This window comes from Lampetra fluviatilis, chromosome 5 (genome assembly GCF_964198595.1).
Source record: "Lampetra fluviatilis chromosome 5, kcLamFluv1.1, whole genome shotgun sequence".
Taxonomy (NCBI): domain Eukaryota; kingdom Metazoa; phylum Chordata; class Hyperoartia; order Petromyzontiformes; family Petromyzontidae; genus Lampetra; species Lampetra fluviatilis.
Window position 1 is genome coordinate 21,457,290 of NC_136279.1, and position 288,358 is coordinate 21,745,647.

Sequence of the window (288,358 nt, forward strand, 5' to 3'; positions counted from 1 at the left end):
TCGCGGGGGGGGGGGGGGAGGGCTTCAGCAGTGGCTTTTAGGAAGTCTACATCTAGCAGTGGATCGAACATGACTGCGCGACCTCGGCGCGAAGGAGGGTGGCATTCGTCGAGCGGCAGCCGCGCTTTAATTTGACTCGAGGACGAACGCGATTAATATTTCACAAGCGACAAAGTCGTAGCCGCGAGCGTCCTTCCAACGCGGCTGATATAGTTTTGTGTTTAAGTGCATTTTGTGTAAACGACGTGTCGCGCTCGCTGCGTGCTGGGTGTGTGTGAGTGTGTGTGAGTGCGCGCGGCGTGTGTGTGTGTGTGGCGTGTTAGTGTGTGAGTGTGTGGCGTGTGTGTGTGTGAGTGTGTGTGCGCGTGGCGTGTGTGTGTGAGTGTGTGTGCGCGTAGCGTGTGTGTGTGAGTGTGTGTGAGTGTGTGTGAGTGTGTGAGAGTGTGTGTGCGCGCGGCGTGGATGTAGTCTGTATGCCAATATCACCCACGCTTTGAATGTGCCGTGTTATGTACATCTGTTATGCCTCCACGTATTTGCGCACGCGCGCGTGCGTGTGTGTGTGCGTAGTGTGAGGTGTGTAGTGTGGTGTGTGGTGTGTGTGCGTAGTGTGAGGTGTGTAGTGTGGTGTGTGGTGTGTGTAGTGTGAGGTGTGTAGTGTGGTGTGTGTGTGTGCGTAGTGTGAGGTGTGTAGTGTGTGTGTGTAGTGTGTGTGTGTAGTGTGGTGTGTGTGTAGTGTGAGGTGTGTAGTGTGTGGTGTGTGTGTAGTGTGTGTAGTGTAGTGTAGGGTGTGTAGTGTGTGTGTGTAGTGTGAGGTGTGTAGTGTGAGGTGTGTGTGGTGTGTAGTGTGGTGTGTGTGTGTAGTGTGAGGTGTGTAGTGTGAGGTGTGTAGTGTGTGTGTGTAGTGTGTGTGTGTAGTGTGGTGTGTGTGTAGTGTGAGGTGTGTAGGGTGTGGTGTGTGTGTAGTGTGTGTAGTGTAGTGTGGGGTGTGTAGTGTGGGTGTGTAGTGTGACGTGTGTAGTGTGAGGTGTGTAGTGTGTGTAGTGTGTGTAGTGTGAGGTGTGTAGTGTGAGGTGTGTAATGTGGTGTGTGTGTAGTGTGGGTGTGTAGTGTGAGGTGTGTAGTGTGAGGTGTGTAGTGTGAGGTGTGTGTGTGTAGTGTGTGGTGTGTAGTGTGGTGTGTAGTGTGGTGTGTGTGTAGTGTGTGGTGTGTAGTGTGTGGTGTGTAGTGTGGTGTGTGTGTAGTGTGTGGTGTGTAGTGTGGTGTGTGTGTAGTGTGTAGTGTGAGGTGTGTGTGTGTGCATAGTGTGGGCTTTGTACCGTGGTGTGTGTTCGTAGTGTGAGGTGTGTAGTGTAATATGGTGTGTTGGTAGTGTGAGGTGTGTAGTGTGAGGTGTGTAGTGTGAGGTGTGTAGTGTGAGGTGTGTAGTGTGAGGTGTATAGTGTGAGGTGTGTAGTGTGAGGTGTGTAGTGTAGTATGGTGTGTTGGTAGTGTGAGGTGTGTAGTGTGGTGTGTGTAGTGTGAGGTGTGTAGTGTGGTGTGTGTGTGCGTCGTGTAAGGTGTGTAATGTGGTGTGTGTGTGTGCGTAGTGTGAGGTGTGTACCGTAGAGTGTGTTTGCGCGGGTAGCAAGACAGTGCCTGTGGCGTGTGTATGAAATTGATCCGGGCGCTGTCAGCCTTTTCTAAGAGGGTAATCGATGTAAAATTTTAATGCGCAATGGGGGTGGAGGGGGGCAGTGAAGGTGGAGGCAGTGGGGGTAGTGTGGGAGCGGGTTTAGGGGAGGTTGCTCTGCATTTTGCCATTTTGGCAGCTACGGCCAAATAGGATCATTAGCCTCCCTGAATATTTAAAACGCACCCCGCCCCCCCCCCCCCACACGCACTGCAGTGGCAATAGTCGTATCATCATCATCACCATCACTACTACAACGATATTTTCTTTAACACGCGGTCATCGTGGCCGTTCGCCCCCCCCTCTCCTTTTCATCCCACGCGCAAGCTGAGCCGCACAGACGAAGCTCGCCAACGTGACGACGCGTCGCGTTTCTCCACCCCAGCGCGCCTACTAATGGGCGGGACGCGCACACACAAACAAACACACAAACAAACACACAAACAAACACGCACACACGCAAACACACAAACAAACACACAAACACACAAACAAACACACAAACAAACACACAAACACACAAACAAACACACAAACAAACAAACACATAAACAAACACACGAACAAACAAACACACAAACAAACAAACACACAAACACACACACAAACAAACACACAAACAAACAAACACCCGGCTCCTCGTGTTGCGAGGAGATTAGTCCGATTCGCTTCGCACGGAGATGGCCAATCGTCCCGCATCACCATCACGGCGTGACCTCACGATGGGCCAGAAGCACTCCACAACACAGACCCTTTGCGCGACCACGTGGACTGGTGTCCCCAAACCTGTAATTGCAATGAAGCACATTGGAGCTTAATTCCTCCCTGAATGACTCGGAGTCACGGGTATAGCGAGCGTGAGGTCAACTGGCTCTTGCGTGCTGGGTGGGGATATATATATATTTTTTGCCCGCGTCGCATCTGGCTCATTTACCTCTAGAGAATATGATTGGCATCTTCTTGGTTCTTTCGGTAAAGTCACGTAGAAGGGAGGTAATAAAATAATAAAAATAAAACATAATACAATAATTCTCACGACGCTGTCTCCCCGACAGACCTGGTCTTCACCTGAGGACGGCTGCTTGCGTTGTGGCCGAAACGTCGTGAGAATAATTTTACTATGTTTTATTTTTATTATTTTATTACCTCCCTTCTACGTGACTTTACCGAAAGAACCAAGAAGATGAATCCCTGCAGTCACGAAAGCTTGAAATCGAAATGATTGTCATCGTCTTCCGAGGTTGTTGTGTGCAATGGGCAGGGTGGTGACAAACTCTACCGAACGTCGCTATGTTCGGCTGTTGCTCGCATTATTCTCTGGCATTCAGCGAGATGGGCGCCGCGGTGGCGAGATGTTCACGACCTCGTCTGGTATACAAGAGGTCGTGGGTTCCATCGCAACCCTTGACGCCTGCTGCTGTATATTTGAAGTTTGCGTGTCTCTCTCGCCGTGGTCGCGTGGATTTTTCTCCGGTTCCTTCTGTTCTCCCCCCCCCCTTCCCACCCCCTCCCACACTTTTAAAAACATACATTTCGAGTATTTGATTGCTATCAATTTCCACGTGATAAACCACTTCGTTGAGCTATCATTTGTGGCCAGGTCGCTTCTGAAAAAGGGAGCGATATAGCTCAGTGGGGGCCTTTCCTGGTAAAATACACAAAAAATATAACTGCTCATGTAAAACAGTTATGTTGTTGTAACTACAGTTATTTTGCTGTGCCTTTTTACACCTGATGAGGGAGGCTTGTGTTGCCTCCGAAACGTCGTGATTTAATTTAATTGTTTTCACTTATTTTATTTTATTAATTGTTTTACCTACGTGACTTTACCGAAAAAACAAACAAAGAGTATTCACCCACTGCGTCCATTATCACTCCTCATTTGAGACGCAATCCAGTCCACGGGCATGCCTGGACCCGGCTGTTGAGAAATCCGCCCCACGCTCGCGTGTGCACCGTATAACGGCAGCACCCGTGGACTTGGGAGCACGGGGAGAGGTTACACAGCGCGACGGGGCAGTAGATAATTTAACGTGTTATCAAGTTGAGTAATAAAGTTAGGGGAGATCTTTTTATTTTTTTCTTGAACAAGGAAAGAGTAAAAAAAAACCTTGAAATGAGTTCGAGTTTCACATCGGCGTAACGGGCACAGTGGGGGGAGGACTGTTTTATCAGCTGCGGGGAGGCTTGTGCGAGCCTTGACCCACGTTGATGTCACCTAATGGAGCTTTTAATACTTGAAGCGAGTGCTCTTGTGAAGAGGCGATAGAGCCCCCCCCACCCCCCCCAAAAGTGTGCTTGTGAATGCAAATGTTGGATCTGCGCGCTAAATACCAATTACGCGGTCTGCCCGCGTACGGGCGTTTTAGGGATTTATTTGAAACGACGCGTCGCTTACGGGAAGGCGTTGGGAGCAGTGGCACAGCAGTCACCCGAGTTTGATTCCAGGCCACGGCTAATGTCAAACAGAGGGGTGATTATCTGAAACGGCACTGCCCCATCCCACCCCTATTCACCATTCTGCACTAACCGAGCATTTATAGAATGGCCGGCAGGCGTACCGACAATTATATAGAGGCACGTACTCCACGCTCCACCGCCATGGAGACGCCTATCAATAGTCAATAGGCAGAACCCCCCCGTTAATTGATATTGCAGGTGCGCGGTAATAACAACGGACAAATGCAGAAACAATTATTCAGGAACCGACTTCGGTAGTGGCATCGCGGCGGCGTTGAGTGATGCCCCTCGGCCTTAGCACCGGGGAAGAACGCGTGACGCAGCATGGCCGGCGTCTTGTTGAGGGCGCCCAATGGCTATGCAGCCATTCAGTCGTCCCGATGCAGCCGACAACGAGCAGTGCAGGAGCAAGGGGCAGGCCGGGGTTGGTGGCTGGGCTGGCTGGGCTGGGCGGTGAGGGCGGGTTGGCCTTCGCTCCGGGGTGCCCATCCCGAAGGGGCGGGGGGGGGAATACCGCCCAGATGGGAGTTGAGCGGAATTTTGTTGAAAAACGAAGCAATGCACAGGGAGGGAGGTGGCTCGACTGTTTGTTGGGGCGGTGGCGGCGGCGGCGGTGGTGGCCTTCATCTAAGTTGTCTTGTGGTTGTTGTTGTTGTTGTTTGACTTGCATCCCACTGGGATTTTTGCACACAACGTTGGTGTACGGTGCTTTTTCTGCAATATTTTGCTGTCTTTTCTTGGATTTTCTGTTCGCACATAGTTACTTTAAGATATTTTCTTGTTTATGTTTTCGTTTTTTTGTTTGTTGCGGTTGCACCCGATCCAAGAGCCGAATGGCTCACAGGGCTATACCTAATAAATGAACTTGAACTTGGTGGGGGGGGGGGGTGGCGACGAGGGTGACGCCTTGTCTCCGAGTGTCAGAATGTGAGCTGGCTATGGCTCCAGCTGACCGACTCGAGTCACTCACGGGAGAGAGAGGTTTTGTCATCGCCGCCGCCGCGTGACCCCCACGAGGGAGCGAGGCAGGGCTGTCGCTCGCCTACGGAAACGCTTCCCTCTGGAATTAGCGCACGTAGCGACGTAATGACATCAATAAAACCGATTCCGATTGTGACCGTGGTCGAAAAAGACTCCTCGGCTCTTTTGTTGTTGTTGTTTACACTGCAGCACCGCACGTCCACACGTCACGTCTTGCTCCCCAGTGCTCGGTTTCACTCACTTAGCTAAAGGCCAACAAAAGAAAGCACACCTCTGTGCCATTGCAGTGCGCAGGCATGTTCAATCCACCGCTGGATGAAGGCATTCGCCAAGCTGTCGCCATCACCGTGTGAGTCTAGAGGTCTGTGCGAGTCATTGATTATGCGCCTGTCTGTGGGTCCCTGTGCGAGTCTGTGGGTCTCTGTGCGAGTCTGTAGGTCTCTGTGTGAGTCGCTGGGTCTCCGTGTGAGTTTAAGGGTCTATATGTGAGTCTGTAGGTCTCTGTGCGAGTCTGTAGGTCTCTGTGCGAGTCTGTAGGTCTCTGTGCGAGTCTAAGGGGCTCTATGTGAGTCTAAGGGTCTCTGTGCGAGTCTGTAGGTCCCTGTGTGAGTCTGTAGGTCTCTGTGCGAGTCTGTAGGTCTCTGTGCGAGTCTAAGGGGCTCTATGTGAGTCTGTAGGTCTATATGTGAGTCTGTAGGTCTCTGTGCGAGTCTCTGTGCGAGTCTATGGGTCTCTGTGCGAGTCTGTGGGTCTCTCTGCTAGTCTGTAGGTCTCTGTGTGAGTCGCTGGGTCTCCGTGTGAGTTTAAGGGTCTCTATGTGGGTCTGTAGGTCTCTGTGCGAGTCTGTAGGTCTCTGTGCGAGTCTGTAGGTCTCTGTGCGAGTCTAAGGGGCTCTATGTGAGTCTAAGGGTCTCTGTGCGAGTCTGTAGGTCCCTGTGTGAGTCTGTAGGTCTCTGTGCGAGTCTGTAGGTCTCTGTGCGAGTCTAAGGGGCTCTATGTGAGTCTGTAGGTCTATATGTGAGTCTGTAGGTCTCTGTGCGAGTCTCTGTGCGAGTCTGTGGGTCTCTGTGCGAGTCTGTGGGTCTCTGTGCGAGTCTGTAGGTCTCTGTGTGAGTCTGTGGGTCTCTGTGCGAGTCTGTAGGTTTCTGTGCGAGTCGGTGGGTCTCCGTGTGAGTCTAAGGGGCTATATGTGAGTCTAAGGGTCTCTGTGCGAGTCTGTAGGTCTCTGTGCGAGTCTGTAGGTCTCTGTGCGAGTCTAAGGGGCTCTATGTGAGTCTGTAGGTCTCTATGTGAGTCTGTAGGTCTCTGTGCGAGTCTGTAGGTCTCTGTGCGAGTCTAAGGGGCTCTATGTGAGTCTGTAGGTCTCTATGTGAGTATGTAGGTCTCTGTGTGAGTCTGTGGGTCTCTGTGCGAGTCTGTAGGTTTCTTTGCAAGTCGGTGGGTCTTCGTGTGAGTCTAAGGGGCTATATGTGAGTCTAAGGGTCTATGTGCGAGTCTGTAGGTCTCTGTGCGAGTCTGTAGGTCTCTGTGCGAGTCGGTGGGTCTCTGTGTGAGTCTAAATGTGAGTGTATGGAAAAGCGCTATTGAAGTTGAGCCACTTGCAAGCGAATTCCAGTCTATCAATGAATCCACCTGCACGCATCATCACGCGAGACTGGAAACCCTAGGGTGGACTTTGCTTCCTCCTCAACCTGGAGTCACGCAACGCCAATGTTTCATTAATAGGAAGGTCCACGTGAACGCGATATTCTCTCCGCCTCTTGAGCTTTGATGCAAATTTGCACAGAAATGCACGAAAGCAGCTCATTTGCCTGGGGATCATATTTCATGGGTCAGGCGCCGTATAAATACTGTGCAGCAGCGGGTGTGACATCTGTGGCACCTCCGATTAGCACGATTGGCTACGTACGCCGCGACAAAAGTTAAACGTACGCACAAAAAAGAAACACATCAATAGAGGCCTACTGTTGCAGGTGGAATTGCGCGACTGTTTGAGTTAGGTTCACGTTGTTCAACACAAAAGTAACAGACGCTAGAATACATTCTCAAGATTCGGATGAATGGGCGCACGCGTCACGCGATATTTACTCTTGCGATGAAATATCGTGCTTCCTGCACGGTTTTTTTGCCACCCCTGCTTTAATCTCTTAATACAGCCTGAGAAAGTATTAGCATTCTTTGCACACTTACATAGGCGCGTGTGTCGGAGTCGAAACATTGCCTACTCACTCACAGGAGCCTGGGACACGGTGCTTTTTAATATATAAATGTTTTTTTTTACGGTCCTGAGCCAAATTACGGCCATTTCAAATTCATCCGACGGGGAACAGTTCATTCTTAAGACAACTCGCCGAAAACATCCCAGCTGAGGGTTACGAAATGTATTGACCCTGTAAGGATGATTGGCTGAGTCGATCTCCTGAGTTGTAGAACTCTTAACAACAGCGCCACCCGGCAGGTCACATTCAGTATGCACGCGTACAGCCGTTTTGTCGATGCACTGCTGGATGAGAGACTATCCCGACGCCGTGCGGGTCGTGGGGGTCATTATAGCATACTTCACGATATTGGTCAATGTGGATCGGTGGCAAAAACGGAGATCACAGACGTGTGATTATAGAAGTACTGTAGAGTGCAACAATGGGTTTTGTTTTTGCACTTGCCCTCTGCTGCCCAGAACGTAACCCCGCAGCTTGTAACATACGTTTGTGCATGGTGGTTGTTCATCCAATCACTCTATCCAGGCTCAACCCCGCGCTTAGCTTCCGAGATTGAACGAGATCGGGCACATTTCAGGTGATGTGATCATAAGCCCGTGCTGAGTAAAGTATACTCAAATTATGTGGCTTAGTAAAAAAAAAACATGTATTCAAGAAATAGCTTCATGATGGACATTTACTCATTATCCTATTATTGGCTACTTTACCTATTGAAGAAAAAATAAAATACGCAACCCTCGTTCTATCGCTAACCCTGACCCCCAAGCGGAATTGTTTGACCTCTGATCTCTTGGTGACCTTCGCATGGGGATCGGCGCTGTTCGTTTCAGCACCCCCCTCCCTGTCTCTCTGCATGGGCAGCAGTATTTTGTTTACCTGTGGCTCACTGCTGATGGGTGGTAAAAGCGTCTCCCCCCCCCTTCCCTCCCCGTCGGGTCTGGCTTCAGCCGAGGCAAGCGCACGAGAAGTACTTAACGGAATGGGACGCATTATTCACGTGCAGCCGCTATTCCCACTCCATCCCGACCCCCGCCGGAGCAAAAGCGACCTCATCTCCCCTCCACCCACGAGTTGCTGCCCACGCCCTTTTAGTCTGGAACGGTTGGGAGGCAGGAACGCAGCAAGGGAGCGTTGGGGGGGGGGGCAATGCTGTTCTCAATACCGACAAGGCGGTGGCACTGAAGTTATTTATTTAATAACATCAAATAATCAAATCGAACCACGGGCAGGCAGCTAATAGCCGGCGTGTCGACAGTCCATTATGGGAATTAAATATTGATTGATCCCGGAAAGAAATACAGCTCATCCTCGGTGCCCCCGCTCTCTCTCTCTCTCCGGCCGGGCAGGCCACCGCGAGCCGCCTCCACCCCCCGTCCGTGCGTCACGCTCCCGGCCATCAACCGCGAGCCCACTTGGCACCGGCTGACCCGGGTCGTTGCGTGTTCGCGTTTAATTTCCCGCGTGCGCCGAGCGCCTTCTTTTAATGGCACCCCCTCTGCGGCGTTGCGACCGGGAACACATTGTGCACAAAACTGGCAGTTCTTTGCTGGAAGCCTACGTCCATCGGTAACGCTCCATATGACATGGTGGTGGTGGTGGTGCTGGTGCTGGTGGTGGGTTTATATTTTATACCCCCTCCCGCCCCCGCCCCCATGTTGGCTGCCTTCCTAACGGCTAAATCCGTTCTGGGTTCAGATTTTGAGCGTCTGTCCTCCCTTGCATGCAGCGCGTACAGATTTGTGTTCACTGCACGGACGCTATCGATCGGCCTCCCTCGCTCGTTGGTGTTTGACAAATGTGTATTTATGCGCGGCCCATGTGGAGTTGGTAGCCTGCCCTATATTTGTACGGATCAGTAGCGTGTGTGCACGGGTGGCGGGGTGGGTGCTGTGGAGGTGGGGGATAGGGATAGTGCGACGAGGAGGGGAAGGGCTGCCGAAGTAAGGAGACGTGGAGGAGAAAAGTGAAATCCCGAAAGTTTAACAATCACACGCGCTCCAATGTCAGTCGTCGATTCAACCGATTCCAGCCAATTAAGAAGCCTCGGTGCGCGCGATAGGATAATATTGATCCATTGAAACGCATCGCCTTGTATGTTAATTGATCACGTAACATTGCCCAGGATCGGTCGGTACCACATGCTGAATTCTCATCATCATGGTCACCCATAGGACCGAGAATAACAACAAGAACAACAACAAAAACCCCTCGAGATTTCTTGAAAGACGACCCAACACTTTGGACTTATGCAGCAACATATATAAACATGCAGTAGTTTCCCAGGAACGTCTTCAACGTTGTCCTGACCTAACATTTGCAGCCAATCGTGCAGAATATTCCAGCACGTTATGAAACTGCGCTGCTTTTAAGGCTTGCCCTGGGCTAAATGGCTCAGAGCTTAATATTAGGAAGATATTTCTGTGGTCTGGAACTCATTGGAATGATCATTTCGCTGATTAGCACACCAATTTAAAAAAACACCTTCAGCATAAGAGAACGTGGACAAAGAGATAGTAAAACACGGTATCTTTGTGTGCGTTTTAACAGCTAATCTTTCGTGAACGTGAACGTGACATTTGGGGATGACCTGCTTATTCAAGCGGAAATGTGTTTCACCTGAGATTAAACAAGTGGCATGTGCATAGAGCCATGTCTTTATGTCCGTATCAACAGTGTCTGCACACAAATAGTATTTGTATGTTAAATCTGGTTTAACTTTTAAAATCATTAAAGCAAAAACACAGCCCTAAGAATTCAAATACGTGGTTTGAATCTCACGTGGCAATCTCATAGCAGAGTGTGGTGAAGTGTTCCCCCCTAGCGTATAATGAATAACATGGATAATTTAAGAATATTCCAGGAAGAGGTCCTGTGAAATATCTCTTTCGTAGTCATTAACAGTAACTTAAAATTGAAATACATTGCATCGTATCTGCTTACTCTTGGAGAGATAACGACTCAGAGACGAGCGGGATGGCAGCCACGCGGTGAGCTGGCGCCACCAGTTGCCCGAGTTCTACAATCCCCTACATATCAAGATGTTTTCAGCCAATTAATGAGCGCCTCCATGTGGGAGGACACCGGAGCATCCTGAGAAAACCCAGGCGTGCGAGGGAGTAACGCTCTATCACGCAGATGGAAGAGGTGGAGTCCACGTTTGTGTTGCTGCTGTACAGCCTTCTCTTGGCACGGCCAGAGTACGGCTCCTTCCCGACACCCACGAGAAGCAGAGTTTCACAACATGTGCGTGTCTGTGATCGTCGCTGCTGCCTCTACGGTCCTGGATTGCAGGCAGCCACTTGCAGCAGCGGTCAGCGCCATACATTCTCTGCTGCACCGCTGTGCATAATTTCTGAAGAGGCTCTTCGTCTCGGGATACGATTGGTGATAGCAGAAATGAAATTAAATTGGTGAGGGGAGAGGGGGGGGTGGTGGGCGGGCGGGTGGAGACAAAGACTCACAAAGTAAAAGTGTCCACAATCATTGCTTGGGACTGTTTTTAATGTGACTAAACTTTTTCCTAAAACTGATTTGTTTTCGTTACACCACTTGAAACCATAAAATAACACAGAGTATAGGAAAGCAATACCATGCGCGTTCAATCTATTTCCACACACGCATAAGCAACAAAACACCTCGGTTTCAAACGTTGATGCTCAAAAATGCAGAAAACAAAGAGAAACATTTACCATTACAGCCGAACGCAATCTGCTAAAGCTATTAACATTGCCATATCTCGTCTCGCATTTACGCACATATATATTATTAGCATCCAGTTTGTAGTCGCCAGAGGTGGGACAAAGTCATTGTTATGCAAGTCCAAGTCGAGTCGCAAGTCATCAAATTCATGACTCGAGTCTGACTCGAGTCCAAGTCACATGACTCGAGTCCACATCTCATAGGTGGGACAAAGTCATTGTTATGCAAGTCCAAGTCGAGTCGCAAGTCATCAAATTCATGACTCGAGTCTGACTCGAGTCCAAGTCACATGACTCGAGTCCACATCTCATAGGTGGGACAAAGTCATTGTTATGCAAGTCCAAGTCGAGTCGCAAGTCATCAAATTCATGACTCGAGTCTGACTCGAGTCCAAGTCACATGACTCGAGTCCACATCTCATAGGTGGGACAAAGTCATTGTTATGCAAGTCCAAGTCGAGTCGCAAGTCATCAAATTCATGACTCGAGTCTGACTCGAGTCCAAGTCACATGACTCGAGTCCACATCTCATAGGTGGAACAAAGTCATTGTTATGCAAGTCCAAGTCGAGTCGCAAGTCATCAAATTCATGACTCGAGTCTGACTCGAGTCCAAGTCACATGACTCGAGTCCACATCTCATAGGTGGGACAAAGTCATTGTTATGCAAGTCCAAGTCGAGTCGCAAGTCATCAAATTCATGACTCGAGTCTGACTCGAGTCCAAGTCACATGACTCGAGTCCACATCTCATAGGTGGAACAAAGTCATTGTTATGCAAGTCCAAGTCGAGTCGCAAGTCATCAAATTCATGACTCGAGTCTGACTCGAGTCCAAGTCACATGACTCGAGTCCACACCTCTGGTAGTCGCACACTTGAAGCCTGCCCTGGATGCATACCCAGCCGAACGGCTTATTCGGAGGGAGGTTAAACCTGCACTTTCGCCCACCCCGACTCGAGCGATACGAGTGGAAAATCGCATTAAAAGTGGCTCCGTCTGTTTGCAAGCTTCGGCGGACACGTGAAACGCTGAGCGCAGGCGTGCGGGCAGGCGATTACGTGAGTCTGATGGTACAAGCTGACCTCTAATGGACTCACAGCTAAAATTGGTTTTTAGTGCATTTCATTATTTTAATGGCAGTGTTTTGCTTGTCGTAGGGGCCCAGTAAAGAATTATGCCAAATCCAAAAAAACAATACATATCATATGATAATAATAGGTATATGTACATTAATATATACAGGGTATCACGCAAGGCTGTGGGCAAAGCTAGCAATATCATTGTGTCAACCCGATTGCGCAGTCAGTATCACATCATCTTAAACAATTCATTAATTTGGAACTTCCCCAGAGCAGTGCTTGACCGACCCCCAATCTTCAGAGCTGGATTTTTTTTGCCAAATTACGTGAAAAATCACATTTCATGGGATGGGAGGCGTTGTGGAGTCACGTGACCAACAACTCTCTCTGCACTTGAAAACCCACTTCATCACTGGCGGCTGCCCAATTTCGAACCTCAGGACGGTGCCAACTCAGCACTCTGACCGCTGAGCCAACTGGTGTATTTGTTATCTTATTCGGGGCTATTGGTTCGACGTGCGAGGATTGCCGGCAGATGGACTCCTGCCGGCGACTCTATGCATGCATGTTGAACTTCTTTCGCACCGTACGTAGCCAACCATGCTCATCGGAGGTGCGGGCGAAGGACAGCAAACTAAAAGCTCACCCTGTCTCCTTCTAGCACAAAGACAAACGTATATCTCCACGTATATAAAAGGCAAAGTTGTGATTGTGTGTCTGTTCAAAATGTTTAGCGTACTTCCCGACATGCAACAAACTTGAAATTTGCCATGTGGATACTTTCCAGACTGTACACCATGCAAAAATTATTAAAATACACTTTTGTGTTTTTTTTTTTTGGGGGGGGGAGCTCAATAATGCACATATTTTTGCACGGCAAGTGAGCTGTGACGTCAAATCTGTCACGTGACCCGCGCATGTGGAAGCGTAACGCATTGTAGTGTAGTGGTTAGCGCGCTGCGCTACGAACCCGGCGACCCGAGTTCGATTCCCGCTCACGGCTACCACCGGTGACGATTATTTGAACCGGTCCTGGGCCTCAAACGAGTAACTGGTTTGGTGTGTGAACATCGCCACTGGGGAGGCAAAGGCGGCCGGGCGTGGTGAATCCAAGTCCCGGGCGAAGCCGGGTAGTACAGCTAGTAGGTAGTTACTGAATGACAGTGTAAATAAAATAAAAACGAGGATCCTGCCAGGCTTTGATTTCAGCTGGATCTATCGAGTTGGAGACCCGAAAGATATGTCCGCGCCCGGTACACCACATCCAGTATAACTCTCGTTATATGGCGGTGGCTACTGGTTACTTCCCTACTACTCCGGTTCACCAGCAAACCGTCAAATATCGCCGAGAAATAGAATGCTGAGCTTCAGCCCGTTAAGCGTATTTAAGTGCCTGAGACTGAATTTCTTTTCCACCCCACGTCTGCAGGGACAAGAGTCTCAGCGCTAAGACAAAGGGGTAAGATAGACCGACATTTCACTTCGAGGTCTTCTCTCACCCGTCTCAGTATAAACCCTCTGCAATCGTTAGACTCCCTGCGGACGCACTTTGTACAACACTACCGGTTCAGATGTCTTTTTGCTTGCACCATTAATTTGACCAGAAAGTTAAGTGGCTCATCAGAGTCCAGTCGGGGTATTTAATAAACATCGACCACCGTGGGATTGGCATAACCCTCCCCCACCCCGCCGCCCTGGATCAAAGAGGGAGAGATGCGCCTTGTCGTCTTCTGCACCGTATCCACGCCTCCAAACAGACAATGTTTGTCACCCGCAATGCCACTCGCTCGAGCACTCCACGTCGCCGCCGCCGTGCAGACGGAACCCTGCCGCGGCTGACGTTGACGCTAAAATAATGCAGCCAAGCGAGAGGCAACGTTTGGCGATGGAGTGGCGTTTGGGAGAGGATAATGTTGTTCGGAGGGGTTTGAGCGGAGATGAAATTAAATGATGAACCCGGCTTGCATATCTATATTTAAAACAAACGAGATGGATCTCCGCAGCGCTTGATCTGAGGGCAGCGACCCCAACTTCAGGGCGTCCTATGTCCAACGACATGTGTCCGCGTGATGTCCCGCTCAAAGGAGCAGAGGGCGGCCGTGCTCATCTCTCCGCTTACATCCCGGAGCCAGTGGTGGAAATTACACGTTCCTATGGCGGGCGTGGTGAGAGTCTCTCCGTTAGGAAAACCGCTGTTGATTTCCCCACAAAGCGGCACTCATTTCATTGACCCCACCCCCCACCCTCCCCATCTTTTGCGGGGAGGAATGATGACGTGCAGAGTTCACCCCCATCCCAAGCAGGAGTTGAACTCACGTCCTTCCGACTGGGAGCCGCTCGATCTATAGCTGGGTTACAAAGACGGTCACCGCATCGAACGGCGCCTTCAGATGCGCTTCTGCGGCCGTCTGGAACCGCCCTTTTCCTCCCGACATTAGGAAGGCACCGCAATGATGCACTTTTATATCGTCCAGATTGAAACCTCGTTTCTTTCGAACTGCTTCTTGCATCTAGTTTGTTGTCCTTCCCCCGCACCTCCAATTGGTGGCAATGGTCGGCTACGTGTGGTGCAAAATGAGTTCAACATTCGTACATCACACGACCGGCTGCTAAATCTAACGGTGGATAGAACATGCCACGGCCACTTCGGACACGTTTCCCTCGCTTTGTGCGATAATAGTCGTAGTAGATGCGTTCCAAGAAAAGGGCGCACGAGGAGACGGCTGCCTGCCGAGTAGCGCACACACAGTGCACGAACACAAAAAGACAAAGATCCCCCGTGTAGCCTTAACAGACATTGTAAATTTCGATTTAAATCTTTCGTGACTGCAGGGATTCATCTTCTTGGTTCTTTCGGTGAAGCCACGTAGAATGGAAATAATAAAAGAATAAAAATAAAACATAATAAAATAATTCTCACGACGTTTCGGCCACAACGCAAGTGCTGTTAGCGAGCACCTATGAAGGCCAGAACGATACACGAGGGGGTGGGTGGCCAGCACCACGCCCGATCGTCTTTGTCTCCCCAGTGGCGATGTTTACACACCGCACCAGGTACTCATTTCAGGCTGAGTCGACCTAGATAAGGCCCAGCACCGGTTCAGATAATCGTCACTGGTGTTGGCCGTGAGAGGGAATCGAAGCCGGGTCGCCGGTTACATAGTGCAGCGTAGCGATAACCGCTACACCACCGCTCCCCACACAGTACACACACACAACATCAACAACCGTCATCCGCCACTAAGTGGCGGTGACGTCACCACGACGCTTGTGCCAGGCTATGTGCACCTTGAGGACACGTGAAGTGTCGAACGCCCGCTGGCAGGAGGACACGGGGCAGACCCAGACGCCACGGGTCGACTGACTGAGACGACAGGCTGATGCACCACTTGTGCCCCCTACTGTGCCAACTTGCTGTGCTTTAGCCACCCGGCGCTCCGCTCGTTGTTGTGAGTGTCGTTCCTCCGCCCTCCGATGTTGTTCGAGGGCGACTTCCTCCAACTGCCCGGTAGCGTCCATCACGAGCCTCCTCCACAGAGGCCGATTTTAACACCGCTGGTACCAGTCATCGACAATGCCACTCAGCTCTACATCCTCCTGTACCACATCACTCCATCTCTTCTCTAGCCCGTGCCGCGCCCGTTTTGCCCCCTCAATCTGGCCGAACAAAAGCTGTTTAGGCATGCGGTGACTGGGCATGCGGGCTACATGACCCAGCCAAAGCAGCCTTGCCTGCTGGAGAAACTCACCGATGGGACTTTGTCCAGATCTTTCATAGATGTGTGAGCTCCTCACACAATCCCGCCTGGTTAAACCCAGGATGGATAGTAGGCAGGCCAGCCTAAATGTTTCTAACCGGCGAAGATGTTCCATTAGGAGGGTCCACGTTTCGCAAGCATACAAAAGGAAGGGAATGACCGTGGCCGAGAAAACCTGAAGTTTCGTGTTGAGGGAGAGACCAGGTAGCTTCCACATAGCGTTACGCAACCGATGAAATGATAATGCCGCTCGACTGATTCGGAATGAGACCTTTGCTGTTAAACCGGAGCCAGTCATGAGCACACTGCCAAGGTATGGGAAACTCTCCACTCTCTCCACAACTGCCCTATCACCAATTCGACGTTGTGGGGGTGGAGTGTCCGATGGTACAAAATACCCAGGCAGGTGCTTAGTTTTGGTGGGGCTGATGGTAAGGCCCCACCTCATGGTGGCAAGTTCTAGGTTCAGCAGCAGCGCCTCCAACTCCTCCTCTGAGTGAGCAGCAATTACCAGATCATCGGCATACATAACGTGGTTGACGAATAGGGAGCCATCCCTTGACCGCACCCGGGCATCGATCAGCCTCCCATTATATCTGTACCAGATGGAAATTCCTCCGGTACAGCTATTGAAGGCTTCACGAACTACGTGGTCAAAATAGTTGTTAAATAATGTGGGAGCCAGAGGACATCCCTGTCGCACCCCAAGGAGTACAGGGAATGGCTCTGACTTCCGGCCACGTAGTTTTACCTGGGCCCGGTCATGAAGGTCCTTAATGATCATGAGCAGAGGGTCAGGGACTCCGAAAGCACGAAGAACAACCCAGAGCCCAGGCCTACTGATGGTATCATAGGCTTTGACCAGGTCAATAAAGCAGAGATGTAGGTCTTGTTGGAATTCCTTACACCTCTGCTGTAGCAGACGCGCAGAAAATATGGCATCTGTGCAGGACCGCCCTTTCCTGAAACCGCATTGGGTCTCCGCAAGCCTCTCCTCAGCATGCCTAGCAAGGCGATGTTGAATAATCCTTGCCAGGACCTTTCCCGGCACACTGAGAAGTGAGATGCCCCTGTAGTTTTTAGTCTGTTTGGCCCCCCTTCTTAAAGAGGGGGACCACCAGGGCATCCTTCCAATCCTGCAGAACCCGTCCAGTGGTTCAGACAGTTGTTATGATGTCATGTATGGCAGTCTGTGCACAAACGCCACCTTCCCTCAGCATTTCGCTTGAGAGATCATCTCTGCCGGTGCCTTTTCCTGGTCTCAGACTCTGGATCGCCCTCAGTACTTCCTCCACAGATGGCACCTCAGCCAGCCACTCAAAGGGGGTGACTTCTTCTTCCAATATTTGAGGCACCGCAGCCTCAGCAGGGTCATCTCCACTTTGTCCCACGTTGTTTTCCTGGCTGAGGGATTTCCCCTCCCCCAGGACCTCACAAAAATGCTTAGCAAATCTGCAAACCTGTTCCTGGGGGTCGGAGATTGGATCACCATTCTTCCCCCTAATGATGGTAATAGGTTTGGCGCTGCAGGTTACTTTTTTGATGGAGTTAAAGAGCGATTTGTGATCGCGGGCAACTGAGGCAAACTCCATCTCCTCAGCAACCCGCAACCACCACCCATCCTTGCAGTGCCTCACGGCTCTCCGAAACTCCGAACGAAGGCTGCGGAAAGCCTCCTAATTATCTGACGTGGGATGCTGTAGCCGATGAGAGTGGGCCTCTCGCTTTTTCTCAGCCAGCTGGAACACTTCCTCTGTCAGCCAGGGTCTCTGGGGAGGTCTGGACCGTGTACCCAAAGCAGCCATTGCAGCTGCATGAGCCACAGTCCTAAACCTCGCCCATTTTCCCTCAACATCAGGAGGAGTGGGGGACGATGCCAACCCCAGCTGCAGGCGATGATGAAATTCTCGCTTGCAACTTTCATCAGCTAGCTGAGACAATGCCACTAAGGGTTTGAATGGGGTCCTGGGTGTATACCCACCACCAGAGTGGAAGAATGGCAGGCGCATCTTACAAATGACAAGTCGATGGTCAGTGGGCAGATCATCTCCACGGTAGGTCCTGGTGTCAAGGACATGGGCCCGCATCCGCTGTTCCGTCACTACGTAGTCCAGCAGATGTTCTTGCTTGGACCCAGCATGCATCCATGATGTGGTGTGGATGCGCCGATGCCGGAACAGCGTGATGGTAATTACAAGCCCATGGGCTGCACAAAAATCTAGCGGCCTCCTGCCGTTGTTATTGAGCTGATCTGGCCCATGCCTTCTAATTACTCCAGACCAGGTGCCAGCATCATGACCAACTCGGGCATTGAATTCACCCAACAAGATGACTCTATCCCAAGGGGCCTGTTTAGCTAGCACCTGTGACAGGAGGTCATAGAAGGCATCTAACTCATCAGCCTTGCCTGCATCCCTCCACGTATGTTCGTCTTCGCCTCTAGTTGATGGGAAGGCGAGCCCAAAGTAGCCTGGGGATTACAGCTTCCCACACCTCACCGCCACGCTCCCTTCATTCTTTTATTCAGAAGAAGAGCCACACCCTGTTGTTTGGCAGTCTCCTGCCCTGAGTAGAGGACTGTCCACCCCTCATGGTGGCAGAAGCCAGAGCCGGTCCACCAGACCTCCTGAATACCACAGAGATCCAGGCGGTACCGGTCCAGCCCCCGACAGAGGAGATGCAGCCTCTCCTCAAAAGTGAGCGTTCGAACATTCCACGTGGTCATATACGCAGTGGCTTTTTGTTGTTTCTGGAGGAGCCCCGAGGGTAAGAATTCAGTCTCCTGGCTCCGCCAAATGGGGTTTGGCCAGGAGACGTCATAGACGCCTGGTTCGCCCGCATGTACAGTGCGCGAAATCGCACAAACCGAACCTGCGTACTGCGAGGCGAACCTGTGCCGTATAAAAACAGCAGTGTCAAGAAGCCTCGAAAGTCTTTGTTGCGCCGCCGCCGGATATATAACCACGCGCGGGATATTATAACCATTAGGCACAGCACTTCAAAGGGCGGTTGGTGCCGATGGTGGGGGGTTATTGGGTCCTTGGTGGAAGGCGCGAAACCCCCCCAAACATCATGCGCTACCCCTCCCCCTAACTTTCTCTTGCCGGGTGCTCCTGTGATGATGTCAGGCACCGAGACGGATCGTGTTTGGAAAAGAACACCGTGTTGCATTTGACCGTGGTGTAAAATTAGCATGCGATAGTGCGCTATTAGCGTGTGGTGGTGCTGTGTGTGTGTGTGTCTGTGTGCGTGTGTGTGTGTGGTGGGGAGCGGTGGTGTAGCGGTTAGCGCGCTGCGCTAGGAACCCGGCGCCCCGAGTTCGATTCCCGCTCACGACCAACACCAGTGGCGATTATCTGAACCGGTCCTGGGCCTCACCGAGGTCGGCTCAGCCTCAAATGAGTAAAGCGGTGCGGTGTGTAAACATCGCCGCTCAAGAGACACGCACCGCAGTGCAGCGTAAGCCTGCATTACGCTCTTTGGATAGCTCCGATAATAATAATAATAATTACGTTAAATTAATTATTTATTCCTACCAAATTGCGCCCAAATCCAAGCGGCCATGAAATATTCAGGCGCTGAGCTGGCGAGATCCCCGCGGTGGAAGAGCCGCTCATTAACGGCTCGACGAGTGCGGCGGCACTTGATCGGACGACGCAAAGTTTCCGTTATCTCGTTAAGAACGAGAGAGAGAGAGAGGCGACGACGAGGAGGAGGAGGAGGAGCGGCGACGGCGCTGATTTAATTTTAAACCAACTCGCTCGTGCGCCGGCTGTCGGCGAGCGGACAGACGCCCAAAGCGATATCGCTCCCGGTCGAAACGACGACTATATTCGCGGGCCGCTTTGTTTAGCGATTAACCCTCACTCCCACACACGCGCGTAATCGCACACAATTTCTCTGGCGCCATGCTCATTCTAGATTTGAAGCTTTCGTGACTGCAAGGATTAGTCACGTAGGTAAAAAATGAAATTAAAATTAATAAAAATAAAAAATAAAAGAAAAATCACGACGTTTCGGAGGCAACACAAGTCTCCGTCATCAGGTGGGACCGTCACAGCCAGATTTGCTGCATCAAGTGTTGGTGTTGTTGTTACTCTGTGCCCGTCGGCGACCGGCGAGCGTTGTGAAGAGGCCCTCCTCATCCAGCGGTGGATTATGCTAGTTTGCTTGCTATTGCAGGTACAACAACAACAAAACCAGCATGTATTCGAAAGGTGGAAGGATGATCATTGGGATTGAACAAGAGAGGAAAAATGTGCGACGAAGCGTTTAGAAACTTTTATATTCATTATACCAGGTAAGGCCCAACTGAGCTATCACAAATGATGGGTCGACGAATGGGCTTGTCATCACGTGGACATTTATCGCAGCCAAATTATCTGAACGCGCGTTTCTCAATGCGGAGGGAAAAACCCGGATGACCCTAAGAAAATATCCAGGCGACCACGGCGAGAGAGACCCGCAAACTCCAAATATGCATGAGGCGTCAGGGTTGGCATCGAACCGACGACCTCCTGCACACCAGGCGCGGTAGTTAACATCTCCTAGCCACCTCGGCCCATGCTGTGGATTACACAGAGATCCTTGAAGAGGAAACACGTCGATCGGACAACAACACGTGTCAGTGATGGCCATCGTATTCACTGTTGCCAAACGCGAGTCGCGGTGGGCTTTCGAGAGGACGCGTCAATTTGAAGGGACGGTGACGGGTGGTCGAGACGAAGGACGGACTGACAGCCAAAGGAAGAAACCGCGTACACCCGAGACGAAGACGACCGCCGCAGGAATGGAGCGATGAAATCCAGATCCTGATGAATTGTATGGATGTTGAACTTCTTTCGCGCCGTACGTAGCCGACGCCGCTAATCGGAGGTGCGGGGGAAAGACAACAAGTCCCGGTATCGCCATGCCATGTGAAGGCTTCATCCAGCAGTGGATAAATCAGCGGATATATTTTATGCATTTAGTTATTTCTTTAGAGAGAAGGACAAAGACACTCGTGATTTGAGAGGGGGGGATTAAACAGTACCGTGCCAGGAATTCCGAGCTGCGTAGTACATTCAAATTAAACGGCAATTACCGCGATGCTCGCGATCGTGGTGGTGCTGGTGGCACGCGTGGGTGTGAGCGTGTAAGCGTGGCTGGGTCACATAGCCCACAACATGCCCGAAGCAGCGACTCGCTTCTTTTTTTATTTTTTCTGCCGGGTATAGAGGCGACCAAATGGGCACATCGCGAAACGGGACTTGACGAGCGACGTGGGCTGACGTTGCTTCGGAATCAGCTTTCAACTTCCCCGGTACAATGAGTGACATCGCTGGCCTCTGTGGAGACGAACCTGTGAACAGTGGTGCCACTAGGAAACTGGCAGCGGCTGCCCTCCAACAACAATACGAGGTGGGGAGGTGATGGGGGAAGGGGGGGGGGGAGATCAATGCTCGTTCACGACAGCCGTCAGGAAGCCAAACTCGGCGTGCAGAAGCTGCGAGGGTGCCTTAGTTGATGCAGGCACCAGTCACTCTCCTAGCCCGCAACTCGTAACACCTGGGTTTGTGCCATGACCTCCCGTCAGAGAGCTTTTGCCCGAGTGCGTCAGGACGCGGAGTGCATGGAGGCTGGCACGCAATCGCCATGGTGATGTCGCCACCACTTAGTGGTGAAAGGCAGCTGCCGTTGTGTGTGAACGCCAGCTTGTACGTTGAGGTTTATGAATGTGCGGGGACCTTGTTGTTGTCAGAAGTGGTGCCGGGTGGAGCTCCGTCGGCATTTATTATGGCACATTTCAGAAAATCTCCGGGGTCCCCGTGATTAATATGGAGTGCTCTTACCAACAGCATCTGGCAAACCAGCAGAGTTTGATTATAATCAGAAGCAGGGTAAATAATTATTTGATGCGACCAAGAAGATCGAAAACGACAATTTCATTCACAGCCCCTTTTGTCAATCCACTACTGGATAGAGGCTGTCTCACGCAATGTCAGTCAGTACGGGGGTCGTTTGACCATACTTCACCACGCTGCTCAGTACAGGGTCGGTAAGAGGGTGGGGTCCAGAAGACACTCGAATGTTCTACTCCTCACTGGTGTTAGCCGTGACCCGGGAATCAGACTCGGTTCGCCAAGTCCATTGGATAGCGCGATTGCCTTCAATCAGGGGTGGGGAACCTTTTTTCTGCCAAGGGGCATTTGGATATTTATAACATCATTCACGTGCCATGAAAGATTATCAACTTAAAAATTAGCCTGTTATATTTGGTCAAACATTTAATTAACTCACCCCTAATGCGATGGCTGGAACTGCTTCTCTTTGGCGAGGCGTGTGATGATAGCTGGTATTGATGATGATGCTGCTACTCGCAACTGCTTTTCCAGGTTTGCTCCTAGACTTATTGAATTTCGAGTCCCGCCTGCGGTTGCCTTGGCAGGGCCAGTCCAAATGATTTTGCGGGCCTTACACCGCCCGCGGGCCGGACGTTCCCCACCGCTGCCTTAAATAGAGACATTTGGTGGGTGATATCCAGAAATGGTGGATTAACTTCACTCCTGGGGCCGAATAAAAAGTTTGTTCCCGCCAGTTTGGCAGCTGTTAGCTTTAGAAACGAACATCACCGCTGTTCCTTCTTCTACCTTGCGTCTACCAAGGGACGCGTAACAGGTGCTTGATGTTGTGTTCCTGATAAATCGTGCGTATGATCGCGCCCTCTAGTGACGGCTGCATGGGAATTGCGCATTCGCAAACAGATGGGACCTGGGATTGGAGAATCGCAGCGTGCGCCATGCACGCTGGGTCCCGATTGGCTTAGGGCAGAGATGAGCAGCGGGTTCGGCTCTCTGGCAGTGGCGTGACGACGCTATCAGCTCAGGGGGTGTGGCAATCGGTCAGGTGAGGCCCCAATATTTGATTTCCCTCGCAGGGTCGCACCCGGGCTCTTTTATATCCCGGCTCCTATTCTTGGGTCTTTCGGTAAAGTCACGTAGGGGGCCGTCCATAAATGACGTCACGCGATTTTGGACGATTTTGACCCCCCCCCCTTCGTCACACGGCGTCAGAAAAAGTCAGACCCCCCTAAAATACGACGTCACAAAGCGCTGCCTCCCCCCCCCATAAAAAAAAACATGCTTCAAATCGCTTTAAACTATTGTAGTGCGTGTTTAATGTGGCGCTGCACTCTGATGTTGTAGGAGAAAACATTTATTAAAACGTCTATTGAATTAAGTAGAACCTGTTGTCTATATTTATTTCAAAGTTGCGCATTTTGATGTGACGTCACATTTCTCAAACCCCACCCCCTCCTCACACATCGTCACAAATGTCTGACCCCCCCCCCACCAGGTGCGTGACGTCATTTATGGACGGCCCCTAGATAGTTTTTTTTATTATTTTTTGTTATTTTCTTTGAACCTACCTACGTGACTCTACCGAAAGAACCAAGAATATGAATTCCTGCAGTCACGAAAGCTTTAAGTCAAGATTTCGATTCCTCTTGCCTCATCACATCGTTACGCTCACGGTCTCGAACATTTAACGCTGTTAGGGGCCCTCCTTCATCGCAAAATACAGCCACGACAGCTCCGTAGTAACTCTTTGCAATATTATTGACGCGTATCTAATGAAATATATATCCTGGATACAAAGTTCAATGTGAGAGCATTTTCATAGAATAATACATTTAAACCCGCCTTTTGTACAGGGTTTTTTTTTGTTATTTTACACTGTTGTTGAAAACAAATCTTATGGGGGTTGTCAAGGGGCCCCCCACTCGTAGCTTTGGCCACGGGGGGGGGGGCAAGGCACCCCCTGCCAGCCCCAAGCTCGTCACGCCACTCATCTTCCCGTAGCAGGTGAGGGGAAGTGGTGGTGCAGCGGTTAGCGCGCTGCGATTCCCGCTCACGGCAAACACCGGTGACGATTATCTGAACGGGTCCTGGGCCTCCCCTAGGTCGACTCAGCCTTAAATGAGTACCTGGTGCGGTGTGTAAACATCGCCTCTGGGGAGACAAAGGCGGCCGGGCGTGGTGCTGGCCACCGACCCCCTCGTGTACCGTTCCGGCCTTCATAGGTGATCGCAAACAGCACTTGCCCCGACAATCTGTTAAGGCTATACGGTGGAATTTTGTCTTTGTTTTTGTGACTTTCTACTCAGAGCTACGCGATGATGCGCTGAGGTCGGTGGGCCGCGTATCACGCGGAGCTCCGAAATTTGAATTTTAAATAATCCTCGATCGTAATGTAACATAATTCAAATGTGTGTGTGCATGTGCCTGTAATCATGAGCTGAAGTTATTTGGGATAAATCAGGAGTTTAGTGCAATGGCCGCTAATTATATCTTACAGTTGATTTTACACGTAGGCCTTCACGGTAAAATATTTTTTATTCATAATTGGTTTCTTTTTTTTTTGTATTGGGTCGACACAAAAAATGTTTTTCATACGTCGATGTTACATTTTGCCGCACGGCACGTGATCCTTTGTTGTTGGGGAGGGAGGGGAGGTTGTGGGGCTGTAATAAACTATAAACTAAGCTTATATTCTTTGGGTCTTCCGGTAATGTCACGTCGATAGGTTCTTTGAACCCAAAGAATATGAATTCCTGCAGTCACGAAAGCTTTAAGTCTATAAACTAAGCTATTTTTTATTTATGTTATTTTACCAGGTAAGGTTCACTGAGCCCAATCGCTATTTTGTCAGAGGCGACCTGGCTGTCACAAATGATAGCTCAACAAAGTGGCTTATCGCGTGGAAGTTAATAGCAGCCAAATACTCTAAAACGCATGCTGATTCTAAATGTGGAGGGAAACACCGGAGGACCCGGGAAAGAAAATCAACTCGACCACGGGGAGAGAGACACTGCAAACTCAGTTTGTAGCCTACCATGCTAATTGGAGATGCGGGGGGAGGACAATAAACTAAACACAAGAAAGCAACAGTTCTCAAGAAATGCGTTTTCCAAGGAAACGAAACGCCGTTTGATGATGGAATGCCAAACTGAGATTACTACTGGCCCAGTGTGTGGCCACTGCAATGGTATAAAAACTAAAAACGTGTTTTTTTTTTAACCAGGTAAGACCTACTATCTCTTTTTCAGATGCGACCTGGCCACAAATGACCGCTGAACGTAGCGGCTTATCACGTGTAAATGTTATAGCAGTCAAATATTTTCAGCGCGTGTCGATTCTGAATACGGAGGGAAAACCCGGAGAAAAATCCACGCGACCACGGAGAGAGAGACAGAGAGACGTACACATCCAAATATACAGCAGGCGTCAGGGTCGGGATCGGGATAGGGATCGAACCCATGACCTCCTGCATACCAGGCGAGAGAGTTAACATCTCGCCAAAGCGGCACCGCGAGTCGCCACCGCGTGCGATCGACAACGCCCTGTTGGCGTGCCACTAAACACGGCGCAGCAACAACCACTAAGGCTCATCGCCATCCCCTGGAGACTGCCTGTGCGCAGTGGCGGTCGTGTGAGAGAGAGAGAGAGAGTTTGGGGGGAGCTTCTGTGGCTGCTTCTGCGTCAGCGCGTGAGAGACGCGGAGAGCTGATGCGAGAATGTAACGCAGAGTGAGTGCGACCCAACTTTGACAATGCGACTATTGATGACCATGGTGCCACTGTGTTCTCGGTGACGATCACGGCCAGGAGAGCGATGCTCGGTGGGCGTTGCTTGCACACACGTGCATATTGAATGATGTCTAACGGGAGTATTGAATTTAATTTAAGCGATCTTTAAACTGTTACGTTTTAAATGAAGAGTGCTCGTACGCGTTAACGATCGCCTAATCAGAATGGAACCGCCGTTGTTAATAACAGCACGAGATCAAACGTTGATTTTGGATGCTTGTTTCCAAAATTGTATTGTCAAATTATTAGCGTCAAATTGAGCCGCAAACTTCACGTACATGAGCGTTCGGTGAGAAGCCTCAGAATTGGTTTCAATGCGAAACGCGAGAGGAAGAAAGTCGTGCAGGGGGGGGGGGGGGTGAGGGTTCGGGAAGGAGGTCTGAAGATCCAGAATGTTTGTTCATCTATAAATTATAAAACGATCCACAGCCTGTATTTGTAGATTGTCGTATAATTACGTATGACCCGTACAAAGCTTGACATCGGACATTGGGGGGAGGGGGGGCAATTGTGAGTAACAGACTTCTGAAAGGGTCGTTTTTCATCCACGCAGAGAAACTCAGCTGGTGCCGGTGTTTTTTTTTGGTTGCAGCGCCAAAGTGCACATCATCAGTACGTCATCGCCCAGACCGAGAAATGTATATGGACGCATATTGGCGGTACACCGGTGCGGCATAGCAACACACCGGTCCTTACGACACAGTCTGGCCATGTCGCTATTGCCCTTGAGCAATCTGCAGACTCTCCATCAGAAGTTGCACTTTGATTCAGCGGCTGCTTTCCCATTCGAACGTGTGGTGGTGGTGGTGACGTCACGAGTCGTACTCTCTTGATGCCACCGTCCGCGCAAGAAATTATTCCGGAAATGAATCGAGGAGCCGTCCGACCAAGGCTTGGGCACGAGTCAAATCTTCCTTTGGAACACAGAGGCAATCGTCATCAGGCTGGGCGCGATACGGCAGACAGACTGTGAAGCTTCGTGCTGAGCCGCTCTTAGCATTCGTCTTCCGACCGTTACGACATCACGAGAACCGATTTTGACGCATCACCCCCCCCCTCCCCCGCAACATTTTCTGAACGGGGTTACGAATCGCGGGGAAACAAAGAATCAATGTTGCTTTCTTTTTTCATACGCGCACCGGTGTATCGCCAATGCGTCCGTATGCCATTGGCGGAAGCGTTTGATTTATGGACCGTCTTACCACAGTGTGACCATTTCCCCGTCAATGTACAGCATAAGCCTGATACCACTGAGCGTGAGCCAGACGGCCCGGGTTTGGATTTAAAACTCTGCTGTGCCAGCAGATTCAGCAGCACATTGTCAATTGCGCATTAAACTGTGACATTGAATTTGGGGTAAAACTAAAAAAAATGTGTTCAATTGTTTTTCATTGGTTATAAGAAACGGAACACAACAACAATAACAACTTGAGGGCACGCCAGCCTTTTATTCATCAACTTGAGACATTTGCCTGCATCCAGATGTCGAACTTGTGGAATTCAACAACAACAACAACAACAACGATGATGAGACCCAGAAAGTAGAAACTGACCCAGAGTTTCTGCTTGCGTGAACAAATGCCGCTCGATGACGGTGGTCTGGGCAGCAGATTGTCTTTTGAGAGACACCGTGGAGTGCACGCTCGATTTGTTCAACAAACAGACCGCCGTGTTCCCAATTAGTTGGGATGGCTTTTTTATATTCCGAGCCACCCCCCAATGTATTAATTTGGAGAAAAAAATGTGCGTTAAAATGTATTGCCTGTGGCCCAATCACCGTACATACACACACATATCTGCGGTCTACCCAATGCATATTCTTCAGAAAGTCATGGGGATGATCGTTAAATGTGAGCAGAAAAATAAAGACACCGTAATTATGTCGATCGGATGACTCTGTGGATGCTTCTAAAGCGACCGGTAATTTGGTAAAATAAAAACTTTTGATGAAGTGCGTGGGGTTTTTTTCCCCGCTTTGGTTAAGTAATTTTCCCTTCGCCGCACACACAATCGTTGCGCAGTGTCGAATAATAATAATGATAATATTCCCATTTATATGAGAAGCTGAAGAGTTTTTTTCTAAATGGGATTTTTTTAAACCTCTGAATGAGCATACGTGTTCCGATAAAGTATTGCTCCCAAGGCACGGAGAGACCAGAACGGACTGTACAAATAAATGTATATCTTTATTTATATGAGAATATATTTATACGTTTATAATGTGACCCTGCGGGTAATTTGTACACTGCTATGCTCATCATTGAATCCATTGTAAATGATTTTCCTCCTCTCATATCCCTCCCCCTCTTCCCCGCACGTTTCACTGGCAAGCCGAACGGTAAATTCAGGGGCGAGTCTCATTGCGCGTTGAGAGGAAGGGACCCTCATGGATCGCGTTCACAAATCCGCCCCCCCCCACCCCCTTTCGCTGTGCACGCCCGACGGAGTCGACGCGGTATTTTTCCACAGATTACCGACATAACTTGAAACGCGCGGAGATCTCGTTACATCTTTTTTTTGTTCTACCTTCGCCGTCGCCTTGAGGGCAAAATGCTAAATGCATATCGATCGAATTCAAAGCGCGCCCACGCTTGTTTTACGGCGTTAATTTTTTGCGGTTTATTAAAGGGACTATATTAAACGCAAACAAAAAAAAGAGCTTAAATAGCAACACAAACGGCTAGGTGTACGGGGGCGGGGGGAGGGGAAATCGATGCCCGAACGTAATATGTAAAAATCAAATTTCCTTCCAACTGCGCAGCGTGTGTTGAGTGGGCTGTCGTTGTTGTCGTGCGCTGTGCACGCGAGCGTGCCCCCCCCCCCCCCCCTCAACGTACACGTCACGCGGGCGCTTGGCTCATGGACACACATTTTGTTTGGACGTCCGTTGAACACATTGGCTTTCGCGACCGATATTTCCCACAACAGAGGTTATTCGGGTTAGATCGCGTCAATATAAATGCGTCGGTTAAACCTGCCACCGCCTGGCACGGCCAATTAGTCAGGTTTGTCACGTCAATAAAACGTGCCAATTCATGACTAGTTCAGCGCACCGGTGTGTTGGAGAGAAAACCCACAACATCTACAATTAGAGTGCTGTGACAGTTTCGCCGGTGATTTACAACCAGCCTCATCAGGCCACTGCCAGAGTTGTGGATACGCCCCCCTCCTCCTGTTTGGGTCTTAATTGGAGGGATAAATGTGATGTCGTCACTTGTCAACCAATCAGGTGCGAGAACCAGAAGGGGTCTTGTTTTGACGTGTTCTTTTTACATGTTGTTTTTTAATGATGGTATCTTTTCCAGTGGAGGCGTGATCTATCGGGTGCGCAGGCGGTGCAACTGCACTGGGGGGAGGAGGGGGGGTACCCCACACCGGGCTGGAGAGGGAGTGGTGCTCAATGAAGATTTTGGGGGGAAATTTAATGTGAAAGGTCCTCTTTAATTGCTTGCAACCAGGGCCCATGCCAATCATGCTACACCATCGATGCTTTCATCCCATGAACTGGTTATTGTCCATCGCATTAATATTGTTTGTCATAATTAAATGTTGTGTGCCAGCGTGATGATCGTTTAACGTGACGAAAATAGACCAAGGGGTGGAACGATTCAGCTCTCAAGCGATTCGGCGAACTGTCGCGGTTGCATTTGAGAACTGAAAAAAAAAATGCGTCCCGTTGGATGGTTGGCACCACGAGTAGTAGCTGCATGGTTCTTGTGAACCCACACAATGTATACGCAAAAATTAACTCGCACAATGTACGATCCGACGCGTGCATCCTGAGCGTACAGGAATGTGGGCACGGATGCATTGATGCACCGTTAACACCCCCGCTCGCCGATTTCGCAATGCCGGTCGAGAGTAGCGGCAATGCGGCTGGAGTGCTTCCAACTGGCCCATTTTGATTAGTCGATGGGATTAGTGCTCTCCGCCACCCAGGAGTTTCTGTGGGGGGGGGGGGTTGCCAAAGCGCGCTCGCCTTCTGGGGTTCGTGAGTTTAAGACTGAGGCATAATTTACAAATAGCAGTTCATTTCGTGCCACGTTGCTTCACACAGCGCGCGTTTTTTGGTTGTTGTTGTATGTGCTGCAGCCAAATTGTAATGAAAATGCTTAACCTGAGCAGCAGAGTCTTTGAATGTTTCCACATTGATTTTTTTTACGCCTGTTGGGTGGTTTCCAGCCACAGTGACTTGATCCCGGGTTATCGTGAGGTTTGATATACGCAACATGTCAGAGACGGCAACATCTTAAGTTCGCCTGAAGGCAGAAAAAACCGCACAGGGCACAGTGATTGTGGCATCTTATCATGGCTTGGCATCTTCACGAAACTGTCAGATTTCCTCACTCAGATATCTCCCAAACGTTTCGTGTGTTGAAAAGCCCACTCGTGTGCGAAGATGTGACGGAATAATCATCAAGTGCCGTGGTGGAGAATGTTACAAAGCAAATTTTAGCTAGAAGCTACTCAACATTTTTATTTCATTTTACCAGGTAAGGCCCACAGAGCTATATAGCTCTTTTTAAATCCTTTATTAAATCCTTTATATTAAGTTCGCTTGCTTGCGTGCTTGCTTGCTTGCGTGCTTGCTTGCTTACGACTGTGCAAATCTTTCGGTCGTTTTTTAACCCACTTCCCGTGATCCAATCGAGCTGACATTTTCCACACAGACTCGTTGTGCTAGACAATTAATGTTCGTGAAAAAAAATTCCCAAAATTTTACACTTTTTAGGCAAAAAAAAATATTTTACATATATTCAAATAGAACTCATTCCTGGCTTTGGCTGAACGTCACAGTATAAGAGCCCAGAGCGTAACCCCTCCACAGGCCGTGGCGGAGTAGCGCAGTTGGTAGCACCCTCGCTTCCCATGCCAAAGGTCGCGGGATCGATCCCCGCGTCCTCCACAGGCGAATATATTTTTAAATCCTTTATATTAAGTTCGCTGCCACGCATATAAAGGATTTATAGTGAAAAACTTTGTTTTTACGGGTTATACTTATATTAAGTTCGCTTGCTTGCTTGCGTGCATGCTTGCGTGCTTGCTTGCTCGCTTACGACCGTGCAAATCTTTTGGTCGTTTTTTAACCCACTTCCCGTGATCCAATCGAGCTGACATTTTCCACACAGACTCGTTGTGCGAGACAATTAATGTTCGTGAAAAAAAATTCCCAAAATGTTACACTGTTTATGGAAAACAAATTAAATATTTAATTACCAATTGCTTAATACTGGCAGACAATCATCTGACCCATAGGTGGCAGCCATCTCACGCCAGAGGACGAGAAGACTCTAGCCGCCACGCATATAAAGGATTTATAGTGAAAAACTTTGTTTTTACGGGTTTACTTGTTCGGAAGTGACCTGGCCACAAACGATAGCTCAACGAAGTGGCCTATCATGTGGAAATATATATCAGCCACATTCTCTAAACGCACGTTGACTCTAACTGTGGAGGGGAAAACCGGAGGACCTGGAGAAAAATCCACGTGACCACGAAGAGAACATGCAAGCTCCAAATATACAGCAGGCGTCAGGGTCGAGATCGAACCCACGGCCTCCTGTATACCAGAGAAGGGAGTTAACATCTCGCAGTCACCACGGCGCCCCCACCTTGCAATACTTGCAATTAACCCACCCCCCAGTCGTTGTCTCAACACACAACCCATTGGCCGCACGACCTTCTGGGAGTACAAGTGTAGGGGTGTTACGGAGGGGCTGTATACATAGGATCACACGGGAAACAAACACAGTGGGCGGGGCTTCGTGAGTGCACGGGGAGGTGCTCTCAACGACGTCCGCACCGGGCAGCCTGGGGGGCTGGCCCGGAGTTGTGATCCCCCGGGGCCCCACCCCTCAGCGGGGGGTTTTGGTATAAAAGGGGATGAGCCGGATTGCTCGGGAAACAATGTTAAAGCTAAACCAGTGAAGACCGAAGATCGTCTAGCTAGAGCCCTGGACTCCCCTGGGTCGCCGCCCTTGTCAGGGCCGCGCAGGACCGAGCCAGCGGCGTGGTCCCGAGAACCAGAGCTAGTGCTCTGGGACTCCGGGTACCGTAGCCCGACTTACCAGTGTCGGGCCAGACAGCTCCCCTAGCCCGTTAGTGGAGGACTAGGAGGTAGGTCAGAGATAGCTAGCAGTGTATTCCCAGCTAGCCGGGTGAGGGGGACGATACCCCCTCCAGTGTTGTGTGTCCGCGGTTGTGACCACTGTTGCGGAATAAATACGTGTGCCTCAACCCCGGCGTCCAAGAGTCCTCAACGATATTACACAAGCACAACTCTGGACCGGTTTGAACATGCACTGTCTCTGAGGACAGAGGACTTATTTATTACGCGAGAATATAGGTGAGTAAATTTTCAACAAATATTGATACTTGTCAAGCGCAAAAATGTAACGCCGAAGCGCATCAAGTTCTATATTCCTCTGGAAGCCTGTGTTCCTTATGACGCAGCAATGAAGCAAAATCAAAGTGCAGGACATTTGTGTCTGCAGGTCGTTTGAGGCAGGGGGGCCTCGTGCAACGGATGAGTGTTTCTTTCTTGGCTGCAAAGCATGCAATGATTCAACCGCCACCCGGAGAGGCCGAAAAAGTTCATAAATTCTCAATATCCAGAGGGGTCGTGGTTCAGATCGGCCATCAATTGAGCAGCCCCCTGAGAAGGAGGTAATAAACCCCGCATATTGTCCAGAAATTAGTGCTGTGTGCTTTTGTTGAGAGCAGGCGGATAAGGTGGATGACAACAAGTCATTATGAAAATCATTTTGTGGCTTTCTGCGGGCAGGTGATGCAATAATAATGCTAAATTTGTCATCTTAAGTGTTCCAACAAAACTAGCATAAGAGAATAGGTATTCCACTTTTTTTTGGCAACAAAACAGGTGTTAAGATGTTTAAACACCAAACTGAAACCTTTGGCAAGGAATCATGTCTGCATTAACCACAGTACTTGTAGACAGAATGCAAACAAAAAGCATACTCTGATAATATATGCATTAATTCTAGATTTGAAGCTTTCGTGACTGCAATGATTCATATTCTCAGGTTTTTTCGGTAAAGTCACGTAGGTAAAAACATTAAAATTAATGAAAGTAAAATAAAACAAAACAAAATAAAATTCACGACGTTTCGGAGGCAACACAAGTCTCCGTCATCAGGTGGGACCGTCACAGCCGAATTAGCTGCATCAAGTGAAGCAATGATTCAAGATGTAATCCCTTATAAGCAAGTTGAAGGGAGGTGGAGAGGGGGGGGGGAGAGCTTATCAGGCTGTGGTAGCCAATGAATGGAAACGTATCGGGAGGGAGGAGGAGCGGTGATCAAAGACTGCACGCAGTGCTCAACACAATGAATGGAGACGTGTCGGGACGGAGGGCGAGCGGCGATCAAAGACTGCACGCAGTGCTCAACACAATGAATGGAGACGCGCCGGGACGGAGGGCGAGCGGTGATCAAAGACATCACGTAGTGCTCAACACAATGAATGGAAACGTGGCGAGCGGTGATCAAAGAACAATGAAGAGATTACTGTTAAACACTGTGGATGTTAACATTGTTCTTTGATCACCGCTCGCCACGTTTCCATTCATTGTGTTGAGCACTACGTGATGTCTTTGATCACCGCTCGCCCTCCGTCCCGGCGCGTCTCCATTCATTGTGTTGAGCACTGCGTGCAGTCTTTGATCGCCGCTCGCCCTCCGTCCCGACACGTCTCCATTCATTGTGTTGAGCACTGCGTGCAGTCTTTGATCACCGCTCCTCCTCCCTCCCGATACGTTTCCATTCATTGGCTACCACAGCCTGATAAGCTCTCCCCCCCCCCTCTCCACCTCCCTTCAACTTGCTTATAAGGGATTACATCTTGAATCATTGCTTCACTTGATGCAGCTAATTCGGCTGTGACGGTCCCACCTGATGACGGAGACTTGTGTTGCCTCCGAAACGTCGTGAATTTTATTTTGTTTTGTTTTATTTTACTTTCATTAATTTTAATGTTTTTACCTACGTGACTTTACCGAAAAAACCTGAGAATATAATATATGCATTGTCTTTGAAACTGATTGGTCCACACAAGGGACAGCTTTCTTTCGAGCCTCGTTTCAAACGTTGTTAGACCAGAGGACTAGCATAGATTGTCTTATACATACATACATGTATACATGTACATGTGAAATGTCAACTTTTTCAGGACGGTCCTCACATTCCTTGTTACTTTAATTTTTCCCATGATAAATCGCCACAGCATTGGCGTACAATTTGCATTCATTTTAAATCATTATTGTGCACTCGCTGCAATTTACGTTTAGCGACCGGATCGTTGTTAATTGATACATCGATGCATTCTCGTATGCCAAGACAATACGTGCCAAATCACCAAGTTGCTCTTGTTTTATTAAGAAAGAGGAGGAGGGGGGGGAATGAAATACAAAATAAACAGCCTTTAGGTTGAAAAAAAGCTGCCGCTTTTAGAAGTAAATACAGAATCGGCGATGTGAAAGGGTGGCAATCAATTTCTGGACACAATCGCAGCGCAATGGGGATTGAAACTCAGCAGGTTGTGAGGCTCAGATGTTGCAGTGCAGTGCCACGTGTCAGAGGTCAACGTCAATGGGCGCAGTCTGATGAAAAAGCACGATCGCAAAAAAAAAAGTTTTCCTTTTCTATGTCATTAACGTAATTGGACAGCCCAGATGTGGAGTATTTACACGCGCAAGAAAAAAAAATCACTCCCATTTCGTTGAGATGGCTCCGTCATGTTAGCTGACCTTTGCCAAACGCGAGCGATGTTTTCCACCCGCGCCGTTTTAGACGTCAACTCTCGTGACACGACAACGTGGCTCGCTTTGCGCAAGCTGCGGCGAATCCACTCCTTATCCAGAATGGATTCGCGTAGTAATTTTTAAGGCTGCGTTTATAAGCATTTCTCTCCCCCCGCCACCCCACCGTGCCCTGTATATGAAGCACTTTCATTACACTGCGGCACTTCTTCAGGTCATAGATTGAACCCCCCCCCCGCTCCCCATATCTCGCGGCAGTTATGCTCTCCGATATTGCATCGTATGTCTCTGCGGATGCATCCTGACACCGCAGTGACGCGCACCCGAGCGCTGTAAGAAAAGTGATACTCTCTACCCTCGCGAGAATCGCTGGCTTTATAAAAAAAAAAATTACTCGCCAACTATCACTGCGTGCGCGCGATGCGCTGCAGAGTTCCACCACGGCGCAGCTTTGTTATCGCAGAGCTCTTGGGGGATACGGCGTGTAGCGTCTCATTGTTTACCGGCGTCTCTGCCGTGGCCGCAGGGAGTTGGAGCCGTTTGCCCTTGCTTTGGCATCGTTAGCCTAAATTGCCAACGGGTATTGATGAGCGGCGCGATGATTTTTTTTGTTACGTTTCGTAACGTTTCCATCTCGCGCGTTATGAACTGCGTTACATTCGAATGAATCAAGAGCTTCACTCGTTGTCGTAAATTGGAGATGCATTGTGAAATAAACGATCGCGAATGCGCGCTCATCGACGTTGTTTTGCGGTGATTTTCAATAATTTATTATGCCCGGATCTCCGAGCAAAGAGCGCTGCTTCTTTATTGATGCACGCGCTCTTGTTTTGAATAGCAATATGCATGCACCGAGCAGATATCGTACGGATGTCTCTTACACTTGTTTTAAATTACATTCCAAAGATGGAGCTGCGAAATGATGTTGGGTATTGTAATCAGCATGAATCTATATATATTTAATACTTTATACATCTATATATGTAGGATATATAATGTATTACATCCTATATATATAAAGTCCTAAATATATTTGCATAGCTTATATATATGATATATATTTAATATATATATAATATATATTAATGTCACATATAAAATGCTCGAAAAGAACTTCGCTTCAAGTCCCTAGCAGGATCCTTTAAATAAATACAAATTCTAAGACTCAATGGGGCCTTTTTGCTGGGTGAATATTTCAAATGATTGCTGAAACATTCCACGCTCTCAAGTTAGGCGTTCACAATCTCTGGGCACCTCGTTGCAGCGAATTGAAGGTGGCGCGGCGTGTCAAAGGCACGGCACCCTTTGCTGCTGGCAGAGCACGCATTTTAATTATGACCGCAGAGCGATAATTGTGTGTTTTAGTGCCGGCGAACTGGCCGCCTTGAATAAAAGAGAAGATTAATTCGTCGGAGTAGGATTTGCGATCGTCCGGGGTTGGCTGAGCTTTGATCCACGTTGTGTGTAGTTTTAAATGGATCCCTGGGTTTGTGTTTTTTTTTCCCGAATTTAACACTTTTGAACGAACATCTTTCTGCTGGCCATGCCAGTTCGTCTGTGAAAGTTATAACTGGCGGCACATCTGGCGTGTGGCCACAAACATGTGCGTCTCTCTGTGCCTCATGTCCTCCTCTCACAGGACTCCTTCCCCGCAGAGGATTTCGCACGTAACGAACAACTGCGTGAGAGGGAGGGGGGAAAAAAAGGATGAAAATGAAGTTTGGCACTTCAAACTCCATCTCGAGGGCAAATGTTTTTCGACGCTTGTGTCCAATTGAAAACTGGGGGGTGGTCACGGATTGAAGTATTTTTTTGAGAATGTGCAGAACCACCCAACAACACCGGGGGTCGATTAAAATGCGTGGTAAAAACCGAGGTGGTTGCGTGGTTCAGAGGTCAGAGTTCAACTGCTGAAATTCCAGCTCTGAATCTGGGTGTCAGCCGTCCATGATTTATCCAGCTCCTCGAGCCCGTTCGCCAATGAGTGCAGAAGCAGCAGCGACAACCAAACGACCCATCACATTGAAACATTTGCTTTTGCTAATTCTCAGCTCGGAGAATTAAACATTAAATTTGACATGAAGCCATGATCCCATGGCAGCGCACATGGGAAAAATGCGCCTCTTTCTGTGTTGAGGATAAAAGGGCCACACTGACAAAAAGATTTTGTTTTTGGAATAATTATTTTGAGAAATCTTTTGCGGGCCCCCACCGGACACCTGCCACATTTGTGCACAGCGTTCCTGTGGCGATTGTGAATAGATGATTTGTTCTCGTTAAATAATCATTGAAACACATTTATATATATATATATGAACACGCGATGTTCAAAACAATGCACGTACACATTCGGTATATGTTAGCAGACACGAGGCATGGGAGAAGGGTTTCTTTAACGCGACGTTTAGGTTGTGTTTTTTAGACATCGTCAAACGGGGCACATTGGGGTTATATAGCCCACACACTAGAGTCCAGCCGATGAATTTTATGTTCCTTGTAAACATAAATCTTGCACTGAAGTGTATATGTTTGCGCGTCCCTCGCTATGGTTTCCATATAGCCGTGATTTGTTCTTACCGTGAGTATATTTACAACAAAGTGACGCCGCACACTCAACTGCCAGACGCGGGGAGGGGTTTGCCACTCGTGTTTTACGGCGCTGCATTGGCAGGGAGCCAGTGGGTCATATTGGAAATGTGAAAAACCAAAACGACGCTAAGTGGACATCCACAACTCGTGCACGTCCCAGCCGCAGTTGTCCTTTAGTACCTTTGGCTTTAGCGCTGGTACTCGAGGCAGGACCATAAACACAAAGATCCACCACTCCACCACTCCACCCACCCCCCGGTATAGCCTTAACAGGCTGTTGGGGCAAGTGCCGTTAGCGAGCAGCACCTATGAAGGCCGGCGCGGCAGACGAGGGGGTGGGTGGCCAACACCACTCTCGGCCGCCTTTGTCTCCCCAGTGGTGATGTTTTACACGCCACACCAGGTACACTCATTTGAGGCTGATTCTACCTAGTTGAAGGCGCAGGACCGATGCGGACAATCGTCACTGATGTCGTTGGCCGTGAGCGGGGACCGAACTCGGGTCGCCGGGTTCGTAGCGCAGCGCGCGAACCGCTACGCCACCGCTCCCCACATACGCACACACGCACGGTAACAACGCACGCGTGCGGTCTTCAAAAAGTTGATAGAGCCCCATTTTGTGCCGGTGGTGTCAGGCTCGGAATGTTTGTTTCGGGTTTCGTGGTTGTTTACAAAACACTTCGTTCCCTGCTTGCCCTTGCCCGCGTGCCTTACTGTTTGTTGGTGGTCACCGCCACTCGCTGCACACCATGTATTGTGTGTGTGCCTGCTTTGGTTGCCTCTTCTCAACATTCTTCACTTGAACTGATGTGACGGCCGCCCGTTTGGACATCCACCGGGGCAGCAGTCTGTGTGTAACGTTTTCCTCATGCTATTTTACAAACTTGTTTTAACGACGGTAATTTTTGTTGTTGTTGTTGTGGTCGTCGCTGTAATGGCAGTCGCATACGTCGTGCCTTCATCTCTTGCGTCTCTCCACTTTGGCTGGAAGGAATGCCCCTCGTGCCCACCCGCAGACCCCACTGAAATAACCACCTGGTTTCTCTTTTCGCCTGACGTCGTCAGCTCTTCCGCGCCGCCAAGTTCACCGTGCCCCGTGGTAGCACTCGTGACTTTCACGCGAGTTCATCATCATCATCATCACCGTCGGTATAAGCTTTCTCTCTATGAGCAAACCCCGAGCCCCCAGCTAAAAACGTCGTCGTCGTCGAGACGGAGGAGGCGAGGTGCGTACGACAGAATGCCTTGCAGATGCATATCGGTGGTGGCGAGTGGGACGGCCCCTCTACGTGTCAGATTACGCGATTTTGCTTTCTCATTTCTCTCTGCTGTCATCGCCCGGAGCCATTCAGTGCCGTTGCTTCTATACATCACCTTCCTCTCTCATCCCATCCCGCTCCCTGATCTAACACCCCTCTCCCCACCAACTCGTTCCGCCTACCTGTTTTAACACCCCCCCCTCACCGCCACTCCGCCCCACCCCCAGTTTTCACTGCGATGAGAAGTTCCCATTTTTTGTTTTCGAGGATGGTGTAAGCAGACGGAATAAAATGCTCCTGGGATCAGTCACAACAGTTGGCAGGGTCGGCCTTGCGGAAAATTAACAGCGCTCCTGGCAGCGAACTCTGGACATCCGCGCGGGCGCGCCACGTGCTGCCTCCGCCGTCCCTCGGCTGGGGAGAGGCCTCACCACCATTCGCTGCGGCGTCGCGGGCAAATGAAATCATGAAAAGCGAGTAGGGGGCGAGCGTGGGGATTCTTTTTTTGTGAGCGTTGACGGGGGGCTCGGAAACTGGCGAAGAAAGGCAGCGAGGCGGGCAGAGGGTGAAATGGTGTGGGGAGAGTGGCGGAGGGGGTGCTACGGGAGAGATCGAGGCGAGGGAGACAGAGAGCGAGGGAGAAAGTCGGAATGCGAAATCACGGCGTGAAGACTGGAGGCGACTTTCCGAGCCAGACATGAGATTAGCAGCCCCCCCCCACCCACCCCGCAATCGCCACCCACCCCCGTCGCCCCCACAACGCCCCCACCCCAGCTCCTTTTTTAACAGTAGAAGCCTTTACATTAAAATTTATGAATGTTATAAACCAATTTAATTTGTATTTTTAAAGCAATTATTCAACATGATTTCGTGCGCCGCTGCAATACATGGGGGTCAGGCGCCCCGCTGTGTTGTAACTAATCTGCTTTACATAATCCAGCTAACCGTGCCGTTTTGCCAATTAAGTTATTGGATTCTAATTCCATTTGATTTGGCCTTTCCCCATAACCAAAGAAAGTGTACACTGTGCAAGTGTGTCATTTGCCACCGCGCGCCTCTCCCGGCGATACCTGCACAGAGAGCTGAAAACCCATCTCGGTTCCATGTGGCAAAGGGCCTCGGAACATTGGCGTCTGCGCGTCCGTTCAACGTCGCTCGATGATTCAAAGCAATTCTCGGCCGCTCTATTCTCGTCATGGCGTATGCGTCACGCGTGACTCCGCGGGTGAAATCCCGGTTAAGGTAATGCCTCGAGCTCGTAGGGGGGTAGACGCGCGTTTTGCCCCATGGAGTGGGGGGCGCCACGGTGGCGAGATGTTAACTACCTCGCCTGTTATACAGGAGGTCTTGGGTTCGATCCCGATCCCGACCTCGACGCCTGCTGTATAATTTGGAGTTTGTGCGTCTCTCTCTTTCTCTCTCTCCCTCCGTGGTCGCGTGGATTTGTCTCCGGGTCCTCCGGTTTTTCCCTCCGCATTCAGAATCGACACGCGTCTGAAAATATTTGACGGCTATAACATTTACACGTGATAAGCCGCTACGCTCAGCGGTCATTTGTGGCCAGGTCGCTTCTGAAAAAGAGATAGTAGGTCTTGCCTGGTTAAAAAAAACACGTTTTTAGTTTTTATACCATTGCAGTGGCCACACACTGGGCCAGTAGCAGACCCGTTTTGGCATTCCAGCATCAAACGGCGTTTCGTTTCCTTGGGGGTGTGGGGTGGGGTTATTTGACCATCCTTGACCACGCTGCTACTCAGTGCGGATTGGTTAAAGGCGAGGAGCTTAGACGTGGAAATGCAACAATAGTTGTTAATGCACTACCCTCCGCTGCCCACCACGCGGTCTTTGACACCTGCTCTACACGGCGATCGCACAAAAAAAACTGCTGTTTTTTTGTGTTTAGTTTATTGTCCTTCCCCCGCACCTCCAATTAGCACGGTTGGCTACATACTGTGCAAAAGAAGTTAAACGTGCATACATACATACAAAGACAAAGACAAAGATCCCCCGTATAGCCTTAACAGACTGTAGGGGCAAGTGCTGTTAGCGAGCACCTATGAAGGCCGGAACGGTACACGAGGGGGTGGGTGGCCAGCACCACGCCCGACCGCCTTTGTCTCCCCAGTGGCGATGTTTACACACCGCACTCATTTCAGGCTGAGTCGACCTAGGGGAGGCCCAGGACCGGTTCAGATAATCGTCACTGGTGGTGTTGGCCGTGAGCGGGAATCGAACCCGGGTCGCCAAGTTCATAGCGCAGCGCGCTAACCGCTGCACTACCGCTCCCCACATACATACACACATACACACACACATACATGCATTCATACATTCTGCATGGAGCGATCGTAGTGTTGCAGCGCCGTAATGGATGATGACAATATGGGGATGCCTTCACAACCAGCAGTGCATAAACGGTGGCTGATGAATGTTGTTGCAGGTACATATTAATTAAAACTCTAAACTATTATAGTCTATGGTTCTTTCGGTAAAGTCACGTAGATAGAAAAAAAAAACATATAATATGAATTCCTGCAGTCACGAAAGTTTTAAGTCAAAACTCTAAACTATTTTGTAATTGCGTGGTGTCCTGCGTGTGTGTGTGTGGCCTTAGTTCCAACCATAAACGATGCCAACTAGCGATTGGGCGCCGTTATCCTCATGCCCCGCCATGGCGTGTGAAGAGAATTATAATGCGAACTACAGAATGATATGTGCCATAGATGATATATATATTCAGAATAAAATGCAAATGCAGTTTCTGCTTGGCTGTAATAATGACATCGGTTCTTAGAATAATATTCATTCTTAAGCCAAACAGTGAATGCATTGAATCGCGTGTGCAATAATCGATGTTTTCCCATTCCTTGTATGTTGTAGGTTCACGCGACTCCGTCTGGCCACTAGAGGCCGCTAAATCGACACCGCAAGGGGCGAACAGGTGACGCACGTGAGGGGTCATGCATCACCACGTGTTGCGCCGCAACGTGTGTGGGGGGTTGGAGTTTAACGGAAACCGGTTTTAGGTGATCTACAAAATTATCCCCACATTGCTGCTGCGGTATTTCACCTCCTCTTGCGGCATTGCGAATTTTTTGTTGCCCTTTGGCAACCAACCCAACTAAGGAAGCCCTTCGAACTCACTTTAAAGTTTGAGCCCTGGCCAAATCCAATTAGCCACGAGAGGCGCTGTTGCTCTTACTTCCCCCAATTACTGTAATTGCTGGATTTTCAATTCCACGCTTTCCATCTATTTGCAACAAGAGACAGTTAAGAGCCGCGTCGGAATCAATCGACTGCTGGCGTGACGGTGGTGGCTTAGCGTAGAACGATGCATCGAGGAGCCATCGATTACGAATTCACTCCGTACTTTTACGTTGAATCTGGTGTTTATGAGAATCGATTATTTATTAGTTAGTGCAAATTAATGATGCAAAAGTAAACATTTCAGGCTCGGTTTTATGTGATGCGACGGCACAAACGACGAGACAGAATAAAACCGAAACAACGTGAATAAGATGATAACAAGAACATCTTAGGAAATTATTAAGCGATTCTTGATTCGCATCGCAAATTGCCAGTGGGGCGGGGTGAGGGGGGTGGATAATTCCGAATTTCTTTAGGCAATGGTCATCTCTGCCGGTGATTCTTAGCCAGGGGTAACAATTCCACGTTTCGTATGATGAGGAGCAGTAACATCCAGAATGACAACCCGCTGCTAACTTCTCGCCGTGAGGTGCATCCCTCCACCAGGTGGTTACTCATTTTACTGACTCCCAAAAGAGATGATGATTTGGCTGAGTTGTCTCTGGTTGGGATTTGAACTCAAGCACCTCACAATGGAGAGATTGCTGCCCCATCCAACGAGTATTGTTAACAGATTCTATCTGAGTGGCGGGTAATGGTTCGTGTTTTGAATGCTTTTCTCCCTGCGTCGCAGTGGAAACAAGGTTGCAAGTTTCTGGAATTCCGACTACCTCTGTCCACATACCAGTATGAATGGATACACCATCATTTATTCTGGTCCTCCCACCCTCTTCCAAGACGAGGAAGAGTAGGCCGAATATTGTCTCGGGGTGTCTCCCGCATCTCTCTAGAGCCACCATCCAGTCGAGGCCCTGTCGGCAGTGGCTGGCCGAGCGAGCCATTGAAGGGCTGCGCCTTCATCTCGAGCGAGAGACCTGCGACTTGAATCACACGTGGCGCCCCAAACTTGCCGCGTTATCAATCCTCGTGACGGGCCGGTGACATCTTGCGTCGCAATTCCCACGGCTGTAGGTTGGTTTGCAGGGGCGAGCCCTAATCCGCACACTTATAATAAATTAAGGGCTGATAAGGCCACTCGCCGGATTTAAATTGCAATTTTGGCTCCATCGCCGCCGCCACTCTTGAGTTATGACGCAGCCTCACGGCGAAAGTTCATCGAGCATTTCATCATTTGTCGGAATTGGATGAAGCCAAAGTGCAGTAATGTTGGGATACGAATAGGGAGACGTGACATTTTCGTGGAGGGCGTGTGGCGGCTGTTTTTGTGGCTAGAAAAAAGAAAATGTATTAAAAAAATCTCACGAAAAAAATCTGGTGCCGCGTTGGAGGCATCCGCGCGACTGTGGGAAGCGTTGTGATGAATTAACCCCACCCCCAACCCCCGGGCGTCTGGGAGAAAACGTCCGGAATATCTGACATCGTGTCAGCACGGGCAGAGACGGCACGCTGTGCCAGGACATCTCTGCCAGAAAGGTCGACTGGGACGCCATGGAGTGTGCACCCCCCACCCCCTCCCGCTTCAATGACCCCAGAGGTCAGCCCCTGTGGCAAAACAAAAGAGACAGCGCTGGCACGTGGACATTAATTGCTGCGTGGGTCGTTCTTTATTTGGAGCGCTGCGGTGGCGAGATGTTAACTACCTCGCCTGGTATACGGGAGGTCATGGGTTCGATCTCGACCCTGACGCCTGTACATTTGAAGTTTGCATGTTATGTCTCTCTGTCCCCGTGATCGCGTGGATTTTCCCCGCGTCCTCCGGTTTTCCCCCTCCACATTTCGAATCAATGTACGTTTCTAGGATTTGGCTGCTAGAAATGTCCACATGATGATACGCCCCTCCGCTGACCACGGGGAGTTTGCGTGTTCTCCCCGTGGTCGCGGTGGATTTTTCTCCGGGTCCTCCGGTTTTTCCTTCCACATTTAAAACCATGCGTAATTTGCACGTTATAAGCCACTTCGTTGAGCTATCAATTGTGGCCAAGTCGCTTCTGAAAAAGAGCTATATAGCTCAGTGGGCCTTACCGGGTAAAAACAATTTTTCGTTTAGTTTTTAGTTCATTGGCTGCCATCAGGGCTTAAATTCAGTCGTGGAGGGGGTGGGGCTGTGCCACCCGGTACACCACATCCAGTATACATCTCGCTACACGGCTGTGGCTACTCCAGCAGTCACTGGCCCATCTCCCAGGAAAAACTAAATTCGGTGGGAAATGAAGTCACTGATGTGGTGCAGTGTCCAAGCACGTCAGCAGCCTTAATGCCCAACAGCGGCGAGCATCTCTTGAATCTCAAAGTAAACATAGCTTGCGTTGCTGACAAACCGTTCCAAATGAGTTATATCACACGCAATGAGCCCGATTTCATGAAAAAATAACTAAGCATGTATTGGGCTTGGATCGTGCTTGGATGGGCGGGCGACCGCCGTGTAGAGCAGGTGTCAAAGACCGCGTGGTGGGCAGAGGAGGGCAGTGCGTTAACAACTATTGTTGCACTTCCACGTCTAAGCCCCTCGCCTTTAACCAATCCGCACTGAGCAGCATCGTGGTCAAGGATGGTCAAACAAACCCACCCCACACCCCCCCACCCACCCACCCCCCCAGAACGCAATCCAATGTGGGGAAGTCTGTCATCCAGCAGTGGAGCGACAACATCTTTTGAGCTATGGATCTGAGAAGAGGAAAGTCTCGAGGCTGGACTCGAACCAGGGAATTGGAATGTCAATGGAGACCAGCATATGCTGGAGGGGGCGGTGATGAGTGGTGTAAGGAGGGGGGGGGGGCGGAGCGGGGGCGGGCATCTGTGAAAAATCGCCTGATAGCTCATGGGATTCCTCCAGTGTAAATACATGTCGTGATTCTCTCTGTATGTACTGTGTGCTGTGTTTTTGATTTAAAGCTTTCGTGACTGCAGAGATTCATATTCTTGGTTCTATCGGTAAAGTCACGTAGAAGGGAAAAAATTAAATAATAATAATATCGAACAATAAAATCCTCGCGACGTTTCGACTGCACACCTGCTGATGATTGCTTGTGTTGCGGTCGAAACGTCGTGAGAATGTTATTGTTTTATATTTTTATTATTTTATTATGTCCCTTCTTACGTGACTTTACCGAAAGAACCAAGAATGTGTGTGTCGTGTGTTGAACTTCTTTTGCACCGCAACGTAGAACAACCGTGCTAATCTCTAAATGGGCTATAAAACGGCGGAGTGCACGCACCACAGAGAGAACATCGGGAGAACATGCGTGCACTTGTATGACTATACTGTACTTAAACATATATATATACCTTACGCTTTGGTTCTTTCGGTAAAGTCACGTAGGTAGAAAAATAATAGATCACGACGTTTCGATCGCAACACAAGCAATCGTCATCAGGTGGGACAACGACAGCAAGAAAACAGCAGCTTTTTCTACCTCTGTGACTATACCGAAAGAACCAAAGAGTATGGATTCCTGCAGTCACGAAAGCTTCAAATCGCCTTGTCAGAGGAAGTCCACAGGGAGGGGAGCAGAGGAGAGTCGTGAGCATCGACACGAGGAGGGGCCGTGAGTAGACTAGGGGACTGACCGCACGGATGGGCCTTCCATCCGTGCGGTCAAATCCCCTTTGGTTGCAGGAGCCGAGATGCCTCCGCCTCCGGAGTATAAAGGAAGAGGGCTACGGCGAGTAGCGGTGGCTGTGAGATACGAGTGGTACAACGTGTCACGGTGTAAAGGTGATGGAGACACTTTTCTTTTAAGCTTCGCAGCGTGGGGGGGGGGAGATGAAAGGAAAAGGCTCTTCCCATCAACCCGGGCAGCAACAGTGGGGGAGCATGACACGAACAAGGGGCGCCGGTAAGGTGCCCGATTATTATTATTTTTCTTGTCTCGCCGATGATTTTTCAGACGGGGTCGCGAAGAGATGCTTCCGTCTCACGCCGAGAGCTGCTGACTCCACCAACTTTGCTCGGGTGATGTGGACACGGACAAACCCGGGCAGGAGCACAGCACCCAGACGCGGCGCCGAGACCCACGATAAGGCAGATGAGAGATAATAGAGAGAGAGAAAGATACGCAAGCAACGCCATCGAGGAAGTTAATCCCCACCCGTGCTACGCGCGGATGACATTTCAGTATCAAAAGCAGGTGGAGGAGGTCGACCTGAAAGGTCAGGAGGTCGCGGTGCCCTCGACGTCATCCTAGTCGTGTCGTTTGCTCGGTGCCATTCCCATGAAGGTGACGACGACTTCAATAAGGTGCATGTTTAAAAAGATATATTTAGTCTTAAAGAGTCGTCATCTTCAGCCATATTCAGGCAACTACTGGATGAAGGCATCCCCAAGCCATGGCTCGGAAAAAAAAATTGCAGAGTTTACAGTTAAAGGAATGTCACGGGTTTTTTTTTTGCCAAAATTGAAAAAAAAGTATTTTCATTTTGAGTTTTGTGAAATATTTTGGACATGCAGAAGTCGGACATTTTTAAGAAACAAAGTTACGGTTTTCTTTTTTTCTCCAAAAACCATCACTTTTCAATGTTGGCGTAAAATCTGTCCAAGCTAGACATTGCATATATTAAATATTTCATACTTAATGCTGCATAGAGTATGTATTCATACATTTAATACATTTATAGTAGGTATGGAAAAGCATAATTGAAACTTGCATCTGCTATTCCATAAAATTGGAAACAAACCATTTATATAAATTCGTTTAAAAAAATAAATTGTATTTACAACGAGGCAAAAAAAAATCCTCCACTTTTCTCTTAAAGATGTCACAAATTGTTTAATCGATAACACTGGTCAACACACTTTTTCTGGCTTAAGGTATTCCAACAGTGTTAAGGTAATTTTGGGGTGCTGATTCTAAATCTGGCATCAGTTTTTGTCTATCACGTCAGGTTTTTGAGATATCAAATATTGCATTTTTAATAAAAACTGCAGAAGAAAAATATTAAATAAATGTGGATATCTACATAAAATGATATTATAAACACACTATCCTAAAAATACAGCACCATATTTTAACACTAAAGCAGTCATTGACCCGCAACAACTTGCAATCATAAGTGACAGAGTTAATTTCGGGTAAAATCAATGAAAATGGGGTATGCCGATAGCATAAAATGAGATGTGATAGAGCAAATCTGAGATCAGATTTGGAATCAGCACCTTGAAATTTGTCTAAAACAGCTGCAAAAGTCCAGGCCAGAATTTTTTTTTTTTTTGACCAATGTAATACTGTAGTTGCAGGTTTTAATTAGACCACCGACAGTGATGATGAACATTTGTGCACTCTGTCGGGTTTTTTTTTACCCTATAGCAGGGAGCACACGGACTTTCGGTGCGGCAGTTGAAACAGTGGGTGCAGGTATCTTAAATCCTCTCGTCCCTGTCCATCTGGCAGTTCAAATGCGTTCTAGATTTGAAGCTTTCGTGACTGCAAGGATTCATACTCTAAGGTTTTTTCGGTAAAGTCACGTAGGTAAAAAATAAAATTAAAATTAATAAAAGTAATAATAGAAATAAAATAAAATAATAAATCACGACGTTTCGGAGGCAACACGTCTCCGTCATCAGGTGGGACCGTCACAGCACGATGTACTGTATCAAGTAAGGCAAAAGATGAACTTGTATCTTGAAATGTTTTGCCTCACTTGATACAGTAAATCTAGCTGTGACGGTCCACCTGATGACGGAGACTTGTGTTGCCTCCGAAACGTCGTGATTTATTATTTTATTTCTATTATTACTTTTATTAATTTTAATTGTATTTTTTACCTACGTGACTTTACCGAAAAAACCTAATAGTATAGTTCAAATGGGTTCACAACAGTCGACCCTTAGGGTTTCGGGTGGTGGGGCAAAGCGTGGCTACTCCAACCTCTTTCGGGATGTCTCGCCAATGTGGAATAAGTAGGTCTGGAGGCCCTTCCAACCCACAGCAGTGAAAACCAATTCAGAGGCACACACGAGTGAATTATTGCATCACCCCGCTTAATTTAAAATTGTTATCACGTAATTCACTATTCTGTCTGTGCTCATGAACTATGGGGACCAACAGGAAGCAACAAGCACAATTGCATGTCAGAGCATTATATAGTTTTACATTACAATTTACAAGCTTGCCATGTATGTATGTACGTATGTTGAACCTCTTTCGCACCGTCCGTCGCCAACCGTGACAATCGGAGGTCCATTTTTGTTTAAAACCCTGTTGACACCTATACTGAACACCTCCCGCCACCTGGATTTCTCCCACACACAACCAGACAAAACCCCGTTGCGTTCCACCTATTTTCTCTCTTCAATGCCATCTAACTCACGTGGGTTGTTTTTTACGTTTTACACCGTACAGCGAGCACTCAAGTAACCGCTGCAAGGTCTAATTTTCGAACGACCTCCCAATGCTGCTGGGGCTGCTTCTCGTGTCGACTCACTTCTAAGCAAGTGATCATCATCGCGTGGCTGGCGGCGAGCACGCAACACTCGTTTTCATAACGGCAACTTCATTTTCCACTCCGCTTGGCTCGGCGGGTTTTTTTCTCGCTTCCTTGCGCTGTTTCAACCTCGGTCTCGTAGGTGTGGGTGCACACCGTGGGGTCGTGGTTTTTTTGTATCATCGTTGCTACTGTTTGATCTTATTGCTCTTGTTGCTGTTGCTGTTTAAGACCCCCGAGACAAGAAAGGTGCTTCCTCAAACAAAAATCCAATTTTTGGCAAACGTTGTTGCATTCTTCCAATGAGCCAAACGATCTGGGCGGAGTCTCCAAACACACACAAACACCCCCCCCCCCACACACACACCTCCCCACACACCCCCCCCCCCACACACACACACCTCTACACGCCTCCACACACACACACACCTCCCCACACACACACACCTCCCCACACACACACAACTCCCCCACACACAAACACCTCCCCCCACACACACACCTCCCCACACACACACCTCCCCACACACACCCCCCCACACACACCTCCCCACACACACACACACACCTCCCCACACACACACACACACCTCCCCACACACACACACCTCCCCACACACACACCACCCCAAGCTCATACCCCCACGCAGCCTGCAACTCTCGGCGCGAAAAGTAAATTGTTAGCAAGATAGATGACCCGAGGGGCGTCTCATACATCACGCTGACATTTTGTGGCCCACTGAGCTGAGCCTTGTGGTTGGACCCGCTTCGGCAAACTTTAAGCTCGGAGCGAAGTTCGTGTACCTGCATGTGCGCGTGCGGCTACCCAGCCGGTCTCTCTGTATGCATGCGCGTGGGTCTGCGAGCGTGCTGCTTGCTGCTTTTGTATTTGAGCGTGCGTCTGAAGTAATGGTGAGTGTGCTCAGTGTGTGTGTAGGTTGGTGGTGAGATGTGTGGGTGGTGAGTTGTGTGGGTGGTGAGTTGTGTGGGTGGTGAGTTGTGTGGGTGGTGAGTTGTGTGGTTGGTGATTTGTGTGGGTGGTGAGTTGTGTGGGTGGTGAGATGTGTGGGTGGTGAGTTGTGTGGGTGGTGAGTTGTGTGGGTGGTGAGTTGTGTGGGTGGTGAGTTGTGTGGGTGGTGAGTTGTGTGGGTGGTGAGTTGTGTGGGTGGTGAGTTGTGTGAGTGGTGAGTTGTGTGGGTGGTGATTTGTGTGGGTGGTGAGATGTGTGGGTGGTGAGTTGTGTGGGTGGTGAGTTGTGTGGGTGGTGAGTTGTATGGGTGGTGAGTTGTGTGAGTGGTGAGTTGTGTGGGTGGTGAGTTGTGTGGGTGGTGAGTTGTGTGGGTGGTGAGTTGTGTGGGTGGTGAGTTGTGTGAGTGGTGAGTTGTGTGGGTGGTGAGTTGTGTGAGTGGTGAGTTGTGTGGGTGGTGAGTTGTGTGGGTGGTGAGTTGTGTGGGTGGTGAGTTGTGTGGGTGGTGAGTTGTGTGGGTGGTGAGTTGTGTGGGTGGTGAGTTGTGTGGGTGGTGAGTTGTGTGGGTGGTGAGTTGTGTGGGTGGTGAGTTGTGTGGGTGGTGAGTTGCGTGGGTGGTGAGTTGCGTGGGTGGTGAGATGTGTGGGTGGTGAGTTGTGTGGGTGGTGAGTTGTGTGGGTGGTGAGTTGTGTGGGTGGTGAGTTGTGTGGGTGGTGAGTTGTGTGGGTGGTGAGTTGTGTGGGTGGTGAGTTGTGTGAGTGGTGAGTTGTGTGGGTGGTGAGTTGTGTGGGTGGTGAGATGTGTGGGTGGTGAGTTGTGTGGGTGGTGAGTTGTGTGGGTGGTGAGTTGTGTGGGTGGTGAGTTGTGTGGGTGGTGAGTTGTGTGGGTGGTGAGTTGTGTGGGTGGTGAGTTGTGTGGGTGGTGAGATGTGTGAGTGCTGAGTTGTGTGGGTGGTGAGTTGTGTGGGTGGTGAGATGTGTGGGTGGTGAGTTGTGTGGGTGGTGAGTTGTGTGGGTGGTGAGTTGTGTGGGTGGTGAGTTGTGTGGGTGGTGAGTTGTGTGGGTGGTGAGTTGTGTGGGTGGTGAGATGTGTGGGTGGTGAGTTGTGTGAGTGGTGAGTTGTGTGGGTAGTGAGTTGTGTGAGTGATGAGTTGTGTGGGTGGTGAGTTGTGTGGGTGGTGAGTTGTGTGGGTGGTGATTTGTGTGGGTGGTGAGATGTGTGGGTGGTGAGTTGTGTGGGTGGTGAGTTGTGTGGGTGGTGAGTTGTGTGGGTGGTGAGTTGTGTGGGTGGTGAGTTGTGTGAGTGGTGAGTTGTGTGGGTGGTGAGTTGTGTGGGTGGTGAGTTGTTTTGGTGGTGATTTGTGTGGGTGGTGAGATGTGTGGGTGGTGAGTTGTGTGGGTGGTGAGTTGTGTGGGTGGTGAGTTGTGTGGGTGGTGAGTTGTGTGGGTGGTGAGTTGTGTGGGTGGTGAGTTGTGTGGGTGGTGAGTTGTGTGGGTGGTGAGTTGTGTGGGTGGTGAGTTGTGTGGGTGGTGAGATGTGTGGGTGGTGAGTTGTGTGGGTGGTGAGTTGTGTGGGTGGTGAGTTGTGTGGGTGGTGAGTTGTGTGGGTGGTGAGTTGTGTGGGTGGTGAGTTGTGTGGGTGGTGAGTTGTGTGGGTGGTGAGTTGTGTGGGTGGTGAGTTGTGTGAGTGGTGAGTTGTGTGGGTGGTGAGTTGTGTGGGTGGTGAGTTGTGTGGGTGGTGAGTTGTGTGGGTGGTGAGTTGTGTGGGTGGTGATTTATGTGGGTGGTGAGATGTGTGGGTGGTGAGTTGTGTGGGTGGTGAGTTGTGTGGGTGGTGAGTTGTGTGGGTGGTGAGTTGTGTGGGTGGTGAGTTGTGTGGATGGTGAGTTGTGTGGGTGGTGAGTTGTGTGGGTGGTGAGTTGTGTGGGTGGTGAGTTGTGTGGGTGGTGATTTGTGTGGGTGGTGAGATGTGTGGGTGGTGAGTTGTGTGGGTGGTGAGTTGTGTGGGTGGTGAGTTGTGTGGGTGGTGAGTTGTGTGGGTGGTGAGTTGTGTGGGTGGTGAGTTGTGTGGGTGGTGAGTTGTGTGGGTGGTGAGTTGTGTGGGTGGTGAGTTGTGTGGGTGGTGAGTTGTGTGGGTGGTGAGTTGTGTGAGTGGTGAGTTGTGTGGGTGGTGAGTTGTGTGGGTGGTGAGTTGTGTGGGTGGTGAGTTGTGTGGGTGGTGAGTTGTGTGGGTGGTGATTTGTGTGGGTGGTGAGATGTGTGGGTGGTGAGTTGTGTGGGTGGTGAGTTGTGTGGGTGGTGAGTTGTGTGGGTGGTGAGTTGTGTGGGTGGTGAGTTGTGTGGATGGTGAGTTGTGTGGGTGGTGAGTTGTGTGGGTGGTGAGTTGTGTGGGTGGTGAGTTGTGTGGGTGGTGATTTGTGTGGGTGGTGAGATGTGTGGGTGGTGAGTTGTGTGGGTGGTGAGTTGTGTGGGTGGTGAGTTGTGTGGGTGGTGAGTTGTGTGGGTGGTGAGTTGTGTGGGTGGTGAGTTGTGTGGGTGGTGAGTTGTGTGGGTGGTGAGTTGTGTGGGTTGCCGCCCGACTAAAGAGTGGCAGCGTCGCGGTTAGCGCGCTGCGCTACGAACCCGGCTACCCGAGTTTGATTCCCGCTCACAACCACCAACACCCTTTGACGATTATATGAACCGTTCCTGGGCCTCCCCTAGGTCGACTCAACCTCAAATGAGTATCTGGTGCGGTGTGTAAACATCGGAAGACAAAGGCGGCCGGGCGTGGGGCTAACCATCCACTCGTGCGCCGTACCGGCCTTCATCGATGCCACCCAACAGCACTTGTCTCAGCAGTCTGTAAAGGCTACACGGTGGATCTTTGTCTTTGCCGCTCGTCTGTGGGGAGCGGTGGCGCAGTGGTTAGCCTTGCACCGAGATCCGAGATCGGGCGACCCGAGTGAAGATTCCCCACTCCCGGCCAACAGCAGTGACGATCATCCATCAGAGCACCGGTCCTGGGGCCACTCCCGCGAGACCAACTCGGACTCAAATGCATACCTGGGTGGGGCATGCAGCAAACATCGCCGCTCGGGAGACAAAGGCGGTCGGGCATCGACCCCCCCGCCCCCCCACGTGCGCCATGGAGGCTTTCATCGACATTCGCTAACAGCACTTGTCCCCAAACCAGTCTCTTCCGAGGCTATACGGGCGATCTTTGTCTTTTTTGCCCCCGTCTGAACAAGGCGCGCACGCGTGTGTTGAAGCCCACGGTACATCCTTTCCACCACCACCACCCACCCAGCCCCCTCGATTATCGACATAAACCGGCGAGATTCTGCCCAGCCAGCGTTTACAGGCCGCCAAGGAAGGGAGGGGAGGGAGAGGGCCTTGTTGTTGTGAAATGTGCGGCCGTGACTGCATTGTGAGCTCATTAGAAACGGGTGTCGGATCCGCTTTCAGATCCCTAACTCCCACCACCCCCCGACCTCCCCATGTATGTACCCGTATGTTGAACTTCTTTCGCACCGTACGTAGGCCAATCATGCTCATCAGAGGTGCGGTGGGAAGGATAACAGGGCTCAACACAAACAAAACAGTTCTACAAAAAAAATGACTTTTCAATCTAGATTATTTAAATGGTGCATCGCTCCCAGTGCCTCCCGAATATCGGAAGAGCGTTCCAGACGGCCGCAGAAGCGCGCGCGCATCTGAAATTGCGCAGCGATGTGGTTGGCCGTCTTTGTTCCACGGCTATCCAAAAGCCGCCGGAGTTGGCGGGATGATGGTTTAATGCTCATTTGTCGAGATCCATGCGAGGTCATTGTCTGTTCGTTTGTGGCGAGCGAAGCTTCGCGTGCGTGTGTGCAGTTGATGGCGACCGCGTGGCGTGCACGCATTCGTACGGCAACGGGAAGCCAATGCAGCTCGGCGAGCACTTAGGGGCCGTCCATAAATGACGTCACGCGATTTTGGACGATTTTTGACCCCCCCCCTCAAATATGACGTCACAAAGCTCTGCCCCCCCCGCCCGCCAAAAAAATATAAAACATGTTTCAAATCGCTTTAAACTATTGTCATTGGAGTGCGTATTTAATGTGCCGCTGCACTCTGATGTTGTAGGAGAAAACATTTTTTTTAAGTCTATTTAATTAAGTAGAACGTGTTGTCTATATTTATTTAAAGTTGCGCATTTTGATGTGACGTCACATTTCTCACCCCCCCCTCCGTCGTCACACATTGTCACAAATGTCGGACCCCACCCCCCCCCCCCTAGGTGCGTGACGTCATTTATGGACGGCCCCTTGAAATGAGGGGACTTGGTTGCGACTGCTGTGGCTTTGGATGGTGCAGCCAGCCCCAGCGCACGGTTACAACCGTGAAAAGACGTGTTCAATAGAAGAATAAAAACACACACAAAATCAAACCACGCTCGATGCGTGGGCGGTTTGCCTCTCAAAGTCGTATTGCCATTGCGTTGGCAGGAGTTCCCCAGCGGTGAAAGTAACTGGTCTCGAATGGAAACGTTTACCGGGGAGCAAACGATTGACGGTCAGACGAATTGACGTCTCACCTTCTTCTACGCACGCACGCACGCTACTCGCCCGTCCCAATTAAAGCGAGCGGAATGTCCACTCGGATGTTTTGTCTAAAATCAAAGTGCACATGTCGCATCGAGCAAACGAAGTGATTCGGGGGCGGGGGGGGTTTGGAGGAATAAAAAAAAATCCGTACAATAGTAAATGTTGCAAATTGTTAACAGCGGCACGAAGCCAAAGGTGCAGGAAGTGTGCCCTCTACTGGTGCGCTTAGCACGAGCACTGGGGCTGTGGCTGAGTTCACTTGTGAACAAAGACAGAGATCCCCCGTGTAGCCTTAACAGACTGTTGGGGCAAGTGCTGTTAGCGAGAAGCGCCTATCAAGGCCGGCACGGTTGGTGGCCAGCACCACGCCCGGCCGCCTTTGTCTTCCCAGCGGCGATGTTTACACACCGCACCAGGTACTCATTTGAGGCGGAGTCGACCAGGGGAAAGCCCAGAATCCGATTCAGATAATCGTCACCACTGGGTGTTGGCCGTGAGCGCAGCGCGTTAACTGCTGCACCACCGCTCCCTCCACACACTTGTGGGCATACACCAGGCGGGCACGCGACGCACACTCGCGTTAGACTACCGAACGAGTCGCAATCCACCACTATTGATCGACTTCAATAAGTTACCAGTCGCCATTCAAATCCATGCCGTCGGGAGCACATTTGCTTAATTTCATCTACGCCAAATCATTCCACGTTCTATCCCACTGCCGGGTGAATGACGCTCAACGTTGTAGCCATGGTGCATTTCACGTGCTCTTTCCTTTGTCTGTCATTCCATCAATAATTGTTTGTTTCCCTCTCAGTCATCACCCCCCTGTCAGTGAAGCATTTGAAGCACACCGCATTAGGGAGAGACTCAGCACTGCCATCTCCTGGCTAGTGGTGGTGGTCACAATCAGAATATTTGTACTGGAGGAATCCGATGAGCGATAAAGCTCTTTCACACATGTTCACCCGGTCACCTGCCCAAAAAACTTGCCAGGCTCAACTTGGCTTCTTGAACCAGGCGCATCCATGGTGATCTGGTCACAGGGCGGAATACATGTTTCCAAATTTCTGGCTTTAGCAATATCGCATGATTGCCACCAGCCCACCAGCCGACATAAGTGAAAGCTCTGAATAATTTCGTACGGTGGGGTGGGGGGTGGGGTGAAACATGAGAGGACATAAACACAACTGGAAACACACGGGGAGGAAGAGTGGGTAGAACACGGCGTTATGAACCTACAGACAGAGAGGTTCGATTCGCAGCCACAGCTAATATCAGTGGTGAGCAATATCTGAACTGAACCTGAGGCATCCTCCTTCACAACCCACGCTGAACAGCGTGGTGAAATATGGTCAATCTCCATGACCACCAAATCATGGATGGCAAGAGGCTTGGAACTATAATTTAAATCACAACTTTTTTAACCATTTTATGTTCACTACTTAATTTCAAAACATGCCTAAAAAGAATGCTTCATTTCACGAATCGCAACCTTCAGATGTGTTAATGAGATTTTATTGTTCTTAAAAAGTGTATCTTTCACAGCACAAAGGGAATAATACAGATGGCCAATTTTTTTTTTTTTAGATTTCATTACACAACTTTTTTACGAAGGCACAAAGGACACTAGCACGTCACCGCCATCTGTGCAGTCATTAATGTGCAATGCAAGGCTTTGACATACAAAAAAAACCACAAAGGCTTGATAAGCAGTAGTTTTGGTCCCTCAGTGGAGTTTTCCCCGACGGCCCACCCGTCTCGCACAGCCTGGTGATCATTTTCATCGCGGCATTTGTACAGCCAAAGCTAAAGGTGCTGCACTGAAATTGCTTGCGCGTGCCACCGCTGGTCCCCTCAACAGGAGGTTATATAGCAGTACTCTCTTGGAAGAGCTGGCAGTACTCACACTTTATTCTGCCACACGCGGCCTGCCGAGATGTTATCTCCCTCGCCTGGTATGCAAGAGATCGTGGGTTCGATCCTGACCCCAGACGCCTGTACATTTGGAGTTTGCGTGTTCTCCCCGTGGTCGCGGTGGATTTTTCTCCGGGTCCTCCGGTTTTTCCCTCCACATTAAAAACCATGCGGAATTTGCACGCGACAAGCCACTTCGTTGAGCTATAAATTGTGGCCAAGTCGCTTCTGAAAAATAGCTATATAGCTCAGTGGGCCTTACCTGGTAAATTAAAAACAAGTTGAACCGGTGATATATTCTTGATTGCGAGTCCAGCTTGCTAACCACGACCCTGCTGCGGCAGCATCCCCCTCCAAATACTTCACAGATGCACGCAAAACATCAGCGCGGTAACAAAAACGTCGTCAATGCGCTACGCGGTTGCGAATAAAGTTTCAAATATATATTTTTTCACATTTATAATAAAAAAACTTTCATTACGGAAACAAAATGATCAAGTTCAAAGTGTTAACATGATTTGAGTGGTGATTAAAAACAAAAACAACAACAACGTTGCTATGTAACAATGCGACTTGCTGGAAAGCCCACAGCTGCGTATCGACGCGATGTCTCCTCCGGGCCGCCAGCGGCGGTGCTTCAGGAAGAGGAGATGTGGCTCTCAGCGGAAAGGCTCGCCGTATCGTCACCTCTCGCTCTGTTCCAGACTGGTCAAAAAAAAACACGCGCACGCAATGTGGAGTTAACTTCCATGGCGTGTGCTTGGGTAAACATTGGTATATATAAAAAAAAGCATAACCCGTTTGGCACAAATTGTAACTCAAGCCCCTCTGTAGGAAAATTAGGATGACTTTCATGAAAGGGCGTTCTTAAAGGTATAAATACGCCTTTGTAGATTTTAAACGATCAATGCATTGTTTTGTAATGACCAAAGTGCATTTTGTATACACATACACACCGTTAGATCTATGTAAATGATTATGTTTACAATACAATGGTAGGCATTTACAAAACATTACTATCCACAAACATTACTATCCACAAAACATTACTATCCACACACACACACAAGTGTGCCCAGTTTTAAAAAGTCTGTTTTCAAGACGTTGCTGTGTTTTCATTAAATGGTTTGTAGCCGTTTGTCAGAAACAAAAAGAAAAAACTTTGGAAGAAAAAAAAATGACAATGCTTATTTTAAAACCTTATCATGTCTGGGGTTATGATAAAAAAAAATCTAGCATATTTCAAATGAAAATGGTATTTTAAATGGAAGTCAATTACCATACGTCACTTTAATGACATGTAAACAGAACAATTTCACAACGGCTGCAACATGAAAAGTAGTTCAGCAAAAAATTGACAAATTGCAAATATGAATATTTTCACAGCATTCAGTGCCAAATGTGACAGCCAATCCGATGCCTGTAAGAGAGTGGCAGCATAAAACACAAGGACGTCATATGAATGGTGTGGGTCTTCACCCAAATAGCAGGACTTCACCAGTGTGTTTAAACACCATGTACAGAATTTTCATTTTTTTGCGAGGCGGTACTACCATAGTACTGACTCCCAATTGCGCTCGCTTGCACAAAAATGTCAAAGAAGATTAGCGCGGAGGGCTAGAATTGACTCTATTATTAATTCTACACGAGTACTGTACTTTGTCATACCTTCGAGGATACTTAGTTGGGATTATTTTTTCTCCCCCTCCGCACCCCCTTTTAAGTCTCTGCGACGAACCACTAAAACCGAATTCACCAGGATGTGACAGCCACAGCACGACTTAACGGCTACTCTGCAGGCAATTATTTAACAAGATCTCTGCAGTCGAATTTTCAAACTTTGCGATCCGGTGACAAATAAATTAGCATTCATTTGTGACTCATGAACACACAAGTACGAGGATAGGACATACGTTACTTGCCATCACGTGGTTGTGACATTTGTCTCTCAGGGCAATTAACTCACACGCATGAACAATTTTGCACAACACCACAAACTGAATCGACAAAGATTCCGAGTGCACATTTCGGGTTGCAGCGGTTGTCAAATGCATTCAGTCTCAATTTTGTTTTCATCTAATTCCAAAGTAATTGATCTTTTGTTTCGTTTTCATTGAACCAAAATCGGCAGTCACAACAGAAGGCACGTATGCATACAAGGCCAGCGTGTCTGGGGATTACGCCCTCTGGCTAGGCCTGCCTCCCTAAACAGGGGCTTGTGTTTAGGGCCACCAACCAGGTTTTTCCCAAAGTCATTTCTAGTCCAATGAGGAACGATGCCTATGCTCGCGTGACTGTCACATCTCCGGGGCATCGGAAAGATTTCTTCGTAGCGAGGACAAAGCCGTGACACCCTCCCGAGGCGAACTCACTTCTGTCGCGCAGGCCACGGCCAAAGTTGGCGTGCGCACGGCGCAGGTACCACAGCAGGGCACACTTGAGCAGGATGGACGCAGCGGAGCAGACCACGGTGGCGATGAGCAACGGAAAGGACACCTCCGACTTCCAAAGGAGCGTCAGCTGCCGCGGCGAGATCGCAGCGAGCGTTAGAGCAGGGCGGATTCGCAGGACAAGCCGGTGCGTGCCGCGCGCGCGCACGGAATTTAAAATTGACTCTGGGGACCACATATTAGGGCGATAATTGGGTAGTACGGCCCTTCGAAGGAAAACCGGCTGGTCAGCATTTAATAAGCAGGGCTTTGTCTTGCGACGGTGACTGGGTGACATGTTTATGTGCTCATCGGTCACAGCAACAAAGCCCCGTGTATAGCTGATGATCAAAATGACCACGGCCACGCTCCGTCGGGCAACCAGCATTGCACTGCATTTTGTTTGCTGAATTGCACAACGTTTAAGAGGCGATGTATGGGCTTGGCGTGAGGTGCGAGGCGATTGGCTCGACAGGGGCGTGAAGATGCTTGCGTTGGAATTCGGGGCCGGCTCTAAGCCTCGTACACACCCGCCACGTTGACCCGCCGTGGGGCTTTAAAACTCACTGTCGAAGTCCATCACGCTCGAGTGTGACAACGTTCGAGGGGGGGGGGGGGCAGCGAATTTGTGCAGCAAGTACCAGCACACCTTGTAAATCAGGTAGCCAACGTAGCATAACTCGGGCACATTCATTACGACGAAGGTCAACAAGAGCCAGGGGATTTCACGCAGGATCTGTGCACACAGACGGAACAAAAATAAAAAGCGGTATTAATAAAACGCAAGATTCTCCTCCGGCCATCAGTGGGCTTCACCTGATAAGATAAACATTGTTTAGTTGTTGTTTTTTTAATTCAAAGCTTTCGTCACTGCAGGGATTCATATTCTTGGTTCTTTCGGTAGAGTCACGTAGAAGGGAAATAACAAAACAATATAAATATAAAACAATAAAAAATTCTGACGACGTTTCGACTGCAACACAAGCAATCATCATCAGGTGTGATGATTGCGTGACTTTACCGAGAGAACCAAGAATATATTGTTTAGTTTCATACATATGATTTTTCATGATAGTTTTACCTTTCCTATACGTTGCACTCCTAACATGTTTTTGTATTGTTTTGCTTTTGTAACGTTGTGACCCGCCCCTTTGTGGACAACTGTGAAAAATAACTTCATAGCTCATCGGATTTCTCCAGTATAAATACATATTCTGATTCTGATCAATCCATCGAGGGTGCCACAGTCAATTGCTACAAATGATGTGGCCACGCATTTCATCCTGCGCGTCAGGGTTCTGTGTTTTTATAAAACAACGTTAAGAACGGCTGCCGTGCGCTTGTTTTTTTTAAGGAAGCACTCACAGACACAAAGCCGGCGATCACTTTGAGGAAGGCCCAGACAATGCCAAGAGAGAGGAGAATCTTTTCCACGAGGTCGATGGTGTAAATGCCCGAGCTCAGCACCAGCACGGAAAGCATCCACTATGCAAACACAACAACGACGACGACGACGACGAAGACAACAACACAAGCACGATGACATTAATTGAAAAATATTGCACATTTTTTTCATTCCTAAATTTTTTTGCGTGAAATGTACTCAAATTACACAAAAACGGTAATGCATGAAAAAAGAGTGAATAATCACATACATATTGCAATGTGAGTGACTATGCATACATTATAAATCTCTGTAAGTACTAAGAGCAAGAGGTTATTAACAATATAACAATCAAAAACATATATCATTCATATTGTGATACGTTGCTTTAGGTAGACATGCTATTCGAATTCAAATTAAAAGCACAAAGACAGTTGAACAAGACGTATGGAGAGTTGCGTGCTTAGAATTGCGCTGAGAGATGGGAAGAGGAACACATGGATTGCAGAAATATCTTAAGTTGGACAGCACATTGACTGTTAAGCAACAAGAGTGGGCTTTGGCAGAATGCATTGCTTCGCAAGACGAAGACATTTCGGGAGGCCCTCATCTAACGGTGGATAGATTGTGGCTGCGGGGGCGAGATATTAACTGCCTTGCCCGATAGACAGGAGGTCGTAGTTTCGATCCCGACCCTTACGCCTGCTGTATATTTGGAGTTTGCATGTTTCTCTCTCTCTCCCCCTTGGCTGTGTGGATTTTTCTCCAGGTCCTCCACTTTTTCCCTCCACATTTAGAATCAACGTGCATTTAGAGTTTGTGGCTGCTATACATTGCCACGTGATAAGCTTTAATTTGTGGCCAGGTCGCTTCTGAAAAAAAGCTATATAGCTCAGTGGGGGCCTTACCTGGTAAATAAAAAAAGTGTATAGTTTTAGTAGTTCAATGATGATGAACATACTTTAATTTTAACTTGCTGCACACCTCCGGGCATGCCCAATTCAGCTGCGTGAAAAAAGCGGGGGTGGTGCGTCGATTAAAAAAAAAAAAAAGACGCCGAGGCGTGCTCACCTGTAGCTGCAGGTCGAAGGTCAGGAGCGACGTGCACATGTTGAAGATGAAGTACTGCTTCTGCACCTCCTCCAGGAGACCGCTCACGCGGAAGGTCATGGAGCCCGAGCGGCACAGCACCACGATGGCCCACGTGATGAGGAACAGGCTCACTAACAGGACGCTGCAGAACCGAGCCTACGAGCGGCAAAGGAAGGTGACAAGACGAAGGCTCGTTGGGCGTGAGTCCGGGGACGCCACAGTCTGATCAACTCGTCTGCTGCGTACGGCTACCCGAACTTCATCAGTGTCTACCCAAGCTTAGGATATTCACCATCATCGTCAGCAGCAGCATCGTCAGCTACTGTCTACAATGGTACATGCCTGTCCATCCTATATGCCAATGACCTCACCTCTGATCATTGTTAATTCTTGCTTCAAACAAAGTAAAAACAAATATTTTTTATCACGTTTTATCAGGATTATGCAATTGGCATTATGTCTTGAGACTTAAGCATACATTCAAAACTTGCAGGCAAGTGCAACCTATTCGTGTTACAGAATGGCCCATCGTGCCAGCAAAGAGAAATGTCATAGAACGACCTCTTAAGATCCCATGAAGTGACCTGGCTCCCAAATTAGGAGGACAGCACTTTCCCCACCACCTCGGTCACATGCGAGTAAAGATTGTAGCGTGGCAGTCAAATCAATATTTTAATTCTCACAGAGATGGATTTTAGCCAAAGTCAGTGGAAAACTAAATGTTTAATGCGATGGGTTTTTTTTAGTTTTACGTGTGTGCAGCCAATGGTGGGTGACCAGGATGAACCCTTCCCACAGTTGAGAACCGTTTTAAATCAGAGGCAGCTTGCCTGGATTCATATCCCAGGGTCTCAGCCATGCCAGCACAGCGCACTACCCTCCGAGACACCCAGCCACCGCGTCATTACCTACTAAAGCCCTATCATCATTGTAGGGACATTCAGACCGATGGTGATGATGATGATGAATAACCATTCCCTTGCTGTAGTCAAAACGCCTCGCTTGTTGGGCAAAATATGCTGGTTTCTCCAACTTGTTAACAACGATCATTCATGTTCCCAGCTGACACGCATGCAATCGATGCCATAAGAGAACATGATACCATATAAGAGGATCATTGGGGGTGTGTATTAGCACGTGAGGTAACATTGTGTCTTCGTGTAAACTGCAATGATATTGCAAACTTAAGTTTGCAATATCATTGTTTTAGGTGATTGAGTCTCGGTGAGTAATCAGTGTTAAAGTTCAACTGATCAATACCGTGAGGGAATTGTTTTGCTGTGTGATTATTGTGGACGAAAGCTTAAGCGCGAGGTCAGTGTGAATTAAGGAACAGAGGTCTTTCGGTATTGATTAAAAAAAACACTTGACATTTACGGTTTCCTGCTTATAAACGTGTAAAACCTTGGCATAGCTTTAATGAAGCGTCACATCCACACATCACTGGATGTAGTCACTCCAAGTGTTATATATTGATGGGTTGATTCTTTGGAATTCTCACGCATCTTAAGATCTCGTCACGTCACCCGCTAACCACAAATGTGCCAAAAGCCTGGAAGCCTAAAGCAGGTTTGAGTCCGATTGACACTTGGAATGGGAGAGCGCCAGGGACGGGAGAGCGCCAGGGATGGAAGAGGTCCAGGACTTCAGAGGGACTGCGATGTGTGGCCAGCAGATGGAAGTGTTGAGTGTCGACCACTACCCAGAGGGTTGGGTTTACTCTGGGTTCTCCAGTTCCTCACACGTAAGAAGCCAAACAATCACGGATCCTGAAAAATAAAAGTCGTTCAACTCGGCTGTCGTGGTTAAATAATCGTCAATGCTATCGTTGCCATTAAACTTCAACTTCACCGCGCCATTGAACGCACTATCAGGAAGCCATTCCTCTGGGGCATCACGGCGAAGTTTGCGATGGAGCGGGCCAGCAGCATCGCGACCGAGAGCGAGAAGACGAACATCTCCTGAAGGTTCTCCTGCAGAATGCCACGGCACATGTAGTAGATGCTGAACACTGCGCCCGGCACAAAATCAGCACAGGGGTAAAAATTCAGTGAGCACAGAGCGAAGGCAATTCATTTTCAAAGAGTAGGATGGAGGGGTGGGGGGGTAACCAATAACGGTGTGATGATGGATCGATTCGTCGATTCATCTTCTTAAACTCATGATAAATGTGTCAAATCACATGTGTAGGATTCAATGTTTAGCATTGTGTCTGTATGTGTCACGTGACCCCCCACAGCTGCTAGTGACCGCTGCATTCACCTAATACTTAATAATAATGTGATTCTTGGATTGATGCCACCCTGAATCAATACAACCGAGTGAATTGTTGCATCTGTTCCATAACGCAGCACACACGTGGATGAAAATTATGAGCTGGCCACTTTATTTCATTCAGTCCTGTGACACACGGGCCAAAAATCAAGGACACTGTCAAAGCGAAACGAAATAAATTCATCGAATCGCCAGGGTTGTGGTGGGGAGTTTGAATCCTGACACCTCGACCCAAGGCCGACATCATCCGGTCTTGCCTGTGAACGTTGAAAGTGGTGGCAAGTGTGTATATATGTTGAACTTCTTTCACACCGTACGTAACCAATTGTGCGAATCGGAGATGCGGGGGAAGGACAACAACACTGCACACAAAAAGCACTTTTAAAGAAAAAAAGTTTCCAATCTCGACAATTTAACAAAAGAGCATAACTCCGGTGGCTTCCGAATAGTAGAAGAAAGAACGCGACGTCGGAAGGAAGAGCGTGACGACGTACCCATGCCGATGCACTGAACGATGCTGAAGGTCACTTCGCTCTTGTCCTTCTCGCCGTCGACGTGCATCACCATGCTGACGATGGTGAGGATGAGCATGCCGACGAGCGCGAGCAACGAGAGGCACAGGATTATCCTGGTGCTCAACTTCAACTCGGCCCAAGGCTTTATCTGCAGGACGGTGTCACATAACAGTCGACAACAACAAAACATACGCCACCATTCACATTTGTATTTGCAAGGAGAAAATTAGTTTCACAGCCCTTTTTGTCAATCCGCTCCTTGGATGGAGACCTCTCCTCCAGGCCACGTTGCTCGTGGGGGTTGTTCCACTTTACCACGATGGTCAGTGCACGTTGGTGAAGAGGCGGCGGTCGAACCCGTTCGGATATCGCACGCCACTCACGTTAGTTCATCTGGACATTTGTGAAAAAGAGCTTTATAGCTCATCTGATTCCTCCAGTATAAGTACAGATTCTGAACCTGATAGTTGTGGGCCAGGAATAAAAAACAGGTCACCGGGTTCATATTGCAGTGCGCTAACTGCTGCATTGCCGCTCCCTCCTTATATGTGACATCCAACCAAACGCACACAACACATTGCATATATATAACAATGTTGCGGTATAGTTAAACGGTGAACAATACGGAATATGTCCTCAACCACGCCATCACCATCTCTCACAGACCTGTACTCCAGCAAATCATCGAGCGCCTCCACCCACCGATTTCATCACTCCATCTTCACGGTGGATGTCCTTTCGGACGACGGAGAAACAATGCTGAAAGGCACTCTTGGGATTTAAAACTCAAGTGCCAATGTAACAAAAATCACACTGACAGGAACAAATAGAAACTGGGTTTTAAGATTGGGTGCCATTAACGACGGCCGAGATAATTTATTCCGTGGGAGTAAGGAAATGTAGCCCCAAGTCTCTAGAGTAAGACGGCTACTATTGCATTACATTATTGAACGATGCCGCTGATGCAAAGTCGTTTTGATGGTTTCGTTCACGCCAATGATTCATACCTAGGTACGTTTCCGAGATTGAGCCGGGGGGCCTTAGGTGGGCACCGCAACGTTTGTGGAACATTGTCATATGCTCACGACGAATTTGTATTTCCTTTTTACACGTTCTGCCGGGCACGCGACAAGCACCCCGTGAAATAACATTGTCCACGACAAATTAAACTTTCACGGAGGAATGAACTTCCCATGTGTTGGCATCAATTGCTGTGTTTGTAATTTCATAAGTGAAACCTAATGTAAGCTTCCAATTTAGTCACCAATTAGATTCAATGTCGCTCGATTTGATTTGAACGTCGCTTGATTTGTTGCTTAATTTGCAATCACGCTCGGGATGCGATTACATTTAAAATGCTAAATAAATAGAAAGTGTTGTTTGCTGTTAATTTGCCGACAGCATATTGAGGATCATTGCCTCTAAAAAAAAAGAATACCCATATGGTAGCAGCAGATATCAAAGAGATTGTATTTTTATTTTCATGACGAGCAATTTTCAAATGTAAGATATGGTGGTATGGCACCCAAATACAAAGTTCCATTCTTTCTCAGAAATTACAAATTCAGTGTAAACACGTTTCATCTTCACATCAACACGACTTTGAAATGTGAAGCAGTTCAAATTATTTAAGGAATTTACAGCTGAAATATTGTTCTGTGTCTATATGCTGCCAGTCTAAAAATATACCCTCTTTCTTTTAAACGTAACTGATGCTCTTCACATGCATTCACACCCACACAAAGACAAAGATCCCCCGTATAGCCTTAACATACTGTAGGGGCAAGTGCTGTTAGCGAGCACCTATGAAGGCCGTAACGGTACACGAGGGGGTGGGTGGCCCGCACCACGCCCGACCGCCTTGGTCTCCCTAGTGGCGATGTTTACACACCACGCCAGGTACTCATTTGAGGCTGATTCGACCTAGGGGAGGCCCAAGACCGGTTCAGATAATCGTCACTGGTGTTGTCCGTGAGAGGGAATCGAACCCGGGTCGCTGGGTTCATAGCGCGCCGCGCTAACCGCTACACTACCGCACCCACACACAAGACACATACAGTCACACTTTACATGCTGCCACTGTTGAATAATGTAGACCCCCTCTAGGAAGTGCAATGATGCCTTAGGAATGTAAGCTTATGAAAGTTTGACAAGTTAAGTTTGCAACTTTGACAAACTGTGTATGGAAGACAAGGCATGGGGTCCGACAGTATCTCAAAAAACCCATTGCCTTCTGTAATTACGTCTGAGCGTGCTGCACATTTAGCATCCTGATCCTACCACAAAAGCATAGCCATTAGTCCCGTTTAATTAAAATTGGAAACAACGCGAGTGAAATTAACACGCACGCACGCGCACACACACACCAGCCTCCTTCATATCAAATGACAGCAAAAAAGGATCTTTGCTAAAGTGTCAAAGAAATGGTTAATTCGGAGAGCCAGCTCATCCTCTTCCAAGCAACAAGTCCTTCCCCCTTGTGACATGTTTTTTTGTTTAATACTTGTCCGAGTTTGAATGTCATCCTTCCCCATTGCACATTGGTAAGAGACGAATCTTTCTCTCACATTGAGTAGAGAGCACTGTGTGTGTGTGTGCGCACACGCGCACGGAACGCAGTGTGCACACAAGTATACATGCGTGGAGACTCCCTGATTAATACATAAAAAAGCTTGTGAACTGTAAACAAGGCCAGGGGACAATGGGAAAGTTTTTTTGATGCACATACCTCGGGAGATGACTCATGATTACTATACAGTGCGAATTAGACATTCCTAGCTGAGTCACTCACAATTAGGCATTCCTACTTACTAAACTAAAATTTTTTTTATTTATCTGGTAAGGCCCACTGAGCTATATTGATATTTTCTTAAGAAGCAATCTGGCTACACAAGATCGCTCAACAAAGTGGCTTTTTCACGTGGAAATTTATACTAGACAAATAATCTGAACGCATATTTCTAAATGTGGAGGGTAAAACAAGAGGGCCAAGAGAAAAATCTACACGACCACGGGGAGAGAAACATGCAAACTCCAAATATACAGGCATCAGGGTTCGTGATCGAACCCACAACCTCCCATATACCAGGCGAGGTAGTTAACATCTTACCACCGTGAAGCTCACTTACGAAGGGATATACTGGAGAACTCCTCTAATCTCTGGCCCTACTACCCATTAATCATATTATCTGCGGTAGATGAAGAGCCTGCAAAAACTACGATTAACCACAGCCCTATTTCTTCATATTATCTGCGATATTACCCATAATCCATAGCAAAGAGGCTTCCTAACACTCACGATTTGTAAATAAAGACTGTGAATCTGATAGAGCCATCCGTGCCTCTGCTTAGTCTGCCACAAAGACAAAGATCCCCCATATAGTCTTAACAGACTGTTGGGGCAAGTGCTGTTCGCAAGTACCTATGAAGGCCGGAACGGCACACGAGTCTGCCACAAGACACACCCACAGATCCAGCTCACATGAGCACTTGAGGGGAGTGTGCCCATTGGGCTCCCAGCGAGCTGGAATGAGAGGAGGGGGACCCGCTCACTGTTACCATCTGCCAGCTTGCCCCCAGTACAAAGGCCTCTGCCAAACCCGCCAGGGGTCAAGAGGTGTGGAGGGCCCACACCTGACCCACGTGGTCCTCTACTGCTGATGTGTAACACGGGGGCCCTTTATGGTGAGCCGGCAATCCTCGTAGCAGCGCGCACATACCCAAGTAGTTTATGTCCTCGCTTAACGGCAGCGTTAGAATAATCATGGCACAAAGCCTCTCGCACACACACGATTTAAAGCCGTTTGGACAATGGTAAATAGGTACGCTTTGTTACTGCGCTTGTGCAGAAAGCACACGCTTTATAATGCTGTAAAAGGCCACTATAAAAAAAAGTATCAAAGCTCGCGTAAGCCGAGAGTGATCCGTGTGCCACTCAGTTTAGGTGACGCACATTAACCAGGTGCATTCATCAACACCCATGATCTATCCAGTGCTGGACAAGGCTCTCCCCAAATAATTACCATCACTCATGGTCTGGCAACAATACATACAGCTCCTGCAGAGGGCATCCTCTCGGTGGCATTTCTCCTTTTGATGGCCAGTGTCTCAACCACTGGCCATCAGACAACTTGCTCTGGTTCCCGTTCTTGTGAGATATTGCACCATGGAGAAAAATCCACGCAACCATGGGGAGATAGACGACCTCCTTCATACCAGGCAAGGTAGTTAACATCTCGCCACTGTGTATATTGCCAAATCACAACGTTCATTGGGCATCCCAACCTGCTGATCCTGAGCCACCCAATGCTAACACACAATAATAATTTTCCTTGCTGTGCAGAATATAACAAAATGAACAAGCAGATGATATATACAGGGTGCTTAAAAAAAAGTTAACACTTATATGGGACTATTGTTTTTAATGGAAAAAGAACGGATAATACACTGTAACATGATAACAAATGTATGTTAATAGCTTCAAAAAGTCAGTCTTCACTTGTTCGCCATCATTGTTAACACATGCCTGGAATCTTCTTCAGGTGGTCCCCAGAGCCCGAAGGCTGCACATTTCTTGTGGTACTGTTGCAAATTCTCAGAAGTGCGAACATTTTTTTGTTGTAACCTTTTTATCGCTTTCATATAACATTGGTTCAAAACAAGAAAACTCTCGACCAGTTTCCACGACATACAACCACAGTATCCAGAGCTCCGGCTCAGGGCTGCTTTCGACTTCCCAGTCTGGGATGATGAGACTTCCTTCAAGGGTTAACGATTTTCCTCCAAGTCTAGGATCCTTGGACCTCCTAACCTTGGCCTTTTCGTGAGGCAGATACGGGAAGGTGATGGGTTTTTAATACAAAAAAACGCCACTGTCAGACTTTTCACCATACCCATAAGGCAAACCACACCACAGTATTCCCTCCTTAATTGCCAACTCCCAAGCACTGATGAAGTCCAGGATTAAGACCTTCCCTTTATCCCCCCCCCCCCCCGCCTAGTCCTGACCGCCGCTCTCTCTGCAGACAATAAATACGCACACTGCTTCTGTATAGTGCCTTGAGATGCAGTCACATTTAGATGCTATATGAACACAAATTGTATTGTAATTGTATTGTAATGTTTGTGCGAGAAAATGAGAAAACAAAATACCATGGCAAATAGCAATTAAATTCGATTTGTCACCTCAGCATATTGAAAAGTCCATTATTTTCGATTTATGGCAAACTACATGGAAATTATATGCTAATATTACACTTGGGCTAATGGAGCAAACAATACTGTACAAACTAGACAGAAAAATTGGGAAACAATGCAATCTAGATGCTACGAATGAGACAAGAATCAACTCGTCAAACATCTGGGGGCAAAAAAGAATGGTAGCAAATAACTATACTGGGCCCTGATGGAACCCTCGACTAAGCTATTCAAGCTATTCAGTGGCCTAAAATAAAATGTTTCACTATGGATGACCGCTGCAAAGTATGATCTGTGTTTTGATTTAGTGTGCTGATCTTAAAGGTGCATTGAAAAACGTTTGATACTCCGACTGATGCTCCTGCTGTTGTGGAGTGACTCATGCAGCCAGCTATGGCTGCAGAGTTTGGTGGTACATGTTGTTTATGCCGTTAATTGTAAAAGTCGGTCACAGTTCCTATGTTACATTGCTTTTATGGCTTTATTTTGGTGATTTCCAAAAGTTGTTTTGGTTTGGCCATGTTTGTTTGTTGTAGTACGGAGTTAGACTGATGGCCTTAATCTAAGTTGTCTTGTGGTTGTTGTTGTTAGACTTGCATCCCACTGGGATTTTTGCACACAGCGTTAGTGTACGGTGCTTTTTCTGCAATATTTAGCTGTCTTTTCTTGGATTTTCTGTTTGCACATAGTCACTTTAAGATGTTTTCTTGTTCATGTTTTTGTTTTTTGTTTGTTGCGGTTGGACCCGATTCAAGAGGCAAATGGCTCACATGGCTATACCAAATAAATGAAACTGAAATGAAAAACTGAAAGCTAAAAAATCAAAGGTCGTGGTGAATATTGTGAGACGGAAGATGACGCAATTGTAATTTCAGATCTCTGCACTCCTAAATTAACTTGAAAGTTAACGCACAAAATAAATAATAATTAGTGGTCTCACCGGGCCGATGGGGGTTGCTTGCAGATCTCCGTGCCGTGGCCTGAGGTCCACAGGTCCTCCCATGTAATCGACGTCATTGTCCTGACGATGCATTTGGAATCTGATGAAGAATATACATGCGAGAATATAAACTGCGGTGTGCACGTAATTTTTAACAAGAGAGGACAGGAAAAAGGCTTATTCAAATGCTATTTAAACAAAAAAAATGTACCCATACACCAAAAAGAACTGGCGCTTCCCCATTTCCCATTACGAATAAAGCATAACGACTAATCAGACTCTCGCTCCAGGTATTCATGAGCTCGCCATAGCAGGTAAATTACCTAAATGTATCCCTGGAAGTTAAAGGAACGTGTCAGCATTACGGGTTTGAACAATTGAACCCCCCCCCCCCCGGGGGCAATTTGATGTGATGTTGTGATTAAGTGTCATGACTCAAGATTTTTTAATCCTAAACATTGTCGTGAACGCCCCGGCGCCTCTGTAGGGGCGACGTGACGTTGACATCATTAGGTACAGCCTATACAAAGCGAAAAACATCGATTCTTACGCACGCAGTTTGATGCATGTGAACTTAAGAACTGTACTCTGTTTTTTTCGGTAAGGGTCACGTAGGTAAAAAATAAAATAACACAACGAAATTAGTACACGTACACTTTGATTAAACAAGGAAGCCATTTAAACCGATATTATATTGATCTGAGCAGAACTTTCATTGTCGTTGTCAATGTGCTCCCCACCCCCTACCTACAGTCCCCACCCACCACTACCAACAACAACCGTCCGTGCGCCACTAAGCGGCGGTGACGTCCCCAAGGTGTTTGTACCATGCGAGGTGCACTTTGAGGCCACGTAAAGTGTCAAAGGCCTGCTAGCAGGAGGTCAAAGAACAGACCAAGGTGCAATGGTTTGACTGACATGACTGGCGGATGCATCAAGCTGTGCTCACCACTGTGCCAACTTGCTGTGTTTTAGCCGCCCGGTGCACCGCTCGTTGTTGTGAGTGTCACTCCTCTGCCCTCCGTTCTTGTTGGAGTGCAACTGCCTTCAATTTCCCAGCAGCGTCCTCCACGAACCTCCTCCACACAGAGGCCGATTTTTACACTGCTGGTACCAGTCATCGGCAAGTCCAATCAACTCAACATACTTCTGTACCACATTAGTCCATCACTTCCCTAACCCATGCCACGCCCATTTAGCGCCATATATCCAGCCGAACAAAAAAAGCTGCTATCTCCTACTGTTGCACGAGCACACTCGCCCAACTTACACAATCCGCACCACTAGCCCACGCATGTCAAACCTCAACGGTTATCCTGGAGACTCACGAATATTCACAATGTTGAGTGGATCACGGTCGTGCAATGGATTCTCACGTTTTTTGCTAGAAACCTGAAAACAAATGCCCTACAATTACAACATGCGACTCAAAAAATGACAGCGACTTAATGAAAAACAATTCCGCATACGGAGGAACGCTTCAACCATACAATTGCCTGTTTATTTAAGGTCATGAAAGCACAGAATCCAAACGAAATGCTGCGCATGTATGGCCACATATCAAACTAGTTAGATTTTATTTATATCAGCTACACAAAGCCAACTTGAAGACGTGCTGTTGCATTGCAAGTCCAATTCTGTCTCATGTCGAATGGCAAGATAACAATCTTGACGGCCTATGGAACATCAACTCTGGATCTTTGCAACTAAAATGTTATTATCAGCCATTATCAATTCACTGCTGAATGAACGACTCCCCAAGCCATTGCCATCCCACACAATTCGCGTGAATTTTCATCCGCGTTCTCTGGCTTTCCCTCCACATTTAGAAACATGCGTTTAAGAGTATTTGGCTGCTATAAATTGCTACGTGATAGGACACTTTGTTGAGCCATCATTTGTGGCCAGCTCGCTTCTAAAAAAAGAGCGATATAGCTCAGTGGGGCCTTAGCTGTAAAATTTTTTAAAATGCTGTGATGCAACAATTCACCTCGCACCTGCACATGAGCAAATTCTATTTGTCCAATTCCATCTCTAATGTGGAAATACACTGGCGCCCTTGGGTGTCAACTATATTGTTTTTCTGGACGAGGCGACCGGCCATCATCCCTTTTAGCAACGTGTCCTACTCAAGCCCACATTATTTTCTTAACAGTTACAATGAAGTCTTTAACGTCCGTGTGTTCCCCAATACATGTTCTTATTGCCGCCTCTTAATGGCATTCCAAGTGTGGAACGCTCCATGCTTCTTTGCGCACTTTGGTCCATCCATTGCAAATATTCCACAAAGCCTGGATAAAAACCATAAAAAAGATCCCAACAGAAGTGAATACCATTTTTGTTCGCATTGTGAAATACAATACCTTATTTTCACAAGACAGAATGTACAGAGTATCCAATAGTACACATTTACGTTACAGAGTATGCAAAGAATAACACTGTAATCCAACCCAACATTCAGCCTTTACTTAAATGTCCAAGTACTGCTGTAACCAAACAAGTCAAAATGTCTTCTCAGTAACATTTGTATAATCTCCTCAACAATTTAAGAAACTTTCAGTTCCATTTTTGTGAATTCACTTCTCACTTTCAATGGACATTTGACGAAAACAAACCCCATGATGAAAATGACATTGCAAAGAAAGGCACACCTTCCAAAACAACTTTCCAACTGTTTTGTTACTGTGTTGACAGTACAATATTACTGGTAGGAACCACCTGGTTCCACCAGCCCACAAGGGATTATTGTGTCCGTCCGTCCGTTGTGCATCCAAAAATGGGAGGGGTCGGGCTGGGTGGAGGGGAGGGTGGGGAGGGGCTGGGAGGGTGGGGCTGGGTGGGGAGGGTGGGGCAGGGTGGGGGGTGGGAGGGTTGGGGCTGGGTTGCGAGGGGCTGGTCACCCCGTGGTGCCCTTATAAAACTCAACGTTTAACCTACTCACGCCGGCTTGTGCCCGCCCTCAGTCGGCAATATTTTCGGAATACACCACACCACCGTTGACCCCGGCCATTGACCGAGCAACCCAACGTTCCTACCAGCTCCCTCCGCAGGAATGTGTTCACCAATTCATTCCTCCACCCATGTTCGAGGGCTCAGTCCTGTTTGAGAGTGCCACGGTGGCGAGATGTTAACGATCTCGTCTGGCATACAGGACGTCGTCGTTTCGATTTCAACCCCGACACCTTGTAAATTTGTAGTTGGCGTGTTTTCTCTGTGGTCCTGTGGATTTTTATCCGAATCCTCCTGTGTTTCCCTCCACATTTAGAAACATGATTTTAAGAGTATTTTGATGCTATACATTTCCACGTGATAAGCCACTTCGTTGAGCTATCATTTGTGATAGTCAGGTAGCTTCTGAAAAAAAGCTATATAGCTCAGTGGGCCTGACCTGCCAACATAAAACATTATAAGAAGGTTAGTCAAATAACAATCATGGTCAGCTCTCTTTGTTTCTGGCCAGCATCATCAAAACTAAATAAGAAAACAAAGTAGGATGATGTCCACACACACGCTATGGGATTGTACAAACTTAACGGTCTGGTTACGCAATTTCCCTTCTTGTCTCACGTCCGCTTTTCACGCATTCGCTCACACTCGCTCACACTCGCTCACATACATGTCGTGCACTTTAGCTCTTTTTTCACATCAAGTTAGTCCTAATTTTGCGCTTGCAGATGTTTACCAAAGTAGTTTTGGCGGCAAGCTATCCTTCCAGTTAAAACACCCCCACCGCACACTTACCAGCGTGGAATAGCGAATACGCACATTTAACCATTACATCTCCAGACTGTGTTGCTTTATCTCCCAAATGAGTTTTTTGACAGCTTCCGTATCAAATACTGACAGGCAGCACTTGATGAACAGCTCATTGTCCAAATTATAGCAAATTATGGCAATTACACGGGGTTATAAAGAACTGCATGGGAGATATTCTGGACATATTAAGTACATTCTTGCAATTAAAATGTGCATACGAGCATTGAAACAATTCTGTTTTCGCACTGAAATGCTCATGCTTGCAAGAAACCAGCTGTTGAAAAAAATACGCATCACAATGACACTTCACTGTACTTCCTGCCACAACACATTCGCGTGAACACCGTGGCAATGGACACAATCGGCCTGAAGACCATTTGTTACGCGGTAACGTACTGCGTTCCATCCTCGAAGCAAAATTGTGCATTGAATGCGTGTTTAAATATCTGTGGCAGTGCTTACAAAGGCAGTACAGTACTTGGACAGTGTCAACTCAGCGTGAAGACCTAGTCTTTGGTTCCTAAGGTAAAGTGACGTAGGTATAAAATAAAATGAATCATGACATTTCGGGCGCAACACAAGCGTCCATCATCAGGTGGGAAAGCATGGTCTGCTTTTAAAAGTCTGCCTCAGCAGCAAAACCAAAGAGTATGGATTCCTGCAGTCACGAAAGCTTCAAATAAAGAGTGAAGACCTCGATTTTGTTTACAACTATGTAAGAATCACTCGGGGTAGTGTGTTCGTGCAGTGGGTACCACACACTTCGCTATGATCCCAGTAAACATAAACCATCATGCGAACTCCAGTCATCCTCGCAGCAGCAGTGGCTTTTGGCTGGCCATCGAACAAACACGGGTCACTGCATCACGTGCTTTCGGATGCGCTTCAGTGGCCGTCTGGAACGCTCTTCCTTCCGATATTATGAAGCCACTGGAGCTATGCACTTTTAATCAAATTTGAAAACGAATTTCTGATTGTTGTTGTGTTTAGTTTGTTGTCCTTCCCCCGCACCTCTGAAAGGAGTTCAGTATACGGTACGTAAAGTGACCCGAGTTCAATTCTTGGCCATGGCTAACAATATTAGCAACCAATTAAGAGGTATTCATCGAGCAGTGGATTTCAAATTATTATTTACCACTCTTATATTACCAAATTCCTCACATGTAAACATAACTATTCAGACCACAGCAGTTGTTGATTAACTTGAGTGATTTATAAGGCTACATAATCCTATGGTTTCTTATATTCTCATCCATATTGTCCCAAATGCAAATGCTCAAGGTAGCATGAATGGGCTTATTTGAATGTGCAATGTGATTGGAGGTCAATAATGAGGGCTGTGGAGCACTTTCCCTGATTTCTGTATAGTTTTTTCTGTCCTTTTTAATATTTTCCCCAAATTTTATCACGAATGTGTGACGGGCATCATGGATGCACGTATGTATGTTGAACTTCTTTCGCGCCGTACGTAGTAGCCAACCGTGCTAGGCGCAGGTGTATGTGTGTGTGGGGGGGGGAGGAAAACAACAAAAAGTATCTATTAGGATTTTTCACACAGCAGTGCAACTCTATATATTACAAAACGGCCCACAGAAGTGGACACTACAAAGCTACCTCGGAGATCCCTTCAAGTGACCTCAGGTCCACACAGTATGGAGCAGGACTTTAAGTTACATTTTTAAAGTCCAAATGCAGTGAACAGATAGCCTACAAACTGCATTTATTATGATTTATTAGACAAAAATTACTGTTTACGGGGCTTTTGACAATTTAACAGCCATGCATGCATATCCTACTTCAGTCCATAATCCAACACAAATATATCCTCGCAAAACTTGTTATTTTTTGACACGAGTCAATGAAGCATAGTAATCACGCTGGAGGCAACAGCAACAACTGTAGTAAATTCACCCAGCTAAAATCATTAAAGTTATTTTATGGAGCAGTCATTCCCTGCCAAATCAATCATAAATATGGCGAAAATTTACATGACATTCATCGATTTTGTTGACAAAGTTCTTTTAATGTGGCGTCGTGTACAAGAGGCAAAGCTACCACCTAACTTTATGTCAATCCCACCTAACGTTCCCCATATGTAGGAAATTATAGATTGACCCAGTCGTGACCAATTGGCCATCTTTCAGGTACTGTTGTGTAAATCTGCTCAGAGTTGTCACTGTAAAGCTCTTGGCTAACGGTGAAAAGTGGGAACGAAAGAGTCAGTTGTCGCATCTGTGTAATGAGCCTGAATCGCGCCATTCTGTATGTAAGCTGTGTTAACAAAATCATACAGTCAACTCCCAAAGCATTTGCACACCGCCAAACTTGCAGGGAATATTCCCAAATACATGTGCTACAATGTGACATTTTGAAGAAAAACCCAAGGTTGCATTATTTTAGATGTGTCAAGAACAAAAATAACTTAAAGTTGTTTTAGTCTCCATTTTAAAGAGGGAAAACATAGATATCTTGAAAAGCGTTATAATGGACCCAGACTTACCTTTCGATGTCAACTACTATGACGGAAGTTACAAATTAAGTAACCGCAAAGGTGCCATGTGGTTGTGGTAAGGTTAAAATCTTATGCCATGTATATATACTTCAACAGAAGGTCTGATTGGCCTTGAGGTTTTGGTGGGAGGTACGCCTGCTTTGCCAAATACGAAGTTGTCCACCTAAGTTCACGGAAATCCGTTTTTTGCCAGTATCTTCTTGATTCATTTGGTATGGAACAACCCGCATACTTTAAAGGACAGTGCTCCATTTGCATTATGTGGGCAAAACATTAATAGATTAATCCCAAATACGAGATCATCATAATTATCGCGGCTCATGACTTCCACCCAGCAGCAATCTGTCACAGTTGTACTTACTGCAGGACTGTTCCAGAATAAGTATGATAAAACATTACAAACATTGTAAAGGCTTGGTAAAAAGGGTACACGGTATTAATGCTAAACTGTCAGTTCTTACAAGTGCCCCCATGTTATTGGAAATTCCCATGCAAAAAAATGTCAACCTTAAAGGAGAAGTGAAAATCAGCACATTACTCAAAGCAAATGCATCCGTGCATGCAAAACATAATACACAGCAAAGGCTTGCCACACATACACACGTACCACACTGTATGATAAAAGTAAATCCTTTACACGGATGTTTGCCACAAATCTGGCTAAAAGGTATAACGGTGTTGTATTTACTAAAGCCCCTGAGTTGACATGAGCAAAGCAAAATACACCAACTGCACTTACGGTACACTGTTGGTGTAGTAATCGACCGGATGACGATGTCTTGATGAATAAAAAAAAACTCTGATACATAAGAGAAAAAGTGTGTATTTTACCAACGATTAGCACGGTTGGCTACGTACGGTGTGAAATAAGTTCCACATGCATACACACATGCAAAGTAGTTAGACTCATACAAGAAATATGTCCAACAGCCTAGCTAACCCTAAAGTAAACTTACGCCTACTTAGCCAGCCACATGCTTGCTATTCACAACGTACAAACTCCCTCTCTCCGAGCCCGAGCCTTACATTCTCTCTCTCTCCCCAGGTCGTCTTCCTCCCCTCTCCACAACGCTCTTCCTGTTGACATAGTACTGAAGTTGTTAATCATTAAAGCTCAGACAGATGAACTTTCTAACTGTTTAACCGTTCGCATCTCGTTAGAGTTAACCCATCACCCTTCACGCGCACCTCGTTAAACATCAAGTGCCTTCCTTCACGTGCATCCTCCAGGTATATGCACACGAGTTGACCACCATTAGAAACCCCTGCGATTCTTGACAGCCTCATTGGCCGCATTGCATTTGAACTTCGTTCACCCCCGTTTAGCATTTGATTTAACACAATAGGTGAACATCTTCTTGGTTCTTTCGGTAAAGTCACGTAGAAGGAAAAATAACAAAATAATAAAAATAAAACATAATAAAATAATTCTCACGACGTGTCGGCCACAACGCAAGCAGCCGTCCTCAGGTGAAGAACATGTCTGTCGGAAAGACAGCGTCAGACCTGTTCTTCACCTGAGGACGGCTGCTTGCGTTGTGGCCGAAACGTCGTGAGAATTATTTTATTATGCTTTATTTTTTTTATTTTATTATTTCCTTTCTACGTGACTTTACCGAAAGAACCAAGAAGATGAATCCCTGCAGTCATGAACAATTCCTCGACTCGGTGTGAAGTCTTTGGTCCATGTGACATCGGCACACCAAGCGACAAGCTATTAATACTGTAACTAGACTTTTGCCCGTCCAAGGACCGGGTGTATTGCAGTAAATCTGAAACTTGCAAGCGTAAAGCAGACCGCGACGTGATATTCATTGCATCCATTCGTGTGCAATTTGTAAGGCCGCGGTGACACGGACTTATTTCATTTTAAGGTGATAATCCCATTACTTACTTCCCTTCTACGTGACTTTACCGAAAGAACCAAGAAGATGATAATCCCTTGTTCATCGTGACGTCCTTTTTACTTCGATGTCTCAACAGCGTTACGGAGATCGCGTGACGTCAGGGTTCTGCCTTTGTAGTGAGGGTTGTAAGTTGACGCCGAGTAGGGGGGAGGAGGCGCCTCGCCCCCCCCCAATGTGGAGTGACGTCACCCGCTAATTATTATGACGTCACCTTATAATAATTATTAGTGAGAGGGGCTGTTCGATGTGGAGTGACGTCAACTGCTCATGATTATTAATGAGGGGGGGTTCTCCATGCGGAGAAACGTCACCCGCTCATGATTATTAATGAGGGGCGGGTCCATGTGTAGGACGTAACCTGTTCATGATAATTAATGAGGGGGGCTGGTCGACGTGGAGTGACGTCACGCGCGTTACACACTGACATTCTTGGGGAAATATAGTAGTAAATAATAACTCCTGAGTCTACAAATTTTGTATCTATTGCGGTCATTCAAATGCTAATTGTAGAGATTTTGATTTGAAGCTTTCGTGACTGCAGCAATCCATACTCGTTGGGTCTTTCGGTAAAGTCACGTAGGTAGAAAAATAATAGATCACGACGTTTCGATCGCAACACAAGCAATTGTCATCAGGTGGGACAACCACAGCAAGCAGTTTTTTCTTGCTGTGGTTGTCCCACCTGATGACGATTGCTTGTGTTGCCATCGAAACGTCGTGATCTATTATTTTTCTACCTACGTGACTTTACCGAAAGAACCAAAGAGAATGTACAGATTGTTTTGCTTCCATACTCCTCTGTAGCCCTTGACAACTAATACATTCGCGCACTTAAGTGTGCATGCATACACACCTACATTTCACTATAAGCATGCTCTGCAAATCGTAACACTCAATTCTGATGATGGGTTCTGTCCCGCTAACATGGCAAAGAATACTACCCAAGTTTACCACCGGCATATAGTCCTGCATCAAGAGGGGTGGTCTTGAAAAACAAAACTTGAAATGCAAAGCGAAGTTGTCCTGGATTCTTAATAACCCACCAAAATACCCTCATAAAGTCGGGGTTTACCTCTATAGCTCCCTATTGTGACGAAACCCAATTCCGTCTGCAATGGGTGTGACAAGGCAATTGCAGGGAGCCTTGGTGGCCCACCATCTCTTCCCATGCACCCACTCTGATTTCATGACAGCAGCACCTTGGCCATCAATCAGTCCATCAATCCAGCAAGCAGCATGCCACCACAATTGGCTGCAACAAAAATCCACTCATGTCATAACCCACTCAATAACAGCTATTCTCAAATAGCCCACGTTTTTTTTTTCTGGACAATGAGATTTTGTGAGTTATCGTCGGCTTTTATTTTCCCCAAGTCAACAAAACTCGACGGATTCCTGTTTTGTAGAACCGTATCCATGAACGACTCGGATATGTTACGAGTTTCACTGGATATCTGTGAAAAAGATCTTCACAGCTTAACGGATTTTCCCAGTCTAAATACACATTCCGATTCTGAATGCATCGAATGGCACTAGGCTTTCTGCATGGAGCAATGGCTTCACAGGGCAGTACTTCTGTTAATACAAGGCAATTCATGAGAAAATAATTCGTATTCAAATACTTTCTGTGTGTGAACTGCTGTATCGTGGTGGCCAAACATCCCAATGCAAGACCCTCCAGAGAATCAGTCTTGTTACTCAATTCCAGCAGTCGTTTAAAACAACAATCGTATCCTGTAGTGGGAGGACATTCAGTAGAGCGTGATACCATAACTATTATATAGTACTACTAAGCACTGTTCTTTGTCGAGTGGCCAGTCCATTATATATCCATTGCTGGATGAAGGCCCTCCCCACGCCGTGTCGGCCACGAGGCTTGTTTGTTTGACCATACTTCACCACGCTGGGCTCTGCCGTGTTGGTATACACTGTACACTAAATAGTACAGTAACTTAACACTGTACGCTCTACTGTACAGTAACTTAACACTATTCTTAGGTTTTTTTCGGTAAAGTCACGTAGGTAAAAAAATAAAATTAATAAAAGTAAAATAAAAATCACGTTTCGGAGGCAACACAAGCTTCCGTCTTCAGGTGGAACCGTCACAGCCCGACAGCTGTATCAAGTAAATGAGGAATTACAGGTGATACCACTGGCAGAGGCTCGGTCTCATTTGCAGCATTTGTTATGTAGGCTAGGCGTTAGTCACAAACCGCACCTCTCCATAACAAAGGCTCAGTCATTTGTTATGCAGTCTATTCTTAGTCTTAAGCCTCACCTTACCATATTAATAAAAAGTGTGCCGTTCCTGGCCCTGCCCCCCTCAACCATTATATATACGGAGTGGTATCTCCTGTAATCCCTCATTTACTTGATACAGCTGTCGGGCTGTGACGGTTCCACCTGAAGACGGAAGCTTGTGTTGCCTCCGAAACGTCGTGATTTTTATTTTACTTTTATTAATTTTTATTTTTTACCTACGTGACTTTACCGAAAAAACCTAAGAATATGAATCCTTGCAGTCACGAAAGCTTCAAATCTAGAATTAACTTAACACTGTACACTGTACTGTACGGTAACTTAACACTGTACACTCTACAGCAGCACGACTGTAGCGCGCATGGTGAAGTCACACACCACACAAACAACACATACAGAACACACAACACACACACAACACATACAGAACACACAACACACACACACAACATACGACAACAACAACAGACACAACACGCACACCACACAACTCACACACACAACACACGCACACACACCACAATACACACACCACACAACAATACACACAACACACACACAACACACACACCACACACACACACCACAACACACACAACACAACACACGCACACACACACAACAACACAACACAAACGTTCGCAAAGCGGCCGTTCCATCCAGCAGTGGAGCGGCAGCCGGAGATCTCCCCCCAAATCGCGATATCTGCCGCACAAGTAACAACAACCTCCGTCGTGACTACTGCCCCCCTGCTCCATCATGCATGTGCATGTGTGTGCGCCTGCCGTGTCAGCTTGGCATGACCGTAGCATGTTCCACGGGGGATCCCGTTATAAACGTCGCTCGAGGCGGCTACAGCTCAGGGCTCCGTGAAGAAGCAGCAGCAAGTTTAAAGTTCATTTATTAGGTAATAGCCCTGTGAGCCATTCGGCTCTTGAATCGGGTGCAACCGCAACAAACAAAAAAACAAAAACATGAACAAGAAAACATCTTAAAGTGAATATGTGACTAAGTGCAAACAGAAAATCCAAGAAAAGACAGCGAAATATTGCAGAAAAAAGCACCGTACACCAACGCTGTGTGCACAAATCCCAGTGGGATGCAAGTCAAACAACAACAACCACAAGACAACTTGGATTATAGCATCGGTTCAAGAGATCGAACCCTGGGGGGTGTTCGTTTCGGGGCTGAATGTCGCCAAACCACCACCACCACCCAACCAAAACTAACCCGCCTCACCTCACACGACCCCACACAAACCAACGTGGGATGGTGGTGGTAGTGGTAGTAGTGGTGGTGGTTGTAGTGGTGGTGGTAGTGGTGGTGAGAAGCGAGGCCCTTGTTAGACCGGCGGTGATTCGGTGCTTAGGTTTGAGTGGAATCCCGGCAGGAGACGCTTGGTGGTGGTGGTGGATGCTGCTGCTGCTGATTTCATTTCGTTTGTTGTTGTTACCTGCGAGTCCTAGGGCAGACCGACAGCTTCGCCGGTTCGTCCACTCCGCCACTCTGCTCGGCGTACGAACATCGTCGCGTTAAATCAACGTGGTGGTGGTGGTGATGATGTGGGGGTGGTGATGTGGGGGTTTGCATCAATTCAGTTTCCGTCTTGTTCCGCACTCTGCTCGCCTGGTGGCGCTGAAGATGAAAACGACACCAAAGTTCGGCGTCGTTGTCGCTTCGTTCGGGGGTCGCTGTGCAGCGTAGAGGAGTCGCTGACGACTGACGGCTCGGCGACGTTTCGTGTTGTTTCGATCGAGGCGAGAGACCGGGGGGGAGTTCGTTTCGATATTTTCCGGTGCTCGGTCCTGGACAGCTCCGACCGAAATTAACTCCCCCCCCCCCTACCCTACATCCCTTCCTTCCAGAAGAAATTCAACACGTAACCGATGCATAGATTTAACACGTCGGCTTTCGTGATCGATGAACACATTCCTCCTGCGGAGGGAGCTGGTAGGAACGTTAGGTTGCTCGGTCAATGGCCAGGGTCAACGGCGGCGTGGTGTATTCCGCAAATATTCCCGACTGTGAGGGCGGGCACAAGCCGGCGTGAGTAGGTTAAACGTTGAGTTGTATAAGGGCACCACGGGGTGACCAGCCCCTCCCCACCCAGCCCCACCCCTCCCACCCCCCACCCAGCACCTCCCCACCCAGCCCCTCCCCACCCAGCCCCATCCCTCCCACCCCCCACTCAGCCCCACCCTCCCCACCCAGCCCCTCCCCACCTTCCCTACCCTCCTCTCCCCACCCAGCACCTCCCCACCCTCCAAACCCAGCCCCTCCCCACCCAGCCCCACCCCTCCCACCCCCCTACCCAGCCCCTCCCCACCCTCCCCACTCAGCCCCTCCCCACCCAGCTCCTCCCCACCCAGCCCCACTCTCCCCCCCTTGCCCCTCCCCACCCTCCCCTCCCCACCCAGCCCCTCCCCCACCCTCCCCACCCAGCCCCTCCCCACCCTCCCCACCCAGCCCCACCCCTCCCACCCCCCACCCAGCCCCACCCTCCCCACCCAGCCCCTCCCCATCCTCCCCACCAAGCCCCTCCCGACCCAGCCCCTCCCTCCCCACCCAGCCCCTCGCTGCACGACGGACGGACGAACACAATAATCCCCTGTGGGCTGGTGTAACCAGAGGTTCCTACCAGTATCATCATCCATGAGAGGTTTTTTGGGGGTTAGATCACGTAAATATATAAATGTTGTGTCGTTAAACCCGCCACCACCCCGACACAGCCAACTAGTAAGGGTTGTCACGTAAACAGGACGTGGCCAATTCGTCACTAGTACAGCACTAGCGTATAGTAGTGTAGTGTATAGTGTAGTGTATAGTGTAGCATATTATTAGAACACAACAACCGGTGTGTTGGAGTGCCAAGCCACGACATTAACAATCTGAGTACGACGTTTCGCCAGTAATTACAACTAGCTTCATCAGGCGACAGACAGATTTGTGGAGAAGCCCACCTGTTTCGATCCTTATATAGAGGCGTAGATGTGCTTTACTCGTGACGAATTGGCCACGTTCTGTTTACGTGACAACCCTTACTAGTTGGCTGTGTCGGGCGGTGGCGGATTTAACAACACAACATTTATATACTTTACGCGATCTAACTCCCAAAAAACTCTATTATCGATGCATAATTGTTGTGCAGAGAGCAGCGTGTGTGTGTAGGTGAGCTGTATGACAGGAGTTTGAGGATTCATCCCTGAGAAGAAGAGGAAAAAACACTATAAAATTACACTCCTGAGACGTTACACATCTCAGGTGTGTAACAAGGTGGCTGACGATATCAGATATATCTTGGGTCGTTTCATTCCTTATGGTGCACACGGGCCCAATGAAACATACTTTGGCAATATTATTCGTATGGCTGACGTTGATGGACAGCAACACTCGCATCATCGAGATGATTGAGCCATATAATTGCGTCAAAAAGTAGCGAGGTTTGTATATTTGGCTTTGATAATGTCTCCATGTTTGTGAATCGGGCGTTGTTGAGTCGTTATATGTCCCACGGTCTGTTCCGGGGTGACTGTAGTCACACACTGCCGGAGAGTTTTAAACTTTAAAATTTGAGCATCATCAAGTAGCCACGACTGTCATGATTTGTGTGGATACAGTCAAGGGTTGCCCATGAGCTTCCAGCCAGGGACCTTCTGTATCGGGTCTTTCACTTTCGCAATGGAGACCTGGGACGATATTTAGTAATAGACTTCTCATTAAACATGAAACGTGCTAACATTGGTCCAACGATTCCAACCACATGCTTACTACCTTGGCCCAAACATTACATGTTTATTGGGTTGTTTGTTTCTATTTATGGGAATATAAATGAGGATTTGACGAAGCAAAACTTTGGTTATGTCAAACAATGCACATTATATCCCATCAGAGAGAACAATCGTGGCAACCTGCTACCTACGCCTGCAACTCTAAAATAACTCAAGTAATTTTCTCATTAACCAATGAGGTGATTGCTCGTCTGTTTACAGCTGAATCAGTGCTGGAAATTACAAAATTCTACGACGGGGGCTGAGTCTATCCATAGGACATATCACTGCTGACATTCCCAAGAAGTGGTACTCATTTATTGACTTCAGAGGGATGATGAGCAGAGTGAACAACTCAAGCAGGATTTGAACCCAAAACTTTTCTATTGCGGGCCGCTCACTCTTCCTTTGAACCACCAGGCCGGGGTAACTGTAGTTATATTTATGGCAACATTGATTTTGGGTGGCACTTAAAATGAAAACTTTATTACAGTCCATCGATAGGTTGGGGAGTGTTTGCTAAAACAAATTCATAATCACATAAATTCTATAAAAACAGGAGTCTTGTACACACTATACGTCAACATTATTTCTTTGTAATACGCGCTTGTATTCTATTATGGCCAGCGGCCTGGGAGATGCAGCCCGATGGCTCGGCGCAATACATCTGGCTTTATTGCCAGCAAACACTGGGAAATAGGAGTCGTTTGTGTTGATATGGAGCCCCCCTGATGCCATCAGCGAACCACTGCTCAGGGCCCCCCCCAAAGCCGTGCTTCTTTCTGTATGCAAAACAGGCCCCGTCTCGCCGCGGGTGGAACTCGTGGATCCTTCTCCGCGGCCGCGCGCCCTCCCTCGCAGCGAACAAATCGAGGAGTCTGGGCAACCGTGGGTGCCCACTAGAGGCCACATTCACTGGGGAGATTTCGTGTTTATTCTCAGAGAGCGTGCACAAATTTACACGACGCTTACATTCATAGGAATAGATATGTCTCTTTAAATTCATTGTATCGGGCGTGTTTACATTCATAATATAGAAAATGATTTGTGGTGCGTGTGTTCAATGTCAGAAATAATACATTTTCATAACGATTCCTCTGATGACATTAAAAAAGTAAATAGTCATTAAACTCTACGTGCCGCAATAATAATTTATGGGGTTGTAATGACAGTTGTGCATTGTAACGACCTACATTTTCATTCATTTATTTCGTATATCATCATTAGCAATGTGTTCTTGTGATCCAATGGTGCAATAATTGACAAAAGGACATGGGAGTACAACAGTGTAAAATAATCAAATCTTAAGAGGATGAAGGAAAAACGTTAAGAGTAGAAAATGTATTTTTTTTTTTTAATACAGTAATTACCAGGCCATTTCCAGCCATGTGTTTCATCATTTGTTTCATTTGCCTGTTTGGGCTCCTGTTTGTGCCTGCAAAAATATAAAAGGTAGACATTTATGTGAGTTAGGAACATCTCATGTGGACATTATGCAATTGGACACATTGCACCCTTTTGCACCTTAATCAATAATACTTTTTTGCAGACTACACAATCAAAATCCAGATTTTTTTTGCTTACCATCAACCATCAACCATCAATTTTGCTAAATTATGCGACGTTACAAAAGAATTAATAAATTCACAATCTGCCCAAACACTTAATTTTGTTCTCATATTTAATCACTTAAATTGTTTTCCTTGTGAAAGCCGCACTGAGTCTCCAGAATTTTTCAGGAGGATTCTTGCATTGGGATGTTTGGCCAATTTAATGAATGCACGTTTGGCTTCATGTGGGAGGAGAGCAGAGGACCCATTGAAAACCCACCAACACATACGAGGTCACACCTCGCAACTCCATCAATACGCCAAGTGGAAATCTCTGGAGGCCACCCATACAAGTGCCCAACCAGGTTCAAACCTGCTTAGTGCCCGAGATGTGAAGTGATGGGGTGCAATTTTTTGGTGATTTGGTCACATTTCTATGCTCTCAGTGTTTTTTTTGGTATATGATAAAATGTGATCAATTGCGTCCACTTACTTGATTAAGATTATTTTCCAGACTCTGTAGACTATTGTGACAATGAAGATGAGAAAATTACAGCAGACATTGCAAGCAGGGCAACTAATCCTTCCTTCATTCCATGGGTTGTTTTTTTGAAGGACTCAGCATTTGACTTATCTGCCAACAACAACATATACATTGTTTCTGATTAACCAAGAATAACAGAATATGTATATACATATTGCCAGTTTCTATTCTGTGATGGTACCTTAAAGACCAAATATAAATACAATACTTCGTTTTCAATAGACGTTGTATATCTCCAGATCATAAGACGCTCCTGAAAAGTAAGACACACCCCCAAACCTTTTCCGAATGAAAACAGGAGTAGTTGGTGAGCTCCATAACTTGTCACATTTGCGTGCAAAGACCCTGACCAGGGAGGTCATAGTCACGTGAACTTCACTAGGCAGATCACCGTGCCTTGCTCGACCACACTGAAGTGGGCCAACAACCACTAATCACCTCCATTTCCGAATTTCAGTCACAGAATTCGATCTCCGTGTGAGCCTCAGGAAAACTGAGGTAATGCATCAACTGGCTCCTGGCAGCAGTGAAGCTGGAGCAAGGATCCAAACTACGTGGAGAGCCACACGGTCCACCTCTAGGTAAATAAATACCCGGCAAATCGGTAATAGTAGTCGCGCTCTGCGAGTCGACGAGCATGTCCCCCGGCGTTATTTTCACAAGCGACCCTGGCCACAAACGATAGCCCAACGAAGTGGCTTATCATCATCACGTGGCAATTGATGGCAGCCAATCACTCTATAAACTGCGTGACGTTCATTCTAAACGTGAATGGAAAACCCGGAAGACCCGGAGAGAAAAATCCACGCGACCACGGGGAGAGAGCGAGAGACACGCAAACTCTAAATCTACAGCAGGCGTCGGTGTCGGGATCGAACCCTGACTCAGTGGACCCTACCTAAAAACAAACGAAACACCATATTCTTGGGTCTTTCGGTAAAGTCACGTAGATAGGTTCAAAGAAAATAACAAAAACTACGACGTTTCGATCACAACACCAGCGTTCGTCATCAGGAACATGGAAGATGACGAACGCCTGTGTTGCGATTGTAGTTTTTTTGTTATTTTATTTGAACCTATCTACGTGACTTTACCGAAAGACCCAAGAATATGAATTCCTGCAGTTCACGAAAACTTTAAGTCAAAAAGAAAAACACCACTTGGTGGTAGATAAATACCCGGCAAGTTGGTAGTAGTAGCCTTTGTAGTAGTAGCTTTTGTAGTAGTAGTAGCTTTTGTAGTAGTAGTAGTAGCCTTTGTAGTAGTAGTAGCCTTTGTAGTAGTAGGAGGAGCCTTTGTAGTAGTAGTAGTAGCCGAAGCAGAAGCCCGAGTAGTAACATTAGCAGGAGTCGCGCTCTGCGAATCGACGAGCATGTCCCGGGTGAAGGCGAGGGAGCCGTTGTGCGGCTCCGGCTGCACCCCGAGCAGGTCGCACATGAGCGCGTACACGTGCACGCTGTCGAACGGCTCCGCCACGTAGCCCCGACGGAAGCGAGGTCCGAAGGCGCGGAAGATCGTCCACATGTCCGCCTCCGCGTTGTCGAAGCCGTGTTCGCCCTTGTTGAACTGGAATATCAGCCTCTGCGCACAGCGATCGATGGAATAATATATTTTTTTAAGAAGCTCTGAATTTCAAACAAAATTGAATTTCAAACATATGCATACCATCGACAATGTATGACAAAAGAAATCTGGGTTTTGTTAACGATAATCGGCTCATCATCTTCAGAACTGGTTAGCAATTCCACAAATCATTCCATTGACCGTCTGGCGAGTGGGAACTCGAGACGATGTTTGATATTTGATCTACTCTTCTGCACTGAACAGGCGTGTCGGAAGAGGTGGGGCGTCCCCATATTTTACCCCAACACTTGGGACCTACCGGGTAGGTCAACCAGCGAGCTCGTAGAGCACAAGGCAAGTGTGCTGACTGTTACACGATGGCAACACCTTTAGTTTTCAGTTTTAAAGGTAATCGTGTCGGACGTGTATTGCTCTAGACATTTCTAAACGTACGGAAAACCATTTTTTTACGGAAAAATAATCATTAACAATCGTATGCCAATACCCTTTGTTATATCAACAAGAAGCGTTGTTTGGGACTTATTTATTCTGCTCTTGGTTTCTGCTTTGCACATTGTGGAGACTTAAAATATAAATATAACGGAAGCACTTTACCCCATTCACTAAGTAGCCAAGGTCCCCATACATCATGATGGGTAGGAGTCTACTTTGATCTCTCATGTGAAAGTGTTCTGGAAATTCTTCCCTTTTGTAAACTTTCAGGTGCGGATGGGCATTCTTCAGGGCATTGTACACCTGTTCCTCCTTCCCTTCCTTGGGCAGAAGCATGCCAAACGCTCCGTAGTCCACCAGATCAAATTTGAGGTCATCCTTGAAGTTGATGAAATCTGACAGCACAATTTCATCGATGTCCGGAGCTTTCTGAGTGGTGGTCATGCCGTGGTCCGAGGTGATGATGACATTGAGAGTGTCCTTCAGGCCGCTATTCTCGATGGCCTGCACCAGGAAGCCGATGGTCTCGTCCACCTGCTGCACCATTGCCCGCCGCTCTTCCGTCTCCGGCCCAAACTTGTGGCCCGTGGAGTCCGGCTCGCTGTGGTACATGGTCACGAAGTCCAATTCGTCCTTGGTGAACCAATCCATGACTAATTCGATGTTGCGAAACCAGTCCTCCTTGTTGCTGTTCGGATGGTCTCGGCCCAGTGTCTTGTACACGGACTCGTTAAAGTAGCTGGCAGCACCCCCAGGGAAGCGAATTGAGCCCGTCTTCAGACCCTACACAAAGCATGGAGATTGATGTGAATAGGAAATCCCCGTACTGACAATGACAAATGAACATTCTTTTTTTTTAAGTTGACAAATGTGCAAGTACTTTGATGTAATGAATGTCACCTGGTTTTGGGCTGTGATCCAGAGTGGAATTGTTCCATTCCACCATTCTGAGCACATCTGGGTTTCCTGAAAACCTTTCTTCTCTCCGGTCTCTGGGTCGAACAGCATGTTGTGAACTACGCCGTGAGATTCCACGTGCTTTCCTGCAAACGTGCACACGTGAAGCACGCTCCTTGCTAATGTCGCATTGCCTACAGTGGTGAACATGTGACATTTGGACTTTGAAATCTAGATTGAAAACCCATTTTTTAGAACTGCTTTTTGTGTTTAGTTTGTCATCCTTCCCCTGCACCTCCGATTAGCACGGATGACTACGTATGGTGTAAAAGAAAGTTAAACACATAGTGTTGTCAGTGTTGTCATCCCTGTGTATTTGTGGTATCAATAACCTGGAAGGATTGGCGGGGGGCGGGATGCACCAGTGGTTTAGATTGAGGGGCCAAGATACCACAAAAGTTGAGAACCACCGGCTTAAGTTATTACAGCGACCTAATTCTGATTCCCTGCTCCAGCTAACATCGGTGATGAGCGCTATCTGAGCGGGTCCTTGTATTGGTCTCCACCGCCCTTCACAACTCGCACTTGAGACCAGCTTGGTGAAGTGATGGCAGACAAACTCAAGGACCGACATGGCACGGACATGACTCCATACAGCCGTGGAATAAATTGTGCCTGTTACGTTATACCCAGAACGCTGTACCACAGCACTCGGTGTGATTTTGTGGGTTTGCGTGGAATTTGTTGAACAGTTTAAATAAATAAGGTTTTTTTTCGGATCCTTTCATCGGCATATGTTGTGTAATACACCGTAAGCTAAATGTATCACTAAATTAATGTGCTTAGTCTTATAATGGCTGATTAAAGCATAAGAAAAACATATTATATTAAACGAGGAAATTGATAGTCCACTAATGTACATCTTGTTTTCTGGGCTGTAAAATTCAGTCACCGTAATCGTAACAGTTAAACGCTTTGACACTTTATTGGCTTTTAACCTTGGCCAGCAGGGCAATCAGTTTTAAATCTTACTGGCTTTTAAAATGCAGTAAAGATTAATACCCCAGAACAACTATCGCGCTGTGAAAGAATCATCGTTAGCAGTCTACGCGTAAAGATGAAATGTCACAAAGTGACTTGAGCAAACACTTCCCCCTTCCCCCCTTAATACTGAACAGAAATTGTAATATTTATATATTTAAGTTTGCGTGAATTAGTTGTCCACCTAAAATGTGAAAAATGCATATCTGCTTACAACAAAAGACATCACAAACCACTATAACGTCCAACTATATTCATTAAAAAAACATTCCATCATAAAGAAAAAAAACCACGAGGCTTTAAATAGCCATCGTTCGTGCCATACATTTATTTACATTTGTGTAAAGTTACTTCATACATATGACGAGGTGATTTTGTAATACAATTGGCCAGGTGGCACTGTGGTGACAATGAAAACTGGACAAAGGTATCCCCAGGCCATGTAAGTTTGTGGGGATTATTTGACCATACTTCACCACGCTGGTCAGTGCGTGTTGGTCAAGAAAGGCCACAGGACCGATTCGGATATCGCTTGCCACTGATATTAGTTCATTCGCAGTAAAGTTAAATTTACACCACTGAGAAACATTACCCCATGCTTATATGAGCAGGGAAGCGGCTGAAAATTGTAATGGTGGTGATAGTTAACAACTGGCTGGTTAAAGCCAACTATTTCTCCAATTTTATCTCAATTGTACTATCCTAATCACGTCAATTAAGACAGAATATGGCTCTCGAATAGACTAATGCAAACCTTCAGTTAGAGAATGGCCCTCAGAAGTGCAGATCACAGAGCTACCTCTGAGACTCATTTAAGTGACAATTGGTTCATACAATAAGGGGGTATATGAATGTTCCAACCACTGTGCAACTGAGAGGAATGTTCGTCACATTCCAGTCAAACCAATATTGTTAAACCTCAGAGCTGCAATTTAACTAAAGCGCAGAACCAAACGTAATGCGATGGGTTACTTTATGCAGCCATTGGTGACCTGGCTGAGACCACGAACTCACTCCTTACTGCACTTGAGAACCTATTTTAACTCCAGGAGACTGAAATCTGCATGCAAACCCAGGGGTCTCAGCAGGACTTCCCTGCAAACTGCGAACCACACTGAATCACATTTGGACATCGCACGGGTGATGCGCTCGCCTTTTGTATGAGTGGAAGATAAAGGATACTTCCACCCACGACTCTGGAGCAGAACAAACGACTGAGCACATGGTCAACTGCCCAATGCCCACCAAGACCAATGAATGGCAGCACCAAAGCAATTCACCAGCTGACAGCCTGCACCACTGAATGGCCAACGAACCTAGACTTTCCTTGATGTCACTTCTTGCAATTTTAAAAAATCGGTTGCTCACGAAATCGAGAAGAGGGAAGAAGAAGTGGGACTAAGTGAGCTTTGAAAGAGGGCTTTGAGAGCGTACCTATGTCTAGGGTGAAGTGCGACGGAGATGTCATTGTGTTTGTATTTATGAACGAGCCTCGAGATGAATCATCGAGGGATCCGGCTCAGAGGTGCTGAAGGGTTACCAGTGACGAGGGTGAAGTGCGATGGAGAAGTCATCGTGACGAAAGGCGGCACCATGTGTTGCGCCGCGACCCCGATGGTGCGCAGGTGGTCCAGGTTCGGGGTGTCCACATCCACGTCGTAGTCCCAGCGAAATCCGTCGAACGAGACGAGCAGCAGCTTCTGCGGCTGCCCTCTGTGCGACGGCAGCGCGCTCGATCCCGCGCACGCGACACAGAGCGCGAACGCCAGGAGCCGGCGCCCCGATCCCCACTCTCCTCCCAGCGCCAGCATCGTCCTCGGTGTACCCAACAACTTCTACCTAGCACTGCAAGGGAGGAATCCTGTTATTGTCTTAATTCATCTATGCCACAACCGATGCTCTGGACATTTAAGAGCAAAGACTGGGTGCAAAGTCTTACCATAAGTAGATTAGATAGTCAGCGTTTTTTGTCTAGAATTTGATTTGAATACGCTTGCTCATTTATAACGGCACCCCTGCATCGTTTGGCTTCCACCAGGGCAAAGGTTTAAAGTGCAAGGCTTGTGACCCGAGGAGATATGGCGGAATCGGACGGCTGTATAAATGGACAAACACAAGTGGTCTTCTTGGTTCTTTCGGTAAAGTCACGTAGAAGGGAAATAATAAAATAATAAATATAAAACATAATAAAATACAATTATCACGACGTTTCGGCCACAACGCAAGCAGCCGTCCTCAGGTGAAGAACAGAGCTGTCGAAATGTATTATTTTATTATTTCCCTTCTACGTGACTTTACCGAAAGAACCAAGAAGATGAATCCCTGCAGTCACGAAAGCTTTAAATCGAAATTTAAACACAAGTGGTGTTGATTTGAAAAAAGATATCAATCCAGCTGCGATGTTGTTCACTCGCGTTTGATATAAAATCGTTACTTCCGGCAGCCAAGAAAGTACGCACCATCATCAGAATGGACTCTGCTGTAAGCCCCCTTAACTTGCCTGGTATATTTTCGACAGAGCGCATGGACGGTAAAATGCATTCATTCATGCGAGCGGCAGCAGAGTACATTCTGATGAGACTAATTTAAACTATCCTGACCATGGTCTTTTAAATCTTTTTCATGATACCATGTCACGCACACACGGTTTTGTTACCTGTTCGAAGGTACCACATTGCGACATAGCTACGGTATCTCACCGATAATGCTTATCGCTTATCAAATGAGACTTGTGCTGGCGTGAAGATATGTGACGTGCTGACATGATATTCAGTGTAATCAGCGGTTAATTTTTATCCGGAACGCTATTTAGATAATTAATTGGCATGTCACATCCACGTGACATTAAATTGTTCCCACGATACTGTGGTCGTGTGTAGATCAGTGCTCTGGATTAAAAGATGTCTTAACGGACAGAGTGTATATTTCTAGAAATATAGGGTACAAAAAATATTGGATGTTTATGGAGAGATGTACTCTGTGCACTCGTGGTAGGGCTTTACTAAGATCAATATACCTGTTGAAGGATGTTTTTACAATTCTACTTCAACTCGAGAACAAAAAATACAAAGTTGAGCCCTTGTACACAGTTGCAGTGGCGAGGTAAGGCCACATGCAACCTCATGAGAGGTTACAAATGCAACCTCGATTCGCACGGTTGGCTACGTACGGTGCAACATAGGTTTAACATACATACATGCATACGAGGGAATACTCGTTTGTCATCTTTGCATTTTTAATTGAAGAAATCACGACAGAAAGGATTGTCGATGGGCAAGAGTAATAACAGGAGGGCAGCCTAGGAATAGAATCCGTCCAAAGAGGATGTTCCCAGAAGACATTGAGCGATGGGATCAGTGTGTGTACAGGGCACGAGGCGGGTTGTAACATCTGCAAGATCATGAGCGGCGGATTGACCATGGTTGATAATGATGATGCTATCGCAATGGTGCTAATGACATACAGAGAAAAGGGTGAGACGTTTGAAATGACCTGTAAGTGATTATGCAAGCACTCACCGGACACCCTGTCATGCTCCATCATATCCCACCGTAGCCACCACACCGCGTGGTCTTGCAGTGTGTAAAGTGAGCAGTTATTTTCGTGCATGGTAAAGGTGCAGCCCTGCAACCGCTTGCTCGCACTACTGCTGATGGAAGATTCTCTATTACAGATAGCTCTAGAGAGCCCCACTGGAGGGTATTTGGCCTACTCTTTCATGCTAGCCAGACGACTTGGAAAAGGTGGGGGGAGTACACTCACCACGGATGTTTTCCGTGGCCAGGAATCAAGTTTGGGCCACTGTGTTCATTGCGCAATGTGCTAACCGCTCTGCCACCGCTCCACTCCCAAGCGCCCTTGACCATATTCAGTTACACGGAGAGTTGTACTCTAGAAACTTATAATATACGTGTTGGGAAAAATATCTATACAATGATACATTTTTTTAATACAATTATACAAAAAAATGTCATTGTCACACGTTCATGTTCACGCGTAAGCGATTTGGAAGACTGCAGTAGCTTTATATACATATCTGTTTAAAAAAAAAAAACCTTACAATGACAAGCATTTACTTTAGGTCATAGCCGGTGGCAATTGAGGTAGGAATGTGCTGTAAGTTGCCCATAGGGAAAGGCTTTGCATCACGAAAGTGGACTTTCTTTGGCACGGAAGCGCAGTTAGTGAGCAGCAAGGGAGACATAATTGTGGCATTGAGTAGCCGAGAGATACATCTGCTTTTATGGCGTAGTAATATTTTGTATTGGTGCCAAAATAACTTCCGTGTAACACTGTGATGCTGCAACTGCAGTTGTCTCGTTGATTTACACATCATATCTCATCACAGCGTTTCATTAGGGAGAACTGGCCCAACACATTGATGGAGTTTAGGCATTTCCACTGAATTCTCAAAATCAATTTGCCGTAAAAACCGCCAGCCTGCTCTTGCGTGAGCCCACAACCACACGCTGATAAAATCACACAAATGTACAGCCCTTTCTTTATTTCCCTCATGCCGCTGCTCGCAAAAAAGCTCGAGAAAGCCCATCTAGAGGCCATTGAAGCATTGAGCAAGACCTGCCGACGTCCTGGGTTTGAACCTGTAATTAAACGATGTTCTAAGGCAGTGGTTCTTCTTCTTAACCTGGGGTGCACGCACCCCCCTGGGGGTGCGAGATGCCCTTTCTGGGAGTGCGAGACATGGCCAGATATTTTGAGAAGGTACATAATCGAAGCACAAATTAAGCACGGACACGTAAGTACAACTCCTGTTTCATCAAACCTTTGTATTTATTAATATTTATACATCTTTTAAAAGACTGAGAACCAAAGAGGTGCAAGGTTGCAGTAAAGGTTAAGAATCATTCTTCTAAGGTATTTATGGTCTTACCCTGGTCACCAATGACTGACCAAAATGCCCATCATATAAAATTAGATTTGGCAAAAACCCTCCCATGAGAATTATTTTGGCCAGATCCAAGCTCTGAGCACTGCTCAGCAAAAATGTTGGCTTTGGTTGCCATCTGCTGAACGTATCGTCCAGAATCAGAGAATGGATGAGAGCTCATTTTAAAGGATCTCTGCAGTTCTTGAATATAACCTTCTAAAGGCTAATCTCTAACACGGGGTGATCCACTGCTTTTGTTGTGTTTAGTTTGTTGTCCTTCCGCGGCACCTCCGATTAGCCCGCATGGCTGCATACGTGATGCGAATGAAGTTAAATGTACATGTGTAGTGACATAGCGCTGACTGTTGGACAGCAGCAGCAACTGCAGGTGGGCACTTAGCGCACACTCCGCTGAGCAAATACGCGGGTGTGCCAGCAGGGCGGAGGAACTGGGGCAAGGGTCACGATAAACCTCGTGTGGAAGCCCCTGGAACCCTCTAGAGGGTTCGAGAAGAAAGGCGCGGCTAGGGCAGAGCCAAGCCTTGCCGAGGTGAATAAAAGCAGCAGAGAGCGAGAGCTCTGGGCCGCCGGTTCTGGGATTGGACTCGTCTCGTCGCCGCCCTCGTCACCGCCCTCGTCACCGCCGCCTTCGCCCGGGCATTGCGCGGCCGGACAGCGGTTGGCTGTTTCGGTCGATGCAGGCAGGGTCGTGTCGGGGACGGGTTGTGCGGCAGCGGGGTCGTGTGTGAGAGAGAGAGGGGGCCCAAGTGGTGGCGTGAGCTCGGCAACACCTCGTCTCCGGCTGACTGTGTGTGCGACGCCGACGACACTACACATACATGCTTCTCTGCAAGAGTTCCGAATTGACAAGTTGTCTTATGAAATGACATGAAATCCACAAAGGGAATACAATTATGAAAAAATATATACTTTTAACAAAGGATTACTAGTATTGTCTGAATGTGAGTAGAATAAGGTGGAAACAGACTAAAGAAACACTGCTGAATCCCATCATCATTGTGCTCTAGTCTTCCTTTAAAAGCCATCGGCAACTGCTGAATTGCTCAGGACAAATTACAAAACAATGTGCTTTACGGACAGGATTTTAATTACCATAAATCAACATAACCTTGCTCCTAGCAATTCAGTATAAAAATGCAAACGGATCACTCACTTAACACTTTTCAAAAATCAACATTCAGATACGTCGTTTAAAACATTTGACTTTGGGGGTAGATTTATATGAATAATATCTATCAGAACCATGAGGAAATTGAAGGCAGATAGATAGATACATACTTATATCTGATACTTATACGTGTGAATAGGAGTCCCTGATGTTGGGCCATTAACATGAATGCCAACCATCGATTCTCAATCCCACTGAAGACATACATGCTGCTACATCCGCGTGTTATGTGCCATCGTGGTCTTGTGCTTAGGCCTGTAAAATAAAATAAAAATGCAATGTAATATTTGAGTACAGTATCGACCAAGCCACACGTTATTGAATATAGCTTTAAAATACGACAACACACATTGATAAATTAAAGTGCTGTGTGTGCAAGACATGCTTTGGTTTATAAACAAACTACCCGCCCCCCTTTTCATTGACTACATACATGTTACTGTATTTCAACCACTTTATAAATTAGGCGAAGATTGCTGGGCTATCACCAGCACTCTAAATGTAGGTGTTTCCTTAAAGTCACTTGGTTCAATTGATTTCTACCTTACAAAAACATAGATTTTTTGCATTTGCAACGTAACTTTAAATCACAACATTCCTGAGTCAATGAATCGCTGAAGCATTCTAATCAACTATTTTTTTCCTCTGGTTCATTACTGGGGATTTATTTTTAGAGTGGCGGCCACCACGATCATCACCTTGCCTCCCGAAGACGGGAAACCCCAGAACAAACAAACCACGCCCCCCGCCTGGCTCGGCTGATGACGTCAATAACATAATAAAGACCCCGCCCTTAACTTCCCGTCCAGCGGCACACGTGGGAACAAGAGGCGAGATTAATTTATTTTCCCAAAACTATATTTGTTACTTGATTTGGTGAGTAAGCAAACAGATAATCGGTTGAGTAATAAAATTACTCGCATCAATAGCCCATCTCTGCGTTCAACAAGGATGCCATACGTGGCTATCAAACTTAAAGAGCTTACGCTTTGGTGGCTCTCTTCCAGGCTGAGTAGGCCAGCATTGCGACTAACGTGACAAAGAGGATGACGGTGATGACGAGCAAAGCGATCAGTCCCTCCTTGAGCCCGGGAGTTGTGGACCCCGAGTCTATAAAAGTCCAAAACACACACACACACATGGGTGAGGTAGTCAGTTTGGTCGGGTCAGAGAGGCAGTGGGCCGGGTTGGGGTGCGGTTCAGAAATATAAACCTCGCGCAGGACTCGACAGTTGTTAGCTCACTGTGCATGGCTCCAACTTGCTTAGCTGTTGAGATCTTATGAGATTTGCCACATTGCAGGGTGTCACGGCCATAGGGAGATAAGAGCGTATATTTTATCTCAGATTTTTTTGCCGAGTCATTAGTAGACTGGAGCGGGCATGTGACGAGTAAGCCACAGTCATATCAAGAGGTAACACTGGTTACAATGCACTGCTTACAATGAACTGGTTACAATGCACTGGTTACAATGCACGGGTTACAATGAACTGGTTACAATGCACTGGTTACAATGCACTGGTTACAATGCACTGGTTACAATGCACGGGTTACAATGAACTGGTTACAATGAACTGGTTACAATGCACTGGTTACAATGCACTGGTTACAATGCACGGGTTACAATGCACTGGTTACAATGCACTGGTTACAATGCACTGGTTACAATGCACTGGTTACAATGCACTGGTTACAATGCACTGGTTACAATGCACTGGTTACAATGAACTGGTTACAATGAACTGGTTACAATGAAATGGTTACAATGCCCTGGTTACAATGCACGGGTTACAATGCACTGGTTACAATGCACTGGTTACAATGCACTGGTTACAATGCACTGGTTACAATGAACTGGTTACAATGCACGGGTTACAATGCACTGGTTACAATGCACGGGTTACAATGAACTGGTTACAATGCACTGGTTACAATGCACGGGTTACAATGCACTGGTTACAATGCACGGGTTACAATGAACTGGTTACAATGAACTGGTTACAATGCACGGGTTACAATGAACTGGTTACAATGAACTGGTTACAATGCACTGGTTACAATGCACTGGTTACAATGCACGGGTTACAATGCACTGGTTACAATGCACGGGTTACAATGAACTGGTTACAATGAACTGGTTACAATGCACGGGTTACAATGAACTGGTTACAATGAACCGGTTACAATGCACTGGTTACAATGAACTGGTTACAATGAACCGGTTACAATGCACTGGTTACAATGCACTGGTTACAATGCACTGGTTACAATGCACTGGTTACAATGAACTGGTTACAATGAACTGGTTACAATGAAATGGTTACAATGCACTGGTTACAATGCACGGGTTACAATGCACTGGTTACAATGCACTGGTTACAATGCACTGGTTACAATTGAAGTATTGGAAAATGACGGCAGGAAACTCCTTGACGGGAACACACTTCTTTTATTAAATCTTGACTCGTAACAATACAACGCGTGGCCTCTCTTCTCACAATGCGCTTCTCTTGACTCTGGATTCTGTGCTGCCGGCTCTATGTGCCTCGTGTAGACTCCGCGCCTCGGCTACACTCCTCTCTCGCCTCGTGTAGACTCTGCGCCTCTGCTACACTCTCCACTCGCCTCGTGTAGACTTTGCATCTCCCTCTGGCTACACCGTATGCATACTCGGCTCGTGTAGACCTTTCTCTCTCGCTGGCTACACCGTATGCATACTCGGCTCGTGTAGACCTTTCTCTCTCGCTGGCTACACACTATACATTACTCAGCTCGTGTAGACCTTTCTCTCTCGCTGGCTACACACTATACATTACTCAGCTCGTGTAGACCTTTCTCTCTCGCTGGCTACACACTATACATTACTCAGCTCGTGTAGACCTTTCTCTCTCGCTGGCTACACACTATACATTACTCAGCTCGTGTAGACCTTTCTCTCTCGCTGGCTACACACTATACATTACTCAGCTCGTGTAGACCTTTCTCTCTCGCTGGCTACACACTATACATTACTCAGCTCGTGTAGACCTTTCTCTCTCGCTGGCTACACACTATACATTACTCAGCTCGGGTAGACCTTTCTCTCTCGCTGGCTACACACTATACCTTACTCTCTCGCTACTCTCCATTACTCTCCTCTCCGGGCTCTATCTCTGCACCTTCGTCTTCATTCTTAGATGGTTCCACTTCTGCCCCCCTGCTCCTCTGTGCATCACCTTATATACCCCTTCTTCCCGGGAGACGGAGCGGATGCGGACCTCAACGTCGGCACCGCTCCTCAGTTACCCAATCCCCACGCGCTATCCCTACGATCCGGTTCCGCTCAGCGCGTGTTTCCACTCCCCGACCAATCACACCGCGCTGCTACCCGATCACTCCCTCTGGGCGCGTCACCGGCACACAGCCAATCAGCAGCACTACCCCCACCCGCGCACTGACGCCTGCTCCTCCCCGTCAGCGCGCGTCACCACACACACACCCGTACATACGCGCTGGCACACGACATATACACCCAGCGCGTATCACCACTACATCACCCCCTCCCACATAGCTCGCAGCCGGCCCGGCTGCTAACAACAACCAACCGCGACGATAAAACGACAACCAACAAAAAAAAAACCCCGTAACCCCCCGAGTGTGCCCCGTAACATAACACAACAACAACAACAAGAATAACTATGTACAGATTGACAATGAACCCGAAAAGTCAACAATAACACGATACGAGCAAATTCGAAACGAACGCGCCCCACGTCCCTGCGACTACACGCAGTGACGAGGCGCTCCAACTGCCCCGACTCCTCACGAGGCAGGTCATGCAAAGTAGCACGACCTGGCGCGAGTCCGTCTGGCTGGTCCATCGTATGGGGCGGGACACTGACGACCGTCCGGCGGTTCCGGCTGCTCCAGACGGCGCGGAACGGGCCTGAAAGGGCCGGCCCCGCCGCGGAGATCCGGCCGCCGGTGATCGGCAGCTGTCAGTTCCGAGACACCTGGGAGCAGATCAGGCGAAGATACGTGTGGATCAGGCAGAGACATTTCCCCCTCTGGGTCGCCGGTCACGTCACACGCCCGGCCATCACGACACAAGGGGAGGCCATATGGAGGCGAGAACGGTTTCAGTCGGGAGGGGTGAACGTACCACCGGCGCTTTCCCCACTTTATCTGAACGCACTGGGGCCGTGCAACGCGCACGACCTCCACGGGTCCCCTCCACGGTCTCAACAATTTAGGCGACGTAGCCAAGGGTGCCTGAGGGCAATGCAGCCAGGCCCTGTCACCTGGTTTCCATTCGTGCATGGACACCTTCCGTGCCCGCAACCGTTCATTAGCAATTTGGCGAGCCCGCGAATTAAGCCGCGCGGCCTCCCTTGCCTCTGTCAGCTTGTGAATATTAAACTTAATATGTTCTGCCAAATTAGAATTAGTTCGTGGAGCGGACAGGCCAAGTTGCGTTTGTATTGGCGGGTCAGCTTCCCGACCGTACATCAAATAGAATGGGGAAAACCCCGTAGCTGCATGGGGGGCCATTCTATACGCGGCAAGGACTCCCGGGACCTGCAGGTCCCAATCTACATGTGCCTCGCACACCTGCTGGCACAGCATGGAAGTCAAGGTTTTGTGGAGTCTCTCCACCATCCCGTCAGTCTGCGGGTGGTACGGGGAGGTACGCACCTTCTTGGTACCCAACAGATCGCACACCTCTTGCAACAATTTACTCGAAAATTTTTTACCTTGGTCGGTCAGCAGGCGTTCGGGAGCCCCCTTGTCCAGGACATAGCCCTGGACGAAGGCATCCGTCACAGCCGCTGCCGACTGGTTAGCGAGAGGCCACGCCATAGGCCATCGGGTAAAGTATTCGACCCCCACTAACAAATATTTATTCCCTCTCGGCGTGACTGGGAAGGGCCCCAAAATATCGAGTGCAACGAGCTCGTTGGTACGCGAGACCTGAATAGATTGCAGCGGTGGATTAGCTGCCACGGCCGGTGGTTTACGCCTGGCGCACTCAACGCACCCCTTCAGAATATGCACCACATCACTTCCCATTCCCGGCCAGTAATAGTCACGCTGAAGCAGGGCAAGCGTCTTATTAACTCCCAAGTGCAAGAGGCGTTCGTGTGCCGCCAAGACAACCCTCCCCCTCACAGCGGAAGGCACCACGAGTGCGTTCCGCCGGGACAAACTGTCCCATTTCAATAACACGCCCCGCTCAAGTACATAGGAGCCGGTACGCTCCTGGTCCCCCTCGGGACCCCCAACCTTGCGGCGCAATGCTAGCAGCGAGCTGTCCGCCATCTGGAGGCGGCCCCATTCGCTGAGCGACAGCGAGAGCAGCGAGTCCCGACCCTGAGAGGCAGTGGAATCATCCCCGATCGGTGCGCCCACTGTCGCAGCCAGTGCCCCCATCTCCCCCGCAAGCGTCGGTTTACAGCGCGCCGATCCCGACAAACACGCGCATTCATCACAAGGCAACAACCGCGACAAGCAATCGGCATTCGTGTGTCGCAACCCCTTACGGTACGTAGTCGTAAACTGATAGTCCTGGAGGACTTCCAACCAACGCGACAACTGGCCCGAGGGCTGGGCGACCCTCAATGAATACTGTAGCGCCGCGTGGTCCGTTCGGACTGTAAAGTGACGACCATAAAGATATGGCCTAAACTGCTGCACAAAAAAAACAATGGCAAGCAGCTCGCGACGGGTGACACAGTAGCGCTGCTCCGCCGGAGACAACACCCTACTACCGTAGGCGACAACTCTTTCGACACCCCCAACGACTTGGGATAGCACCCCCCCAATGCCCGTGTTGCTAGCATCCGTGTCCAGCAAAAAGGGACTGGCAAAATCGGGATAACACAAGGGTGGGGCACCCACCAAGGCGTCCCGGAGGGAGCGAAACGCGGCCTCCTCCTCCGGTCCCCATTTGAACTTCACTCCCTTCGCCGTTAGAGCGTGCAAGGGTTTTGCAATAGTGGCGAAGTGCTCAACGAACCGCCGATAATAAGAAGCAAACCCGATGAAACTACGCACGTCAGAAACGGACGTAGGTGTCGGCCACGAACCGACACAATCCGTCTTCGCGGGATCGGTGGAGATCCCCGAAGAATCGACAATGTGACCCAAGTATCTAACGGACCTACGAAGGAGGTGACATTTGGCCGGTTTAAATTTCAACTTAGCCGATCGCATTCGCAAGAACACCCCTCTCAATCGCCGGAGGTGTTCCTCAAACGTTTTACTGAAAACAATGACATCGTCCATATAAATCAAGCATGTATCCCACTGCAAGCCCGACAAAACCAGCTCCATAAGTCGCTGAAACGTCGCTGGAGAGGAGTGAAGTCCCATGGGTAACCGGTTAAACTGGAACAGCCCCCCTGGAGTCCGAAATGCTGTCTTAGGTTTCGACTCTTCGTCGAGCGGCAACTGCCAAAACCCCGATAACAAATCAAGAGTCGAAAAATATCGCGCACCAGACAATGCATCGAGGGACTCATCCATCCTGGGGAGCGGATACGCGTCAGCCACAGAGATCTTATTCAGGCGACGGAAATCAACGCAGAATCGCAGGGACCCGTCCTGCTTCTTAACCAGCACAATAGGCGCTCCCCACGGGCTAGAGGAGGGCGAAATAATATCGGCTTCTAGCATATCGTTAACAGCCGACTGAACATGTTCCTTCTCCACGGGACTCAGTCGGAAGGGATTTAGCCTGACCGGCGCCGCATCGCCCGTTTCAATGTGATGGTGCAACAAATCCGTGCACCCAATGTCATACTTATGTTTACTGAATACATCAGAGAATTCAATGAGCAACTCGCGCAGCGCACCCAACTGCGCCGCCGACAAATCGTCCGAGGCGGCACATAACGAATGGACCCACTCAAGGTCTTCCCTTGGCTCAACGTTCCGCGCGGGGCTCGAGCCCACCTGCGCAACCAACCCATCATCCCCAGGGACCTGCGCCGCGTGAGCCAGCACGGTGCCCTGCGGAATGACAGCTGGTCGCGACCCCGCGTTCAAAACCATCACAAACGGATCCCTGTCAGCCCGCACCAAAGTGTGAGCCACCGATAAATCAAGACCCCCGACAGCCTTGTTAGAAGGACCCAAAAGCATACTCTGTCCCGAAACCTCCCTCACCCATGGTTTCCGCAACCGGAGGGGAATCAACATCTGTGAACCCGGGGGCACTTGCACTGTCTGCGTCGCCACCGCTTGTATCGTAGCGCACGCCGTCCGAATGTCAGTAGGGCCCGTCAAAAATGAAATCCGGCGACCCGATGGCAGTTCAATGCATCGTTGATCGATAAGAATTTTAATGGGCATTTTAGCCAAAAAGTCAGTGCCCAAAAGACACGGAACTGCCAAAGAAGACGAAACGAAAACGGGTCCCGACAATTTGATATCTCCAATGCAAATGGACGCCCTAACCTGACCGATAATGCCCAACGATCCCCCGTTAGCGGCGTAAAATGGCACATCCACTGGAAGCAGCGGACGACATTGGACCGGAAGAATATTATAAATGAGGTCCGATATAATAGTTGCCGATGCCCCCGTGTCCACTAACACCCTAATCTCAACCCCATCAATAGATCCCGTAACAACGGACGAACCCGCCGAAGCAGCCACAATTCTATGCCCCAATTCCGCCCATTCAATGTCTCCCTGGTCCCGGCCGAACCCCCCTCGCCGAACCGAATCCCCGAACCTTAACCGGCCCTCCTCCGCCGCAACGCGGCGTCCCATGTGTGCCGAATAAACAGGCCGAGCGTGTGAGGTGCCGCGACTTGCCGGGGATTGTAGAGATGACTTGGGCTCTCGGTCGTCGTCCAGCCGAGCTCCCATGGCGCGCTGCCGCGGAGCGCGGCACCCGGACGCCACGTGGCCCCGGAGGCCGCAGTTATAGCACGTGACGAGGGTCGGAGTAGATCTTGGTTGCTCCGACTTTCGGCCCGATCGCAGAGGCGACCGGGCCCCCGGCCTCCAGTCCCCTGGTCGTCCCGTGGCGAACGCCTCCTCTCGTGGGCTGACGACTTGGGGTTCGGCGACCACCAAACCCGGGGCTGCGACGACAGCAGCGTTGCAACCAACGCCTTGCTTCCGTTGTAGGGCCTCGTGCGCTTGAATACTCGTGGCGACTCTCAAAGAAGAAATATCAATCTCGTCAGCTGTGTTGATAGGGACCCCCAGGTCCTGCGCCAACTTGAGCAGCTGCTCCAAAACCATCGCGTCTTGGCCCTCCTCGTCCATCCGAGGGAACGCAGCATCAGCAAGAGCCAGCAACGCCGTGCGATAGGCCAGCGCGGTCTCCGTGGCCGTTTTCCGTCTTGCGTAGAACTGGTGGCGGCACGTAGAGGGAGGCCCGTAGACCCTGGCCAACAACCCCAGCGCATCCTTCAGCGTGGAGCGGTCCGACTTCCGTGCAGCCCTGAAGGCCGCGAGCGCATCGTCGTCCAGCATGGCGGGCAATGCCCGCAGCGCCGTAGCATCGGACCACGCTGACATCTCTTGATGGGCCAAAAACCTTCGCTGAAATTGGCCCCAGTCTCCGCCTTCCGCCTTGAAGGCTGACAACGTGGGCAGGCGCTGCTGAAAAATGAAGTCATCCGCCTCGTGGTTCCTCTCCGCCTGTCCGTCGGTGTCTAAGATGGCGGCTCCAGCAGCAGACGTAAGATGGCGGACCCCCTCGCGCGCTGATGACGTCGATGCGCGCGCTTGGGAACCCACCACCACGTGGCGCTCGCCGTTCCCGCCAAAAGTAGGCCCAGGCGCAATGGCGGGAATCCCCCATTCGTTTTGGCGGGAATCTGCGGGGCGACCTTGTAAAATGTCCCCCACCGTCCCCGCTCCTCCCGACGAGCTGATCTCCGCCAAGATGGACGCGGCGGCGAGCAGCAGCTCCGCCAGTCGGGAGTGCGCCTCACGAAGCCCGGCGTCTGTCCCCGGTCGCTCGGCCGGCGCCGTCGACGGACCCTGCAGCGTGGGCAAGTCCTCTTCCTCACCCCCCGCCACCAGCGGCCCCGAGTCGTCCAGGTCTTCCTCGCGGTCAATCCCGTGGGTCCTACGGGTCTTCATCGTCTCCATACTTGGAAGCCCGTTTCACTTCTGACGCCAGATGAAGTATTGGAAAATGACGGCAGGAAACTCCTTGACGGGAACACACTTCTTTTATTAAATCTTGACTCGTAACAATACAACGCGTGGCCTCTCTTCTCACAATGCGCTTCTCTTGACTCTGGATTCTGTGCTGCCGGCTCTCTGTGCCTCGTGTAGACTCCGCGCCTCGGCTACACTCCTCTCTCGCCTCGTGTAGACTCTGCGCCTCTGCTACACTCTCCACTCGCCTCGTGTAGACTTTGCATCTCCCTCTGGCTACACCGTATGCATACTCGGCTCGTGTAGACCTTTCTCTCTCGCTGGCTACACCGTATGCATACTCGGCTCGTGTAGACCTTTCTCTCTCGCTGGCTACACACTATACATTACTCAGCTCGTGTAGACCTTTCTCTCTCGCTGGCTACACACTATACATTACTCAGCTCGTGTAGACCTTTCTCTCTCGCTGGCTACACACTATACATTACTCAGCTCGTGTAGACCTTTCTCTCTCGCTGGCTACACACTATACATTACTCAGCTCGTGTAGACCTTTCTCTCTCGCTGGCTACACACTATACATTACTCAGCTCGTGTAGACCTTTCTCTCTCGCTGGCTACACACTATACATTACTCAGCTCGTGTAGACCTTTCTCTCTCGCTGGCTACACACTATACATTACTCAGCTCGGGTAGACCTTTCTCTCTCGCTGGCTACACACTATACCTTACTCTCTCGCTACTCTCCATTACTCTCCTCTCCGGGCTCTATCTCTGCACCTTCGTCTTCATTCTTAGATGGTTCCACTTCTGCCCCCCTGCTCCTCTGTGCATCACCTTATATACCCCTTCTTCCCGGGAGACGGAGCGGATGCGGACCTCAACGTCGGCACCGCTCCTCAGTTACCCAATCCCCACGCGCTATCCCTACGATCCGGTTCCGCTCAGCGCGTGTTTCCACTCCCCGACCAATCACACCGCGCTGCTACCCGATCACTCCCTCTGGGCGCGTCACCGGCACACAGCCAATCAGCAGCACTACCCCCACCCGCGCACTGACGCCTGCTCCTCCCCGTCAGCGCGCGTCACCACACACACACCCGTACATACGCGCTGGCACACGACATATACACCCAGCGCGTATCACCACTACACAATGAACTGGTTACAATGCACGGGTTACAATGCACTGGTTACAATGAACTGGTGCATTGAGTTGTGCGCCTTTTGGCGTCATCTGGTCCAACACCATGTGAGACTAGGCTCTAAGAAAAGCTGTCTCGGGTGTGGACCAATCAATTTCAAGGACAGTGCATACATTATCAGAGTTTGCATTCTGACCGCAGGTATTGTGGTCAATGCAAACATGACTCCTTGTCAAAAAAGGTGTCAGTTTTGTTGCTAGATAAAAGTGTACAAAAACAATTATCAAGTTTTGTTTGGTTAGATCGCCTATCATTAAACCCGCCACCACCCGACACAGCCAATTAGTAAGGTTTGTCACGTAAACAAAACGTGACAATTAGTTACTACTTCAGCACAGCGTTGTGTTGTTGGTGAGTAAACCCACAACATTTACAAGTCGAGCACGACGTTGATATTCACGGAATCTAATCCAACAAAAATTAACCCGTAAAAACAAAGTTTTTCACTATAAATCCTTTATATGCGTGGCGGCTAGAGTCCTCTCGTCCTTTGGCTTGAGATGGCTGCCACTCATGGGTCAGATTATTGCCTGCCACCATTAAGCAATTGGTAATTAAATATTTAAAAAAAAATCCTAAAATGTTGAAAATTTAGGAAAAAAAATTTCACGAAAATAAATTGTCACGCACAACGAATCTGTGTGCAAAATGTCAGCTCGATTGGATCACGGGAAGTGGGTTAAAAAACGACCGAAAGATTTGCACGGTCGTAAGCGTGCAAGCAAGTGAACTTAATATAAAGGATTTTAAAAAAAGCGTCTATTATGGATAATATCGATCGCGAAAGCCTAAGTGTTCAACATACACAGGCAAGTTTTCGGACGATGAGCAATGTGATGGTGGACGTGTAATATCTTCAATAATGGCGGGAGACGAGTTGACGGGGCAGCACTTATTTATTCACAATGGTTGCACAGTGACAGGCACAACCGAGATAACGCCTATGCTACGCGTGCCTGGCTCGGCCACGCACTCAGTCACTCCCGTAGGGTACGCGTGCCTAACTCTGCCTTGCACTCAGGCTCTCCGGCTACGCTCTCCCCACGGGGAGCTATCAGACCCCTACTCGCGCCCGGCTCGGCCACGCACTCAGTCTCCCCCGTAGGGTACGCGTGCCTAACTCTGCCTTGCACTCAGGCTCTCTGGCTACGCTCTCCCCACGGGGAGCTATCAGACCCGCCTTGCCAGGCCACGGGTCTCGACCACTGAGTTACACAGCCCGGCCCTTACAAGGGTCCCAGGGCCTATCTCTTCCTCCATCTTCTGTCTTCGCCAGTTACCAACTCCCCGAGTGCCTCCGCGCATCGCCTTACATAGCCCTCCGCTCCAGGGGGCGGGGCCTATGCGGACCGCGATGTGGGCACCCACCTGCGGACCGTGATGTAGCCACCCACCACGCACTGTCTCACGATCCTCCCTGCCAGCACGTATCACCACAACATCACCCCCTCCCACATAGCTCGCAGCCGGCCCGGCTGCAAAAAAAACCTCTCCACGTGTGCGCCCCGTAACATCAACACAACACAACACAACCGCAATAAACCCGAACATTAACAGTAATAAAAACGAACATATGTACACACCGATGAGTAAACCGAATAAAGTGTTTACAAGAATGACGTGTCCAGCGTCTCCTTGACCCCCTGGTCCCCCCCTCCCACTCGCCCCTTGAACGGAACATTAGAGCGGTTGGACGGACGGGGAAGCTGTGACGAGACGATTCGGCAGAACCGTCTGGTACCCCCCCCCCTTTTTCAGTCAGGAAAAGTGGCGTGACCTAGCGCGAGTCCGCCTGGCCGGTCCATCGTACGGGACGCGACGTGGTTGACCGTCCGGTGGCTCCGGCAGCCCAGGAAGGCACGGAGCAGGCTTTGAAGAACCGCACGTGCCTTGGGGATCCGGTAGCCGACGGTCGGCAGCCGTCAGTTCCAAGACACCTGGGAGCGGATCAGGCGGAGACATGTGAGGATCAGGCGGAGACATTTCCCTCCCCGAGTCGACGGCCACATCACATGCTCGGTCATCACGACATAAAGGAAGGCCACATGGTGCCGAGAATGGTTTCAGCCGGGAGGGGTGAACGTACCAACGGCGCTTACCCCATTTTATCTGAACGCACTGGGGTCGTGCAACCCGCACGACTTCCACGGGTCCCCGCCATGGCCTCAGTAGTTTAGGGGATGTAGCCAACGGCGCATGCGGGCAACGCAGCCAGGCCCTATCGCCCGGTTTCCATTCATGCACGTACACCTTTCGTGCACGTAACCGCTCATTAGCAATTTGGCGAGACCTCGAATTCAGCCTTGCAGCCTCCCGTGCCTCGGCCAGTTTCGCTATGTTAAATTTAATATGGTCGGCCAACTTGGATCTAAGGCCGCGGCTCGGGAATCCCCAGCTGGGCCTCCATGGGCGGATCGGCCTCCCGACCGTACATCAGATAAAATGGGGAAAACCCTGTAGCCGCATGGGGGGCCATCCTGTACGCGGCGAGGACACCAGGGACCTGCAAGTCCCAGTCAACCTGTGCCTCGCATACCTGTTGGCATAACATGGAAGTAATCGTTCTGTGGAGTCGCTCCACCATCCCATCAGTCTGTGGGTGGTACGGGGAGGTACGCACTTTTTTCGTACCCAAAAGGTCGCACACCTCATGCAGTAAAACGCTCGAAAAATGTTTTCCCTGGTCGGTCAGCAAGCGTTCGGGAGCACCCTTGTCCAAGACATAGCCCTGGACAAAGGCGTCCGCCACGGCCGCTGCCGACTGGTTGGCAAGCGGCCATGCCATGGGCCATCGAGTGAAGTATTCCACACCAACCAGCAGGTACTTGTTACCCTAGGCGTCACCGGAAAAGGCCCCAAGATATTCAGCGCAACGAGCTCGTTCGTGCGCAAGACCTGAATGGACTGTAGCGGTGGATTAGCCGCAACAGGCGGTGGTTTCCGTTGAGCGCACCCTACACACCCCTTAAGTATGTTGACCACATCGCTCCCCATCCCTGGCCAATAATAGTCCCGCTGGAGCAGAGCGAGCGTTTTGTTAACTCCCAGATGCAAGAGGCGTTCGTGTGCAGCCAGAACAACTCTGCCCCGCATAGCAGAAGGCACGACAAGCGCGTGTCGCCGGGACATACTGTCCCATCTCATGAGCAGGCCCTGTTTAAGCACCCAGGAGCCGGCTCCCTTCTGACCTTCCTCGGGACCCCCTGCCCTATGACGCAACGCAAGTAGGGAGCTGTCAGCCATTTGGAGTCGGCCCCACTCAACGAGAGACAACGAAAGTAGCGAGTCCTCGCCCGCAGGAGCAGCGGGGACATCGTCCCGCGGTGCATTTGCGGCCGCGACCAACTCACCCCCGGGGACAGCGACATGCGGCTTACAGCGCGCCGACCCCAGAAAACACGCACATTCGGAACGAGGCGACAACCGCGACAGGGCATCCGCGTTGGTGTGGCGCAACCCCTTACGGTAACTGGTCGTAAATTGGTAGTCCTGGAGGACCTCCAACCACCGTGATAATTGGCCCGAAGGTTGGGCGACCCGCGGCCCATGTGTGACGTGTATGTGGACCGAGCATGTGTGGTGCCGCGACTTGCCGGGGGTAGTTGAGACAACTTTGGGCCTTGGTCGTCGTCCAGCCGAGGTCCCATGGCGCACTGACGCGGAGCACGGCACCCGGACGCCACGTGGCCCCGAAGGCCGCAGTTGTAGCACGTGACGAGGGACGTCGCAGGTTTCGGTTGCTCCAGCTTGCGGGTCGATCGCAAAGGCGAACGACCCCCCGACCTCCAGTCCCCCGGTCGCGCTGTAGCGAATGCCTCCTCTCGAGGCCGAATGACTTGGGGGTCGGTGTCCACCGGGGCAGGAGTTGAGACCGCGGCAGAAGCGCAGACGACCGCCCGCTTCCGTTTGAGGACCTCATGTGCCTGGATGCTCGTTGCAACCTGCAACGAACAAATGTCCACCTCGTTCGCCGTGTTGATGGGGACCCCCAGGTCCTGAGCTAACGCCAGCAGCTGTTCCATCACCATGGCATCCTGCCCCTCCTCGTCCATGCGAGGGAAGGCGGCGTCCGCGAGAGCAAGCAGCGCTGTGCGGTAGGCGAGCGTAGTCTCCGTGTCCCCCTTTCGTCGCCCATAGAACTGGTGGCGGCAGGCCGAGGGTGGTCCATACACCTTGGCCATAAGGCCCAGTGCGGCCTTGAGTGTGGAGCGGCCCGATCTCGGGGTGGACCTGAAGGCCGCGATCGCGTCGTCGTCCAGCATTGCAGGCAGTGCCCGTAGCGCCGTAGCGTCGGACCACCCCGACATTTCTTGATGGGCGAGGAATCTCCGCTGGAAGGCGCCCCAGTCACCCCCCTCAGCTTTGAAGGCCGTCAACGTGGAAGTCGCTGTTGAAACACCAGGTCGTCCTCCGACAGGTGATTTTCCCGCGCTGCGCCGTTGGTATGGGAAATGGCGGCCCCTTCCACGGGTGGTTCATGGCTGCCCGTGGCGCGCGCCGATGACGTGAGCGGCGGAGAGTGGAGGTCCCCGGTCACATGTCGCTCGCGATTCCCGCCAATTGATGGGCGCTCCGTAAAAATGGCGCCATTTTCAAAGTCAGTGGCGCGAAGCGCATTTTGGCGGGAATCTCCCCCGCGACTCTTTTCGACGCCCGTCGTCGTCCTTCCACCTCCCGACGTGGTGATCTCCGCCAAAATGGACGCCGTGGCGAGTAGCAGCTCCGCCAGTCGAGAGTGCGCATCCTGGAGTCCGGTGTCGGACCCCAGTGGAGCGTCGGGAGTCCCCGAAAGGTTCTGTGGTGTCGGCATCTCCTCTTCCTCTCCTCCCGATGCTCGCTGTCCCGATTCGTCGTGGTCGTCCTCCCGGTCACGCTCATGAGTCCGATGAGTCTTCCTGGTATCCATAACTTGAAGACAGTTTCACTTCTGACGCCAGTTGTAATATCTTCACTAATGGCGGGAGACGAGTTGATGGGGCAGCACTTATTTATTCACAATGGTTGCACAGTGACAGGCACAACCGAGATAACGCCTATGCTACGCGCGCCCGGCTCGGCCACGCACTCAAGTCTCCCCCGTAGGGTACGCGTGCCTAACTCTGCTTTGCACTCAGGCTCTCCTGCTACGCTCTCCCCACGGGGAGCTATCAGACCCGCCTTGCCAGGCCACGGGTCTCGACCACTGAGTTACACAGCCCGGCCCTTACAAGGGCGTCGGGCCGTGAATCCCAAGGCCTCGCATCTGAGCCTCACAGAACCCCGGCCCTTACAAGTGCAGCGGGGCTAGGGGTACCAGGGCCTATCTCTTCCTCCGTCTTCTGTCTTCGCCGGTTACCAACTCCCCGAGTGCCTCCACGCATCGCCTTACATAGCTCTCCGCTCCAGGGGGCGGGGCCTATGCGGACCGCGATGTGGGCACCCGCCTGCGGACCGTGATGTAGCCACCCACCACGCGCTGTCTCACGATCCTCCCTGCCAGCACGTATCACCACTACAGACGTACCCTCTGAGCCATCCCCGCCGTCGCCGACCGAGTCGACGAGCATGTCCCGTGTGAAGGCGAGGGAGCCGTTGTGCGGCTCGGGCTGCACCCCGAGCAGGTCGCACATGAGCGCGTACACGTGCACGCTGGCGAATGGCTCCGCCACGTAGCCCCGGCGGAAGCGAGGTCCGAAGGCGCGGAAGATGGTCCACATGTCGGGCACCTCGTTGTCGTAGCCGTGGTCGCCCTTGTTGAACTGGAATATCAGCCTCTGTCCGGGCGGCGGGGGGGGCGGGTGGTGTGAAACCACACGAACGCGAGGCACGTTTACGTAGCTGACATGCGGTCTCATTGGCTCCATTTGGGCTGGGTCCAAAAAAACTAATGGGCCGGTGAGGAAGAATCTTTGGGGATGCCGAATATGGGACTTAATGCCATCTGAGAGCATAAATAAGCAATGAAGTGTACGCATAAGAGGTACTAAAATATTTTGTTTGCCAGATGCCAGTGTCGGCTCCTGCAAAATCTCTCAGGGGGGGCAAATGTCTGGATGATTGATAAGGATAAGGTCCACCCATGCAATGGATAAATTAACAGCTTAAGCATGTAAAGGCAACTTCACTTCTTTAATATTAATGAAAAATAAAGTGACTCTTACAATACATCTTGTTGGTTTCTATACTCACTATTAAAACAAACCACTCAAGTTTCTTTCATTAAAGATTCCACTAGGTGGCAACAAATTATATTGTTAGATGAAACGTGCTTACGTATGATGAGGTAAGCACGTATGATGACGTAAGCACGTTAGGGCGAGCCCTCCCGGAAGCCATAGAGAATGCATTGCAGCGCCCCCGTTCGAAAAAAAACATCTTTGAATGTAAGTCTATGGGACCACTCGGGGCGATTCTCAGCTGGAGGGAAATCGCCCAAAAAGAGGCGGTACTCCACAGAACGTAGCATGACGCTGATTGGACTATATCCAGAGGCACAGTGACGGCTAGCGTGACTCTGTGGTTGAATGACATTGGTGGTGCGTCGCCCAATCGCCCTAATGAAGAAACCGCCCCTGCCAGATGCGTAACAATAACAACATTCATCGTTCGCCACCTAAGTCACGGTCATGTCTCCAAGGCGCTTGTGCCAGGCTAGGTACACCTTGAGGCACGTAAAGTGGCAGGAGGTCACGGGGCAGACCCATGTGTTATGAGTTGACTGAGATGACCGTGCCTAACCACTGTGCCAACATACTAACGTATTGTGTTTACCTGCCTGCAATTGGGATCGTTGCTGTGAGCAAGAAGGGGGGGGGAGCGGGGGACAGGGGAAGGGGGAGTTTGGTCTCCTGGCTCCACCAAATGGGGTTTAACAATACACCACTCAATACATACATATTTACGTGTGGTTAACCCCTCTCCGGGGATTGTGAGACATTCTACTTTCCGTGATGTTTTTTTTTATTGTACTTCAAAGGTGGCATCCCTGGAGTGTGGTAAGTTAAAGTGTAAATCGCGTGCAGAAAGTGTTGTGGGCATGGGTGTCAAGGCCCACATGCTATTATGACATTGTGGAGCACTTAGATTTTTAATTACACACTAATACTGTCATGACTTTTGCTACGTGATGGAAACTCCAGCAAATCCACTGCTGTGCTGTAATTTCTACGTTCTGAACGTCAATATCCTCACCTTCACCAAACCGCCATGACCAGTGTGGTAAAGTATGGCAAATCAACCATCCCCGACACACACACAAGTGGGGAGGAGACCTTGATCCAGCAGTGGATTGAAAAAACCTGTCTGTACAGGCAGAGGTGTACAATGATGTTTATCGTGGTGCGAATACTCAACCCCATTGACCACGTATCCAGGGTCTCCGTACACCAAGATGGGCAGGATGCGCTCGTGGTTGCGGTAGTGAAAGCGCTCTGGGAACTCTTCCTTCTTATAAACGTGCAGGTGTGGGTGGGCACCCTTCAGGTTCTGGTAAACTTCCTCCTCCTTCCCTTCCTTGGGCAGAAGCATGCCGGACGGTCCGTAGTCCACCAGGTCAAACTTGAGGTCTTCCTTGAAGTCGATGAAATTTGACAGCACAATTTCATCGATGTCCGGAGCTTTCCGAGTGGTGATCATGCCGTGGTCCGAGGTGATGATGACATTGAGGGTGTCCTTCAGTCCCCTCTTCTCGATGGCATCGACCAGGAAGCCGATGGTCTCGTCCACCTGCCGCACCATCGCCCGCCGCTCTTCCGTCTCCGGTCCGGATAAGTGACCGGTTAAGTCCGGCTCGCCGTAGTACAGGGCCACAAACTCCAGGCCGTCATTGACGAACCAGTCCATGACGATGCCAATGTTGAGACGCCACTCGGTCACGTTGTTGTATGGGTGATCAGCTTCTTCCGCCACGGATTTGAACGGTGTCTGGCCAGAGTAATTGACAGCTCCGCCGGGAAAGTGCAGCGATCCGGTCTTCAGACCCTGAATGGGAACCACGAAAAAACCTCTTCACGACAGCTTCCACGTGTCAACTTTCTGTAAGCCACTATGCATGTATGTATGTTGAACTTCTTTCGCAACGTTAAAGGGCGGTCTCCAAATATCTCAGTCAATATCTGTACTAGACTTAAAGCTTTCATGACTGCAGGAATTCACATTGTTTGGGTCTTTCGGTAAAGTCACGTAGATAGATTCAAAGAAAATAACAAAAATGACAACAAAAACTTCGACGTTTCGATCGCAACGACTGCTTGCGTTGCTATCGAAACGTCAGAGTTTTTCGTTATTTTCTTTGAACCTATCTACGTGACTTCACCAAAAGACCCAAATAACATAATATCTGTACTCTTTAAGGAGAATTCACTAAAACGACAGACTACTATTTATTTATCTATCTGTTACAAGACAGTGTTAATGACAAACATAATGAGATTCTTGTTTCTGATAGCACCGTGCGTAGTAACCAGCTGGTGCCAGTTTCAAGTGTAAGGATACTTATCTGACTTGCGCGATAAGCAGGATTATACGTGATCTTTATTGTGCAGTTTTACGAGTTCACTATGAAATTAAGTTCAAAGGCCTTCGCGTCTGTTTTTCATGTTCATTTTTATAAGTTTACTCACAATCTAAGCGATCTGTCTGAACAATTCTCAACACATAAAGCAAGGGGACAAAAAGCAGTATCTTAATCCTGGACTTGAACAGCGGCAGGGAGTCGAGAGCAGGGGATGCTGGAGGGGTAAGGATTTTCAGTCTGTGGGGCAGCAGAGGAGAATGAGCGACCGCCCTCTGAGCAAACGTTGACTTGGTGGCTTTGAAAGAACGCAAATTAAAGCATCCACGAACTAAAGCGTTTGGTGATTGGGTTCTCAAGAGCGTTAAAGGTAAAGATACCTGGTTCTGAGCCGTGATCCAGATGGGGATGGTTTGGTTCCACCACTCGGAGCGCAGTGTTGTTTTCTGAAAGTTGGCTTTTTCTCCGGTCTCCGGATTGAAGAGCATGTTGTGAATGACGCCGTGAGTCTCCGGGTGTCTCCCTTACACACGCACAGACCAAGGTGTGAAAGTTTAAGTAAATTGGGATTTTTGTTTTTAAATGACCGTCCATCATTTCCGTTCCCCGTTTCGCTCCTTTTTGGGTAGAGTTGTGAAACGTCGATTTGAGCTTGATTCCCAGCGGGATCAGCAATGGTCCTGAGTGCCATGCTGACAACGAGGGTGAAGAATATTAGAATCAACTCTCCCATAACTGACATGGCAATGTGGGAGGCCTTCATTAGGCTTTTAGGACCCTTGTAAGGCATGAAGTAGGATTAAGCTATCGCCTAGTTAAAATATGATATAGCATTCTTAATTTCATCAATAAAATAACATTTGTCATATGAATTAGGAAATTATAGGCGAGCATTTTAAATCAGTAAAGCAACGTTTTTATTTTCATGTTTATATTTCATCTATCTTTTCATGATGTATATCTAAAAGAAGAGACATTTATTTTCAAATCTCAACAAAGCAATGTACCCTTGGCAAATAATATAATATCTTATTACAAAGAAACCATTTGGCTCTGACTAAGCAGTGCTTAGCCGTACCAGTGACGAGGGTGAAGTGCGACGGGGATGTTATCGAGATGAACGGCGGCACCATGTATCGCGCCGCGACCCCAACGGTGCGCAGGTGGTCCAGGTTCGGGGTGTCCACGTCCGTGTCGTAGTCCCAGCGGAATCCGTCGAACGAGACGAGCAGCAGCTTCTGCCGCTGCCCTCTGTGCGACGGCAGCGCGCTCGATCCCGCGCACGCGACCCAGAGCACGAGCACCAGGAGCCAGCGCCCCGATCCCCGCTCTCCTCCCAGCGCCAGCATCGTCCTCAGAGGCTTGGAGGTTCTTCTTCGAGGACTGTGCAAGTGGCAATGCTTCTTTTGTCTACACACCACTGCCTTTTTGACACATATGCAATGGCTAATGGTAGGTGCAAAGTCTCACTCATATAGATAACAGAGATATGCCGTGTTCTTAAGGAAAACAATGGCTCAGTTGTTATGGTTATCGTCGACATGCCCGCGATCTTATTTTGGTCCTGACATAGGAATGCCAGACTTTTTCCCATGACGCTGGGAGGCAGTGTAGATGAGCAGATCCCAAATGCTTCGTTGGGCATGGAAATGCGTTTGGCTCTCAGCGGTACATCAAGTTTGAGTGCAGAAGCCCCGGGCTTTTGGAATTTGAGCTGATGAGACGTATGACATTTGGCAGGCGTTGATGAGGCATGTGAATGAACACCTGTGCCGGTGTGGATAACACAGCCGCCGTATCATCCTCGTGAGCCATCAGTTCGATGGCAATGGGAGGCCTTCGTACAGCCTGTGGGCCAATCTGCACGTGAACGAGCTAACTCCGAATGCTATGAGCCTGGCTGCTGTTTTGCACGAGGGCCCATGCCAATAGTGTTTGGTACACGGGCGTGACAACACCTGACAGACCACCGATACAATATGTGGAGCAAGCTCGTGCGCCTTTTGGCGTCATCTGGTCCAACACCATGTGATACTAGGCTCTAAGAAAAGCTGTCTCGGGTGTGGACCAATTAATTTCAAGGACAGTACATACATTATCAGAGTTGTGTTTTTTGTTTGCATTCTGATAACAGGTTTTGTGCTCAATGCAAACATGACTCCTCGTAAAAAAGGTGTCAGTTTTCTTGCCAGATAAAAGGGTAAAAAAACAATTATCATATTTTCCTACTGGCAAAGGAGGTTCCAATGGTGTAAATGCTTAGCCCGAGCTCTCATACTCTGATGGTGCATTGTCTTTGAGTTGTGCGCCTTTTGGCGTCATCTGGTCCAGCACCATGTGAGACTAGGCTCTAAGAAAAGCTGTCTCGGGCATGGACCAATCAATTTCAAGGACAGTGCATACATTATCAGAGTTGTGTTTTTGTATTGCATTCCGACCGCAGGTATTGTGGGCAATGCAAACATAACTTCTTGTAAAAAAGGTGTCAGTTTTGTTGCCCGATAAAAGGGTAAAAAACCAATTATCATATATATTATCATCACTGTTTTTGGTGGTTGCTTGTAGTGCAAATGCCCTGCTTTTTAAACATCTACATCTGTAAAGTTCTCCACCCCTACATCCCAACCGACTTTCTCCACACCACGGCCTCGGGCCTGCTCCTTGGCCCCATGAGCCACAGCTCGGCTATTGTTGGCCGCCCTATCAGTCACTACGCTCCCACACTCTGGAATTTCCTTACCCGGGCCACCTGGCGGTGGCACCTTTCCCCTGTCTCGGCATTCAAGTCTCTGCTCAAAACTGCCACTTTTAAACCGTGCTTCCGGGCCACACGTGGATTTTCTCTTCATTTCTCGCTCAGTCCCTCCCATTCCCATCCGTTTTACTTCCTTGTGTTTCTACGCTCTGAGACGGTCGTCAATGGGTGCGATTACCATTTACTTCGTTGTAGGATGACTCGGGATCAGATGACCCAATTCCAGAGCTGGTAATAGACATGATTGTGACACCTTCATTTTCAAATAGATCAACTATCATTTCATTTGATGTGCATTTCCTCAAACATCTACATTATGTCAAGTTGTGTTATGATATATATATTCTATTCGTTGCACCTTGGCACAAAGCAATACAATATTGTTTGGTAACATTGCAATAATGTGGAAGGATCGAGATATGTTTCCTTTGTTTCGGCCGGAAGGGACCAATACTCTGTTGGGCTCTTAATTTCATGGGCGTCCTGCGACGGCGCAGATGTTTAAAAGTACAGATATTCTTTACAATCGTGGTTACTTTGGTTGTGATACAAACAGGAAGACGTGACTTAACCGAAAAGAACCAAAGAATAATTCCTGCAGTCACGAAAGCTCCCAAATTAAGATCCTGCTACATGCTTCGTTTGTTACAGGAATAGGGAATCGGTTAAAACATTACAAAAATACAAAGCATGGCTGCATTCTTTTGAGAACAAAAATGAAGGGGAGGAATTTCAATTTCCAGTTATTCGGGAATTAAGTGGCAGGGTCATTTAATTTTCCAACACAACCATTAAATTGTCATCTTCATCACATGAGGGTTGTATGTAATTATCAGAGCTGGAAGTGAACTCAATTAAGTGAAAAGCCAAAAGAAGTATTATGAGGTGATTTAATAAATGGATGTCTGTCTGTATTTCAACACAGGATCGTTGTGCTATATTTAATCTTGATATCGCATCATGAAGCTGGACCGTGGCGTCTTGTGCTTGCTGCAGCTTGCTCCGTTGGACAGCGTTGCCCCACGTCTGCTAACGTGGTTTAGACATTCAGACTGAGTACGAACGTCGCCTTACCATAAAAAACACCATTCCATGATGCAAAAGCGCGTCCGTTTGCATAAACGAGATTCTATTTGCGCGTAAAATGGCAAAAGAATAAATCTCGAAAGAACAGGGCTGAGTGTGCAACTGCCTTGTTAAAGATTCAAGGGATCATGCAGTACCCTAGTCCTGTTAGGTGGGTACAGTTATTACATTCATATGAACGTGGTAGTATCATAATGTTTTGCAGCAAAGCGAGATTTGAATGATTTGTGTTGAGATGCATATTAAAAAGATGTAACTTTAAAAAAAGAGTGACAATACATATCGTTACGGTATGACCCGCGCCAATTTTACTTGTCGTTAATTTGATGAGAAATTTACGTACTATTTGGGTCTTTCGGAAAAGTCACGTCAATAGAAAAATAATTTAAAAAAATCACGATGTTTCGATCGCAACACAGCAGTCTGCCTGCTGTATTTTTTCACCTGAAGACGAATGTTTGTGTTGCGATCGAAACGTCGTGGTTTTTTAAATAATTTTTCTACGTGACTTTACCGAAAGACCCAAGAAGTATGAATTACTGCAGTCACGAAAGCTTCAAGTCGAGAAACTTACATTGCGGTATGCGCATTTGCAACTATATTGGAAGACAAACATTGACTGGCTTTCTTCCTGCCTGTATTCCTGTCTGTCTGGCCGACTAGCACTCAAGTGCGTGATAATGACGCCACCGCGCGTGATAACGCCACCCGCATTCCACAGCCGTGCATAGGATCTGTGCACTCTGACGCCCCCCCCCCCATTCCCACATGTATGTTGAACTTCTTTCGCACCGTACGTAGCCAATCGTGCTAATCGGAGGTACGGGAAGGACAACAAACCAACCACAAAAAGCAGTTTTAAAGAAATGAGTTTTCATTCCAGATTTAAAAGTGCCTAGCTCCAGTGGCTTCCTGTGCAAATGTGACAAAGCAGAGAGTGGAGGGAAATGAGGAAGGCAGAGAGAGGGAGGGAGGAAGAAACGGAGAGCAACTGAGAGAGGCAGCAGAGAGTGAAATGGCGTGAATTGGAGAGGAAGAGTGCAGAATGCAAAGAGAAAAACGGAAAGAGGAGAGCGATGGAAAGCGCTAATCAGTAGGTGGGAGGATTAAGGAGAGGCAAGACAGAACGAGACGGGCAAAGAAGAGGTGGGAACAAAGAAAGTGAGGACGAGGGGTTCGAAAAACAGGGATAGGTGGGAAGTGGGCAGGATACAGTGTAGGGAGGAGAGAAATGCAGAGGGAGGGAGATGGTAGAAGAGGAGACAGAGAAATAAACAAAGGCAAAGTCAGAAATGGAGATAAATTACGATATACATTGCAGAGAAGGCACAAGAAAGGTGGAGAGAAAGGGCTCGATATAAGATTAAACGTTTTGCTGGCTGGCTTGGAGGGACAGATAGACGGTCGCATCCAAATGATGTGCGAGTTGGTCGTTAACTATTAAATACAAATTACTGCGAACATCTGTTAGTTATCTCTTGCAATGCAGCAACGTTCCAAACGCGGATTTCTGGGTGGGTTTGCGTGTTGAACGTTTAAGTTGAAAACAAAACATAATTTAAACTGCTAAAGTTACCCGCAGCAGTGTGTGGCGACAGCTTGAGAGGAGAAATTCTCAACATGAAGCAAAACCCAGAAAACAGCACTTAAATAATAAGCAGTTTTGAAATGGTATGTGTTAAACTAAGATTAAGATGCATTAAATATTTAGTCTGGATTTCATTAAAACATTCTGAACTGAAAATCTAAAGATTTTAAAGCAAAATTATATTTCAACTTCAATGAGTCCATTTGATAAATTCAGCTCGAAGCGAGGATCTGGAGCGAAGCTTCGACAAATTAATGACCGACTGTACATCAGTCCTTAAGTTCCGAAAATCAATTTACCTCCCTACGTGAAGGTGAATTAAAATTTGTGCAATTACTGCTCAATAATTTCAAGAAATACACGCGACATCTGTGTATCATGTACGTCCATCACGAGCTTGGGTTGAGGCCTGTAAAGAAACACGTAAAAAAAACATTACTTTAGTAATGAACCTATTGCACATTACACTGTCCGCTTCATCATTATATCTCCACCACATTGTTAATGCAGGCACAGACTGATCAATAGAGGCTACAAACACCAGGAGTTGCTGGGTCATCGCCATTATACTGTGTCATCTCTTCATTCAGGCCTTCTTGATCGCTGGACCAGGAAATTGAGGCCCATTTTGTTTTTTTTGTCTTCCAGACTCTGGTTCGGAGTCAGGAATTACGTTGAGTACCAATTGTATCTCATAAACGCTGTAGACATAGGGCGACACGTGCATCTAAAGAGTTGTTAATAAGACGTTGTTTTGGAGCAATGAATGAGTGGAATGCTACAGACTGGAGGGGAAATGAGATGATATTATGACAGACACATAGAGACAGTCAGCCATCTGCAGAAGAGATGCGGGAATCCTTGAGCCTGTACTTGAACAAGTGAAGGTTCAAAGCCTTTAATGATTATTCCAGACAATAATATCAGCAGCAGAGAAGGAGCCATCCTCCCATCAAGCGGAGGATGATGCAGGGATATGATTGACACCCTTGGTTTTCCAGGGCCAACCAAGACGTTGCTCGAGGCCCAGAGCAGAAAAACCACATTGGGGCCCTCTTAATCCACCACGTCCAAACCTACATCCCAACTACTCACAAATATAATACTTGAAATTGATTCTAAACACATGTAGAATTTCACTCCCCGTAAACCTTGCACACATTGGTCACTAATTGCAAGGGTTATACTTACTTTGCAGTGGTTGCTTTCTGGGTGGCGTAGGCTACTGCCACAGTGAAGACGAGAACAGAACCGTGGTGATTGCGAGCAGGCCGATGAATCCTTTTGTCAAGCCAGGGGTCAGACGGTTGGAGGATCCAAGGTCATCTGTCAACAGCAACACACGAGCTGATTATTTACGAGACTCCTCTAACGGTATTGAGACGTGTCTACGTTGTCAGGGAAACTCGCTGAGCCCTTCAAACACATCACAAACATTTGAAGGATTTTCACAAATGCGCACTTTGCATATTTTACGAATATTCACACGGTGTCATTCATGAAACAAAAACGTGGAGCGGCCGCGATTGACTCCGCCTGCCTCCTGAGTGCCGAGTTGGAGTAGTAACGTAATGGAAGGTGCCGGAATGTGGGCTCGGCCGAGAGGGTTGCCGCTTACTCTTGGTCGTTTGTTGCTATTTTGTGTTGAGAGTTGGCGTGGGGTTTTGCGTTCGTTCATTCCCGCATGGCCCTAATTGCTTTATACGTTGAGTTTAAGCAAAGTTTTACCAAACAGGGCCTTAATAGGACTCGTGGTGGTGACTCTGCCCAGTGCTCACCAAGCTGCAGTAGCCAAAATGCTGGACGAGGTAGCTGCGGCAACCGGAGTTGCCCCTTCACGTCGATAATTATCTTCAAGCCTCTGCCCCTGCGTCTCAAGTCCAGACACCCAGCGTGGGCATTACCACCGCCCAAAGACTCGAGCATATGACATACCCGCAACTGCCTGGCGCGAGGAATGGAGACGCGTAGACCTCATCAGTGATCCATCCGTCCAGATGCCTGGCTTCGACTTCCCAAGGCGCCAGTGGGGTTCAGTTGCACCACTTCCGGTGTGACCAGGGCAGGGAGTGTGTGTGTGTGTGCCCGCTTTCGAACATCGATGGGACATCGTACTACTTACGTGACAGCCTGCCGTGTGAATGCGGGGAGTAGTGATACCATGGCGCACCATTGTCTCTGGTTGCGGTACTGGGTACTGCCCTGCACATACTGGAGGAGGAGGCTTTCAAATGGCTCTGTGGCTACGTTGGCTGACGTCCACCCACACTATACCATTGACATACTACGTATGTATTCATTTAATTACTTGTTTTTTCTTGTGTATCTGGTACTCTGCCTGGAAAGTCACGTGTAAAAGCATTCGCTGACTAAGCATCCGGCGCTGGACACTTTAGGACTCTTCGTCGATCAAGAGTGTGTGTGTGCGCCACGCTACCCTGCACACAGGTTGCACATGTCATCGGGTGGGCCCGGCATGTACATTTACAAATGTGCGGCCCATTGGTCATCTACTGCTGGATGAAGGCCTCTCCACACCACGTTGATCGTGAGGGTCGCTTAACCAGGCTGTCCACTGCACTGGTGGCCCCAGGAGCGGTTAACACCGGTCCTAGCCCTGGCAGGGAATTTAATTGAGACCACTTGGGCTCACAGATAAGTCCGCGCGCGTCACCATGCCACCGCTTCACCCTAGTACTGATGTAGAGGATGTTCGGGACATCCTCACACACAAACACCACACAACCATGGGTTAAGGGTCGCGGGAGCACTGCCGTGTACGACACGCAATCCGATTATTGAGTGGAGGACACTCCCATCGGATTGGCCCCAGAAGGATTAACAGAGTAGGGAAACCCCGAGAAGGGAATGAGTGTGAAAAAAGGGGGGAATACGGGCTATATAAGGAGAGGAATTGGAGGGTTCGAGGTTGGTTTTAGTTGATAAGTGGAAGTACGGTGTGAGGTTGCCTTGATCCTGCTTAACCATCTCAAGTCTCCTCTTCACTGTGTTAACAGGAGTTGTAACCGGCGACTTTGTCAGATGGAGCTCAATCACCAACCCACCCATGTCAGGCATTTTTTTTAAAATGGTTGCCCCGCACCAATGTAATACAAATGCGTGGGGAAGCTACTCGTCTTGTCGTGGTGTTCTCTTCCGAATGGGAAACAGGTCTGGCGACAGCCCATCAACAACCCAGTGCAATGGCGACTGAGCGTGCACGAGGTGCAACTGCACGGGATGGAGCTCCGGTGTAACAGGCTAAAATAACCCCTGCCCCGATTAAACCCGGGTATAGTTTGGCCCTGGCCAGAGTATACCCGGGGGAATAAAGTGTCCTAGGCTAAACAATACCCGGGGGTTTAAACTAGACTGGGCCAGACCATACCCCTCCAGGCCAGAATATGCCCCATGTGAAAGTTCAAAGGCAATTATCCATACAGAGAACAGCCGACAACGAACTTCAATCGATATCTAAAAAGCGTATAAATGGAAGTAAGAATCTCAATTTGATCAATTGAAGCATTTTTAGGGTTAGGGTAATTATTAAAGTTTCTCTGGTTGAAGCAATCAAAGTCTATGTGTTTACAGTTTTAAATAAAATGTTGGAAAAATTAAGTAATTCATGTGTATATCGCTCAACACTATTACTATCATGGGGGTATAATTTGGCCTAGAGGGGCATAATTTGGCCTAGGCCATAATATACCCTCGAGTATAAATTGGCCTAGGCCATAATATACCCCAGAGTATAAATTGGCCTAGGCCATAATATACCCGGGTATAATCTAGCCTAGGCCGTTTTAACCCCGGGTATACTACGGCATGTGGGTATACTACGGCCTGTTACACCGGGCACCAGACTACAACGAGGGAGGGAGAAATGGACACCGCTGCGGGCGCATTTGGAACCCCTTCAGCTCTCTTATTCTACTCAGATCCACAACCTGCTCGCGTCGCCAGCAATCATAATAAACAACAAACAAGCACACGCAAAGTGGACCTCGACGTCCACCTGACCTGGAGAGCTACATGGCACACCACTTGGTGGGAGACAAATACCCGGCAAGTTGGCAGTCGAAGCCTTTGTAGTAGTAGTAGCCTTTGTAGTAGTAGGAGTAGCCTTTGTAGTAGTAGCCTTTGTAGTAGTAGTCTTTATAGTAGTAGTAGTAGCCTTTGTAGTAGTAGTAGCCGTAGTAGCCGGAGCAGAAGCCCAAGTAGTAACATCAGCAGGAGTCGTGCTCTGCGAGTCGACGAGCATGTCCCGGGTGACGTCGAGGGAGCCGTTGTGCGGCTCCGGCTGCACCCCGAGCAGGTCGCACATGAGCGCGTACACGTGCACGCTGTCGAACGGCTCCGCCACGTAGCCCCGACGGAAGCGAGGTCCAAAGGCGCGGAAGATGGTCCACATGTCGGGCACCTCGTTGTCGTAGCCGTGGTCGCCCTTGTTGAACTGGAATATCATTCTCTGTCCAGGGGGGTGGGGGGGGGGGAACAAAGGGGGCTTTCGAACAACCCGGTCGGATCAACATCGTGCAATGAGTCGCTTTTAACTCCTCCGATAAATCAACATTCAGACGGGTTTGATTTTAATGACTCTTATACAAGTAGGTGTGGAGTGGAGGGCAGTGCAGTATAATCCGCTGCTTTACTGTCCTTCTGTGCTCTCATATCTATGCTCTCAGCCTACACCAATCCGCATTGACCAGCGTGGTGAAGCTTAAGAATAATAAGTAAACCCACAGCCTGAACAGCGTGGGGAGAGCCTCGTCGAGCGATGGACTGACAAATGGCTGTACAGGCAGAGCTGTACAATAATGCTCATCGTGATGCAAATACGGTCATGTAAGATGTCGAGTTTGGTGTGAATACTCAACCCCATTGACCACGTAGCCAGGGTCTCCGTACACCAAGATGGGCAGGATGCGCTCGTGGTTGCGGTAGTGAAAGCGCTCTGGGAACTCTTCCTTCCTATAAACGTGCAGGTGCGGGTGGGCACCCTTCAGGTTCTGGTAAACTTCCACCTCCTTCCCTTCCTTGGGCAGAAGCATGCCGGACGGTCCGTAGTCCACCAGGTCAAACTTGAGGTCCCTTGTGAAGTTAATGAAATTTGACAGCACAATTTCATCGATGTCCGGAGCTTTCTGAGTGGTCAGCATGCCGTGGTCCGAGGTGATGATGACATTGAGGGTGTCCTTCAGGCCGCTCCTCTCGATGGCCTCCACCAGGAAGCCGATGGTCTCATCCACCTTTTTCACAATCGCCCGCCGCTCTTCCGTCTCTGGTCCATACTTGTGGCCCGTGGAGTCCGGCTCGCCGTAGTACAGACCCACGAAGTCGAGGCCGTCCTTGACGAACCAGTCCATGACGATGTCAATGTTGAGGAGCCACTCGGTCACGTTGCTGTTCGGATGATCGTCCGCTTCCGCCACGGCCTTGGACGGAGTCTGCCCGGAGTACGTGGCAGCTCCGCCGGGGAAGTGGAACGAGCCGGTCTTCAGGCCCTGATAATGGGGGAAAAATATGAAAACGCAACGGCGTTGGAAAGATATGTTGATGTCAACTTTCACATATCAACTTTGTTTGAGACCACTAGGGCATAAAGTGCCTTCTTCAATCTTATAGTTCAAGATGGCACTGCTCGAAAGAAGAGGAGTTGATTGGAACGGCAGCCTGGTATCTATGTTTCTCTTATTAATTTCAACTTTTAAAGTCAACTTTTGTTCAGACACCTCCGTACATGTCAGTCGATGTCTCTGCCATCTCTAAGAATAATTCATCCAAAAGGTCAGCCAGTTATGTGTTTGTTTTTTCATTAGGCAGTTTTAATGACAAATCTTGGGAAGTGTTGTTGTTTTTGTTGTGATAATGCGGTTGTAGCTATATTATAATCCGGTGCGTGTTTAAAGTTTAAAATTGATGAATAGGATTAGGCACAATCTTCATTGTGTGGTTTTAAGAGTTAACCATACACAAGAGTTGAAAAGCCTGCAAATGGGTGTCACTTAACCAACCTTGAAAATCCAGATGAAAGGTTTTAAACGCAAGTCAATTTGCGTAGCATATAAATGTGAACGCATCTCAAGATGCTGTATAGAAAAAGGAAGTATGCAGAAAGAGGTAGCCAGTCATAGGCAAGGGTAAAGAGAAGCATAGTGAACTTGAACGGGGACAGGTACATGGTCGCATGCTGGAGGAAAGAAGTTTATGACGAGGAAGGACAGGACAGGAGAACGTACGACCTCCCTCTGACCAAAGGTTGATTTGGCGGCTTTGACAGAAGGCAAAGCGAAGCATGCCCGAACTACGGATTTTCGAGAGCGTGAAGGCCAAGAGACCTGGTTTTGCGCCGTGATCCAGATGGGGAGGGTCTGGTTCCACCATTCGGAGCGCAGTTGCGTTTTCTTAAAGTTGCGTTTTTCTCCGGTCTCTGGATCGAACAGCATGTTGTGAATGACGCCGTGAGACTCCGGGTGCCTCCCTGCGCACACCGCGCACACAGACAAAAGAGTCACGCCAAAGTTAAGCATATGTATAATACTGACCGTTCTTCAATATGGCTCCCTATATCACAATTATTTTTAAATTATGCGACACTATAATTGATTTAGTTTATTTTACCAGGTAAGGCCCACTGAGCTGTATATCTCTTTTCAGAAGCGACCCTAGCCACAAATGATAGCTCAACGAAGTGGCTTATCACGTGGAAATTTATCGCAGCCAAATACTCTAAACGCATGTTTCTAAACGTGGAGGTAAAAACCGTAGGACCCGGAGGAAAATCCACACGACCACGGGGAGAACGTGCAAACTACAAATATACAGGAGTCAGGGTCTGGATCTGGATTGAACCCACGATTTCCTGCATACCAGGCGAGGTAGTTAACATCTCGCCACCGTGGCGGCACAGTGGTTTGAACCACGTGCTACGAGCCTGGCGACCTGAGTGTAATTACCAGCCACGGCTAACATCAGTAACGAGTGATATCGGAAACCCGTTCTTACGTGCCCCCCCCCCCACCACTGCCCACCAAAGCCATTTTTTTTTACTTTGGTAAAATACATTAAATTGTATTAAGCTCTCATCTAGAGGATATTCAGGGATGTATAATAACATATTTTGGCAGCCTATTTAAACTTTCACCACGCACCGCTGCATCGATTTCACACCAGTGCACGGGGAAAGCTCCTGAGAGCGAAATTGCTCAATGCGCAGCCCAACCTTGGAAGAAGAAAAGCCGCACTTGGATCGACTACCATTTTAAAATCAGCAAATCGATCGACTTCTTTTCATTTAAAATCGAGAGAGAGAAAACAGAGAGAAACAGAGCTATTTGAAACTGAAATGATATCTTTTCAAGGTGAGATCTGGGTCAAGAGGGAAATGCAGATTGCATACGAAAAACAAACACACAAACACAACTCGAAACAAGGTCGACAACACTTACATGACCAATCAATCAATGTTCATATAGAGCACTTTACAAAATGTAACATTTACATACACGAATGCTCATTGCTTATAACAATTTATAAAAACCAAGCGTTTTTGTTTAAATATTGACAAAGCCATGGATTCTTGACCAACTCAATGAACAGTAATCTAATATTATAGCACAATGGGCACACGTTGAAGGTACAAAAGGTGCAGCCCTGCAATTGCTCTCTCACACCGCTGTTTTGGTGGAAGGGCCTCCACTACAGAGCTGCTCCAGAGGGGTTATTTGGCGAAAGGGTGCTGGATACTTCGCCGTGGAGAGAAAAAAAAACCGAAAGTAATCCAATGCACATGACGACCACAGAAGAAGAGGAGGAAGAAGAGGGATATCGGCTCGGACGTCGCATCCTCAATCGAGTAGCCGGGATTGGGTCGAAAAATTAGCTACCAGAAGGCAGCAGCAGCAGCACATTGGCACAAGACAGAGGAAAGTGGAAACTAATGACGAAATGTGCAGTGGACACCTACGGGATATCTGCCCATGGATCGTAATGATCCACGAGGGCCAGACGCCTTGGTCAAAAATGGGGGGGGGGGGGGGTGTGGTACCCACACTTTAACCCACCTCACTCGACCAACTAATCGACCAACTGTGGTCTCTATATTTGCACTTTTCTGGTGGAGAGATGCAGGGGCTTTGAGGAATGTGCCAATATTTTGAACTCACGTGCCAGGAGAGCTCGAATCGACCAGCGTGCGAACATTGTGGCAGCACGCCCCGACCATCAGTTATGCTAAAAACATTTGGCTTCAGCTACGCTTATCCGTACCTGTAACGAGGGAATTTGACCCACATTTGAACAGTGGCCAAACGTCTTGGAAGATTGGAAGAGGTCGGAGAACTCACATGGACAGCTCGCGATTGCAGAACGGGCAACCCCTGGAGGGCATGTCGAACAGTTGGTATTACGATTGTTTAAAATAGGTACGTAATTTTAATTGAGCCTCTAGATGAATCATCGACGGATCCGACTCAGAGGTGCTGAAGGGTTACCAGTGACGAGGGTGAAGTGCGATGGAGACGTCATCGTGACGAAAGGCGGCACCATGTGTCGCGCCGCGACCCCGATGGTGCGCAGGTGGTCCAGGTTCGGGGTGTCCACGTCCGTGTCGTAGTCCCAGCGGAATCCGTCGAACGAGACGAGCAGCAGCTTCTGCCGCTGCCCTCTGTGCGCCGGCAGCGCGCTCGATCCCGACCATGCAACGCAGAGCGCGAGCGCCAGGAGCCAGCGCCCCGATCCACGCTCTCCTCTCAGCGACAGCATCGTCCTACAAAGGCTTGGAGGTTCTTCTTCCGAGGACAGTGAGAGCGTAAATGTTTCTTTTGTCTTCGCACCACTGCCCTTTCCATGGATATTTAAGGGTTAATGGCAGGTGCAAAGTGTCACCAATATAGATAAGAGATACGCTGACAATGTCTCAGTTGTTTTGGCTAACTTCAACATGCCCGCTACTTGATTTTGTCCCAGATTAAGGAAAAAGGTGCAGCCCTGCAATTGTTCGCTCACACCACTGTTGGAGGAAAGCCTCCGCTATACAGCTGCTCCAGAGGGATATGGCCCCCTCTTCCATGCTGGCCAGACACCTTGGAAGAGGTGGGGAGGGGGGTACCCACACTTTACCCCACCACCGCACTCGACCCACCAATCGACTAACTGTGGTCTTCCTGTTTGCACTTGTGGGTGGAGAGAGGCAGATGATTTCAGATATTTTCCCATCTTTTAAACTGACGTGCCAGGAGAGCGAATCAATCAGTGCGTTAGCACTGTGGCAGCGTCTCCTAACACCAGATACACGTAAAAATGGCTCCAGCTATGCTTAGCCATTGGGCGCTACGGTGGCAAGATGTTAACTCCCTCGCCTGGTATGAAGCAGGTTGTGGGTTCAATCCTCGACCCTGACGCCTGCTGTATGTATGGAGTATGAATTTTCTCCCCTTGATTGTGTGAATGTTTCTCCAGGTCCGCTAAAGATTTCCACGTGATAAGCCACTTCGTTAAGCTATCATTTGTGGCCAGGGTCGCTTCTGCAAAGACACATTTAGCTCAGTGGGGCCTTACCTGGTAAAATAAACTAAAATAGATTAGTTTTAGTTCATCCGCAGATGTGACGAGGGTGTTTGCTCCACTCATCGACACTGGCCAGGCGTCTTGGAAGCTTGGAAGAAGTCGGAGAACCCACGTGGACTTCTCGCGGTTGCAGAACAGGCGACCCCTGGAGTCTTTCCTCGTGACGCTGGGCGACAGTGTAGATGCGCAGATCGCAATGCTTTGTTGAGCTTTAAGTGGTACATTACTTTTGAGTGGAGATGTTTCAGGATTTTTGGAATTTGAGATGATGAGATATATCACATTTGACAAGCATTTCTTAGGTATTTTAATAGATGTCAATGTGTGTCAAATTATGGGCGCATTATAAATATAAGTTGTTGTTTGTCATTGTTGTTGAATGACTGATCAGATGCTGGTTTGATACATGATTACGTGACGCAATTATGATTTATATAGATCGCCTATCATTTCAGGACTGCATTTCCTCCAAACGATATCTATATTTTTCACGTTGTTTTACGTTGTAGAATACTCAGATAATTGCACCGTGGCGCAAACAATTAAAATGTTGTTCGGTAACATCTTGCAACCTTCTGGAATGACCCATAAATGATATGCCAGGCTCCTTTAATCCTGCAATTGTGATCATTCATCACACGAAAGTTACATTATTTTTAATTTCTAATGTCAGAGCTGGAATTTTGCCAAATTGCAAACCCCAGCGTAGTAAAATTTTATATTTTACGCAGTCATTAGAGACAGGGCTGGCACTGTCAACTCACTACACCTGACCTCCCATTGTGCTCAATTCACTAAATCTGAGCTCCCATTGAGCTCGTCAACTCACTGAGAACCTGTTTAATCTGGTGGCTGCCAGGATCTTATCGGTTGCCAGACCAACGTTCTTGGCTTTTGAGACACCCGCGCAATCGCAACTGAATGTGTTTCTTTCAAGCGCCGTGTAATTTGCTGTACCTTGCTCTCAATGCTGTACCCTGCTCTATATCAAGAAAGTCGACGTTTTGTGACAAGGAAGTGCAGATAACGAGCAACGGAGACGTTGTAACCGTAGCACTGTTTATCGGAATAGACTTTATGGCAAAGTAATACCATTATAGTTATTAATGCTAATTGTTTACAATATTAATTACACACAATTGGGACTCATTTTCAGGCGGGTGGTGCGTTGAGAAGTTTGGCAAACAACATTAATGAGCAATTGGCACATGAGCAGGAAACGGCTGTCACCTTAGAAACCCCACGCACAGCTCTCGCACACAGCTTCAATCCACAAGCAGACTTTGATCCAGTGAGTGGACCAAATCTGTGTAGTGGATTAACGCGCGCCAAGAGGGGAAATTAGAAGCACGTGTGGGTTATGGACAGTGGGGTCGCATCAGGGCAAGCAGGTGTTGCTGGGGGGATAACGGCCAGAGAGAGACGGCTCGTTAGGTGGTTATGGGATGCAGGGCAGTGATTGGCCGGTTGTTGTTGTCAGGGACAAGGTGGCACCAGCAAGTCTGGGGATGGGAGCAGGTGGCGGAGGGGGCCGCGGGCACGGGGCGTCGGTGGGAACGCCGGTTAATGAATTGGTAATTAATGAGGACGGGGATAAATACAGGAGCGTGAGAGTGAGACGGGGAGTTGTGCTGGGAGCTGGACGTAGACAGACGGGGAGAAGAAGATATGAGAGAATAGGTTAGCAGTGGAGCAGGAGAAGAAGAAGATATGATAAATGGAATAGGTTAGCAGTGGAGCAGGAGAAGAAGATGAGATGAGAGATAGGATAGGCTAGCAGTGAAACGGGAACAGAGAATACACGATGGAGGGAGAGAGACAGTCGGAGTGAGACGGAGAGGCCGAGAGGGAGTGACAGCTGTAGTGAAACAGAGACGAGAGGGAGAGAGACAGCCGGAGTGAGATGGAGACAAGAGGGAGAGAGACAGTCGGAGTGAGACGGAGACGAGAGGGAGAGAGACAGTGGGAGTGAGACGGAGAAGCCGAGAGAGAGTAGTGAGACAGTCGAAGCCGAGACAGGCGAAGCAGAGAGGAGAGTCGGGGAGAGAGAGACGGAGAGAGGGAGGGAGGGAATGGAGCGAGCGAGGCCAGCAGAGCGCGGCGAGCGAGCAGACAACGCGCCGAAGTCTCGGTTGTGGAATGTGAAGAGTTTTGTAAAATAAAGTGACGACGGAAAAATAATAAGTTGTCTGCGTAAAGATCAGCACTACAACTGTACTGCCACTTGCTGCTGGCAACTCGTGGGCCTTGGAAGCGTCATGCCTACAACACGTGTCAGGCAAGGTAGTCACCCATCCAAGCTCGAACCGGACTCAACTCTGCTTGGCTTGCTAGATCTGATGAGGTCTGGAGCACTTGGTGGGTGCCACAGTGGCGAGATGTTAACTATCTCACCTGGTACGCAGGAAGTCGTGGATTCGATCACGACCCTGACGCCTGTATATTTGGAGTTTGCATGTTGTCATGGTCACGTGGATTTTTCTACGGGTCCTCCAGATTTTCCCTCCACATATAGAAACGTGCGTTTACAATATTTGGCTGTTATAAATATCCACATCATAAGCCACTACATTGAACTAGCTATCAATTGTGGAAAAATTGCTATATCGCTCAGTGGGCCTTACATGGTAAAAAAACATAAGGGTAATTTGGTTGTATTGTGCATTCATGATGCTGTGCAGTGGTGCCTTGTGATTGCAGCTTTTCTCGTCACATTCTTTCACTGGAGCCAATCAGGAGGCTCGGTGGAAGAGTGAGTGACTCGCAATTGGAAGGTTGTGAGTGAAAATCCCGGCCGGTAGTCGACTCCATCATCTTTTCGTGGGTCGGTAAAATTAGGACCACTTTGTGGGGAAGTCAATAGTGGTTGTTCTATGGCTCGACTCATCCCGGTAATAGGAATGTGGATATTCCATCACTGGCTCAGGGCTGTGAACTGTAGATGAGCACCACCTAAATGCTTATTTGAACCTAATATAAATTGGACCTGACTATTCTCACATCAAGTGCAAAAAAGCAAAGCGCATGCAAATGTCTCGCCGAACGTTGAAGACATTCCGCAGTATTTATTCCCATCGTGGAGCAACGTACACTTGACTAAATTGCGTACAAAATGTGGTTGCAGAGAGAATTATTGTGCAGCGCGGTGAGCCATTTAAGCTGCAGTGTTTGCGCAGAAGAGGTGTGCCATTCAAGAGATGCGATTCAAGCGGCCGGCAAGACGCTTCTTCACTGTCTAACGTCGCTAGCTGCGCTTGTTTTACTGCAAAACTCGGTCGCTGCGGATGACTCACGTTGAATTGATGAGGGCTTACAAAGAGTGCCGTGTGCATATCCACTATTAAAATAGATCCCACTCATTACTGCCAACAGCCCAGCTTCACTGACTAGCACATTGTTCTGATATTTTATGCAGGGGAAAGGGGGGGGTCGAATCAATATTAAGATATGTTGAACATTTGATCCAGCAAAGACTTAACCCTAGATCTAATTCATTAGTTGGAGACGATTGTAGGAAAATGAGCGGTCATTTTGCGCCAAGGTCACTTTGTTCAATTCGGCTCGAAGCTAGAATCTGGAGAGAAGCTGCCACAGACTAACGACCGACTGTAAATGTGTACTTGAGCCCACAAAATCAGGTACCTGCCTACCCAGGGGAGAATGTTAACGTATCGAATAGGAGGCTACGGTTTTGAACACCTAATGCGTGCGCAGGTCATTGAATTTGTTTCACGCGACACGTGTGAGTCATGCGTGTGCCATCAGGTTCTTGAGCGGCCTCTGAAGGAACACATAAACATGTATAGTTTTAGTAAAATTAATCAGTTACAATTTGCATCATCATCTTCATCATTATCAGCAGCATCGAATATTCACCACATTGCATTGGAGACCCACTTTGGGAACTCGAGTGGAAACGGCAGCTCCTATGGGGGCCAAGACATTTCAAAAGTAAAAATAAAAATGTCCTACTCAATTTAGCATTGAGGCGGTGCTTATCTCCTCATTAGAGCGATAAGACAGTGGTGGAAATTCAAGATTCCCATGATGAGGTCAAGTGTATCTCACAGGAGCACTGTTAACGTCCCCATAAATGTTCTCTTGTTTTATCGACCCTGGAGAAAGGATGAGCCGTGTCAACCCCACAACCAGGATTTGAACCCGAACCTTCCGATTGTGAGCCACACGCTCTACCGCCGAGCCACCCGGCTGGATCACGAACAGTTTAACACGTGACCAAAATTATCCAAAATAAAGTTTTTTTTTTTTACGGAGATCGCGTTTGTTTCACACACGAAATGAAGGACGTGGGCAGGTGCTCCAAATCGACGGCAAACACATTTATTGTGGGAGATCTGTAAAATGGAACAACACGTGGTGTCACACACAGTAATCCTCAACCGAGTCGCCATTAACCACGTGACTGGTGTACAAGTCCGATTCATCAATAACAGTTTATCTTAAACCCAATTCTACTACTGATAAACCATCTTTGTCTTTGACAATAACCTTTGCACTTCACTATTCGAATATTACTTTAATCCTAAGCTGTATGTCCATCTATACCATCCACTTATATCGGTATCTTACACCCATTATCTGTACTGTATGCGTACAGTATACGTACTGTACTAGTCACCATTGTACAACTTACTACTGTACATGTGTTCTATTCTCAATAGCATTGCAAGTAGTCATATTCTGGGGGCATGGTTATAGAATTAACAGTATTAGGGTTGGAGAATTACAAGTATTAACTACAGTACGTCATCCTTTACAGTGGATGACGCCCTAAAACCCCTCCTATTGAATGTATCACAAACTAACAATTCAAAGCCAAGCCTTTGGGTTATTTACCTGGGAGATGCAACAGCACGTGTGTCACACATGTCGTCAGTTATCGCATGCTGGTGTACACACGTGCACACCAGCAAAACCACACTTTACTCCCTTTACTCCATTCCTAATGTTCCACACGTAAATATAAATGTGTTGTTAACCCACCACCACCCGACACAGCCAATGAATAAGGTTTGTCACGTAAATAAAACGTGCTAATAATTAGTTACTACTTCAGCACACCAGTGTGTTCGAGAGTAAATCCACAACATTTACAATCGTATGATAAAACTGGTTGTAATTGCCAGCGAAACATCGCACTCAAGTGTAATTTACGTTATCGAACCCAAAAAAAACCTTTATTATGGGTTATAAAAATTTCAGCAATTAAAATATAGTTCGACTAGATACGTGAAAATGTAACTAATTCTCAAAACATTTTGGCTTTCACTGCCCGTATATCCTTGCATGCACTGCAATATAAATATGCAGCGTACACTTACATTGTGGTGGTGGCTCTTTTGAGGGTTGCATGAGCTGCTGCCACAGTTATAGTGAGGATAAAAGCGTGGTCATTACAAGCAGGGCATTTAATCCTTTTGTCAAGCCAGAGATTAGTCGATTGGAGGATCCGGGAAGTGTTATTTCTGTCGGAGAGCATCCAGAGCAACAAAACAACTTAATATTTGTAATGAGTCCTGACTTAACAAACGTCTCATAGCGTGTTCCTTATATAGAGGCGTATTGGCATGTTCTGTTTACATGACAACCCTTACTAGTTGACTGTGTCGGGTGGTGGTGGGTTTAACGACACAACATTTATATATTTACGCGATCTAACCAAAAAAAAACCTCTTGTGAATATTAGTCGTGAAACCTACGTGTTCAATTTCTCCCCGTTGTCGCGTTGATTTTTCTCCGGGTCCTCAGGGTTTTCCCTCCACATTTAGAATCGTTATTCCCTGTGAAAGTCAACACGAGGTGATCACCCCAACGTATCCCTACACGACCCTTACACTTGCACCAGGGCCCCATGCCAACCACGCTTCGCCATTTCTGCAGCATTAAACATCACCCCGGGTTTTCTTATTTGCTGCACTCTAATTAATCACCAATCACCTGCTCATGTCACTATTACCCAAGTGGACTTTGCCCTCCACTTGACCTGGAGTCACGTGGCATTCATATCCATTCTCTATTTGAACCTTATGGCGGGACCCCGGGGTCCCATAAGCCCCCGGCTCTCGCATAAACTGCGTTGCGACGTCATTTTATGTCTGTTGAAGGCGAACGACACGGCGATCTAATCCTCTCGACGAGCTCTACACGATGTGCTAATCAAAGTTTAAAAGTTGTGTTTATGACTACGTCAATTTTAGCAACGACGGGTGCTTGGTGAAGAACGAGAGGATTGATTTCTGGTGGGTCGCGGCGTTTATGTGCGCGGTGAGACGGAGTTGCCAAAAATAAATTAATCAATTACCATTTTGACTTCCGTTTATTCGGGACCCCGTGATCCCGCCATAAGATTCATTTACAAACTAGTGCATCACCAATCTCCCCGAAGCAATAAATCTGGTTTTTCTGTAACTTAATTTTGACTATGAATGTTTTTTTAAATGAATTTATCCGAGCCAAACTTTTGTTATAGGACATGTATTTTCCATAATGTTGATGTATGTGTGTGCGTGTTCACCGTGATTCATGTTTGTTGTAATACGGTTGATTTTGGTCTGATTTCCATGAATAATAATATCAACATGTAACGCACATCATACCCTATCTTATTCTCGTCGAGGGAAAATGACTCCAACGAAGTGGCTTATCATCATCATCACGTGCCAATTGATAGCAGCCAATCGCTCTATAAACGCTTGAAGTTCATTCTAAACGTGAAGGGAAAAACCGGAGGACCCGGAGAGAAACATCCACGCGACCACGGGGAGAGAGCGAGAGACACGCAAACTCCAAATCTACAGCAGGCGTCGGTGTCGGGATGGAATCCTGACTCAGTGGACCCTACCTATAAAAAAAAATGAAACCCCACCTGGTAGTAGATCAATATCCGGCAAGCTGGTGGTAGCAGCAGTAGAGTGCATGTGTCATGCCGCCGCCACAAAGCCGTTCAGCAGGCGCCCCACCTACGACCTCGCCACCACCAAGCGACGGAGCCGACCCCGCGTCCCCCTCACCTCACCTCACATGAACACACCCGCACGCATTTCCCCCCCCCCCCCCCCCATAGAGCTGGAAGGGAAGGTCACCTGATCGACCGGTTTTTATCCGAGAAACCCTTATCGGGATTAACTCTCACGGTTTCCGGCGATCAGGGAATTGGATGACCTCCCCCGTGCTACGTGGCACCGCGGCGCTGCGACCGGCCTTAATATGGTGTGGTCGCGGCGTGGGGCATTCGGCCACCGCGGTTGAGGAGCATTTCCCCCCACACACGCAAGTATCGACGGGGCAGGCAGAGGGAATAAGCATTGTGATGGAGGAGCATCATTAGAAAACACGCAGCGCATCTGAACTGCAATAATAGCGACGGCACACGGTGCGTGAGAAAGGGATTGATTGGAATTTGCGCCGTGCAGGTCGCTCATTGATTAGCGGAACAAAGGCACCACGGAACCGCCTGGCCCGGGCGAGGGGGGCACGTGCCATTGTTTGGAGTTTACGGACAGAGGATTAATTAGCATAGCGAAGGCGCACGGTGCGTGGGAAGGGGGTAGGGGCCCGAGTCCGGGAATGAGGATAAATGGGGAACGCAAAGGGGAAATCGCTCTCTTACTCCAGCGCCAGGCGACCAGACGCAGCTCCAGCCAGCGACCCGGACGTCCGTGCGACGCACCGAGGTACGCTGTTAGCACAAGGATCAGCGGACCGCCGTGGACACTTAACAGTGAGTAAGAAGGTGAATTAGAATCATAGCAGATAAATCGGGAATAGGTATAGAGGTATCAGCGTAGGCCAGCCTCGTCGACTCACTGATTTAACACCAGTCCCAGGTAGCAGACAATAAATCATTAATAGCTGATCGTGGCCTCGTGTGATCTCGTGTTATAAGTGTGAATGCGTGTGGTACTGTGTATGCGTAAGCTCGCGGCGTGCGTAATCGGCGTACCCCAGGTGCGCGATCATAACGTGAGCGGCGAGCGCGGCGCAAGAGTGGGTATCGCGTGTGGAGCTGTATGTGTGTGTGCGCGCACGTTCACGACGTGTATAATACAGGTGCGCGATCCTAACGTGAGTGGTCAGGGTTGAGTGAGTGCCGCGCAGAGCTGTGTGTGGGTGTGCGCGTACGTAATTAACCATGCCTACTACGCGGACCCGCGGGGGAGGGGAATCCTCGAGCGACGGCTCTCACCCCATGGGTGAAGAACCCAGCAGCGGTTCGCCTAGCAGCGAGGGGGCGAGTAATGAGGTTAACCCGGCCGTTAGGGGTACCGAGGGAGGGATCTCGGGGGCCAGCGACCCTCACACATGTCCCGGGTGAAGGCGAGGGAGCCGTAGTGCGGCTCCGGCTGCACCCCGAGCAGGTCGCACATGAGCGCGTACACGTGCACGCTGTCGAACGGCTCTGCCACGTAGCCCCCGCGGAAGCATGGTCCGAAGGCGCGGAAGATGGTCCACATGTCCGCCTCCGTGTTGTCGTAGCCGTGGTCGCCCTAGCTGAACTGGAATACGATCCTCTGTTGGGAGAGCGGGCGGATTTCGAGCGATCAAAACGATGCACTTTGTAAGTGGCGCCCCCCCCCCCCCCCCATTGGGGCAAAGAGGAGGCGTTTGGACCCCCCCCCCCCGCCGCGCCTTATCCGCCCTCTCCAAATATTTAGATGGCCCATTGTATGTCGGAGACCAATTGTGAGAATTTTTCATGAACGTAAAATTGATTATACTTTACGCGTATATAAACTAATATTTCATTCTCGATAAGTTAGAATTATATAAATGAAAACGTTATTTTCCACATTTAATTTAGTTTCGCAAAATTAGCCATTTCAAAAAAAATATTATTCCTTATTAAACTGGAAACAATTTGCCCGCTCCAAAATATTTAGCTGGATGTGTAGTGGTGGTATTGACGTGCGCCGACTGTGACAGTGATGGATCACGGGGCGGCGCGGGGTGCGGGGTTGGGCACGCGTTGTGGGCGTGATGTGGACGCGCGCGCCGGGAGGGAGAGATGACAGGGCGGCGCGGCGTGGGTGGTGAGGCACGATGAGATGTGGGAAAAGAGGATCGTAGCCAGCGCCCAGCGATTGGTCGAATAAGTGGGTGCTCGCAGCGACGTCCGCAGGTGGGGTATAAAGGGGGACGCGCGAGAGCACTCGGGGAGGGAGAGTTACCCAGTTGAAGACCCGAAGACGGAGCTGAAGACCTAGTGCCACGAGACCCCTAGTCCCGCCGTCCTTGTGGGGACCGGGGCCCTGTGTGGCTCGGAGGCGAGGCTGTGGGACCCGGGGTCCGACGCCCCCGTGGGTCGGGCTGGGGACCCACAGTCGAGACGGATACCCCGGGCAGGGAGTGTCCCGAGTAGCTCAGGGGCGTTAGTCGCCGAGTAGCTAAGTGGATGTTGGTCATCCGAGTAGCTCAGTGGCGTTAGTCGCCGAGTAGCTAAGTGGGTGTTTGTCACCCGAGATACTAAGTGGATGTTGGTCATCCGAGTAGCTCAGTGGGCGTTAGTCGCCAAGTAGCTAAGTGGGTGTTTGTCACCCGAGATACTAAGTGGGTGTTTGTCACCCGAGATACTAAGTGGGTGTTTGTCACCCGAGATACAAAGTAGGTGTTAGTCACCTGTGAACGAGTTTGATAAAATAAAGAGTGTGTTACCCGTGAAGTCGTCTCCCGCCGAGTTACTACATTACAACTGGCGTCAGAAGTAAACCTATCTTCAAGAAGTATGGACACAAGGAAGACTACCCGTACCCACGAGCGAGGTCGGGATGACGACGGCGTACCGGGGACACCGACCTCGGGAGTAGAGGACGAGGAGTGGCCGCCGATGCAGCACCTCGGGGTGATGGCCGACGCTCTGCTTGCCTCCGACACCAGCCTCCAAGACGCACACTCCCGGTTGGCGGAGTTGCTGCTCGCCGCCGCTGCAATCTTGGCCGAGATCTCCGTTCCAGCGGGCGAGAAAACGGCTGCGGGGTTGGAGGAAGGAGCGAGGCTGGCGGGATCCCGCCAAAAGGCGCTTCGCGCCAAAAGTCTGGAAGTTCCCGCCGTTTTTGAGGGGCCGCCATTGATTGGCGGGAAACACGGACGCCACGTGGCCGGACACCTCCGCGCAGCGCAGCCCACGTCATCAGCGCGCGCCGGAGCTCTCCATTTTGCGCCTGACAACCGAGCCGACATTTTAGACAACTACAGCGGAGCGCGGGAAAATCTCTCCGACGTCGACGACGATCGGGTCCTCCAGCAAAGATTGCCCGCGCTGTCGGCGTTCAAGGCGGATGGGGGCGACTGGGGAGCCTTCCAACGAAGGTTCCTCGCTCATCAGGAGATGTCGGGGTGGTCCGACACCACTGCCCTGCGTGCGTTGCCAGCGATGCTTGACGACGACGCGCTTGCAGCCTTCACATCTGCTGCAAGGTCGTCCCGCTCTATGCTCCAGGCCGCACTACACCTGATGGCGAAGGTGTTCGGGCCGCCCTCCACGTGTCGCCACCAGTTCTACGATCGGCGGAAGGTGGCTGGAGAAACGACGCTCGCCTATCGCACGGCACTACTCGCCTTGGCGGACGCAGCTTTTCCCCGCATGGATAAAGAGGGGAAGGACGCCATGGTGACGGAGCAGCTGCTGGTGTTGGCCCACGAGTTGGGGGTCCCCATCAATGTGGCGGACGAGATGGATATCTGCTCCCTGGCGATCGCCATGAGCATTCACGCGTACGAGGTCCTCAAACGCAGGCCGGGGGTCGTCTGCAATTTGGCGGGGAACGCGGTACTGGCAGCCACGATCGCCGAACCTCAGCCAGCTGCGGTGCAGGTGCAGGCCTTCGCTGCATCGCGTCCGGGGGAGTGGAGAACGGGAGGTCGTTCGCCCACACGTTCGCCCCGCAAGCTGGAGCAACCGAAACCTACGACGTCCGTCGTCTGCTACAACTGCGGCCTTCGGGGTCACGTCGCAGCCGGGTGCCGGGCCCCGCGTCAGCGCGCCACAGGACCACGTCGGGACGACGACCAGGGCCACAAGTCATCCCAACAAAACCCGGCAAGTCGCGGCACCTCACACGTTCGGTCCACAAACACGGCACATTCGGGTCGCCGCTTGGCGGTGGGGGGTTCGCAGCTGGGTGCCGGGGGTTCATTTCGGCGAGGGGGGTCCGTACGCAGCCCGCAAGCAGTCGAGTGGTCCGAATTGGCCCACAGGATCGTGGCTGCGTCGGCCGGGTCGTCCGTGGTAACGGGCTTCATTGACGGGGTTGAGGTCCGGGTGCTTGTTGGCACGGGTGCGTCGGCCACCATCATCTCGGACCTTATTTATAACATTCTTCCCGTCCAAAGTAGACCCCTTCTGCCAGTAGACGTGCCATTTAATGCGGCGAATGGGGGATCCCTGGGGATCATCGGCCAGATTCGGGCGACTATTTGCATTGGTGACATCAAATTGGCGGGCCCTATTTTTGTATCATCATCGCTGGCCGTTCCCTGTTTGCTAGGTATGGACTTTTTGTCCAAAATGCCCATCAAAATTCTCATAGATCAGGCCTGCATTGAGCTTCCGTCAGGTCGGCGGCTTGCGTTCTTGACGAGCCCTACCAAAATACGCACGGTTTGTGCGACGGTGCAGGCGCTGGCAACTCAGACTGTAAGGGTGCCCCCGGGATCGAAAATGTTGGTACCCCGTCGGTTGAGGAAGCCACTCGAGATGGGCGCGGTGGCACAGGGGGGGCCGTTGGGGCCGTCTAACAGGGCCAGAAGGGGCCTCGACTTAGCGGTTGCTCAAACCATGGTGAGAGGGGACAGTGAGCCGTTCGTAAGGGTCCTGAATACGGGGTCGCGGCCGGCCGAAATTGTGCAGGGAACGGTGCTGGCTCACGCCGCGCCGCTACCCGTTGAGGAACGGCTCGTGTCTCAAGCGGATTTCACTGTCGAGGCGCATCCTCCAAGTGATGAGGGGACAGAGTGGTTGGACTCGTTGTGTGCCGGTTCTGCTAACTTGTCCAAAGTGCAATTGGGAGTCGACGCTCCCACGGGGAGGGATTCGCTGTTGTCATTGCCCCTCATTGAGTGGGGCCGTCTCCAAATGTCCGACAGCTCCCTACTTACGCTACGTCGAAAAGTTGGCGCTCCCGAGGTAGGGGATGCGCGGGTCGGTTCCTGGGTGTGCAGACAGGGCCTTTTGATGAAGTGGGACAACATGTCCCGGGGTCACGTGCTCGTTGTGCCTGTTGCTATGCGGGGTAAGGTCGTTCTGGCAGCTCATGAACGGCTCATGCATCTGGGTTTTCAAAAAACGCTCGCCCTAATCCAGCGAGACTATTATTGGCCGGGGATGGGTAACGACGTGGCGAACATTCTTAAGGGATGCGTAGGGTGCGCCGAAAGAAAACCGCCACCATTGCCAGCTAATCCACTGCTGCAATCCATTCAAGTTTCGCGCACAAACGAATTGGTTGCGTTGGACATCTTGGGGCCCTTTCCTGCTACACCGAGGGGAAATAGGTTCCTGCTGGTTGGCGTAGAATACTTCACCCGATGGCCCATGGCATGGCCACTCGCCAACCAGTCGGCTGCAGCGGTGGCGGACGCCTTCGTCCAGGGTTATGTTTTGGACAAGGGCGCCCCCGAACGCTTGCTGACGGATCAAGGAAATAATTTTTCGAGCGGTTTGTTGCGCGAGGTGTGCGACCTGTTGGGTACAATGAAAGTGCGTACTTCCCCCTACCACCCGCAGACTGACGGGATGGTTGAGCGTCTGAACAGGACGATTACGTCTATGTTGTGCCAACAGGTCTGCGACGATCAGGTTGATTGGGACTTACAGGTGCCGGGGGTACTCGCGGCCTATCGAATGGCCCCTCATGCGGCGACGGGGTTTTCCCCATTTTTTCTTATGTATGGGCGGGAGGCCGATCCGGCCATGGACGTCCAACTGGGGATTTCCCAGCCACGTGCAAAATCTAAATTGGCAGACCACATCAAATTTAATATCGCCAAATTGACTGAAGCGCGGGAGGCGGCAAGGTTGAATTCGCGGTCGCGGCAAATTGCGAACGAGAGATTGCATGAGCGGAGGGTGCATACGCATGATTGGAAACCAGGCGATAAGGCCTGGCTGCATTGTCCACATGCACCGTTGGCTACGTCCCCCAAGTTGTTGAGACCTTGGAGGGGACCGGTGGAAATTGTGCGGGTTGCACGACCCCAGAGTATACAGATTAAATGGGAAAAACGCCGTTGGTACGTGCACCCCTCCCGACTGAAGCCCTATACGGCACCGTGTGACCCCGTTCTGTGCCGTAACGACCGGGCGTGTGATGTGACCGTCGACTCGGGGAGGGAGGTGTCACAGGCTGCTCCTCACGTGTTTCCACCTGACCCACCCCCAGGTGCCTCGGGCTTGACGGCTGCTAACCGTCGGGAGCCTGAACCCCGCGGCACGCACGGGTCCTCGGTGCCTGGCCGATGTCTTTCTGAACCGCTGGCACCACCGGACGTTCAACCGCGTCTGGTGCCGTACGACGGACCGGCAAGGCGGACTCGGGCTAGGGCACAACAATTTTCATGAAGACGTTTTTTTCTCAACACCGAGCTCGCCCGGTGTTCCCCTCTGCCGGGGTAATGTCCCGTTGTAGGGACGCTCGGAAAGGATGGGACACTGCACGAGTCGAAAGAAAAAAAAAAAATTTCCATTTATTTTCCTTTCTGCATACACATTGCTATTGTCACTCGCCGGTTTGTATATATTGTTCTATTGTAGCGGTGGCATTGGTTGATGGTTGCGGGTGGTAGTGTTCGCGTCGTGTTGTGTTGTTACGTTAGTTGTTGTGTTGTGTTACGGGGCACACAGGGGGTTTGTATATTTTTATAGCAGCCGGGTCGGCTGCGAGCTATGTGGTAGGGGGTGATGTAGTGGTGGTATTGACGTGCGCCGACTGTGACAGTGATGGATCACGGGGCGGCGCGGGGTGCGGGGTTGGGCACGCGTTGTGGGCGTGGTGTGGACGCGCGCGCCGGGAGGGAGAGATGACAGGGCGGCGCGGCGTGGGTGGTGAGGCACGATGAGATGTGGGAAAAGAGGATCGTAGCCAGCGCCCAGCGATTGGTCGAATAAGTGGGTGCTCGCAGCGACGTCCGCAGGTGGGGTATAAAGGGGGACGCGCGAGAGCACTCGGGGAGGGAGAGTTACCCAGTTGAAGACCCGAAGACGGAGCTGAAGACCTAGTGCCACGAGACCCCTAGTCCCGCCGTCCTTGTGGGGACCGGGGCCCTGTGTGGCTCGGAGGCGAGGCTGTGGGACCCGGGGTCCGATGCCCCCGTGGGTCGGGCTGGGGACCCACAGTCGAGACGGATACCCCGGGCAGGGAGTGTCCCGAGTAGCTCAGGGGCGTTAGTCGCCGAGTAGCTAAGTGGATGTTGGTCATCCGAGTAGCTCAGTGGCGTTAGTCGCCGAGTAGCTAAGTGGGTGTTTGTCACCCGAGATACTAAGTGGATGTTGGTCATCCGAGTAGCTCAGTGGGCGTTAGTCGCCAAGTAGCTAAGTGGGTGTTTGTCACCCGAGATACTAAGTGGGTGTTTGTCACCCGAGATACTAAGTGGGTGTTTGTCACCCGAGATACAAAGTAGGTGTTAGTCACCTGTGAACGAGTTTGATAAAATAAAGAGTGTGTTACCCGTGAAGTCGTCTCCCGCCGAGTTACTACATTACAGATGCACCACTGATGCCGAGCGATTGCGGGATAAAATGGTTGTGCAGACAACATGGGTGGATTTCAAACCACTACATTTGACACGTACTGTCCTGCCGTTTCAAAATTGTATCAGAATTATACCACGTCCAATACAGGGAAGATGATTGTGACTGTCTGAGCAACTGGTGTGCATTCTTATGGTGTTCTAGAAGGGCTAGAAATCTGGAAATTGGCTTTCATTCATAGGGGACTGCATTGCTTTAAGTATCATTTTAAACACTTTAACAACATGAGATCCCCACCCGTTAGTGAACCAATTTATTTGCGTCCCATTGAGTGTGATGCTGATACCAATAGAAACCAGGCGAATCCTGCTGCAGCTTACGAGAACAGGATATAGGCACACCACTTTTAAGCATGAACAGCTGTGCTTATATCAGAAGTAACCCATTTCCTTCCCCCCACCATTGTAATTTAAGCATATCAAGCATACATCAGAACTGCTTGTAAAAGGTGTGCTTATATACTTATGTAGTGGTGATACGCGCTGGGTGTATATGTCGTGTGCCAGCGCGTATGTACGGGTGTGTGTGTGGTGACGCGCGCTGACGGGGAGGAGCAGGCGTCAGTGCGCGGGTGGGGGTAGTGCTGCTGATTGGCTGTGTGCCGGTGACGCGCCCAGAGGGAGTGATCGGGTAGCAGCGCGGTGTGATTGGTCGGGGAGTGGAAACACGCGCTGAGCGGAACCGGATCGTAGGGATAGCGCGTGGGGATTGGGTAACTGAGGAGCGGTGCCGACGTTGAGGTCCGCATCCGCTCCGTCTCCCGGGAAGAAGGGGTATATAAGGTGATGCACAGAGGAGCAGGGGCAGAAGTGGAACCATCTAAGAATGAAGACGAAGGTGCAGAGATAGAGCCCGGAGAGGAGAGTAATGGAGAGTAGAGGAGAGTAAGGTATAAGTGTGTAGCCAGCGAGATAGAACGGTCTACACGAGCTGAGTAATGTATAGTGTGTAGCCAGCAAGATAGAACGGTCTACACGAGCTGAGTAATGTATAGTGTGTAGCCAGCGAGATAGAACGGTCTACACGAGCTGAGTAATGTGTAGTGTGTAGCCAGCGAGAGAGAACGGTCTACACGAGCTGAGTAATGTATAGTGTGTAGCCAGCGAGATAGAACGGTCTACACGAGCTGAGTAATGTGTAGTGTGTAGCCAGCGAGAGAGAACGGTCTACACGAGCTGAGTAATGTATAGTGTGTAGCCAGCGAGATAGAACGGTCTACACGAGCTGAGTAATGTATAGTGTGTAGCCAGCGAGATAGAACGGTCTACACGAGCTGAGTAATGTGTAGTGTGTAGCCAGCGAGAGAGAACGGTCTACACGAGCTGAGTGATGTATAGTGTGTAGCCAGCGAGAGAGAACGGTCTGCACGAGCCGAGTATGCATACGGTGTAGCCAGCGAGAGAGAAAGGTCTACACGAGCCGAGTATGCATACGGTGTAGCCAGAGAGAGAGATGCAAAGTCTACACGAGGCGAGTGGAGAGTGTAGCAGAGGCGCAGAGTCTACACGAGGCGAGAGAGGAGTGTAGCCGAGGCGCGGAGTCTACACGAGGCACAGAGAGCCGGCAGCACAGAATCCAGAGCCAAGGGAAGACCTTGAGTGGGTCCATTCGTTATGGGCCGCCTCGGACGATTTGTCGGCGGCGCAGTTGGGTGCGCTGCGCGAGTTGCTCATTGAATTCTCTGATGTATTCAGTAAACATAAGTATGACATTGGGTGCACGGATTTGTTGCACCATCACATTGAAACGGGCGATGCGGCGCCGGTCAGGCTAAATCCCTCCCGACTGAAACCGTTCTCGCCTCCATATGGCCTCCCCTTGTGTCGTGATGGCCGGGCGTGTGACGTGACCGGCGACCCAGAGGGGGAAATGTCTCTGCCTGATCCACACGTATTTTCGCCTGATCTGCTCCCAGGTGTCTCGGAACTGACAGCTGCCGATCACCGGCGGCCGGATCTCCGCGGCGGGGCCGGCCCTTTCAGGCCCGTTCCGCGCCGTCTGGAGCAGCTGGAACCGCCGGACGGTCGTCAGTGTCCCGCCCCATACGATGGACCAGCCAGACGGACTCGCGCCAGGTCGTGCTACTTTGCATGACCTGCCTCGTGAGGAGTCGGGGCAGTTGGAGCGCCTCGTCACTGCGTGTAGTCGCAGGGACGTGGGGCGCGTTCGTTTCGAATTTGCTCGTATCGTGTTATTGTTGACTTTTCGGGTTCATTGTCAATCTGTACATAGTTATTCTTGTTGTTGTTGTTGTTGTGTTATGTTACGGGGCACACTCGGGGGGTTACGGGGTTTTTTTTTGTTGGTTGTCGTTTTATCGTCGCGGTTGGTTGTTGTTAGCAGCCGGGCCGGCTGCGAGCTATGTGGGAGGGGGTGATGTAGTGGTGATACGCGCTGGGTGTATATGTCGTGTGCCAGCGCGTATGTACGGGTGTGTGTGTGGTGACGCGCGCTGACGGGGAGGAGCAGGCGTCAGTGCGCGGGTGGGGGTAGTGCTGCTGATTGGCTGTGTGCCGGTGACGCGCCCAGAGGGAGTGATCGGGTAGCAGCGCGGTGTGATTGGTCGGGGAGTGGAAACACGCGCTGAGCGGAACCGGATCGTAGGGATAGCGCGTGGGGATTGGGTAACTGAGGAGCGGTGCCGACGTTGAGGTCCGCATCCGCTCCGTCTCCCGGGAAGAAGGGGTATATAAGGTGATGCACAGAGGAGCAGGGGCAGAAGTGGAACCATCTAAGAATGAAGACGAAGGTGCAGAGATAGAGCCCGGAGAGGAGAGTAATGGAGAGTAGAGGAGAGTAAGGTATAAGTGTGTAGCCAGCGAGATAGAACGGTCTACACGAGCTGAGTAATGTATAGTGTGTAGCCAGCGAGATAGAACGGTCTACACGAGCTGAGTAATGTATAGTGTGTAGCCAGCGAGATAGAACGGTCTACACGAGCTGAGTAATGTGTAGTGTGTAGCCAGCGAGAGAGAACGGTCTACACGAGCTGAGTAATGTATAGTGTGTAGCCAGCGAGATAGAACGGTCTACACGAGCTGAGTAATGTATAGTGTGTAGCCAGCGAGATAGAACGGTCTACACGAGCTGAGTAATGTGTAGTGTGTAGCCAGCGAGAGAGAACGGTCTACACGAGCTGAGTGATGTATAGTGTGTAGCCAGCGAGAGAGAACGGTCTGCACGAGCCGAGTATGCATACGGTGTAGCCAGCGAGAGAGAAAGGTCTACACGAGCCGAGTATGCATACGGTGTAGCCAGAGAGAGAGATGCAAAGTCTACACGAGGCGAGTGGAGAGTGTAGCAGAGGCGCAGAGTCTACACGAGGCGAGAGAGGAGTGTAGCCGAGGCGCGGAGTCTACACGAGGCACAGAGAGCCGGCAGCACAGAATCCAGAGTCAAGAGAAGCGCATTGTGAGGAAGAGAGGCCACGCGTTGTATTGTTATAGGTCAGGATTTAATAAAAGAAGTGTGTTCCCGTCAAGGAGTTTCCTGCCGTCATTTTCCAATACTTCACTTATATAATATAATATTTGTTTATTTATTACTAGGTTGTTGGGGGGCGCCCCCGAACAACCACAGCCTACGGCGGCCCCCAACAGACTGGTCAAGTAAATCCTTACGATCCACTCGCACAGCATGCGGTGGGCCTTCATCCAGCAGTGGATTTAAGCACCAAAAAAACTGCAGTACTAATGTAATTAGAAACGTGTGTATATGTCCGTACGTAATAGATGTGTGTGTAGTGCACGTGTGTTTTACCGTCAAAAGTATTATTGAAAAGTATTATTGGAAAGTGCTGTAAAAATAACGCGAACGGCTTTGCTGTACTTGAGGACTTTCAATAAGTCGAATAAGAGCGGTTTTACGCGGCTTTGACTTAAAACTTTCACTCTAAAAAACCTTTTTTGACGATGTAACTTTAATGTGAATGAATGAAAATATATTTAAACTTTAGTTGTGCTATTTACATTAACTTCTAAGAGCTATGACGTATTACTCACTGAAAGAACTGTTAGGATTATTTTCAAGGTGTTATCTTAAGGGGTCTTTGGAAATGTTGGGGGGGGGGGGGTCGCCCTCGCCCTAAGCCCCCACCCCTGGGGGCTCTGGTGTGTCAACCTCCGGTCACGGGGGGGGGGGGGGTGGAAGGCTCTTATCTTAAGGGGTCTTATGGAGGGGGGGGGGGTCCCCTCCCCCTCAGCCCCCACCCCTGTGAGCATGGTGGCAGATCAGCTGCCCACAGCGCCGTACTACGGTGCAACATCACCTGGGGGGCGTACATGTTTGTGAGGGGCGCCCCTCTAGTTGGCTGCTTGCTCTCGGTCACGTGACGCACTTCAACCAATCCATGCCGCGTTAATTACACAATGACAGAGTCACAGAATGACAGAGTGACAGAATGACAGACCTGGATGTTTCTATATATTTATACGGATAACTATGCTGGCAGTCGCGTAAGATGTCGCGTTTGGTGCGAATACTCAACCTTGACCACGTAGCCAGGGTCTCTGTACATCAAGATGGGCAGGATGCGCTCATTGTTGCGGTAGTGAAAGCGCTCTGGGAACTCTTCCTTCTTATAAACATGCAGGTGCGCGTGGGCACCCTTCAGGTTCTGGTACACCGTCTCCTCCTTCCCTTCCTTGGGCAGAAGCATGCCGGACGGTCCGTAGTCCACCAGGTCAAACTTGAGGTCCATTGTGAAGTTGATGTAATTTGACAGCTTTACATTGAGAGTGTCCTTCAGGCCGCTCCTCTCGATGGCCTCCACCAGGAAGCCGATGGTCTCGTCCACCTCTTTCACAATTGCCGCGCCGCTCTTCCGTCTCTGGTCCATACTTGTGGCCCGTGGAGTCCGGCTCGCCGCAGTACAGGCCCACGAAGTCGAGGCCGTCCTTGACGAACCAGTCCATGACGATGTCAATGTTGAGGAGCCACTCGGTCACGTTGCTGTTCGGATGATCGTCCGCTTCCGCCACGGCCTTGGACGGAGTCTGCCCGGAGTACGTGGCAGCTCCGCTGGGGAAGTGGAACGAGCCGGTCTTCAGGCCCTGCAGGAAGACAACAGAGAGATCCGTTACTAACGCGTGGCCTCTATTTGTGTCCACCGCGGTGAACCTCTGACGAGATTACCTGGAATGTACCGAACAGAGTTGAGTTTGGATTGTTGTCCACAATGCATAGGCTATTGTGGGGCTAGAGGGCAGCGTAAAAAAAGAAAATCAATTGCCGCGTTGTACGGCATTGGATTATGTAGCACTGAACCCTATGGCGTGCAAGGCCTGGGAAGGCCCTCACCCAGCACTAGATTGAAAAAAAGGCCGTAATTATAATGTACTAAAGCGGGCCCACGTCGCGACGAGGAATGTGGGCCGATGGTGAAGACTAATGATGGGAGTAGCAGCTAAAGGAGAGAACCCGCTCAAGTGGTGGAAGTCCACGGCAGGGATGGAATGAGGAATGATTATATCAGCTCGTGCGTAGGTGCTAGCGGGATCGTTCCATCGCAGCCCGGTGAGAGATATTGACGGCTTAAGGAAGGCCTTCATCCAGCAGTGGATTGATCATGGCCGATGATGATGATGATGATGAAGAAAACATTCAAGAATCCACATCGGTGTCCGATATATATAACTATATAGCTCTTTCTCAGAAGTGACCTGGCCACAAATGATAGCTCAACGAAGTGGCTTGTCACATGGAAATTTATAACAGCAGCGAAATGCTCTAAACGCGTGTTTATTATAAATGTGCAGGGAAAAAACCGGAGGAACTGGAGAAAAATCAATGCGACCACGTGGAGATAGACATACAAACTACAAATATACAGCAGCAGGCGTCACGGTCGGGATCGATCCCACGACCTCATGTACACCAGGCGAGGTAATTAACATCTCCGAGCCACCGCGGTACCCCTACTACAAACACGCGTGCCCACGGCGTCCAAAGAGGCCTGCTTCTGCGCCGTGATCCAGATGGGGAGGTTCCACCATGGGTGGAAAAAACCCGATTTTTCCAGCGGCAGGCATTGGGTTTTTTCTTTAATACAATTAAACCCGATTTCGGGGGAATTAAAACCTGGTTTAATGAATACGAAACTCTGATCCAAGGCTTAGGCTGCTTCCTCGTCGGTGCTGCTATCGTACTCGGGGCCATCGGGCACGGGGTAGTCGTAGAATGGGCAGGTTGGTCTTGATGAACACGAGCTTCTCCACAATCGTGGGCGCCAGTGAGTTCCTTGGCTTGGAATGGATGAAGCCCATCGTTGAGAAGTTGGCGAAGTGCGGTTCTGCAATTAGAACCAATTAAACCGGATTTCTCCCAATCTCAGATGATCGGGTTTAATATAAAAAGACAATTAAACCCGATTGTAAAAACCCGACTGTGCCACCCTTGGGTTCCACCACTCAGAGCGCAGCTGCGTCGCCTGGATGCTGCGTTTTTCTCAGGTTCTACGGATCGAGCAGCAAATTGTGAACGACGCCGTGAGACTCCGGGTGTCTCCATGTACGCGCGGCGCACACAGACAAAGATAAAGGTCCCCCGCATAGCCTGAAAAGATTGTCGGGGCAAGTGCTGTTTTGCAAGCACCTACGAAGGCCGGCACGGCATACGAAGTGGGTGGGTGGCCAGCACCACGCCGGGCCGCCTTTGTCTCCCCAGTGGCGATATTTACACACCGCACCAGGTACTCATTTGAGGCTGAGTCGACCTAGGGGAGGTCCATGACCGGTTCAGATAATCGTCACTGGCGTTGGCCGTGAGCGGGAATCGAACTCGGGTCTCCAGGTTTACTAGTTCAGCGCGCTAACCGCTACACTACCGTTCCCCAGGCACACACACGCGCACACACGCGCACACACACGCACATGCACGCACACACACACGCATACGTCAACCAGTCATATTCGCGTACTGACGCTTGACAGCGGGAGCATCGTTTACGACAACAGCATCAATTCTTCAGGAACGCGACATCCCGACTTTACATATATAATGCTGTCAGTTCTGCTGCAACGCCGCGTGTTTTCGTGACGCGAACTGGATATAACGCGCTGCATGTATTTGGGAACGCATTTTTTATAACGCGGATGCGAGCTGGATAGAAGGCGATTGAGTGAACGCAACTACGAGAAGGAACAAGCGGCCGTACAGCTGAATCGGCGTAGCATCACACAAGGCACTGGGATGCTGCTGCATTCTTCTAAAAGTTGTCCATGCGCCTCAGTCTTTGTTCAGCCTGCGTACGCATCTCACGTGTTATCGCCGACTTGCTTGACCCTATATTATACATTTTTAAAAAAATATTAATGTGATTTTTCAATAATGCGGTGTTTTTCAGGAACGCAACTACCGCGTTAAAGGACAGACTCTAATAATGGTAATAAAACGTCTTTCTGCGTAACTAGCAAGCACATTGCCCATATATTCGTGGCTCGGAAAGCCAACTAATTCACAGACCAGTATTTATCGAGAGTGCGTTGTTGTGGGTAGTTTTAAAATTGGACTAATTAGAAACGTAAACCTTATCACATATTTGTGTTGCTATGATGAAGAGGAGGATGCTAAATCTTAGTCGGACACGAAGAGTGACAAACGTAGACGTGAGAAAGAGGCTGAACATAGCAGAGGACTTGATGCAAGTGGTAATGAGAAGGAAACTGAGCTTAATCTTGATTTGAAGCTTTCGTGACTGCAGGAATCCATACTCTTTGATTCTGTCGGTAAAGTCACGTGGGAAGAATAAATATTAAATACAAATAAAATAAAAATAAATAAAATATTTCTACCTACGTGACTTAACCGAAAGAACCAAAGAGTATGAAACTGAGCGTGTTTAGGCACGTACAATATGCAGGATGGAGAGCGATAGGAACACCAACATTGTAATGATGGGAATAATGGTGGGAACTGGAAGAAGAGGAGGAAGAGCCTGGAGCGAATGGCTGGATGGCGTAAGAGATTGGTGCCAGAGAGATGCGGCATAGCCTCAGCATGTTGGCACGGGATAAAGGGGAAGTGGAAACAACTGACACACGTTGCGGTGGACACCTACGGGATTTCTGCCCACGGAGTTTGATGGTGATGATGATGGTGAAGAGCCGTTGGCTAAAAAAAAAGCCAGCTCGTAATGTTGCCTCGCTCAGGGCAGTGTTATCGACAAAAGTGACGTCTCCATCGCGCCGCGACCCCGATGGTGCGCAGGTGGTCCAGGTTCGGGGTGTCCACGTCCGTGTCGTAGTCCCAGCGGAATCCGTCGAACGAGACGAGCAGCAGCTTCTGCCGCTGCTCTCTGTGCGACGGCAGCGCGCTCGATCCCGACCACGCGACGCAGAGCGCGAGTGCCAGGAGCCAGCGCCCCGATCCCCGCTCTGCTCCCAGCGCCAGCATCGCCCTCGCCCATACCCAACAACTTCTACCTTGCACTGCATGGGAGGAAATCTGCCCTCACTTTTCCCAATAAACGTTTTAGGTGTTTTTGCGGGAACGGCACGGAATATATTTTTTTGGTGAACGGGGGAAATTATAAGCGTCAGTTGGCAAGGTTAGGTCCAAAGTAGTGTTGGAGATAAGATATTTGCATAGAATTTCACTATCGCTGGAATTGGCCTTGAGATTATACTTGGATTGCACAGGAGGTCGTTCCAGATTTCCAATCGCTGTATTTGTGATGCCGATGTACAAAGTCTCGTGCGTGCGTTCGTGTACGTTTTATCTTCCATCTGATATCACCAGACTTTGTGAAAAAAATAACAGAGCTTGTTTAGTCGTTGAGTTAACGGCTATTCCAAAGGGTATTGACCCTTGGGACACCACATAACACCTAACTTTTTGGCTACATTGCCTCCTGTCAGACATCGCGTGACAACTTTGACGCAGTCGATGTTACGGCGAAGAACGTGAGAGAAAAGTGAGAGTGCAATGATGAGCGCAGATATCAAGGGAGCTAAAGGAAGTTGAGTTTGTCAAGAATAAGAGGCGGTGATGTCGCCGTTGAGTGAGGAGGCAGTTCAACTAAACTAAACTTTAATTTTTTTTTATTTTACCAGGTAAGGCCCACTACCTATTTTGCAGAAGCTACATGGCCACAAATGATAGGTCAACAAAGTTGCTTCTCATCACGTGCAAATTTACAGCAGCCAAATACTCTCAACGCCGTGATGTTGATTGTAAATGTGGCGGAAAAACCCGAAGGACCCGGAGGAAAATCCACGCAAACTTCAAATATACAGCAGTCGTCGTGGTCGGGATCGAATCCACGACCTCCTGTATACCAGGCGAGGTAGTTAACATCTCGCCACTGCAAAGCCTTCAATAAGCGACCCCAAGATACGAAGGGTTGGGGTGGGGGGGAGCGTGAAAAATTTTACGTGTGGCCCCCATTTAAAAATCTTTATTCGAATATTTATTTTAGACTGGAGGAATCCGATGAGCTATGAAGCTATTTTTCACAGATGTCCATGGCTCATGTCAAACATGCCAAAGCCACTGCCAAGCGACTTTGGTTTTCATTTTGTCAGAGGGACACGAATGCAGTTGGCCTCACCGATTACCGCACGGCCCCGATGATGAAGCGTCCACGTAGTTACAGTGACCGGCGAATGGCTTTGGGAGGAGGTGCATGAGCCACTGGCTCAACGTGGCATGTTTTAACTCGCGCGTAGTTTCAAACATCCTCTGGCAACGACGTGATATCTCATAAAGTAATTGTTATATCATGAATCTCATTTGTTTTTAACATTTGTGGAAGAACCACTCTACCCAAGGTGTCTTAGAATAAGCCTATGAATCATTCATCATACCGCACTCGAAATATGATTCAAGGTGCATTCGATCATTTATCGCGTGTCCCCTTCTCATAAGCCTTACAAAAAAATAATCTCCGTCATACATCATCGTGCCAAACTCAAATATCACATGTGGAGCATGAGACTGCCTATCACAAATTTTGAGTTAAACCACCTTCCTCGCTTAAAAAAGAGTTATGTTTTTGAGGCCTCTCAACCCAAAGAATGAAATCACCAAAGTATGTAGCGGGAGTTGGTTGCACGATGTCAGAGCTCATTTGATACAATCTCTCTCCGGGGCTGCAGCGAGACAGCTTGGCGGGACCACCAGGAGGTTGCAGTCTGCGGATCGTCGTGTTGGTGATGACCTGTATGGAATAATGAGCTCCATGAGACAAGCGAGGTGCAAGTTCATCGTCTTAAACATCAGTGTCAAGGTTTTGAAATGGATAGCGTTCTTTCACTGGACGTCTCCCGATATGTGCTACACCATTTAGAAACACGCGTTTAGATTATTTAGATTATTTGGCTGCTATAAATGTCCACATGATAAGCCACTTCGTTGAGCTATCATTTGTGACCAGGTCGCATCTGAAAAAGACGCTAATAGCTTAGTGGGCTTTACCTGCTAAAATTAATGAGTTTCGTTTGACTTGCATATTCTTTGAGTGATTTGCCTACCCTTCCTATACTTTGCACTCCTATCGTGTTATGTATTGTTTGTTCTTATAACGCTCTGACCCGCCCCTACTGAACATCTATGAAAGATCGCTTCATAGCTCATCGGATTCCTGCAGTCATAAATGAACATTCTGTGTCTGATAACACGAGCGATGGCCTCGTATTTCCTTTACTCGGCAGATTGGCCGAGGGACTGCTACTCGAACCCCACCCGCAAATGCATGCCGGCCTGAGTGAGGAATGGCATTGCCAGAGTCCAAAATGACCCATTGTTACGACGACGTCTTGACGAACAAAGGAAGCTTTGAGTCGAGCTGCATACTCCCCAGATATTCCTTCAAACGCCGCGTGCACCCTCCACGGTCCACGCAGCCGGCCAACGAGTCGATTGTCGTAAAAACAAGACTGCTTTGAGCCGTTCTCCAAAGGGAAGCGGTGTTAGACAGCGAGCGGGCCTGGGAGATGCAGCCCGATGGCTCGGCGCAATACATCTGGCTTTATTGCCAGCAAACACTGGGAAATAGGAGTCGTTCGTGTTGATATGGAGCCCCCCTGATGCCATCAGCGAACCACTGCTCAGGGCCCCCTCCCCCCACCAAAAGCCGTGCTTCTTTCTGCATGCAAATCAGCCCCCGTCTCGCCGCGGGTGGAACGCGTGTGTGCAACGCGTGTGTGTGTGGAACACGCGTGTGTGTGGAACACGCGTGTGTGTGGAACACGCGTGTGTGTGGAACACGCGTGTGTGTGGAACACGCGTGTGTGTGGAACACGCGTGTGTGTGAAACACGTGTGTGTGGAACACGCGTGTGTGGAACACGTGTGTGTGTGGAACACGTGTGTGTGTGGAACACGTGTGTGTGTGGAACACGTGTGTGTGTGGAACACGTGTGTGTGTGGAACGCGTGTGTGTGTGGAACGCGTGTGTGTGAAACACGCGTGTGTGTGAAACACGCGTGTGTGTGAAACACGCGTGTGTGTGGAACACGCGTGTGTGTGGAACACGCGTGTGTGTGGAACACGCGTGTGTGTGGAACACGCGTGTGTGTGGAACACGCGTGTGTGTGGAACACGCGTGTGTGTGGAACACGTGGACCCCCCTACGCGGCCGCGCGCCCTCCCTCGCAGCGAACAAATCGAGGAGTCTGTGCAACCACGGGTGCTCATTCGTGGCTACATTCGCGGGGGAGATCTCGTGATTTGTTCTCAGGCGTATACCGCCGATGAGCGCCGTTGGCTACGTACGGCGCGAAAGAAGTTCAGCATGCATACATGCGCACGAACGTACCGACATACACACTTATTCATAATCAGTCTTTATTCATCCTGGAGAAATCTGACGAGCTGTGAAGCTCTTTTTCACAGATGACCAATGGTATTAAAACTATACATCAGGTCGTTGCTGCTGCACAAGCAAAATCATGGCACGTCTGTTTTTATTATGCGCTCCGGAGGAAGTACATTTTATTTGCAGAACGAAAAAAAATGCAAATGCTGCATATTTGTACTTTTGTGCAGATAGTAAACTGCTTACAGATGTATTCATACATTTTTAACAAACTGTAACACAAATATTAGCGTTGAATCCGAATCGTTGAATCTCACAACGTGCACGTTTATTTTTTTTCCCGTTAGCATATTACTCTTTTATTTGAAAGGCGTGAGCTTAAAGAAAATTGGTCGTTCACATCAGGGCAGAAGCAAGGAAGTGATGGCGAGTTGTCGTGGCAATCGTGGCCTCTGCTGACGTCTTCCAAACATTTCATGAAGCGGGCGTGCGGAGAATAAAGCATCAAGCTTGGTATAGAATTATCCTTATGGGTAATTTCCTAAATCATCGGGGACATCATGTAAATATATATTTTCGAACATTTTGACTGTTGAGAGCAGATCCTAAAAAAAAACAAAAAAATCACTGGCAATCGTTCCAATCGAAAACACTTCGTCATGTAAGTGTGCATGATGAACTTCTTTCGCACCATACGTTGCCGACCGTGCTAATCAGAGGTTCGGGGGAATGACATCCTCCTAGAGTGACACCTCATGTACCGTCTTGGTTGTGTTGTTTTTACTCCTGCCAAGAGAGGGCATAGAGCAAATGTTATTTTATTACAGTAATAGGACAAATGCACATTTCATTGCATCGCAGAGTTGAGAGATGGCAACAGATTGGGGAGGGCTTCATCCAGCAGTGGATGGATCACGGCTGGTGATGTATGTTACATGTTGAACTTCTTTATACCCAATCGTGCTAATCGATGATCAATGGATATTGCTTCCACTGTTTGCTCCACATTTAACATATTTAAAGAGCAGCATTTGCAACCAAAGTTCATCGTGATCATCGTCGTCATTGGCCATGGTCAATCCACTGCCGGATGAAGGCCTCCCAAATTCTGCAGTCATCTCTCACGTTGCAAGGGACAAGAACATTTACGTGGCGATGACAGTTCTGGATTTCACGAGAAATATCTTGCCGAGGTGACACCAGCCGCAGAACCCATTCAAGATGCGGGTATGTGTGAACAATCATCTGTGAGAATGGAGCTCCAGAATGTGTCGGGGTGGAAAATGAGAACAAGCAAGTTCAGCGCGTAGGGGGCTTTCGCGATCAATATTATCCATAATTAATTGAGGGGTTTTTTCCATAAATATGTTTCGTTAAACCTGTAATTAAATCCGCCACCACCACTCGACACGGCCGATTAGTAAGGTTTGTCACGTGACCAAAACGTGCCAATTAGTTGCTAGTTCGGCACACCTTTCGTGTCGGAGAGTAAACCCACAACATTTACAAATTCGAGTACTGTGACGTTTTTACCAGTGATTACAACCAGCCTCATCAGGCGGCATTCAAGAATTATGGATAAATCCTCCTGTTTCGGTTCCTAAATAGAGAGGGGGGGGGGGGCTGTAAATGTGATGCCATAACTGTTAGCCAAGTTACGAGTTCAGTACACCGGTGTGTTGGAGAGTAAACTCATAAGATTTACAATTCAGATAATTTGCCGGAAATTACAACTAGCCAGTTATTACAGCTAGCATCATCAGGGGTCCGAATTGTAAATGTTGTGAGTTTACTCTCCAACATACTGGTGTGCTGTACTAGTAACGAATTGGCATGTTTTATTTACGTAACAAACCTTTCTAATTATCTGTGTCAGGTGGTGGCGGGTTTAACGACACATTTATATTTACGCGATCTAACCCAAAAAAAAACTCGATTGTGGAGAATAAGCAATATTTTTCTGTTTTCATAAAAAAAAATCATTTTACCTTTTCCCAGCCCGTTTCGACATCGTGAAGACCGTTGCCACGATGAAGGCCAGGAAGAGACATGCGGCGATCGCTGTGAGAGCAATGAGACCTTCCCTGAGCCCAGACCTGGTGGGAGCTTGAGGGTCTGCGTTGGCAGAGTGCAGAAAACGTAACAAACGGAAACGACTTCAATGAGTTTCTCAACGGGACTTGTCAAAGGTAAAGCCGCATATCAGAATAGGCTTCACCCTTTCTGGCAATCAAACAGAAGGTGTCAAGATGTTCAAACACCAATTACAGACCTTTTGCAAGGCGCCAAGTCTGCATTAACTACACGTGCATGTGGCCAAACGTGCAATCAAACATGCTCTGATAATATACGCATTGTGTTTGAAACTTATTGGCCTACACCAGAGACAGCCTTTTTCATGGTTTCGTTTCACCAGTGTTAGACCAGAGAAGGCCAAAAAACGAACAGTACTAAAGGAAATGCAAGTGTAATAAATCCGCTCCGGACGATATCGTGTCTTTTGTCTTTTCTTTATTCGTTCTTCATTCCACAGCTCCCTCACACGCTGGGTTCCTATTCCCCCCCGTTACTCTCGTTCCCCGAGCGTGGCGTTCGCTCGCTGCCTCGCTCCCTCACACCGCTGGTTGACGGCGTGTGGGAGACAGCCTCCGGCCTGCCACGTGGCCGCTGGCGTGCCCGTGGCACAGACGTGGTCCCTCTTCAGCCCCTCTCCACACTGACCCCGAGCTATCTCTCTCCACCCCTTATTGCGGTTGCACCCGATTCAAGAGCTGAATGGCTCACAGGGCTATACCTAATAAATGAACTTGAACTTGAATAACACCTGGCCCACGTGATACCACGCAGCCAATCATCAGCCTCACCCCCTGGAACCTTCCAGATGTTGCTATGCAGCCACAGGGCTACGCCCTGGCTCGACGTCCCATTGACTGTGGGCTGAGGCCGGCAGAGCCCATCACCATGGCTCAGTTACCCCCCGGGTGCATCCTCATATTACACAAGTGTAATAAAGGATGTTGACGACACACAGCTTGGTCTCCGTCTCTGTCTTTATTCTTGTTATGCCGCTCACATTCCGCCGATCCCGACAGTGGACTGGCTGTTCCGCTTGCGCGCCCCGCGCGCTCTTCCCATCAGTCGCATTCCCCTCTGCTCCCGCACACCGTTGGCTGACGGTGTGCTTGGAGTCGTCTCTAGCCACGTGGCTGATGGCGCAGGAGGTGTCCCACGACCCAACGTGGTCCCACTCCGAGACTACGCCAACTGACCCCGAGTCTCTTCCGGATCCCCCTTATATCCCCCTCACACGTCATCCTGTCCACCATGCCCTTTCCGAACCTTCCAGATTACGCCCTTTGCTTTGCGCCCCTCCGGCTCCGCCCTTAGACTCCGCCCCTGATCTTCCGGGCATCCGATTGGACCGGAGGTGGGCGGCGAAACCTCACTTACGCTCGCATTACACAAGTATCAGAGCATCGGTAGCTCGGGTTGAGCAGTTATATTGTGGTGCCACGACCGCAAGCGCCGTGATTCCCCCCCCCCCCCCCCTGAGCACTCACACACACGTAGTGTCTCGGTGGGGAATCACCTGGCACAACGGGGTTTCATCCAAAGGGCCCCTAGGTGGGAAGTCCCACGGTTTCCTGGTGCCAGGAGATTGGCCGACCCTCCCAGGACAAATCACATCATTGCAGTGCCCCTAAATTGGCTTAAAATTGTATGGGCGCACAAAGGTTCACCGGTGCCAGCCGCAATGAGTCGCGCGTGACATTGGGGAGAGGGCTGGGGTGAAATATTAAGCGAGCAGGGCAGACGATGAGGGCGGGGGGATCCTAGCGCCACCGACCAAGTACACACTAGCCGGGTGTGTATTCGCCAGCCGGATGCCCTCCCAGATTAAACAGGGTGAGTCAGGGATTAATGAGTACGGGGTAGAGACTATGGGCCGAAAAATAACGTAGAGTAACGCTCCGTGTAAGGGCAGAAAAACGTTTGAAAATCACAGGTAGGCGCACGATTGGTTGCGCAGGATAACGTAACCCCGGATGGTTTTTTTTAATCAAGGGGATAAAAAGGGGAGCCAGAAACGATTCAAGTGAGATCTCCTCTTTAACAGTTTGGTCGTCAAGGCCCACTCCCTGCCGTCCTGCCTCCTCGAGCTGCTCGCAGCATCCGTGTGATGCCAGCGAGTGCTGCTGCGAGGCAGTGGTAGGCGAGGTTTTTTCATCATCCTCCGACTCTCACAGCGTCCGTGCGACGCTGTGAGTACGGCCGCGAGGTACGTGGTAAGGCGTGCAAGTGTTTGGGGACTTGGGTAGCAGTAGGCGAGGCTCTGCTCGCAGAATATTCCCTCCGGGCAGTGCAGGGTTTGCGCCTTGAATAAACGTTAGCACAGAGCATCGGTGTGGCACGAATGATTTGTGTGCAGAGCGGCTGCGTGGGCGGACGCGCGGTGAGAGTGAAGGCAGAGACGCATCACGGAACGCTCGTTGAGATAATCGCCTGCAGGTTCATGCAGCCGCTTGGCTGCATGAACGTGCAGTAGCGTATAGCCGCCCGCAGAAGCGCGCGTGTTCACGCCGCCGCTGTAGCGCTAATCCTGGTGCGGACGCGGATTTGGATATTAACTGCCGGCAGGCGCGCATGTTCGCGCAGCCGCTAGCGTTAGCTGCAGTGTGTGTTAAAAGGAAACCGCTCGAAGGTGTGGGTGCGGTCGTACAGCTGTGCGCCGCGTTGGCGTAAGAGTTGGCGTGTGCGCGTGTGTGGATTAACCCCGTGCGGCGGTGAGCCAGCGATTTAACTATGTCCCTCAGAGGGGGCGCTAACGGGGGGGGAGGGGGGTGGCGATTACCCGGTCGGCGGGGGCCTGGTGGGGGGGCCGATCGACGTGGTGGAGGAGGGAGTGGTAGGGGCGGACGTTGCGCCCCACCTGCCCCGCGAGAGCGGTGGGGTGGACGCCGGCCCCCACAATATCTATCAAGGAAACGGTGCGTGTGTGCAAGCACGTACGTATGTGGGGAGCGGTCGCGTAGAGGTTCGCGCACTACGCTACGAACAGGGCAACCAAAGTTCTATTCCCGCTCATGACCAATAACAGTGGTGAATATTTCAACCGGTCCCGGGCGTCCCAAAGGTCGACTCAGCCTTAAATGAGTAGCAGGTATTGTGGTGAAACATCGGCACGTGAGAGCCAAAGGCGGCCAGGCGAGGTATTGACCACCCACCCCCTCGTGTGTGCCGCGCCGGCCTTCAGAGGTGCTCGTTAAGAGGACTTGCCCCAGCAGTATGTTCGAGGCTGTAGGGGGGATTCTTTGTCTTTGTACGTATAAACTATCCCAGGCTGTGGGGTGCAACAAGCGTGACACATGCCCCATAGTGACATCTCCGCCAGGCCATCGTTAACAGTCGACCCAGGAGGCTTGCAAATTAGACGAACAGCGATGGATCAATTCCTTTAATTTGAATAAATTACCCCCCCCCACCAACAACGCATGCATCGTGCGAGATTCGATCGGTTTAAGATTTGTGCAAATTATAGGCAAACGAGACCATTGGTAAGCAATACTTGCACCCAATCACCACCCCGAATCGTGACAATTCATCGGGAAGCTGGGGGTGGGGTGGGGTGAATCAATACATGCTGACTGCATGAAGTAGAAAAAAAATATATAAAGCAAGAATAATATCCTTACTCTTCGGTTCTTTCGGTAAAATAAAAATAAAAAATAAAAATAAAAAATATTTTTTCTTTATAATCTAGAAAGAAGAATAAGATCCGTTTACTTAGATGTTCTCAGTTTGCACCGACACTGCCAACATGAAGTCGTTGACTGTGTCAGCACTTTTTCCCCCTGACTTCGTCGCCAGCCCGCACCTCCGATTGGCATGGTCGGCGACGTATTGGTGCGAAAGAAGTTCAATGTACATAGATACCCAACTCATGACGAGATTCTACATTGTCACCCTTTTACCATCCCATTGGAAAACTCACTTTGCTCAGAGCTTCAGGCATCTGATGATATTCACTGCTGCGCATAACATTTTAAATATATGTACAGGGTGGCAAATACATTTAAGATACATCGGGTTATTTAAATTATTTGAACACTGGCATGAACATTTATTATTGTTTATTCTTCAAGTTATTATCTATTTGTCTTCTTCCTATGAGGGTCACCTCAAATCCAAAGTTTAAGAAATTAGACCAAAAACCCTGAATTAATTGCGGCAAACAAAACATCATTTGTAGATTTACACTATGATACCACCTATTACTAAAATATAGTAATAGGTTTTTACCCTTTCAAAGGTTAAAACACCTATTACTATATTTTTCCACCGGTAAAGGAGGTCTCATAGTGTAAATGCTTACCCCGGGCTCTCAATACTCTGATAGTGCGCTGTTTTTGAGTTTTACGCCTTTTGGCGTCATCTGGTCCAACACCAATGGAGACTAGGCTCGAAGAAAAGCTGTCTCGGGTCTGGACCAATCAACTTCAAGGACAGTGCATATCATTATCATTATCGGAGTTGTTTCGTTTTGTTTGCATTTTGACTGCTTGTGTTGTGGTTATTGCAAACATGATCCCTTGTATAAAGGTGTCAGTTTTTGTACCAGTTGAAAGGGTAAAACCCTATTACTATTATCATATGTAGATGTTGGTGGTTTACTCTACAACACACGGGTGTGCTGAACTAGTAACGAATTGGCACGTCTTGTTTACCGCGACAAACCTTACTCATTGGCTGTGTTAGGTGGTGGCAGGTTTAACTACACATTTATAATTAACATTTATATCTAACCCAAAACATCTATTATGGAAAACATAATTGACGAATGTTCAAAGATCACATAGATGTAATCTTACGGAAGTCAGTTTGAACAATTGTTAAGATAAATTAAATAGCCCTACGTGACTTGTTACATTAAATATAAAAACCGAATGTGACCGTTATAAGGCCAAAGGCAATGTGTTTCTAAATAATGTAATGAGTTACTCGACTAAATAACAACAAACTTAACGCATTCATCAATAGCAATGTTGCCTTAAAAGAAAAACATTTACAGTGTATAAGAGGCCACGCTTTGGGGCAATTATCCTTCTAGAGGCCAGAGAGAAAGAGAGCAAAGTGGGTAATACTCTTTGGTACTTTCGGTAAAGTCACGTAGGTAGAAAAATTAAATTAAATTAAAAATAATATATCCCGACGTTTCGATCGCAACACAAGCGGTCGTCCTCAGGCGGAAAAAATAATCCAGCAGTGCAACTGCTGAACCAGCGAGAGAGCTGTTACAACAAGAGGTTATTTATGTGGCGAAGGGCAAGCAAGCGGGGTCTGAGCTGGAAAGGAATTCCATCCCCGCACGCAAGCACGGCAGTTGTGTTAATGAGGACGACCGCTTGTGTTGCGATCGAAACGTCGTGACATATTATTTTTAATTTTGATTTATTTTTCTACCTACGTGACTTTATCGAAAGAACCAAAGAGTATGGATTCCTGCAGTCACGAAAGCTTAAAATCAAGATGGGAGTGGGTAATATAAATTGAAGACAGCACCTTACACAATGGGGCCTGATAAGAGTTAAATGAATAAATGCTATTGACGAAGCTGCTTATTGTTTTTTTGTTTGTTGTGCTTGTGCCCCAATGCGACTGAAGCAGCAGTAGCAGCACCACCACCAAATAATTATTATAATCGGTCAATTAAATACATTCGTGCAATCCACAATACAATCCTGAAAATAACTTAACAGGAAGTGGGAATTACTCAAATAATTGACAATCTAAAAATATCTCCAGAAGATATTGTAATACTTGACAGTCGATGTTCTGTAATTATGTTACGCTGCTTTGTGCTGTAAAATTATTGAATAGATGTTTTTTTTTGGTCCGTACAAGTTAGGCCTCAAGATTTAAATAGGCACAACGCCCCCTGATGGACAACCCCAGCGTGCACGAGGCCCAACGTGTCAAATTAAAGGATTGTTGAAACAATAACAATAGGTTTTAACCCAATCAAATGATTGTACTGCTCCCATCAGCCACCCATCTATGAATTGGCGTCCGTGTAGCAAGAAATGGATTTGTACCGATATCTGGTTCCGCTATCGCCGTGTTGATCTCCATCACAGGGGACCGCAGAGTTTCGATAACACACTGGCACGGTTGGCTACATACGGTGTGAAAGAAGTTCAACGTACATACATACATACACGCGCGCACACACACACAGGTGCTGCCTGAGACATACCGTAAGTCGGGTTGTTGGTGTCTGCAGTGGACAAGGTGATGAGCCAAACCGTAACTTTACAGAGTTTCAACAAATGTTATTTTTTTTTTGCCGAGCAGCCTTCCCCCCTGCGCTCTTATCATTCCGGCTTTAAATTGCAGTCGTAAACAATGGCTCGCTATCCTCTACCGATGAGTGGGCCTTACCTGGTAAAATAAAATAGTTTGGTTTAGTTTTAGAGTCTTAATAAGGCTGAAATTCGTATACAGTTGCATTAGTGTCATAGTGTTGCCTAAAGAGGTCACGGGGGCATGGCTCTTTCGAGCTCTTGGCCACCGCGGGCTGTGTGCAGGATTTACGCGGGGACGGTGCTGTCATCTTGACATGCAAATCGTGCCGAAACATCCCATTATGCTTTTCGGTCTTGAGAGCACCTTTGCTGTGTATAGCAATTATTGTTGTTCGCATTATCGAACCGTAGTTTACTCCGCACAGTCTGGTAAAAGAGACGAGCGGTTTGTTTTCGGTTGTTTGGCACAACCGCGTGACGTTCATTACAAACGTGGGGGGGAACCACCAGGGAACCTTGAGAAAAAAAATCCATGTGACCACAGGGAGAGAGCGAGAGACACCGCAAATTCCAAATATACAGGAAGGCGTCAAGCCCTGGGATCAAACCCATGACCTCCAGGCGACGGAGTTAACATCTCCTAGCCACCGTGGGGGGGGGGGGGGGGAGCGTACCCTCCGCGCCATCTCCGCCGTCGCCGACCGAGTCGGCTTTTGTAGTAGTAGTAGCCAGAGAAGAAGCCCAAGTAGTAACATTAGCAGGAGTCGCGCTCTGCGAGTCGACGAGCATGTCCCGGGTGACGTCGAGGGAGCCGTTGTGCGGCTCGGGCTGCACCCCGAGCAGCTCGCACATGAGCGCGTACACGTGCACGCTGGCGAACGGCTCTGCCGCGTAGCCCTGACGGAAGCGAGGTCCGAAGGCGCGGAAGATGGTCCACATGTCCGACTCCGCGTTGTCGAAGCCGTGTTCGCCCTTGTTAAGCTGGAATATCATCCTCTGTCCGGAGTGGGGGGGGGGTACAGAATTCCCACGGAGCGTTTTCGGTTAATTAACCTCGTCAAGGCGTCCCTCTCCAACACCCACACACCACGTCAATGTCATCGCTGGGCAGAGCTCATCTCTGTTGGCTGCCCTAGGCCGGTGGTGGAGATTGAATACTCCTCAAAGTGGCAACCGCTCGCACGACAGCACGGGCGCTGTCGACGTTCCACCAAGCGGTCCTCATTTTATTGACCTCGAAGGGTTTTTTAACGTAAAACCCGACGATTGCGAGCGTGGCCGCGGCGAGAACTGCTCTCAAAATACATCGAACCAAATATCGTCACGAGATAGTTTTGTTGTTGTTGTTGCCATCTCCAGTTTCACGGCGGTGTCATCAAGGACCGCATGTGCACCACGAGGAGCCCGTGATTACGGCGACGCTCAAATTGATGTCGTTTGGTCTTTTCCGTTGTTGTTGTGGCTTACCCCATTGACCACGTAGCCGAGGTCCCCGTACATCATGATGGGCAGCAGTCGCCTGTGCTCCCGGTAGCGAAAACGTTCCGGGAACTCATCCTTCCTGTAGACGTTCAGCTTCGGGTGGGCGCCCTTCAGGGCCTGGTACACGGCCTCCTCCCTGCCCTGCTTGGGCTGAATCATGGCGAACGGCCCGTAGTCCACTATGGCCAACTTGACGTCCTTCTTGAAGTTGATGAACTTCGACAGCACGATCTCCTCCACGGCCGGCGCCTTCTGCGTGGGCGTCATGCCGTGGTCCGAAGTGATGATGACGTTCATGTTGCCCGTGAGGCCTCTCTCCTCCATGCTGCGCAGCAGGTAGCCCACCGTGCGGTCCACCTGCCTCACCTGCGTCACAATTAAAGGGGCCGTCCATAAATGACGTCACGCGATTTTGGACGATTTTTTTACCTCCCCCCCTCCGCCCTTCGTCACACGGCGTCACAAAAAGTCAGACCCCCCCCCCCCTCAAATATGACGTCACAAAGCTCTGCCCCCCCCCCCCCAAAAAAATATAAAACATGCTTCAAATCGCTTAAACTACTGTCATTCTAGTGCGTATTTAATGTGGCACTGGACTTTGATATTGTAGGAGAAAACATTTATTTAAAAAGTCGATTTAATTAAGTAGAACGTGTTGTCTATATTTATTTAAAGTGGCGCATTTTGATGTGACGTTATATTTCTCAAACCCCACCCCCCATCGTCACACATCGTCACAAATGTCTGACCCCCCCCCCGCAGGTGCGTGACGTCATTTAAGGACGGCCCCATAGGGGAGGGGGGGGGGTTAAGATGGATCACGAGTAACGACATCACATTTACCCCCCCTTCCCCCGCTCTCTATTTAAAAACGGAAAAAGGAAAATTTCGGCACTATTCTGGAATATCGCCTGATGAGGCTGGTTGCAATTACCGGGCGAAACGTCACAGTACTCTAATTGGTAAATGTTGTGGGTTTACTCTCCGAACACAACCGGTGTGCCGAACTAGTATCTAATTAGCGCGTGTTGTTTACGGAACAAACCCTACCAATCGGCCGCGTCGGATGGTGGCGGCGGGTTTATATCGACGGCGATCAAACCCAAACAAACAAAAAACGACCCTCCTCAATGATGGATTAAAATCGGTCGCGAAAGCACCCCGCAAAACTCCTCCTTGCGTGTTAAACTGCCTCAACCTTCTCCTGTCGCTCCTCCGAATCCGGCCCAAACTTGTGGCCCGCCGAGTCGGGCTCGCCGAAGTAGAGCGCTACGAAGTCCAGCTGGTCCAGGACGAACCAGTCCACGACGGTGTCCACGTTGAGCCTCCACTCTGTCTCGTTGCTGTAGTTGTAGCTGGACTCTTCCAGCAGCGACCTGTACACGGTCTGACCCTCGTACGTGGCCGCACCGCCGGGGAAGTGCAGAGAGCCGGTCTTCAAGCCCTGGGTGTTCGGTGTCGGAGGTGGTGGTGGGGGGTGGCGGAGAAGGGATCATTAGGAGTTTCGTGGGAGAAGACACAATGAAGAACAAGGCAAGGTATAGATATTGACTAAAAACTTTCGTGACTACAGGAATTCAAATTCGTTGGTTCTTTCGGTAAAGTCACGTAGATAGAAGAATACAAATAACAATAAAAAATAAAGAGAATTAAAATAAAAGTAATAAAAATAAAATTATAATAAAACACTAATGTAGACTGTAGCCTGGTTCTTAACCTCGGTGAGTGTACTGGGAGTCTATAATGTAGACTGTAGCCTGGTTTTTAAGCTTCGTGAGCGTATTGGCAGTCTACATTCGTTTATTTTTTATACACTTTATTTTTATTATTATTTTTATATCTACGTGCCTTTACCGAAAGAACCAAAGAATAAGCCGATGTATAAACATTGGCTTAGGGGTAGGTGTAACCGCAGCCAGAACACCGCACTGGGCTTAAAGATCCTGTCTGGAAGTGTCACAAAATTTGTACAAGAAATGCTCCAAACATAAATAAATCAATGGACGTTAACTAAAGCCCCGTTTTGAATGGGGATTTAACAATTTCTAGAATTGTGACATTGTTTGTTGGTTGTGGCCAACGATGCAAGTGTAGGATGACTATGAATCAGCCAGCATTGTTGCTCAACCTCATCAGATCTCGTAAGCTAAGCAGGTTGGAGCCTGGATGACGCTTCCACGGGAGACGATCATGTACACCCCGGCTTGTCACGAGTTCTATCCCCCCACACCTGCCTGCATATCTATACTGCACACCTTCACGAACTAGCGTAGCATGGGTCAAATGTAACTCCCAGGACACGCACAGCTGTGAAGTGGACAAAAGGGCAGTACACGCACACGTTGTTCGCGACGTCTGATGTGGTGCGACCCTTGCACCTGTGCACGGTCAACGCCGATAAACTTCGTTTTACTTTACCAGCTAAGGCCCACCGAGCCGTGTAGCTCTTTCTTTCAGAAGTGACCTGGCTATCACAAATTATAGCTCGACGAAGTGGCTTATTATCACGTGGAAATGTCTCGCAGCAGCCAAACATACTCAAAACGCAGGTTCATTCGAAATGTGTAGGGGGAAAAAAACCAGAGGACCCGGACAAAAATCCACGTGACCGCGGGGAGAGAGAGAGAGAGACATGCAAACTCCAGATATGCAACAGGCGTCAAGGGTCGGGGTCGGGATGGAACCCCACAACCTCCTGTATAGCGGGCAAGGTAGTTAACATCTCGCCACCGCGGCGCCCCTCCAACCACGAGTGCCTTCGGCGTCCACGGAGACCTGTTTCTGAGCGCTGATCCAGATGGGGAGGGTCTCGTTCCACCACTCGGAGCGCTTCTGTGCCTCGTGATAGCCCTGCTTTTCCCAGGGATCCACGTTGTAGAACTGGTTGTGAACCGCGCCGTGCGACTCGATGTGTTTACCTGCGAAAGATCAAAAGCGCGATCGCGTCACGGCCAAAATAGCCGTTGTTGGTGCCACCACAACCTCCACAATGCTTTCCACCCCTCTGCCATCGCCTGCGCAGCTGCTGCACTGGGGGAGCAACGGCAACCACCCAGACCTATCTACCCCCACGGTCTCCCACCACGTGGTCTTTGGTTTCCTCTGGGTCACCGGACCCGTGTAGACCGCTCCAATACCTGCCCGGAATCGCTCCTCCGGTTTGCATGTTCTCTCCGTGGCGGCGTGGATTTTTTTTTCTTTCTCCGGGTCCTCCGTTGTTTTTTTGTTTGTTACACTACACGTTTAGAAACACGCAAATGATGGGCCCACTTTGTTGAGTTATCATTTGTGGCCAGGTCGCTTCGGAAAAATAAGCTAATACATCAGTGGCATTTGCCTGGTAGGATTGGGGTTGGTTTAGTTGCATTTGTATGCGTTTGGGCGATTTGTTTACCTTTCTTATACTTTGCACGACTATCATGTTTTGTCCTGTTTGCAGTAACCTTCTTAACCGCCCCTACTCGACATCTGCAAAAAATAACTTTATTGCTCAACGGATTCCTCCAGTATACTGTATTCTGATGCTGCACCAAACAAGCATTTTTTTTTGCCGAATCACAACTGCAGTACTTACAGCATTTAACCTAAACTGTTTTTATTTTGCCAGGTAAGGCTCACTGAGATATATAGCTCCTTTTCAGAAGCGACCTGGCAATCACAAATGATATCTCAAGGAAGTGGCTTATAACGTGGAAATTGATAGCAGCCAAATACTCTATGAGCGCACTTTGATTCTAAATGTGGAGGGAAAAACTGGAGATCCCGGAGAAAATTTCACGCGACCACAGGGAGGAACATGTAACCTTAAAATATACAGGCGTCAGGGTTGTAGTTGAATCCACGACCTCCTGCATACCAGGCGTGGCATTTAACATCTCGCCACCGCGCCACGTTCTCTTCTTGACTTCTGCATTGCTTAGTTTAACGGAAACCCAAGTGACAGTCGACACCTAGAAATCAAGGTCAGTCTGTGGGGTCAGCACTGTAACTATCACCTGTAGCGCAAACCGTAAGGTCGCCGTACCAGTGACGAGGGTGTAGTGCGACGGAGAGGTTATCGTGACGAAAGGCGGCACCATGTGTCGAGCCGCGACCCCGATGGTGCGCAGGTGGTCCAGGTTCGGGGTGTCCACGTCCTGGTCGTAGTTCCAGCGGAATCCGTCGAACGAGACGAGCAGCAGCTTCTGCCGCTGCTCTCTGTGCGACGGCAGCGCGCTCGATCCCGCGCATGCGACCCAGAGCACGAGCGCCAGGATCCAGCGCCCCGATCCCCGCTCTCCTCCCAGCACCAGCATCGCCCTCGCCGGTACCCAACAACGTCTCCTAGAACTGCAAGGGAGGAAAGCTTGTTTTTTTTATCGATGTCATAGTCCGCGTGGATATATATTCGAGCAATAGACTGGCGCAAAGTCTTACGGAAGGAAGATAAGGGACACGACGCACTTAATGAGCTGCCGGTCATTGATAATGTCAAGGACATACTGCATTTTACCTACGTGACTTTACCGAAAAAACCAGTCACGAAAACTTCAAATCTAGATTGTGAAGGACGTGAGCATAAAGATCCCGCTCTTTCTCTGCGGCATCATCCCCCTCACCGTCGTTCCCAGGAAGGGCTGTGATGTTCGACTTCTTCTTCCGAGACGGCGCAGAATGGAATGTTTGGTGCGCAGGGATTTTAAGTGGCTGAAAGTGGTACAGAGAAAATCGCACTCTGGGGTGCAAAGTCTTCAGTTTCAGAGATGAGATAAGATAAGTACAGCTTAGAACAAAAAGAAAGTGGCAATAATTGTTTATCACTGTGGAATATAACCCGTTGTCCTCTGCAGTCGTTTCATCACCACAAAGATGAACCATTGCAACGTCAACATTTTCAACACGACTCCAAGACAGTTATAACCAGACACCACTGGAAGTTTGCAATGTTTTATTTTTGTTTCTATAATCAAAAACTCTTAAAACATGATAAAAACCAGCATTTCTTTTTGACTACAAAGAATGAGATGTGCATGATATGCAGTTCGTAGTTGACTAAATTTACAAGGCAGGGCCACAAAAGAAACATTTTTCCTTTTTGTGTATTACTTTTAGAGCCCTTAAAAACACACACATTCTCACCAAATCACCCATTGCATGTGTTCTATGTACATTGCACGTGTAAAAACTTTAAAATCCACCTGCTTTGCTTTTACATTTCATCATGTATCTTGTTTGCCAGTTACGCAGGCAACACGATACCCATTATCGCATACCGAGGCACGACGCGTCCTATTAGTTAAATTCTTAAAAGTAGCCTTCAGTGCATTCATGCAATTCAGCATGATTTCAGTAGCACTTTTTTTCAACAGTCACGAATAAAGAGTTACAGAGCATAGCCAAACGGGCCCGAAATTTGTCGCGCGCGTTAATGCCACCCCCTGTCGCCAAGTGAAACCGGTTTCCGATATATTTCAGATGAACATACCACGTTCAAAACAAGGCAAACTGTTTACAGATTTAAATAAACTGTATTATATGTAAACACAACTGCGACATTGTTGACGGGTTGCGCCGTCTTGAATAGTTTACGCCTCGCAAACTTTTCCTCGTAACTGCGAGCACGCCATAAAAGCTGCTTTTATATTTTACAACACCTACGCTCGTAATATTAAAGTTGACAGAAACTGGAGTTCTTCGTGAGCCAAGCACACTCATGGTTTCCTAAAATTTAGAGTACTTAGTTTTTCATCGCAGAATATTCAATTAGGCAAGAATTTCCTTTAAAAAAAAGACTTTTATAATTTGTAAATGTCTGGATTTGGGAGTTTCCATTCACCAGCCAGGGAGGTAGCTATCTTTTCCAGTATAATAACATCCAAAGCCAGATGGGTGTTGATCCAAAAACAATTGCATCAGTGTAACTCGTTACAAAATCATAAATAGGTGTAACAGTCCATCTCACTTAAAAGATTATCTACGTGAGAATTCCTTGCTGCAAGGCGTCTCCTGGTGGCCTTTAGTGCGGTCCCCCCCCACAATACACAAATTGTGAAACCATCCCCCTCGCCCCCCCATCATCATCATCGTTCTGCTGTCAAGCATACAATGGTTTCAAAAGTGTGGCAGCCCTCACACTGATGATGTCTTATTGGCAAAAAGTGCCCCCCCTCTGAAAATTAAGGGAATAACACTGATCCACGTGATAACCCTGTTGATTTTCTTATTCATTTACAATCCAAAATGTACCAACACTTGGTTTCTCTAAGAAAATATGAAGCGTGTGGAGCGGGTGGGGGTGGTTTTGTGAGGAGTGTGACGCCAGTGAATGTTCTCTCTCATGCGGGGAAAAATCTTCCTTGTTCACAGGCGTAGGGGAGATGAGGGGCCTCTCTTGCTCACGTCTTGATCTCCAGGATGGAAGGGTTTGTGTCGAGGATGGCCAGGATTATCTTGTCCATGTACTGCCTCAACCGGAAGTTGATCTCTTCCTGCTCACGTAGCGCCTCCATGACCTGCAACAGTCGACCCACCAAATAAATAAATAACCAAAGAAAGAGGAAAATGGCTAAAAAATATATAGAGAACGCATGAACAGTGTCAGATAAAAAAAAGGACACATGCGCACGCACACGTTTACGAATTAGTAAATCCACAATAGCAAGGTCCCCCCCACCCTTCTCGAATGTAGACTTATTCAATCACTTTACAAAAATATCGGTCACTTAAAAAAAGTTCCCAAAACATCCCCTGCTCTACACGTTTTCTGTTTGAAGGTATTGTTGACAAATGTGCAGTCTTTGTTTTATTGTATGTGCATTATATGTGCTCGTGCACCACCCGCAATGCAGCATGACCAAAATCGTTTGTTTAAATTTTTCAAATCAGCGTACATCGATCTTAAACTCGGCGTAACCATGCGGTACCTCGTCTTTACTGGCAGAGTCAATCTCAGCCGCCAGCGACTGAAACTTGGGTGTAGCCAGGCAGAGGTTTTTGGCTTCTTGAATGCTCAAGCTGATTATCTGGGCATTGAGATCCTCATTCTGCTCCTTGAGCCTTTGAACGTCCTGCAAAACAAGTGTAGTGCGCACGACGTAAGCACATTGATATCTGTGCCAAGGTCTGATGATGAGTCCGATGGTTTCGTATGTATAGGCTGCTTTGAGGCATGCGCACATGAGCAGTAGGGTAACACAGGAGTGGGGAAGTTGACAATTATTTTATGTACAAACAAGTCACAGGCTTCTGATACGTGCATTACTTACTCACGTTACTGACACAAGAAACAACAGCAAAATGCTAGACCTTAATTTGAAGACCCTGCTCTTACAAACGTATGATAGAGGGCAGAGCAAGGGCAAAGTAGTTGTCATGCCGTGCTATGAATCTGGCAACCCCGAGTCCAATTCCTGGCCAAGGCTGTACCGTCAGTGGTGGGCGACATCCGAAGCAATCCTAGTTCACCCCACTGGGTGCCACTTTTATGAGATGTTAACTCCCTCGCCTGGCATGCAGGAGTTCGTGGGTTCGATGCAAACCCTGATGCCTGTATATTTGGAGTTTGCATGTTCTTCCCGTGGTTCGTGTATTTTTTTTCTCCGGGTGCTCCGGTTTTTCCTACCAGATTTAGAATCAACATATGTTTAAAAGTATTTGGCTGCTATACATTTCCACGCGATAATACGCCACTTAGTTGAGCTATCATTTGTGGCCAGATGAAGTATGAAAAAGAGCCAGCTATATACCTCAGTTGGCTTCACCAGCTAAAATAAAAAATAGTAATAGAACTAGTGTCACCCAGTACGGTCAAAATTACGGTAATAAACAACCCCCCATGGGCGGCACAACATGGGCAGAGCCCTCATCCAGCAGTGACTGTAAGTGTTTGCGACTGTAAAACTCGTATCATTCATATAACAGAACCAGTACATTTATATTGGTGGCAATAATATGTCGCGATAAAGTACAAAGTGTAGATATGGATACCTTCTCCCCCATCACGACTTGCTAACTTCTCATAGGGTTAGCACATTTTTTTCCGCCATGCTATTTATTATTAAAATAATTATTGAGATTTTGGTAAAGAATTGGGATGGGTTGAATTAGTTGCAAAGCTTTTCAAATAGTTTTCGTGTGGTCATTGGTGAGAAGGCTGAGACCACGATGATTGTCAACGTTAGAGGGTGATTTTTTTTTTTATCTATCTCCTGCAGGAACCTGGGGCCAGTAGCATAACATTCTTCGGTTATATTCTTTGAGTCCACACGGACTCAACGTTCCAAACAAAGGAATAATATTTCCTTAAGATATGTTACGTAACGGACCACTGGTGTCTTGATAGAGGGAGGAGTTCAATCATGAAACGCACGGGGGCACATGTGGACAAATTGACATGACAGTTGCATGCATGTGCTAAATAAATCCGAATTGCATTGTTAGACAAAGCAGTGGTGGAAGGAGAATGTGATTTACACGCAAGATAGGTGGAGTGGATGGAAAGAGCAACTGGGTCTGGGCCACCCCGAGGTCGACTCAGCCTTAAAATTAGTATGTGGTGTGATGTGTAAACATCACCACTGGGGAGACAAAGGCAGTCAGGCGTCGAGCTGGCCACCCACCCCATTGTGTACCGTGCCGGCCTTCACAGGTGCGACTTCGCTAACAAGCACTTGTCCCAACAGTCTGTGCCGGCTATACAGGAGATCTTTGTCTTTGTGTGCGTGCGTGCGCGTAACCGCCGCGCACCTGGCGCAGGCGTCGTGCCTCCTGCTCCATGTCGCTGCTGATGGTGCTGACGCTGGGTGTGCGGCGGCGCCCCCCGCGGTCTGCGTCCAGCTTGTATACCTGCAGCACCTCCAGCTCGCGACGGAGACCCTCGATCATCTGCTCCGACGAGCGGGCAGCAACAACAGCGGCAACAACGATGACGACGACGCCGTGCAACGCGGCGAACGTTGCGGCATCCAAGCGCGTGACGGGAGGGGGACCCCGGTCACGGTTGAGAAATCTAAACTAACACGGGGTTTAAACTTGTCATGTGCCACACAGTGGTCCGCTCGCTTCTTGAAGACTCGGAAGGTGCGAGGGGACCACAGATGAGCGAGAAAGCAGCTACGCGGTGAGCCGGTACCAACAATCAGCGATCATGATTATAACATAACTGGTGTAGCGGTCAGCGAGCTGCGCTACGAACCCATAGTCCCGAGTAGCGATTCTCAATCATGGCCAACACCAGTGACGATTATCTGAACCAGTCCAAGGTCTCCCCTAGGTCGACTCGGCCTTAAATGAATACCTGGCATGATGTGGGGAGACACAGGCGGCCGGGGCATGGTGCTGACCACCCATCCCTCGTGTGCCACAGTGCCGGCGTTCATAGGCGCTCCTCGCTAACGGCACTTGCCCCAACAGTCTGTTACAGGTTATACTGGGGATCTTTGTTTGCATTATTATTATCATCAGTACTACCACTACGAGCCATACCTCCTGTGTGGTGTCTCGCTCGACGTTGTGTTCCTGCTGGGTTCGGTGAAGCCGGTCTGCCAGCTCCTTGCTGTGGCGAGCCTCCTCGCGCAGTCGCATGCTGCCATCATCCAGGCCCTCAGTCAGCTCCCGGTTCGTCTGAAGAGGAGAAAAAAAGGAAAAAATAAAATGCGAGAGCGGCTCTCTTAGGGGCGGCGACCAAACCCGGCTCAGCACGCCTCCCGGGGTTCTCGATGGAACGCAGCGGCCGATTCGCGAAATGTGTGCGTGCGCGCGTTTATTAATTGTCCTCGTTATTAAACTTGTGTCGCCAGACATTAAAGCTCTGCCTTATAACAGGGAAATGTACTCAGCCGGCTGATGTTTTTATAACCACTCTCTTCCCCTACCACTGCACTAAGTGGCCAAAATAGATAAAAGTTTCCCCCCCCCACTGCCAATGCAAGACCAACACTTTTTTGATGAATTTGTTGTGCAACAGCTAAGTTGCATGGCCTGAAGACACACCAATATTACTACTGACAATAGATACAGCAGCTCTTTTTACAAGTGCAATCGATCGATGGGTTGAGTGAATCTGGCCGGTTAAGCTTGTGGCTACATTTCGTATCTGCCTGCCGCTTGTCCGCAAACAAAAGTTAAGAGCCACATGAATATTAGAAAGCTTGGCCGATGAACGCAACTAAAATCACGCAGATAAAACAATCTTATCTGTGCCTCAATGATGATTTGTTCAGTTAAACTAATACGAGGCCTGAAACTAATCTGTTATTATTGTCGAGGTCCAAGCCAATCACTCTCAGTGTTAATGTAAACAATTACACCTGCAAATCTGTAGTTTTCTGGGATAAAATATTAACGATTACAAATAGAATCCATTGCATTCCAATAAGCTAATGAGTAGCTTTGACTGTTTTGTGTAATCTAGCGTTGAAAAAAAATCTATGGCCATTTTATAAAAAAAAAATTACTCTTTGAAAAACTAATCAGCAGTCAACAAACAAAACGTACACTTTGCAGCCTTGGTTATCCAACCGTTATTATTTTCTTGACAAAAAAGCCACCCTCCAATAAAAACCACGAGGTTGGCACTGCCATGACGAGGGCACGCGGTCCAACGAGCGCATAAACCTTACGTCAACAGATCCGCAACACCCACCACCATCCCAAGCTCACCCACCACCACCACGCCGCCGCCGCCGGCAAGCAGATGCGTGAATGAAAGAGGCTTTAAAACAGTGCAGCGTAATTGAACGCAAGCCGAGAGAGGTCCGGGGGCAAGCCTTACAAAAAGGGGCCAACGGTGTGGAGTGGCTGGCACACTTGATCTAATGATTGATGGCATCCCATGCAAATTCACGTTAAATCGTTTGACTTCTCGTGGCCTCCCTGGAAGCCGCAAGAATATGGATTGGCTTTCATTAACCTTCCAGGCTTCTTCCAGTCTCAGCACACACACACACAATCGATGCTGCGTGGAGGGTGTGGAGGGTGTGGTGGGTTGGGGTGTGGGGGTTTTATAAAAAAAAAAGTAGGGCGGTCCAGGAGAATATTAATAGAGCTATTAAATTAGTGCCGGCGCTTGGCAATAAGAAGTGGGCTGTGAGAAAGCTGATGCTCAGCGTGCGAGGTTCCGCAAAACGGACGAGCCGCGGGGCCAAGCAGGGAAAGTTTGGTTGCCGGGCTTGCAGCAAGAGGCTGTGTGGGGGGGAAGAGGAAATACGGGGGGGGGGGGTGGGGGCTGCTGATGAAATCCGAGACGAAGTTACAGCCGGTCTAGCCTATAGTGCCAGTGGATTGTAGTCAAGAGAGCGCAATGGGGTGGGGGGGTGGCAAGAGCAGCTGTAGGAATAACAATCCAACACACGCATGGGCTAAGAATAATTTCGGCTCTTACAAGATTCTAAATATCAACCGTGCACATGTATTAATATACCTCGGACAACCCGCATTGGCCAGACTGGCGAGATCAAGTCAAACGACTGCCATGACTGACTCGGTGTGGCGAGGCCCACTTCGGCAGTGCTTTTTAAAAAGTCCTGCACATTATTATATACTACAGTAAAACCTTGGATTGTGAGTAACTTGGTCTGCGAGTGTTTTGCAAGACGAGCAACATTTTTAAAGTAAATATTAATTTGATAAACGAACGAGGTCTTGCAATACGAGTACTGTAGTACGTACAGTATACGCTTTGTCTGCCGAGCGTCACGTGATCACAACTGAGCCGATGGTTCTTCTCTCTCTCTCGCTACGGGATTGTGGGTAATCATCTCCCATGCTCGGTCTCAGTCGGCATGCCTCACTCGTATAGTCAACATCCGTGCGAGCGTATACCGTTTATTATAGTGTTGTGACCAAGTGTGTGTGCGTAAAGCATTTTTTTATTTTGTGTCCAAGTGTAGTGACTGTTCTTTAGTAACTGTACTGCAAGTGAAAGTCATCCTACACAACAACCCTCCTCTCCTCTCTCTCGTCTCCCTCACACCAGCCACGATTAAATTTAATTAATAAATTTGATTACTTTATATTAAATTTAAATAATAAAAATATAAAAAGGTATTTTGTATTAAACATTTTTATATGAATACAGTATTTTTGCGTTGTGGAACAAATCATCTGAGTTTCCATGATTTCTTATGGGGAAATTCGCTTTGATATACAAGTGCTTTGGATTACGAACACGTTTTCGGAACGAATTATGCTCGCAATCCAAGGTTTTACTGCATATAGATGTATGTATGTTGAAGTTTTTCGCACCGTACGTAGCCAACCATGCTAATCGTACGTGCGGGTTGAAGATGTGGTGCAGTCGTGAGCTCACTACCCTGTGAACCCCGTTACCCGGGTTCAATATCCGACCACGGCTAACATCGGTTAAAAGTGATATTTGAACCAATTCTGAGACAGCATGGTGAAGAATCAACCAGCGGGGAGTAGATTGCCAAAGGGCTGCACATTAATGTTTATATAAAAAAAAAGCAGAATTGATACCTAATTATAGGCAAATGTGTATAAACAGTTTGAGCTCACTTCTAACCCAATACATTCAAATAAAAAAGTGTATATAAGTATTTCAATGAATTATATATTTTATGTTGGAATAAGTGAAACCGTGCGTCGTACGAGGCATAAACGTGAAAATGGAGATAACAAAAAACCACAGGTCAATTAACAATAAATTAGCGTATAAAACGAATCAATTTTCACAAAGCAAGCACTACAAAACAGTACTCTCATCAAACTAATTAAAAGCAAGGGTGACAGGGCAAAAACAAAAGGGTGGGACAAAAGGAAACGCATCTCTAGCCTACAATTACCACTTACATCTCCAAATTGTAGGGACAAGCGTTATATTACTGCGTATTAAATTACGTTGTGCTTAAACAGATTGCATGGAACAAGATTACTGAGGTCAGAGCATCTGATTACCAGGTGGCCACCAGGTGGCGTGATTGACCACCAGGTGGCAGATTGACCAGCAGATGGCGCGATTGACCACCAGGTGGTATCATTTACTAAATAACCACCAGGTGGCGCCCTAGACCACCAGGTAGTGCGATTGACCACCAGCAATGGCGGAACCAGGATTTTCAGGTCGGTGAGGGCAAACCCTCGAGCAATGAAAAATGATAGGAATTGTTTGTAAGTAAGGACTTGTCCCTTGCTTTTTATTCGATGCGTGTGCGGCGATGACGCAGCCATCGATCGAGGGTCGAATTCGAACCGCGTTGTGTGATCGGCATCGCGCTCGCTGAAGGCGTTGATGCCTTCAGGAAAGTCGTGGACTGTATACGCAACTGCGCACAATTCTGCGAGTCACTTATAACTGCTTTGCCGTTACTTATTGCCAATTATGGACTCAGACTATTGTCTTATCATCTCATAGAGTCCCTGGCACGTAATAATATGTTACACAGTGGCAGTGGGGGTCGCAAAATGCCTATTTATTACTAATAAACCCAAATGATCCGATCTAAATTAGGGATTTCGATCGGATCATTGGGGGGGGGGCACGTGCCACCCGACCCCCCCACTGGCTCTGCCAGTGACCACCAGGAATCACGCATGTCTGATCGGATCATTTAAAATACATGGAAATTGTACGCAAATGCTTCTTAAGTTACATTTGTTTTGATTGGCTGACTGTAGCCGGACGGGGGAAATATATGAAACAATACAAACAAGACGGTAAAAATCACAATAAAAAATGGATCCTGGAATTGAAACCACGACTACTTTGACGACTGATTGGATAGCTGGGGGAGGGTGCGGAACATCAGGTGACTTCAATCAGATGCATTTAACTGAAACAGCCCTTCCGGAGAACGTCCGGCACTCGGCACTTACGGTCTCCAGCTTCTGTGTTTGGGCCTTCAGGTAAACGACGGCTGCTTTTATCTCCTTATTCTCTTCTTCCAGCTGCTGCAACCTGCAGTGGGGCAAATTGGCGACAAAGACGACATCCGTGACGGAGCTCTGCTAAACGAACGCATACGTCTACACGCCGCTTCCAAGATGACACACGAACTTTACATCGGACACTATTTCATTCATCGATGTCAATTTAACTCTTCTTCTTCCTACATTACAAAGTTATAATTATATTGATAGGTTCTTGGGGACTAATGCTTTTATGTAGTTGGGCAGCTGTGTGGCCAGACTAGATGGTTCATCCACCACGGTTGGGTTGCATCATCGCACGCTCGAGTGGTTCGGCTCTACAATTTGAAGTTTGTCCTTCCTCCCCACACCACCGATTAGCACGGTCGGCTACGTACGGTGAGAAATAAGTTCAACATACATACAGTATATACAAGTGGCTGGTTATAATGGTTCAAGTGGTGTGGTTGAATTTCTCTATGGCCGAGTAGCAGCTGTGCCCGAGGTGGGGGTTTGCTGCAGGACTTGGCAAATACAGCTAACGTGGTTTAGAAGCGGCCATGTCATGTTGGCGTGGCCACGCGGGGGTTAGGGCCTGTTAAGGAAATCACGTGATGTTCCTTTGAACTATCGATTTGTGACGTTGCTTTGAACTGTTAATTTGTTCTTTGAAAAAAAAATTGTCCGGTGTTATTTAGTGGCTGTTTGAATCGTTGTTTGAATTCAAATTGTTCCCCTGCTATTATTTGAAAAGGGGATATGTTAAAGGAAGTTGCGTGACATGTGCATTACATCATTGCTTTACAGCAGCAGTTGGCCGACTGGCGTCTGCCGAGCCGCATGCAGCTCTTCAATCCAACACATACGGCTCTATCGAAGGAGCATAACTTTAGAAAATACTATTACAGGAGTAGAAGAGAATAATTAATGTATTCCGTGCTGTGCCGAAAACTGTCAAAATATACACACACCATTACATATACCCTTGACTCTTTGCAGAAATCACGGCCACCTTTGGCTCTTGGTGTGTGCATTACAGCATGACATCATTGTACTGCGTGACATCATTGTCTCTGTACATGGCTGCTGATCTCAAGACATGAGTCTGCTGATCAAGACACGACGAGTCAGCTAACGTTATTCTTTGAATCGAGAACATGGCCGAGCGTTGGCAGCAGCGGCGGCGGCGGTACTTGCCTGGTGGTGAGCGCCTCCGTCTGCTCGCCCTTGTCACGCTCGAGACGCGCCAGCGCGTCGCGATGGCGCCGCGCGTCCTCCCGTGCGCTCTGCTCAGAGCGTGACTCCTCGTCGCGCAGGCGCTCCTCCAGCTCGTGCACCCTGGGGGGTGGGGTCACGTCATGCGTGTGAGCGTCAAAAGGGTTACGTCGGAGGACGCGCGACTGCCAACCACCCGTGAGCAAAGAATCATCGGTGGCACACACAGCTCAAGGGACCATGGAAGAAATCCCGGCTGGTGATTGACCGCGACATCTGGAAGCCTCAGATCAGTAATGTAGTACGTATTTCTGTTGAACTTCTTTCGCACCGTGCACAGCCAAACGTGCTAATATTGGCTTTCGCGGACAATATTACAATAGATTTTTTGGGGTCAGATCACTGCCAATTAATACATTTGTCACGTGAACAAACATGCCAACTTATTACTGCTTCACCAGCAGCACCTCTCCAACACACCGGTGTGCTGAACTGGTAACTAAATTGGCACGTTTTGTTTATGTTACAAACCTTACTAATTGGCCATGTCGGGTGGTATATGATCGAACCCAAAAATGGCCGAAGCTGCCTGTAATTACCGGAGGGTGAGCTGCTTGTTCTCCTGCCGGAGCTTCGTGTGCAGGTCCCCACTCTCGGTGGAGTCGTTCTCCATCTCGCACACCTTTCGCTCCAGAGCATTCAGCTGCTCACAAAGGGACGGCGACACGCGGCCGCCAACGACGAGAGGAGACGCAGTTCGTTTAGCAAAAACCACTTGTTTAGCAAAAAAGTGCAATCAAACAGTACGTCAGTTTAACGCGTTGTAATCACCAGCGAAAGGTCGTACTCAAATTGTAAATGTTGTGGGTTTATGCTCCCAAACATACCAATGTGCTGAAGTAGCAACTAACTGGCATTTTGATTATGTGACAAACCATACTAATTGGCTGTATCGGGTTTATGACACATTCATATTAACGCGATCTAACCCAAAACACATTTATTACAGACAGTAGGTGTTCTTTTACAAGCACAGCAAGCTTGTTATCATTTTAAGTTGTGTACCCCAACACTTGAAAACACCTTAAATACCTGTTGAAAGTGATTTTTTTATACATTACATTTTGGCTATTTCTTTTGTATCTAGTTCGAGCTAATATGTACCACTTGGCATGATTATCTGTAGACAAACCGTGCCCTTGGGTTAGATTGTGTAGCCTGAGCCGTGGTATATTACGGTTGACCCTGGATCCACCACTGACCACCTCCTGAAACCCATTGCGAGTGAGATTTCAAACCTCGTGCTGACAGCAATCTCCTAGCTGCAGCGAAATATCTTGAAATTGTATCACTCTGTCAACAAAGAGTCTGGGAAGCCCCAGCTTTGTTGTCAAAAGTGTATTCAGGTTTCCAGCTTGCCAAACCCGTATTCACCTAAAACTTGTTAGGCTTGTTTTGAAACTACTGCACACATGCGCTGCTCAGAGCAGTTTGTATGGAAATATATTGGTGGAAGTGGATAGCTTGTGAAATAAAGCAACAGGTTTAATTTGCGGTTCTCAATGACGTTTTGAATTAACATGGCCGGCATGCGAGCTTCAAGGCCCGCAACAATTTTTATGGACATATGTTGACCTTTCGCGCCATACGTGTCATCGGAGGCACGAGGGAAAGACAACAAACCAAACACAAAAAGCGGTTCCAAATGAGTGAATTAATCACAAACATTTGCAGGAAAACGTGGGAGGCCCTCACTTTGTCTGCAATGTCGTTCTCGGCAGGATCTCTGGACTCCACCTCCAGGTTTTCCGTACTGCCGTTGGTGCTGCTCAGGTTGCTGGTTTGCAGCAGGTGCCTGGTGTGGCGTGCCGGGTGAGAACAACGCACCTCAATGGCACCAGCATCGTGAACGTTACTGCGTTCAAAGCGTAAGACACGTCCCATGACCTTTGACTCGGGAAAACCCGATCACGTGCCGTTTTCTCAGCGTACCCTAGGGCTGGTGGACTTTATTCACTGCGTGTGACACTAGTTTTATTTATTTATTTACGACGTTCACAATGACACACATGTACATGCTAGTAAAGACAGTTGAGTAATTGCGGGGCCCAATTGTTTTGATAATAAAAGTAAAGTCCAAGCGTTGACATTGTCAACTGTAAGGAATTATACTGCACTGAGGTTGGAAACTGCGGAAGCAAACACCAAGTCAACACCATGGGCGGTGGGATGTAATCAGGAATTGGGTGTTTTTTAAATGTTTTTGTACCACTACATAAATAAGATTTTATCTAGGTCTGTAAAACCCTTCTTCACCAACACTGATGACGACACTTTTTAACATCTCTCTTCACAATTTGAAACAAAAAAAATCTTCCATCAATAACACTATGTGGCCTTACAAAAAAAGTAGATAATCGACAATGTTTCTTCACAGCACATAGAAGAGACCAGCCGAGTCTTGAAAAGCCATTTGCTTACCTGGCATAGGCTTTCGACGAGATTCTCCTGTTGGGACTGAAAAACAAAACAGGAAACACGTAAATTTACAACGCAGGTGTCCTCTAGCGCGTGGTGAAGGGTTTTATTTTGGGGCAAAACTGACAGTAAGGAACAAAACCACAAATGACTACCGCTTGCTGCACACGCACACACACAAGTCCAGAGACCATAAAAAGCGAACCTACGATACTTAGACCAAGGTCAGTGATAGACGGCAGGTGGCAGGGAGCTGATAAGGAAGCGGACGGACCCCATTGTTCATTCTTCAACTACCAGTTTGGCAATTGTGAACAATTGGGCCGGTAAACCAACATTTGCCGAATAAGAGAGTCTCACATTCTCTGACCAGACAAAAACCAGCACACGTCATAAGGTGTCAGTTTATCGGCTGATTGTTGCCCTCGGGCAGCGCCAAACTGTCTCCAGAGAGATCCGCGAGGGCACATCCACATAACGCCACCCCGAGGCACAAGGCAGCATGAGGCAATGGTGGCTACACTGTACCGATGATTCCTAACGAGGGTGAAGACCGCACACATTCGTCGCATGAGCATCCTGCCACCGATGTCTAAAATAAACATCGACTCTTCCGAGTTGTGGCTCTAAAACCAAGGAACGCGTGCATGCATTGCATGCAAAGGACCCGGGGGTCATGAATTAACGTGCAATGCATAATGGGAAAACAGATGAAATGGTCAAAACTGTGGCTTTTTCTCTCCCGAGAAATGGCCTTTTGATTGTAATATTATCATCATCATTATTACTCTTAGCCAGACTGGTGCTACCAGTGTGGGTGGGTGGCAGACCTGTTGACTTCCAGCTTGCGCAGTCGAGTGTCCAGGCTGTTCAGCTGATCCATCTTGCGCGCACAGCTCAGGCAGTAGTTATGGAGCGCTTCCTGGGTCAGCAGATGGGGATATTTCTTTGGAGTGTTGTTTGCGCTGTAGGGGGGGGGGGGGGCAAAGGTAAATGTTGGTTCCCACGGTGGTGAGATGTTAACTACCTCACCTGGTATGCAGGAGGTCGTGGGTTGGATCCTGACCCCGACACCTGTATATTTGGAGTTTCCATGTTATATCCGTGGTCGTGTGGATTATTTTCCAGGTCCTCTGGTTTTTCCCTCCACATTTATAATGAACTTGCATTCATTATTAATTTGTCTGCTATAAAATGTCCACGTGATGATATGCCCCTTTGTTGAGCTATCATTTGTGGCCAGGTCGCTTCTGAAAAAGAGTGGGCCTTACCGGGTAAAAATAGTTGAGTTTAAGTTAAATAATTTGTCGAAAGCCGAGGTTGGCGCAGTGTTAGCACTCGCACCTCACAGCATGGCTTGGTTAGATTCCCGACTAGGGTTGTTTTTATGTTCTCCCTCCTGTTCTGCACGGGTTTCGTCAGAGCTCTCTGGTTTACCTCGAACACCCCAATTGGGACAAACATTCTGAAAAAATACCGGAGATTTTACTCAATTGAGATGACATGTCGGAACATCGCCCCCCCCCACCACCCTACTAAACAAAAAACATGTCAGGACCCTACTCGGGAAGAGTCGACACTCTGCAAGGCTTTCCTGGGTAAACTAGCGTAGGAGTAAGAGTAACAAACAATAAATAAAACCATGTACTATCACCAATGGTTCACTGCACAAAGTAGAAGCCTTATCAGCAGCATATCACAAGTGCAATGGTTAAACGTTCGCGTGCGTGCGAGTGCATAAACTGGATGCCCGTTGCCCGTGACATTTTGGAAAAAAAGGACTTCTGCAGAAGAAAATTATCAGATGCTTATTCAACCAAACTGGGAAACCGAATGCATTACGATAATGTTTTTTTTACGGCTCATACAAAATGTACTTAATTTCGAAGATTAATTTAAATGCGCTTTAAACACGCTAAAACACGACTTGCTTCGACGAAAATAGTTTTTTTTTGCTAAATTTCACAAGCAGCAGGGCATCGTCCAGTTGACAACACTCACACACCACACAAACCATTTAACCATTGTGCACAATGCTTTTGTGGGGTAATGCTTGATGTATCCAGAGGTAGATTATTGCGTTGGTTTCCACTAGCGGATTTGTTCACAATTCTTAGTTAAGATTCATTGAGTTTGAAGACGTTTATTCTTACTGCATACTGTACATCTTTAAACTTTCCATTAACATAAATTCAAAAACTGTGCCCGAAACTTTACCCAATTGAAGAATCAGAATTACGATCCTTAAAATTCTAGATTTGAACTTTTCGTGACTGCAATGATCCATACTCTTTGGTTCTTTCGATAAAGTCACGTAGGTGAAAAAAATTTTTTTACTTTACTTTATTTTTCCACTTACGTGACTTTACCGAAAGAACCAAAGGTTATGTATCCTTAAAATGTCCTTCTCCGTTCCTTAGCCACCTCCAGTTCGTCTGTCGAGCATTCCTCCTGTCTCCGTGCCCCCGTCTCCCAGTCCCCCTGCCTCACAGTCGCCTTGTCCCTCAGTGCCCCCTTCTTCCTGCCCCATCTCCCAGTCCCCATCACCTTTCCCAGCTCCCCCCGTCCCTCATTGCCCGACCTCCCTCCCCACCCCACTTCTCTCGGTCCTACTTTCTCGCCGTCCCACTGTCCCAAGACGGCCCCGTCGTGCGCAAATCCATCTACAGATGGTCGCCATGGCAGCAACCCCGTTCAAATGCGCACCCGTGCCAACGTGGGTGGCGCGGAGGCCGCTCCATCAGGGACGCCCTCGAGGGCACGGAGAGAGCGACAGTCGGGCGGGCGGGAGGGAGCGACGAGCCGAGAGACTAGCGCCGAGACGACAGGGCGAGATGGGGCCACGTGGACACAGCAGGGACAAAATATTGAAGAAGAGGAGCGGCAAGAGCGGAGCGAGGAAGCAGGCGAACGTTTCTCCCATTGTGCAGCATGGACCCGGGGTCATGAAATTATCAATGGCAACACTGTGGGCGTGTCACAGTGCGGTCTCTTTCCGTGTGCAAGTCGGGGGGGAGGACGAACCCCGGTCGTGTCTCTATTTAATCTGCTCTTTGTTTAGTGCGGAGGAACGCACCACTCTTTGACAATGCACGCAATATTGTGAGTTGTTCTAAAATCGTTTAATTGTTGTTGGCAAGTGCATTTGGTACGACGCTTTGATAAAGTAAATCGTCTTGTGATTTATGCGCAGACTTGCACTTCAACATCTGCTAAGTGTTCATTTTGATCAGTAAACCATAACATGAATTTAGCTTTAGAAAGCATGTAGTCATATATGTTATTGTTTTTATGTGGCTAAACAGATATATGAATGGTACACGTCAGATTATTTATTTTGATACTAGATTCACCACAACAACGCTTATTATATTGTTGTGTATTTTTTTTATCAACTAATTTAGAAATATGATTCGACCAATTCAGCGAATTTTTATTCTACGAACCTGATTCTTTACACGTCTCATACATTCACGTCAAGTCTCAGAACTAGGAGTTCTTGTGAAAGAAATGAATGAAAAACAGAAAACACTTAAACAAAAATCTTCTTGTAAACAAACAACATGTGCTTATAATTAGCACTTGGAAAAACAGAGCATTCTACCTTAGCAGATCAACTCCGCAAAAAAGATTAGGCTCAACAATGTAAACGAAAACTGCGAGCCAGCGTATGATTTACATATGAATGTCCCTTTTCTCCTATTCTTAACAAGACGTCCATGCTCTGTAACAGTCTTTCTCCCCCACATCAAGGCTAGATTACAGGATTCCAAGCTCTAGCCCAACCAATCGAATAATTAACGCCAATTATAAGCGCAAATGCTACTTTGGTAATGATGTAATGGACAAAAAGCGTGAAGGCAATTCGCTAATTGGTCAAGATAATCATTAGAATCCAGGAAAGATCGCTAACATTTGCAATCCCTGCTGATAAAGTTGCAGCCCATTAGGTCAATTTACTCTCCTACTGTTCCACGTGGTGTAAACAGTAGCTCCTCAAACCAATCAAACACAGTGTGATGCTAAGATGGACAAACACATCACGGATAAGGATTAGTTCTTCATTAACGGGTTACCAACAATCCGAAATCATTGCCCTCATCTTTGAAATCGGTAAATTCCCACAAGTGAGAGCAAAAGTAAAACCTTGTTGGCTTCTCATCTTCATTCAAACAAAAATGTGTCTGTGTTTAGCCTAAATGCAACGACAGCTCAATTGCAAACAATGGGCACACATTGCTAAATCCATGCGTCGCAGTTGTTTTGTCCACACACCCATTGTTCTACCACAAGGCAGTGCTCATCAACATCACCACCTCTCACAGTCAGCGATGGAAACTCCAAATGGCTATTTAAATACAGGATGGGACGTGCTATTCTGCATGGTATGTTACAAGCAACATTTACAACGTTATGAATATGAAATGTTGAAGCCCTTAATCCACTGCTGGTGGATGAGGTGCAGGGGAAGAACAACAAACTAAAAATGAAAAAGCAGCTCTAAAAGGAATGAGTTTCCAATGTATATTTAAGTGCATAGCTCCAGTACGCTTCCTAATATCCAAAGGAAGAGCGCTCCAGATGGCCGCAGAAGCACATCTGAAAGCGCGCGATGCCGTATTATGTATTACGTAGCCAACCGTGCGGTGAACCCGTCTTTGTTCGACGGCTATCCAAAAGTCGCCGCTGCCGCGAGGATGCCCGGAGTCTCGTGCGATGATGGTTCATGCTCCCTGACGAGACCGGCAAGGTAACTGCGGTTCTCTTGTGGCGAGAGTTTCGTGCGCGTGCAAATGAGCGCGACCCCTCATCGTGCAATACCTGGACGGCAGCGAGGAAGCGCTGTTCTGCGCGGCTTCCCCCGGCAGCTCGCCGGCGCTCCCCTCCGTCAGGTCGGTCAGGTCGGTCTCGTCGCCCTCGCCGTAATCCTCAAACTCCTCCTCGGCACTCATGAGGGAGAGTGCCGACAGCGTCGACACGTTCGACACCAGCGACAGGTTGTGCTGGTGCGTCCTGCGGGCGGTGCGGATTTTACAATGCATCAGCTGTGGAGCTCGCACCAGTCTCTGTGCGCAAGCGCGGGGGGGCTTCATTAATTGCCCGTGACAAAACAATGTCTGCGTATGGATGTACGTTGAACTTTTTTCGCACCGTACCTAGCCATCTGTGCTAATCGGGAGGTTCGGGGTGGGGGGGGGGGATAACAAACTAAACAAAAAATGCACACCGAACTGTACTTTGGGTAACACTTTCTCTACCTCACAGAGAGAAGGGGCCTAGGTTTGATTCCTGACCGTCTTTGTGGGGGTGTATGTTCCCCCCCCCAGTTCTGCATGGGTTTCCTCCCATAGCTAAAACACCATACAACGTAACAACAGGCATCGGCCAAAGATCAATTTGCTGAAAAATTACCTGAAAATTACTCAATTTGGATTACACATTGGGACATCGCCTCGTAGTGAAAAAAAAACTTGCCAGGAACCTCCTGAAAAAATAGTTTTGAGACTTAGTGAGGTCTTCCTGGGCTAAACAAGCATAATCATTACGCATTATAACGGTCTTCATCAAACTGGTGATGAGGACAATAATCCCCTTGTAGTTAAAACTACTCGGTTATTAACTCATAGACTGCTATGCCCCCAACTTTCTGTCATGAGCGTCCATACTCCCACCAGATGGTCCAATTTGGGTCAATGAGCTTAATGAGCAATGCAAGCCGAATTTTGGAAAATTAGTACAACATCTTGAGATGCAGTTGGGTACAGATATCATGTACATTTTAGCCGCTTTGTAACTGCAATCCACACATTGTCAGTAGGGCCCAAACTCAACCAATAACACAAAATGTGGTGATGCTGCAAGGACAGAAAACAAAAATGAACCTCAGCAAACCTGTCAATGACACTACCCTAAAATGAAAACTATATATAATAGGTTATGTTTCAGGCAATGAGCTATTGCCCGAGATATATATATATTTTTTCTTTTAGGGCAGTGTGATCAACTGATACAAGTGAGCAAAGATGCAGCGCTTTATGGCAAGGATCGAGAAAAAAAATTGGACGCGAGAATCAGGTTAGAATATTCGGTTACAATCTGTGTTGCCGACATGAAATCTGGAGTCGGAGAAAATCCTGCCCAAGCACTTTGTGTTGTTGAATCACCCATTGAAGAGCCACAATTTTCAACACGTTGAATTTCTATCACGCAATTATGAAATACAATACCTGGCTATAATAATGCAAGGTTTGACAGCATCATATAAAAAGAAACACAACACCCATTAAGCCTCACAGTAGATTGTAAGCCTATACAATACATACGGAAGACAGTAACATAGCCAAAAGTAATTCAAGTGGATGATTGCGCAAAGTATATTAAAATTACATTACTGGAGTAATGTACTACAGATTAAAAACAACAAAACAATCTACAAATTAGCAATTACTTTGAGGTGTGCATTTTACAAATTACAAATGTAGTGCAATTACACGTTTAAATGACATGCAATTTAGATAACGTTCATCTGTGCAGTGCGCACCCACCCACTACTTTTGAAATGATGGACCTGTGTTCAGCAAAAAACTGAAATACGTCTATAAAAATGTGTGGTTTCTCCATTCACTGGCAGGAGCCACAGCCGTCACGGGGGTGGGGAATATGGAGGAGAAACATAATGGTCAAATTCTGAGCTCAGTGGCAAATCTCCCACCATCAGTGTGACCGCAACAGGTAAGTCAGTCACAAAGGAGACTAATATTACCCCCCCCTCCCCCCGCAGGGAGTATACGATCTTAAAATACCTGGTTTATTCTTTTTCCATGATAGATACGTGGAAAATGTTCAAAGCCAAATCTGTGGCACGCCACTCTCTACAACAACAGGAAGTCATGCCAGCAAACACAGGAGACACTCCAGCCCAACCACAACAGTGACTGCAACGACAAACAAACGTAGGCCATCGCAACCAATGCAATGGTCCATGTAAGTTTTTGGATTGGGCCACACGGTATGTTTGTGCCAACAACTTTACCACGTCGCATCCTGCCTTCTATCACCCAAGAGACTGCCGCGTTCACAAAGATATTGTTTGCACATTGCCAATGTACCTGGCATATTCTGACCAATTAAAATTCTCCCTCGCCGAAGGCTTACGACTTTTCGAGACCGCATTCCAAATGAACAGGTCATTTAAACTGCTTTTTGAGCATCCAGAGTTTGATCAACACATGGGCACGTGTCAATAATAGCTTTGTGAACGTGATCATACTCTTGTGGCGGTGGTGAAGGATACATAAGGAATTTGCAATGAAACTACCACCACCGTGGCCTCACCCGAAAACCAATAATGATTAAGTGGTACACGAGTTAAAACTGTGGATGCCAAAGCCATCCACGCTCATGTCAGTATTGGAGAGGGGGGGGGGTGCAACGATGCATCGATGAATATCGATTTATCGAGCTCACAACACTGGCATCGTCGAATCGCGCACGTAACAATAGAGGATTTTTCATTCGTGTAGAGTATGTTGAAATGAGTTCAAGGACCCAACTAGGCACTGGAGGCCGCATACAGTCACCACAAATTTGGACGATTTGCGAGGGGCGGGGTCGTTGCAAGCATTTAACTTGCCACCCCCCACTGATGCATGCATTTAAAAGCTCTCCCACAAGCGGTGCTGATAATTGTTTATATTAAGTAAAAAAAACAAATTACTCGAGCTCTCAGATCTTCCGAGCTCTGTGATTATACTAACAAACAAGGCCATCAATATCCCACCACGAGGGCCAATTATATATGTTCTTTTAGGAGAATGACGAGCCCATTTTTTAAATGTCCATTAGAAGGCAAACTTTTTTCATTGACAGCGCATGACTACCTAGGAGGAGGAGGAGCGCGCTAATGGGTGGGAGGAGAAGTATGGGATGGGAAAAATGCTGGAAAATTCTAGTCAGAAGCACAAGCAATTGTTTTACCTTTCATTTTGAATAACTCATTAAAAAGGCTCACAAAATAATTTCCTTCCAGTAACAGGCAACCTATTCACATTGACATGTAGGTAATCATCCGCACGACTGCACATTCAAATTAGAAGAGATTAAATGAGACGGTTCAAGTTTATTTTGTATAACGAAGAAAGAGCTCAAAAGACCAGGAAGTCTCAGGTGAACATGGGGTGGGAAATGACCATCAACAATTGATAGCCAGGGCGCCACGGTGGTGAGATGCAAACTCCCTTGTCTGGAAACAAGAGGTCGGGGGTTCAATCCTGACCCTAACGATGCCTATATATTTGGAGTTTGCATATTCTCCCTGCGATCGCGTAGATTTTTCTCCGGATCCTCCAGTTGTTACATCCACATTTAGAATCAACATGCGTTTACAGTATTTGGCTACAATAAATGTCCACGTGATAACCAACTTCGATGAGCTATCATTTGTGGCCAGATCGCTTCTGAAAAAGAGCTATATATCTCAGTGGGTCTTACCTGGTAAAATAAAAAAAAAAGTTTTTAGTTTACAAGTTAAGTACGATTTAATCCGCGTGTGTGTAACTTCACCCTTTAACGTCTAAATAAATGTGAGAGTTTTCATGTTTAGCTTTAAACTCCACCAAACAACTTACAGAATTTCTCATAACAAGTTGCATTTGATCTGGATTAGAAGCTTTCGTGACTGCAGGAATCCATATTCTTTGGTTCCTTCGGTAAAGTGACGTAGGTATAAAATAAAATAAATCACGACGTTTCGGGCACAACACAAGCGTGTCTGCCTCAGCAGCAGACTGTGCTTTCCCACCTGATGACGGACACTTGTGTTGCGCCCGAAACGTCGCGATTTATTTTATACCTACGTGACTTTACCGAAAGAACCAACGAGTTTGCTTTTGCTGTAGTTTATGTAATTTTGGGGGTTTTTTGGCTTTCGTAATATTTGTTGAATCTGGTTACTCTTGTAGACAGAGACGATCCTTTGACTCTCGATTTCTCACCTGATGAAATAGAATAAAGGTAACTTGGTACAAAGAGATACTGTATCAAGGGAATAGGAGGTGGAGCATTAATAACAATTGGGGAAACCCCCTTGCTTTGCAATGTCTGTTAACAATTAAGGGCTTACATGCTAATCTACAATCCTCAGGAATGTTTTTGTTTGTTTGCAATGCTTTCTAAAGCGCTTATGCACACGTGTATGGAGCCTGATTGACTTAAGTTTAAAACAACTTGGCTAGCTTTGGTACACTCTTGCAGTGATTTCATCATTACTGATGGCATCATTACTGATGGCATCATTACTGCGCAATTGATTGTGTCACAGATTGCTCATCCATTACATAAGGATGTCAATTACTGTTGAAAGGGCTCAGATGTACCGGTTTTAAACTGTGTTTAATTGAGGCAGTGTTCATCACTCAGCCAAAGTACACTGTATGCTCTAAAGAGAACATTAAAGACTCAATGACATGACTTATCACAGCAGACTACTGTCCCAATGTCAACTTTGAAAACTACCCACAATGATGAAATTTGAAAACACAAAACACTTCCCCAATGTGAGAGCTGAGCTTCTCCAAAAAAACACACGATGCATGATCCCAATAAAACTACCAACAACTTTAAAATAAAAATCACACCTCGGATGTTACGCAAGCCATTGTAAGGAGCGCTCGCATTGTCGCTGCTAAGCGTTTCGTCTTTTTGCAACAATAACTGTGGGGTTGAGCAGTGGCATTCGTGGTTGGCGCACACACGGTGCTATAAACCCAAGCAGGGGAGATTTCACTACAGTGGAGAGAAATATCTGAACCCGTTCCGGGTCTATCCTTCACCGACGCAAACCGAGCCAGCGCGGTGAAGCATGGTCAAAGCACCCCAATGACCGACACAGCATCTCGGCATGATGGGGGAGGGGGGAGACCTTCATCCAACAGTGGATTGACCGTGGCCGGCAATGACAGTGACGATGACGGGTGCCTGGCATGTTAAACCCGCTAATCCTTTGCCAAACCGTGAGGTGCAGCAGCACCATTCATGGGCAAGTTGCAGCAGCTCTGATGTAAAATTCCGAGGAACGAATTTCAGGGAAAACCCCAAGGGGGACAAAATCTCTCAACTGGTTGGGGGAGGTGGGGGGGGCGACACACTCGTGTGTGCTACCGCAAAAAGGGAGAAAGAGCGCAGGGAGAGATCAAGAGCTCAGGCAATCCCAAGCCACCGCACCGCAAAAACCCAATCGGAATGCGTGTGCCGGCAGCAAAAGAGCGAACTGGGTGAAAGTACTGTACGGCGTTATCTCTCTGAAAAGAAATTTCCCCTTCAGCAACAAAAACAAGCGGAAGTGAAATAACTTATTCGTCGCACGTCTTTTTTGTTTTCAAAGAGTTCTTATTTTTAAATTGCGTGTTTTCTCGAACGAAAATATGTATACGTCCGATGTAATAAAATCTCTGAAAGGTAAATATGCGTTCGTCTTTTTTGTTGTTCTTGTTACAAATATATGTGCGCAGGCAGCCAGCCAGCCAGCTGGGTAGGGGCATATTCTGTAAAATAATCAGGGAAAGCGTGAGAGCCACTCGGGAAAAAAAACACAATCGTGCACACCTGCTCAAGCGTAGCCAAGTGGCGTCGGAACAGCGCCCACCCCCTCTCTACAAGATCCTAGCGTTAAGCGGGAGGGAGGGGGGTCAATGTGAGATGAGCTGTACACAGCTGGAAACATTTAATCCAGAAGTGTGTGAAAGCACAGTCCCGCACAAAATCCAGCTTCGATGACACATTCACAACCGATTCATTTCTTCCGGCTGGCTCTAAGACGCTTCCGTGCGAGACTTACACAACGTTTCTCGATGTGCGAGCACTCTTCTAAGCTATGCTAAACTTCTGTAAACTCATCATCGAGGCTCCTCTATGAAGCTCCTCGTATGGATGATGAGGTTTCCGTATGAAACTCTGCAACGTGGATCCTCTATGAAGCTTATGGATGAGATGTGCATAAGGGTTCTCAAAGCCTTTAAACACGATTAAGACTTCTGCATGATATTCATCACTGTGGCTGCTCTCTTACACTTCTGTATGTGGCTTCCTAACGAAACTCTTCAATGTAAATCCTCTGAGGCTTCTCTGAGTTATACTCATATTTCCCTATGAAAGTCATCATTCAAGCTCGTGTTATAAAGATTGTGTACGTGGCTTCCTTACAAGACTATTCCGTGTGGAACCTCTGAAGCTTCTGCTTAAAGCTCCACCATTAAGTTTCTTCTTGAGACTTCAAAGTGGAGCAATGATTATTCTATTCGACTAAGCATTGCATCCGTAAAATCAGTTGTCTGCACGCAGAGTTAAAATGCTTCCACCAAATGGGTCGGTGGCATTGTCACGTAGAGATTACGTAACTTAACTGTACCACTCTGGTTATCCACATGAGACCAATGATGCACCACAGGTATGGTTGTGTGTGTTTTTTGCGTCAAGGGTCTATTGCACAACACAAGGCACAATGACAGGAGGTTGAGATGGCATTTGAAACGAATTGTGCCTTTAGCAGGTAGGGTGTGGCCAGCCACCATGCAGCTTTGTACTTCATAACTTGAGAAACAATCGCCTAAAACACGTTTGGGCACCTGAATCACATTACCCACAATCCGGTCCACCTTTTCCGGCCTCACGACCTCAATGGCATCCACATCAGCCCAACTGATAAGGCTAACAAGTAAGCTGTAGATATTTTCCCTGCAAAATAAATTCGTTCCTGGCCCAACCAAAATAATACACGGCCCTAAAAAGCTTCCATATACAGCACACACACACACCCCCAACGATCTTAAGCAAGCAGCTGCTTTTGTAAAAGATAATGACGAGGGACAACTATCAGCTGTAGGGATCACACCCACAATCAGCATCTTATTTGAAACCTCGCCCTTGCTTTTAAAAATAACATTGTTGTCAGCTGTCTGAATAATGTATACCAATAGAAGCACGGAATGGAACTTATGTTTTAAGAAATATATATTGAAGAGGCCAGCTGATACAACTTGGACTTTTTCCTACATCTGCTTGGAGAGAAAACACATATCCTATTCATCCTATACACTGTCATCTCTAGGATAAATATCCCAAAAATCATCTTGAGAAGCTTTTTAAGTGACCGGTTGGCTCATAGTATTTGTTTGAAGTGATAGGACGTCTGGATATTTTAAGCATTCGTTTCACAAATGTGTGACAGCATGACTCGGGCCCATTAAAATGACATGGAGCAACCAACTGTAGATTTATCCTGGGCGTGTACACAGAGAGGCCTTAGCCATTGGATAAAGTCCAAATAAGTGGAATGGGTTTATTGTTGCTGTTTGCACTCATGCTATATCGAGCTTCTTGTTGTTTTTGGCCTCTACTAGATAATACAGGCAAACAATAAAATACAACGAAGGAAATAATGCATGTTTGCATACTTTTGTTAACATCTACCACTGGTTGGTAGATGAACATGTTACACCAGTTATGACACACACGAGCAATCATAAAGTTTTTATGTTCATGGAAACTATACCTCAATGACCGTCGCTTTCATGATAAAATTATGCTCCACTTCACTTGTTTCTATACCGTGCATGTTTATGTACAACAACTATTTTGTCAACCCACTGCTGGATGAGGGCCTCCCATTGGTGTGCGGGTCATGGGGGTTATTTGACCCTACTTAACCACGCTAGTCAGTGCGGGTTGAATGTGAACAGCATAGACGCTGGAGCATAGCGACGTAGTCCCACAGTCTATAGCGCCCGTTACGCATGTTGGTGACACGTGAAAGCACTATCTTGTGTCAATGCCACATAGCTGTTGGGATCCGATGACATCTGGAGCATTCCAGATTATTTGGTGGCAGGCATGGTGTTGTGAGAAAATTATTTAACTAGTACAAAGTATATTCTTGGTTCTTTCGGTAAAGTCACATAGAAGTAAAATAATAAAAAATAGAACATAATAAATGTCAAATTTTTATTGTATTACTTTATTATTTCCCTTCTACGTGACTTTACCGAAAGAAACAAGAATATGAATCCCTGCAGTCACAAAAGCTTTAAATAAAAAAATAGTACAAAGTACAGACATTTCCTTGGCATTGCTCTACGCTACCATCTCCAAACTCCCGACTTAGTTGCTGGCTAGGGCCCAGGTGAAAGCCAGAGGTTATGGAAGTAGAGACCGCAAACCCAGGTGCTCACTTCTTGCGCCCGTCGGGCAGGAACATGCTGCTGTTCCTGGCGTCCTCGGGCGCCGCGGCCTCCGAACTGCCCATGGTGTCGATGGCACTGTCGCTCTCTCCCTCGTCCTGCGTGTCGGCAGTGAGTAGCAGCAGAGGGCCTGCTCCCCAGGTCGGACGCGTCTCCATCTCCCCGTACATGATGGCGCTGCCGTTGTTGGCGGGAGGGCGACCAGGACGTATGTGACGCTGCCGCAGAGCTACGGCTGCACGTGGGAAGGCACAGGGGAAGAAGAGAACAGAGGAGGCATGGGCATCAGTATCCGGTTACCGACGCAGCAAACGTGGCAGAGAAACCCAGAGCAAGAGCCTCCCGATGATACCTGGAATCTACGCGCTCGTGCACACACACACATGCTCCTCTCTGAGTAGATGTGTATGTAAATGTGTATTACGTATGTGCCACTGCTTCATGTGATAAAACTGAACGAGTGGAAAAATAGACTCGGATATGAGAGTACATCCGAAAATAGATCGTGCCTGGACCGACCAAATGAGCCAGCCCAATGAAAATAAAAAAGCGTCTTATTATTACACGCTTTTATTTAACTCACTCTGTCAGTTGTTGTTGTTGTCGTCTCCTCAAATCTTGTAACTCAATTATTACTCAATTCCCAATGTGCTATCGACTGCAAACTTGGAATAATTATGTCATACTGATGACAATACTATATTCTATCATTAAAAATATATTTTTAAACCATCTTTTTTACATGTTATGTTTCGGCTTGGATCTAATTGTCCACGTTCAACTCACGTTGGCTGTAAATCACCACGGCCCCTTACATTATGGCAAGCCTCGGGGCCACTTTCTGGAGTCATGGATATCTGCCATTACCAGTACGGTACATGTCATTAAAGCGTGTTTAAAAAAAGTATTTTTAAATATGACTCATATTTTGTTTACTGTTGTACCCGCTGCAGGAGTCCCACTATGGGTGTGCGTGTGCCCAGGAGCGGGGACCGACGGCACAGTGGCGACATTGTGTGCGTCTCGCTCCTATCCACCCCCCCACCCTGAGTAGGGGGCCCGTTGTTCTATGCACGCGTTGACACAGAGGACAGGTGAAACGGCGAGCGCCAGCCAGTCGCTTTCCGCAGTCGTTGCGAGGGGGGCGTCTCGCATTACGGTGTCCCCATGACGAGGTTCGGTTTCGAGGATGAGATCACCTTGGTTACAACACCACACCATGCACAAGCGTGCAAAAGACCTCGTACAGTTTTCAACAAGACCCCCATGGGGAAAAAGGACATCACTGTGCTCGAATTAATCTCACCGCAATTCGTTTTTACGAGTTGTTATGAACGCATAGGTTTACACATCGTTAATATAAGCCAGGCCAAATCGCAAATATACTCCGGTAGTTAGCTTTAATTTTTAGACTACCTTTGAAGACTGAATAAAACCGGGTGACTCCACTGGCTTGACAGCTTTGATGGAATGTAAGGCACACCTTATAGCAAGGGCCAGGCTGGCTCACACTGAACCTCGAAAAAACACCCACACCACCACATTCACCACTGGCATCAAGTAGGGACGGACGGCTGTGGGCAGCACTCTGGGTAGCACTTGACGAGTTATGCGCTGACTCATCCACTCTGGATTAACGATGGTGGGGAGCTGGGAAATATGCGAAAGCAAACTAAAGCTGCCAAAAAGTTGCACCATCAAACATTTATGTGTGCCCAAACGACTCGCTGTATAAGTCGGGTTTGCCGTACCTGCGTTTCAACGTATGCAAAGCGTGATCCAAAAATAGCACAGAGGTCATTGTCACAGTGGTCTTTGCTGCTCTTATTGGGAATGGTATCAAGAAACTTACGACAGCTGTTCCACAGTCAGACGTAAAAACACGGGCATGGCCAATGTCAGATTCTAAACACAGAACCGAGACCACGAGATCGCTGAGAGACATTTATAATTAGCAGTACTTTGTTAAATCCTGCCTGGCATGACGGTTTCAGATGAGGGAGTCATTTTCTGTAATATCAAACCACAGCATCACCAAAGCTTACGTTATGAATAGCCAATAATTTTAATGTGGTCTGCACCACAGGCGATATGCAAATATTTACCACTGAAAGTTTTTTTTTTAAGTATCATTTGTTACTGCTTTTTTTAGCCTAAGCAAGACTGTTGCAAACAAGGTATGAGAGTTTATCCAGAGCTCGTTCATAAAAGAGGAATAATAAAAAAGTTAACGTAACAGTAACTATTTACCCAGGAAGGTCTCTCAAGTGAGTATCAATATAGGGCAGTGATCTTTTTCAGGAGAATCCTGCTTGAAATGTTTGACCAATTCTCACTCAATATATTTGTACCATGGGAGGAAACTGAAGTATCCAGAAAGAAAGAAAAATCAGTGAGACAGAAAAAAATCTGAAATCTATAGAGACAAATTAAAAGGGAGTTTTACTTTAACCAGTCTATTTTGTCCTGCTTCCTTAGGAGTTGGCTCCTGGCAAAAAAAAATAAAGGCAAGCAACAAACAAAAGACTTAACAGAAATGATCTGACACGTCAAAATGAGTTTTAAAAATAATTTGCTTGTGCAAAACAGCCAAGGTTTTTGCAGCACAAAAGATGAATTTGACAAGATACTTGTTTTTGTGTTTTAAGGGACTCGGGGTTGTGGTGAATGCACAAATCGTGTCAACAGGTAGAGTCAGTCTCCCCCCCCCTTCGGTTTTATGATATGTGCACGTTCGCGTGTGTGCAGCCAGAAAAAAAACGCTGAGACTTTGAGAATAGTTAAGGTTGTTTGGACAGGCTTTCTGATAGTCAGGAAATATCTGAAGGCAGGGTACAACCCGAGCATTATCAGCCAGCCACCAGTTTCCTGCCACTTACTGCCATTCCAGTTCGAGCCAACTTTAGTTTGACACAGCCCAAACATAAACATTCCCTTCTGGGCCCTGCCTTTTCACTTGTATCTTTGCCCAATGTTAGCAAAAGGTCACGATGCATTTGATTCAATGTTGATGCTTTTAAACAACTTAATTCAAACTGGATGTTTTTTTTTCAAGCCGGTATACTCTGCAATCACACTACTCTTCAATCACAACACACATCCTCACGCAAAAAAGCAAATCAGTACAACGCAGGCTTAATTGAAAAACACAGTTCTTTAGAGAAAAGTGACAGCGTTTGAATTAATCAGCCAGAAACCACATTGCAGTGTTGGAACAGAAACAGAGCGTGCATGTCTTTCAAACTTTTTTTGTCCACATTACCTCTTAAAACTCCCGCAGTCGCACAAGGGCCTATGAAAGCAGGCACCATGCGAACAATCCTTACCCAGCTGAGACCCCCCCCCATCAACCGAGACGTGTGGGTAAACAGACGCCCTTGGCAAGCCATGGCAATTACTGAACATAGACTGCACGATGGGTCGCCCTTACCCCTGGCTCTCTCTCTCTTTCCCTGGCTTGCTTTATATTACACCAGCCTCAAAGAGCGAAGCTGTTTTTTAAAGAGCCCGCGTTCTGTTTTTTTAAATATCCAATGCTGTGAGAGTGAGGCATTGGCTTAATGTCTCGGCATGTATGACTCACCAAGATACATATATCTAAACGTCATGAAGTTATCCATTTAGTCCTTTGTTTATAAACAACGGTCATCAATTATGCATGCGTCATTTACACAGCAGCACAACTATGCAAAATGGCTCATACCACTGTGTCTTCACCACCAACATCCAAAAAGTGATTATCTTGATAAGACATCTGACATCAACACAAGAGGGTTCAACTTACAGTTTTTGCTGTGACATTGTGTCTGACATTGGTTTTAAAGGTCAAACCAGTTACTCAAATCAACTGGGCAAAATATATAATCATAATTTACAACCATTTTGTCAATACTGTACAGGGTGGTTCAGATGTCGTGACCCACATTTAATTATGTTAAACGTCTTTTTTAAAATTAAGGTTTCTTTAAAATAGAAATGAATATGCAGAGGGAAAAACCCGTCAGGGGTCAATAAATTGGGGGGGGGGGTCACAATACATCTTGACTGCCCTATACACCGATGGATGGTAGCCTTCCCACACCGTGTCGGTCATGGGGGTTTCTTGACCATACTTGACCATGCTGGTCAGTACAGGTTCGTGGCAGGGCGGGGGTGGCATGACCAGTTTAAATATCGCTCGCCGCTGATGTTAGCCATGGCCAAGAGTCAAGCCGAGGTCACTTGGTTTCATCGCGCCTAGTGAGCTAACAACCACTGCAACACGGCTCCACCACATCCTTATGGTACTGTACTCGCCATGCAACTGGAATATGTTGTGCACGACGGTGGTTGAGGTGGAAAAAGGACAGCCACCCACCCTCGATTTTTGCCACGCAACTGTAAAGCGACGCTATTAAATTTGGTCAGCGATTGGCAGCAGTGAGCTAGACCTTCACGCATGCCTTAACTCCACCCCGACACATTAAACCCTGGGGAAATAGCTTGCCAGTATGTAAAACAAATTAAACTTTACAACTGAAGGTGGGGTGTGCATATACATTGATGCACGAATTCCCACTGCAGCCTGTGTAACACGACTCCTCTAAACTGGGATGTCCTGTTCTAAAGCTCAAGAGTTGCACTGCGGGGAAGAGTACAATGGTGCTTTGAATTGCATGCGTCTTCCTGTGTTTGCAATTGGGAGTTAAATATTTTATACACACACACATGCAGGCACATTGTAAAGGTAATTGCAGTGCTTAATTAGTTTCTTTGGTGGAAATGTGATGTTTGCGTAACCTTGCATATTATTACAAGGAACTGGTTTCGCAGGGTTTTATAAGCACAAATCAGGGTGGGAGCAAACTGGTTAGTTAAGTTTGTTATTAACATTGCAGTCGACGTACACAATAGGCAAAGGTCATGGGGCAAGGGCCATCCTTAAGCGGCTCTGAAGTAGGTCCATTGACTGAAACGTTAGCCGACTCAAATATATATTTATGTTATGAAGGCAGTTGTCATAAACGCGGTTTGTTTTTAGCATACGTACTCAGCAGTAACATAAGTGCTCCGGTGGGAAAAGGAACCTTCCATAACGATGGAAAATGTATCAGTTGAATCATCACTTCTTATGGCTCACTGAACAATTATTTCACGTTCGTTTTTTTTACTAAACTACTTACAGGAAATGAAGCGGTAAAATGTGAAACCGTGTACACTCGGCCAACACATTTGAGTAATTACTGTGTATAATTAAAGTTTGTATCACTCATCAAGTTTGTATAACTCATCTATTAATGCAGAATAACCAATTGTTTCAACACGCAATGCCGCCGTTAATTATTCCATTGGTATTTAAGTATCCCATTGATTACAACAGAATGTGTCCACAGAGTGCACAGTAGTTAGGAGTCGTTTGGGAAGTATTGCAGCTTGTTCTGGATAGTATAAAGAAAACTCAACCTTGTGTTTTCTCTTCGCAAGCTATCACGTATCACGGCCCCCCTTTTATGTCTAATGCTGCCTTTAGCCATCAGAGACTCGGGGTCACCCGGGATCATAGCTGGGGATTACATTAGCATGTGTCCTGGAGGGCAGGATACTTTTAAAAAAGGGTACTTTGAGGATGAGGGTGATGATAAGCCAAAGCAATTAGCACATATACATTGATGTAAACACAAGACACTCAGTCACTAGGTCAAGGCGTGGGTAAATTGGGTTAATTCCCCCTCCGTCTAGGTCTGGGAGAGGGGAAAATGTTGTTCTGTCTTTAGTTACAGCCCATGAAGGCAACTGGACCAAATGGCCAACTCTTCCAAGCATAACTAGATGAACTGAAATGACCAAACGACCTTCATGACCAAAGCGGCCAAAACTGAAATCATTATTTAATGCAGTACTGCGTTTATAACATTGTACGTACATGGTCCATCACTTTTTGGGTACAATAGTGTAAATTACATCACTAACGTGCACTGACCACAGTGGTGAAGTATGGTCAAAAAACACCCACGAATGGCACGGCGTGGGGGGATGGAGGGAGGCCCTCATCCAAGCAGTGGATTGACGAAATCAATGGCATTGTAATTGAGGGCACTTTAAAAGAAAGGAAATATCATTTGTGGAAACTATCAAGGTGAGATTGGAATTCGGTAATGTTATTTGCCTAAACGAGATGATCACACGCCATTGTGATATCACACTCAAGCAATAACAATTGCTGTATAAAAGTCAAAACAATAGTCATAACAATAATACATCACTATAATAGGGCCCCCAATATTGTTTCTTTTTGGAACACACCAGAAAGATATATTACCCATCAGAATGGGACCACAAAACTCCGTGGGTAGAAGAAAAAATAATGATAAATTATCATCTTTCATCGCCTGCCATTCTCTCTCCACTGCTGGCTTCTCACTCTTCTCCCCATTCGGATGATGATGCCATCACAGCAGCAGCACCGGCTACTACAGGCTGGTCCAGATATCTTGTAACCCCCATTTAATTATCTAAAACGATAAAGTTCATTTAAAACGTATATAAATATGCAAAGGAAAAAATACATGGGGGTCAATTAATTGGGGGGGGGGGGGGGGTCACAAGATATCTGGACCCCCCTGGTACAGTACGAGTTAATCCTCTGCGCTGTCAACTTTTACCCAAGTTTAAACACAACACAGCACATTCACTCTCTCGTTTAGCTTTAAATTATTATACATTTTTATTTTAACAAACTACAGTACTACAAGCACTGTCGTGCAACAGGAGGGTCAAATCCCCCCCCCTCCATCAATCAGCGCAAACATCGTCACCCCAGGAGCCGCATTCACAACACAGCGACATGTTAACAACCGTAGGTAGCCACACGACAATGAAACACATCATCACCACCATCACCACCACCAACGATAGTCGTGAGCCGTGCTCAATCCACTGCTCGATGAAGCCCACTTTTCCAAGCCGTCTCCATCCCTCCCGAGCCTACGATGCAACATCATCATCACAATCGGACCACTGCTGGATGATTAGAGACGGTCTCACGCTCCTGCCGTCGTGAGCCATCGTTACTCCCAATGAAATATCCCACGCGAACACTCACCTCAATCAAGCAGCGACGTCTCCTTCTCAGCCGTGTTAAGCGATCTACTTGTGGAACCTCCGTCTCCACCCACGCCACCTCTCTCGTCGTGTCTCTCCACCACCAATAATCGATGGGTAGAACACCTCGAATCGGGTCGACACGCGCGCCGCCGCCACCAACAACAACACAACAGGGAGCGCAATCGCTTCCTCCTTCCCTCCTGGCCTCCACCCCCCCAACCCGGCTACTCTTGCCCGAGTGAGTAAGAAAAAAAAGTGAAACTTTACGCAAGGTGGGAGAGGCCAGGTGATTGTTGTACCCACCCCCTGTAGCTGGTCGTGTTAAACCACGACACTTCAACTCGCTGGCGGCTCCTGAGTTGTACGACGATCACTCACTCTCTGCTCCGTCCGCCGTTCTCTTCCCTCCTTCCTTCCTTCTCACTCCACCCCTCCGCAAACAACGCCACCTCCTCCCGCGTTATGCTGCACAACTTGCCCGCAGCATCGTCTCAACGTGAATAAAACACGATCCTCCTCGTCTTGGCGGGAGGGGGAGGAGCCTCGGGGAAACCCGAGTCCGTACGACGGACCCCGCCACCGCGTGGCTCAACTCCCGCTAGAGGGCGCTCTAACGTGGGGCACAAACTCGAATCATCTTGGTTCTAGATTCGAAGCTTTCGTGACTGCAAGGATTCATATTCTTAGGTTTTTTCGGTAAAGTCACGTAGGTAGATTTCGGTCTTATAATGTGTTATTTATGGCTCGCCAGCTCTGTCAGAATAAATACATCATAAAACTCATGGAAATTTAAGGTATTCTATACAGTTTGTTCAATGTTATCTGACTGAATGAAAGGCAGAATTGCGTTTTTAGAGTTGTTCCCGTCTGCCTGAGTGGCTTTTGTTTGGTTACATTGTCATTTGAAAAATAAAGGTAATTGTGACAATGAATTTTTTTATAACAGTGTGTATTTCCACGTAACTTTTGTGGTAAAAACAATGTCAAAAGGAACTATTGGCCCCCGGGCATCTTCACTTTATCAAATGTGGCCCTCTTTGCAAAAAGTTTGGACACCCCTGTCTTACACCATTGGAACCTCATTTGCCAGTCCAACACCATGTGAGACTAGGCTCTAAGGAAAGCTGTCTCGAGTGTGGACCAATCAACTTCAAGGACAGTGCATACATTATCAGAGTTATATTTTTTGTTTGCATTACGACTGCAGGTATTGTGGTCTATGGCTTTATGCAAACATGACTCCTTGTATAAAAGGTGTCAGTTTTGTTGCCAGATAAAAGGGTAAAAAAAACAATTATCGAATCATCTTCTTGGTTTATTCGGTAAATTCACCACGTAGAAGGGAAATAATAAAATAATAAAAATAAAACATAATAAAATACAATTCTCACGACGTTTCGGCCATAACGCAAGCAGCCGCCCTCAGGTGAAGAACAGGGCTGTCGGAAAGACAGCGTCCGAATGAACACCGTTGTGGCCGAAACGTCGTGAAAATTGTATTTTATTATGTTTATTTTTATTATTTTATTATTTCCCTTCTACGTGACTTTACCGAAAGAACCAAGAAGATGAATCCCTGCAGTCACGAAAGCTTTAAATCGAAACAAACTCGAATGTCAGCGTCAAGCAGCGGCACACGTGCCAGAGAAACGAGCGCCCCTTTCGAGACCCAGACATCTCCACATTCTATCTCTGGCTTTTCACATTGCCTCCTCCTTGAAGACGCTGGGGCAACCCATCGACCGCATCAGCACGTCAGTGGGCGCATCTCCTGTTTTGATGGGGCATTAAAGACAAGCCACAGCAGTGGCAGTGTGGCCATGAAACCCCAAACTATTGACCCCATGTAGTACACCATTGGAGTAAGTGCCCTCTTTCACCGGACTGAGGAGTAGAAAAAACTACACGAACTCTCTCCTGAAGCCCTCTCGTGGCTAGCAGATCTCAACATTGGTATTAAGTTTCTGTTCTAGATTTTAAGCTTTCGTGACTGCAAGGATTCATATTCTTAGGGTTACCTACGTGACTTTACCGAAAAAACCTAAGAATATTAAGTTTCTGAACATATTGGCAGATGCAAGAATAGAATACATGGGCAAACCCAATATGATCGTCAATGACATCATGTCGTGGTCTATCCGCTGATGGGTCAAGGCCTTCTTCACCTTGCAGCCACGACTACCACACGAATCACGATCCCGCGATTCAACACTCCATTCAGATTCTCCTACACACAAGCTGATTGAATAGCCCCATATCAGAATTTGAACTTCCTCTCAAGGCATGCTTCCTTCTTTGGCTGCCGGATGTTAGCAATCATGTAAGTAAACTGATAACTGTTATGTAGCTAAGTTAATAACTTACCGCGTCTGACCCATGGGGTTACAGTATTTACTGTAATAATACAAGAGTTTGTTTTACTGATACTTTTGAACAAGAGATAACATATTCCTACGTACGTGGCATTGACACCCCCGTTAAATAAATAACCTACTTTTCAAAATGCATCTTTGGGTCAGGTCGCAAGAATAAAATGCCAATGTGTGTCGTGTACCCTCCTCCATCCGACACAGACAAAGAAATAAAAGTGTCACGTGAACAACGGACCCTAATTATGTTTTTACAACTTCAGCACACCCGGGGAGCAATCCACAACATTTAACAATTTAGTTACCCGATCTGACCCGAACTTCAATGGACTCAGAATACTGGTCGCGAAAGCCTACGTGTCAAATATATCGATTACATACAGACATCGACGTGTAGGATAAAGCCGGTGCATTACTAACTCAGTGTAATGGGGTTGAACTGAGTGAAAAAACACGTGGTTCTGTCTGTTCATGCAGTTGGTGCCCATTAAAGCGACGATTTTAGCTCAGCAAACAGATATGCAGCAGCTGTAAAAGCCTTCTCCTTCTCTCAGTAATTAATCATCGAAGACACGTTTGTGACTTTGTCTCCTGCATTTCTGCTCTCGGCGAGATAACCCGAAACGACACACACACACTCGGTTGACCGTGCTACATTTCTCTATGCTCCCATAATGGATCGGTGTTGTGTGGCACAGATCCCATTAAATAAATGACGGGGAGGAAACGAAGCGGCGAAACAATAACAAAGCGTTGCTATGGTGCCCTGTGTTTCACCAGCGAACACCGCAAAGCAGACGATACATAAACAAGGAGATGGTTCCATCTTCTGTGTCCATCCATTGCTCAACTCGTGGCATCTGCAGCAGCCAGATGAATGCCAGTAAAACGACAGTGATGGTGATGCTGCTGGACCTTTAAATATATATATTTTAATGCACTGCATTTTTTAAAATACAGTATAAGGGAACTTCAGGAGGAGGATATCCTCGCAAACAGGATACACGGTCACTAAAAGCGGTCTCTGATTTAAACGTAAATTAACCATGTACAACCCTCCAGCCCCAAGGCTGATCTTCTCCAGCTGATATAGGCTGTACCATGCCCTGCTGAGTTCCCTGTCGGAGCACCTTCGGGCATTCACATGTCACCGCCTTCAGCTCTTTGGTATTTCTTTGTCTGGCGCAACGGGTGGTGTGGAACGGGTCTGTGTGGTTGCGAGCTAAAGTCAAACGTGCCACCCACCATCCGTTTGATTTAGCACTCCCCTCAGCCCCCTCTCTGTGATTAACGTTTTCCCAGGATCTTTGCACGAGCCCTTTGCGGTCTGGTTGACTCAACATTTTCCGTGCAGTTCATTTTCTCGTGCTCAGCAATCCAACGTGTGAATTTTTGTTGCGGTGAAAATTAAACCCCGCAAAGGGCCCCCTTACTTCACGATGGTCAGCATTGAAAAATGACGCATTGACAATTGCGCTTTCCTGGCCAATACACGGACAAAAGCATTCGAGATCAAAACCAGTGGAGAGGTTTGTTGTTCAGACAAAATCTGCTGGAAAATGTTAGTCTGCAAAGCCCGGAGGCTGATGGACTGACAAGTACAGTATTTCATTTTATGTGGAAACAGGCCAATTTACTTATTTCAATGTCTATCCAATTCACTATTTTGTTCGAATTGAATGCAATTTGCAGTCCTTTGGAATTGCAGATTGCTACCTATACCTTTTAATCTAATCATTTATCATTTGCATTACCAAAAATTCGTTCATCTTAATTAGCATCCTGTCTATGTGATAGCAATTTCTGGAACTTGTAACATCATACTAAATTCTGCAAATGCAACATTATGACAATACTCTTTGGTTCTTTCGGAAAAGTCACGTTGGTATAAAAAAAAATCACGACGTTTCGGGCGCAACACAAGCGTCCATCATCAGGTGGGAAAGCTGATTTATTTTATTTTATACCTACGTCACTTTACCGAAATAACAAAAGAGCATGGATTTCTGCAGTCACGAAAGCTTCAAATGCAACATTATGACGATTGCATCAGTAAGACATGTCTCGAGGAGTACTATGACGACGTGACGTCATGCGCGCTGTGAGGCACGATGACGTCATGTCACGGGAGCTATTTAAAGGGGACCCCTGTGACGGATGCAGGGTCGTTGTGGGAGCCCGTGGGATGGTGAGGGCCTGAAGGAGGTCTCGCCTGCTCGCGACCGGGTGGTGTTGGCTGATCCCCCCGTCCGGGTTCTAGGAGTAGGAGAGCTAAAGATATAGCCAGGGGTAGGGCTGGTAGAAGTCTACAAGAGCCGGCTAGGGTTACAGTGAGGGAAAAAGTATTTGATCCCCTGATGATTTTGTACGTTTGCCCACTGACAAAGAAATGATCAGTCTATAATTGTAATGGTAGGTTTATTTGAACAGTGAGAGACAGAATAACAACAACACACTCCAGAAAAACGCATGTCAAAAATGTTATGAATTGATTTGCATTTTAATGAGGGAAATAAGTATTTGACCCCTCTGCAAAACATGACTTAGTACTTGGTGGCAAAACCCTTGTTGGCAATCACATAGGTCAGACGTTTCTTGTTGTTGGCCACCAGGTTTGCACACATCTCAGGAGGGATTTTGTCCCACTCCTCTTTGCAGATCTTCTCCAAGTCATTAAGGTTTCGAGGCTGACGTTTGGCAACTCGAACCTTCAGCTCCCTCCACAGATTTTCTATGGGATTAAGGTCTAGAGATTGGCTAGGCCACTCCAGGACCTTAATGTGCTTCTTCTTGAGCCACTCCTTTGTTGCCTTGGCCGTGTGTTTTGGATCATTGTCATGCTGGAATACCCATCCACGACCCATTTTCAATGCCCTGGCTGAGGGAAGGAGGTTCTCACCCAAGATTTGACGGTACATGGCCCCGTCCATCGTCCCTTTGATGCGGTGAAGTTGTCCTGTCCCCTTAGCAGAAAAACACCCCCAAAGCATAATGTTTCCACCTCCATGTTTGACGGTGGGGATGATGTTCTTGGGGTCATAGGCAGCATTCTTCCTCCAAACACGGCGAGTTGAGTTGATGCCAAAGAGCTCCATTTTGGTCTCATCTGACCACAACACTTTCACCCAGTTGTCCTCTGAATCATTCAGATGTTCATTGGCAAACTTCAGACGTGCATGTATATGTGCTTTCTTGAGCAGGGGGACCTTGCGGGCGCTGCAGGATTTCAGCCCTTCACGGCGTCGTGTGTTACCAACTGTTTTCTTGGTGACTATGGTCCCAGCTGCCTTGAGATCATTGACAAGATCCTCCCGTGTAATTCTGGGCTGATTCTTCACCGTTCTCATGATCATTGCAACTCCACGAGGTGAGATCTTGCATAGAGCCCCAGGCCGAGGGAGATTGACAGTTCTTTTGTTTTCTTCCATTTGCGAATAATCGCACCAACTGTTGTCACCTTCTCACCAAGCTGCTTGGCGATGGTCTTGTAGCCCATTCCAGGCTTGTGTAGGTCTACAATCTTGTCCCTGACATCCTTGGAGAGTTCTTTGGTCTTGGCCATGATGGAGAGTTTGGAATCTGATTGATTGCTTCTGTGAACAGGTGTCTTTTATACAGGTAACAAGCTGAGATTAGGAGCACTCCCTTTAAGAGTGTGCTCCTAATCTCAGCTCGTTACCTGTATAAAAGACACCTGGGAGCCAGAAATCTTTCTGATTGAGAGGGGGTCAAATACTTATTTCCCTCATTAAAATGCAAATGAATTTATAACATTTTTGACATGCGTTTTTCTGGATTTGTTTGTTGTTATTCTGTCTCTCACTGCTCAAATAAACCTACCATTAAAATTATAGGCTGAGCATTTCTTTGTCAGTGGGCAAACAAAATCAGCAGGGGATCAAATACTTTTTTCCCTCACTGTACATGGAGGGCTGCTCTTCTCGGTCGGGCAGTGTTGGTTGAGCCCCCCGTCCCGACTCGAGTGAGAGAGCCAAGGCTAGCAGTAGATAGAGCCTGAGGTCCGCGTGAAGGACCGAGTGTAGGGACACCTACCTCTGGTATAGTTGTTACTTCCTTGTGTTATTAAACCGGCTCAAGCCCTTACCTGGAATCTGCCTCCGAGTCGTCATTCACCACTCAACACATGTAATGGATTCATCAATTAAAATCAATCAATTACACAAAATAGTTTGTCTCTTTCTCGATGAATGTACACATACAATACCGTACAGTACCGTACACACTATACTCAAAGCAAATGTATTCGTATAACAAACTTTTATTATCATTGTAAAATGCATGTACAGCATGTGCTGCTACTACCTATGTGATGCATTGCTGTTATATCAGTTGTAAACTATTGAGCATAAATAATGGAGCTCATGAAGAATGATACCTATATACAGTGTATATATATACCAGCAACCTGTACAACCAAATTACCCACATTTTTCTGGATGTTTTCCATATGACAAAGATGGTTTATTTTAAGAGTCTTTCAGGAAATGCAAACCTGACATTGTTAACATCACAAGTATATTTATATATTTAATCTGGAGGTCTACACGTGTGTACATTTTTTCTCCTCCCCCAAAATAAGTTTGTGCCGAACTTAAAAGTTCCATCACTGCAACTGAGACTGCCTCTGGGTAACGACCAAACATGTTCGTTTACAAGCACCAAGCTTATGCGTGTATCTATGCAGGTAAGAGGAACATTTTCATACCTGTCGAATAATCAAATGGTATATGACAGTGTAAATAAAGTACTGTACTGTAGTCATGTTAACGTTATTGTTCAATAAGTTAATATAATCGTGGTGACGTGTTATTTTTAAGTTGTTTGCATATCTTCTTGGTTATTTCGGTAAAGTCACGTAGAAGGGAAATAATATAATAATAAAAATAAAACATTATAAAATGCTTGCATTGTGGCCGAAACGTCGTGAGAATTTATTTTATTATGTTAAATTTGTATTATTTTATTCTTCAACGTGACTTTACCGCAAGAACCAAGAAGATGAATCCCTGCAGTCACGAAAGCTTTAAATCAAAATTTAGTTTGCTCATGTTTCAATTTTATCAGCATCACCCCTCGACGGCATTGTGTAACATGCCGATGACTAAATCACACCGAATGCCTACGTTGTAGGCAGCAATGGACAAAGTGCATAAAAAATCCATTATGTACAGTACTTATAATGCTATGCTCACTCATATATGCTCGTCATCTTCATCGACCCACGCTGACCAGCAGTGGAAAGCATGGCCAAGTAAACCTCCATGGCTCGCATGGAGTGGGGTTGAACCTCATCCTCGTGGAGTGACCAATGGGCGATACGCGTACAACAATACATGATTACTGTGCATCATAACTGCTGTTTGCATTTCACTGCAATTTAAACAAAATGCGCTGATTGCTGGGATGTGTACGGTGGTGGGTGAGTTGCAATTCATGAATGCATGTTCACAATGAGTTCGAGTGCGGCATTGTTGACGATCACAAATCATTCTGAAAGTGTTCTCCTCGCCAATAAATTTGTGTTTATAGTTGAGCTTGTCCATGATTTCAGCCACATTTCAAATAACCGTAGAGGAGCGAATGAATGAATCCGTTTTTCATCTCGAACCAGATGTAAAGCCAGCGGAGACAAACGCCACGTATGCAAAGTATAATAACAAAATGCTGAAAAACGCGTTGGTGGAAAGCAAAAGGCCGTGAACATATATTGTGCACATGTGTGGATACATCAATTGAGGAATCGATAGAGACATCGATTCTTAGGTTCACAATATAATCGTGCACTTCATCATCAGGGAAAGCCCACGCAGTTCAGATATGATATAGCTACTGTTGGATGAAGGTCACTAAATCTACTTATACGTCTTTAAATATTTTCATCCCTTTGGAAACCTGCATATTTGGTTTGCATACGTTATATGTTGAAAATAATTGGTTTACAATGACCCCGGTAACCCCATTCACCACAGTTGAGGAACATAATTGATTATTTAATCGAAATTTAAACGTCAAATTGTGATAATTGATCGAATCGCGAGGAGGTGATTCGTAGCCTGGTTATCAAATACCTATACGTTGGATGACATTCTTTGGCTACTACCTCTCATGTAGTGGACACCCTGCAAAAGGCACGTTCACTCCCAACTCCCGTTATTTGATTCATGTGTCTGTATAAATTATGCAAAGTCTGTGTTGCCTGCAATGTTTTATTCCTTTATTACGTCTCATTTCATACTAGTTGTCTTGTTCTGTGTTGTTTGCCTACATGCAAATCACCATGAATTGTGACCAATCTCACGAAATATAGGAAGCTAAGCAGCCTTAAGTCAGCTTAGTATGTGTACATGAGACTGGGAATGCCTCGTGTTGTAAACCTGTTCGGCTATCATATGACCCGGAAATGATGGTGTAATACGACTCTTGCATTTATCTGTGCAGAGTTTTGAGTGTTGCCCCATCACATGCATGGCTTTCCCCAGCCTACTCCGGTTTCCCCTCGCATGCCAAACACCTATCGAACCGGTATTGGCCAAACTTCCATGTGCAGAATGGCCATCTTGAAATGAGTCTTGAGTCTCGGTGAGGATTTACTGGGCAAACGAAAGATATTCTTCTCTTCGCCCATTGTTTGTACTGCCCGTCTCATCCTGTTCATTCTCCTACCCAGTTGCATTAATAAAAACAAATATTGCATGCTGATTGCGCGCAGTGGCAGTACTGATGCATTGCGCAGTGCGAGTTGCAATGGGCAGCACACTCCGCGGGAGTCCGGCTGGCGTGGGGCGATCAAGCAGCGGCACCATGACCGTGTCGGTGACGGAGGGGCAACTCGCCGTGTTGCAGTGTGGCTCCGACTCCACCGAGCCTCTCAGATACCTCTACTGGTACAAGGTATGGGGAGGCATTGATCCCAGCGTGGCGAGACATTTATCACTCATCTATAAGGTTCTTATATTACTCAGCAACTCAAAGCACTCGTCTCTTGAAAACTGCTTTTTGTTTTTAGTTTGTTGTCCTTCCCCCACTCCTCCGATTAGCACGGTTGGCTAAGTACAGTATGAAATAAGTTCAACATACATACCTTACACCGCATCCCATCTTAAACATTCTAAGGAGACCCCGAGTGGTAGCTGTTTCTGCGTGGTACAATGTAGGGGGCGATAATGTGTATCCCTGTTTAGTCATTTATTGTTGATTATTTTTCAAATTTGGCAAATCTGTACCCAATGTGCAGCAAATGGCATACGCAGTTTATGGTTCGGATGTATGTATGTTGAACTTCGTTCACACACAAACTGGATAACAAACAGCAGTTAGAAATAAATTAGTTTTCAGTTTAAGTGTATACACCCCAGGCATTAACCCAAGCGGCCTGCTGGATTCGAACCTCTGCAAACAAGCGATGAATGTGCTGACGCCAGTCAATGGCACCCGCCCAGGGGGTCTAATGTTTAAGCCGACAATTTTTGGCACATAGAAGGTCACGGTGGTGATGGAAATCGTGAATTTGAATAAAGACGTGTGAAATGTGAGTTAGCTGTGCAAACACCTCAGATTGTGGGCGCTTCCGTTATTTCCTTTCAAAAATGCGATATGCAGCAGATGGGTGCCAGAGGAGGGTTACCCGTTCCATATTCTGTGACATTTTATAAATTACATTTGTCGTGAAATTGACAAAAAAAATTACTGCGTATATATCGTAGCCTTAATAATGATCAACCGATATGATGCTGATTTCGTGTTCCTTTCATAGGGAAGGGCGCCGCCTCAGAAAACGCTAGTTGCCTTCCTGAACAGCGAGACGCACGCGAACGGCACGGGCCATGGTGAACCGGGCCAGAGGGCCTCCATCCGGGGCCGCTCCACGCTGCATCTCGGCCGGGCAAGACGATCCGACTCGGGCACGTACCGCTGTGAAGCCCTGCCCGTGCGCTCACGAAAAGTGTTTCCTCACGAGGTGCAGCTCATCGTCACAGGTGCGGCATGTTGCGCAGACATCATCCAGTGATGTTCCTGCAGAGTAAGCCAGGTTATTGGCTCACGCAATTATTACAATTGGCTAACACACTTATCTGGCTCAGCCACTTCAACGATGCGAGTTCAACCCCGATGCATCTTGGAGAGCTGAGAAAAGTTCAAAATAACTCACAGACAAACACCTTGTGAAATACCCAACGCAGAAGAGTGCTGGGATTGATCTTCCACGAAGCTCATGTTCCACCCTAAAACACATCCACACAACAAATGACATTTGCAGATACCTGATGCACAAATGGAAACACTAAATATATCCAGTGTGCGTCTGTGGTCATCCAGAACAGACCATACAACACAAAACGATGCAATGCCCGATCCACAAATACGAAGGAGACATCACAGCGATACACTCCGCTGCTCCTGACCCAGTTGTCTGGCTAGACCACCTGAATGTGAAACTGTAATTGTTGCTCTGCATCTACATCAGCCATAACGAAGAAAATGAATTATGATACAGTCGAACACACAAGCACAAGTAATATATAATAGGTGCAGTTTCAGACATTGGCCGTTCTTCATTGCAGTATTAATACTACTAACGCACAGTACTGGCTTCAATAATTAGCAGCTACTCCCTCATTTTGATTCAAGGACTCTTTGCCCGCACACGTTCATAATGTGCCCAAACAGATTAATAAACGATAAACACGGACGACATTTGTTTTCTTTTCACCCCCATGCTGCGTAGGCGAACAACAAATATATTGCTTTAACTTAATTTGCATACGTTTTGTGTTGTGTTTTTATCTCTGCTACCCCTATCACCCCACATTTGTGACAGCTGACCGGAACAGAAGTGTTCATCATATACCCTGTGTACGTCCAGTTTGTTCGTCTTGTCGGTTGCAATTTGGCGTTCGTGAATTTGTTTTTTTTTCTCCTCAGAGAGGAGAATTGTTGTTGCAAGCGCAGTTAACGACAAGACACACACACCAATTACATCAGTCAGCTCTTTTGTGACACCAGGTAAAACATCGATGATTTAAATTCCAAACAGTTTTGTTTTTCTCCATTAAAATTACATGCCCCTTTTCTGTACATATTTGTTTTTATATTTCAGAATGTCTGGGCATTAGTTTTATTGTTTTTGATGACCGAAATCTTAAAGTTATTTGACAAATTCACATTTAAATAGACCTGAAAAATTGCACCAGCAGAGAATTTGAAACCTCCATATATTTTATTATGAAAATTATTATTTACAGGATATAAAAACTATACACGGACAGTTGTTAGTGGCATGCATAAATTGCACATACATATCAATTGCTGAATTAATTTAGGATTTTCATTTGCTGTCTGTTCTCACTATGTGCTTATGCTAATGTAAATACTAGAATGTTCATGTTGCTCCAGTCAACACTGTTTATTGGAAAAAAATTAATGTCACATTGTTTTGCTCGCAATTACAGAACAAACAAGTTCAACAACGATAAAGGGCAACAACGTTACAGACTTGCGCAGGGAATTTCACAAAGACCTACTCAGAAGTAAGACCACACGTCAAAATCTTAATGAATGCCAGATGTAAAGAAAAACAGTTTACACTCATATTTCAGTATTTTAGACATTTGTCCGACATACAGAATTTTGATCTGCACACTGTAGCAAAATGTAAGAATATGCATGAGAAAAGAATCTCTATTACAATGACGTGGGCCACATTTCCACAACCACTGAGAAGTGAGCTGGACTGATCCGTGCACTGGGCAAAGTGAACTCATCTCAGATTTTCATGGTCGCCTGACTGAATCAAGCCCGCACCAAACCAGCCTGCATGTCGCTTGCTTATGCGAGCTGCGTGGCCTTTTTGTGTGAGTGAGACACTTGCTTAGGTGCGGGGGCCATGCTCGAAAACGGTCGTGACATCACAAACCAAAGCACCACCACTCCACCCAACTTGGGATGGCATAACCTTAACCAAGTGTATGCTCAGGCTTGTTACAAAATTAATCGTCACTTCCTCCCAACCTCGGATAAGTTTATGTCCACAGAGCCTTGCAGCTCTGCTGGGACAATAAATCAGCGTGGTTAGACCTTTCTTGGAATCGCCCAGTATGGCTTAGAGCTGCTTCCCAATGGTTGTGGAAACGTAGCATTCGGTTATTTCTGATCACATTACCTCACGTATAAATGTCCACATCGTGAATTTCATACAAATACATAAATCGCGTAGTCTCGTGTTGCGCTCTAATTTTTGCATCGTATATTTTATGTTTCAGATTTGTTTCCAGACGGCACCATAAAATCTGAAGACATTTTGTTGGTGGTTATAGTAGTCCTCATGTTGTTGGCATCATTTCTCCTTGTTGTCGTCATCCTTAAAATTGTAAGTATTGAATGTAATGCTGATTATATTTTTTACAGGATGACCTAGACAATGGCACATTGTGTGCACAGCTAACAAAAACAGGATTATGCAAGCAGATTAAACTTTATTTTGCTACGATAAAAAGCGATGCAAATAACACACCGACAATTCAAATCTTGCAACGTTTGAATCAAGGATGTTACCATGTAATAGATATATGTAATGTCAGTGATATGCGTATTTACTGTTATTTTCAATTGTATTTTGTTAGCTGTGCAAGAAGACAAAGACACAGGAAGAAGGACGGACACATACAAATAAAGATGAGAAAAACCCATGCCTTGCAACGTAGTACATTTCCTCATTCCAGCATCAATCACATGGCTTGTGAAAAACCCCCAAGTTGCTTTACATATATTTACGATGTCACGTTAAATATAAATATATATCAAAGCTGTATGATTTTTTAACACAGACGCATCACTAATTATTTTTTACACTAACGTATGTATCATATGCTGTACAGTATACAGGGATATTGTTTTTAAATAAAGTTTTATTAAAACCGTATCTCGCCGGACTCGGCCTCTCTTTCATTCATCTTGCTAGCCGGCGTTTTACTACACTTCAAATACGCGTAGAAACTTGACGGCAATTCGGTGTGAACTAAATGTTTACATTTTTTGGGAGCACTGTATACATTATATCAAACAAAGTGAATAGAATTGTGGATTTTGTAATTGATTGAATTTGTATTGTTCTTCATTCAATTGCGTCGTCATCATCATGCATAACATATCCACTACTCTTCTTGGTTCTTTCGGTAAAGTCACGTAGAATGGAAATAATAAAATAATAAAAATAAAACATAATAAAATAATTCTCACGACGTTTCGGCCACAACGCAAGCAGCCGTCCTCAGGTGAAGAACAGTCTGTCGACAGACCTGTTCTACCGAAAGAACCAAGAAGATGAATCCCTGCAGTCACGAAAGCTTCAAATCGAAAAATATCCACTACTATATGAAGTCATTCCTCCATAATCTGTTGTCATATCAATCTTGATTTTAAGTTTTCGTGACTGCAGGAATTCATACTCTTTTGTTCTTTCGGCAAAGTCACGTAGGTAGAAAAATAATAGAGCACGACGTTTCGATCGCAACACAAGCGATCGTCATCAGGTGGGACAAACACAGCAAGAAAAAACTGCTGAAGTTTTTTCTACTGAAGTTTTTTCTTGACGGTTGTCATATCTCATTGTCTTGCGATGGAACCATCCATCTGGCTCTTGCAAATGGGATTATCTCTTTGGTATCTATACAAACGGGGTGGGTTCCTTTCTTTGGCTGCCCACTCCATAGTTGGTCTCGACCACCAGCTAGAATTCGTTCTAGCTCCTCAACGTATGTGCAATTATATGGCAAGATGATGAAGAAGCTCATGCCCTTAGAAGAGTACACAACCAGCATTGATAAGTTCCTAGATCAAACTGCATGCAGCACCACAATATTAATAGTCTCAGCTTATTCAATGATTGCGTAAAAAAAGAATTCAGCTGCCAAATATGTACCTGGCATACATTTGTAAACCGCAGCACAGTCATAACGTTCGGCTGTCAAGTACGAAGTGTGCGTTTTACGTAAAATACCGGACTTCAACCACATGTTTACAGTACAAGTGAAGAGGAGACTTGAGATGGTCTAAGCAGGATCTTTATTCTCAAGGCAACTCACACCGTACTTCCACTCACCATCGAAAACCAACCTCGATCCCTCCAAATCGTCTCTCTAAAATGGTCCATCTCCCGCCCTTTGTTAACACATTCCCTTAAATCTTGACTTAAAGCTTTCGTGACTGCAGACATTCATATTCTTTGAGTCTTTTGGTAAAACGTGGATTTACTGAAAGACCCAAAGAATACTCATTCCCTTCTCGGGCTTACCGTTCTACTGCTAATCCTCCTGGGGGCCAATACAATCGGAGTGTCCTCCACTCAATAATCGGAATGGGTGGCGTACACGACAGCGCCCCGGTGACACATAACCCGCGCTCCCGTGACCCTTAACCCGTCGTTGTGTGGTGTTTGTGTGTGAGGATGTCCCGAACATCCTCTAAACAGAGTATGCAATCTACTTGTGACGTAGAATCTTTTTTTTTAAGTATTCTGGGCGAAAACACGTGAAGTCACTCTCTGGGTAATTCCGCCTTGAAAGAAATGCGGAAGAACCGTCTTTTGCTCTGCACGTGCTGTACATGACAAACCATGCCAGATGCCGAGAGAGCCTACGGGTCAATGTTTTTTTTTCTCAGTGTCCCTACCGATGCAATGAAATTCTTTTTGAGATTAACTTTTTTCACGTGGCTTAGCTCCTCTCTGACACCATCAGGAGAGCTGCTGTAATCAACTGATCATATTATTGGGCACGGTTGACCACCCATGTTAACAACAACAATCGTAAACATCGACGTGGCATTCCCCTTTTCACATTTCTGGGTCTGAAGGGGAACATGACAGGAGATAAAGGCCAATTTGGCTCAACATCGAATTCAAAGTTGCTGCATTAGGTTGTGGGGGCTTGGTTGAACATAAGTTAACCATATCGGTCAGTGTGGGTTGGTGGGATACGTGATTATTATAGTTTTCTCCAGAGTAATTTATATTTCGATTTAAAGCTTTCGTGACTGCAGGGATTCATCTTCTTGGTTCTTTCGGTAAAGTCACGTAGAAGGGAAATAATAAAAATAAAACATAATAAAATAATTCTCACGACGTTTCGGCCACGACGCAAGCAGCCGTCCTCAGGTTATTTTTATTATTCCCTTCTACGTGACTTTACCGAAATAACCAAGAAGATGAATCCCTGCAGTCACGAAAGCTTTAAATCGAAATTTAACCGCCACTACGGGGTGGGATTCCACGAAACTTTAAGATCCTTCAACAAACTCCGGGATAAGAAGGCTCAGCTAATCGAGTCTCTCACCTTTCTGAAGAGATGCCGCGACTCTACGGCGCTCTTCCCCCTCCAACCCAGCTTAAATATACGCTCCAAGCCTGGGGTGTTTCATTCAGACGCTGTCTTCCCGACAGACCTGTTCTTCACCTGAGGACGGCTGCTTGCGTTGTGGCCGAAACGTCGTGAGAATTATTTTATTATGTTTTATTTTTATTATTTTATTATTTCCCTTCTACGTGACTTTACCGAAAGAACCAAGAAAAAGTAAATTATATGTTCATCAAAAATGTGATATATTGCATTAACTTGCAGAGGTGTGGACTCGAGTCATGTGACTTGGACTCGAGTCAGACTCGAGTCATGAATTTGATGACTTGCGACTCGACTTGGACTTGCATAACAATGACTTTGTCCCACCTCTGAGATGTGGACTCGAGTCATGTGACTTGGACTCGAGTCAGACTCGAGTCATGAATTTGATGACTTGCAACTCGACTTGGACTTGCATAACAATGACTTTGTCCCACCTCTGTTAACTTGGCTGTCAAAACACACCTGTAACAATTGTGTATTGACTCACAATTCAGGAATATAGATGTTTTTGTTAGAACTGTTTATTGTAAAAAAATATATACTACTATTCTGTCATAGGAATACAAAATGGCAACAAAAATTACTTTACACAATAAGTATAATCACGTAGGTTTGGGCTGTATAGACACGTGGTAGCCCAGAGCTCGATTGCCACCCAGTGGCCACACATTGAATAAATTCACAGCATCTAAATTTTGACTTACAACTTTCGTGACTGCAGAAATTAATATTCTATGGTTATTTCGGTAAAGTCAAGCAGATAGAAGGAATAATAGTAAGAATTGAGTGATTTAAAATAACACGACGTGTCGATCGCAATACAAGCGGTCGTCATCAGGAACTGATATAATCGGCAGATCCTGATGACGACCGCTTGTGTTGCGATCGAAACGTCGTGATATTTTTAATCACTTTGTTTATTTTTTATTTTTTATATCTACGTGACTTTACCAAAAGAACTATAGAATATTCACGGCATCGATACGGCTAAACTTTTATCTGCAAATGTGTCCAATCTTTAGGGCCGTTTGTAGTAGCGGTGCAGGCCCGTTGCAAATCCCACATCTGACACCGTGACGTCGAAGCGCGGGGCTCCCCAAAGCGCGGGGCCTTGGGCGGTCGCCCCGATTCGCCGAACCTAGGGACGGCTCTGCCAATCGTTAACGTCTTTAAATACACTCTGTTGGAGCAAATCGATCTGAAGAGTCTAAAGATTGATAAGCTGTGATTATTGTCATGTGAAGAGGCGAACTAAGGTCTGTTTATTGTATTACAGTGCAGTACAATATTCAGATTAGGGTTCATGGAATTCGCCACATCTCAGAAGATAAGCGGATTTGAGTCTAGTTAGGGTTTGAATGGGTGACCATCATTCATAACAGGTGTTATCGAATGCGAGCCATGTTATGGACAGCATGTATTATAAATAAAAATAAGAATAAACATAATTACAGTATAACAATGGACATATCGGCTCACCTCGACGTTTCTATATACATATAAAATATGCACCTTAGCTGGACTAATTGGGTGCTAGAGGGAACCATCACACTGATTTTAGTAGCACGAGTTCAGTCACTTCTGCCACTGCGTCGTGAATTGACAGCAGTGACTGAGATGCCTGCTAATGCGTGCCCCAGCTAGAGATCTGTGACTGCGTGAACAATTTGAACGTCCTATTTGGGCCCTCTGTAAAATGATCTCCACCATGGGGCCGTCCATAAATGACGTCACGCACCTGGGGGGGGGGGAGTTTGTTACGATGTGTGACGAGGAGGGGGGGGGGGGAGAAATGTGACGTCACATCAAAATGCACAACTTTAAATAAATATAGACAACACGTTCTACTTAATTAAATATACTTTTTAATACAACATTAGTGCAGCGCCACATTAAATAAGCACTACAATGACAATAGTTTAAAGCGATTTGGAGCATGTTTTATTTTTTTGGGGGGGGGTCAGAGCTTTGTGACGTCATATTTGAGGGGGGTCTGACTTTTTATGACGCCGTGTGACGAAGGGGGGGGGGGGGGTCAAATATCGTCCAATATCGCGTGACGTCATTTATGGACGGCTCCCATATAAAAATTAATCGGCAGACAAAACGCCTCCTTTATGTATCCGTTCCTCCACATCCAAGTTTTGTTTACATTTACCGTCAGCCACACGGAGAGTGACAGTTCGAGGTTCAATCAAGTCCGACTCTACCGATGAGACACTGAAAGTCGAAACCGGTCGGTCCAGAGCGTTGTTCGTGTTGAATGCTGATGACATTACACAGAAGCAGGGCGTATGTGTGGGATGGGATATGTATAAAAAAAAATACGTGGGGGGGGGGGGCAGATATACGAAGGAGTATTATCCGTAGATTTGAAGCTTTCGTGACTGCAAGGATTCATACTTTTAGGTTTTTTCGGTAAAGTCACGTAGGTAAAAATAAACAATAAAAATTAAAATAATAGAAATAATAATTATTATCCGCTTGTGTATTTTGTTGCAGCGCCCATTATAAATGATTGATGATCATTTCATGAAGTTCCATTCACAGTGGAGAGTGGAGCGCTGAGCATTTCTAGAACTCCGATCACGCTCTCCCCGACATCCGGTCTCGCGAGACCAAAGAGGGCGGGGCTCGCGGTGCCCCGAAGTTCTCGCGCGATGTCCGCTCTCGCGAGAGTTCCCTCTTCCTTTGGGCGGCCAGCATGGCGGTGTTCGGACCCGTGGTGCGGATTCACCCCGTGGTGCTCTTCAGCGTCGTGGACAGCTACGAACGGCGCAATGAAGACGCCAAGCGGGTCATCGGCACGCTGCTCGGTGAGGGGAAGCGGCCCGCCGAGGTTGTCGCCACAACGGCGGTGGGGGGTTCGGAGCGGTGGCGCCGTGTTGTGTTTGGTGAACCCTCCCTAGGCCCAAGGCTTTTGAGGCCTAGTTTTGGCCCCGGCCCGGTGGACGCTCGCCGAACTGAGCTGTGGTCGATGAATTACGCGACGGCTTAACAGCGTCAAGGTGTTCAACGTGAACGTCGTCGTGTGTAATGGTGTTGAATGGCTGAGGTAATGGGCGGTGGGAGAAAGGGCGTTCTCCGTTTTCGCCCCTCTCGTCAATCCGCGGCGATCGAGTAGACGTTTCGATCCCCCCCCCTCCCCCTAGAGAAACGAAGAGGTAACAAACTCGCGATTGTAATTGTTTTGATGAAAGCATGTTGCGTCTCTCGTGCAGTCTGTACCGTCTTGCACGTGTTGCACCGTGCTGCAGACGACGATTTTCTGAAGCGGTCCTGGGCCTTCCCCTTGATCGACTCGGCATCGAATGAGTAGTGCGGTGTGGTAAACATCGCCACTTGGGGAGACAAAGGCGGCCCGGCGTAGTGCTGGCCACACACCCCCTCGTGTCGTTCAATGATGCTCGCTTACTGCACTTGAATGCTATACGGGTTTCTTCAATATACAGTAATAGAAGTGCGATTTCCGAATCTACGTCTCAACCACATTCAATCTTTCGTCGTTCACATTTCTATCGCCTTTGTACTGTATCGTGTCTGTCGGCGTGCATTCTAGCACTCTTGACTTACTACTCTTACTGCATAGTTTGTCAAGTTTTGATTGTGCAATAGCTATCTAGCATTACTGCCTTTAAAAATCGATTTCTCGTCTTAAACGTCTGTTTCACGCGTTTGTACTGTGCGTTGTATTGTGTAGTAAGTACTCGTTTAACGCGGTAGATGCGGTCCTGAAAATGTAAGTGAACGTGTGACACCAAAGCGGGCGCGTTATGCGAAAAGTGTTCCCGATCGAAGAACCGCGTTAAAGCGAAAACTCATTGTGGGAACATGCGTTAAGCGAGGGATTGCCTGTGCTTCAGAATCATAAAGCACTTTTTAAATACATCTAAAACCCTACTTTATTAAACTTGCTTTTAATTAGGATTATCTTAATGTGTTGTTTTATGCCTTTGCTAGAAATTTGTTACAATATGAATTTATTTTGCCTACAATTTCAATCTTATTGTTCATGCCTGTAAAGCACTATATATTGCATTTTTTTGCAGGAATTGTGCTGTATGAATAAGTTTGATTGATTGAGTGTCATACTTTATAATGCCTCCCTCTGGAGTACAAACGATAGCGCAGGCATCAAATTTGTAATGTTACAACACCTGAAATGTAAGGCGGTCATGATTGCTTCCTTTGTCGCGGTGTAGGAACGGTGGATAAACAGAATGTGGAAGTGACCAACTGCTTTTCTGTGCCGCACAATGAATCTGAGGATGAGGTAAGTAGAAAGTGCTCGATGAGATGTCCTGTCTGCACGGCATTCAGTTTGACATTTTTCCTTAAACATACTATAGTAAGGTGTAGCTTAAAAAAATATAATTACAGTGAGAGTATTTTTTTTAGCGAAATTCGATTGTTCGCGATTTTTGTTGTATAGCAGTTCGAGTTTCGTGCCTTTTTTTTCCTCATTCAACTATTGGCGATTTGGCAACTTGCACATTGGTGGATTGTGGGCCCCCCGTGTGCGCACCCAGGCCATTGTGTAACACGTAATCGACGCACTCAGGCGAAACTCACGCATCTAGCTGTTGACTCGTTGAGGGCATGCCATAGGGACGCCTAGATGTATCATTAACTTTCAAGTGACCAGGACGTGTTGAGGTAAATTAAAGTTCCACATTTACGTGTTATTATTTCATCCATTATTTTGTTATTATTTGTATTATAGCTGTTTATTATTGTACGATTTAATTATGTGGATGCTATTTGTGTTCAGCACAGGATTAATGTTTTCTCCCATATGTTCAGTCAAACATGAGAACCTTAACCCCCCCCCATTTTCCCATATAACTATAGTATCTACATTAGCAAATTCTACTTTCGCACAGATTTTCAAGAACGAAACCCTTAGGAATGTAGAGTCCTTACTGTGTAGTAACATTTATATATTATGTAGGCTTCATTGCATATGTGGGCTTTGTCAGGGTGTGCATTATGCAATCTTGCATTACATCTATGTCGACTCTGTAGTAAACATTTTTTTAATTTTCATCACAGGTTGCTGTCGACATGGAATTTGCAAAGAATATGTACGAGTTGCACAAGAAGGTTACACCAAATGAACAGATAGTCGGCTGGTAGGTGTCTGCATTTTCGATTATGGCATGCTCAGTTAATGTGTCTTATTCATTTGACAGTCACGCAAATGCTTTGATTTACATGAAATCTGTTACACAGGTATGCCACGGGCTACGACATCACGGAGCATTCCGTACTCATTCATGAGTACTACAGTCGGGAGACCCAGAACCCCATTCATCTTACAATTGATACAACCCTACGTGGAGGGAATATGTCCATCAAGGCCTACGTCAGGTAATCTACATACTTGTACATTAAGACCTATAATACGTGCTTACTTCATCAAGATGCTTATATTGGGGTCTTTGTTTTGTCTGCAGTGCTTCCATGGGTGCCCCTGGCAAAACGATGGGTGTCATGTTTACGCCTCTCTCCGTGAAGTACGAGTACTACGATCCGGAACGGATTGGAGGTGACCTAAAACAGATAATCTACTTATTTTAAAACGCATTGTTTTTACATACTTTAATATATATACGTCAATCTAAAGCTAACCTACCTACAGAAGATAGATGTGTCCATTTTCATTATTTAAGACAGCACGTTTTTGCCCATCCTTGTGGCAGCAGCACAAGTGAAATGCACTGGAAGAGGTCTTTCATCGGAACACACAAATCATATGTATCTTATTGGTTCAGTAGTTGGGAGTGGCACGAAAGCGCAAATGCAATTTGTCCCACTGAATCTGCTTTGAGTGCAAGTTGTTGCTACCCGTCCTTAAAGATCTTTCCGTTCCCTGCTCACATTTACAGTGGAAATAATCCAGAGGACGCGCAGTAACAACAAGCGCACCGTGAGTATGACGTCGGAGCTGACGCAGGTGGGCGCCGCCGCAGCGCAAATCCAGGACATGCTGACCCTTGTTCTGCAGTACGTGGAGGATGTTCTAGTAAGCTCCGCGCTCCACGAGAAACCGCAAAAAACATTCACTATCATGGAAACCCGCAAGTGTTTCAATTGAACAAATGTTTTACATGTAATGCTTGAAACACCACGTTCAAGTTTGTGCGGTTTTTGTTTCCTGTAGTCTGGGAAGGTTGTTCCCGACAACACCGTGGGACGTTTTTTGATGGACCTGGTTAACAAGGTGCCCAAGCTTGCACCGGAGGACTTTGAAGCTATGATCAACAGCAACATTAACGTAAGGATATTTGTCTCGTGCTATTAACATTTCAGTGACAGAATACATGGATCTAAACGAAGTTGCCAGTGATTTCAATTAAAATATCCTGGATTTCTCGAGGATAAAGATTCTCATTTTGATATATTAAGCAATCGCATGCTGTATTGGAAGAGCCACTAGAGGGCAGTCCTGCCTTACAATGTCAAACATTTGGCAGTTAATTTGTCTGGCGTAAAGCAGTTATTTTCCCTTTCCATCCCTGCTAAAACTAGAAAAAAACTGCTGATGAAATGCTTTTCGAGGATGAGTTTAACACGTGGTTAAAGTGACTTTCCATGCTTGAAGAATAGTGCTTGTTTTATTGACTTAACGACTATCTATCCATTTGTGTGCCGAGTTGTCAATGTACTTGATAGTAGTGATTGCTGGACATAATGTTGATTTGTGCATCTGCCGTCCCCACAAGACTGATGATGGAACAAGGCTTTTTGTTTTTGTATCAGTATCGTTAATGAGATGTTGAAGTGCCATCTCCTCACAAACTGTTCTTGCTTGTATTTCAGGACCTGCTGATGGTGACATACCTTTCAAACCTGACTAAGGCACAGCTGGCTCTCAATGAGAAACTGGTGGCCTTAGCCTAGGTACATGAGTTGTCTCCTGGCGCGCACCCCCTGATACATACTCTGGTGGAGCTCACATTTATGCAGAGGATTCCGAAAACCGTATCTGCTACACGTGCACCTTTACTGTTTGACAAACATCTTGAGTTGCAGTGAAGTTTGTAAGGTTGTTTGTGGAATTTTACCTGTCAAATTGCATCACATTTATGTGGCTGTATTATCTATTTTGTAAACATCTGTAACATGGTTGTACCCAAGTAATATTGCCTGAATAAATTACAAGAAAAGGTACCTGTGTGGTTACTAATTTGATTGCAACTGGAAAACATTAATCTTTACATCAAGTCTCTATCACGCTGACATTTACATTTCATTTCAATTATGATTTCTTATTTAAAACTTGTCCAAGGTTTGGTTTTATTGTACAAGCATACAACGGTTTTCCTGCTGTAAGAAGTTACTCCTGCTTTAAATCTACTTGCAAGTTCCATCCCTGGGGAACTTGCTCACATCATTTTAGGAATGTACATTTTTCATACCTGAACTCTGTTTGGACCAAGTCCAAGCAATGAGTCTATGTATGGCTATTGATTGAGCCAGTCATACAATTCCCCAGATGTGCTGAGCTAAATTTGCACCAACATTTCTCGTTTATATGGGGGAGAGATGTTGGGGAGGGGTGGCTGTGTTTAGTTCTAACCAGCGACTCATTGCTGCCATACCCTGGGGGGAAAAGTCTGAAATGCCTCGTGGCCATTTCTACAACATCTGTTGTAAAAAAAAAAAAATCGGGGGGGACAAGGCCTGCTTGAAAGAAAAACATGTAAATAGTGTTAAGGAATTTTTTAAAATTTGTGTAACCTTGTCTTGTCAGTTTTGCCATGCTCTAATATAAGCTTACTTTTTTCTCACTTTGGGGGGGGGGGGAAGTGAATCTGAAAAATCCCATGGGACACTAGGCTTTGTTTTAATGTTTTAAATCTAATTGTTCGTCGACTTGTGTCTGGAAACGCCGAAGCGCATTGCCCAATACCTGTCCGTCAAAGAGAGCGTTGTAATTCTTCATCACATTTTCCGCCACAAAAAAGGCCGGTGCAACCTGCGCAAAAAAAGTATAGGTTGGCTCGTGCCACGCCATCCCTCGGCGAATCGGGCTGGCTGCACACGTATTAGTCCCGGCCGTTACAATAGGGCCAGTATTTCTGTGCAGCTTCTCCACCCGAGGGATTGGTGGGTAGCCAGCCCACACATATGTGCACTCAATCGCGAGAGGCAGATGAGGTGCTTGGCGGTAGCCAGCCGGCGGTCGTCTGCCCACTCCAGTCGCCCAGACAGCACGAAGGGAAAAGGAATTTGGCAGGAAATGAGTGCACCACTTTTTTTTTGGGGCTCGTTCCCTCCGTTGTACCCCTCAACCACCCCCACCCACCCATCCAACCAGCCTTCCACCACTCACTCTTAGGCTGTCTGTTCTCGTTTTATTTCAAACAGATGGGACTGCATCTCAACCCTTCTCTGCAACGGCAGCGGCGCTTGCCGTTAGCTGCGAAGGAGTAAGTGGGCAAAACACCAGACGTGCAAGGAAAGTTTAGCAGTTTAGTTTGCCAAGTGTCCTTAATGCACATATTGTACTCTGTGTTTTGGGCGATTTGGACAGAAATGCATTAAATGTGTCGGGTTTGAGAAGCAATGCGATTTTCTTCATAGCTTTTGTCATTTTTTCTACACATTGCCAAGCATTTGATGTGTCCCCACCAATTGTGAGCACCTGTCGTTTCTCCATTCAAATGCGCAGGAAATTAAATACACTTTTCTCTTTAAGGAAGCCTTTTCTCTAACAATACTGATGTTAATATAGGAAGAATATCGTCTAAGGTGGTAACAGTTATTGGTCGTGCAAATTAAAAACTTTGATAACCACATGTAAAAAATGTATAGTTACGTATGCGTCGATGGGAATACTTGACTGGGATTTTTTATACAGGTTGTTTGAAAAAGATGGACCCGATTTGAAATCGCTATATCTCTGCAACCACGAACCGCCCATGAATGAAACTCTTACCACTTGAAAGGGTGGGACATAGAGTTTCAAATGATTACTGCTAGATGCCTCTCCCAGTGCAGAAACAGCCCCTAGCCTCAGTCATTCGCAAGCCACACTGCCTCAACGTTGGATAGGTCGCACGTGACCCCAAGACTTGGCGCTACACTATTGGCCCCCAAGATCCCCAGACATCACACCCTGCGATTTTTTTTTGTGGGGATACGTCAAAGACCGTCGTGTTTTTGTGCCACCTTTAGCGACTAATCTGGATGACCTCAAAAACAGAATCACGGCAGCGGTGACTTCAGTGGAAGAAGACACTGAGGGGTGTTTGGGACGAATTCAACTATCGTCTCGATGTCCGTACAGCAGGTGGAGGGCACATAGAGCATTTATAAAAAAATTTGTAAAACTTGATAACTCATTAAACCGTTTGTAACTTTTTGTGTAATTGTAACTTTTCGAGTAATTGAAATATGTTGCCATCGTGAAATATACTGCTTTGAAATTGGGTCAATCTTTTTGGAACACCCTGTATACTCACTTGGTAAAGTTTGCATTATTACTTAGTGTGGAGTCACATTATCTGAGGCTATTACAAGGCTTGTCTGGTGGTAGACTTGCACAATTCACGCACATGAAATTTCCACCATTGGCTTAAGAGCCACCCAGGGAGATGACACAGCCTCAAAAATCGTTTGAGCAATGGGACACTGATTACAAACAAGATGAGCTCTTACCACTGACATCGTGTGTTAAACTGTCAAAAGTTTAATATTGTTTTCCTAAATATACTTCTTGAGAGTGCAATTAATGTTACATTAGTCAACAAATTGATGAGCTTATGACATTGTAGAGAAAATTTATTCAAAACACGTTGGGATGAAATGGCATACGAAGAAATGTCACAATGACCTAAGGTTAGGCTGATCACCAAGTCCCATCTTTTATCCGAACACTGATCATTATTCATAGTGATGATGGAAGTGTGCAGAGAATTAATGCATATCATTTTAAACCATCATTCTTCGTCGCGTTTTAATTTAAATGTCACTCCGCCAGGAGCTTGCTCCGAGTGCATCTGTTCTTTTTGTCCCCCTAGAAGGGTAATTATTGCTTTAAATTCACAAATAAAATAAAAAGATTTGTTCGTTAATTTGGTTAGTTATCACAACCCATTGGGCTATTTAAACACTTCGATTCCATTGTCTTAATATATTTGTTTTGTATCCTTTGTAGATTTTTTTGGTAACTAAGTGTAAAAAAAACACATTTCTGCCATAAACCTTTTTTCGGGCATAACCTATCATATACATAGTTGTCTCTTGCACCTTATGTGATGTCGGAAATTAAACTCGTGGTCATGCACACCACTTTCAAGTGGGGATTTCAGCCAGGTCTGTTTGGGTCAAGGACCCGGAATATATTTCCACACACGGCACACCACATCCAGTATACCGCTCACATGTGGCTGAGACTATCCAGACACGTTCCTCCAGTCGACCAGCGACCCAGAAAATATTCAGCGAGAAATTAAGCCCCCCAATGCACGGGCGAGGAGTTGAATACTCCCGTATGCAAGTTCTTCGCTAATTTTCTGACAGCTCAAATACATGTTATTTAAAGCTGACATTTTCGAGCGCAATGGGGAACACCTTGACATAGCCTTTATACTTTCCCTCCCCAATAACATTTAAATAGCGCAATCGTGACTTTTACAGTCTGCAGGAAATTGTGTAATTTTTTAAGTGATACCAAAACGATTCATGGCTGCATTTGCATCATCTGCAGCATCATAATTATCGTGTTGCCAAAAGCCACAAGTTAGTGCCACAAGCCATAGCATCCAACTAAGCCACGTGAATTAGCCTCTCCCTGATGTTTGGGCATGTCATCTGCAGCTGGTTCAGAGTACATTTTAAATAAAAATGCAAATTGCACTTTCGACAGCTCGCAGGGGAGGGGAAAACGCAGCCTAAGGGAGCTGCCAAATTAATAAACAGATCACTCGGGGCCCAGGCGTGACACCCTGACCCAGCCGTGTTTGCCTGATAAGGGTCATGTGACCCCCCCCCGCTCCAACGTGCCAACTTTGCTGGTTCTCAGAGTATTAGCGAAGCAAAAAAAAAATACAACCTACACCATTAATCTTTAGCTCTGGGGCTAAATTGCTCTTTATCACCGACCTGAGAGCGGCGTGCATACATAGCGAACGTTGTGTGATTTGCCACAGTGCATTCCAGCACTTTCCATAATATTGCACCTATGAGCTGAAAATTGCTTTTAACTTACTTGGTAAAGTCACGTAGGTGAAAATAATAAAAAAGTAAAAACAACTCAATTTAGTTTTTTTAACTTTTTTATTTTCTTTTCGTATTATTTTCACCTACGTGACTTACCAAAATAACCAAAGAGTATGGATCCTTGCAGTCACGAAAACTTCAAATCTAGAATTGCTCTTAACTTGTTTCACCGGTGCAGTGAGGAGCAGTGCAAAACTAGTATATTTTATAGCGTTACACCGAATGCGTTAAAAAAACAAAATAGAACAATATTGTTTTGTTATATCAACGTACTGAATGTGCTCACACCACGTGTCGCTCGACTATGGATTTAATTGCCGATTTTGTCTCTGGATTAGCTCTTGTTTTGTTGGCTGTTGTCTTGAGCGTTATAAGCAAGAATTTATCTGGACGTGAAAAAACGAAAACGTCGATGTTAGCAAACCACACCACGACGAACGGCGCAATGCCTCCTCAGAAAACAAACAAACTCTGGAACTCATTCAAATTGTCCTCTCGAGTGAGTCTCGCACTGAAACCCGCCCTCCGCCAACCCACGCAACCTCCCCACCCTTGACTCTCGCCGCACAAACTCGGAGGGGCCGTCCAGTGGAGACGTTTTCCCATCAAACCCAAACGCAATACCCCAAGGGCCTTTGAAATAAAACACCCCGGGCTCCAATGCCATTGGCACAAGACATGACCCCGTGCACATCAATCTTAGCTTGAGCTGCCTCAGACAGTGGTTTACCCTGTGGTCAGGCCACCTAACGCCTTACACCCACCAACCCATCACACACCTCCCCCACCTCAGCCCATACCTCAACCTCCGAGCTCCATTCGGGTTTGAGTGAGAGTGGCAACTCCACGTTCTTGCCATATACAGCACGGTGCCTCGCGCATAAAGCCCTTTCAGTGGCTGGTGCAGTGGCGTAGTTGTTATTTTATTTTCTTTGTTTACCCAGGAAAGTATTACTGAGTATCATGCCTGCTTTTTTTTCAGAGAGGGTTCTGCCAAGTTTTCTCAGGAGGGAGCGATGATCGCTACGCACATTCCAATTGAGTAATTTGTGGATAATTCTTCAAATGTGAACTCTGACGATGGCACACAATGTCCTACGCTTGCAAATGACATCACCTCGTCTTTTACGTCCACTTTGAAGCAGACGGCGCAAAGTACTTTTTTATGGTCATTACACCGCGCAGTATTAATCAGGGTGGCCGCTTGAGTCGAACCGTGAACATCTGCGACAAGCGGCGAACGCGCTGCAGTGAAGGCCACGTCAACGGCTCAGTTCACTACGAATCCTGTGATCCGAGTTAGATCCCCAGTCGAACATCTGTGGCAAGTGAAATCTCAAACGGCCCTTGTTTCTCCATGCACCTCCACCAGGCTGTTGTTGACCATCTTGGTGAAGTATGGTGGAAAAACTCCGTGATAGGGACGGTGCGCGGAGGCCGTCATCCAGCAGTGGAATGTTGAAGGGGTGTAAAGTAATACAATATGATATTACTCGTACGTGACGACATAAAGCAAATCGACAAAGAGTCAGTCCAACAGCTGGCGTGGTCGACACGGTTGTGACGAACGGTAGGAGTAGCATTGTCAGGATCACACAATCGCCAAAAGGAAATGACTTGAGTGTTGCACATTTTTCGCACAAATCTGGCGGTTGCAGATTTGGATTCCTTTCAGGAAGGGGGGCGGTCGAGAGCAACAAACCACCCCCCCCCCACAATCAAGCCAAGATTTCTGTGAAGCTCCCATGTCAGGTATGTATGTTGAACTTCTTTCGCACCGTACGTAGCCAGGTACAAGCTCACGGTGACGCTTTGCGGTGGCATTTAACCACCACGAAGCGCGATGAGAATCTACCAGCGACCACATCTGATCTTGAGGTTGTTCTCAGAACAACCTCAAGATGGATTCGGTTGCAACGGAGCTGCCACCCAAACCGACTTGTCTTTCCCCACCCGTCTCGCCAACCCAACAACCCGTCTCCCCTTTCTCCGCTCTCGCCTCCTCTATCCCCTCAGTTCTTGGCTGCAACAACAACCCAAAAAAACGGACCCGGGTCCTTTAACTGACGCCTGGAAAAAATTCAGCCGGGCAGAATGAAAGATTGTGTACAGTGCGCAGAGGGCCCTTTTATCATTATCTTGATGCGGCATCTCATCATGTCATGCCCGAAGCACTGTGTTTATTCTCCACGGAACTTCAAGCGAAAGTCATCCACTGTTTCTTCTTTAAATGGACAAAAAATATTTAAGGGGTAAAAAAAAACACCACGATGCAAATGTTTCAATTTGATAAACCGCTCCTTAATCTGCGCCCGCTCGCTTTGTTTACAGAGTCAAAAACCACAACGCAAGGAATGTTACGGCCTCGTATGCGCCTCAATACCCCAAATTACAATGTAATTATGAGCAGTACTTACTGTGAGTAAACAAACAATTACAGCTCATTACTTGGAGTCCTTTATGAGAGTGTTCTGTTTTAACTCCGTTCCCAATTGATGGCTCCTTGCACAGTAAGAGTCCGTTTGTATATTTTGCAGTAATGGTTAGCCCCATTTCCAACGATCCGCTCGATTACAACCAAAGGCAACATAACACAACAAGTAGGGTGCCCGCCTATGGCGCGGATTGATGGTTACAAGCATAATTCCAACCGCCTGTGCGCCTTACATAAGGTGCGTCCCCTGTAGGTATTCTGGCAAGTGACTGCGTTCCTACTGAAGACTGGGATCTACCGAGGGCAGCTTCTGTGCATGGGAAGGTTGCAGACCAAGAGGCCCGAAAAAACGAAAATTGGATTCCTTCGGATTTTCCATGACAATGATATGATCTTCCAGTAGAGGGCGCAACCGACCTGTTTGTATCTACACTGACCCTTTTGGCAGTATCGAAAATGATGAAAAATAAGAATAGGTTTTTACCCTTTATTGGTGCCTTGCAAAAAATATATGTATGTGGTGTTGGAACATCTTAACGACCCGTTTGCGTTGACGCGTTTAAACAGCAGTCCCCCTGTGAGAGTAAAGCATTCATTTACAAGAGTCCAATTATGACTAAACACTGACTGCCCATCGCATTCGAATGTAAATGAAGAATTGTAAAATAGATCCCTCGCCCACCCACAACACCCTCCCCCCCCCCCCCGTATTGTTCAGTGGTACACGTTGGTTCCCATCCACACTTGGGGCATGAGTAAAAACATGTTTTTTTTTCAATTTACAAAAAGTCAAGAAATTATGTTTTTATTGGAAGCCACGTTTTGTAGGCATATCTTAAAATCAAGATGCATCTCATGCGTGGTGGGAGCCACTGCCACCCACTAAGCCACTGACTCTATGGGTCGTGTAGTCGGGGTTCAGTCCACACGGCCGAAGACAGATGGACATTCCTCCAAACTGTTTATCGTCACCAATTAACTAAATTATTATAATTCGCAGCCCCTTTGTTAATTCACAACTGAATAGAGCCCCCCCACCTCTCCCCCAAGTCTGTCATGGTGTTTGTTTTACCATACTTCACCATCATGGACAGCAGACTGGTGAAAGTGGAACTCATGAGCTGTTTTACATATATGTGTAAAACTGGCCGCTGATCTCACTCGATGCCATTCGGGTTCGCATCGCAGTGCGCTAACCACTGTGCCACCACTCCACCCCTTATTGCGTACCAAATAAACGTGGCCTTTATTATGTTCACGTAAACCGTACAGATCTTTGTCTGGTTGCGTAATTTGTCTCTTTCTCTCACACAGCCCTGCCTCATTATTTTCAACTTGGCTGAATAACTCCCCTCAGGAATATCGATGCACGTAGGACACACAACCATCCTCTGTATGAAGTTCACTTTCTGTAGCCTCGACTTAGTTACTTGGGTTGCATAGGACTATTGTGTGTGCGTGTGTTGGGTTGTTGAGTAGCGGTAGTGCAGCGTTTGGTGCGCTGCGCTACGAACTCCACAACTCGAGTTTGATTCCCGCTTATGGCCACCACCGGTGACGATCATCTGAACCGGTCCTGACCCTTCCCTAGGTCGACTCAGCCTTAAAAGATGAGTACCTTGTGCGATGTGTAAATATCGTCACTAGGGAGGCAAAGGCGTCGGGCGTAGTGCTGGCCACTCACCCCCCTCGTGTGGCGTGCCGGCCTTCATAGGTCCTCGCTGACAGCACTTGGCCCAACAGCATGTTAAGGCTATACGGGCGATCTTTGTCTTTGGGTTGTTGGGTAGGGAGGTGTTGGCGTGCGTGTCCCTTGTGTGTCAGAGTCCGATTTCTGGAATGAGCCCAATATAAAGCACCTGCCAAATCGGACACGTGGCCGTGATGTTTTGGCTCATCCCTCTGGTGGCGACGCGCCAGCGAGGCAGACCGTTCCGTTTGCTTTAAGGTTCACGCAGTCACCGGGCTGACAAATAGATCCCAGCCTGTTGTTATTCCGTCTTCGCCGCGCGCCGTTCTAATTCGTGGCAAAAGAAACGCGCAGTAAGCGGCTGGTTTCTTTGGGCAGGCGGGCGGGGGGGGGGATGGCGCAGGTCACTCGGGACATGTTGCGCCTAGAGGGAGTCGAGGTGGACATATGATCATTAGCGGTAATTTATATATATGCAAATTTAGAAATAATTACAACACAAACACCATCGCAGGACGCCCATGATAGAAAGCCAAAAAGTTCATTGGGCCCTTCCGTTTGACAATAAATTAAACCCAATCTGACAAATAGGCTTTGGATCGTGCAGAATATTGTAAAGTTAAGCTAAAGTGGTGTGTCCTGCATAGGATATTTGTTAGGCGACTTGTCTGGTAAGCAATAAAGTGGTGAGCGTCTAATGAAGGGGGGGGGGGGCATGGTAAGTGTTGGGTTTGAATATCACTGTATCCGTGGGATGTGTTGCCATCTCGTAGCCGTGTGTGAGTACACGAAGATCTTTGTGTAGGCCAGGGGTCGGAGAAACAGAAAAAAAAAATATCATGGTTATTTTGGTTGTCGACCTCGCGTAGTTAGCGAGTGCCTATTGAGGCAGGCTCAGCGATTGGGACAATAGTGGAGCCTGTATCCACACACACACTCGAGACACAGTTGTCGTCTTTTGACTCTACAATTATTGATGTTGTTGCAGCGCCGCAATTATAATCAAATGTCAAATATTTATCCGGAAAAGCTTTACTCAGCCTTAAAAAAAACTCGTTTTTAAGAGCATCGCGATGATTGGTCTTATTCCGCTGATGAGTGTTGGTCACGGGGGAGGAAAACCGAATACCCAGACAAAACCCGCACGTAAATCTCGCACAGATAGATTCAAGAATCCATTGCTGTATTGTCATCTTGCTGGCCAACTGGAAACTCAAGCCTACAGCATCTAATATTTCTAGGCAAGTACCTTATCCAAGTACGAGTCAGACTCAAGCCTGCTAAGCATCTGATATCTAAAGAGATTAAACACTTTCAGGATGATTTTCTTCGACTGTATAAGAGAGGTTCGGGCGACACACAGATACACACTCCAACCATTGGGCATGAGCAGGAGTTGAACCCGCAATTCTGGGGTCATAGGTGAAGTATTGCATATGATAGCGCAATGCCACACATCTTTCGCTCTCTCGCGCTCTCTCTCACACACATGCAGGAATACAAACACACACTCTTTTCACAAACTTTTCAACCAGCTGGCTGGCTGGCTGTCTGGCTGGTTAGTTAGATGGTTGCCTATGTTGGCTGGCTGCCTTTGCATACAGTCATTTGCTTAGGGGGAACAGATTTAAGTCGAGATGAATGGTAAAAAAAAGAAAAACTTTAGTATGAGCCCCTACCGTTGAGCTTCGCCTGTGTGACCCCACTGGGCGTCTCAGAATGAGAATCATGATTTAGCCTGGAGGAATCCGATGAGCTATAACGCTCTGTTTCACAGATGCCCAGTATGGGCTGATCAGCAAGCATCTACCCAGGTGATGTCTGCACGGAGAAAGGAGATAGACACACACACACTTGAAATCCTCACGCCGCCGCTCCAACTTTCATAAATAACCCAATAAATGTCATCAAAATATAGTGACTTTATTAATCCCAGCTTGCGGACAGGATACTTAGGGTATGCGGAGTGTCAGCAATGTCAGATTTCACTTCCTGCCAGTAATACGTTCAGCATGGGTCTGGCTGCGGGAGAAAAACATTGGCAGTGCGCTCAGAGCTCGGGGCATCCCCCCTCCCATCCCTCCCCCCCCACCACCACAACCCTCACCCTGCCCCCCACCTCTGCTGCACCACCCCCCCCGTGCGCATGCCCAGCCAAGAGATTGGACTACCTCCTTGCCACATGCCTTACTCACAAAAACGAGAGAGAGAGAGCGCGTACATCGTATCTTTACATTATTTAACGGACGCAGAATTTGTCGCGCACGTTGATATTGACAACGAGTGAAAGACAAAACACAAACACGCAACAACAAACATTATGTACACTCTGCCACCAGCAGCAACAGCCGCCACTGCGTGTGTGCTTGCGAGTAGGGAGAGAGTGGGGAGCGGAGTGTAGCGGTAAGAGCGCTGCGCTACGGACCCGGCGACCCGAGTTCGATTCCCGCTCATGGCCAACACCCAGTGACGATTATCTGGGCCTCCCCTAGATCGCTTGAGCCTCAAATGAGTACCTGGTGCGGTGTGTAAACATCACCACTCGGGGAGACAAAGGCGACCGGGCGTGGTGCTGGCCACCCACCCCCTCGTGTGCCGTGCCGGCCTTCATAGGTGCTCGCTAACAGCACTTGCCCAAACCGCCTGTCAAGGCTACACGGGGGACCTTTGTCTTTTGAGGGGGGAGAGAGAGAATTGACAGCATGACTTCATAGTCTGACTATTAAGGGGGGGGGGAGGCTGCCCGAGAAAATATGAGGCAGGTTGAATGAATGAGTTGCCAATAGGTGGAGGCAGGCAGGCCACTCGCTTGGGTTATTTAAGGAGTTGTTGGGGTTGGTTGGTGAGAGCCGGAGAGAATGGTGGGCGGCGGTTCATGTGCGAGTGTTGGAAGGAGATGATGATGATGGTCGTGGTGGATGGAGGTTGGGACGCGGGCGGGGGGGGGATAAATATTGAGGCTGTGTGGGCAGTGGAGGAGCTGGGCGCGGGGAGGGAGGGAGCGGGGCGCAGCGGCGGCTGGGCGGGGAGGGGGGCACGGTGGATTTCGGTGCTGAGGTGCAGAGGTCATTGCGAACTGAAAGAGCCCTTCTTCTCGGCACACAGAGCGGCGCTTATAAACAGGGCGGCGCGGCGCGCGTAAGGGGAATTGAGGCACGTACGTCCAAGGCCCCCCCCCACTCGTCCACCCTCCCCCCCCCCTACCACGACTACTCCGCCCGCTGGCAATGCGCCACTCTTATTCTGGGCCCCTGCGAAAAAACTTAATTCGAGGGAAGGCTAACAGTTCACTTGCCGCACGGCACACGGCCACCCCCACCACCTACCCCCCCCCCCCAGGGGCACGCGCCATTCCACTGCTCTCTTGTTCGCTTGCCAAGTGAGGTGGTGGTTGGTGGTGGTGGTGGACCGAGATGGAACAGTGGTGAAAATAGCAGTGCGCTCGGTGAGTTAAATTGGTGTCAAATGCTGGAGTATTTTTTTTTATATATCTACAGTATTGCCAAATATGTACCGAGCGCTTTTGCTTATTTGGTCCTGAGTGACAGACTATTAGGCGCGTAACGACATGTCCACGTGTTGATTAACATTAATCGAGGCTTCCGCTCGTGATGCGTGGCATCGAACCGCGCCTGTAAGAATGCAGTATTTCAGACTCATATATTGGACGTCAGCCGCACAGATGTCGCAATAAAATCAGCTCGCGCGCAGGTGCCGAATGTATTGTCGAGGTAGCAGGGCCAATGGAAACGGCACCGGTGTGGAGAGGCCTTCATCCAGCAGTGGATATATAATGGACGTCGACGATGATGATATGCTGTCTGTGACCGTGTTGCATGAACCATCAGAGATTCAATTCGCATCACAAAGCGAGAAAACGAATTCGGCGATTGTTGAGTTGAATTGTGGACTCAGATTTGTGACAATTCAATTCATCAGGAGGGGCTCCTACGTCTTAGAGTCATTGTAAGGTGTTTTACTAAGCCCCACCCTATGGGAAGTCAGTGGTATACCTATGGATCTCCTGGTCTCTGTCATAGCAATGGGTAATTGTCACCACTGAGTCTCCTGGCTCAGGGCTCCCCTACCCACAATTCCACAGAACGACGCTCATTTGAACGTGGAAGCATCTTGACGCTGTATAAACGTGTGATTGTTGGCCTGTATGCGTTTCGCTAGTCCTGGATTTCTACCTAAAGGAAGCGTTCAAGAGCAAATAACGTCCATGGTGCTCAAGTAACGAATTCAACTACATGTTACAAATATATAAATAAAAAACCTGACTGGGAAGGAATGGTTTTTAAATTTAAGGGAGATGTTATTCCATGTTCCGAGATCATCGTGGTGAAAATATCAACACAGCATGGGATAATGAGAGTTTCCCATACACCCTAACAATTTGTCAAAGAGCGCATGTACAATTTTTTTTTACCAGAACATTAGCCTCCCAGAGTGCGCGTGTGTTATGCTCTGAGCTATTGTGGCCAGATGCAACTGTGAGTCGTGAGCAGCTGAACCATAGACCGCTCACAGCACCAACATCATCATCAGCAGCAGCAATAACAGCAGTGGGAGCCTTTGGTGTTTAACCACAAAACAAGCCTCCACATCCCCTTCAGTGCCCTGAGTATCCGACCACCCAACCCCTCTCTCTCTCCATTCCCCGTTTCCTCCTTTCAGCCACCCAAACGGCAGCCCCCCCCCCCCGCTTCAAACGGAGCCGAAAGGAAGCAAAAGGTGCAAAGATTTGGGCAAAATTTCAGCTGAAGCGGGGCGGCGGAGGAAACAGCGAGGAAATGCCACTGGCAGAGGCGACCCACCACCGGAGCAGCGCAGGCAGGATGCAGCGGCTTTCTGCGGCGCGTTGCGAGAAAGCCCCCCCACACACACGCGCACGCGCTCACGCGCCCGCACTCATGCGCGCGCGCGAACTCACGCGCACGCATGCAAGCACGCGGTCAGAGCAACAACAGCAACCGCCGCCGTTCACAACTCAGTGGCGGTGACGTCACCGCGTCGCTTGTGCCATGCTAGGTGCACGCGCACGCGCCGTCAACATTCCACATCATTCGCGGTCGGGGCAGCGCGGCTGTTCGATGCGTTTTCGAGTCGTTGGCGCGTGTCGTTTGTGCGCGGCACGATCCCTTCACTCGACGTTTTTGGCTCCACGTGCTTGGGAGCAGCTGCTGCTGTTTCTTCGTCTTCATCATCAACGGCGACTTGGCTTTAGTAGAAGGTGCACGAGCGGTGAAACGACGGGGGGACATCGCGCCGAACAGCGCGCGGCGCAAATCCGAAAACGAATCGGAGGTTACGTTCGAGCGTAAATTCAACCGAATGGATGGACCTTCCTATTGCCCCGTGGCGCTATAAGCCACCAAATCCAGCACCCGGGGTGCACGCATCCACTGCGTAGAGTTTAAAGGGGCCATCATCGTTCACTCGTGGAAAATTTTCGGGGAAATGTCTGGCACTCTTCACCAGCGACGGTCGTGGCACCATTCGTGTTGGAACAAACAGAACCAGTTGACCAAACCTGGACAAATCGGATTTCTGCTCCCCTCCCTCCCCCCACCCCAAATAGAGAACTGCGATGGTAACTTCCAATGAGATCGCAAACAGAGGTCACCCGATTACCCGAGGTTGCGTGCTTTATTAGACTAATCATTGTTCACCAACACACACTTTTTAACCAACTCCGTTTCCCTTGGCGAGACACAACACCATCGCTCCATTCCGCTGTCGTTCCCAGGTGCTCCAGATCGCTCGTTGTAATTGTATTGTCAGGGAAAATTGGCAGCAATAAGTTCCATAACATTTCTCACAATGTATCATGGCCATGAGGGACAATGTGCGCTAAGCGACCGCCTTGGACAGCAGGTGTCAGCATTCACACTCCATGTTCACAGCCGCCACCACTCAAATATCGTTGACGCACATGACATGGGTTTGCTTCTAGCACGAGTTGGCTCACTCCCTACAGCTCACTCGCTTCCCTGCAGGCACAATGCAAAGTCCTAGACATGTTTTGGGAGTGTTCGTGTTTGTAATAATTTCACGTACATTTCTATTCTATAAATGTGACAATGCACGTCAATTCACAGCGGGATGAAGGCCTCCTCAAGACGTGTCGGTCATGGGGATTGTTTGATCATACTACACCACGCTGTTGAGTGAGGGGCCCATGGACTGGTTTATTGTTCACTCATCATCGATGTTGGGCACGGCTGGGAATTCAACTCACGTCGCCGGGTTAATCATCACGAATTGAAACGACTGCACCTTCCCACTTCCCCATTGATTGAGAATAGTTTTTTTATATACTCATTTTGAAACCTCGTCATCATTAGCCACGGTCAATCCACGGCTGGATGGATTCCACCCCAAGCTACCACTATCTCTCATGATCCTGCTATGCTATATTTCACCCTGCACACAAACTGACTTAATCGCTCCATCTCCTCGATACACGACTCTCTAACGAATCTGTTCGTATTGTAATGTCCCCGTATTGTCTTAACGTTGTACAAATAAAAATCGCAATATAATAAAGACAACGTTCCCCCGTATAGCATTGGCAGACTGTAGGGGCAAGTGCTGTTAGCGAGTAGCACCTCTGAAGGCCAGACCGCCACACGAGGGGGTGGTTGGCCAGCACCACACCAGGTCGCCTTTGTCTCCCCAGTGACAATGTCTATTACACACCGCACCAGCTACTCATCGGTTAAGAAAATTATCACTGGTGTTGTTGGCCGTGTGCGGGAATCTAACTCGCGTCGCCGGCTTCCTCCGCCGCAGCGTGCTAACCGCTGCGCCACAGCTCCCCAAATTAAAACTGCAACGTAACAGCACCACACGCGCGCACGCAGGAGACCGTGTAGGACCCCCCCCCCCCCCGTGTACGTGTGTCAGGCGGTCTGTGCCCCCCGCCATCCACGCACCCTAAGAGATTCCCGCTAAGAGGGGCAATGGGGAGGGGGGGGGGGGTCCAAGCCATGAGCGACATACCCACACAGCCCCTGGCAAAGCAAACACCCAGAGCAATTAGCCCAGCGTAACCCGTCCCACACACGCAGTAATGCTGCACACATCGTTAAATGCCCAGGGGTGGCATGTGCCAAGGCATGAATGTGCTCTGAGCTTTTCTTCGCATGCTTGCTACTCAGTTTTTGCAGCGAGCTAATGGGGGGCGGGGGGCTCGGGAGGAACCGCTCGTATATTCACTCAAAAATGTTCGTCGTATTAACGTTATTGAAAATGAGTTGATGGCGATAATGTCGACGTTAGCCTTCTACATAACACATTGTGTTTCTGTTGTTACCAGTGGCGTGGTGACGACAATATCAGCTCAGGGGGTGGGTGCGGGAATCGGGTTAGGTGGGGGGCCCCAACTATTTGATTTGTTTCGCACGTTGCTTATCAAGGGGGGCCCCGACTCGTAGCTTTGGCCACCAGGGGGGGGGGGGCTGGGGCGCCATGGCAGGGTATTGAACTCGGGTCGCTGGGTGTATTAACGCCGCGCGCCACACAGCTCGCTCCCCCCCCCCCCAACGTTGGAAATGTCCCCCCCCCCCCCCGACTGAAACGGGGCACCTGCTGATCAAACTTAAAACGTTGGGCACGATCAGATCTGAACGCGCACACATCCATGATGCGTGCAGTTCGCGCGCTGAGAAAATAGATGCACATCATGCACAGATGATGTGCGATTAAAGGCGCTGTTCCATTTAATTTCGTGATTGATATCTGAGGCACACACACATACAGACAAAGACCACACGTGTAGACTGTCGGGGGCGAGTGCTGTTAGCGAGCACCTATGAAGGCCGACACGGTACACGAGGGGGCGAGTGGCCAGAAGCCACTCCCGAACCACCTTTGCCTCACCCATTGGCGGTGTTTACACACCGTCCCAGGTGCTCGAATGAGATCGAGTCGACCTAGGGGGAGTATCGATTCACATAATCGTCAAACAGGCAAAGCGCGCACGGGAATGGAACTCGGGTCGCCGGCTTCGTAGCGCAGCGCGAAAACCGTTGCACTGCCGCTCCCCAAGCACACACAAAGATCCCCCGTATAGCCTTAACAGACTGTAGGGGCAAGTGCTGTTAGCGAGCACCTATGAAGGCCAGAACGGTACACGAGGGGGTGGGTGGCCAGCACCACGCCCGACCGCCTTTGTCTCCCCAGTGGCGATGTTTACACACCGCACCAGGTACTCATTTAAGGCTGAGTCGACCTAGGGGAGGCCCAGGACCGGTTCAGATAATCGTCACTGGTGTTAGCCGTGAACGGGAATCGAACCCGGGTCGCCAGGTTCATAGCGCAGCGCGCTAACCGCTACACTACCGCACACACAGACACACAAAGGTGTCCCGTGTAGCCTTAACAGACTTTTGGGGGCAAGTGCTGTTAACTAGCACCTATGAAGGCCGGAGCGGTACACGGGGGTGGGTGGCCAGTACCACGCCCGACCGCCTTTGTCTCCCGAGTGCCGATGGTTACACACCGCACCAGGTACTCATGTGAGGCTGAGTCGACCTCGGGAAGGCCCGTGACAGGTTCGGATGATCGTCACCGGTTGTTGGCGGCCGTGAGCGGGAATCGAACTCGGGTCGCCTGGTTCACAGCGCAACGCGCTAGCCGCTACACTACCGCCCCCTCCACACGCACGCAGTCACACACGCGCAGTCACACACGCGCAGTCACACACACACACGCTCTTTCACTTAGCGCGCGTCGGCGAGCGCACTTGACCACGGCATTGGGCGCGTTGTCGCATGAGCTTCTTCGCACGCTTCCACCCGAGCCGTCTCGCCGAGCTCCGAGGGACACTCAGCCGCTAACACGAAGCTCCCCCCCCCAAATCCCTCCCGACGCCAACGTCAAGACCACGTCGCTGGCATTGTTCTGACGCAAAAACAAGTAATCACACGATCCCAATCACCATACTGGCCACGTCTCCACCGTCTCGCGCGTAGGCACCCCCCCCCCTCCATCTCACTGACATCTGTGAAAACTACCTCTATAGCTCATCGGATTTCTGCAGTATATATATTAAAAAAATCATTCTGATTAGGCGATTGAGACGAACCGACCTCCCCGCACGGCAAAAAGTGGCGACCACAAACGAGGGACGCTTCGCGTCGCGTGTTTATAGAATCCTGACACAAGTTGGCAGCATCGGAGGATATCTGTGCTTCACGACACCTGACCCCGCAGTGGACAGCGCTAACCCCCCTCCACCGCCCCCCCCCACTTCTTAACAACTCAAATAGCCCCCCCCACCCACATCCCCCACCACCCCCAAGAGGGGCGTGGGGGGGCCCAGGGACAAAATAAAAAGTTTCAGACGCGAGGTGGGGGCCACCGTTTGCAAGACAATGGCAGGAAGGAGACAGTGGGTGTTGTGTGGGAGAGAGAATGGAGAGGAGAGGGAGAGGGCGGGGGGGTGTGGGAGAGATTGCAAGGACCGTTCAAAACAACGTCGCAACCTTAAGCCGTCACCTGGGCCCCCCCTCGCTCCCAAACAAACTAGCACGAGCACGAGAGTGCGAAGGGCAATCCATTCCTCAACCACCGCAAGTATGCGGGGAGGCAGGGCAGGCCTCAATTCGATTCTCAACGGGCACCCTCTGTGAATAGCGAACGCCGAAGGCCGAGTCCCCGTTCGGTGGGGTTTTCTGAGAGTGATTTGTTGATCCGCTCGCTCGATCTCAGCAGCAATAGTTCCCCCCCCCCCCCCCCCCCCGATTAACGATCTCCACCTTCTAAACACCAAGCGCTATCTCCGCATCCATCCAGTCGTGTCTGCTGCAGATGCCACGTCGCAGTGTGGCGATTACCACCGGTGGAAAATGAAGACCGCGCGGGGTTTGTCCAAACCGTCAAATCGCCGCTTTCAACGCAGCTCTGTTTGGTTGATCATGGTCTCGCTCCGGCGTGGGAGGTTTGAGAGCAACGCGTAACTTTGGATTACGGTGTTTGTTTGTTGAACTTCTTTCGCCCCATGCGTAGCCACAGCCGTGCCAATCGAAGGGTGCGGGAAGGTGCCGATATCAGCGAACAGAGAGAGCCAAATCCCGCGTGCGGTGTCTTTTGCTGAACTTCGTCGCTGCGCACACAAACACAGGCAACTTCGAATTCTTAAAATTCCCACCTGGAAAAACCGACCCGTTGCCACGAAGGGGGAAAAGTTAATCTTGGCTGCGAAGGTTACAGAACGTGGGAAGGTGTGTACGCGTTCGGACGCGTTCCGGATGATCTTGGAAAGTCAAGCGGGACTGAGTCTGTTTAACACGTAGGCTTTCTCGACCAATATCATCCATAATATAGGTTTTTTGGGTTAGATCGCGTAACGACAGTTTTTAGTTATTCATAATCAACGTTTTTGGGTTAGATCGCGTTATTTATAAATATGTCGTAACCCTCCACCACCTGACACGGCCAATCAGCAAAAAAGTGTCACGTTGACAAAAGACAAATAGTTCACTACTTTAGCCCACCGGTGTGTTGAAGCGTGAAACCACAACATTTACAGTTTTTGAGTACGACGTTTCGCTGGTAATTGCATCCAGCATCATCGGGCAATTCGTCAAAATGGTGAGGCTCTGCTCTGCTCCCGGTCTTAAATAGAGCAGCAGCAGAGTGACATAATACTTTTTTGTGATATATATCAGGGATTGAGTCTGTCTGATCGTGCTTGGGACGGTGGGTAGCAGAGGGCAGTGCACCAAGGTGACTTGTTGTCCTGTACTTCTATGCTCTCTCATCTATTTTTCCTGCCTGTACCATCCCACACTGACCAGTGTGGTGAAGTATGGTCAACAAAACATCCACGGCCCACACGCTATTTATCGGAAGGCGTTTATCATCCAGCAGTGGATTAACTAAGATATGTACAGTGCATGTACCGTATATATTCATGTTCGCTAAGTTTGGAGAGATAAAAAAATTGATTGGATTATTTGTCCTTAATGATTTATAGATTATCTACTCTGGGCTTGATGGGGTTTTTTTCTCCCTCTTCTGTGGTCAACAAAAACATTGCCATTTTGTGTGATCGCAGATCAACAAAAAAAACAACCCCATTTGGAGTCTCACGTTGCAAAGTGTGGGGCCAGTCGTCACATCTCGATCGACGATTTGCACGTGGGAGTAGTTACCTCGTTTATGACCTTGCCAACAAAGGCAGTCGTCACGGTTCGCTCCGCAGTCCAACCGAGAGCAGGAGGGACTCTCCTGTAATCGATGAATCGATCAATCGCAAAGCAAACACATCTTGGATTACGGATAAATGTCCAGGCGCCTGTGAAGTGCGGCAACTTTCATTTCAGACACAGCGAGAGACAGAGAGAAAGAAGGAAAGTGCGAGAGCGGTAGAATGAAATGAGACAAGCGGAGTAAACTGGAACCGAATAATGCTTACATTGGCACAGAGGCAGAAATGATTTACCAAACGTGGTCGCGTGAATTTTTATTGGTGTCCTCCACATTTAGAATCAACATCGCGCGTTTAGAGAATTTGGCTGCTATGAAGTTCCATAAGATAAGCCACTTGGTTGAGCTATCATTTGTGGCCAGGTCGCTTCTGAAAAGGAGCTATATAGCTCAGTGGGCCTTACCTGGTATAATAAAAAAAAAGAGTTTAGTTTAGTTTAATCGATTATCACAGTGCGAACCATCGCAGGAGCGTGATAAATGGCGGCTTGGGCGGAGGCCTTCATCCGGCAGTGGATTAATCATGGCTTTTGATGACAACATATGCTGTGGCATCATATGACAGCCAGGATGTCCTACTCTTTGTTTGTTTCGGTAAAGTCACGGAACAATTGCCTGATTACTAATCTAGTATTTAATTACAATAACCCCCCCCCCCCTTCCGCCTCAAATCGTTGCACCTGATGAGTTAAATGATGACGTCACCCTGCTGCTGCTCTATTTAAGACCGGGAGCAAGAGCAGAGCCTCACCATTCTGGCGAATTGCCCGATAATACTGGATGCAATTACTAGCGAAACGTCGTACTCAAAACATTGTAAATGTTGTGGTTTCACGCTTCAACACACCGGTGGGCTAAAGCAGTGAACTATTTGTATTTTGTCGACGTGACACTTTTTTGCTGATTGGCCGTGTCGGGTGGTGGAGGGTTACGACACATTTATAAATAATGCGATCTAACCCAAAAACTTGATTATGAAAGTCACGTAGGTAAAAAATAAAATACAAATAAATTAAATCACGACGTTTCGGAGGCAACACAAGCTTCCGTCTTCAGGTGGCACCGTCACGGTGCCAAAAAGTATGGACCCTTGCAGTCACGAAAACATCAAATCTAGAATTAAGGATATGTCCTGCCTTCTGTTCCACGCTCTTGGGTACCCGGCGGTGAAGCTCCATGTGAAAGCGAGCGGCAAGTCACCACCCAAGCCCCCTGGACAATGGTGAGGAACGTCGCCACCAGCAGCAGCAGCAGCAGCGGGAGTCACTAGAATCTTGACCACGTCCGAAGTGCCATGCCCACTCGATCAAGTCCAACTACGTGGGGGGAGGGGGAGAGTAGGGAGAAACCCTCCCCCCCCACCACAACCACGGCAAACGAAGCTTTACATTGCACACGCGGTGGCTGCCGTTACTCTGGTATATTTCAACAAGCACATACATTAAACAAGAAAGAATTAGTTCTGGACCACTTAACGAGTCTTACCCACCCACCCCCACCTACCCCCCGCCACCGCTCCCTTCCCCCGCACACAAAAGCCCAATAGGTTATTTCTTTTTTAAAATTATTCTCTTAAACGCGCACCTGCAACGTGAGTAAGCCTGCTGCCAGCCTAGCACCAAGATTTGTGTGGCCCCTGGGAGAAGTGGATTGTTGCCCTGATTGAAACTAATTGCAGTCTCGTGTTGCTCTCTCCGGCACACCCCCCCCACCACCCCAGCCCCCCACCCCCTCGACTAAAGGTAAGAAAACTCGGTTGGGAATTGGGAATTTGGAACATTGCAGCCGGTCCTGAAGCACTGCTCGCAAAGTTGCGCTGTGGAACACGCACCCCCGTGCCAGGTGCTCTGCAAGTGAAGACAACAACAACAACAACCACCCACGCGAGAACATTTACGCCAACAATTTTCGGCCAAATGCCCCAATGCAGGTGGCCCTTGGACCCCCAAATCACGTGCGTGTGTGTGTGTGCGGTTAGCGCTACGCTGCGCTATGAACCCAGCGACACGGGTTCGATTCCCGCTCACGGCCAACACCAGTGACGATTATCTGAACCGGTCCTGGGCCTCCCCTAGGTCGACTCAGCCTCAAATGAGTACCTGGTGCGGTGTGTAAACATCGCCACTAGGGAGACAAAGGCGGTCGGGCGTGGTGCTGGCCACCCACCCCCTCGTGTACCGTTGCGGCCTACATAGGTGCTCGCTAAAAGCACTTGCCCCTACAGTCTGTTTAGGCTATATGGGGATCTTTGTCTTTGTATGTATGTATGTATGTGCGTTGAACTTCTTTCGCACCGTACATAGCCAACCATGCTCATCGGAGGTGCGGCTGCGTGCGACCGCCCAAATCCAATGCGCCCCCTTTTCAAGCGACGATTCTTGCTCTCCATCGCAACTTTTTGCGCGCGTGTGTTTTTTTTAGCAAATAAAATTAACAACCGCGAGAATTTGGCGCGGAATCTAGAAGGTTAACGTACAACGATGATTTTCGTTCTTGTTACTTCTGATAGGTCTTGGCCTTTTTGACAACTCCCCGCCCCAACCAACCCTCCCAAAGGAAGTTTAGCAACGAGGCGTTGTTTAGTAACGGGAGGCCCGTGTATCGTTCCAAACGCAGCACAGCACAGCCTCGCCCTCCCGCCCGTTCCCCTCTCTCAGCTCTCTCGCATCGCGATGGGCAGGGCGCATGTCCCAGACACACTCTGTCTGGGCCCCCGTTGATATCGACAAAGAAAAACAAAGCCACCACCTCCGACCCCCTTCTCCGCACCGCTCCCCCCCCCTTACAAAAAAATCCGACACGAAGGCCCTGGGTACGTAGCGTTACTCGTGCGCCTGGGAGCATTCACTCGAAGTCTGGGTGGGAGTGCAGGTCCGGGACTGTAGGGGTCGGATGGATTTTGGTGGGAGTGAGCAGGAGCACATGCAGACACACACACACGAAATGGAAACAGCCAACTCTGATGAAAGAGCTTCTACCCCCTCCCCCCCCCCCCTTTCTGCCGTAGTCATAACACAGACCCCCAGCGTCACAGTGCAAACACAGAGGTCCTCGGCCAAGTGGTGGTACCCCCCTCTGCACGCCGCCTACCCCTCACGCCCCGGGAATCCCCCCGAGGGCCTTCCGCCCACACACGGCCACCGTCGCCGATGGCCACTGCGTCTGCTCACGTTTGACCACAGCCAGAATGGAGAGAAATAAAAAAAAACACATAGAGAGGGCGAGCGGGCTTGGTGTTGGACGCACGGAGACATCGTACTACGTTTCCTGCGTCGATCTGCCGTGCTGTGCTCCTTGTCCAGTAGACTCTAAGTAGGGTCCTGTTGCCCGTCTCGGTGGCGAGATGTTAACTACCTCGCCTGGTACACAGGAGGTCGCGGGTTCGATCCCGACCCCGACGCCTGCTGCTGTATATTTGGAGTTTGCGTGTCTCTCTCATCACCATCAGAGTGGCTATGAGATGTTAATTACCTCGCCTGGTATGCAGGAGGTCACGGGTTCGATCCCGACGCCTGCTGCTGTATATTTGGAGTTTGCGTGTCTCTCCCCGTGGTCGCGTGGATTTTTCTCCGGGTCCTCCGGGTTTTTCTCTCCACATTTAGAATCAACATCACGCATTTCGAGTATTTGGCTGCTATAAATTCTACGTGATAAGCCACTTCGTTGGGCTATCGTTTGTGATAGCCATCAGGTCGCTTCCAAAAAAAGAGCTACATAGCTCAGCGGGCCTTTCCTGGCGAAACACGAAAATATATTATAGCTTTTAGTCACGCACTGCTACGCCGTGGACGGAACGTATACATATGTATGTTGAACTTCTGTCTCACCTAACGTACGGAACAGGCAAAGCACTCAGGACGCGCGTTCTCCTTAGCAGAATCAAAGAGCCAACAAATGCAGCTTTTTTGGTTTTTAAACGATAGGGCAAGGAGCGCAAGATTAATCATTTTTCGCTCCTGTTGTTTTAGTATTGGGAAGGAGGTAAGAGGGGGGAAATGCAGAAATAGGAGGAGAGGCGGGGTGGGGTGGGAGGGTCGGTTTCTCGCAAAAGTAACCGCTGCTTTTAAAAATTCCACAAAGGGGTGGCTGCGAAGTTGTGGCAGCACATCATAGAAAATGCCCTGCGCCTTTGCTGCAAAAATATAGAAACTTTATCATCGTGCGCTCTCTTTTCCACATTTCGTGGGATTATTTGTTGCTATGGGCAAGAGCAGATGGAAAAAGTAGGATTCGAAAGCCAATTAAAAAAAAAACATTGGCTGGCTAAAGCCAACGGTTCAATTTTTTCTCCCAGTATTTTTCTTCGTTTTTAACAAGCGCTGCTAAGACCCCGGGCTTGCCGTCGTCTAGACTATCAAATCTAGACTCCAGACTATGAGCAACATTGGAGTTAAGCAGCGATAGAGAGGACTTGGACCATGGATTTAGGTCTGGCGTGTGCTGCCGCCGCTGCTGCTACTCTTGATGGCTGACGCTGGGGCAAACTCGGGGTAGGGTGAGGGCGGAGCAGCGACTGCATGGGAGAGGCATGGGGGCGGGCAGGAGGGGGCGGTGGCTTTTAGGTCTAGCAGGGCCTGGAAATGAGTGGGTAACTAGTAATTGGCTCGGATTACAGGAGATTTATCACTGTCAGCCCATGGCTGGACCACGCGGGCCGCCGGGAGAGATGGGAAGCGATCGGGAGGGCGTATTTCCGCACTTTAAAACGGAGGACGACTTAAACACAGCACGCCAAGCACTAATGGGAGAGACCGGCAACATTGACAGCATGCATGTGTTGGGTGCCGCGTTACAGCAGACGCAAACACGGAGCTGTGCATGCTGGGAATAGCACAGAGACGGGAAGAGGAACACACGGATGAGAGAGAGAGAGCGCGTGCGCAAGTTAAAAACATCATATGTCTGTAACAAATAAAAGTGGGCTTGGTCAGGATAAGGTTCGAGAGGTAATAATGGACCAGTGATTGAAACTATGTATGGAATGGCAGCCGATGGAGGGAACATGCCCGATGAGACATCCACCATGGAGAGGGGGCAACGAGATTCTGAATCAGAATCTGTATTTATTACTGGAGGAATCCGATGAGCTATGCAGCTCTTTTTCACAGACTTTTTAAAGGAGATTAAAGAGGGATTTGTTGCGTTCCAAGACTTCGAGAGATGAATCATTTAGGGAGGCCTTCATCCAGTCGTAGATATATCATTGCTGCTGCTGATGATGACAATGCTGCTGGCGAGCGCTGATCCATCATCAAGCTGAGCAGACGTGATCTGACTGAACGGGAGAGGCCGATTATTGAACCCCATTTCTCGATAACTGGAACCTGAATTATCCATCCCTACCGTCAACCCCAAACGTGCATATCTGTCCTCAAAACGCCACTACACAACCACTCGTAGTGATACACAAACCCTGCGTGTGATCGTGGCAAGGGGTTCCCGTCACAACTGCGCACTCCGCACCGCGCCTCCTCTGCGTCTGAGACACGGAATTCGAGCGCGTGGCGGCTCGGCAACGGATTCAAATCACGTGGGCGTGCGTGTGCACGTGTGCACGTGTGGGCGTGCGTGTGCACGTGTGTGTGTGCGCGCGCGTGCATGTGGGTAGCGGTGGCGCAGTGGTTAGCACACTGCGCTACGAATCCCTGCGAGCAGAGTTCGATACCCGCAGACGTCCTACACCAGTGCCGATTATCTTAACAGGTCATGCCCGCCCCCACCCCATAGATTTACTCAGCCTCAAAGGAGTACCCGGTGTGGTGTGTAAATATCACCACTGGGGAGGTACTGGCCGCCCACCCCCTCGTGTGCCGTGTCGGCCTTCATAGGTGCTGCGACTCGATGACACCACTTGCCCCAACAGTCTTTCAAGGCTACACGGGTGTGGGGGGCATCTTTATCTTTGTGTGCATGAGGAGCAACGGCACACGCGGTGGCTGGGGTGACAATGAGCGCGCTGGGCTCACACTCATAGAGACGATAACAAGTTGGGGGGGGGGTCTGACCCTATTCGCCGAAATGACGCCAAAACGGCTTCACGTTCCCTTTGATGTCGCCGCTCCACACCGCGACCGTGGACGCCGGAGCGCTTCTGTGCCTCCTTTGTTTGCCCCGAGCTCGGCTCGTTGGGTTCTTCCCCGCGGGGTATACAAAAATATTTCCCCCCCACCCCTTCTCCCCCCGGCCAAACCCCCACTACTACCCCTGATGTACATTCAGCTCCGGTTCGGTTAATCAACGCATATTATTCAGAGCAAGTCAGAGAGGCAAGCACCGGCTTATGAAATGAAGGTCCCGTCTGTTATGTTGCGGCGTTGAAATACACACGCGCGCACACACGCGGCTCACATGTATCATATGGCTACGTTCTGTATTGTCCGTTTAAATACGTTGTGAATATATTAGGCGTCACCCAGATTTACCCTCCCATGAATTCTCAAATGGGTGCCTCGGTTGTGGTAAAAGAAGGCTCCTTGTGTGTTGATACATTGGCAACAACTAAAAATCGTGGGGAGAAAAAAACATTGTGGATGATGCAAAACTTCGTATTCGTCACTCATATCCACAGTCTTATAATGTCTTGTGCATCTTTCTCAAACCACTGCCACTCTCGCTTACGAATCCCAGCAGTTATGGTCCCACGGCGGCGAGATGTTAACTACCCCGCCTGGTATACAGGAGGTCGTGAGTTCGATCCCGACCCTGACGCCTGCTGTATATTTGGGGTCTGCGTGTCTCTCTCGCTGTGGTCGTGTGGATTTTTCTCCGGGTCTCTCTACATGTATGATCAACATGCGTTTAGAATATTTGCCTGCAATACATTTCCACGTGATAAGCCACTTTGTTGAGCTATTATTTGTGGCCAGGTCGCTTCTGGAAATGAACTAATAGCTCAATGGGCTTTACAGTGGTGTCCATTTTCGTTGCAGTAAAAACATTGGTGGTTATCGGTCTGCTTCAAACATCGTCAAGATTACAAGATTATAATTTACAATATCTTAGCGAATTCTCTCACGCTAATAAATGCGTGTCGGTAGCCTCATCTAATTTTATTTTCATACAGAGAGCGCCTTTACTCAATGCGCTTGACGTAGCATACACACCGATGACAATTGAATGATGCAGTTGACAAGGGCGTACAAGAATTGAGGAATGAGTGACAGCGATAGAGGGGTACTTATGGATCAGGAAAGGGACGAGAAGGAGTGGAGGCGTTAGGGAAGAGGAAGGGAATGAGCAATAGAAACGAGGTGAGGCTTTAAGGATTTCTCTCCGGGCCCTCCGGTTCTCCCCTCCACATTTAGAAACATGCCTTTAAAGTAGACTTTGGTTCTTTCGGTAAAGTGACGTAGGTATAAAATAAAATACATCACGACGTTTCGGGCGCAACACAAGCGTCCGTCATCAGGTGGGAAAGCATGGTCTGCTGCTGATGCAGACTGTTTTAAAAAGGTTTGAAATGTGTGTAGCCCAAGGGTCATAAAGAAGTGGCCGGGGCTAGTGATGTTAATGTGAGAAATGAGCATGTAACTGTAAGATAGGAGAGCGGCCTCCTCGACGAGGGCACGGAAGTGGCTATGTTAATGTGAGGGATTAGCATGATTTATTTTGTTTTCTACCTACGTGACTTTACCGAAAGAAGCACAGAGTATGGATTCCTGCAGTCACGAAAGCTTCAAATCAAGATTGCCTTTCAAGTATTTGTCTGCTGAAACAAATGTCCACAGATGAAGCCGCCTCGTTGAGCGATCATTTGTGACAGCCAGGTCACTTCTGAAAAAGAGCTACATAGCTCAGTGGACCTTACCTGGTAAAAAAATTAAAAAATAAAAATTGCTGAATAGTTTAAAAAAACAAATAGTTATTTTAATCTCATGATACAAAAGCGGAATTGGATCCATAGAAAATAGAGCCACGTGTTTGAAGTGTCTGTAGAGCAAGTCATTCATCGGTTGAACTTATCCGAAATGGCAAAACATTGTTTACCTCCTCAGAAAAAGTGGACTTGATTGTAGTTTAAGTGGGCGAGTGAGAGAGCACGTGTTGTGAAACGCAATATTATTATAATTATGATACGTTTCTCTACGCACTCATGAAACGCAATAAACACTCTTTCTCACTTAAACAATGCTTGCGAATGTTTCCTAAAATATTTTAAATATTTGAAGAGGTGCCAATTTTAGTTTTTTGGGGTGGGGGGGCGGGGGGCAGAGCTCGCAGTGAAAAAAATATAACGAGGGATGTCACATGAACTTTATTCGTATATGAATAACGGTTACATTTTTTATGGTTGTATACATGAATTGGTTGTTGTTATTGTTGTTTGGAGGAACCATGGCAAAACGCCGTATGAAATCAACGAGTTGACTTCACCTGTGAATCATTTTAACTTTTAGTGGAATCGTTTTTTTGGGGACAGTTATATTGAATTCCAGAGAGCGCCTTTGCCATTTCACACTCGCCAGTGTGGTGAAGTATGGTCAAATAATCCTTCCACAGTGTGTGGAGGTCCTCATCCAGCAGTGGGTCGACAAAACGGCCTCTACATCCACGGGAAACCGGTAGTTAACTGGATTACCTCGCTCTACATCATCGTCAGCGTCACGTTCTATAGAAACTCACCCGAGGAACCGAGTTCATAAAAAAAATTGGATATCACATTAGGACTTGCCACCCTCCGAAACATCCAGATGCTCATGTTCACGTTCGTAGGCCGAGGTTGAAAGGCAAAACACACATTCCAGATTCAACCTCGGCGAGTTAGTCACTAACCACTGGTGCCACCGCTCCACACAAATACACGCGCACACAGTAACAGCAAGAAATGTGTGGGGCTGTAGTCGCCGTTTTAAAACATTGTATGGACGGATAAAAAAAAAAACACGTTTTACTGGACATCTGTGAAAAAGGAGCTTAATATCCATAGCTCGTCGGATTCTTCCTACAGTCTAAACAAAGATTCTGATTCTGTTTTGAATGCCACGTGTGAACACAAGTTGCAGGGCCTACACTTGAAGGTTGTTTGGACGTGCGCAACATCGGTGGCCCACAACCCGCATGGAATAACTTCAACGCGTAGCTACTTCGTCGAAGGTTCATAGAGCCAACACGGCACCTTCGCTTGAGCGTGCAATACATTTTAGGATATCCGCTGCTTTTTACTTTCTCTCTCTCTCTCTCTCCACCTTTTTTTTCTTATAACAAGAACTCGCAGTGTGGAAATCGAATATCCTTTCGGACGCTTTTTTTTCGTGGGGAGGTGTGCTCTTCTGGGAGGTCATAATATCACGGAGTTTTAAAGGCCGGACACGTCAAATTAATTGCAATCAGATTCCTATGTTTTTGGCGAAGTCAAAAAATGCGAACTCTCGTTGGGGGAGAAGCATCATCATAGGCCGTGGACTTCATGCCTCCTCCCTGCTCCTCCCACAGAGCCCAGGTAATCCACCCCCTCGCTCACCGCAGGTTAATGCGTTATTTCCTCTTCACCCCCCCCCCTCCCTTAGAGAGCCCCCACCTCTTGCATGGGGAGAGAAACCTCGACTCAGATCCAGCAGAAGTGGGCGGTAGGGTGTCATCAGCATCCCCACTCCAGGCTTCTCCACACCGGGTCGCAGCGGCTATCACTCTGCACCGTGGGGGGCTCGGAGCCCCCCCCCCCGCACCCACGCCCTCCCAATGGGCAGGAAGGGGTGATACGATAGAGGGAAAAGGGCGGGGGAGAGGGGCGGTTTACAATGATAGATCCACGCGTTGTAAGGTTCTGTTAACCAAATCATCTCAGTCGGAAGGCGGAGCGACAGACGGAGCGATGTGGGAAAGGGCAACTGCAAGGAGACATCGTTGAGGGAAACCACGATGGCCCAAACGGGCCAAGCGAATCTGAACCGACCAGTGTGGGTGAAGTATGGTCACACAACAACTGACACGGCGTGTGAGCTGAAGCCTTCATACAATCGAGTACTGCATTGTATTGCTAAAGGACTGTTGGTGATGACGCAATTCACAAACGTGCTGCTGACAGAGTGCAGAGGGCGCCAGAAAGAGATGCCGTGACACAGGTGACGTCTGCGGGCTATTCACCATTGACCATCACGCATCTGTGCGGCTTCCCATTGATCTCAAGTGGTTGGCTCTTAGCGAGCAGTGGATTTGGAAGTGCCTCTCCACTGCGCCTGACGTGTGGTTTTTATTTATTTATATTTGAGCTAACACGCTGTCACTCTCGACCTGAGCAACGACCCCAGAAGCGCAGAACACGTTACTCACGCAACTACGACTCCCATTCAGACACGTAACTTCACACCGCTTTCTGAATCTATTGCTGGATGAACGCCTTCTCATTCGGTGGCGAGTCGTGGGGGTTGTTTGACCATACTTTTTGTGCTTAGTGTTCTTGTCCTTCCCCACACGTCCGATTAGCATGGTAGGCTACGCACGGTGCGAAAGTTTAAAGTACATTCATCCTTACTTCACCATTCACCGACCAGTGTTGACTGGTCAACGAGGTGGTCGGTCGAACCGATTCAGATGTAAATTTCCACCAACATTTCTCAGCGGCCAAGAGCGAGGAATCTGGTCTCTGCGGATTCATCGGCGCGATGCTGCTAAGCACAGCGCCACCCCTCCCCTCGCAACTGTCATGATATATGACTGTCAAAACACAGGCCCTTTCCCCTCTCTTTCTCCGTTTCATAGAGATCGCACGAGTTTCCAAGGGCACCGCCGTAAGCGCGCCACACCTCTGAGCAAATCCGTCCTGTGCAGTCTGCCTCCCAGTAGCCGGCAAGTCAATTAATCCAGCAGCTGATCGAGAAATGGCAGTGATTTGTTTTGTTTACCGAATCCATGCAAACACACACGAGCACATGGACACGCCAGCGTTGCACACATCACTATGTCTGTCCCCCCCAACCACCCCGTATGTTTATTATAATTATTAATACTTGGCGTTTACAAAATACGGACACGCTCACTTTGATGTAGCTGGTGGTGTTCCGTAGATGAATTCGGATCGGCTCACTTACAAAGAGCTCAGAGCCTTACGATCGCGGACGGGCTCGAGTTAACTCATAATTGAGCTCAACTTAAAACCCCACTCCATCCCGGCTCGCGCCAGCCACGGCAGAGAGAGAGAGGGAGACACCCAGCAATGGAAATGTTACCTGGGGCACTTAGCCATTTTAATTTGCATCGGAAAACCATTTTTCACCAAAGGTGATAAATAACGCTGCTATTTTCGGGCTGCGGGGAGGCAAACTGCCACCAGATGTTGCCGAGGAAGCTTCGTGTTTCCAATTAACAAATTGCGGCAGCAGACCCAAGTCACCCCAGAGAGAGAGAGAGCGAGCGAGAGAGAGAGGAGGAGGAGAAGGAATGAGCACAGCAAGAGACCCACTTATTGTATGGTTCATTTTTTTTTCTTCCTAGGGCCGGTCAGGTTGTCCTCCCGCAAACTCCAGCCTTAATTGCCGGGAGGAAGTCACTTATTAGCGTTCCGTGTTCAGGTGAAAGCATTTACTGTGCAGGTTCATTTTTTGTGCGTGCGTGTGCGTGTGTGTTGTTTTGGTACGGTGGCACGAAGAGGTGCGTGTGCGCTGCGGTGGTTGAGGGTTGTGAAGAGGGGAAGAAGCGAGGGGGTCTATATCGCAGCGTTCGCGGGCTCGATCCGAACGCTTGTCAGCCGCGCACGCTGACGGCTCCGGACGCGGCGGCGCGTGAAAAGAACGCGAGGTGCCCGCTGCTGCTCTGTATATCTGATATCGGTCCTGAGTTTCCTGTAGGTCGACTCAGTCATGGGAGTGTAGAATGTCAGCACCTGGGAGACAAAGGCGACCGGGCGTGGTGTTGGCCACCCAGCATTAGAATCAGAATTTCTATTGATACTGGATAAATCAGATGAGCTATGAAGATTTTGTTTCACGGATGTCCAGTAGGGGCGAGTCAGAACGTTACAACAACGAACAGTACAAAAACACGACAGGATAAAACACGAATGCGTGCCACGCCGACCTTCATAGGTGCTCGCTAACAGCACTTGCCCCAACAACCTGTGTCGGCTACACGGGGATCTTTGCATTTTTTGCGTCGCTTAACGGTCCATGGAATATCGTACACGTGAATCTGAGGTTGGGAGCGGGGGGGGGGGAATCTTCCCAGCATATTTTGTGGCGAGACCCGTGTGACACCGCTGAGTGGCGTGAGCTTGCACATCCCGCATGCCCACTGCACGAATCGTATTGCAAGCTTTTACAATTTCAACAAATACTAAAAGGCGGAGTTCGTATTCTAGCCCAAATTTCTGCGGTTGCCTCTGTGGAAAATAATGGGTTGTCTTGCATAGCTTTTAAAATGCATATTTTTCCCAATGTACAAACGCATATACGTCATTTGAAAAATGATGATTATGAAAGTATGAAAAATGTACGGCCCTTAGTCAATCCAGTGCTCGACAAAGACCTCTCAATGCCACGTCAGTGGCGGGGCGTTGTTTGACCATACTTCACCAGGCTGGTCAGTGCGAGTTTGAGCAAGGGGCGGTTCAGAACTGGTACAGATATCACTCGCCACTGATGGTAGCCGTGGCAGGGAATCCAACTCACGCCGGCGGTTGATAGCACAGCGCGCTAACAACTACGCCACCACTCCCACCCACCGACGGTAAATACACCGCAGGGAAATTCGTTGACATTTGTTACAAAATAAGCTTCCGACTAAGTAACCGCCTCGCACTCGCCAACAGAGCCCCCTTATAAAGACGCCGCGTCCATGCGCCCAGCCAGTTGACGAGCAAACTTTGCACGCACAATCCGAAATCCCCGCTGATATTAAGAGTTTAAAAACAAAGGAGCCTTCTTCCGTTCCCTTCACTCGAAGAACACCACCCCCCCCCTCATCCCTCCCTCTCTCCATCCCTCGCCTCTCGTGAAATCGCACACTTTAGATGGTGCGCGAGGCAGTAAATAAAACAGCTGAGCCAGACTCGAGGATGTGAAAAACCTGGGCGGAGACTGACAGCAGTGTGGGGGGGGGGTTTGCTGCCAGCCCGAGGGCTCACATCAAAGCCGGGTGATGTCATCGCATCCCCAACGAGGCACCCCGTGCGTTATTAAAAGACAAAAGGCGATTCGCGGCCATCCCAGGGCGATTCAGAATCAACGAGTACAAGCAGCAAAAAAAAACTCAACAACAAGCAAAAACATTATAAAATTTCTCCCCCCCCCCCTCCGCTGATTCGCTTACGGATGGATATCTACGGAGTTTTTGGTGGGTTTTTTTCGCTTAAATGTGTTGCCAACGTTTTCTTTTTTTTTTAAGTGTGGCTCTAAGCGATTGTTTACGGAACAAAAAAATTACTCGCGTTAAACAGCGTGGAGAGAATCGCTTCAATTTTCATCCTCGGCCTTTTTGAACGTTGAGGGACGTAATTAAATGCGCACTTCTGGGACAACGCCCCCCGCCCCCTCCTGACTCTCTTCACCGCCGGCCCCCATAACTCCCTCCACCACCCTCCCTTGTTTTTTTACGTTTCCAATGCCATCTGCTTTCGCTGTCGATTGGGGAAGAGAAGCAGGCAAAGTGTGTTGGGCTTGAGCGATGGCCCATTTCGGCAGGATGCGAGGGGCGGATAATCCTTTTCACTTCTGACGTCTATCTCTACTCCCCTACCGAACGTGGACACCCAAAACCACCTCCTTACAAGCGCTCACCGCTCAACCCCACGCTGCTGCTCACAGCTGATGCGCGTGTTGATAAGAGCCAGGAGCGCCCCAAACCACCCCCCCACCCCCCCACACGCGTTACTCTTCACAAGAATTGCAGACCACGCAGTTTCGCTCAAGAGCGTTGGAGGCTACTGTGTTCCATCTTCAACCGACACCCCCCCCCCAACAAAAAAATATTCGGCTTAAAAATCTTTCGTCGGTTCAAAGCCGAGAGAGTAGCTGGCAATTACCTTGCTCTGGCAATCACGGCCTGTCCCGTCTGACAAGGTCGGTGCAACGCGGCGTTTGTGTCATCGCTGCTCTGGTGCATACCTCTGACCAAAATTTGCGTCGTGAGTGGGAGATTACAAAATAAATAGCGGACGAGCAAAAACAAAAGCAACTCGCTTAAACCGCGAGAGGCAATGGGGGCAGAGTGAGCGTGCGTGTGCGTGGCTGCACTGGGGTTTTTGTAGGAATTGTAGGCGATTAACGTTGGTGATGAAGGGTTTCAAATGCGCGGTATTTATTGTTACTCGATGCTGCCGGGGTTAGCACCGCGACGCTTGCGATCCAGAGAAATGCGGCCCGTTTGCTCTCCGCAGCGGTCGAAAAAATTGGGCGAGTTTATAAAAAAAAATCACTCTCGCGGTTTAGAACTAAACGAAACTAAAACTAATCCTTTATTTCTACCAGGTGAAGCCCACTGAGCTGCTAATATAGTTGTTTTCCAGAAGCAACCTGATCACAAATGACAGCTCGATCAAGCGGCGAATCGTGTAGAACATACATCAGCCAAATGCTCATTATTTTATTTTTATTAATTTTAATTTCAAATTTTTACCTACGTGACTTTACCGAAAAAACTAAGAGTATGAATCCTTGCAGTCACGAAAGCTTCAAATCTAGAATAAATTCTCAGCAGTTCGCATGTGGTGGGGTAAAGTGTGTGGCTACTCCCACCAAGTTGTCAGTACAGCGCGGAAGAGGAGACCACAATACAACACGAGTAGTGGAGGCCTTTCTGCCAGCAGCGGCGCGAGCCGGGAAATTGCAGGGGCTGCGCCTTCAGCTGTGTATTACTGTTCAAGGTCCCATTTGGCACACGCCGCTCTTCAGACAACGCGAGAGAGAGACCCTGCATTGGGAAATATCTGCAGCGATCACTCAGCAGGGGCTCTGCAAGTTTTTCCACAGACACGCGAGCACGCGCGCACGCACACGCGCGCCGGGCTCTCAAGTGGTGATCGCACTCAGCTGAAAGACGAGAGAGCGAGAGTGAGCGGAATTTAATAGAATGGATGGGCGAGAAGAAGAAAAAGAAAACAACAGAGAACAAGAGTGTTAAGAGAGATAAAGATGACGCTTGATATTTAAATCAAGATACAGGGAGACCGGAGGTAGGGAGAGAGATAGACTGCAGTGGAGGGTTCGATGCGTGGGATGGAAAGCACACAAAATCCGAATCTTTATTTATCCTGGAGAAATCAGATGAGCTATGAAGCTCTTTTGCACAGATGTTCAGTAGGACGGACGAATGCACATATCACACCTGCACTCCGCATCACCTAGCCAGGACGTGCTGCCTGTTGTCAGCATATCTGGTTTCGTCAAACTATTAATATCGTGTTCTCCACATTATTAGACGTTCCGAAAAATCAAACGCAGCCCATACCAAAGTAAAACCAATGTAAAGCCCCACCAGATTATAAGACGCACACCCAATTCTTTATTTAAAATACAGATGGCAGCAACTGTGGCCACAATTGGTATAGTGATTAGACCAGGTAAACCTGATGGTATTTTACAATTTGAGCATGGGGTTGTGATCATTATGAGCTATTGACAGCATGCACACTTGTGTCAACACGTAAGCCGACTCTGTGGCGCTGCGTGACAGCAGATAACAATAACAATAACTCGTTTCGATTTAAAGCTTTCGTGACTGCAGGGATTCATATTCTTGGATCTTTCGGTAAAGTCACGTAGAAGGGAAATAATAAAATAATAAAAATAAAACCATAATAAAATTCTCACGACGTTTGTAACTTGTTTACCCAGGAAAGCCACACTGAGACCCTAAGCCTCACTTTCAGGGGGTTTCTGCCTGAGGGTATTTGACCAACACCGATGACATTGTGTGGTTGTGTGTTTAGCTACGAGAAAACCAGCGAATCTGGAGAAAAAACCCAGGGGGAGAACATATAAACTCAACGAAGAAATGTGCCCGGAGTCAGGAATCAAACACAGATGGTTATTGCTGAGAGACACGGGAGTTTTTATCGGTGCCGAAGTACGTTGCGATTCCATGCACTGCTCTGGGCGCAATTCCTCTTCAGGGCAATTCAGTCAGACATTCCCACGAACAATTACAGGGCCATTAAAGCCTTACATAACAGCTATATTATGAATCCGCACCGGAGGATTAATAACATAGTAATTAATCTATGAAGTCGATCATACTTTAGATTGTTATTTTTGTTTTTAAATGGTGTTTGCCAAATTATGAATAAATAAAACTGTGGCCACAATTGGAATACTGTTCCTCCACCAGGAGAACCTCATTATATATTCTCATTTGACCGGTAGGGATGTGATCTGTGTGTGCTAATTACGAAGATGATTATGATTTTATTCTGGCAATTAAGTGGCAAACAATGCAAAGCAGTAGCAGGCCGAGGCAGTAGCAGATTGCGGATATAACGGAGAAGTATGTTCAAAGCGGCAGGCAGAAAGTTTAGTAAAGTTGCGGTGTCTGGAGTGCAGTGTTCTTTGAATGGCCACGTGTCACTCTCAGCCCAATTGAATCATTCGCAAAGGCAACTGACACCTTCTAATCGATCAGCGTGTGCATGCGTGAGTGTGTGTGCGTGTGTACTGTAGGGGTGCCGGCAGTGTAGTAGTTAGTGCGCAGCGTTACGAACCCGGAGACCCGTAATACATTGTCGCTCACGGCCAACATCGGTGACGATCATCTGAACCAGTTACGGGCCTCCCTTCGATCGACTCAGCCTTAAATGTGCACCCGGGTGCAGCGTGTGCAATTAGCAGCATTTGGGAGACAGAAGCACTGCAGCTGGGCCTGGCGCTTGCCACTGCCCCCGCGCCGTGCGCCGTGCGGGCCTTCATAGGTGCTCGCTAACACCACCTGCACCCCACGGTCCGTTAGGGGCTCTTTGCTGGAGGATCGCTGTCTTCGTGTATGAGCACGTGTGCGTGCGCATGCGTGTGCACGTGTGCGTGTGCACGTGTGTACATACACGTGCGCACGTGTGTACGTATACGTGTGCGTGTGAGGCAGTGGAATGAGCAACGTGGCAGAAAAATATCCATCTGTGTGGGGGTGTGTGTGGGTGGGGGCTCGAGTGTCAAAAGGAGAAGAGGGGGGTTCTCGGATCTCGTGCACAGCACACGACGACCCGTGCTGCCAATTGACGTTGTTTCCCCGTCGTTAATGTAGAAATAACTGTTTATAAAACAAACCCCCGTGACCTTCCTGTAGCATGCGGGTCCAGATCCCCACGACGCTTCAATTTTCACCCGAGCGCCGCAACCCGATTGAGAAGCGGATTACCATTAAAACACCCAGACGCGCCGCGATGATGACACCGTGGGAGGCGTGAGCCAGCGCTCCTCATCTTCACCTGGTTCGCATTAAGACCCCCGAGACCCGCGCTGCTCCAAAGCTGTCTCCGTCCTTGTTTCGTTCACCGTCACCGTCAGCGCCAGCGGCAGCGGCAGTAGCATCAGCGGCACCGTCGATATCGACCAACATCAGTGAAACTGCCGGATGGAGGCCTTCCCGAAGCCACGGCCACCTCTCGTTGTCCTGCGATGTAACAATGTGTGTACGTTGAACTTCTTTCGCACCGTGCGTAGCCAACCGCGCCAATCGGAGGTGCGGGGGGGGGGGAAGACAACAGACTTAACACAACAAGAAGTCGTAAAGAAATTAGTTTTAAATTTACGTGATTTAAAGGTGAACAGCTCCAGTGGCTTCCTGATATCGTGAAGGAAGAGCGTTCCAGACGGCCACAGAAGAGCATCTGAAAGCGCGTGATGCGGTGATCGCCTTTGTTCGGTGGCGAGCCGAAAGCCGCTGCGAGGATGATCCAACTAGCGCCAGGAAACGAGCGGATTTCATCCCTCCATCTCCGGTTGTAGCTGTAAGGCGCGTTCGCTCCTTCGGCTGACACTCCATTGTTACTCTCACCCATGTTTATTGTTGTTGTGTGCCCCTGTTGAACTTTTGTTCAATGTTGTCTTCATTGTCCATGTTCCTGATCCGTGCACTGCAACGTGGAATACGCACTGATTAGATACTTTCTTCTTTGAGGCAGACTGGCATGTTTTATGTTTTATTTATTTGACCAGGTAAGGCCCACTGAGCTATACAGCTCTTTTTCAGAAGCTACCTGGCCACAATTGATAGCTGAAACGAAATAATTCACAGCAGCCAAATACTCTAAACGCGTGTTTCTAAATGTGGAGGGGAAAACCGGAGGACCCGGAGAAAAATCCACGCCACCACATGGAGAGCGTGCAAACTCCACATATACAGAAGGCGTCAGCGTCGGGATCGAACCCACAACCTCCTGCAAACCAGCAGATGTAGTTAACGTCTCACCACCGTGCCGACCCGTTGCATGTTGCTTTGTGCATTGAGGAGACACACCAGAAGGGTGGAATATAAAATGTGCCAGTTGGCTCCGCGATGCTCCCTGTTTCTCAATCAACCGTAGTTTTTTTTGACAGCTACATACACCCTCGTGTACATCATGTTGGCGTCTTACACACGCAAAACACACGTCGTTTTTGGCAACACTTTATTGCGTTATTCTTTCTGAGGGTTCCGAGTGCGTACATAGTTGATTTGTAAGTTTTTAGAGGCTCTGCGGGAGATGCGCCTTTTGCAAAATCCTGTAGCTTTGTTCATCGCGAGAGATGGACGATAATGGCAGAGCTTCGAGCCGTCAGTGAATCGGGGACGTGATGAAACTAAACTAAACTGTGAAGTATTCGTTTTTATTTTACCAGGTAAGGTCCACTGAGCGATATCGCGACCCGGCTATCACAAATAATAGCTCAATGAAGTGGCTTATCGCGTGGAAATTTAAAGCAGCCAAATAAGTCTAAATGAATGTTTAAATATGTGGAGGGCAAAACACGACCACGGGCGCGAGAGACGCGCAAACTCCAAATATACAACAGGCATCGGGGTCTGGATGGAACCCGCGACCTCCTGAATACCAGGCGAGGTGGTTCACATCTCGCCGCCGTGGCGCCCCAAACCCCGAAACGGCCGTCAACGACGATCATTTCCCACGATTGTGGTGGCCGTGGCAATCGGCTCGAACCGAAACAGCGAGAGCGCAATTATGTAAAATAAAAATAAAACCCCCCTAAGAGAGCGCTTCAAAGGGCTGACCACCCCCCCCCCCTTGCCAAACCAAAAAAATTATCCTCGCGGCATTTTTATGGCGAGCTGCAGATTACAAGGGGCCCTCACGGAAGATTGTGATTGGCCAGGGAGAGGCAATCGATCATATTTTTTGAAATTGAAAAGATCTGGGGCCGGCGTGCAATTTTATGGCGGCTGGGAGAGAGAAGTGGGAGAGGTGGGGACGGGGCAAGGGGAGGGTTGTGTGTGTGTATGGGGGGGGGTGAAGCGTTTTTTTTTGTTTTAGCGGGGGAGGTGGCTGATGAGGACATTGAGGGGTAGATCTGGGATGAGGTGTGGGAGGGGTGGGTGGGTGGGTGGGAGGCTGCCGGGAAAGGCGAGCAGGAGGGAGAGAGAGGCAGTTGGTCCGAGATTGAAGGCGCTTTCTTAAGCGACAGATTAGATATGGTTTTCCAAAGCCTCTATTAATACAAGCCAAACGTGCAGCAGGGCCCGAGGCAGCCTTTGATTGCAATAGAAACCAGCTTTTCCCGCGGCCCTCTCGCCTATTTCAAGGCGGGTGGGGGGGGGCGGACGACGGTGGACTTTTCGTCACCTTTATTTTTTTTTCGTATTTTAAAACGGCGAACTCATCTTGTCACAGTTCCGGCTCGTTATACGCACACGAGGGGAATGGATGGCCAGCTGATCAATAGCACATGAGCTCCACCGGAGGTGTTTTATGTGCCACGTTATACGCGCGCGTGTAGGGCCTCCTGCGCCGTGGATGCACGCCGCTGCTGCATCGACGCGATTCGCAGCTGAGTCGCGTGCAGGTCACGTGTGGTTGGGGTGAAGTGTGGGTAACTCGCACCTATTCCCACACGTCTGGTCAGCATGGACGAGTAGACCAAATACACTTTATCATGCTGACCCGCCCCTACTGGACATTTGTATAGCTCATCGGATTCCTCCAGTCTGAATAAAGATTCTTCTGCTATAAGGGCTCGCTCCCTCTAATGGATGTTATTACGTCAACAGCGACATGATCAAGCAATTGCAGGGCCGCGCCTTTAAACAATCCACCCCTAGAGTGGACATCTGCAACAAACAAACAAACGCTTTTGTAGCTCATCGGATTCCTCCAGTCTAAACACACATTCCCAATTGAGAATGTTGTTACCGATTCAAGAAAGACCGCGGCCTTGCATGTCTTACGATGCCCACTTCGTGCGTTTTGCGCTCGCTCCCCGGGAGTTTCAAGTCCGTGGACACGTGGATGTCACGTGGCTCATCCGCTGCGCGTAACGCGACCGCTCGGTGTCAACACGTGGGCACGCTCAGTGTAATTGTGGCCCATTCTTGTCTTTGCGCTGTACACCTTTTGTGGCGTCCTCTGGTCTAACACCGTTTTGAGACTAGGCTCAAAAGAAAGCTGTCTCTGGTGTGGACCAATCAGTTTCAAAGACAATGCATATATTATCAGAGTACGTTTTATGTTTGCATTCTGAGCACAAGTATTATGGTTAATGCAGACATGATTCCTTGTAAAAGGTTTCAGTTTGGTGTTTTAACATCTTAACATCTGTTTTGTTTCCAGAAAAAAGGGGAAAACCTATTCTCATTCTTGTCTTGTCGACATATTTTTTTTTCTTTTCCGCGATGAGTTTGAAATGTTGTTTTGTTGATTAATAGCTGCGAGCCAAGAGCTCCCACTTAAGACGTCCAGTTTGTGTTTAAATATGGATAATATAAATACAGACCCTTTTCGTTTAACGTCTGCTCCAAAAGAAACCGTGAGAGAGAAAAAAAAGCGCGACTTCAGATACGCAGAGGTGGGTCGTACGAGGTTGTTGTGATCTGTGCCTAATGGTTGTCGTTTCTCTTTTGTGTGACTAAATGTGAGTTGGGTGTTGTGCCACAAGAGAGCTGGCAGACAGCATCCTGTCTCATTAGGGCTACAGTACGTAAGAGTCCAGGGCACTTAACCCAATACAGTCCCTATTTATGGGAAGGAGCTAAAATCCATTTGTCAAACTCAACTCCCCCCCCCCCCCACTTGTTATCTTGCAGGAGAAACAAAAAACAAATCTTGGCTTTTTTTTAACACCAGAAATCAGAGTGACTTCGCGCATAAATCGCGGAGGGCGCGCCGGCTGAAATTTCTGAATGAAAAACACAAAAAAAACAATCTCTCCACCCATTTCCTGGAGGAAATTACAAAAGAAAAACACGGAAAGGAAAAAAACCCACGGAAAGTGACTGTGGTTTGCGCCCCCCCACCCCCAACCAACCAAAAGCCAAGCACGCTTCGTTCACGCCGCCCTTCGCGATGTTGTTCAACAATGTTAAGCCGAAGAGCAAATGTCTTCTGCACATGGCGGAAGAATGATGAATGTATATCTATAATAATAATTAATCATTGAGCCGAGCCTGCTGATGGGAGGTGGGGGGAGGGGGGTGATGGAAGGGACAACCGAGATACGCGTTGATCAGCTGACACCTCACGCGTACGCCCGTGCGATGCAAACGAACACAACAGCGCAAGGGCAGTGCTGAGAATGTACACTCGAGTACTACCACTGCCACGACTACCGTGCATTGTTTCTGGAATACGCGGGAGTAGAACTATGAAAAGCCAAATGGACTTGGGCGGGATGGGTTTGATTGCCGATGGACGAGCGGGGGAGTGACAGCCAAAACATTCGGGAACGCGTCCTTGAGGACGCCCGCCGTGGATACGGAGCGATGAGATCGTTTCATGGGCACGGAGTGAGATGGACGGTAAGCAGCACTGGACCGCGAGGAAACGGTGACAGCAGCGGTGGCGAGATGTTAACTACCGCGCCTGGTGTACAGGATGTTGTGGTGTTCGATCACGAGCATGACGCCTACTGCTGTGTATTTGGAGTTTGCGGTGTCACTCTCTCCCGGTGGTCGCATGCATTTTTCTTCGGGGTTTTCGGCTTTCCCCTCCACATTTATAAACACGCGTTTAGAGTATTTGGCTACTATACATTTCCACGTGATTAGCCACTTCGTTGAGCTATCATTTGTGGTCAGGTCGTTTCTGGAAATAAAACAAAAAACTAGATAGCTCAGTGGACTTTACCTGGTAAAATACTTTTTTTTACGCAGTCGAGGTCTTCATCCAGCAGTGTATGGGCAAATGCTGGTGATGATGATGCAAATAATAATTATTGGCATGTGAATGATTTAATTCCCCTCTCGGGGGGTGGCGAGGTGGTCACTTTAATATTGTTCATGTGGCCCCTCTCGTGGCCGCTGATGTCACACGGAAATTGTTGCACTGGGGGGGGGGGGACTGCGAGGGATGGGCACGGGTACGGGAAGAGGCCCTCATTCACCGCACAGACAATGTCTTTGGTGAAACTGGGTGGACAAACACAACTGACCAAAATAAACGGAACACTTTCGAAAAATGTAAAATAGTCGACTTTTTTTGGCAATGACCCATCTTTAAGGCCACAGTGTTATTGACGAATGTGTCGAGTTTATTTTTACATAGTCAATGGCTGATGATTTTTTTGAAATGCGCGGCTGTGTCATTTGACAGCCGAGCGCATAAGCGGCCCACCTTGCAGCACAAATACAAATACCCCTACATGGCATTGACAGACTGTTGGGACAAGTGCTGTTTGCGAGCACCTATGAAGGTCGGCACGATACACGAGGGGGTGGGTGGCCAGCACCACGCCCGACAGCCTTCATCTCCTTCTTGTCAATGCTTATACACCGCACCAGGTACTCATTTGAGGCCTGAATCGACCTAGGGGAGACCCAGGACCGGCTTAGATATTCACTACTGATGTTGGCAATGAGCGGGAATCGAACTCGGGTTCGTAGCCCAGCGGGCTATAATCGCTGCCCCACCGCCCCCCCCCATACACAAAGACAAAGATCCCCCCTCTAGCCTTAACAGACTGTAGGGGCAAGTGCTGATAGCGAGCACCTATGAAGGCCGGAACGGCACACGAGGGGGTGGGTGGCCAGCACCACGCCCGACCGCCCTTGTCTCCCCAGTGGCGATGTTTACACGCCGGACCAGGTACTCACTCGAGGCTGAGTCGACACACACTCACTCACCACTCACCACACACCACGTACGTACACACGCACGTATGACGCGGGGGAGGGGGGGGGAGACCTGTGAAGGGACGCGGGGACCTGTGGAGGTCGTGGCCCGCAGGAAATTAGCGGCTTCCTGCGCACGGAGCGGCCCGACAATGAGGCATTTCCTGCGCCGTCCCCGTCGGGGCCACGCGCGCGACCCAAGGAACGCGAATCTCGCACGAGATCATCCCGCGTGATGCTGCTGCTGCTGCTCCAACCCTCTCTAGGAGATGTTAACAAAACCTCGCCTGGTATGCAGGAGGCTGTGGGTTCGATCCCGACTCTGACGCCTGCTGCTCGTATATTTGCAGGAGTTTGCGTGTCTCCCTCCCGTGGTCGCGTGGATTTTTCCTCGTGGACCTCCGGTGTTTTCCCCTCCACGTTTAGAGTATTTAGCTGCCATACATTTCCACCTGATAAGCCAGCTCGTTGAGCTATCATTTGTGACCAGGTCGCGTCTGAAAAAGAGGAACACAGCTCATTGGGCTTTATCTGTTCACATAAAAAGTGTAGCTTCTAGTTTAGCAGCCCCGAACCATCACCAACCAGCTCCCACCAACACCACCACCACCACGTAATCTCAAAACGCCACGAGACAACAAGGAACAGAGACCGGCCCCCACCTCCCCTGGTAGAGAGCCTTATGACAGACTGCGAGGGGAAGTGATGTGAGCGAGGAGCACTTACGAAGGCCGGCACGTGGTCAGCACCACGCCCGCGCTCGCCACCGCTCCCCACAACAAAGGCAATGATCCCCCGTGTAGCCATTACAGACTGTTGGGGCAAGTGCCGTTAACGAGTGCACAGCACACGAGCGGGTGGGTGGCCAGGACCACGCCCGACCCTCTGTATCTCCCGAGTGGCGACGTTGAACACATCGCAACAGGTACTCTGTTAAGGCTGAGTCCACCTAGAGGACGTCCAGGACCAGTTTGAGAAAATCGTCGCTGGTGTTGCCCGTGAGTGTGAATTGAACTCGGGCCGCCGAGTTCTTAACGCAGCGCGGTCACCACTGCGCTACCGCTGCACACACACACGCGCGCACGTGTGTGTGTGTGTGCGTCATCAAGCGATGTGCCATGGCGTGACAGTGCCATCCCCCCCCAACTCCACCACGCGCACCCACGGATTATAAAGCCCCCACCACCACCATCACCACATGAACTGGGGTGGGTGGGTGGGGGGTGCAGTAATTTCACGACGCACCAACAGCATTAAACAACACGTTTAGCGCCATCACGACAAATGTGGCATCGATTTTCCTAATTCCACCCCTCCCCCCCCCGTGGTATTCTCACTGCAGCGGGCCAGTGCGTGTGAAAAAAGGAAGACGAAAAAAAAACGCAACAAAAAGAAGGTCCACTTACAACTGAACACATTCGTCGATAACACAGGGCAATGACGATTCTCTTCCATAGCAGACAGACGCTAATCGTGTGCGTGTGCGTTTTAAGACAGTTTGCAGTGTTGCGGCGGTGTTGTTGTTTTTATATCCACATGTAATCAAGGATGCCAGCGTGGTGAAGTATGCTTACAACAACAGCAAAAACCCAAGACTGATGTCTTGTGGGGGAGGCCTTCATCGGCTGGTGGATGGAGCAAGACGAATTGTAATTCAGCACAGGGTGCACTCCAAATAGTGCTACAATTTGAATATCAAGAGAGAGAGAAAATTAGCCACGTGCACCTGGCCCATTGAGAGGAATCAAGAAGCGGAGGAGTGATGAATGTTGCTCTGATTGTACAGACTGTGCCTCTCGAGTGGAGCCAAGAGATAAATACACCGCTACAAGATTTTCCAAAGATCCTCCGTATAGCCTGTTGGGGCAAGTGCTGTTAGCGAGCACCTCTGAAGGCTGATGAAGGCACACGAAGGGGTGGGTGGCCAGCACCATGCCGGGCCGCCTTTGTCTCCCCAGTGACGATGTTTACTACACACCACACCATGTCCTCATTTGAGGCTGAGTCTACCTAGGGGAATCCCAGGACCGAGAATCGAACTCGGGGCGCCGGGTTTCTAGCGCGGCACACAACCGCTCCCCGTATAAACCATCTAATTCACACACACCTTATCCTGCAGATGACAATAAAAGATGATCCTCAAACTTTTGTTTTTAAAAACGGGGTGTGAATTGGGTGGGGGGGGTCTTATAGTTTGCAGAACGCGGTATATAGTGTACACAGACGTGCACAAAGAAGACAAAGACTCAGCACCTGCCATATAATAGCCCTACAGACTGTTGGGGGCACTTGCTTTCAGTAGCCAACTCATAAGTCCAGCACGGCGCACGAGGGCGAAGATGGGTGTTGCGAGCACCACGTCCCCCCCCCGCCGCCTTTGTCTCCTCGGCGCTGACGTTCAAACGCCGTGCCGGGTGCTCATTTAAGAATGCGTCAATTACGTGATTCCTGACATCGTTACGCGTAGCCCCGAAAATCGAACTCGGTTGGCCAGGTCCGTGGCACTGTGCGCTAACCACACGTGCGCAGACGTGCACGCGTTACCCTACGTAGCACGTGCAGGTCCCCCTCCCCACCCCCACCCCCTTTATTTCTTTCCCTTCTTTTAGTTACTATTTTAAGGCTTTCAAAATTGGTTGCCAATTAAGGCAGCAGCATGTTTTCACTCATTAGCCAATTTGATGTGGCCTGAAATTGGAAGATTGTTTTCTGTTGCACTCGTCGCGTGGAAGCAGAAGGATTGAGCCCAGCTCTTGCCATCGAACTGCAGCAAGCAGTCGACGTCGCGTCTCCGAGACCCCTCTCCCCTTGTCCGCCCGCGCGCCGATGTGTGGCTGGAATTCATCTCGCCGACGGGTGGAGCTGGGCACAACGCCAAGGCTACGCAGGGACACACTCCGAGCGCTCCAACTCGCCGCGCTCCGCTATCAACTCAGTCGCCTTTCGCACAGCGCACGATGCCAGCCAGACGGGAGAGCACACACGTTGCACAGCTGCTGCAATCGCAAAGAAAAAAAAAATGTTGAACTTCTTTCGCACCGTACCTAGCCAACCGTGCTAATCGGAGGTAACAATGCTCAACACAAAAAGCAGTGCTAAAGAAATGAGTTTTCAATCTAGATTTCAAAGTTTATCGCTGCGGTTGCTTCCTAATATCGGGAGGAAGAGCCATTCCAGACGGCCGCAGAAGCGCATCCGAAAGCGCGCGATGCGGTGACCGTCTTTGTTCGATGGCCAGCCAAAAGCCGCTGCCGATGCGAGGGTGAGCGAAGTTCGCGTGATGGTGGTTTATGTTCCTTGACGAGATCAGCGAGGTGATTGTGGTTCAAATTGCGGGGGTTGGAGCAGCGGTGAGCGCACTGCGTTATGAACCCCGGCGACCTCTGAGATCGATTCCCTGTTCACGGCTAACATCGTTGGCGAGTGATCTCTGAACTGGCCGTGGGAGCCCCACCTTCACCAAGCCACACTGACCAGCGTGGTGCGTGTCATTGGTCAAACAACCCACGTGACCGCCTTTCATCCAGCAGTGGATTTATATTCCGATTGTTCAATGTCAATGTGCCATTTTATTGAAGGACAACTGCGTGTTATCTTGGTGTGGTCTGGGACTGATTTATTGTTGTTTTGCTCCCTTGCCCAAGCTTGATGAATCGGACTTGTGTAAGTAATATATTTCTTAGTTATTTACATTTAGTGACTTGCTTACCCCTTTCTCGAGTATGCACTCCTATCGTTTTGTTTGTATCGCTTGCCGTTGTGACTTGCTGACCACTCGGCCACACCGGACATCTGTAAAAAGAGGGATTCATGGCTCATTGGATTCCGCCTCTAGTCGAACTCAAGATTCTGATGCTGGTATCGTGCCATGAGATGAAGACATATCCAATGGGAAAGTAATCAGTGCACCACGATGTGCCAGTGAACGATCCTGGGATAAACTAAAACTAAACAAAATTTTATTTTACCCGGTAAGGCCCACTAAGCTATATAGCTCTTTATTAATAGCCACCTGGCTATCACATATGATAGTCCAGTGAAGTGGCTTGTCACGTGGAAATGTATTGCAGCAAAATACTCGAAGCGCACGTTGATTCTAAATGACGAGGGGGAAAAAAAAAACTGGAGCACCCGGAGAAAAATCCACGCGACCACGGGGAGAAAGACACGCAAACTCAAAATATACAGGCATCAGGGTCGGGAACGAGTTTACAACCTCCTGTATACCAGGCGAGGTAGTCAACATCTCGCCCTGCAGAGAGTGTCCCTCATGGGCCAATCAAATAAACCTCCCAATTCTTAGATCCTGCACGAGTGGCATTCCGCGAAAATGCGTTTTTCAACATCGTGGGGGTTTCTGTTGCGAAATCGTTGGTGATATTGGGCCGAGAGAATCAAACCGCTAAACTTGAGAGCACAGTTTGATCACATGCTGCTGACCACAGTTGTATCAAGGATCTCAGTGGTACAAGCTTGGTGGTCTCACTGGGCGTCCGCTTCTCAGACCACTAATGATTCAATGCACCTTTAATTTACGAATGACCATTCCCCCCCCATAAGTAATTATCTCGTCATTGTGCTATCGGAGTCGAGCTGCGGTGCAGACATTAGCGCACTGCACTCGGAATCCGGCGACTTCAGTTCGATTCCCAACCTCCTGGATAACATCGGTGAATCAATGACGAGCGATTCGTCAACCGGTTCTTGTCACCCCAAACGCCCTCCATGTTCCCGACCAGCATGGCCAAAGTACCGTCAAAGAATCCCCGAGACGAAGGGAATGTAGATCATGTCAACAATTATGTTGCACCAATCGAGGTGCAGGCCGCGCGATGAACCCGGGTTTTGGCCGTGGGGTTTGCCAACATCTGGACTCCAACCTTGGTGGCATCTCAAACGCTCGGGGGTTTCGTCTTTTCGGTCATCATTCCTCCGAGCCATTTGGCTGCCTCTGGCTACCAAAACAAGAATATCTCACAAACACCGCATGGGGCAATAACGACGAGCTCTCGAGCGTGCCATTCATTATTATGTCACTGACCAAAAAAAAGAACCGGGACTCTTTTTGTTTGTATGTCCCGGGGAAGACGATCCAAGGAAGACCTCCCTCTCACCTGCCCCCCAGTCGACACCACTGGTCCCCCCCGCCTCCTCCAGCCCCCATGCACCGCGAGAGAGATAGAATGTCACATTTCCACACCTCTGATCGATGCGGTGTTAAGCCAGGCATTTGTTTCAATATTGTCCACAAGTGTGTATTGTGATATTAAGGAATTGGAATCACGTTGTGTATTAGTGTTTGTGTTAGTAAGACATTGCAATCACGTTGTGTATTAGTGTTTTGTGTTAATAAGGCATTGGAATTACGTTGTGTATTAGTGTGTTTTGTGTTAGTAAGACATTGGAATCACTTTGTGTATTAGTGTGTTTTGTGTTAGTAAGACATTGCAATCACGTTGTGTATTAGTGTGTTTTGTGGTAGTAAAGGCATTTGTTTTTGTCCCGTGCATTGCAACGCTGACGTCCCCCCCCAAATCACCCCTTGCGCACATCCAAAATTTCTCCTGCACGGTATCCACGCCACAGCGCGCCTCCCGTTCCCCTCTCACCCCCCCCCCCACCACCGCTGAAAGATCTGAGAACCCCTTCCTGTGCGTGGGTAGAGGATCATCATCGTCACCGGCGAGCATCTGGAGCTCGAGCCAAGAAGTTGCTCTCCGCCTGCCCGCACCTCGTCTGTTCGACATTAGGTACCGAACGACGGTGGGCCACAGATGTGCTCCTTGGTGCAGACACGCGGCTCGGAGCGCACCGCAAACCTCATGCGAGCGATAGCGTCGCACGCGCGAGAGGAAATCGCCGATCGGCTCACTCGAGGCGCGATCGGCCACAGATGGACAACAGGGAGGCGTGGCCCCCGTGATGGGGCGCGTCTTTTTGCTACCATGAATGGTCTTTGTGGAACGTGAATGGAGGTATCGCATGATGGTATCGGCTCTGGTCGTAGACTGTGGTCGAGTACATGTGTGTACGTATGTTGAACTTCATTCGCACCGCACGTAGCCAGCCGTGCCAATCGTGGGAAAGGCAACTAACTGAACACAAGGTTGTTCTAAAGAAATTCGTTTTTAAATCTAAGATTATTCTAAAGTGCAAAGCTCCAGTGGCTTCCTAATATCGGAAGGAAGAGCGTTCCAGACGGACGCAGAAGGATATCTGAAAGCGCGCCATGCGGTAATCGTCTTTGCGATTGTCTGCTCTATTACGTGTATGTTTGTTGAACTTCTCGGACACCGTACGTAGCCAACTGTGCTCATCGGAGGCGCGGGGAAGGACAACAAACGAAACACAAAAAAGTAGCGCGAGCAGGAACCACAAGGAGCGGGAATGCAGTCTCCACTCGGTGAGCCCAGCGCCAACAATTTCCCAAGCTCTGAGGTCCTCGATATATAAGGACGTCTTCAGGCAATGAACGAGTGTTGCTTCGCCGCCTAGCCTGTAACACCTTGTTCACACCGTGGTCGCTCATACAAGCACTATCCAGGCTGAAACACCTGCTTAGCTTCACAGCTTCGATGAGATCGGGCGCATTCGGTGGAGGGGGGGTGAATTTTATCCCGAGATTTTTTTTTTAAATCGAACATATATATTTTCAAAAACCTACACATTATTTACCGAGTTGCGTAGCCAATAAGACCAATTTGAGCACGCATCCACATCAGACTTAACGGCATTTCGTTAGAGAGAGAGGAAAAATAGGTTAATCAGAGAGAGCGAGCGAGACTCTGGCGTCTTTTGTTGCTGTTGCTGCCGCCACGGCGCGACGAGGCGACGATGGCAACATCAGACCTCTCCCGACGGGCCCACTCCAGGCCACTACGATCTTGGCATCAGCATCTTCAAAAGTCGTGCTGATGACATCCATCATTCACCGCTCAATAGCGTTCGGACCATCTCGTCGCTTGTCATCTCGCCGAGACAACGCGAGGAAGATTGAAGGAGGGGGGGAGCGGCCGAGAAAGGCGGAAGGCCTTTTTTGGGTCGCGAGCCGAAGATGAATAGCCGCTCAGGTCTCTCCCTCCTGCTGGAAGGTGACACTGACGGCTGCTCTGCGCTTCCAGTGTTCAGGGGCCTGCTCAAGGCGCGGCTCCGGCTGGAGCACGCCATGTACCACACACATGTCGGTGATGTGCGCGTCTTCTTCGAACGCTGGTGAGCCGGAAAAGCCCCTCTCTGTCCCAGCGTGGACGGCACCCTCGTGTTCACCTGCTGAAGCGCTCGCTCGTCACCGTGGCGTGCGCGATGACCACCACCACCACCACGTGACTTTTCTTTCGTGTTGTGCGCGCTGCATTTAGCGCCACAGCGCGTGGATTTGTAGCGATTATTTGTTCGCCGGTGACTTTGTGTATTTCATATCGGAATCGCCTCCAGTGCTGTTGCTGCTGGCGGCAATAAAAGTTGTTTAAAAGTCAACGTCTCTGTGTCTATCCGCAGTTGTTCCCGAGGCGTGTCCTCGTTTCGTCTCCGCGCGGACGGCCCCGATCCTCTTCTCCCCGTCGACGCTGTGGGTGAGGAGAGGGAGGGTGGAGGGGAGGGAGATTGGTGGAGTGGAGTGGCAGGGGGGGGGGAGACGGTGCTTTGCGGGGAGCATCTGCGCGCAATTACTGGGCGGTGGGTGCAGGGAGAAAGGGGGAGGGAGGGGGGTGCAGGATTGGCTCGGGGTGGGTGGGAGGGTGGTGGAGGGGGGATGCCAGAGAGGGAGAGAGAACCTCATTACTCATTAGTGCTCGTTTAAGGGGCCGCGCGGGTCTAGACGACCGAGGTTGCGGGGGCAGCGAAGGAGCACGGGGTGGAAGGGGGGTGCAGGAGGAGCGAGGAGAGCCCCCCCCCTCCTCGAGCGAGCGGCGGGGTTGGAGGCGTGGATGCGTCCCCACCGAATTTGAGATGTGCGCGCGGACACTCGTGGCGACCCACGTGCTGGATGGAGGAGATTTCGGGGGTGGATTCGGCGCTGAGGGGGGATGTGGGGGGCGGCGGCGACTGTGACGCGGAGGGTGACGAGGCTGTGTCCGGCCACCAATGCGGGAACGCACATGCTCGACGGAGCGACACTTTTTGAAATAAAGCGCCGTTGCCGTGACGCAAACCTCTGGTGCTCGTCTGTTTGTGGAGTCGCTCACTTCTCGGGACGACAGAACACATCCTACTCATCGTCTCCGAACTTTATCATTTTTTTGTGGGTCGATTTAGCCGACCTGTTCTCCCGGGTTAGGAATCACGGGAAGGAGGAGAGGTACGTGGCGGGCAGACCTCGTCACCGCGCGTGGGTCTTGGTGGGTGGAGTTGGGGGCTGTTGTTTGTGGGGAGCGGTGGTGTAGCGGTTAGCGCGCTACGCTACGAACCCAGCGACCCGAGTTCGATTTCCGCCGCTCATGGCCAACACCGGTGACGATTATCAGAACTGGTCCTGGGCCTCCCCTAGGTCGACTCAGCCTCAAATGAGTACCTGGTGCGGTGTGTAAACATCGCCACTGGGGAGACAAAGGCGGCCGGGCGTGGTGCTGTTGCCCACCGACCCACTCGTACGCCGTGCCGGCCTTCATATGTGCTCGCTAACAGCACTTGCCCCAGCAGTCTGTTAAGGCTACACGGGAGATCTTTGTCTTTGTAGTTTGACCCTACTTCACCACGCTGGTCAGTGCCGGTTACTGTGGTACTGTGGTACGGTCGCACTCCCCTCTGCTACCTGCCACACAGCCTCATCACCGCCGGTTCCCATGGCAAATCTGTCGTGCATGGCAACGACCCATCCCCAACCACCATCTACACTTAAGCCTGCTCAGCTTTGGACAGCTGATGAGATCGGGTGCATTACGGACGATTTGTTCGAAGGCTGTACAGAAATATGCCTATATAAATGTAAAAAGCCATCTAACGAAGTTCACTAATTTTCTCTGTTAAGATTTGGGTTAAATAACTGCCTTTCAAGGTGAGCGAGTGAGCTAATACCGTGTCAGAGCAATGAGACAGAACCACTGAGATCCGAGGTTCGATCCTGGATTTCAAGCCCCCTGCGATTAAACTTGGGTTCCAAGCATATAGAGTTGATAGATTCAGCCTGGTCACCAATGACTTCATAGGAAAACATTTTACAGAATAATGAAACGTTGGCAAAATTTTAGCTCTGATAATTGAAGCCTTTGGTTTGGCCACCTCAACATCTCTCTGGCAAAGTGCAACACCCATCGTGGGGATTAAGAGGCCAATCGCTCTGCGCATAGACATATTTTCGTCTTGGGAAAAGACGCCAATAGCGCAATTGCAATACAATTCGGAAAAAGTAAAGATATATACCACCTTTGGCACAGTCCATTGAAGGTTAGAGGCCATAAAGGTGGTGATTTTAAATAGATTTGGGTGCTTTGGATTTCTCCCGTCATTTCGTGTGGCTCAATGTTGTCACATCAGAGAATGTACGAATCAACATATTTTGTCCGCTGGCTGATTTATTTTGGTGTCAAACAGAATGCATGTGAAAGGTTTTTTTTGTTCATGGTTACATTCGGGATGATATTTATGGATGGTGAATATTGTGTGGAAGTGCACAACTTAAAAGCAATTACGTTTCATATGTCATGGACAGACAAGTGACATAAATGTTATTCTGGATAGTGCGGTACACAACAAGAATACTTACAAGAACAATGATTGAAAGGCAAGTGATATTTCTTGGACGCATAATGAGAAACAAGAGGCTGAGTGTATTTTCACTGGCACAATTATGGGTACAGTACAAGAAGCCGGGAAAGACAGCGAATAAAGTACATACGTCCCGGGGTAATATCCTTGACAGAGGCTAAATGGAAGGCCATGATCATTGACGTCTTTGAGAAAGGGCATGGCTCACATGGCGAGAGACAAGCATCGCCTCCCATTATAATGGCGTGCCAGTGTGTCTCATCATGAAAAATAAAGTAAATTGTTTGTAAATAAAAAAAAGACTTTTCACTTTCACGGCTAACATCAGTGACACGTGATATCTGAATCAGTCGTGGAGGCGGGAGATGGGGTGGCATTTACCAATCTCCACTCATCAATAAACTCAACAATTGTTTTTATTTTACCAGGTAAGGCCCCACCGTACTATATTATGGCTATTTTTCATAAGCGACCTGTCTATCGCAAATTATAACTCAACAAAATGGCTTATCACGTGGAAATGTACAGCAACCAAATGCTCTAAACGCGTGATTATAATTCTAAATTTGGAGGAGACAACTGGAGGACCCGGAGAAAAATCCACGCGACCACGGGGAGAGAGAAAGAGAGACGCGCAAACTCCAAATATACAGCAGGCAACAGAGTCGGGTTCGAACCCACGACCCTCCTCCAGACCAGGCGAGGGAGTTAAAATCTCGCTTAACCTGAAGAAGCCAAGCCAAACAACCGCCACCACCCTCCACGCCACGTTAACGCTTTCGCCCAGCAACGGATTCATTACAATGAATATCATCGTCATCATCATGAATACCACGAGTTGCGTGTGAGCAGCAAACACATCTGAACGCGGGCGCGCCTCGGCTACGTCGCAAGGAAAGTAAGCCAGCGACAGCGAGAGAGAAAGAGAGAGAGAGGGTGGTGAAGGAGCGCACACCTACGGAGCAGACATAAACACGCGGGCAAGCAGCGCGCACGGGCACCCAGAGGACCGCAGGAATGCGAAGTCTCGGGGCAGACGGGAGGAGGAGGAGGGAAGGACGGCTGCCGAGTGGCCGCGCGGAGTGGGGAGCAAGCGGAGGGGGGTGGTGTGGGGGGGGGTAACAGCTCCGGAGAAAGTGAAAGAGCCGGGGGTCCGTCGAGTTTGGGCCAAACTCACGCTCCATTGCTCGCGCCCCGAATGAAATAGCAGGGACCCCTGGAGATGGCGGGGGGAGGGGACTGGTGATGGTGATGGTGTGCAGTCACGAAGGCCCCCCCCCACCCGTGGCCCCTCCTGGTCCTGTCGTGTACAACGTTCTGAGGATCGTGAGCCGCGGCTGGGTCGCGACGTTCGAGTTCCGTGGCCATCCGCACTGGACATCTGTGACACACAAAAAAATAAGAGCTTCACAGCTCATCGGATTCCTCCAGTCTGAATAAAGATTCTGATTCTGATTGAGAGACCGCGCCGGTTAGGCGAAGGCCGCACGCGAAAATGAATTAAAAAAAAACCCACGGAGGAAGCCGCGATTTTTTTTATTTTTTTGATCGCCAACTCCAGATCTGATCTGAATAAAATGCAGACCGAGCGCGAGGGGGACCAGAAGATTCGTTTTACACAGCTTTCGCCCAACCTCAAGTGAACCTTTGTGTTGGCAGCCGAGCGGTTCCTCCCGCGCTCAGCGCAAGGCGTTAACAACTTATGGAAAAACATACATAACATAGCAACTGCTATCGATCTCTCCAGAGATTAGTGTTTGGCTGCGGTGGTCGAATTCCGCAGAGCTCGTCTCTTTTTAGTAGTTCCCGGCGTGGGCTGCAGGGGTCACCACCAGCAAAGCAGACCCCTTTCAACCCCCCCCCACCCAAGATCTTTGTCAGAATCTGAATATGTATTTATATACTCGAGGAATCCGATGAGCTATAAAGCTATTTTTTCACAGATGTCCATTCTGCAACATTGGACTTATGCCGGCGTCCATTTGTTTTGATTAAATTCCCAATCAGCATCGCGATAATTAACGTCAGCCATTCTCTACCTACTGCTGGATTAAGGCTTCTCCAAAACCATGTCCATCCCTCGTGGCCCTGCGATGCCAAATGTTCACCGATGGCGAGTGCTCGCATGCACGCGCACGCACGCGCGATTTATTTGGATTGTAGAAGGCGCCCTTCAACATCGATCTCAGGAGCACGGCGCATGTAAACGGAGCACGGCGCATGTAAACGGAGGGAGAAATAAGCGATGAGTAACCGGGGAGAGAAAGGCTACACAGACGAGATTGAGGAAGTCGGTCAGATGAATCTGAGAGAGGGCGCTTTTCTTGACAGGCGGGTCTTCAACCCGGACTGAAACGTCTGAATCGACTGTAAAGACCGAGCCTCGTCGGGCAGGGAATTCCACATGCACGGCGTGCATACATTTTGAAATGTGCAGTAAGCTTAGTGCTTATTTTAATTACATTACCAACCACCTGTCGTTGAAATGCATTGAGCATAACACTAATTATCAACAGCCTGGATAATTGCGCTGCTGGATGGCCATACTCATATCTCAGGCCGGTGATGTCACAATCACGCAAACGAACCGAACGTTATTGCTCCATCTCTGCGATTTGGTGATCCTTTCACAGCCATTCATCCATCTCCTTCGGCTGCCATTCTGCCTCCAGTCTTGTCCATCGACCATCGTCCCTCGTGAGTGCTGTGTGTCCGCTCGAGACTGCTCACCTTCATCAAAGTTCAGTGCAACTACTCCTGTGAACGTGTTTGTTTTCAACACATAGCCGTGTCTGTATGTCAGCGAGCTACTGCATCTCTCACCTGTCGAAAGCTTAGCGAATAATGCGATTTTTACGTTCAGGCTGCAGGCAAACAAGCGAAATGTGCCGCCGAGGTTTTGTAGGGGAAAAAAAATAAGTGAGAGTAAAGGCGCAGCCCTGCAATCGCTTGCCAACGCCCCTGCTGGCAGAAGGGCTTCGTCGAGAGGGCGCTCTAGAGAACCCGATCTGGAGGCCGTTATCTCGGCTACTCTTCCACGGTGGCCAGAGGTGGGAGTAACACCCCCCCCACCCACCACCACTCTCTACCCCACCACGCGTAAACCTGCCGCTCGAACAACTGTGGTGCAACCATTCATACTGCTGGGAAAACAGAGGCGGTGGCGCGTGAGACAGTGGAGGCAGAGATGGGGGGGGGGTTAAGACATTTTCCACGCCGGGAGATGGAATCGAACCTGCGACTTTCCGGATTCTAAGTGGAGCGCCGTCAACCTCCTGCACACCAGGCGAGGGAGTTAACACATCACCACCGCGGCATCGTTCCCTTTGGTTTGTACCCGAGATTTTTGCACAGCGTTGGTGTACGATGCTTTTTTTCTGGAAGACTTTGCAGTTTTTTCCTGGATTTTTCTGTTTGCGCATAGTCCCTTTAAGATGTTTTCTTGTTCATTTTTTTTGTTTGTTGCGGTTGCACCCGATTCAAGAGCCGAATGGCTCACAGGGCTACACCAAATAAATGAAAAGTGAAACTGAGTTATTTTTTGTATTGAAACGTCAGTAGCACATTGCAGGATGCAGTAGCAGCAGAGAGAGAGAGAAAGAGAGGGAGCCAATTGTGGCAACTGTTGGGCCAGGTGCACACTTCACATTTACAAGCTGCGCACAGGTCTGCACGAGTGAGGCTATAAGCGTGTCCTTGAAGCTGGAATAATTTGTGAATCTAAAATTAAATCAGCTCGGCTGAAAAAACAAACTCGACAATGTCTGCTTTTGGAAAAAAAAACAATAAAAACCAAGACTTTACTGAACGTATGTGTATTAAATAAAATAAAATTTACAAAATACGTAGATGATGTTGAGAGCGCAGGTGTTGCCTACAAAGCAGCAACTTCCGTATGTGAAGGTCGCGCATGATGCAAGGAGATTACATTGTAACTAGCCCATAGCCCACGACTTAAAGCTTTCGTGACTGCAGGAATACATATTCTATGGGTGTTTCGGTAAAGTCACCTGAAGACGATTGCTTGTGTTGCGCTCGAAACGTCGTGATGTTTTTATTATTTTTTGTATCTACGTGGCTTTACCGAAAGACCCAATAGAATAGCCTAGAGCCCGTCCGAGGACGGGTATATTGCAATTAATCTGAAACATTCAATCGAAAATAATGACCCGCTCATGATTATTAATGAGGGGGTGTGGGCGGGGTCCACACGAGTGACGTAATTAGCTCATGATTAATGATTAGGGGGGAACTCCATGTGGAGTGACGTCACTCGCTCATGATTATTAGTGAGGGGGGGGGGCTCATGTGGAGTGACGTCACGCGCGGGACACACAGACACATTCTTGGCTTATCATATTAGTGAATAATGCAGCGCAGTCTTAAACTATTACGTCGTCTGGAAATATGAGCAATGCATTAAGAAATAGACACAAAGCATGAGATTTATGTTTTTATAAAAAAACCTTGTGGTTGTTATTCTTGACGTTTTTACGGGGGAACATTCAATTGATTTGTTTGAATTTAACTTACGCAAACAAAGCAATCTAAAGCGCACAGCGATGTATCAAAATGCTTCTCTCAGATAATTTGCACTTTTCAACGTTAAATTTCATCAACCTTTTTTTACATTCAATCAACTTTTGAGCACTATGTATCCAGGTTGGCATAAACTGCGCACATCTTCAGTGGAAGCTTAGCGATCGACCCATCAACAGTATTATTTAGACGTGACAAATTAATGGTGCAATGAAATAAAACTATTAAGAGATCGCACGAGCAGAACGGAATTGGCATACACGGAGCCGCGATGCTCACGTTGCAAATAATTGAGGGTCCTCTCAATTGCTTGACAAAGGATCCACGTGGGGGTGCGGTGAGACACGGAGAGATGGAGGGGGGTGGTCTGAGAGGGGGGGGGGGTAGCCGGGGGTCGACTGGGAGATCGGGTGGCCTTTAGGGGCGAATTTAAACAGATAAATGCCCGCCGACGCCGCAGTTACCACCACCACGAGCACTCTGCCGACGATTCTGCGACGAGGCGATCTGAGCCAGGGGGACACGGTCACTGCTTGTGCCTGGCGCAAGACAGACAGAATCGGGGACGCACGTTCCTAATTCCACTGGCTTTCTCGACGAGGTGGGTAGGGTAATACGCTACGTTCAATAACCAGTGTTAGCAAACAAAAAAAAACAATTATCCAATATTGAATTGAATCGTAACACGTGGATTTTGGCAAGTAGTTGAGTTGCGAGGGGGCGAAAGTGGACCCCGTTTACTCATGGTCACAGAATGGGGGTTCTGAGAGAAATTGGAACGTAAAGATGTCAGAGGATGATCAAACTTAAATCTGACCAAGAGAGGACTACTGCACACGATTATATGTTTCTGTTGTAAGGCTGTGTTTGTGATGTTTATTTAAGCTGTGGCGTTGCGCTACCATCATGACAACCAACATTTTGCGTTCAGTTTAACCATTTTTTTGGTCTACAATTTTCCTTTCCTATAAACTTTATAAGATTGCTTGAGATGGCTGGTGGGATAACAAGGCAAGCAAGAGAGAGAGAGAGAATGAGAGCGAGAGGAGAGAGAGAGAGCAAGCGAGTGAGCGACAGTGAAAGCAAGAGAATGAGAAAAATGTAAAAGTGGAGTGAAAGAACAGAAAACTGACTTGTAACAAAAAAAATGCTGGGAGGTAGGAGCATTTTGAAGAAATGGCTTCCACGTGTGGCTTTCAGCAGAGCCCGGGGCCCTGTAATTTAGCAGACAAGGAGGGCACTCGGGGTCACGCAGCGAGCAGCACAATTATTAATGCGCCAAACGGGCCTCGCCACAATTTTGCCAAACGAGCAGAATGGGAGGCATAATGTTTTCTGACCGCAGGGTGAAAACAAAAAAAAAAGTGGTTAATCTTTACATTGAGGACACAGTCTTAAGCAGACTATGGAGCAGGAGGGTGGGTTTTGAGGGGGGGCGGGGGGGGGGTAAAGTCAAATTGCCTCCCCCCCCCTATCTCTGTTGGTCATGATCTCTCTTGTTCTTGGGTTCCGTTTCATTCCAAAGTTGATTTTTTTCCTCTCATTAACCTCCACCTTACCCCTCCCCACCCCCCTCAAGCTGACCCGTCCCTTCGGCCGCCACCAGCCGAGCAACCCCGCTGGTCTCTCCAGTTCAGGGTGTGCGGGAGCCGAGCCGGGCTCGGCTCACGTTGAACGGAGCTCACGCAGAGTCGGATCGGGACCAGAGAGGGCCCCCCCCACCCACCACCCACCCTGTCACCCCCACCTCCCCATCCCTCCACTCCCCTCCCCCATCCTCACCAATCCTGACACATTTACTCAGCTAGTTTGAAGCGAGCAATCATTCACGGCACAAAAGCGCGTATTGATAGCTCATGTCGCGTTGGAGGAGTCCTTTTCTGTTTAAGTCAACACCAAGTGTTATTTGTTCATATATTAAAAAAACACACACACACATATATATGTGTCAGCATTTTATTTTGACCAGTTAAGTTCCGGGCGTGCGGTATTTCTTATTTTAAGTTGAACATGTGGCCATTCTCCCGTAACTTAACTGGTTTTTTTCTTTGCGAGAGAAAGATTATCCGACGCGATGTAAATCAAGCGAACGGCGAGAGCGGCTCTGCATTCATTCATTTTATTTAACGTTTTATAACGGAGTGCAGGTGGTACCTGCCGAATCTTTAACATGTGTTTTGGTTTTAATGTGGAATTGATTTATTTGTAAAACAGGCCGGGAAAAACGCGAGCTTTTCCACTGAAAATCAACAACGGCTGGCGTGAGGACGCACAGGACATCAGGCGACGTGAGGCTGACGTACCAAAAATCACGGCGCCACGTTATATGCACACCATCCTCGGGGTGCCCCTCAGTGCCCGATGAAGCTAGTGCGGGGCCTGTAGCATATGATGTAATAAAGGGGCCAGAAATAATAATAATAATAATAATAAAGAAACACGTAAATATTCAAACGCAAATGTTTTACTCGCGTAGTAAAGTAATTGTATCTTTTTCGTTTGCTATACAGCCAGATAATACCACAAATCGCTAGCCTTAAACACCCAGTCGGTCGTAAAAGTTGAGGGCAGTATAGTACTATAGTAATAGAGCAAGTGCAGAATCACTGAACCGGAATTGATAGCTTGAAGGCGTTTAGCGTGGGGCCCATGAAAGTGCGGGGCCCCTCGCATATGTAGCTATTTGTGCTTCTAGGAATAAACCGGCCAGGTGCCCCTCGATTATGGAAAAGCGATGTTCAGGTTACTGGGATCACACCCTCCTCTCAAATTGTTATTTTTTGTGAAAATGCAATTTGCTGAGACTCGCATTCTACTCCGTCAATATCTACCGGTTACTCACGAGCCCCTGCTGCCACGTGCGTCGATGTCTCTACTATTGCTCCATGCGCATTGTTCAACTCCGTCCAGCCACGGGTCAAATTTTGAGGGAGTCTCTCAAATGTCGCAGCAGCTTCGGTTTTAACAGGCAAAATTAATACAATCAGGAGGCGTGACCTTGAAAAATAACAATCTTGAATTCTGAGTAGCGTCCTCGCTTAACACTCCGCCATTCGGAGGCATCTGGATAGCGCAATGATTTGAGTTCCGCTGGATCGGTTCACGTGGGCTTGAGGTTTCGATTACCACTCGTACACCCAGAGTCATCTCTGATTGGTTATGCCAAGGCATTTACATCTGCCTTAACGGCGCAAGAGAAGGTGAACGTACACACACGTGACATTGTGACGTCATGTAAATGTGGCGTCAATGTCGCATTACAAGCCGTATTTTACCTGTGTTATCTCAATTATATTATATGATGTTTCTAAACCACGGTGCCATTGTGGCAATCAAGATCTTCCTTTTTTTGTAAGTTGATGGTCATCATCGGTCATACTTTGACCACGTGCGCCTTTTGGCGTCATCTGGTCCAACACCATGTGAGACTAGGCTCTAAGGAAAGCTGTCTCGGGTGTGGACCAATCAACTTCAAGGACAGTGCATACATTATCAGAGTTGTGTTTTTTTTGTTTGCATTCCGACCGCAGGTATTGTGGTCAATCCAAACATGACTCCTTGTAAATAAGGTGTCAGTTTTGTTGCCATATAAAAGGGTAAAAAACCAATTATCATATTTTTCTACTGGCAAAGGAGGTTCCAATGGTGACCATTTTATGTATTTATCTCAAAGCGCATTCAAAATGGTTCAAGGTACGAGACAAATTGCCCCAGGTCTCTAAACATAGCAACAACTACAATAACCAAAGAGGAACGTACAATTACGTGCAATTTAATTAAAAAAAATCTACATTTGGTATCTGTCTGTATCCCTTATACACAATGCACACGATAAGAAATCTCGATGGGATTTTTGCTCGGTTTGATAAAGGACCTTGGATTGTAAACGTACATTGCCGAGTTTCACATTGATTAAGAGTGACATCGCAAGTACTAAATCAAGCACTGGGAACAAAGCAATTGTGTTAGAGTTTATGTAATTTCAACTTTATTGCTACTCTAGAAAAACTTCTGAAATACAATACCGTCGATTTTTTCTCTCTCACATTATCGTTCATTTCTTATTTTATTTACACAACACACGACCCTAATAAACTTTGATAGAGGTGTCAACGGGGCCCTATAGGCCACGGTCAAACTGTCAGAGGGCGATTAGCTAAGGTTGAAAAGTCATCAGATGCGTGCACACTTGCACATAGGCACATGCACACACAAAGACAAAGGTCCACCGTATAGCATTAGCGGACTGCTGGGGAAAGTGCAAATGTGCACGCGCGCACGCACAAACACCCTCTGTAAAGTTAGCAGATCTCCGTAACACCACAATGTGGCAATGCATGCATTTTAAATATAAATAAATATACACATTGTTCTTAGAACATTTCTACATGTCTTTTTTTCAAAATGCCAACAAAAAAACTATTGCTTGAGATCATTAATCCTACCCACGTGTGCGTAGCGGTTAGCGCGCCGCAGTACGAACCCGGCGACCCGAGTTCGATTCCCGCTCACGGCCAGTGACGATTATCTGAACCGGTCCTCTGCCTCCCCAAGGTCTGCTCAGCCTCAAACGAGTACCCAGTGCGGTGTGGTGTAAACATCACCAATGGAGAGACAAACGCAACCGTGCGTGGTGTTGGCCACTTAACCTCCTGTGTGCCGTTTTCTGCCTCTATAGGTGCTACTCGCGAACAGCGATTGCCCCAACAGTCTGTTCAGGCTACACACACACACGTGAGGATTTGCTGCCGGCAGTGGCCAGCCGTCGGCGTCCGAGGCCCTGCAGCGGAACCAGAGGCCGTCCCCGTCCCGAGCAATCATCGCTATCGCCTTCATTTGTTTGTACGCGAACCCAGCAGGGTGAAGAGCAAGGGGGGAGACACTTCTCTGCGACGAGACCTGGGATCAAAGTTTTTGACCGCGCAGTGGGACAGGTTTGGGGGTGGTGGTGGTGGTGTGTGCGGGGGTATAGGGGCAGAGTTTATTGTTTAACCAAAGGGACCCCCACCCACATTTTACGTGCCCCCCCCACCCACCCCACCCCCTCCCCCCCCTAACGTCCCGCGTATGAATGAAGGCCGTGTTCGGGCCGAGTGGCACGAGGCTGGACACCGTGGCTCCAGTAAAATGTTTAGCAGCTGTCCAAACAGCGCCCACGCTTGGGTGTGGTGGGGTGGGGTCAGCCGGTGTGAGTGAGGGTACCTTTTTTTTGTCCCTA

The 288,358-nt window shown here is 48.2% G+C and overlaps 6 protein-coding genes and 1 pseudogene across 9 annotated transcripts; 1 reads left to right on the forward strand and 6 right to left on the reverse strand.

Annotated features, from left to right (window-relative positions):
* Positions 1 to 55,755: 55,755 nt before the first annotated feature.
* LOC144932343 (uncharacterized) lies at positions 55,756 to 82,914 on the reverse strand. Its single transcript, XM_078856284.1, has 10 exons — positions 82,891 to 82,914; positions 80,972 to 81,153; positions 69,085 to 69,184; positions 62,928 to 63,096; positions 62,028 to 62,170; positions 60,139 to 60,315; positions 59,049 to 59,168; positions 58,333 to 58,419; positions 57,627 to 57,774; positions 55,756 to 55,959 (listed from the first exon to the last, which is right to left on the reverse strand). The coding sequence occupies exons 1-10, from the start codon at positions 82,912 to 82,914 to the stop codon at positions 55,892 to 55,894; spliced, it is 1,218 nt and encodes a 405-aa protein (XP_078712410.1). The 3' UTR covers positions 55,756 to 55,891.
* Positions 82,915 to 85,359: 2,445 nt separating this feature from the next.
* LOC144932288 (ectonucleotide pyrophosphatase/phosphodiesterase family member 7-like) lies at positions 85,360 to 91,144 on the reverse strand. 2 transcript variants are annotated; one of them, XM_078856230.1, is made up of 6 exons: positions 90,874 to 91,144; positions 88,296 to 88,438; positions 87,558 to 88,178; positions 86,754 to 86,960; positions 85,973 to 86,018; positions 85,360 to 85,469 (listed from the first exon to the last, which is right to left on the reverse strand). In XM_078856230.1, exons 1-6 carry the CDS (start codon positions 91,142 to 91,144, stop codon positions 85,360 to 85,362), a joined length of 1,398 nt encoding a protein of 465 aa, XP_078712356.1. The 2 variants fall into 2 exon arrangements, with proteins under 2 accessions (XP_078712356.1, XP_078712355.1); XM_078856229.1 differs by lacking the exon at positions 85,973 to 86,018 and having other exon boundaries at positions 86,558 to 86,960.
* A 4,478-nt stretch (positions 91,145 to 95,622) lies between these two features.
* Positions 95,623 to 115,561, reverse strand: LOC144932289 (ectonucleotide pyrophosphatase/phosphodiesterase family member 7-like). The gene is made up of 6 exons (XM_078856231.1): positions 115,291 to 115,561; positions 114,593 to 114,735; positions 113,054 to 113,680; positions 111,225 to 111,474; positions 96,397 to 96,520; positions 95,623 to 95,665 (listed from the first exon to the last, which is right to left on the reverse strand). The coding sequence occupies exons 1-6, from the start codon at positions 115,559 to 115,561 to the stop codon at positions 95,623 to 95,625; spliced, it is 1,458 nt and encodes a 485-aa protein (XP_078712357.1).
* Positions 115,562 to 120,863: 5,302 nt separating this feature from the next.
* Positions 120,864 to 128,404, reverse strand: LOC144932344 (ectonucleotide pyrophosphatase/phosphodiesterase family member 7-like). The gene is made up of 5 exons (XM_078856285.1): positions 128,134 to 128,404; positions 125,980 to 126,122; positions 124,519 to 125,145; positions 123,704 to 124,109; positions 120,864 to 120,967 (listed from the first exon to the last, which is right to left on the reverse strand). Exons 1-5 carry the CDS (start codon positions 128,402 to 128,404, stop codon positions 120,864 to 120,866), a joined length of 1,551 nt encoding a protein of 516 aa, XP_078712411.1.
* Positions 128,405 to 137,484: 9,080 nt separating this feature from the next.
* Positions 137,485 to 169,806, reverse strand: LOC144932345 (uncharacterized; annotated as a pseudogene).
* Positions 169,807 to 170,423: 617 nt separating this feature from the next.
* LOC144932754 (rab11 family-interacting protein 4-like) lies at positions 170,424 to 203,843 on the reverse strand. 3 transcript variants are annotated; one of them, XM_078857170.1, is made up of 13 exons: positions 203,743 to 203,843; positions 196,273 to 196,516; positions 187,871 to 188,062; positions 183,880 to 184,014; positions 183,053 to 183,088; positions 182,327 to 182,426; positions 181,171 to 181,274; positions 180,554 to 180,694; positions 179,324 to 179,405; positions 174,974 to 175,111; positions 174,236 to 174,373; positions 172,414 to 172,557; positions 170,424 to 172,002 (listed from the first exon to the last, which is right to left on the reverse strand). In XM_078857170.1, the coding sequence occupies exons 2-13, from the start codon at positions 196,449 to 196,451 to the stop codon at positions 171,886 to 171,888; spliced, it is 1,506 nt and encodes a 501-aa protein (XP_078713296.1). In that variant the 5' UTR covers positions 196,452 to 196,516; positions 203,743 to 203,843; the 3' UTR covers positions 170,424 to 171,885. The 3 variants fall into 3 exon arrangements, with proteins under 3 accessions (XP_078713296.1, XP_078713294.1, XP_078713293.1); XM_078857168.1 differs by having other exon boundaries at positions 203,668 to 203,843; XM_078857167.1 differs by having other exon boundaries at positions 203,363 to 203,843.
* A 17,967-nt stretch (positions 203,844 to 221,810) lies between these two features.
* On the forward strand, positions 221,811 to 226,319 carry EIF3F (eukaryotic translation initiation factor 3 subunit F). The gene is made up of 8 exons (XM_078857171.1): positions 221,811 to 221,964; positions 223,351 to 223,421; positions 224,201 to 224,280; positions 224,381 to 224,518; positions 224,605 to 224,696; positions 225,037 to 225,173; positions 225,312 to 225,425; positions 225,971 to 226,319. Exons 1-8 carry the CDS (start codon positions 221,853 to 221,855, stop codon positions 226,049 to 226,051), a joined length of 825 nt encoding a protein of 274 aa, XP_078713297.1. The 5' UTR covers positions 221,811 to 221,852; the 3' UTR covers positions 226,052 to 226,319.
* Positions 226,320 to 288,358: the final 62,039 nt, after the last annotated feature.

Bases quoted from the DNA above. Each gene is read 5' to 3' on its own strand.
- LOC144932343 (XM_078856284.1), bottom strand. From the start codon at position 82,914: ATGCGAGTGTTGCTGTCCATCAAC. The intron at 60,316-62,027 runs GTGCGTTCAATG...TGCCGCTCGTAG, and splicing joins AGAGGAATGGCTTCCTGATA to GCTCGGTTCTGCAGCGTCCT. The intron at 57,775-58,332 runs GTGTGCTGGTAC...TCGCCGCGGCAG, and splicing joins TTGGCTACCTGATTTACAAG to CTGACGCTCCTTTGGAAGTC.
- LOC144932288 (XM_078856229.1), bottom strand. From the start codon at position 91,144: ATGCTGGCGCTGGGAGGAGAGTGGGGATCGGGGCGCCGGCTCCTGGCG. The intron at 88,179-88,295 runs GTGACATTCATT...TGCTTTGTGTAG, and splicing joins GGATCACAGCCCAAAACCAG to GGTCTGAAGACGGGCTCAAT. The intron at 86,961-87,557 runs GTAAAGTGCTTC...CGCTGTGCGCAG, and splicing joins TTGGCTACTTAGTGAATGGG to AGGCTGATATTCCAGTTCAA.
- LOC144932289 (XM_078856231.1), bottom strand. From the start codon at position 115,561: ATGCTGGCGCTGGGAGGAGAGCGGGGATCGGGGCGCTGGCTCCTGGTG. The intron at 114,736-115,290 runs GTACGGCTAAGC...TGCGTGTGTAAG, and splicing joins GCACTTCACCCTCGTCACTG to GGAGACACCCGGAGACTCAC. The intron at 96,521-111,224 runs GTACGTCTGTAG...GGACTTTTATAG, and splicing joins CGGCGGGGATGGCTCAGAGG to ACTCGGGGTCCACAACTCCC.
- LOC144932344 (XM_078856285.1), bottom strand. From the start codon at position 128,404: ATGCTGTCGCTGAGAGGAGAGCGTGGATCGGGGCGCTGGCTCCTGGCG. The intron at 125,146-125,979 runs GTCTCTTGGCCT...CCCCATTATCAG, and splicing joins GGATCACGGCGCAAAACCAG to GGCCTGAAGACCGGCTCGTT. The intron at 120,968-123,703 runs GTATTTGTCTCC...TGCTGTTGACAG, and splicing joins TTCGACTGCCAACTTGCCGG to ATGACCTTGGATCCTCCAAC.
- LOC144932754 (XM_078857170.1), bottom strand. From the start codon at position 196,451: ATGTACGGGGAGATGGAGACGCGTCCGACCTGGGGAGCAGGCCCTCTG. The intron at 181,275-182,326 runs GTGAGGGCCTCC...CTTTGTGAGCAG, and splicing joins AGAACGACATTGCAGACAAA to CTGAATGCTCTGGAGCGAAA. The intron at 172,003-172,413 runs GTACCGCATGGT...CGACTGTTGCAG, and splicing joins ACTCTGCCAGTAAAGACGAG to GTCATGGAGGCGCTACGTGA.
- EIF3F (XM_078857171.1), top strand. From the start codon at position 221,853: ATGGCGGTGTTCGGACCCGTGGTGCGGATTCACCCCGTGGTGCTCTTC. The intron at 221,965-223,350 runs GTGAGGGGAAGC...GTCGCGGTGTAG, and splicing joins GGTCATCGGCACGCTGCTCG to GAACGGTGGATAAACAGAAT. The intron at 225,426-225,970 runs GTAAGGATATTT...CTTGTATTTCAG, and splicing joins TGATCAACAGCAACATTAAC to GACCTGCTGATGGTGACATA.